Below are 288,358 nucleotides of genomic sequence, written 5' to 3' on the forward strand. Positions count from 1 at the left end.
TGGATGCTTTGTAACCCAGTGTGTGCCAATTAGAGATGGGTGAACTGGCCTGGAAATAGTAAAGGATCAGACATGCTTTAACCCAGATTTCTAACTGTGCTGAATTCTGTGCCAGGCAGCTCTTAGAAAGCGCAGATCTGTGCCTCTTAATCCCCCTGCCCATTACTCAGGGTAAACTCAATTGAGTATGGCAAATGGTTTTCAACCCGTACTCCAGACCACTTAAATTGCTGGGTATCTCAACACACCACTTACTAAACTTTGTCCTTTGGTGCTGGCATCAGCATAACGAGGCCCTCGGCCAGGCTAAGAAGGGCCCTTTATTATTTATTAAATTTCTATACTTCTCTTCATCGAAGGATCAGAGGGCAGCTTACAATATAAAAACAGGAAAAAATGCATGCTATACTAATGAACACACACACACACACACACACACACCCGTTTAAAATGCCATACTTTCTTTAGTTAGCCAAAAGACGGAGAAGAGGAATACTTTTGCCTGATGCCTAAAGATATGCAATGAAGTTGCCAGGTATGCTTCCCTGGAGAGTGCATTCCACAAGCGGGGAGCCACGCTCCGGACCTCTCATAGAGGAGGCACACAAAGAAGAGCCTCCAGATCACCCTCTTCCTGCCCAGTTGAGAAAACATGGTCCAGATGCGTTGGACTGATGACATGTTGGGACAGCCCCATGGTTATGAAGTCCTGAGCCACCCCAGAGCCAGTCGCCTTGGCATGGATGTTGAAGTCCCCCAGAACGCGCCGTCTGAGATTCCTCAACACTGTTTCTGATGGCCACCAACTTGGATGGCTGTAAAATAATACAGTGGTACCCCGCAAGACGAACGCCTCGCGAGACGAAAAACTCGCAAAACGAAAGGTTTTTTCGTTTTCGAGTTGCCTCGCAAGACGAATTTCCCTATGGGCTTGCTTCGCAAAACGAAGCTTGCCCCGGGGACAGCGGGTCTTCTCTTTTGAAGCAAGGGGCTGCGGGGAGATCGTTTCTCCCCACCGCCCCTTGCTTCAAAAGAGGTCCGGGGGCAGCGGGAAGCGAAGCGCTTCTTCCCCGCTGCCCCCCCGACGTCTTTTGCAGCAAGGGGCTGCAGGGAGATCGCTATCTCCCCGCAGCCCCTTGCTTCAAAAGAGGTCCGGGGGGCAGCGGGAAGCGAAGCGCTTCTTCCCCGCTTCCCCCGGACGTCTTTTGCAGCAAGGGGCTGCAGGGAGATCGCTATCTCCCCGCAGCCCCTTGCTTCAAAAGAGGTCCGGGGGCAGCGGGAAGCGAAGCTCCGATGCCCGGCGGGGGGGGGGGGAACGTCTCCTCCCGCCGCCGGGCATCGGAACGAAGCTCTGATGCCCGGCGGGGGGGGAACGTCTCCTCCCGCCGCCGGGCATCGGAACGAAGCTCTGATGCCCGGCGGGGGGGGGGGGAACGTCTCCTCCCGCCGCCGGGCATCGGAACGAAGCTCCGATGCCCGGCGGGGGGGGGAAACGTCTCCTCCCGCCGCCGGGCATCGGAACGAAGCTCCGATGCCCGGCGGGGGGGGACGTCTCCTCCCGCCGCCGGGCATCGGATGGCTTTCCTGAAGACTTGGGGTGGGAGGAGGGTTTTCCTTCCCACCGCCAACATTCAGAATGCTGTTCTGAATGTTGGCGGTGGGGAGGAAAAACCCTCCTCCCACACAAGCCCCGGGAACAGAGGGAAAGCGCTGTGCGCCTTCCCCTCTGTTCCCGTACCTGTCCTGAAGGCTTGCGGTGCGGAGAAAAGCCCTTCTCCGCACCGCCAGCCTGGCAAGCGGTTTCCCTAGGAACGCATTAATTGATTTTCAATGCATTCCTATGGGAAACCGTGCTTCGCAAGACGAAAAACTCGCAAGAAGAAAAAACTTGCGGAACGAATTAATTTCGTCTTGCGAGGCACCACTGTAATAATGATTTTTATTTATACCCCGCCCTCCCCAGTCAAGGCCGGGCTCAGGGCGGCTAACAAGCAATAATAAAAACAAGTTGAATGAATACAACTTAAAAACAAAATTAAAAGACACCAATTAAAATACTGAAACATTAAAATATTTAATTGCAGCCTCTTCACAGGAGGAGAAAGGAAAAAGGAAAAAGGAAGGGGGGGGAATCAAATTGGCTCCAAGCCAAAGGCCAGGCAGAACAACTCTGTCTTAAAGGCCCTGCAGAAAGAAACCAGATCCTGCAGGGCCCTGGTCTCATGAGGCAGAGCGTTCCACCAGGCCGGAGCCAGTGTTGAAAAGGCCCTGGCTCTGGTTGAAGCTAATCTAAATTCCTTAGGGCCCAGGACCACTAGAGTGTTGCTATTTATGGACCTTGAGGCTCTCCGTGGGGCATACTGGGAGAGGAGGTCCCGCAGGTACGAGGGTCCAAGGCTGTGAAGGGCTTTATAGGTCAAAACCAGCACCTTAAATCTGACCCTGTACTCCACCAGGAGCCAGTGCAGCTGGAAAAGCACTGGGTGAATATGCTCCCATGGCAGAGACCCCATGAGGAGCCTCGCTGCAGCATTCTGCACCCGCTGGAGTTTCTGGGACAGCTTCAAGGGCAGCCCCGCGTAGAGTGAATTACAGTAGTCAAGCCTGGAGGTGACCGTTGCATGGATCACTGTGGCCAGGTTGGGGAGGGAAAGGTAAGGGACCAACTGCTTGATGCGGTGAAGGTGGAAAAATGTCACCTTGGCTGTTGCTGTAACCTGCGCCTCCATGGAAAGGGAGGCGTCAAGGATTACACCCAAACTCTTAACGGAAGCCAATGGCACTAATTGGGCCCCCGCAAGAGAAGGGAGTATAAAAGAGAATTAGACAGAGGCCAGAGATATAGAGTCTGATGCCACATGCCTGATCATCTGTATTACTGTTTCCCTGGGTAAGGGGTTATACGCTGGTGGTGGTGTTCTGTGAATGGGTGTTGAGTTACACCATTCCCTATCTCCTCTTGTGGTGATGTGGGCAGGGTGGTCATGAATGAGGAGGAGAAGTTATTTCCTCCCCTCCCACTGAAGTCTGGAAGAGGGGATTTTTTTTGCAGCAGTTCTGAAGCTGGTTTAAAATTCAATCATCAAAAGAGTTGTAGTCACATCAGGATACAGTGGTACCTCGGGTTAAGAGCTTAATTCGTTCTGGAGGTCCGTTCTTAACCTGAAACTGTTCTTAACCTGAGGTACCACTTTAGCTAATGGGGCCTCCCGCTGCCGCACGATTTCTGTTCTCATCCTGAAGCAAAGTTCTTAACCCGAGGTACTATTTCTGGATTAGCAGAGTCTGTAACCTGAAGGGTCAGTAACCTGAAGCGTCTGTAACCCGAGGTACCACTGTATAAGGTAACACAAAAGTGTTGCTTTCTGCTGTGCCATGGATGTCTTACTACAATCTTTCCCATTTTAGCCACCTGAAATCTTCTTTTAGCATATCTGACGTGGGTGGCCTCATAGGCTGTGTTTTGCCAGCGTTAGCGGCTGGGGCTGATGGGAGTTGTAGTCCAAAACATCTGGAAGGCACCAGATTGGTGGAGGCTGCTTTATAGGCTGATATTTCACTCTTTTGATTAATTTCATTAAAAATGTTGGCCAGAGCTTACACTGGATTAGCAACCATTAGCATCTCATCACTGCATACTGTACAATTATCTGTTCCATTTTTTTAATTGATTAATTATAAGCCACTGTTATGATATTATTCTGAAATGTATTTGGTGACAGATGTTCACTAAAAAGGGGACATGGCAATAGGAAAAATACGTATGTTTTCCTCTCTTTTGAGAGTTTAAACATTTTAAAGTATAATTTATGTGCTTGCCCAAGAGAACTGTACAAATTCTTGCGCTATCTCTGGAAAGAGAGCTTTAAGGATTCTCTGCTTTGTCAAAGTCTTGAACGTGTTCTTTTATTTCCTTCTTTAATTATCATCTTTCTCTGTATCTGATACTATCTCTAAATTTCCTGCACTTAACAGCTAAACTGACTATTAGCTTGTGCTGCTAAATTTACTGGAAGACACAGGAATGTCACAATAGCAACAGTTTCGTTCACAGTCTAAAATGGGCAAACAAGAAGGGATGAAGACTAACAGCTTGGAGGGCAGGCTGGCTACTGCCAACTAGCAAGGCAAAGTCCTGATTTTCAGGACCTTGGAAAGCTCTCGTGCAAGAGATATGTCGCCTCAAAGTCACCTGGGGACTGACATAGAACACCCTACTTGTCCAGAGTTTCTGTGCTCTTTCTGAAGCCGTTTTGCTCCTTTTGGAGGATGTTGATTTAATGAATATGGCAGCTATTGTATGTGGCTCAGAGTTCCTTCTTTGGTGCTTATATTTTCTTTTTTCCATTTTAATGAGAGGCTCACTAATGAGCTTGATGGTTTCTGTTTAAATTAGCACATTTGGAAGGAGTGATCAAAATAATAAGTTGAGGCAATTGGACAAGCATAGTGCACTAAAGTAATAGCTCTTTTGCAGAGATAACTGAAGTGGACATCCTTTTAGCTAGTTTGCAGCTTATCACAGCTGGAATTCCACTACTCAGTTCTGCCGTGTGGCCAGGTCTTCCCACCAGCCCACCAAGTTGCAGCTCCTGTTGTCCTTTCAATTAACTCTAATTAGGTATAAGCAAGTGCAAATAATTGCTGTGTCCGCAGCTAATTTAGTACTTGTGCTATATTTAATTTACAAGGGATGCTGGACTTTGACTGAAAGACTAATGGAGATCCCTCCATCGACTTCAGAGTATTTTGTAGAGGGTCCCTTGGTAAATAGAGACTGAATTCAGGAAGGCAAGAGTCTCTTTATTTTGAAGGGTTTCAGGTGGTTAAATAATTTGGCTCACCAGCTGTTTATTTTAAGCAAGCAGAATTTACAATGGCTGGCAAAACACTTGGATTATCAAATGATTTAAGGAGTTGGATACAGTATATGACTTATGAAGTGCTGTACATAATTAATCCTACAAGGGGGACTTTGAATTTACATTCAGTGGCTTTTAATCATTATGGCTATATTGTACCTGAACTGTCAGAGACATTGTTATGCCTTTGAACACCACTTCCTGGGAAAGGCAGGTGGGCAGTGTGCTGTGGCATCCATGTCCATCTTGCAGGCTTCCCAGAGGCATCTGGTTGGCCACAGTGGATTTCTTCCACTGTGCAATTTGCAAGATAGACTACATCATTTCAGGTTGTGCTTATGTAACTATTTTTTTTTAATTGATTTTAATTTGTTTTGCTACACCAGACATTAAAACAAATGAAAAAAACATACACCACACATACACACAATAAAGAAATACATAAAAAAAGAAAAATAATAATAAAGAAAACAAAAGAAAAAACATCTCCTAACATAAGATACCAACAAATTAAGTTACATTTACTAAATAACACACAACAGTAATTGACTTCAATTCATCTCGGTTTCAGAATATATTATATGATTTTTTATCTGCAGTTTCTTTTCCTTAAGAAACTCTTTACATCACAAGTGTTACGTCATACCTACTGTAATTTTTAGATTTTTTTACCTCTGTTTCCATGTATGTCATAAATTTATTCCATTCTTTGTTAAACTTTATGTCTTTTTGATTTCTTATTTTCTGTGTCATTTTTGCCAATTCTAAATAATCAAATAGTTTGGATTGCCACTCGTTTATAGTTGGGATTTTTGATGTCTTCCAATTCTGTGCTATTAGAACTCTAATAGAATGCTTATGTAACTATTTTTGATATGATTCTTAAGGTTTGTTTATATGCCAACGGTCATTACTAAGTGTCTCTGAAGGGACTCACGGCAAAGGCAGTGGCAGAGACAAGTAATATATACACATAAACCATTAATAGTGTTTTGTCTAAATAAAATGATTTTTATACATTACTAAAATTAAATCATTATCACATACCGTGGTACCTCGGGTTACAGACACTTCAGGTTACAGACTCCGCTAACCTAGAAATAGTACCTTGGGTTAAGAACTTTGCTTCAGAATGAGAACAAAAATTGTGCTCCGGTAGCGCGGCGGCAGCAGGAGGCCCTATTAGCTAAAGTGGTGCTTCAGGTTAAGAACGGACCTCCAGAACGAATTAAGTTCTTAACCCGAGGTACCACTGTACTGTAGTAACATATGAGCAACACCACATTCTCAGCTGTAGCGAAACAATCTGACTCTTAAATTTGGTCTTGTTGGAATTAGCTGTGCCTTCTCCACCTCAGCCTCCAATGTAATCTTCAAATAAGTGCCAGAAGCATAATGACAGGCCCTTATTACCCCCCCCTATAAATATACAGAAACCTCTAAACCTGAGGAACTTCACATATTATTTCAAATAATTTCGCCACCCAGCTGTTTCCAGAGCTACCTAAATGCCCCACTGGGCCTGTGTTCTGTGAAGTAGCTGAAAAGGTTGCTACATGGTAAGGTAAAAGGTAAAGGACCCCTGGATGGTTAAATCCAGTCAAAGGTGACTATGGGGTGTGGCACTCATCTCGCTTCAGGTTGAGGGAGCCAGCATTTGTCCACAGACAGATTTCCAGGTCATGTGGCCAGCATGACTAAACTGCTTCTGATGCAACCGGACATTGTGATGGAAGCCAGGGCACACAGAAACGCCAATTACCTTCCCGCCACAGCAGTACCTATTTATCTACTTGCACTGGCCTGCTTTCGAACTTCTAGGTTGGCTGGGGCAGAGCAATGGGAGCTCACTGTGTCACACGGATTCGAACTGCCGACCTTCCAATTGGCAAGCCCAAGAGGGTCAGTGGTTTAAACCATAGCACCACCCACGTCCAGTGTTACATGGAAACTAGGCACATTCACTTATCTTTAATTTTAATTTTATTGGTTTAGTCTGTTACCATTGTAAACTAAACATTCTTTCTGTCACTCGCATAATGTTGTTCTTCACTCTTGTTCTAAGTACTTGCAGGCAGTATGGGGTTCAAGCCTTCTGGATTGTTAACAACCAAAGGACAAAATAGGAGCAAAACAAAACACAGAAAGTAATCTATTGGGTGTAGAATATAGGGACCTTCCTTGGTAAGTAGGGAGAGTTGGAGCCTATGGAATTAATGGAGCAGAAAATGCAATTCTGTCCATGATTCTAGAAGGCCAGTGAGGAATCTGGTCACAAAAGGACATATTATGCATCTTTAACTAAGGTAAACTTTGCACAGCATTGGGTGGGAGAAATGCCCTTAAAATGAATTTGTTGTTGCTGTGAATTGAGGCACATGGGGTGCAATCCTATATATGTCAGCTCAGAGGTAAGTCCTGTTAAGTCTAATAGACCATGCTCCCAGGTAAGTGTGTATTAGGCTGCAATCCAGTATTGTCTGGGAATAAGTCTCAATGAATTCAGAGGGCTTATTTCTGAGTAGACATGTATAGGATTGCAACTGTAAGTGTATGAGGCAGGTGCCATTTCAAGTTACCGAAATAACTGTGTGTTTTAATGGATATATTTTGTATCTTGCCACGTTAGGAACTGGATGTTCATTTACTTCTTTCCCCGCACCCACTGTGTATTTCTCCACGAATTAATTAAAAGATCTAGCCAGGACTGCTCTGACAGCTGTCTTGCTCTTCCACTTTCCAGCAGTTTGATTAATCTGTGACACTCCAGATGCAAAAGTCGAGTGTGTCAACACACGCTTTGCTCTTATCTTAAAGTCCATTTAAATCATGACTGCTCTTCTGTTTTTAATCAAAGAGAAACGCCTTAAGAAAGAAATCTATTACCAGGAATTAGCAAGGATGTTGACTGGGCACCCTGCAGATGAGGCTAACAGGAATATATTGCAGAACCAGAATTGGAGCATGCAACCAATTGAATGGGTGTGACTTCAGATATATATTAATTATAAAGGAAAGATGTGAGGGTGCACTTTTAGCCTCTCCCTTTCCCCCAGATGATACTAATACATCATTCCTGTATCTGAAATTCATATGTGAGACCTACACAATAACCCCTTTTGAGTCAAGGTGCTTGAGAGGGTGGTTGCAGTTCAGCTCCAGGTACTTTTGGAGGAAACTAATAATCTGGACCCATTCCAGTCTGGGTTCAGGTCTGGCTTTGATACAGAATCGGCTCTTGTCAAGCTGCTTGAGGGATAGAAATGGGGAGTGTGACCCTGCTTCTCCCATTGGAGCTGTCAGTGGATTTTGACACCATTGACTGTGGTGTACTGCTGGGCTATTTTTGTGGGCTGGGAGCCGAAGGCAGTTTTTACAATGGTTTCACTCCTACCGGCATAGATGATCTTAGAGAACAGAACTGGGGTGTCTACACCCTGGCAACTCAGTTGTGGGTTACCACAAGGCATTGTTTCATTCCCATTCTTATTAAACATCTATATGAAGCCATTGAGAACAGTCATCAGGAAGTCTTCGGTGTCTTCGGTATACTAACACCCTGTTCTATTTCTCCATTAAATCTGAGACAGAAGAGGCTGTGTGGAAGCTGAAGGTAGGCTTGGTGTGGATCAGTAGACAGGAGCTGAATCCTGCTAAGACAAAGGTACTGTAGGTGAATGGTTCCCCGGTCTGAGAATTGGGAGTGTTGCCTAGATTCTGCTGTCCACAAAGGTGAGTGTGGTTTCTTGATAAACATGCAGAAATTAGGATCCTATTAATTAAAAGCTAGAGGCAGGCATTAATTTGATCGGTCACTTCAGAGGACTAAGGAGATATCAGGTGCAACTATTGTTGTTGTTTAGTCATGTCCAACTCTTCGTGACCCCATGGACCAGAGCACGCCAGGCACTCCTGTCTTCCACTGCCTCCCACAGTTTGGTCAAACTCATGCTGGTAGCTTCAAGAACACTGTTCAGCCATCTCGTCCTCTGTCGTCCCCTTCTCCTTGTGCCCTCCATCTTTCCCAACATCAGGGTCTTTTCCAGGGAGTCTTCTCTTCTCACGAGGTGGCCAAAGTATTGGAGCCTCAGCTTCAGGATCTGTCCTTCCAGTGAGCACTCAGGGCTGATTTCCTTCAGAATGGATAGGTTTGATCTTCTTGCAGTCCATAGGGACATAAACCTGTGCCAGACAACTAGGCAGAGACTGGAGGAATGTTAAGGAGTTTGTTCTTCCTTGTAGTCCATACAATGGGGCCAATACACTGATTTGTCAAGGATACATTCATCTTTCTGTCTTATGTGTTTGTAGATGCTAAATTGGTCTGGAGTATTACAGCAGCACTATAAGGTAGGTTTGAGTTAAAATGACATGCTTTCCCATAGAGCTTTATGATGCAACTGCTTCAGGCAGCAGACTCCAATGGAAGCAACCATTACCTTGTGTCTGATCACTAGGTATGTCTAGCTTTGGTGGATGACACTTGACCCAGAAGGGGAGACCTGCATGGAGATGAGCAAATCCATAATCATTCACTTCCTAATTGCTGAGGACACACTAGAAAGGTGATATTGCTCTTTTTGGAATGCCCTCTGGCAATGTTTTGACGAGTCTTACCTTTTGTTGCTGCTATGGTTAAACAGTTGGGAGTTAGAAATCCTCGCTGATCTTCTGCAAGTCACCCAGAGATCTATCAGTACATCTCGATCTACTTTCTGCGCTCCCAACGCAAACGCAATCCCCAGGATTGCCTTACACGTGACTGTAGAGTCTCCATGTGCCCTGGAGGGAGGGGATGCTAGAAAATTAGAGCGAGGAGCGATGTTTGATGTCCTGCTCTTTAAGGGATTAATAATCTTTTGGCGTCGGGGAATAGGCCAAAAATCTTCCCTTGCAAAATAATGAGCAGAGAAACATTTACTGATTAGTTTAATTCCAGATAATCCTATCTGATGAGCATATATCAAGAGATCCTTTAACTGATTTACTGTCAAAAGGCTCAGTCCAGAGCATGCTCTACTTGGGCTCTTCTTTGCCCCCACCTCCTCCCTCTTGCAAGAAAGAAAGTGTGCAAATCATGGGAGAACGCAGTGCGGAAGTGCAAAAGCCATGTCCGTGCAAAGCGAAGGCCAGGAGCAAAAAAGTACACTGACAAAGGGTTCAGAGTAGAAGATGCGTAGAAAATACGCAAGCTAGAGCACGCAACAGGCACATATTCCTGCAAAATCCCCAGGTTCACTGCAGAAAGCCTGTCTTTATGTCTAGCTGGTATTTTTTGTCTGCTTCTGTGTAAGTAATCACATCTCTTTCTCTAAAGTGCAGGAGATTTAAAACTCTTATTTCCTCTCCTCTGTCTATCGGCTTTCTCTCGCTTTTGAGCTTTTATGTTTCATAAACTGATTAGGAGCAATTATATATGCTTTATCCCTAAACTTTCCAAATGACTTGGCCATATGCATATTTAAGGCTTCCTCATCCCCGCCAGGAGCTCAGCCTTTAACGTAAAACTGCTGAAATTAAGCTGATTCTGGTGCCACGTCAAAAAAAGGGTGGGGGGAGGGGAGGGGGAAATTAGGGGTTTATCCATTAATATCTAGTCGGACAGGAAATTTGTTGTGGGTGGTGGTCGGATTACTGCTTCTCTAATTACTACATCAGATTTGCTCCCTCGCACTACCAGTGAAAGTCTTCCTCCCCACCCCACCTCAGTATTTTTACTGTGTTTACAGTTTTAAGCAGGTTTTAATAATAACAAAGGAAAAAAGAGTACAAATAAATAATGCAATTGTCGTTACTTGGAGATCATAAATAAAATAAATGTAAAACTCGCAAAGTCAGTACCAAGACATGCCATCAGTAAAAGATTTTGCAGCTTGTGACTGCATAGTAACAGACAGTAATTCCAAAAATAAAGTACAGATGACAAGCTAGAATTTTACTAAATCCAGACATTTGCCTAAACCAGTGGGACTTGGTGTCCTTCAGCTGCTACATTCACATCAGGGCCAGCCCAATACATTTTGGCACCTGAGGTGGACCCCAAAATTGGGGGGGGTAGTCCTCCCCACTGGGGAAGTAGAGGTGAAGGAAGATCTACATCAGGGACAAGTTGGGGGAAGGAAGGTTGACACTGGGATCTGCTGCCCCAGTGAATCCTGCCACCAGCCCTGATTCACACAGAAAATAAAATCAAACCCAATGACAATAAAGCAATATTGGGTACTTTGGCCTCCGGATACTTTTAACTTACGCAAAATAATTTCAAGGAAGGCAAATTGCCAAGTCTTGGTATACCAACAATCCAAATCATCAAGACTGAAAATCTTCCAAAACTTTGCAATTGTAGCCTGTTCTGCTGTAAGGAGATGTGAAACAGATTCTCTGTTCTTCAAACCCTGATCAGTGTTCACAAATCAATTTGAAAGTGCCAAATAAGGGGAAGAGTGGACTGTTTACTCAGTTATTTATTTATTTTATTTATTTCATAAAATTGAGATACCACTTGATTGAAAAAACGCACACATCCTCAACGTGGTTTACAAAAGGAGTGAAACAAAATTATTGGTAAAAACAGTTTTAAACAGCTATTTAAAACATTTTATAAAAACTTAAAGGCAGTGATAAACTAAAAACACTAATCAACTTTCTACATATCTGGATAGGCTTGTATAAAAAAAAAATGTTTTGTTTTAGGTGCCTAAAAGAATACAGTGAAGGTGCCAGCCTGATGCCAGTAGGGAGTTCCAAACTGCAGGTACTGCCACACCATAAGATCAATTTCTTACAAATATGGAACAGGTGTTATGTGATACCTGTAACAGTGGCACAGATCTAAGCAGTTGAGTGGGCATTTATGTTCTCAATGATACCTTTTCCCCAAACCCCTGGGAAACCCAGCCAGATGGGTGGGGTATAAATCATTATTATTAATTTTGGGACAATTCCACCACATTTCAAAAAAAGTCTCATTTTCTTGGCACTCCCTCCAGTATAATGGGATGGCGCGCTAGTGTATAAAAGAGAAAGATTGTGACCTTTAATATCAGCCATGTTCTATTTCCAATGAGAGTTCCAATGAGATGCCCCCACCAAGGCCTATGATTCTGGTTTAATTTAAAAGTGGCCTTTAACAAAATGATGTACGCAGTGAAACCAGCTCCTTTATACACTCTGAAGAGTCAACAATGATTCTCTCGACTGGGGTTAACTGTCTAGTGACATCTTTTAAAACTGATCGGCAGGGAAGAAATGCTCTTAATTGACAACCTAAAAGCCCGTGAAGGGGTTTATCCCCCAAACAAGTTTTCATTGCCACAATGGTTAAGGGAGTGCCTTATTTATAAAAATCCAGCAAGAGGAACAATTTACAAGTTTGCCAGGAGTCATTGTTATATATCCTGCTTTTATTTTTTGAAGGGTGGGTAATGTTACAGTGATAAGCAGAGACATTTCTGGTGCTAGAATTGCCATGCAAATGTTAAATAACTTAGGAATAGAATTCATGTTTCCAAAAATGTTTAGTATTTAGTAAAGTGCTATGTGTCTCAAGGTTCTCCATTGTTACCCGCTGTAGCCAAAGAAGCATTTCCCCAAATCAGTGTGCATAGGATTTCAACTATCAATTATAATACACAAATTAATCTCTTATAGGTACACTAAACTCAGTATTGTTAATATGAACTAAAATTCCTAAGCATATCCTTTCAACCTTCCACGCCTTTAAAAAAGAGAACCCCCTACTTTATTTACTTAAATTAAGAACAATTTTTAACATGCTAATATTTTCATTAGGATGTTCTGAATACAACTACTGTTCCAAAATTAATTCAACTTTTAATGTAATTCTTAACTTTAATTTTTGTTCCCTGCTTTCCAACTAGTAGATCAGTCACCTAAAGATTTCAGTGGTTCAATGGGACCAATTTTGATCTACAGACCATGTTGTGCAGCACACAGGTTAAATTTGGGAATTGTTTTGTGTGTAATATACTAGGGATTTTGATTTGTGTGTAATATACTAGGGATTGAAAAGGTTAAATATGGTAATAAAGATTTACTTTCCTTTGAACAAATAAGGGTAGTTATTTATTGTTTGAAATGGTCAGGTAGCTTCATAGTTTAATTTATCTATTTAAGATAGAAAAAAATTGAGATGCTGGTAATCTGCAGATATATTTAAATATAATCAGTAACTTAAATCAAAGGCAGATGAATCAAACAAAATTCTGTAGTTAGATGACAGCTGTTATAAAATGTCTTTACACATCAGTTTGTGTGTGTGTGTGTGTGCTTTTAACAGTGTTACCTGTCTTGAGACCATGGAACAATATAGGCTACAAATCTCAGGCATGAATCATGTTTATATTCTGTAGTCATCAATATCTTGCTGTTCCAAACAGTGCAATCCTATATATATCCCCCAATAAGTTCAGTGGGGCTTACTCTTTGATAAGTGGATACAAAGCAGCCAATGTTGCTTCTTAAAAATCTACAGATATTTCCCCTTTCCTGGTTTGGGGTAAGCAGAGCTGCTAGCAAAATTACCAGCAGCCCTAATAGCATTGTCATTAATGAGTCAGTCTGAAACTACTAACTCCTCCTTTTCTTTTCTTTTCCTTCACACCTGACTAATTCAAAACGAGATTCCAGCTTTTTCTTATAAACCAAGAATAATAATGATCAAAAAGCAATCGTCAAAAGCAAAACCATAAAACCCAAGCCATTCACATCACAATTACCCTAAATGAAAGTTATTGTTTTGCTAATCCCAGGAACAGCTTGCAAGGGGAGATTTGGGTCTTTCTTTAATAATGTAAAGTTAATACGCAGTCCTCTTGTAATTATCTTTATCAGAAGACCCCTGTTTAATCTGCATGTTTAGCAGAAAAGGACCAAATCAAAAAGTGATCTGCTTTAGAGCACTTGATGTAAGCTGTTTGTAAATCGTTTGCATAAACAGATGAAGCGGGGAAATGCAATCCAGGTGCAAGAAATGGAATCAGAGGTACAAATAGCTGCAGTCTCCCCTCTCCCGCTTTCCTGTTTTTGTTTGGTGACACGTGGCTTGTGGTTAAACGCAACAACTCTCTCAATTTAAAAGAGAGAGCCTGAAACCTAGCAGATTTTAGCTTTACTGGTGGATTTGACGGATGCTAAAAATAAAGTTGACCTGGAATCACAGCTTGAATTTGGCCAAGCCTGATGCCAGTGTCCAAAAGACACACTGAAGAGCTGGCAAGCTGGCTTTGTTGGTCAGCCAAATAACAAACCACCCAGAAACAGTGTGGAATTTGCAGTTTTTCTTTCTTTCCTTAAGAATGCATTTTAGTTAGGATACATTTCTCTTGTGATCACTGCTAATGCAGAATAGAAACTGGGAGGGGAGAAAGCCAGTTTAAAACCAATTGTACATGCTAACCAATGTAGGTTTTATGGTGGAATTTCAAACATGGAATGTGTTCCTGAGAGATACCCTAGAATCTTCCCTGATACAACACAGATTTGGAGCTCTCAGGTGTCCTTTCCCCTCCCACTAATTGCCAAAATAAACAATAAATGAGGAGTGTGTGTGTGTGTGTGTGAGAGAGAGAGAGAGAGAGAGAGAGAGAGTGTTTTTCTCTTCTTTTCTGCTCACAGGTGAAGTGGAAGTTTCTATTCCGTATCAATAATTTTGAGTGAAGGGCTAAAGGGTAGCAATTATTCCAGATTAATTCTTACAGAATTAAGGACTATCATTTGCAGAATAGGGAGCACTGAAAGGAGGGTAAAGGGAGGCTTGCTCCCAAGAAGTGCTGGATGTTTTGGGGAAGTTTAAATCATAAACTGGAAATTAAGATAAGGCTACAATCTTAGACATGTTTACTTGAAAGTTAACTTTAAAAAGATCAGTGGGGTTTGCTGGAGATTTGGTGTGGGAGAATTCATGTCGTAGGGTCCATTATTTCTCTTTCAGATATCTAAAATGTGGGACAAGCCTTGCCCCCTCCCCAGAAATACACTTGCCTCTTCTGTACCACCCCACAGCTTCCACCTGCCCCCAATGCTGCCCATGCTATCAATTGTAGCTGGACTGAGAAGCAACTCCCTCTTCCCTTTGGTATAATCGCAAAAGCAGCTTGTAGAGTGCAGCAGCTGAGAGTCATTTGTACACCTGACACTGATTCCTGCCCCCCTCCCCAAAAACAAAATTCCATTTCCCATTTCTTTTTGTGCAGCTTACTAATGGAACACCAAAACACCAGTGAACAGACAGTAATATATTGTCTAAGATCCTAAGCGAAAAGGACAATGTGTCTGTGAGCACATGTGCCAGTGAAGAGCTTTTTTTAAAGTTGAGGGCCACATTTCCTTCTAGGCAACCTTCCAGGGGCCATATGCCAATAGTGAGTGGGGATCAGAGGCACAAATAGGTGGAGCAACAAATGTATATTTTACCTATGTGCAGTAGGCTAGTTTCTACACATGTTGCTCACAGACCCTAGTCTTTAGCTAAGCTAGCAGGAGGCACAACTAGAGTTCAAGGACACATTTCATGCTCATGGAGGGTGTGAAGCAAGCCAGTAAGGGGTACAGCCTGGAGAAAAATAATGTCATTAGGGAGAGTACCCAGACTGAGAGGCTTGGAGGGCTGCATTTGGGGGGGCAGGGGGATTGATATGAAGAGAGGCAGACTCCTTGGTTTTCTCCATCTGTGTTGCTTTGTTTGCCCCCATCCCATTGTTTACCCTCTTGTCTGATGAAGAACTATGGAGAACTCAAAAGCTTACACATTGCTTTGTGATAGTTTAAGGTAAAGGAACCCCTGACCATTAGGTCCAGTCGTGGCTGACTCTGGGGTTGCGGCGCTCATCTCGCTTTACTGGCCGAGGGAGCCGGCGTACAGCTTCCGGGTCATGTGGCCAGCATGACTAAGCCGCTTCTGGCGAACCAGAGCAGCGCACGGAAACGCTGTTTACCTTCCCGCCAGAGTGGTACCTATTTATCAACTTGCACTTTGACATGCTTTTGAACTGCTAGGTTGGCAGGAGCAGGAACTGAGCAATGGGAGTTCACCCCATTGCAGGGATTCGAACCGCCGACCTTCTGATCGGCAAGTCCTAGGCTCTGTCGTCTAACCCACAGCGCCACCCGCGTTCCTTGTGATAGTTTAGTTGTCCTGTTAAAGGTATTGTCTTAATATGGATTTTGGCATTCATGCAACAAATAACCTTGCTCATGGGACCTGTCCAGGGTTCTGAAGGATTTGTTTCTGATTGCATGTGCTTTCTAATTTTGTCCCCCGTCCTTAAGAGTCCTTAGAGTTGTAACTTTCCTGCCTGTTAGTCCCCTGCTCTGTGAGTCTACCATAAACTCCTGCCTAACTTTCTTCCTTCAGACTCCCATGGACTCATCCTTGCCTTAATTGGAAAAGGGTTTTTCCCTGTCTGGGGGAGAAGACAATGGTACCTCTATTGGAAGATGCCATAGTTCAGTGGCAGAGCACATGCTTCCCATGCAAAAGGCCTCAGGCTCAATCTCTGGCATTTCCAGCTAAAAGGCTCAAGTTGTGGGTAATGAGAAAGCCTGAGAGCTGCTGCCAGCCAGAGTACAGAATTTGGGGCTAGAATGATGAACAAATGGCTTGAACTTCTGTAAGGCAGCTTTGCAGATACAGTCTGGCTGCCATGGCTTACAATATATATTACTTCTAATGGGATGTTTTGTAAAGCATGCTGTGTTTTTAATAAATCATCTGTTCCTCCTGTGCCATCAGCACTCCCTCACTACATAGAGAATTAAGACAGAACAGGCAATTAAAGGTATCCAAGGGTTCATTGCCAAGAAATCTGATGGTTCTTGATTTTCCAGGTCCGAATGGCTGCAGATGATTATTGGGATGCCTTCACTGTCTAATTAATGGTTATGCTAAATATGCTACAGTGTAGACCCCCACTTATGGGACGCGGGTGGCACTGTGGTCTAAACCACTGAGCCTTGGGCTTGCTGATCAGAAGGTTGGCGGTTCGAATCCCCACAACGGGGTGAGCTCCCATTGCTCGGTCCCAGCTCCTGCCAACCTAACAGTTCGAAAGCATGCCAGTGCAAGTAGATAAATAGGTACCACCACTCTGGCGGGAAGGTCAACGGCATTTCCGTGCGCTGCTCTGGTTCACCAGAAGTGGTTTAGTCATGCTGGCCACATGACCCGGAAGCTGTACGCCGGCTCCCTCGGCCAATAAAGCTAGATGAGCACCACAACCCCAGAGTCGTCCGTGACTGGACCTAATGGTCAGGGGTCCCTTTACCTTTAGACCCCCACTTACTGTTATGCTGCATTAGTATCTCTGAACAGACACCCTGCTATCTTGCTAGTGGTTGTCTTTAGCATTCTTTATTACTATCTGTCGCCATATCACTATGACAGAATGAAGAGGTGGTTAAGGGGTGACAATATCCAGTGGTCCTGAGGGGAAGACCGTAGCTCTGTGGCAAAACATCTACTTTGCATGTAGAAGGTCCCAGGTCCAATCCCTGGGATCTGTAGGTGGGGTTGGGAGAGAACCCCATTTGAAACGCAGGAGAGCTGCTGCCAATCAGTGTAGGCAGTACTGAGCTAAATGGCCACCTGTCTGACTTGATATAGCTTCCTATGGGCTATGCCTTGAGAATCCACAAAAGGGCAACCAAAATGATCCAGGGGGTGGAGCTACTCTTCTAGGGGGAAAGGTTGCAGCTTTTGGGACTTCTAGGTTTAGAGAAAAGGAGAGTAAGGTGACAGGATAGAAGTTTGGATAACACTGGAATTCGTAGACACCCAATGAAGCTGAATGGTGGAGGATTTTGGACAGATAAAATACTTTTTAATGCAGTTAAACTACGGAACTCTCTTCCACAAGAGGCAGTGACAGCCACCAACTTGGATGGCTTCAAAAGAGGGTTAGACAATTTCATGGCAGGATGTTTCTGAATGCCAGTTGCTGGAAACTGCAGGAAAGGAGGGTGCCGTTGCGCTGAGGTCCTGCTTGCAGGGTCTCACAGGGATGTGGGTGGTCACTGTATGAGAACAGGATCCTGGATTAAGATGGGCCACTGGCCAGATCCTGCAGGCTCTTCTTGTGTGCCAGTGATGGGGGGTGGACGGCGTGGAGGGCAGGGAGACGGGGGACAAACGCCAAAGCCGATGGGGCTTCTGCACCTCGTAGTGAAATCTGTTGTTGTTGTTTAGTCGTTTAGTCGTGTCTGACTCTTCGTGACCCCATGGACCAGAGCACACCAGGCACTCCTGTCTTCCACTGCCTCCCACAGTTTGGTCAAACTCATGCTGGTAGCTTCGAGAACACTGTCCAACCATCTCGTCCTCTGTCGTCCCCTTCTCCTTGTGCCCTCCATCTTTCCCAGCATCAGGGTCTTTTCCAGGGAGTCTTCTCTTCTCATGAGGTGGCCAAAGTATTGGAGCCTCAGCTTCAGGATCTGTCCTTCCAGTGAGCACTCAGGGCTGATTTCCTTCAGAATGGATAGGTTTGATCTTCTTGCAGTCCACGGGACTCTCAAGAGTCTCCTCCAGCACCATAATTCCAAAGCATCAATTCTTTGGCGACCAGCCTTCTTTATGGTCCAGCTCTCACTTCCATACATCACTACTGGGAAAACCACGGCTTTAACTATACGGACCTTTGTTGGCAAGGCGATGTCTCTGCTTTTTAAGATGCTGTCTAGGTTTGTCATCGCTTTTCTCCCAAGAAGCAGGCGTCTTTTCTTGTTACCCTGAGCAAATAATACCTAAGTCAGAAAGCGGAGAGGGAAAAGAGGGAGGGAGAGCAGGGGAAAGAGTGATCGGACCGCGAGGAAATTGGTGGCAATTAATTCTCAGGGAGTGACCCCCCCCCCCGCCCCGCGCACACTTTCCCTGGAGCTGATTGGCGCCGGGCGGCTTGGGGCGCGCAGGATAAAAAGCCTCGGAGAGTCTCTCGGCGCTTGTGTGTAGGCGCCCGGCTGCCGAGGAGAGGCGAGCAGAAGCGGCAGCAGCAGCAGCAGCATGACGGGCCGCGAAGAGATCGCGGAGGGCAAAGCCAAGGGGAAAGCGCTGGCGCCCAGCGGAGGAGGCGGCGGCCCCGAGAAGGCGCGCTTGGGGAGCCCGTCGGGCGGCAGCCTGCGCTCCAAGGGCTTCGCCATCACCGACCTGCTGGGCTTGGAGGCGGAGCTGCAGCCGCCCGCCACCTCCTCCGTGACCGGCTCGGGCTGCGAAGGCGGCGGAGGGGCAGCGGGACTGGCAGGAGGCGGCGGTGGCGGCGGCGGAGGTCCCTTGCCCATGGGCTTGGGCTTCTTGTGCGGCTTCGCCACGCAGCAGCCGGCCGGGGCGCATTGCCTCCTGCCGGCGCACCTGCCCTTTCTGCAAGCGCGCCCGGAGCACCATCACCACTCGCACCACCACCCGAGCCACCACCCGCACCAATACGGAGCCGAAAAGCACAAGGAGAACATCTCCGGTAAGCGAGATCCCGCTTGGAGCAGGTCCTCTCCGGAGGGAGGGGAACCCAGCAGAGCGACTGCCGCGGGGCTAGAGGCCGGGAGGGGTGGAGGAGTGCAGGCCGGGTTAGATCGAGCAGTGAGCGGCCGGAGGAAGCGCACCAAGCAGGGCAGGAGCCCGACCTTTGCGCAGCCTGGCTGCTTCGGAACAGCGCTGCTTTCCGCAGGGCGCACAGACAGCACAGAGCCGCTGAGAGGCTGGCTGGCAGGCAGGCGCCGATCAGTTCCTTTTGGACACCTCCGAAGTTCCAAGAGCACTTTGAAAGAGTTGTTGTTCCACCTTACGGACCGAGAGATCTTTTGGTAGGGTCAGGGGGCTGGAGTCTACTTACCAGATGCGTGAAATATCCTCAGTTGGTAGGTGCGTGCACTGCACGCCACAGATAGAAAAACGAACAAACCAACCCTTTAGGTCTTCATACTGCATGGGTCTTGCATTAATGGGCTATCACCAATCTTTATTTTCCAGCGCAACATGCAAATTTGGTTCCCAAATCTAAAGTTGATAACAATCTTCAGTTTAATATATAGTGGTACCTCGGGTTACAGACGCTTCAGGTTACAGACTACGCTAACCCAGAAATAGTACCTCGGGTTAAGAACTTTGCTTCGGGATGAGAACAGAAATCGTGTAGCGGTGGCAGCAGGAGGCCCCATTAGCTAAAGTGGTGCTTCAGGTTAAGAACAGTTTCAGGTTAAGAACCGACCTCCGGAACTTAACCCGAGGTACCACTGTAGTTGCTAACAGATACCCTGTGCCTTTTAAAAGCAGTATACAGTAATATGAACCACCACAACATGAGGTTTCCTCTACTCTCACTATATCTCTGTACAGGCAAAAGTGCCACCTGTTGAATCCTGGAGATCATGTAGCTGTTAAACAGGACCTGTCTGTGTCCATGAAAAAGGTGTTTGCAACCTGTCCTTCCAATAACCCACATTACAGCTTCACAACATTATAACACCCTACGGTGTGTTGAGAAACAGTGACTTGGAAACATAGAAAGAATCAGACCACTAGTCAATCTAGTTCAATTTTGTCAACACTGACTGGCAGCAGCTCTCCAGAATTTAAGATACGAGTCGCTGCTAGCCCTTCCTGGAGATACTGAGGATTGAACCTGAAACCTTCTATGCACAAAGTACATGTTTTACCACTGAGCTACGGCCCTTCCCAAAGTGAGCCCATACCTAGCCAGTGAGCTTCATGACTGAGCAGGAATCTGATCATGGAGTTTATCATATCTGTCACCAATACTCTAGCCCCTGTTCTAGCCAAAGGCAGAGCTACATGGATATGCTAATGCTTTACATGAAATCCTGGTGACCTGATGTGCAGGGGGAAAGATTTGGAAGGAGATGATTTTGAGCACCAGGCAGCTATTTCAGAACCATTAACTGTTGGCAGACATTAAATAATTTCTGCAAATAAAAGTGCTGATGAGAGAACTCCAAAAAGATCTGAAACAATCCTTATATGGATTGGCCATTTGGATGACAAGCTTCTGCATGTGGGAACACACATGTACAAATATTTTCACATGTGCAAATGTTCACACAGATTCACCAAGGACCATTTCTGTGACATTCTGTTTATAAGGGATCACTTTTGGATGTGCAGATGTAAATAGGTGTGGAAAATATTAGGCAAACAGCTTGTTGGGATAGGCGAGTCCATGGGAAGAGTCTAACAGCCTTGCTTCTTACAGCACTATTATTGGGCGAGGAGCATGGGTCAAATATTGTGGCACGGTGTTTTCTAGTGTGTGATTTTGGTAATTATCTCTGTGGGTGAACACTAGGGCTTAGAAGTTATATGCACATTTTCGCTCGTGCATGTTTTCACTCAAATCCTTTTCATACAACACACACCAAGCCATGCTTGAGTTTCTCTTCAGTGGTTATAGTTCATTTAGCTGCAGTGTTGAACATCAGCATGGCCAATGGCAATCAAAGGTAGGCCTTTCTCACTTGACTGGAACCCTCCACCACGGTGGGGTTCTAACCAGGTAGGAAACACCATGGCCCTGGGCTTCCTCAGGTTTCCCATGGGATTCAATCACTGCTGTGCAAGCGTGTGATGGCAGCCTCTGTCTTTCCAGGGAAGAGATTAAAGGAATGCCTGCTTGAGTTAGTAATCTCAGAGGCAGCACGGCTGCCAGCTGAGAGGTCAGCATAAAACTGAAGGAGGGAAAGGGCACTAAAATACTATTGAGCTGAAAATTTCAGCGGCTGTTTGAAGGTGTTGCTTCCTACAGAATTTCACTCAGCTGGAGTTCTCTTGGCTTTTTTTAAGGGTTCTGCAAAACAGTATACAGTATACATTGGAATAAAAAACTGTCCTGTGAACTATGGGAGAACAGAGGCGTTTCAAAGTAATTTGCTTAAACAAGCAATCTCATATAATATTTGAGTCTGGATATTTTATGCATTAATAAAAGATTGAAATGGAAAAATAAAGGCTGTTTGGTAACTTTTATTGTGATTCAGAGAAGGCTCCATCTAGGACCAACTAGGCTTACTTTGGAGCCCCCTATTCTGTTGGTCCCTTGGTAGAAGAATTGGACTGCTTCTGATTCTATTCCTGCCTTAGCCTTCTGCCCACCTGCTCTAATTGCTCTGCTAGTGCTGAAAAGCTGGTGTTTGTGGCAGCTTCCCATTTATTTTGCCAGGCAGTGGAGATGGTTGGAGTTGACCTATATTCCTAATGACGGAGGAGAGCAGTTTCAATCAGCTCTGGCCACTTGCCAACCCTGTTTGTAGTCCTGGTTGGCAGCTACCTGCCTCCCTCCTTGGCGCCTGGCGCAACAGGGACTATTGGACACAGGCTGGTCAAAAGGTGGCATATGTGGTAGATAACAGCCAATATATGCTCGTCAGTGGCTCTTTCTTGACACTAATGTCAAGATTTACACTAATGTTGATTTTCTTCACAGTAATTTTTATTGCTCTTTTACAATTTGGAAACTGCTTTGGAAAAAAAAATCAGTTTTAAACAGTGCATATAAATAAGTTGAAGAGAACAATGGTTATACGGGGGGGAAACTTTTGATCCATATTTATGTTTTTCTCCCCAACCAAAATATTAGATGAAGACAGTTTGTCGGGGGACAAGAACAACCTCAAGGCATCCGATTCTCAGATCAAGAGAAAGAAACGGCGGCACAGGTATGACAGATAAATAATACTGGATATAACTGGTGTCTTCCCAGACACAGCTTGTAGCATTAGATCCCAGAGTTAAACTTTGTAAGTATGCTACATTCTCTCTCTTTAAAATCTCACTTAAGCTGCAATCTTATATTCACCCACCTGGGAGTGAGGATCATTGAACTCAATAGGACTTACCTCTGAGTAGACACATATAATAGGATTTCACTGTTAGCATTTCTGTATTGTATTGGACAGTACTGTATAACTTTTTAAAATGAATTATCTGGTCTGTTGATGTTGAAGAAAGAAATTGCCACTTGATCAGACATGTGAATTTTTGCTAGAGAATTCTGGGGCTTGGGACAAGACAGAAGTCACACCATTTAACCTGGAAGTCCTAATGGTTAGTTGTGGTTACTCAGTGGCAAAGGAAAGACACTTTGCACATGGGCAGAAACTTTATGTTTTTTTCATATGCTCAGTGCTAAGCCTCAGCCGTGAAAACAATATATTGGGAGAAACCTGGCTCAAAGTAAGTCCTGAAGGCACAACAGAGACATGGCTCAGTAGTAAAACCCATGTTTTCCACACAGAAGGTCCCAGGTTCAATTCCCAGCATCTCTAGTTGAAAAAAGGATCAGCAAGTGATGGGAAAAGCCTGAGACCTTGAAGAGCTAATGCCAGCCAGTGTAGGCAGTACAGTGGCACCTCGGGTTACATACACTTCAGGTTACATACACTTCAGGTTAAAGACTCCGCTAACCCAGAAATATTACCTCGGGTTAAGAACTTTGCTTCAGGATGAGAACAGAAATCGTGCTCTGGTGGCACGGCGGCAGCGGGAGGCCCCATTAGCTAAAGTTGTGCTTCAGGTTAAGAACAGTTTCAGGCTTAAGTACGGACCTCTGGAATGAATTAAGTACTTAACCCGAGGTACCACTGTACTTGGCTGGATGGACAAGTAGTCTGACTTAGTATAAAAGTGGCTTCCTGTGTTCCCAGATTAACTGGGCCATCCTAACCATGTCTACTCAGAAGCAAGGCCTATTTAATTCAAGGGGGCTTACTCCCTGGTAAGTGGGGTTGTAATCCTGTGCATATCTAAGATTGCACTGTCTTGAAAGCACAACAGTAAACTTCTAGGCAGCATGAAATCTGATTGAGCTAGGAGATTCTAAGTTAATTTAAATCACATGTTGGTAATGAAAGGATTTCTCTTCCGTTTTAGACTTGAAGACCTGGTAATATTTCTGGATTTTACAGGGGGGGGGGGAGAGAAATTCCTAGGCAGACAAATGGACACCCTTCTATGCCAGTTCTTATTTTGTACAGCATTCTGGAAGTTAGAGTTTGCGATCTGCCTGCTTGTCTGAGCAGCAGAGCTTGGGGTGGACTCTAGCTCCCTCTTGTTCATCCCCATTACCTTGCACAAGAGCAAGGTAATTTAGATATCAAGGTCTCGGACCAGGTTGGAACAACTCCAATCAGCCCGTCAGTAAACCCAATGGTCAAGGATGATGGGAGCTGGAGTCCATCAACAGCTGGTGGCTACTTGTTTCCCAACCCTGCCTAAGGCATCAAAGATTAAAAGTCACAAATAACTGTGCAGCTTTTATATAATAATAATAATAATTTATTATTTGTACCCCGCCCATCTGGCTGGGTTTCCCCAGACACTCTGGGTGGCTTCCATAGAAACCAAAAATACAGTAAAATATCACAGATTAAAAACTTCCCTGAACAGGGCTGCCTTAAGATGTCTTCTAAATGTCAGGTAGTTATTTATCGCTTTGACATCTGATGGGAGGGCGTTCCACAGGGCGGGCACCACTACCGAGAAGGCCCTCTGCCTGGTTCCCTGTAGCTTTGCTTCTCGCAATGAGGGAACCGCCAGAAGGCCCTCGGCGCTGGACCTCAGTGTCCGGGCAGAACGATGGGGGTGGAGACGCTCCTTCAGGTATACTGGGCCGAAGCCGTTTAGGGCTTTAAAGGTCAACACCAGCACTTTGAATTGTGCTCGGAAACGTACTGGGAGCCAATGTAGGTCTTTCAAGACCAGTGTTATGTGGTCTCGGCGGCCGCCCCCAGTCACCAGTCTAGCTGCCGCATTCTGGATTAGTTGTAGTTTCCGAGTCACCTTCAAAGGTAGCCCCACGTAGAGCGCATTGCAGTAGTCCAAGCAGGAGATAACTAGAGCATGCACCACTCTGGCGAGACAGTCTGGCAGGTAGGGTCTCAGCCTGCGTACCAGGTGGAGTTGGTAGACAGCTGCCCTGGATACAGAATTGACCTGCGCCTCCATGGACAGCTGTGAGTCCAAAATGACTCCCAGGCTGCGCACCTGGTCCTTCAGGGGCACAGTTACCCCATTCAGGACCAGGGAGTCCTCCACAACAGCCCGCCCCCTGTCCCCCCAAAACAGTACTTCTGTCTTGTCAGGATTCAACTTCAATCCATTAGCCACCATCCATCCTCCAACCGCCTCCAGGCACTCACACAGGAGTGAAAACACTGTGGGCACTTTTCCCATAGAAAGCAATGCCAAAAAATACAGCTCATATGTTAATTTCTCATCCCTCCAGATGTTCCTAGACTATATAATTCTTATCATCCCTGACCATTAGCCATGCTGACTGAGGCTTATGGGAGGTAGAGTTCAATAATGCAGGATGAATGCAGTCCATCAGCCATGTACTCCATCACACACACACTCTCACACACATGCAAACACACACTTGCAGTTCCAGGCAAATAGCAAATACAGGAGTTTAACAAGTTCACTTGGTATTTCTCACTCTGGACTATATAATTCCAACCTATACATCTGCTACTAGAGCAGAAAGTTGTTTCTGAAGGATGTGACATGGCCATCTATGAATTACTGAGTTTATTGTCCCTGTAGGACTGTGTTTACTGCCCATCAGCTGGAGGAATTGGAAAAGGCTTTCAATGAAGCCCACTACCCGGATGTGTATGCCAGAGAAATGTTAGCCATGAAAACAGAGCTCCCTGAGGATAGGATACAGGTATGTTGTTTGTTATTGTTAAGCCACCATAAAGTGTGGAAATGGAAAGTTCATGTAGGGAAGTTTTTAATGTTTGAAGTTTTATTCTGTTTAATATTCTGTTGGGAGCCTCCCAGAGTGGCTGGGGAAACCCAGCCAGATGGGTGGGCTATAAATAATGATGATGATGATGATGATTATTATTATTTACAGTCCTCAGTAAAGGCTGCCTGTATTGTCAACACATTCATTGCCTCCTCTGGCAATCTTTACAGAGATTTTGCCATCAATTTTGATTTTAATTAATTTTTATAATGTTTTTAGAATGTTGCACTATTTTAGTGTTGTTAGCCGCCCTGAGCCCGGCTTTGGCTGGGGAGGGCGGGATATAAATAAAATTTATTATTATTATTATTATTATTATTATTATTATTATTATTAAAGCACTGATCAAACACAAGTCATGGGAGCTTACTAGACCCTCAGGGCAGGTAGGGATGGATATGTTCCTGGACTACAATTCCTATCATGCCTGACTATTGACCATGTTGTCTGAGGCTGAAGGAAATTAAAGACCACAGCATCTTTTATTTTCAGTAAAAAAAAATGTTGAGTATCTGCCTGATGGGGAATTTGGCACTCCAGCCCATCTGACTTTGAAATTTTTGGATTAAGGAGTGGGTGGGTAAATAGCTCTAAGGAATTATTTTTTCCTAGCAAATTGTGCAACAGTGCAGGAGGCTAAGCTGTATAGTCTTCCAGCTATTTGATTCTAATTCAGCTCTATAAAAATGTATATAGATGGATAGGAGTGGCCCATTGAAATAAGTAAAAAATAACTGATGTTAGTTGCAATATCTAGCCTGCACTTTCTAATATTATGACTCTTCTGCCACTGTAAATTTGCACCAACAGGGTGCTGGTACTATACAAAATGTAGAAGTGACATGATCCCAGACCAGGTAGTATTTCACGAGTAAGGCAGTAGTATTAAGAAAGAAAAATAATAGCAAAAGGAGTGACGTTTAACCTTATCAGTTAATTTATGTAGTATCATCTTCACCTGGAACAAAGAGTTTTTTTTCAGCTGGAACTCAGTTCTGGCACCTCTCAGGTGGGCACCATTGCCATTATAAGAGAACAAGCAGGTGTTCATGGTGGGTTCCGGCATTTCTGTTTCTAGAAAAATAGCACTGAACACAATGAAAGGAAAAAGAATTTCTATTGCTTATTTAGTGCAGGAATAAGATTGAGAAACTGTTAATTTGGTTGTTTGTGTCTTCTATCTTATTTATGCAAACAGAGAACTCAAAAATTACTTAGAACATATGATCTGACATGTTTTATTTGATGTTCTTTCCTCCCCCCTCCCCCTCAGTCCTCTACACAAATATCGATACTTTTGCTAAATATATACTTCTTGATGTACATCCAAAAGGTTTGGTTTCAAAACCGAAGAGCCAAGTGGCGAAAGCGTGAGAAGTGCTGGGGCCGCAGCAGCGTGATGGCAGAATATGGTCTCTATGGTGCTATGGTGAGACACTCCATCCCACTACCTGAATCAATCATCAACTCTGCCAAAAGTGGGCTTGTGGGCTCCTGTGCCCCCTGGCTGCTTGGTAAGCAAACATATAGTGCTCTGCATTTGCTGGTTGGGCTGAAACTCAGTTAAATAAGTGGGAAGGGCTTTCAAAATGAAAGACACTACTGGGGTAGAGAGCAGACTTAGGCTTCACAACCGTCATCCCAATAGTGTTGCTGAGTGCATTTCTGTGCACTGCTGCAATACTGGTGAAATCTACCTTCCAGCCTTCACTGACAAGGATCCCACTGTGTTGGGGTGGGTGGGTGCGCACTCATGTCTTGTTCATGCTTGCACACATACAACTTCTTATAATATACAAATTTAATCTCTATTTACACCCTATACACCTGCTCTCTACCCCAGCAATGCTTGTCATTTTGAAAGCCCTTCTCACTTCATTAACTGAGAAATAAGGAAGTGATTGTTAGCTGACTTGTCATCACTTTTATAAAACACTAGAGTGAAATTTAGATTTAATTACATAAAGCGACATTTTGTTCTTGTGTTAAGAACAGATTAACCTTTGGTTAAGAATTTTATCAGAGCCGATAGAGCAGCTTTCTTCCTAGTCCTTCAAACTTCCTCCTTGTACGACAGGGACATTGCATGGAGAAAACAGCTGCCTTGCTTGTGAAATCCCCTATGGAGATCCCGCCATGCTTGAATATCAGAAGCAGAGCTACTGACCTGCCTTCCATGAACCCAGTTGTATGATATCTTAGTATGCATGGCTAATGATGGAACCATGTGGATGGGGAGGGCAGATCTGCTCATGTGTTTTACATGAGCAAGCTATGGCATGTGTGGTACTGCAATGGATGCAGCCGTTGATGACTATTATTTATTTTTATTTCACAATATTTATATACTCTTTGATTGCAATGAAACCTCAAAGTGGTGTACAACAAGAATAAAACGATAAAATTATCAGTTAAAAAAAGTTAACGATTTAAAACATTCAAAAAATAATTAAAATGATAAACTAAAAACTGTATTAAAACACATGTCAATATTTAACATGTCTGGACAGGCTTGCCTAAGCAAAAATGTTTTTAACCTGACACCCAAAAAAGTAGAGTGATGTACTCCTGATGTCAGTAGACAAGGAGTTCCGAAATTTGGGTGCTTCTGCACTAAAATGTAAATTTCTTACAAATGCAGAATGAGTATTGTGTGGCACCTGTATTAGTACTAGTTCTGCAGATTGAAGCAAATGAGTGGGCATCTATGAGATAAGGTTATCTTGCAGGTCTACTGATTTCAGTGGGCTGCTATGAGTTGACCCCAATGAGTTTCAGTCAAGCTAGAGTACTAGCTTTCTCAGTCACTGTTAGGTTTAATCAGTATTCTCTCTCAGTACTCTCTCTGGTCTTTGCTTTTCTTTAAAGGAATGCATAAAAAATCAATGGATGTTACAACTAAGCCCGAAAGCGAGGAAAAGGGGAACAGTGACTGGAAATCTCAACGCCCTGAAGAGGAATTAAAAATTAAGCAGGTAGAGCAGGAAAGAAGCTCCACTGACAAATTTACCTCAATGGACAATTCTGATGACATTGCAATGGATCTCTCCAGCACAGCAAAGCATGAGAAAAAGCACGACACTTTGAGACAGTGTCTCAGTGGAGGCCCCCAGCCCAAAATGAAGGACAGTGAGCACTAAGAATCAGAAAGAGGAGAGATGTGATACAATAGAAAATAAATAAATGAATGAATGAAGAAACCTCTTCAATGCTATGGGAAAATATATTTATTAATGTTTAATTAATATTTATTAGTATTTTTCAGCTAACTAATGCAACATTTTACATAAAAGCGGGACCTTTTTTAGATGGTGCCCATCCAAAATATAAAATTTATTTTTTCAACATTAAAGTTGTTTATACGTAAACAATATAAATTGGGGTTACTGACTTTTTTCCTTTAAAATGTCTCACTAAGTCACCTTTGATTAGCAGCTCCAGAAAAACGACCAGGGCATCCTCATTCTATAACATGGGAGAGATTAACCTGTGGCCCTCTGGATGCTGGACTACAACTCCCATCATCCCTGATGATTGGCCAAGCTGGCTGAGGCCAATGGGAGTTGCGGACCAAAAGCAACTGGTTAGCCACACCTGCTATAGTAGAAAAAGAAACAGAAGGCACTTCATCTAAACTAATCCAAGGTGTGGTAATGACAAAAATACTTTGGGTGTTGTTTTCAGAAGTGATCAACCTTAGGGAAAATTTGTTCCTTAGATTACATGCTACTATAGGACAGGAATGGTTACTTTCTATATTTCTGGTGACATTACAAAGATTAGGGAGGGGAGGAGATACAACAAACCAGCCTTGACAAGCAATGCCTAGCGATTTAAGGGCTTAACATGTATCGAAGACATGATGTTGGAATGTGTATGGAGAACCATGGTTTATTTTCCTTACAAGTGAAACTGTCAGCAAAAAGTGTGCACATCTTGAGTCCTACAGGGGGTAGACTATCTGTTGACCTTTCATTCTTTAGTAAACAAGGTATACTTATACCAAACTCTGAAGGCCACCAGAATCTGTTCTGACAGCATCCCCTTTAATTTCACCAGAATTCACTCCACCACCACATGCTGAATTGAATCCTTTTGCCCAGCTAGAATTCTGTGGAACACATGCGCTGTTTTCTTTTGTGTCAGAGAATGCTGTGTACAGCTCTAGAAAATGAGAATCTCAGTCTATAACAAACACTGTGCTGAACAAATTCTCTTTGCACTCAAAGACCATTTCCTGACCCTGAAGAAAACAGTTAGATCTTCCCTGCACAAAGCTGTGTATCAACCCTCTTTGTTTAGAAGATGCTACATCAGGGTACCTGTGTTTACAATATGCAGTAGGTCCAACTGATGCAGGGAAACAGTACCTGGGAACTGATGCAGGGAAATGGTACCTGGGAACACTGTGGACTATCTCCTTGTTCTTGACTCAATGATTTCACCTTGAGCTGCAGCAAATTCTACTTGATAAGGAATCTGTCCCTTTTACCATGATTTGAGCATAATAAATGGAATTACACTGTGCATTTGTACAAATTTGTATTTGGGAAAACATATGCAATAACTCTACATTTTTGAATGTTATTTGACATACTATGCATAGAATTCACACTTGTATTAAAATATCAAGCCATAGAACCCAGAAATAAAAAATCCTATTTTGTAAAATGCCATAGGAAAAATATTTTGTAATTATGTCTGTAAAAGTGTTAATGTTTGATATTTTTTCCTTGTCTTTTTATATTTGTCTGAAAGCACTTTAGATACCTCCATTTTCTGAATGTTCCCCTACTTGTTTTGTTTGCCTCTTATTTATTATTATGCATTCACAAATAAAGTTCTGTGTTTGTTTGTGGCTTTTGAAGATATATGTATATATATTAGCTGCTTGATTTTGAGAATACATCTTCTAAGCAAGTCCTATTTTTGTTACAAAAACCTTTGTTGATGAAAGAGTGAGACTTGGGTGGCCTAGATTTTTCAGCAAATGGCCCCCCTGCTGCAAAGTCTACATTGCTGATTTGACATCAGCCTACTGTACTCAAAGCTATGTATGAACATAGAGCAAATGTGTGAGCTTGTGGGATAGTCTGTTTCAAAATCTGCAGTCACTCTCTCTGTGCAATGTGCAGAATAAATCTTCACAGGGCACTAAGACTGCTATCAGACAATACAATGCTTCATTACTTCCTATAAGCTATCTGTCATAGAATCATAGAATTGTAGAGCTGGAAGGGTGCCAAGGGTCATCTAGTCCAACCCTTTGCAATGCAGGAATCTCAGCTAAAGCATCCACAACAGATTGCCATCCAACCTCTACTTAAAAGCCTCCGAGGGAGTCTGTTCCACTGTCAAACAGCTCTTACTAACAAAGTTTTTCCTGATGTTTACTTGGAATCTATTTTCCTGTAACTTGGTTCAAGTCCGACCCTCCAGAGCAGGAGAAAACTTGTTCCCTCTTCCATGTGACAGCTCCTGAGATACCTGAAGATGGCTGTATCTCCTCTCAGTCTATTTTCCAGGCTAAACAAACCCAGCTCCTTCAACTGTTCATCATAAGACTTGGCCTCCAGACCCTTGATCATCTTGGTTGACCTTCTCTGCACATGTTCCAGCTTGTTAACATCCTTCTTAAACTGTGGTGTCCAGAATTCCAGGTGTGGTTTGACCAAGGCAGAACAGAGTGGTGCTATGACTTGCCTGGGTCTGGACACTACCATTGATGCAGCCTAGAACAGCATTAGCTGTTTTTGTTCCTGCATCACGCTGTTGACTCAGGTTAAGCTTGTGGTCCACCAAGACCTCTAGATACTTTTCGCATGTACTGCTAATAAGCCAAATGTTCCCCATCCTAGATTGGTGCATCTGGTTCTTTCTGCCTAGGTGCAGAACCTTACATTTGTCCTTATTGAAATTCATTTTGTTAGCTTGTGCCCAGTTCTCCAATCTGTTACAGTCATTTTGAATTCCAATTCTGTCTTCTGCGGCATTAGGTACCTCTTCCTGTTTGGTGTCATCTGCAAATTTGATGAGCATCCCCTTAATTCCTTCATCCAAGTCATTTATAAAGACGTTGAACAACAAAGACCCAGTACAAAACCCTGCGGCACCCCACTTGTCACTTTTTCCCAGGATGATGAGGAACCATACATACTGGGTACTATAGAACATCCAAAATATCTGAACAGAGATAGGGTATATATATACCCCTCAATATAGGAGCATTTAGAGCATTTAGAATGATCCAGTTTTGCCTACATTAAGATTATTAGATAATTTTTCCTACTTTTTCCTCTAAAGAAACCAAGCAGATATTGAGAAAGGGAGAAATAATTTTGTTTTCACAGCGATTTAAATAAATAAAATTAATGCACATGACGGATCTTTAGGTGACATGCCATAGCCCCAGACACTGTCTGAATCTGTTCTTTAGAAACAGCTTCTTAGACAACATGAAGAGCTGAATATGCTGCATTGAACAGGCAGTGTGGGGTTCCACTGTCACCTAGAGGTACCAAGCAAAATGTGATGACACACTGGGCACATTGGGCTTAGCATTGCCTTGCCCTCCGATGTTTACCTGATAGCGATATCCTGCTGGTAATAACAATTCCCCCACCCAGCAGCACTGGTTCTAGCTTCTCATATAAAGGCATTGATACATATCCCCATCTCAGTGTCAGATCAGGGTTTTGATTTCCTGCTTTTGGGCACCTGAGAGTCCTGGGTTTCAGTGCTTGACAACAAGGGAGACAAAGATGCCACAGCAGGGCTGAAAGCAGTTTTCACTATGTCTGAGGACAGTAAAGAGAAGTAGTTACAGGAGCCTCAGTTACCAGGTAACCCGTGAGCTGAGGACTTCCCAGAGACACAGTGGACCACAGGTACTACAGACTAGAAAGGTGCTTTTCACAAGCTTCAATCATTGACCAAGAAGTTATCCATAAGGGTGGTGGTGGTATAAAGAGACAGGGCTCAGTTTCATACATTGATTTTCTTAACTAGATAATTTTTTGGATGTAGCTTTTTAGTCTTCCTAAAAAACATTTGTTAGTAAATACATAATTTTTAAAGATGTAAATTAGAGGTGGCTTTGGGGACAGTGGCTGTGGGTTGTAATCCAGAAAGTAAAATAGTATTTTAAAAATGACTACACTTCATGCCATTTTATAAACTCGTAGGACATTTTCATCTTCCATGTAAGACAGAATTGGCCCCAAATCACATTCTAACAGACATATTGAAATGTTTCCAATTTTTTCTGCCAGACAAATTTTATCTGAAAATGATGTAAAGGTTTTATTAAAATCTAGGTAATTCCAGTCTGGAAAGATTCCTAATAGAGATCAACATGTGAACAAACATGTAATGATATTCCCACCTGGAGCTGGACTGGCAGGTTGTCTACACAGCAAGAAAATGTAGAGAGAACTGTAACAAAAACATGAGCTATGAAAATTTTAGGAAAATATTGTTCAGAACATCATAGTAATGCAAACACTATGATCAACAGATGCTCCGGATTGTTATCCTAATGCATGTTTTGAAACACTCTCAAAATAACTAGGTTTGGCTGGAATAAACAGGAAAGGATGAAAAGAGATTGGCGAGTAAGTAATTATTTGTGAGTGACTCAAACACTGAGTTCCTAAAAGTGAATTTGCAGTGAACATGATAAATAATGATGGGTAAAGGCTTATTTAATCAGAAATTAGGCTTTACAAGAGCCGAGGTTTGGCACATTTAAAGCCTAATCCTGATTCGGCAGCATTTGCAAACAAATTTATCTGGGCCGTGCAGTGCTGGCACTAGCATTTTGTTGCATTTATGACCACACCCCTTACATGACACAGATGGCACATCTCTTTGCTTGTCACACTGGAAAACAGAAGCCAGATATCATTGGAAATAATAAAAGCAGAGAAAACATACATATTAAAAGCAGGAATTTCTAAGCTTCAGTTTTTCAACCCTCTCCCTTTTAGGCACCGTAAAATCATCTCTGCTATGACCCACCCCATTATTCAGGTTATGCTGTTATACCTAGAACCTGTATTTCTATTGCTTTGACATCTCTCTGAACAAGCCCTTCACACACACACCTTTCTACTCTACAGATGTCCCAACACAATCCTAACTATGTATGTCTGAATAGAGAGGAAGTATTTGGTGGATTCTTCTAATACAAAACACATTGATGAATAACACAAAAAGGGCTCGTGATATGTAGCCTTGGTTTTTGCTATCTAAACCAAAACGATTAACCAATTCTTGACAGGGAAAACCTCAAATAAGGTTATGTAAGTATTAGAGGGTGGCACTGCATCTCAGTTAAAGGGGGACAAATTTTGATTGTGTTGCAATAGAAATATAATAAAATAAAATGGTATTTACAAGCCAACCTCTTTCATATAAACATTACCCTAATGATTATCACTACTATCAATTATTGTGATGATGCTGAACCATTAGTTGGCTGGTTGAAGTGATCTGAACGGGGCTAGTAAGCAGTAAGAATAAACAGCACAAATGCTTTTCTAGAAACAACCATCTCTCTCCATCTGGAATGTTTAAAATAGAAACATGCATAATGCTGTAAGTAATTCCACATTCTTTTTAATTTATCTGGGTTACAACAACATTTTCTTTCATATTTACATCTTTTCACTTTGCCATATGGACAGTTAGACCCTAGGATTTAAGAGTATTTGCTGAATTAATGATGAGAGGTGTGGGGGTAGGGAGGACATAAAAAATGAAATGTGAAAAAAATGAGATTATTTAGATTTTAATTTGTGGAGGGGGTTACGAGATTGACTGGATTATATGTTTGTTTGGCTTTCATAAGAAGACTTTCCCCCATTCTTTTTAATAATGAATGACTCATGTTCACATAAAAGAGAAGGCTGTGTGCATTTGTTGCAGAAACATCTGTATTCTGCCATTACTGAATGACTTAGGAATATTAATTTTTAACTGGCATTTTATCTAGGTTTATCCCATCTTGCTGCTTGATAAGAGTTTCAGATTGAAAGATTAAGCAAATGTGTTGTTTAAAGAGATTGCCCCCCAGAGGGTAATACAGGTTATTGCACATGAGAGAGAACATGAAGTGTTCATTACTATCCAGTGAGTCATATAGAAGAAACAAGCTGTGTTCCCTGCCTGCCCCCAAGATCACAGATGAACTGTGGAATTATGATCCACGTCACTTTTTCCGTAGTTCTGGTTTGCATTGCTGATAGCAAGTTTGCCTTGAACCTCCTGCTCTGTCCATTTTCTTTTTCCCCCTATGCATGTAGTTATACTGGAGGCCTTAGTGTGTATATATTCAATTAGTAATGCCTATTTCACTTCTCCATGAGCACAGCAATCCAAACTATGGTTAACCACATTTTGTGTGGCTGCTGACAATCTGGCAGTGCAAACAATGCTGCATCCAAATCTTGCTCAGTAGTGACTGGGAGGGGCCACAACTGGCAGAAAGTGCTGAAGCCAAGCAGAGGTCAGAAATACTAGCAGAATGCAGCAGCTAGGTTACTTGTGGGGGCAAAGTACCATCTGCATATAAAACCTTTATTGCGGTATTTACACTGGCTGTCTATCTCCTATTGAACCATGTTCAAGTGACTTGACAGATCACTTTATCTACTGTATGTTTTGGAAAATACTTTGTCCGTTCATCCACCTGTTTTTATAGGTTCTTGAGAACCTATGTCATTGCCAAACTGTTCACAGTGGTTCCCAAGGTGGGAGTAGCAATTTCCATTGACATTTGGATGCCAATGCCATCTTGAATCAAGATGGCAGATGGTAACGTGACTTTGTCCATTTTTTGGCATAGGTTTGGCCACCTCTTGAGATATCATCGCCTAACTCAGAATGAGGGTTTCTGAAGTGTGGGCAACCATCTTTGTTGATTTTTTAACACCATGTGCCATTTTGAATCAACATGGCAGACAAAAACATGACTTTGGTTTGACTTCACCTGATTTTAGGCATGACAGGTCCAAACTCACAAACTGCACAGTCACTCAGAGAAGGACAATTGTGCTATCACTTTCATACATCTGTGAAACCTACTGAGGTCCATCCTGCTGAGGCCCTGGCACAATGGATGTGCCAGGGCACAAAGGATGTGTCAGGCCACATGACACACCACAACCAGACATGCCAATCTTTGCTTATGATCGAACAGGCATTCTGGACACTTAAGATATAGCTATGCTGGGATACGTGTCCATGGCCTTCTCCCTTGCAACATTTATGATATGATTTGCAAATAATACTTTGGTAAAGCTAACAAGAAAGAAAAGGGCTAAGATCCCACTGATTGGCTAGTAAAGGAGTAGTGTTTCTACTAAAACATTCCTGCTAAACATGTGATTGATTGTTCATTAAAAGGGATCTGCATGCACAGGCCTGGTTGCTCTTGTGTGCTGTATTGGATTCTTTGCATCATTATCATCATCATTTAATTTATATCTCAAACAGCTGTTTATTTTGTATATACTTCTTTACTTCTCTCCTTGTTAATTTTACTTATCCTTCAATATACCTCAGAATTTGTATACACTTATCAACGTCTCTGCTTTGTGCATCAATAAACCATATATTTCACAAGATATAAAAAAATTGTCCAGCAGCACCTTAGAGACCAACTAAATTTGTTCTTCGTATAAGCTTTCATGTGCATGCACACTTCTTCAGATACATATATTTCACATTCTTGTTACACTGCAGTAGCAAAGTTCAGGAACAGTCCCGCATCAAAACTTGTGATTCATGCAATAAACAGAAGAGGGCACTCTTCAATTATTTTTCACTTGCAGATCATCAACAAAACTGTTGATGAATGAAAGTCCAGTACACCAATGAATTATTGGCCATTTTCATTAAACCCTCTGAATCACTAAGCAGCAATTATAGCTATTCCTTAATTATTAAGATATCTTGAATATACACTCTTCTTCTGTTTATTTAGTACAAGCATGTAGATTACAGTGGTACTTTGGTTTAAGAACAGTCCAGTTTAAGAACAATTTGGTTTACAAACTCCTCAAAACCGGAAATAGTGTCTTGGTTTGAGAAGCTGGGATAGAGCAATAGAAGCTGACCACCGCGGAGTGGATTCGAACTAAATCAGCAATCCCCTTTGGTGTCAACTCTGCCACTCACAGCAGAGCCTGTTCTTATAGCAAGGCAGGCTACAGCCACACCTCAACTGTATTCACTCAGCCAACAATCAACTGCAATCAGCATAAACACTCACTTACCTGCAGGCAAATATATCAGTGGACAAACAGATGCAACCAACAAAACACGCACAGTAGACCAGGCAGGGGTGGTGCCAAACAGCCTTCCCTGATTAGTCTTCTGTTGGTCTGCTCCCTTCAAGCAAACACATGAATTAGATATATCTGTTTCTGTGGAAAACACAATCCTCTTAAACAGAGAACTGTAAAGGTAGCATTCCCCAGTTCACAAAAGGAAACCAATTATCACCGTTAGTAGAAATAATTACAGTACTCTTTCAGCAGCCAGCATACATTTTCCTGCAAACAGATTTTTTTGAATGAATAATGAAGGCTCAACAGATGGGAAATCGTTTCCAAATGAAGCATAAGTATCTCAGTGATTAGCATGGGAATAGCAATTCAGTGAGAGCTGAGTTCTTACCAGAACTGTAGAGGGAAAGTAGCATTTAATCCTCCTCCTCCTTCATACCACCCCAAATATATTGGCAATATTACATTTTCAAACTCAGTCTTAAACACTGTTGATACAGAACTGAAATCGTGATCTGGAAAAATGAAGAAACAGAAAAGGTATTGAATATACAGTCATACCTCGTGTTATGTTTGCTTCATGTTACGTTCTTTCAGGTTATGTCCCACAACAACCTGGAAGTACCGGAAAGGGTTACTTCTGGGTTTTGCCGCTTGCGCATGTGCAGAAGCGCCAAATTGCACCTGCGCAAATACGGCGCTTCAGGTTGTGCTCTTTTCATGTTGCGAACGGGCCTCCGGAACAGATCCTGTTCGCAACCAGAGGTACCACTACAGTGGTACCTCGGATTAAGTACTTAATTCGTTCCAGAGGTCCGTTCTTAACCTGAAACTGTTCTTAACCTGGAGCACCACTTTAGCTAATGGGGCCTCCTGCTGCCGCCAGAGCACGATTTCTGTTCTCATCCTGAAGCAAAGTTCTTAACCCAAGGTACTAATTCTGGGTTATCGGAGTCTGTAACCTGAAGCATCTGTAACCTGAAGCGTATGTAACCTGAGGTACCACTGTATATTCCCCTAGAGCAGAAGCAGGGAACCTATGGCCTTCCAGATGTTGTTGATCTCCAGCTCCCATCACTTCTAGTCAGCATAGGCAATGGTTAGGGATTATGGGAGTTGTAGTAAAATAATGTTGGGTAGGCTACATGTTCCCTTTCCCATCCCTGCTCTTGGCTTTTTCTGTGGTTTGCCAGAAGCGGCTTAGTCATGCTGGCCACATGACCCGGAAGCTTTACGCTGGCTCCCTCGGCCAATAAAGTGAAATGAGTGCCGCAACCCCAGACTCGGTCACGACTGGACCTAATGGTCGGGGTCCCTTTACCTTTTTAATCAGGAATTCCTTAATGAACAGTGGATTGGACCAAGTCAGATTTTAAATAAAAACTAATTTAACAGGCGAAAAATGCAAGTAGATGTAATTTAAATCTGAACAGACATGGAATCCTATCTGCTTAATAAAAATAATCATACATCACTAACGTAATAATTATTTCTAATATAATCTGGATGAGAAATGGGTACAAAGCTTGGTGGCAGTATATGCATTACTAGAGAGGCATGACAATATATTTTGTCCACCTATCACTTGGTTTTTCTGTGACACATCTCTTGGGTGCTTTGGCTGAGATGAAGACACCTCAACAACTATACACGCTGGCACACTTTCTCCACAAGAGTTTGAGATGAGGCAAATAGTTCAAAAGGTCCATAGTTAGCGTATGTTGGGGGGTCGGAGGGCAAGCATTATACTTCACACATGAGGAATCGATAAAACACTTTCCATATTTTCTCTTTTGCCCCCTGGTTACTCATGCCTAGCTTTGTGTCAATTTCTCTTTGGAAAAAAAAGCACATTGCCAAACCTTAAGGTACCGCACCAGTCGAAATTTATTTACACACCCACCTTTCCAACGTTTGCAATTAGCGTTCCCGAATAGAAATTCAGGTCTCACTCCTAAGAGAGATCACCCGCCAGAGTCGTTTTGCTTTTGGGCTGTGGCAGAAGCTGCAGCTCAAAACGTGCGCTTTACAGAGAATATGCTTTTCCTCCACAACAAACCTGTGATGCAGGTGAGGCTGAGCGAGAGAGAGAAACCGGCCCAAATGGGGTCGCCCTGAGCTTCGGCCGCGGCTGAGTGCCGATTTTTGAACTTTTTTCGAATCCCGCCTCACGGTTTAACGGCTTAACCGCTCCCCGCTACGGCAGTTTCCGAAACTCAGGAACTTTTCATTTGTTCCACAGACTTCTTTTTTTAAGTTTCCCATCTGCTAAAGAGGCCGAGCGCGAGCGCTCAGTTCCTCTTTCGCCTCATGAGACGCAGGGGAAAAGGGCGGGAAAGGCGTGGTGAGGCGAAGGAGGAGGAGAAGGAGGAAGCGCGCAGGGCCAACTTGGCTGGGCCAACTCAGAGCCTCAGGCGACCGATTTCGAAAGCCGCTTCCCCTCCTTCGCCCCCTCGGAGGCGGCGCCGAGCCGGTTTCAGCGCCCCCCGCCGCTACACACCTGCCAAACCTTCGCCGGCGGCCTTATGGCAGCCACACCGTCCGCGGCTGCTGCCCTGAGCCGCTTGCGGAGCGCCCTGAGCAGGCGGCGAGGGAGGCTGCCCTGGTGGAGCCGGAGCTGGCCGGGCGCCCCCTGGGGACGGCCTTCGTGCGGCCGCCTCCTCAGCGGCGGCCGTTGCCTCTCTCAGGCGAGCGACCCCTTCCTGAGCGGGAGCTATGGCGAGGTGTCCCGGAGGGCGGCCGAGGCGCCCGGGGCTTTCTGGGGGGCGCTGGCTCGGGAGGCACTGCTGTGGGACGCCGCGCACCACACCGACTGCGAGTGGGATTTCGCGCAGGGCCGCGTCCGTTGGTTCTTGGGCGGCCGCTTAAATGTGGCGGGTAAGGAGCGCCTTCCCTGGGCAGGAGGGGCGAGGAGTTGCCCCTGGCGCGCACACATCTTATATATATATCTACCGTATATATCTCTCCTCGGCCCCTCTTCTCATTCCTCGAGTCCTTCAGCTTTCGAAAGCTTATCTAATTCAGTGCCTGGAAGTCACTACCCCAAGTGATATGGAAAGCCAGGCGCCTTCAAAGTGATGAGGTGGCTGTTAATGCGGCGAGGAGAAAGAAAATAAGGGGTCGAATGCACTCTGCATATGCTCAGAGGCACCTGCATTGTGTCAGGTCGGGCCTTTTAGATCGGCCCTGCTGCGAAAAACAAGTTTTAGGGCCTGAGCTATGGCTTTCTGGAGCTGAGCTCGAGGAGCCCGCATGAGTTGTAAGACTACACAAGTTTTCCAGTGCAGAATGCCCTGGAAATCTTGTGCATCTGCAGTTCATAGGGTGCCTAGGCTAGGAAAGAGTTTTGGAATAAGACCTCGAAGAGTCAACATAAAAAAGGGAAAAAATTAGCTGTGCCTCTTAGGATCATGCATCTTCATATTAAAAACACATTTTCTCCCCACCATCTGCCGTGTTTTTGTGAAAGCCAATGTGGCCCTGTGAATAGAGTACAGGAAATAGAGTTCAAAGTAGACAAACAAGCTTTTTCAGCAATTGTCAGCTCACATAATGGAAGCAACCTTTGTTTTGTGTGGTGCAGGTGGCCTTCCTTAAGGATATGCTGGCAGGGAAAGCAATAGGCAAATAAGTGAATTGCTCATTATTTTTATTTCATTGGCTTTGAGGTCATGGGCGGCTCATCATTCTCATATGATTTTTTGCTGCTGCGGTTCTTGTGAGGGAGGGAAGCAGCATTTTCATCTTACAAATTAATAGCATTTAAATACTTTGCTGCGGGGAGGGGGGAAGCATTTTACCTCCAGTGGACATTTCCATTGGTGCTTGGAAATACCACATGGAATGCGATTGCAGGGCCTACCTTATTTATACTGTATAGTCATATATCAACATAAAAGGCAGATTATAAGAACAGAAGACTAGCCTGCTGGATCAGGCCAATTGCCCATCTAGTCCAGCATCCTGTTCTCTCAGTGGCCAGCCAGATGCCTGTGGGAAACCAAGGAGCAGAACATGAGCACAAGAGCATTCTCCCCTCCTGTGTTTTCTAGCAACTGGTAGTGGGAAACATTACTGCCTCCAAAGTAATATGAACAAAAAACAGGTCTCTGTCCCAAAGAACTTACGAAGAACTTTTGCAGGTATATATATTTTTTACCAAAGAACTTAAAAGTCATAATTACTTAAAGCTCTCTGAGAGCTCTTTTGGGTGGCAATTTTGCACACTCCTGGTTGCTTGCTGTGTACCATATTGAGAGTGTGGGAAGCAGAATAAAATGAGTACCCTTGCCGGGTGTGTGTGATTATGATGCACATAGGTTGGATATATACTAAAAGCATGTCTTTAAACATTTGAGACTGCCATATAGGTTTACCTAATATAGGAGATATGCTTATATTAATTGATTTATGATTATTTCAGGTGGCAGCTTTTTCCATTGATTAACCCTGAGAATGAACATAGTCCCTGGATGTTGGCTGCAAAGTGCATGCCATTTCACATTGGCCTACAAACATTTCATGCATTAGACTTTGCAGTTATATTAAAACAGTTAAGCACAAATAAATAACAGTATTATCTTGTTGGATCCATAATTCTGACCCCATCAAGGGTTACTGTGCTCCACTAAAAAGAAAACTAGACCCCAAAGCCCTTTAATTTGCTGTCCTGTTTTTCCACAGAGTTGTTAAAAATACAAACCACCACTTGCTTCCTTCATTGTTTTAGACTCTTCACATCTGCTCCACAACCTTTTAACCACCTGACTGACCTCAGATCTTCTGGAAACTATCATCTGTTTTAAAATGAGATTGGCCATTTTTTCTAGTTTGGGCTGATTCATTTGTAACTGTTGCATTAACAAGCTAGGTATAAGATGGGCTTAGTCTGACTAGTAGAAAATAAAGTGTTGTCCTATCAAAAAGCTATGCAATGTCTTAAGAATGTAAATGAAACAGCTTCCAGAAGTTTTCCTTGCAAACGAACCTATTATTAGATTTTTGAAAATCCCGCTGTTAAAAATAAGACATGTATAAATAAAGGCTTTGTAAGAAATATACTGTACAGTATGTACTTTTACATGATTCTATAGAAAGAGTGAATGTATCAATACTGAAACATGGAAAGTTCAAGGAGCTATAGTTGGTGATGGTGCTAACCACTTAATTCAACACAAATTCTCTCAAATAGTTGCTATGGGCACTACATTTTTCTGGTACATGGAATGCTTGTTGCTAGGAAGCCTCATCTGTGGAAGTTGAACTTGGCTTTGTGGTAAAAGCACTATTTGTTCCCACCCCTCCTGCTTTTAAAACTTGGATAGTTAATGAAACTGCTAGCAGATGAGGATGTGATTTCTCTTTATTATTGGTTTTCTGCAGGGTCTGTAATACTAAAATGCTTTGTGACAATTTTTAAAAAATAAAATAAAAATCTAACTTGACCACAGTCGACAATTGAAAAAATGACCCACAACCTCTCCTAATATTATGTACTTAGCATGAGACTGAATTTATTTATTTTTGCTCCTGCATCCCTTTTCCTTTTTGCCATGTCATAATGGTTTATGATATTTCAGCAATTACAGAAGTATAAATAACAAAAATGAAGATTAACCAATAGAAAAACAGTTCCATGAGCTTTAAAATTGATTCTGTTACTTTAATGGGATGGACAAGCCATGCACCCTCAGTCCCTGCCTTATTTTTTATTTGGAACAGACTATTACTCCCACATGTCCTGCTTTGAAAGAAGCTGAATATAGCGAAGGTTTCGCCTGTCTATTTGTCTTGATTTTCTTTTTTCTCCTTTGGCAAAGATTATTCAAAGTAGAATTATAAGTTTAATGCTAAACATAATGAATGTGTGACTGTAGACTTCGAGCATATTCAATTACATATTGAAAAATTAAGGAAAAATAGTGAAAGAGGAAGCTATTTGAGGTTCTTACTGTACAATGTTGGGAACCAACAATGAGAGAGGGCTATTGAATTTGTGCCTTGCTTGTGAATTTCCTAGAGGCAACTGATTCTGCTGTCAAAGTCATAAAGTATGTGTTAGTGCAGCTTTGGTAGATGAGAACTGAACATTGTGGCTTTAGCATTCCAAAAATGCTTTTTTAATAGCTGCTTTTCTCCTGTAAAGTTGTTTATAATACCAGGATTTTATTTTTTTCTGTATTAAGTAATACTAAATAATAGGTGAAAGTGCCTCAGTATGTGCTATGCAGAATGCTGATCCCTCACTGCCAAATGATTTTGTGTGCAATCAATAAGGTTCTAATTGTAATCACTGTTTTAACTAGCAATAACAAGGTAATAAGATTTTAAATCTACAGTGGTTCATTATAAGTAAGTGGCTCTGAATCTTTCTTATAGGAACTGGTGTCCCCATGGCTGTTTGCTGCTAGCTGTGATTGCAGAAACAGTGGCTATCGCCACCCCCACTAAAGTTGAGTGCTAACCTTAGCAAATGAGGCACATGAAATGATACACATTCAGCAAAGGCTCAGGCTACAGTAATCCTGGAACAGTACTACTTTATAGGGGAAGGGTTGTAGCTCAGTAGTAGAGCATCTTCTTTGCATGCAGAAGGTCCCAGGTTCAAGCATCTGCTGGGAATGTTCCCTGCCTGAAATCCTGGAAAGCCATTGCCAGTCAGAGTCAGTTCCACCTGTGGGGTGGTTGTGGGAAGTGGCATGATTAATGTTCTCATGGGTATAGCCAGGAGTTTTTTTGGGGGGGGGAGGGAGGACTGACATGATTGGTCAGTTAAGGATATTACTTGATGGGGGGGCAACTGGCCCCCCTTGGCTACACCCATGATTGGTCTCCATATAAAAAAGCTTCCTTTCTTTAGAAACAATTACAGTATAGGTTATGTTAGGATCTTTCTCCCCACTTCCTCTCTGTTAATTGAAATACAGTTGCACTCATTTACACTTACAGTTCATTTCAGTTAATAAAAAAGATACAGCTGTTTCTCTTACACTGCTCTGTTAACCATGTTTACTCATAATTAAGTCCCACAGAGTTCAGTAGGCCTTAACTCTCTAGTTACAGTGCTTAGGATTGCATCCTTCATTATTCCAATTGTTCTCATTCAAAGTGCAACACAGCTTCATAAAACTCATGGGAGATAAACCTAGGCACATAAGTTCTATAACACTTTCTGCATGTGAGTTTCTATTTTCAACAATTACCACAGTGATCAGGTTTCATCATTGCAGTTGATATGGTGGAGAAATCCACAGTAAAGTCACAGATGACATTTTCCAGAAATGCTATATTTTCTTCAGCTGCTTCTTTTTACAAGTTAATATTCTACAAGGTGAGGATGTTAAAGTTACGCACAGATGGCTTATTATGCAGAAAGAAACTGCTTTAGAATCCATTTCAATTTGATCATTGAGCAGCATGCAGTCCAATTCTTTGTAGCTTACATGTGACATTGTTCAAAATTCAACAGGAAGAGCTGCCAACTTTCATTTATTTTAATGGAGCTTTCTATATTATGCACACTTTTGTTAATTATATTGTGACTCCATTTCATATTTGCTCTACTTATCACTCTACTTATTTGCTCTACTTATCACTTTCTCTGCTTATCTTCATATCACTGTTGTATGCATTCTTACTTAGAAGATGACAATAACTTGCTTAAATTGGTTTAGAGTTGATGTGTTAATGTTTAATGGGGGGAATGTATCTTGCCGTACATGTTTCATAGAAGAGGATAGCAAATTGCATTGTAATAAAAGTGTAAAAAGAAAAAAATGATTATAAGGTGGAATATAAAAATATTTAAAAATAAGTAGAATTTAGCTAAAAAGCAATTCTCAATCAAGTCACCAGTGTATAGAAATAATCAAGGTCATGAAAACCATTTAAATGTTAAATATTAAGGAAGAGAAGAGTTAAATGACCTAGTTAAGCTACCATTGCCATACACATAAGAGTTGAAAAGGTACTTGAACGTGGCTGGAATAATTAAAGGACTCTAGTGCTGCTTTTGTTTATTGAATAAGCCTTAATTTTAAAGGATGTGATATTTGGTCTCAGGAATGGGGGGGGGGGGGGGACATACAATGGAATTAAGTATTTTACTGCATAATTTTCCCAGAAAAGTTTCTCTAAGCTTTGTACAGTGAAGAACTGTCCTTGATTGTTGATTACAGTTTTTGTAAATAGAGGACTCCCTTAGGGTCAAATTAAAAGAAAAGGACACCAACAAGGGCATTGAAGGGATTGGCTGAAGAGCACAACACTACAGTATTAGGTTTCCAAAACATGAGCTTATAATTACAAAACATATGCATTTTTAGAAGGGTGAAACATAATTACACAACAGCTGTCTACTGCAAAATCTGATGGCCAAACTTCAACTTTGATTTTAAAAGGCTGGATTTCCTAGCCTTTAAGTGCTGGAAAGAGGGCCTGCTAAACTCAAAGCTGAGGGAGAATTGTGTGTATCAGTCATGCTGTGCTTAGGAGGCAGGACTCCTTTCAGTATGTTATACACATTCCAATCCCTCCACATAATTGTAATATTTAGCAGAGAGAGTGGGGGCAGGGGGGGAGCGCTTTCCAATGTCCTGTTGCTCTGCCTTTCCTATGCAGGCCTTAGCTAGAAGCTATATTTTTCAATAAATATAGATAGATAAATAAATATTATGCATACATTCCTGGCTTACATACCAATCACATAGCTCTTGTTTGCCTGGTTTTAGACTAGGTGGTCTAAACTACAAAGAACATCAACAACCCATGAAGGGAGTTAGTCAGTTGTGGCCATCTTGTGTTATAAACAGAATCATACTGTCAAAGTTTCAACAACTGTACAGTGGTACCTCGGGTTACATACGCTTCAGGTTACATACGCTTCAGGTTACGCACTCCACTAAGCCAGAAATAGTGCTTCAGGTTAAGAACTTTGCTTCAGGATAAGAACAGAAATCGGGCTCCGGCGGCGCGGCAGCAGCAGGAGGCCCCATTAGCTAAAGTGGTGCTTCAGGTTAAGAACAGTTTCAGGTTAAGTACGGACCTCCATACTTAAGTACTTAACCCGAATTAAGTACTTAACCAGAGGTACCACTGTATATGGCAACCGTATCTAATGACATCCTTACATTTACTGCCTCATAATTCTTGTAGATGCTTGACTGTAGTGTATGTTTATGAACTAAACTGATGTACAGTGCAATTTCATTTATTTTAATGATTCTGAATACTGTACTTTGATACTCTTGACTATTTCATTGGGACATTATTGTAGATTTGCATGATCAGAGGCTTTTTAAATAAATTATATTTGTTCATTATCTTTTAAAAATATTAACAGCACAAGTTGATTATCAAATCTGACACTTTAGAATCTACTGTAAATGTTTTTTGTTTTTTTTATAATGTGTTTCTGTGCAGTTAACTGCTTGGACCGGTATGCACAACACTCTCCAGAGAGAGTGGCTTTGATCTGGGAAAAAGATGAGCCTGGCACTGAAGAGAAAGTCACCTACAGGTATGACTTCAGAATGTGTCATACTGCAGTTGGGGCGTGCTTACTGCCTACTTCAAGAGCTTTTGTACAAAATATTTTCCATTCTTTGATGATGGCCAGCCTAAAGAAGAGGAATCGGTCCAGGAGTAGTGGTGAACAAGATGGCAAAGACAACCAGTGTTTCTTTTAGCAGAGCGGTTCCCAAATAGTGGGCTAGAACCCAGCAGTAGATTGATGGGACATTTGGCGGTAGCTGAGCAGCCTGTCAGAAAGGGGCTACTGGAAACCATGTGGCAATGTAGCCTAAAGAATATTCATAACTGTTCAGTTGTCATTAACAGGTATTTAATAAGACAGAATTTCATTATTATGATTAAATAATTTCTGAACCACTTAATATATTAAAAATATGTCTACAAAAAAACAACAGATGAATTAATCTATTACAAAATATTACAAAAGTACAGTTACATTTAAACATAGTTACACATAAAAATGTAACAAAAATTTGCCTGACAATGCTATTTCAACACATGTACAGTAAGAAGCTAGCTGTGTCAGAAGAGGAAATAAGTTTGCAATCAAGCTGAAGCTAGTGTAAGAAAAAGGAACCAGTCCACATGGATGTGAGGTCTTTCTGCAAATGAACATGGGCTGCATCTAAGAAAAATGTAAGAATATCTATGTGCAGCCCACCTTGGAGGATTAGTAGTGCCTCATCACAATCCTGGATTGCCAAGAAGCCAAGTTAGGGTAGAGAAGCAAAAGTGAAAGCTGGTTGCACAACAGTAGTGGCCTTGGCATGGGGGTGACACTGACAGGGGAGAGTGGTGGTTTGGAACAATGGCAGAAGTATGAGTGAAGTGCTATGAATTATTTCAGAGTTGTGCATTCTTTATCTGTCTCACATGAGACAGCAAGGGAATGGAAGAGGGAGAAGTTTCAGGACAAGAAGAAGGGGAGATACTTAAAGGAAATGAGTGGCTCTTCTAAAGAATGGCATGGGTAAATTGGGAATGGGAGGAAAATGGTGGTTTTAAACAACAGCAGAGATTGTACCTCAACAGTGTATTTCACTCCTGGAACCATGTGCTATCTTCAACATGATGTTCCAGATGCAAAGTAAAAATTTAGAAAATATATGTTATTACCAAGCAAGCACTCACATGCACACAACATCCATAAGCTGAAGTTAACCTTCTCTAACTGAATGAGCTAACTGACTGACTTGTTCTTAAGATTCTACTCAATTTAAAGGTACAGCAACATATACCATCATGGGGTGTGCACACAGAGGGGGCTGCAGAACAGGGGGGAGAATGAGGCATGAAAACGGTAAAGGGGGGGCAGGTTGTCTGTGTGCAAGGGATAGTTGAAAAAAGGAGGTAGGAAAGGGAGACTGGCTGGCACAGACCTTGTCTTCTTAATGGCTCATCACCTTGCTCTTTGTTTTCCAGACTGGCTCTTCTCCCAGGTGATTGCCTGTATGGGAAACTGATTTGGCCTGTTTGGCTAAATCCAGCATCTGGCAGCCCATTTTAATACTCCAAGCCTTGATTAAACTCCAATACCCACTAGACCCAGGAATTTAGGGGAGGATCTGACACCAATAAATTTAGGGGAATCAAGGCACCCACAAACTCCTAACAATATATTCAAATATTTAGTTTCATATTCAATATGATGGAGTCATATCCACTCTAGTCTGAGATTCATAAATAGCATATTTAGTTTTATTTATGAAATGAAATACATTGGAACTCTCAGCCAAACCATTCATTGCATTCAATGTCTGATCACATTTAATGTATATGTTGCTTTTTAAATAGCAATTTCAGGAGCGATTTGGACATGGTGCATTTATTTATTTAACATAATTTCTATATTATTTAATTGTAATAAACCTCTAAGTAGCGTAAATAAAATGCGGGGCCCTTCCTTTTGCACTGTGATTCTGATGAAAATTGCCCCACAGAGGACAAAGTTGCTATTTGCTGTGGGAGCTATATTGTTATTGGTGCCAGTAGCAATTTATGTCCCATGGCAAATGGCAGTTTTGTAGGGGGTTGTTTTCACTGATACCACAGCATGGGGCTGGAAGAGGAACGGATAGCCCCATGTGTTGCATTCTTGATCCTGACATGGTTCCCCTCCCCCAAATTGTGCATAAGGCTCATTGGCTATTTTAAACGCCAGTGTGTTCCTTTAGGTATTTTGTTAGGTTTGCCTTCAAGTAAGAGAGTTTGAAGAAACTAAGCTGTGACCATACTCTAGTCTTTGGTTGTCTCAGTAGGGACAAGGCCTGCAAACACAGTGTTTCCTTTCAAGCTGTTCTGATATCTGTTAATAATAGCAAGCTGTTGGTAGACTTATCAGCTAATTAACGAAGCTGCTATAAAAATGCATTGACTGCTCTAAGGGGTTTTGTCCATGCCCAGCTGTTGCTTTCAATAGATATAGGTATCGCACAGAAAGCAGGTGACCAGTGAAATAAAAATATGTGTGTTGACAAGAGGCATGAGTACTGTACTTTATCAGTAAATAGTGTGGACATTTTAGCAGGGATTATTATTATAGTCTGTTATTTATTATTTATTGAATTTACATCCTGCCCTTCCTCCCAAAGCAGACCAGAATGGCAAACAGATACACAATTTAAAAACCAAGGAAAAAGCATTCTATAACAGTCAACATTCTAAAGGCAGCTACAATTGAAAACATCTAAAAGCAGTTGCAGTGACAGTTAATGATCTTGAGGTTGCCAGGAGTAGTATTCTTCAGCCACCAAATGCTTGGGTAAACAGGAATATTTTCAAATTTCTCCTGCAAATTAATACTGATAGAGACAGGTGCCCCTCGCTAGGGAGTGCTTTCCACAACAGGCAAAGTACCACTGAAAGGGCCCCGTTATGAGTCAGCAGCACCAACTGGGCAGCTCCCAGCAGTGGCACTATAAGCAAGGCCTCACCTTCTGATGATAGGGTCTGACCTGGAGAAGGTGCTTTTTTTGGGTCCTTGGAACCCAAGCCATTAAAGGTTTTATATTGCAGCATCAGTATCACACGGTCCCTTCAGGCTATCCCTTATCAATGCAGCAGTCGCATTCTTCACTAGCTGTAGCCTCTGGACTGTCTTCAAGGGCAGCCCCATGTAGAGTACATTACAGTAGTCTAAGCAAGAGGACAACTGAGGCCAGGCTATCCCAGTCCAGGAAGGAATCATAGCTGGTGAAACAACCAACCTAAGCTGGGCATAAGCACTTGTGGCATACATACATACTTCCATATTTGAAAGTAAATAATGTGTACCTCCTACTTGGAGTGTCTGGGAAACACAGAGATAGTGTTGGGAGGATAGGCCATTTTCAACTTGGGCCTTAACTTGGGAGATAAAGCAAATATTTTCATTGGGAGTTTCTCATATCCCTAGGTTTTTTTTAAGCAGGTCAAAAGCTGTTTGCCACTCGTTCAAAAGTTTTGGCACTTTGCTTCCCTCCCTGTGGAACGCCCTCCCATCAGATGTCAAAGAGATAAACAACTACACAACCTTTAGAAGACATCTGAAGGTAGCCCTGTATAGGGAAGTTTTTAATGATTGATGTTTTTGTGGTATCATATGTGTTGTAAGCCACCCAGATGGGTGGGGTAATAATAATACTGTAGTAGTAGTAGTAGTAGTAGTAGTAGTAGTAGTAGCAGTAGCAGTAATAGTATTATTATTTTATGACTTATAGCTACATGTAATAATAATAATAATAAATAATAAATTTTATTTATATCCCGCCCTCCCCAGCCGAAGCTGGGCTCAGGGCGGCTAACAACAATCAACAATGTATTCGGAAAATATACAATACAGTGACAATGAACTGGTGATCATCAGTTAAGGTTTTGCTCCGGATTTTTGCAGCATGATCCTGATGCATATTTGCAAAATACACAGTGCCATCTTGACTCCTGTTCGCAAAATACACAGTCATAAAACTGATCCATTGACAGCTACCAGTGGATAGATAAATGTAATATATTTCCATGAAAATATTTGCTTTATCTCAGGAGAATGCATGGAAGCATTGGCATATTGATAACTGTATAGGAACTGTCAGCACAAGAGGCTGTCGCCTTTTTTTAGAGGTGTCGAATTGTGGATGCCTGGATAGCGTTGCAGCCTACTTCTTGAGTGGAGGAATGGAAAATATTACACAACAATATATATACATTAATAGGAATGGAAACAGTTCTAGCTTTTGTTGCTGGTTGGCTTTCTTTCTGAGCACAATACAGGGAGGGAGGAGTTTGTGGCCCTCCAGATGTTGCTGGATTGCAGCTCTTATCATTCCGCAAATTTCTCCTGGCTGTTTCTTCCTGCTGTGCTTCATCTGGTTACAGAGCACTACTGGGAGGAAAAATAGCCAAGGGCATTTGCAGGGGATAATCCAGCGGTGGCTCGTGCCTACAGGGACTGCTAGGGCAGAAGGCAGAGAGCTGCACGAGGGCAATGCTGAGACTGAGAGGAGGCACTGACAACCAGTGCCACCCTCAAGACTGAAAGCAGGTAGGTGGAGCCGGCTGAGGTTGGTGGAGCAGTGTCCCATTTGACCTAGTGGACCAGCCTTCACCAGACTCGTCCATGGATATGAGCAGGATTAAACTCCACCTGTCAATTCTCCCTTGTAAATGTCTTCTGGTCCCTTTGTTAGTAATAGGAGACAAACCACAGCTTGGAAATTTACTTCACAATGTGTAGTTCTGTCCTTATAGTCCCTTCTGAAAATGTTCTGATCCTGTGCAGGACTTTGATGCCATATTCTTAAAACACATCTGAATTATTTGGATAGTGTGAGATGGAATGGTTGTCTACTAAGACAGCTATGGTTTGGCAGACATCCCAGTTTCTCATTTTTGTTTAGCCATAAAACTTGTAGGTAGCTTTGGAAGAGATACGAACTTTATATCAGTCTCCATTTAATTATTTTTAGACTCCATTCTAAGAGTAAAAACAACTTTTTAAAAAATAGCCTTATTCATAGATTTGTTGATTTCGGGTTGGGCCATTAGTTGCATAAGAAGTAATTACGCAATCAAATGCATATGAAACAAATTACAGTTTTTAAGGCTGAGCAAGGAGGCATGCTTCTTACAAAGCATTCTTTTTTATATTTGAACACTGTAAGTGTCTCTTGAATGCTAAGAATGTTGATGAAGGCCAAGTATTCCTCATGTCAATATTTCAAAAGCACTATTGATTTCTATGGTTCAGCAAATGTTATCCAAAAGACCAGCAAGAGACAAAGCTAAGGATTGTTATACCATTTTTTGGTATAATTCAGATAACAACTTCTCTGAACTTTAGATCATGTATTAAAATGGTTGCTCTCAGCTGTTAAAACAGTGCATATATTTCATTATATGACATACCTCATTCTGTCTTAATGGCAGGTAATTAATACATAGTAAATAACTAAATCCTGCATAGATGGGGACTTTGGTGGAATAATAATTATCTGTTACAGATCTTTAGACTGGCCAGTGAATAATTTCCAAAACATTTCCCCCCATTTCATAAGTTCACTACTAACAATGAGTGGGTACCAATTGCATGTACTGTACAATATTAGGCAAACATGGCAGTTTCAAATTTTTAATTTAATTTTAATAACTTTTTGGTTTCAAATTTTTAACTTTGTTTACGATATAGAAATAAAGTAAAAATACTAAACTGGATCATCCACTAGGACATAAAAAGAAAAATCTGGTGGAAATGGATTTCCCCCCCAATGCAAATTACCCTAATCGGCACAGGGGCTTTTCCTGGGATATCTTCCAATTCGAAATTTTCTTAAAAACTCAAATTACTAGGATTGGCATTGCTTTATACAAGCCTTATGCTATAGAAATACATATTTAACAAACTGGAGCATACAGAAATGACATGGTTGTTCTTTCCTGTGTTGCAGGGAGCTTCTGGATATGACTTGCCGACTTGCTAATACATTAAAGAAAAATGGAATAAAAAAAGGGGACAGAGTTGCTATTTATATGCCTGTGTCCCCAATGGCAGTGGCTGCCATGTTGGCTTGTGCCAGAATTGGTGCTGTTCATACCGTTGTCTTTGCTGGATTCAGTGCAGATTCATTGGCAGGGAGGATCAATGACTGTGAGTAGTTTTCAGATGCTGGGAAGGGGTAGTTGATAAACATTCATAGTACAGTATGACTTTTTTCTCATATTGCAGGGTAGTTCTCTTCACACACAACAGGCATTCCCATTATGCATGACTAATATTCACCATCATTGAAAAGAATGTGTTAGCCTCTGTATGCACAAAAGTCATGTGTGTACATTAGAGCCCTTTGTAGTATGTTGTGAGGAACATTGGCCAATGGGCCTCATTACACCCACCAGCCAGTTATATGATATCAGATGCAGAGATTTGTTATCTGCGCACTAAGCATCACAGCACTATGATAAGAGTTAAGCCTCTGCTTAACTATAGAGTCTTGAAGCTTCTTACAAACTAACAAATTTATCAGGGGTGTAATCTTTTGTGGACAAGAGTCTGTTTCTAGTTTTGCTACAAGACCTTTTGTTTCTGCTGCAACAGAAAACACAGCTACCCCCCCTGGAAACTGTGTATGAGTTACTGTTCTGCTATACTATACAGTATATAATGTCTTGGTTACAATATTACTCGGAACAATAATGGAGGAAAACAAACTGCTAAGTCATAGAATCATAGTATCATAGAATCATAGAGTTGGAAGAGACCACAAGGGCCATCGAGTCCAACCCCCTGCCAAGCAGGAAACACCATCAGAGCACTCCTGACATATGGTTGTCAAGCCTCTGCTTAAAGACCTCCAAAGAAGGAGACTCAACCACACTCCTTGGCAGCAAATTCCACTGTCGAACAGCTCTTACTGTCAGGAAGTTCTTCCTAATGTTTAGGTGGAATCTTCTTTCTTGTAGTTTGAATCCATTGCTCCGTGTCCGCTTCTCTGGAGCAGCAGAAAACAACCTTTCTCCCTCCTCTATTTGACATCCTTTTATATATTTGAACATGGCTATCATATCACCCCTTAACCTCCTCTTCTCAAGGCTAAACATGCCCAGCTCCCTTAGCCGTTCCTCATAAGGCATCGTTTCCAGGCCTTTGACCATTTTGGTTGCCCTCCTCTGGACACGTTCCAGTTTGTCAGTGTCCTTCTTGAACTGTGGTGCCCAGAACTGGACACAGTACTCCAGGTGAGGTCTGACCAGAGCAGAATACAGTGGCACTATTACTTCCCTTGATCTAGATGCTATACTCCTATTGATGAGGCCCAGAATTGCATTGATCCACAAATGATTTTTCTTGTTAGCTGAATGCAAAGCAGTCATCACCTCTAACCAGGGAGTCAGGGGCGGACGTGTCATAGAACTGAAGAAGACTGTGGATGAAGCTGTAAAGAAATGTCCAAGTGTCAAGTGTGTCTTTGTGACTCAGAGAACTACCAACAAAATCCACATGGGCAGTCGTGATATTCTCCTTGAAGAAGTATGTTCATGATGTTCATGGTACTTCTTTTAAATCAGGTATTTCTATAGGGTGCAATAATATTTTATCGCAGCAGGTTATATGCTGGTGTTTTGTCTAGAACAAATTAATGTTGATGAGCCTAGTTTTATAATGAATCAAAGGCCAGGCTGAAACTTGGAATTGTTAAGTTAGTGCATCCTTGGATTGCAGCTTCATATCTAGAGATGAGAGTCCAGAAAAACTGGGGAAATTTGGGGGGACGACCCATCTTTCCCCCATCCCCATTATTTTCTGAATCTGTTTGTTTGTTTTTGAAAATTAGAAACATTTTTGGATTAAGAAATCTTTTACTTCAGAATTACTTTTAAGACAAGGTGTTCATATTCTCCCAAAATGATTTTTAAAACTGTGTAGCAGGAAGACTTAGGTGAGTCTGTGTTCAATCTTGGATCATGAAAAATTGCAAGCAAATGAAATAATAAATAAATAGTAGCAATGTAAAATATTAGGAAAGAGGAGGTGTATTAATTAAAAACATGTTGGAATAAAACAGTCATCAAAAGGTGGGGAGTGATGGAGTATCTACTCCCTTGGGTGGGGGGACCACAACTGAAAAGGTCCTCTTTTTGTGCCACCTCTGCACCTCAGATGGCAAGTGGGAGCATGGAGGAGTCTCTCCAAAATGAAACTCTATTCTTGAGCAGGTTCATCCAGGAGGATGTGGTTCTGTAGATAATCATTGTCCCAAGATGTTTCAAAGACCAATGGCAGCAGCCACAATTGAGTCTGAACGGATTTCAAACGAGGAAAGTTGGTCAAGGATTGAGCAATATGTATAAATCTCCTGGTCTTAGCAAAAGACCTAGTGGCTATGTTTTGAACCACCAACTGTTTCTGAACTGTCTTCATGGACAGCCCTGTGTAGAGCACATTTTAGGTCTCCAACCAGGCAGTGACAAAGGTATGTATAACAGAGGTCAGGTCTGATTTCACCTGGTATGGACACTGCTGACTTACCAAATGAAGATGGTAAGGCGTTCCTGGTCAGTGCCTGCACCTGAGCATCCAAGAGAACTCTCAACCAGCAAACTTACTGTTTCAGGAGACATGCAACCCCATCAGTACAGGTTGCACACATACATCCAGCAGATCTCCCATTTAGCAGTACCTGTCCTGTCTGGATTAAACTTCAGTTGATTCACTCTCGTTCAGATCAAAACTTCCCTCAAAACAGCAGTAAATAACTTCCACAGTTTCCCCAAGTTCTTGCTTCTTCCAAGATAACTGAGACAAAAGAGGATGCATGGTCTAACAGTTGCAATAGCTCCCAGTGAAGAACAGTGCAATGGACTTGTGGCTCCTGGCTGAGTTACCCAGTAGCTAATTAGTTGGTACACAGCCTCTGGACAATACCGTATCCATACCCAAGGTGTGCCTGGAGTTTACTGGAAATGGCAGCTGTCAGTAGAGTGCAGCATAATAGACTTTGGGCCACTGTTTCTGCACAGAAACATGAAAATGTTTAAATAAACAAAACCACAACTCTATGAATCCAGAACATTGCTTCAGTTTTTATGAAATGGCCCTTTTTTGGATGTTCTTATGTTTAAATATGTGCTGTAAGCCACCAATCAGATGGGTGGGGTATGATGATGTTGATGGTGATAATAATAATAATAATAATAATAATAATAATAATAATAATAATAATAATTAATATACTTCCTCTTTCTTTTCTTTATTTAGGAGATGGCTAAGGAGGTGCCAGTTTGTTCCCCTGAAATAATGGACAGTGAAGATATGCTCTTTATGCTTTATACCTCAGGGAGCACAGGAAAACCTAAAGGGATTGTTCACACCCAAGCTGGCTATCTCCTTTATGCTGCCTTAACGCACAAGGTACATCAGAAATCATATCTCTTGGAAAATAACACTTGTTGTTTTACTATATCAGTAGTAATTGTGGAGAACAGATAGTAAAAATAAATTTGTTTGTGGGTGGGGAGATGTACTGATGGTTTTTGGAAATGGTGCCTGGTAAAAAATTCCCTGATTCCTTCTGCTGCTTAAATTATATGCACACCAAAAGCTGACATTTTAGCCCTAAAATGTCTAAATAATTTATTCAGCTTCAGTATTGAAAAGTATTTTATTCCCTCCATAATTCTGATTATACATTCTATTGGGCAATGTCACTTACCAGATATTTTATTTACTTATTTACAGCATTTGTATTCTGCTACAAAAAATAGATTTCTTTGGGTGGCTTAACAATAAATGAGTGAAAACAGGCAATAAACAAAATAACATGCAGAATGAAAAGCTACATAAACACAACAAAAATCAAAACTCATTGTGCTCCAAAATGTTAAAACTGAGAGGCGCAGACTACATCAATTAAAAAGCCTGGGTGAATGGAGAGGTATTCATGTTCTGCTGAAAAGGGCTTAAGAACAGTGCTTAGAGCAGGCATAGGCAAACTCCGGCCCTCCAGATGTTTGGGACTACAATTCCCATCATCTCTAGCTAACAGGAGCAGTGGTCAGGGATGATGGGAATTGTAGTTACAAACATTGGAGGGCTGTAGTTTGTCAATGCCTGGCTTAGAGTTTCCCTAAAAGCAACGTCCTAGTTAGTAGTCAGTGCCCTCCTTTTGTCTGCTATGAATGTGCTTACCGTGGTCATTTTGCTCCTCCCTGCTCACACTGGGACAAATCAACCCATGATCTCTGGCTTACATATGAATTGGGAATCATGGTTTGTTTCACTCCCAGCAATGTTTATTCTTGGCTTGCTGATAATGGTTTGATGGAGCAAAATAAATCACATTTCCCCAAAGAATCCTGGGAACTGTAGCTCTCCTCTCACAAAGCTACAGTTCCCAGCACCCTTAACAAAATGCAGTTCCCATGATTCCTTGTGGGGAGGCATGTGCTTAAATGTATGGTGTGGATCTGCCCTTGGCCATCACATGAAACCATGAATGTGAAGGGCAAAGTGCCTGAAATCTGTGGCTGTACACCTGTTTTACCACATGAGCTGTACCATATGGTAAATAACTGCTGAAGAATGATGGAGAGTTTAATTTATTAATTATTAAGCATGTAAATTCTAACCTGCTTTACTGTTCATCTTTGTAGCATGTGTTTGACTACAAGCAAGGTGACATTTTTGGTTGTATGGCTGATATTGGTTGGATCACGGGACACAGCTATGTTGTGTATGGACCACTCTGCAATGGAAGCACCACAGTTCTGTTTGAAAGCACTCCAGTCTATCCTAATCCAGGTGCCTTAAATAAAAACTTAAAGTTTAACTCCTGGGCATAGAGAAGGGCTGTTCATGTAACAACTCCCAGTTTCAAACTCTGGCATCTCTGAATAGGGCTGGGAAAAGATTCCTGTCAATAATCCCCAGAGAGCTACAGTATAGATACTGCTTGGTATGCACATGATGGTAAACCACAGATTACCATGCAAGAACATGCTGCTCAGTTGCCCCCACTTTGCTCCACCCTGCATGCCTCTGGGAGAAACATACCATAAAGTACGGCTTGGCATTACGTGTGAATTGGCACTTGTGGTTGGTTTCTCTCCAAACAAACCACAGGTAGAGTTGTCTTGCTGTTAGTGATTTGAAAAAAAGAAACCAGAAGTGTTGGTTCACACATAATCTGAAACTGAGCATCATAGCAACATAGAGCAGGTACAAACCTGCTGTACCTGGAACTGGGTGTAGAGAATGCAGCTGAATGGGACACAGCTGTGGCAGCTTGAGGAAGCACCATCCACCTTGGGCCTGGCCATAAAAAGCAGGTCTAGAGTGAGAGACAAGGGTGATGTCTGCCGTTTCCAGGCATTCTTCTTGCTGTGAGACTTGTGGGTGAGCTGAAAGTTTGTTTGGACCCTGGGTGAGAACCTGGAGGCTGATAGGGAGGGAGTGTCAGAATTAATTTATATTGATTTATATATCTTAGTAACCTTTTGATGTACTTGTATTAAGATATTAGAAATGAGAATTTTCAGAGGTGATGTGGCAGCTGCCAACCTTCCACCGCATATATTTGGTGAATCTGTAGCATAAGGACTGCAGACCAATGGATATATGATAAGGTTTGGTCTTAATTGTTAAGAAGAGATTGTCCACATTCACTTGCCAGTCACCATCTTATGTGTTTAAGGAGTACAAATGGTATTTCAAATTACCTGTTTTGGCTTGATTTAAAAGGTAGGTGTTGATTTTAGTATAGATCAGTAGACTTAACTGCTCCAGCCTTAAACATAAGCCTGTACAAAGTGTTTTGGGTGGGGTATACTAATAGTGGTATCAGCTCAACAACACAAAGCACAATGATGGGCTAGTGTGACAGGCAGAAAATCTATAAAAATATTTTTAAAGTCTTTAAAAAGTAGGTGATTTGTGCCCATATTACAATGTATGTATTCTCATTGTACTCAAATTATTCTGAGCATGTAGTGGTTATGGGAAGACAGGAGTGCCTGGCGTGCTCTGGTCCATGGGGTCACAAAGAGTCAGACACACCTAAACGACTAAACAACAACAACAAAGTGCTTATGGAGTTCACAGAAAAATTTAAGATGACCATTTGGAATTTTGCAGGTCGTTACTGGGAAACTGTTCAAAGGTTAAAAATTAATCAATTTTATTGTGCTCCCACTGCATTGCGATTGCTGCTGAAGTATGGAGATGAATTTGTAAAGAAGTATGACAGATCTTCCCTAACTACACTTGGATCAGGTGAGAATGCACAATTTAAGGCTTTGTTCCATTTGAAGTCAGTACTGTTGGTTTCTACGGAAGCAGATTTTTCCAGTCCTGCAATAATTTTGAGAGAGAGAAGCTTTTTATTTTGTCAGAGATTTATGAGTTAAATCTTAGAAATATCTGAGAGTATGAAGAGTACAGTGCAAATTTTGTTGACAGTGGAAAATGTCATATTACTCTTCAACTGGGAGGTCAGGATCCATATGTGGATCACACTCTGACCTTAGCTGGATTGCATCAGTGGAAGCTTTATCTTCTAAAAAAGGGGGAGAAATAAATAATAACCAGGTGGAAAAGGAACACAAGGACTTGTGCCCCACTAATTATTTACTTCCCAAAAGTACTTCTAGCACCCAAGAGTCCAATAATTGAGTGGTTGGATATGCTTTCAGTAGGTAAAGCTTTTCTCACTCTGGCATGACAAGCTGAAACATCCTTGAATCCCTGCAACTATTAAAATTGCAGGAGGCTTTGCTGTCCCTCTTTGTGGCTTAGAGAAAAAGTAGAAATATGCAATTGATGATTGAAGTTGGGACCCATCTCAACATTTGGGATTAAAGATGGATTCTGGAGATGATAAGGAAGAAGACTACTTACATAGCCAGTTTAGTCCTGTGTCACACTCGCATTGGAGCTGTGAGTGGACTAACCTTGAAATGGTATGGCAAGAGTGCTGTAGAAGCTCCAATTTGAGCACTGAGTGCACCAGCCAATAAATTATACTTTATTAATCAGGCAAAGCACAAATTCATAGGCTGCTGTATTTGCAAGGGCTGGCCACTCTCATACCTGAGCAGTAGTAATCTAACTGACAAGATGATATGAGCTGCCTCTTTTGCAAATATCTGAAGAACCTTTTGGATTGTTGCCGTTCTTGGTCTTGTGCACCCAAGTGCTTGTGGCTATGGAGAAACAACCTGGGAAATTTGGTTCATGACACCCAGCCCCCTCACTCTTTATAGTATCTGCAGTAGATGCAAATACACACATTTCATTTTCAAAATTTCCAAAGTTTTCTTATTTTTAATTCGCGTTTGTAACTTAAAGGTTTACAAAAATGCATCTTCTTTTTAATTTCACCCTGTTGCTTTATGTCCTATTTTTAGTAGAAAGGACAACCAATTCTGAACATTTTTAGCATGTTTCTCTACCAGTTCTTCTTTTTGCTAAACATATCCAGTTCCTCCAGTCATTCTTAATGTGATTGTTGATCAGTTACCAAATATAAAATACTTTTGGCAGAACTCGCAATTCTTCCTTTTACTATTTTGGATTTTAGTGGGAGAACCCATAAACCATGAAGCTTGGCAGTGGTTCTACAATGTGGTAGGAGAGGGACGCTGTTCTCTTGTGGACACTTGGTGGCAAACAGGTAAAAATAAATGACAGTTTTAAAAATCTTTCTACCCCTCCCCCTTCACACACGTACACACAGAGCATTGTGCACAATAAACATTGTGTGTTTATTGGGTAGCTGCTAGCATCCTGTTTAAAGCCATCTTATCAGGCTGGAGGAACAAGAAATGGCTTGTGCAACAACCTCTAGGCCTTTGGAACTGCCTGGGGTATCTGACCTTGGTGCAAGTCTTCAAACTACTGACTTCTTAATACTAAGGGAATATCTCTAAATTATAAACTCTGATTACAAAAGAGCCTAGGGTTCGATCCCCTGAGCTGTTTCGTGACAACACCCCTGAAGTTAGTCTATCTAGTTTAAATATTTATTTGAAAATAGAATGATTTTTTCCATTATTGCTGATGCTCAGAAGCAGAAACCTTAATCTCTCAAAAGCTTTATACCCAATGCAAAAACAAATGCACACATTCCTGTGAGAGGATTTATTATTTCCTTTGGATATAAATGGTAGTGGTAAGAATAATTCGCATGGAGTGTTTATGAGGATATAGAATGTGAGTTGATTTGCCATCGTGTTAGCTCAATTGCACATCTCACAATCAATTTAAAAATAGCTCATTAATTGCTGTTTATCCGCTCTGGAACATAGCTCTCTGAAGCAGCAGTATGCCACAAGATAATCAACTTGAACAGGCATAAAGATTAACAAATCAGGCTTTACGAATCCATTTGAAAGCATTTGGATGAGTGGATAAGTGAGAAGGAGATTATGAGTGTGTGTGTCTGTGTGTGTGTGTGTGTGTGTGAGACAGGGAGCTCATTGTGCACATCTTGTGTTAATATATTTGCAAAGTTTGATCAAGCTCTACACAGTAGCATAATTTTCAGATCCAGTGTTCAATGAACCTTCAGCCCTCAAACCAGAGGTAGCTTGCCTTATAGGAGGTCAGATCGTTTGTCCATCTCACCCAGTATTTTCTATTGTGTCTGAGAGTGTCTGCCAAGAGTCTTGGGCAGAAGTCTTTCTAATCACCTGCTATGTTTAACTGGAGAGGCCAATAATTTTCAGTATGGAAAGAATGTGCTCCGGTGATTAACTGTGTTTCTTCCCCATTTATTTTGGAGACTTACACAAAATTGAATCTGAAAAGTCTGGTAAAATAAAAATAAAAATCATTTGATGCTAGAAAGACAGCAGCCAGTTCTAGGGGAGCTTCCCTGGGGCAACATTCCAGAGCTATAGCCCTTTCCGGGTAACCATCTAATTCACCTATGAAGGCAGGGGAACCTGCACAAGTGTCCCTGAGCCTCAGGTAGTAAGAGTTTAGCAGCTGAGCAGGCTTGTGTGGGAACAAGTTGCCCTTCAGGTAATCTAGTCCCAAGCCTCATAATAATACCAGCATTTAATTCAAGGTTAGCACAGAAATATCTAAGCATGGAACAGCAAACTCCAGAACATTAAACAAGGCAGACTTGCCTGCATTGTGGGCTGAGCAAGATCCAGCTGCTCAGCTCCACTCCCTTGCCTCAGAAGCTCCGAACAGGCTCTGCAGTCTAGCAGACAGAAACCAAAAACTGACACCAAGGAGGACCAAGGATGTGGGGAAAACGGTCATAATCCTTTCACCAGAGACATTTCTGACACCATATTAGGATTTGATTTTTATTCTGAGAGTTTTTTGTAAGGTGCTTTGACAAGACTTTTGAAGCTATATAGTATTCTAAACAAAAGTTTGTCCCGATGCCAAAAGGAGGCATGGAATATGGCGTGGTGCTAAATGCAGCTTGAATATTCAGATACTACTGTGGTTAATGAATCTAGCAAATTTCAAAGCATTTTGTGTACATTGTATTATTAATTTTAATAGCCTGTAAAGTAGGAATTATTATCTCCCTTTTCAGATAGGCGGCTAAGAATTTAGTGGATTGTCTATGGGTTGTTGTTTTTTAGGTGAATGTGAAATTTAGGGTTTAACTACACATGCCGCATACATGTATGTGCCTTAGGCCTGACACTAGCTTCAGAAAGTTGTTGCTGTTTTTAGTTGAGAAGCAATGAGCTTGGGTAAGGGGTGCTCAACCTTTTCCCTGTTCACTATGTCTCTTGCACAGTTCTGTTTCTAGTTTTGTTATTCTGCAAATTCTAAACTGACCTTCATCCATCAAGATCCCAGAGCGGTTCTAAAATAATTACATTAACTCAATAAAATGTAGTCACTGAGAAGCATTGCGAGATAATTTTCTTTGAAGCACCTTTTTAAGATAACCAACAAACCAATAGCACCTAGTACCCAAATCCAATTAAAAAAAACTAAAGCAAGAACCATTAACTGTTGTTTAAGATGCATACCAATGCAGCACTTAAGTTTGAGAGAAAATAATGATAACTATATGGGAACAATTCTCAAGTTGAAACTTAAGTCTTGGAAGTCAGTACTATACACTTCATACCCTTTCCCTGTTGAGCGTTGATGTGCTTGTGATTATTTTACATGTGAGTTTATTTATGTTTCCTTTTGTTTCCCCAGTTAAGAGGACAAACAGGATAAATGGACTAATGCCTTAAAAGTGCTATATGCATGATAAATAGTAACAATAGCTTTAATGTATTTTGCAATGATTTGTAATTAGGGCAAACATCCATTACCTTTGAGACATCCCAAATAATTTCCCTGTTAGCATATAAGCCATGTTTGAGCCCTGATCTCCATAAATAGGGGGTGGGGTAGGGAGATGAAGGATTGCTGTTTTGTGCCAACTAGGACAGCCCTACCCTCTCCTTTTCCAACCTTCACAGGGCAATCAGGAGAGAAAATCCCTAGATATGAATAGCAAAAATTACACATTTACCAGTAGCTCTTCATTTGCAGTAAATCACAGTTATCAAAGGAATTGAATACAACTGTTGGATATGGCTTTCTTTATTTGTAGGGCCTAATATTCCGGCGGTTTTATTACTTTTGCTTCTTTTTGTGTATCTGTTAGTGTTAGGCTATAAAAGATCTGATTAAGGTTGAAATCTCTGATCTGATTTAACATTTATCCTAAGAGAAATGAGGAAAGAATGATTAAGAGGCTCAGTCCTGAATTGAAAATAATCGCAGAATGCCCATAATGGGTGGGAGAATCTAATCCTATATAATAATAGTATTTTAGTCTCATAAACCGCTTTTCAAGCAAACCATTTGAAGTGCTGTGAAAACAGCACAAGGAAGCACATTCCATAATATCCTTGCACTTCTATCACTGCTGTTGAAATTACTTGCTAAGTGTATGAAATTGGGTTGAATACAATTTTCTTGGCAGCTTCATGTTGGGAAGAGAAATAAAACAAGCTGCGTCCCTGTATTTTTGCACAGGAACTGATACCTTCCCTATACTAGTCACTGCAACATGTTAAGAACTTGTCCCCAAAGATGCCACTATAAATGCTTTAGTGTGGTTTCATGAAGTGACTAGAGTCCCATTGGCACCAGCATAGCCAGTTGTCAGGGATGACAGGAACTGCAGTCCAATAACATATGGGAATCTATAGTTGCTTGCCCCTCCTTTAAGATGTGGTTGTCTCCCCCACCCAGCAGCATCCATCTTTTTCCATTGTGGATGGTTTGGCAGCCCATATAACATAGGCTAGAAATCTAAATTTTAACCTGGATCTGCAGGTGCCCATCCTTGCTCTTAACCATTGTGTGGCTAGGGACAGAGACAAAACTGAGTTTGTTAAAAAGGAGCTTGCCAAGGAAAATTTTATGTCTGGGAGAATAATCATTTCTGTGGCTCCTGATAATGCTGGACTTCTGGTGTAGTATACCCACCCTTGGGAGTCCAGATTGATGGGGATCCTGTGGAAGATGGCATCTATGTACAAAGCATGGTCTGAAGACACATGGCACAGCAGTTTAGTTGAAGCTAAAGTTCTGGTCAGTGCCTGGGAGCCCCATGTATGCTGCCTGGAGTTTTATCATGGGAGAAAAGCACAATATATATATATATATCATAAATAGATCCATTCCCTATCCATGGGCTTTTGTTAACCTCTCAGGAGCCCTTACCCATACTTGCTCATCATCATCAGAGTCTAGTCTAGTTGGAATCCACCAACTTGCAGTACAAAATGAAGTTTGGGTTCATTCTTGTAATGCCTTTACATGAGCCACTCTACCAATTATTGCTTGTTTCTCCTGGCAGCCTGAGAAGACTAGATTAGAAGCCTCTGTACTGTCACTGACAGATGGGTTGCATCTAGAAATGCTATATTTCTTCCACTGTTCTCTCTCCCGCCTGCCTGCCTGAATGGGAGAGTTTTCCTCCCACTAAAATAAACACAGATCATTTTATTAATGGGTTTTCACTAACTGGAAATTTGGAAAACTGAAAAGAAGCAAGTAAGGCCCCACTATATAATAATGCTTATATTTATGTGTGTGAGTTTGCCTTCAGAGGTTTGAGATTGGGGTGGCAGTCAAATCTTATACCTTCAGATATTCTGCCTCTCAGATGAAAAGACTCCCTGCAAGGCATGGATTGGAATTATTTGTTATATATTGGAATTGTTTGCAAGGTTGTTCTACGTATTTTTAAAGGGTTCAATCCACTTCCTATTGCAATGAATAATAAATCTGCTATTGTTTTTATTGGGGCTGCACTATGCTGTAGCCTATAGGAGAGCAGAGGATGAATGGATTTCAATTGCTTTCCACCATTTTTCTTCCAGAAACTGGTGGCATTTGCATCGCTCCTCGGCCTTCAGAAAAAGGAGCTGAGATCATTCCTGCCATAGCAATGCGGCCTTTCTATGGGATTACCCCAGTTCTGATGGATGAAAGGGTGAGATTTGTTAAAATATGATCAATGAACATTCAAAGACATAGTGCCTTTTTGGTATATGTATTGTTCCTAAACTCCCAAATCATTGTCTCATATGTGTCTACCCACCTACCTACCTATCTACCTATCTCAAACATTAATAAAATCCTGGATAAATGGTTTGTTGCAAAGGATTGTGAAACTTAGATAGAAAGGGGTTGAGGATTGCTTATCATTTATTATTTTCTTTCTAGTCAGACCTGCTATCCAGATAGGACTTTACTTTTGCTAGGGAAATTGCTGACTATATCAATGCTCTCTAATCTAGGACTTTGATAGAAGGTTGTGGTTCTCTTGCTGGTGATGTCCTAAATTGTAAATATTAATGAAACATACAGTTAGGCAATATAGTTCAGCTTTTGCAACATCTCTGTTCACGGTAATTGTTATATTGACAGTTGCTTCTTTTTTTGGACTCTCAGGGAAATGTTTTAGAAGGCAATGATGTCTCTGGAGCTCTCTGCATAGCACAGCCTTGGCCAGGTATAGCAAGGACCATCTATGGAGACCACCAGAGATTTGTAGAAGCTTATTTCAGAGCTTACCCAGGTGAGAATGGAAACACTGGTGCAAGTAGTGCACCATAATTTTTGTATAAGTTGCTAACTCTTTTCTTTTGACAGTACTGTATAGCATATGTGACACTTCAAAAAAGAAAGAAAAATCAATTTTGTACCAGCAGTTTCTGGATATTGCAGCTTGTATTAGGCCAAGCCAGTTAAGCATATGTCTGTGTATATGTAAAGCCAAGAGTGATAAAAATGAAAAGTTCTGAAACATATTTACTAATTGGTGTTGTTTATACATTATTTTATGTACATACTTCTAAAATGTCACCTATGACATGGGTTATTTCCTCTCATTTTTTAAAAAAATTACCAATGAGTGGTTATGAATCATGTTCACACATACAAATTATTCTGTAAGGACTAATGGACAGTGCCCATTCTGATGTTGAATTTTAGTGCTGCCATCAAAGGCATTAACGGACACTGCTTTGTTTGTTGTTACAGGTTATTATTTTACAGGTGATGGTGCTTATAGAACTAAAGAAGGCTATTACCAGATAACGGGGCGAATGGATGATGTCCTCAACATCAGTGGGCACAGACTTGGAACTGCAGAGATTGAAGATGCTATGGTAATTACTAGGGCAATGAAAAGTGTTGGCCCTAATTAAGTTAAGTCAGTGGGAACATAATTGACCATCGGGGAATCACACTAATCCACAAGATTTTCATTTTAGGGCTTGCTCACATATTGATATTCATTGACATCTTCATTGTGGCATTAAGAGATAACTTGTTTATGTGGTTACAGATTAGTTACCACGGACAGTCTACCACCTGATATCACCATAAACACAATTATTAAGAAGGAAATGGTTCACACATCTGGTGAAGAGTCAGTGGCTGATGAGAGATCAAGGCCTAGTCTTTTCAAATAAATTAGAGGGTAAACTCAGGAATACCACATCAGACTACGTATAAGAAAATACCCTTGTATATACAAAACAATATATTGTGAAGTGGTGTTCTAGCCTAACCATCTCACTGATCTGCCAGATTTGTGTGTGTAGGAACCTCTTCTTTTTTCCATGGAGTAACGTTCTGTTACAGAAACTGCTGGTGGCAGTTTGAAGAACTAGGCCCAAGTGACATGCATGCATGAATCTATTCACTCAACTTGTAAAAGGAAGGCATGAAGCATAACTTTATTTTTTTATTTGTCTTTTTAAAGGATGAACATCCTGCAGTACCTGAAACAGCAGTGATTAGTTATCCGCATGGTATCAAAGGGGAAGGTAAGTAAATGAAATGTTTTGAAGATAGTATTCAAATACTTAATTTCATGTTTAATGATTGCTTTTTATAGGTTCAGGTAAGGAAAGATATGGTTTAATAGAAAAAAATGAATAGATTCTATTTCAGGTGCCCCTGTTACCAGTTTGATCAGATGTGCAGAATCAGAATTTTAAAACATACTGCCGGATTAATAGTATTTCATTGAAATGAAATGCTTTTGCTTAAAACATTTAGCAACAGGATTTGTATATGAAGTTTAACAGGGTCAGCTTATAAACCAAATTCATGATAGCTTGATCCAAGAATTCTCGCACAAGGAGTAGTGCTTTTGATTTCTCATATTTGATTCTCTTTCGGTACATAAGGAAGCACATGTAGAATAATCCAGTATTTATATATTTATAAGATTTCTTACCCCTCACGATGTAGAACATGAGACACTTAATATCAGGGTCATGGGTTTGAGCCCACTTTGGGCAAAAGATTCCTGCATTGCAGGGGGTTGGACTAGACAACCTTTGTGGTCCCTTCCAACTCCCTAGTTCTATGATTCTAGAAGAACTTTGAACACCTTAGTATTTTGAGGATTCATTACTCAAAATGTGGCATGATTTGGCATTAAAGCTTTTGGTTTTAAGGCTGCAATGCTATACGGTGGTACCTCGGGTTACATATGCTTCAGGTTACAGACTCCTCTAACTCAGAAATATTACCTCAGGTTAAGAACTTTGCTTCAGGATGAGAACAGAAATTGTGCTCCAGCGGCGTGGCGGCAGCAGGAGGTCCCATTAGCTAAAGTGGTGCTTCAGGTTAAGAACAGTTTCAGGTTAAGAACAGACCTCCGGAACGAATTAAGTATGTAACCAGAGGTACCACTGTACACACTTACTTGGGATTAAATCCCATTTAACTCATATGTCTCCCCTTTAAGTAGACATGTGTAAGTCTGCACTGCAATAATATTTTCACGACTGTATCTAAGAATGGTACTTGAATTTTAAACATTTTTAAACAATGAAGAAAAACTACATTGGTCAGAACAGGAATTTTACCATAATTTCTTAACTTGACTAGAAAAGAATATCCTTACAGCCATTGCTTTAGGCAAGACTTTCACACTTCATTGCACTCAGCAATGGGCTATTCTACATGTGCTGTCTTATGTAGTGAAAAGGAAGAGTGGAGAGTAGTTTAATGTATAGTAAATGAACTGTGGTCCTTTCTTCCAGCTGCATTTGCTTTCATAGTTCTAAAAGATGAGAAAGCACATCCAGAAACAGTTACCAAAGAGCTAAGGGAAATAGTTGCCTCCAGGATAGCCAAGTATGCTGTGCCTGATCATGTTCTGGTAAGTTCTTCAGGATCAGAATTTGTCTTTAATAATGTCAGGCTACAGGGGGTCAGCTGCTTGTGGGGGCAGGTTGTCCATTATTGACTAGAAGTGCTTGGGCAGTATAATTGATCTACATTTTTCATAGGCTTTTTTCATCTTGGGAATCCATAACTTAAGAGAAATAAGTCATGTTTCTTTGAATGCTGCTGCCTTCGTTTAGTAATGGCCAGACAGATTTTTCTTGATTTAGCAACCACTGCATTAGCCTGATAACCCTTGAACTAGGGGGTGACTTTCTTTTACTTCCAAAATATATCGTCCTCTGTTGTAGTGCTACCGCTTTACACAAAACTTACTTCATGATTAATTCCCTTGTAGTCCTTTTATAAAATGGCATTACTAAGCCTTGTACTAAACCCTGGCTTCATATTACTAGACTGTTGTTTTTCGAAGCCTAAGTTCCTACTACTTGACTTGTGCCACCGTTATTCTTTGTCCTCTGTACATATACCACTTTTCTTTTAAAGGTAGTATCAGAGGTGTCTTTTTGCATATGTTTACATTTACCACTTCATGAACATGGCTAAAAGATTGCATAGGCACAAAACAATGGCACTGTCCAGATGCAAAGGGTAACCTATTATAAGAATGTGCCGTCAGGCTTGGGCTTAAGCAGACCCGTTACTTTCTTCTATGCATGCAAGGGTAGGAAGTTTAAAGTTTCCTTTTGCTGCTTGGTTTCTTGTTATGTTCAAATTCAGGAAAGCTGCCACATCTTCAAGCCATACTTAAAACATACTTGGATCAAACCAGAATTTCAGATTGTGGTGTTTTCCAAGTAACTTTCTTGAACAAACCAGTTTTGCCATTTTTGGACATGGTAGGAAATCACAGTTTGTTCCAAATTGCAAAAGAACACTTAAACCTTTTCCATTTGCAGTTCTTGTAATGGGGGAACCATGGTTTCCTCTTAAATCAGAACCAGGCCAGAGGCTGAAGGCTGTATGTGTCTGGTTTAATTTAACATATTATTGTCATAGTGGTTCACTCTCACAATAACACAATTCTTCCCCTTCTCAAACAGGTAGTGAAGCGCCTTCCTAAAACTCGCTCAGGGAAAATAATGAGAAGGTTGCTACGGAAAATAGTGACAGGCAATGTCAGCGATATGGGAGATATCACCACACTGGATGACTCCAGTGTCATTGAAGAAATACTTGATGCATATGAGAAGTACAAAATTAAGCATCCTACTTTGTAATGAGAAGCTGTGGGGATATGTTCCATTAGAAACTCCGAGAAACGAAAGGAACCATCAAATACGCACAAGTTTTCATGGAATTCTGCTTAATCATGTGAGGCTCAGAAGATTCTCCTTCTGAAAAATACATATATTACAATACCGTTTGTGTGTATTTCACTGCACTTTGCCTTTCTTTGAAACTATGCAGCATGTGGGTTAGATCCTGATATTTTGGATATCCTGTCTATCTTTTTTAAATACTTTATTAAAACCAACAGAGTGGGAACTCTAAAGTAGAAAGCATTAATTCAACCTTAAAACCAGTGCCTTGGAAATATTATTCACTCTTTGAACTTACTCTTGGGGGAAATGCTCTCTTCTGAGTAACCCATGATATCTTTCTGGATACTGCATTCATTAACAGCAGAGGGACATTATTCATTTAAGTAGAATAAATTATTTTTCATATTTTGTGAAAGCAAGTTTTAATTAGGAATAACTGAAATATAAAATTTTAATGATATATAATATATGTTTATATGGCTTGATGAAAAATGTGTAGAGAGAAAAAAGCATTTCTTAACCTTACGTGAAACTTAAAATGACTACAAAACTATCATTTCCTAAAATTAGTAATCAAACAAAAATAAAATTGAAAGGAATCTTGTTGAAGCTTATCTGGGAGTAAATTTACACGTCTGAACTCATTGAAAGGGTTTGCACGGAACCAAGAAGAAGGGTGGGAGACATTTTAAAAGGAAAACAGAGGGTCTTGGCTGATATTATGTATATGCAGTGTTTTATTGATCCTGTGACCAAATAAATCCAATTCAAAAAATCCTGACCTTGGATAGACACTTGCTGAACATGGAAGTTCTAATTTTGACACAATTTGCTTTTACTGGAAGGGATGCTCATTTTCCCTTTGATGATACAGTCATAACACCTCTTCAAATAATATATTGCCTACTTTTTATGCCTTTTACAAATAAATTTGTTGAGGTTTGTGTGTTTGTTTGTATGTATGTTTGTGTGCAAACACGCATCGGGAAGCGGGTGGGTAGGGTCCCAAACTGGATCTTTGACCCGAGTGACAGAAAGCCTAGTTTCGACCCTGCAAACCGTGTTGCTTTTAACAGACAGAAAATGGAAATAGCATATTTCTGAAAATCTTCATTAAAGATCCTTGTTAACAGTCTGTATGTGAAAAAATCTGCTATAGTTTTATAGCCAGTTATTGTTGATACTTTATGCAAGGTTTATAAAAAGGCATATAATAGCATATTGTATCAAAACCATATTAGGATTCAAAGGGCTGCAGCTAAGTAATACAAATATTAAAATACCTGAGTTAGTACATTAACTGGACTGTGCCTATATTCCAAAGGGCAGGAACATTTATGAAGGGAAGTATTTAGGATACAGATCTGTATGTCTTTGTAAAGAGCTTCTATGGTTGCAGCTTTTGAACTGGAAGAATTCTTGGCCAAAACCTCAAACTTCATCAGACAGGGAGAGACTTCTTTTCATTTGCTTTTAAGCATGCTAGGCAATCTTCTCTACGATCTCTGCCTTTTATTAGGTAGCATAAATTATCCAATGTTACTTTTTGGAGCCAAAAAGAACTGTTGAAAGGCTCACTTTTAGTAGTTTATCCTACCAACACAGAAAATTGGTGCCATCTAATGGCCACTAGGGAGCATATCTTAAGGGAATTGGAATCTCCCTTGATGAAACAAATCTTTGCTGATTTCTAGTCTGGTTGTAATCTATAAAAATATCCACTGTGGCAGTCTAATGTACACTTTCCTACAGAAGGTCTATATAGTCCCCTCATATGTTCTTCAAACACCTGAACATGGCTTCACTCCCTCAAAACTTGGGACATGATAAGAGCAGCCCGCACTCCCACCACAGAACAAGATGAATGATAGCATCTCTATTTTTGCGGAATATATGCTTTACATACAAATATTCTGTATTAAAACAGCAGCTTCTGAGTGAAATTGAAACCTGTTATGCATTTGTTTAATTAAAAATGCAATTAATAAATTTGAATATAATTTTTAAAATTCAAATCGGCTTACCAGTTTTACAACCAAATTGTGCTATTCTAATTAAAAACAATTACAGTTAATAAGGCTAAGGATAAAAGTTTATCCCAGAAATGCTGAAAAACGTCTGGTCAACAAGTTTAAGGGATCTCCTGGTACACAAAGTTTGCTGGTGGGCTGTCCCTTGTATATGGATCCACTCAGACATACGGTATATTGTGTTGGTAGTAGCCGCAGCAATCTGAGAGTGATTCAAAGCTAGCATATTAATTTCTCGCAATGCCCTGGAGTGTCCTGCCCTAATATTGCTCCTGGGAATTATGGGAATCAGTAACTAGTCACTAATAGGCCCTGCAGTTGGAAGTTGTGCTAGAATATCAAAAAGCTTTCTGTCAGGGATGAGCAGCCCTTTTCAGCTAAAGGTAGCATTCAGTGAAGGCACCAGTGAAGGCGGTGAAGGTCCTGTGTGAGTGCCTGGAGGCGGTTGGAGGATGGACGGCGGCTAATGGATTGAGGTTGAATCCTGACAAGACAGAAGTACTGTTTTGGGGGGACAGGGGGCGGGCTGGTGTGGAGGACTCCCTGGTCCTGAATGGGGCAACTGTGCCCCCTGAAGGAGCAGGTGCGCAGCCTGGGAGTCATTTTGGACTCACAGCTGTCCATGGAGGCGCAGGTCAATTCTGTATCCAGGGCAGCTGACTACCAGCTCCATCTGGTACACAGGCTGAGACCCTACCTGCCCGCGGACTGTCTCGCTGGAGTGGTGCATGCCCTGGTTATCTCCCATTTGGACTACTGCAATGCGCTCTACGTGGTGCTACCTTTGAAGGTGACCTGGAAACTACAACTAATCCACAATGCTACAGCTAGACTGGTGACTGGGGGCGGCCGCAGAGACCACATAACACCGGTCTTGAAAGACCTACATTGGCTCCCAGTACTTTTCCGAGCACAATTCAAAGTGCTGGTGTTGACCTTTAAAGCCCTAAACGGCCTCGGCCCAGTATACCTGAAGGAGTGTCTCCACCCCCATCGTTCTGCCCAGACATTAAGGTCCAGCGCTGAGGGCCTTCTGGTGGTTCCCTCATTGCGAGAAGCAAAGCTACAGGGAACCAGGCAGAGGGCCTTCTCGGTAGTGGCGCCCACCCTGTGGAATGCCCTCCCATCAGATGTCAAAGAGATAAACAACTACCTGACATTCAGAAGACATTCAGAAGTTTTAAATGTATGACATATTAGTGTATTTTTGGTCTTTGTGGAAGCCGCTCCGATGGGCGGGGTACAAATAAATTATTCTTATTCTTATTCTTATTCTTATTATTGCTACTTCCTTCTGGTCAACAACCACATGCCAATAGTGGGTGGGTCCAGAGTCAAAAGTGTGGATGAAATCTTACCTTTGTACAGTAGGCTGGGTTCTAAACACACTCTTCTCTATCCTCCATCCAGATAAGCAAAAGTCATGATCAAAACTCAAGCACGTGTTCCAGCCAGTCAAAAACCCTGAGAGTATGAACCAGGGCCAATGAGAAGTGGCCTCCTCAGGAGAATTATGTGGTTGCATTTGCTCCCCAGGGGCTGCGGCTACCCACTTCTGCATCAAGTAATGGAATACTCATTTAAGCCAGAAAGTGCACTTAAGATTCCTCTTGCAAATAATGTTATATGTAAGGTAATATACAGTGCTTTTTTTCTTTAAAAATGCTTAGGGATATTCTCATTTTCCTACTCATATTGAAATACTGCCCCTCAATGAGGCAAAACTTAGATTCACAAAATGTTCAGGGGAATGCGTACCCCTGCGTTTCCCAAGAAAAAGCACTGGTAATATATACCATTTACAATTGCAGCAGCGCTCAACTTGACAAGACTGAGTTACATCTGTATTGGTGCAGAACCTGTCTCTACTCAGACCCTCGTAAGCTGAATTTATTTGATGAAATGTAATTCAGGCAGTGTCCTGGTAGCTTGAAATGTTTCCCTGCCACTTTGTGAATATTTCTATTTCTGATGTTGCATATGCACCCACTGATTCTTTGGGCTCAGATACCCAACTTGCTCAGGTACAGTAAACTCCAGAGGTTATTCCTTCCCAAACCACCTGTTTGTATTATTATTATTATTATCATTATTATCATCATCATCATCATCACGATTGTTACATTTGTACACCACCAATCATCCAAAGATCACAGGCAGGGCGTTCCATGACACAAAAATACAAAACAGAAAAACAAAAGACATAATAAGAACAAAAACAAACCAATATGGACATTTAAACACATTGCAACTGCCCGTTCCTAATGCAATGACGTTCTACGTTCCATTTTCCTCGCGGGGAAAGATATACGCCTTTGACTCCGCCCCCTAAGCATGCAACTGTGACACCGATTGGGCAGGCGCAGGGAGAGGGGGCGTGGTGGGTAGTGTGTGGGCTGGGCGGGCTTTCCGACGTTCAGGCGCGTTGTGTAGGCGGAGCTGCGTATTACGAAGCGTCAAGCGCGCGTGTGTGTGTGTCAGAGAGAAAGTCGATCCATTAGAGAACAAAGAGAGAGGGGTCTTGTCTGTGGGCAGCACTAAAACGCCTCAGCCAGTCATCGCTCGAAGAGCTTCGTGGAATCTGAGGGGGGCCCATTCTGCTCTCTGGTCACGGGGGAAGTGGCTTTAGAGCTGGCTGCCGCCGATTGGTCTACGCTCAGCGGTGGGGTGGGGCTTCGGCGGGGCCGTTGGGCGGGCATAGCCGAGTGGGCGGGGCTTCGGCGGGGCGGCCGTTACGAGGAGGCGTGGTTCTGGCAGCCGTTGATCGGGTATGTAGGGGGCGGGGCCTGCGGGGCCCCAGCCTGGCGGCCGTTGGGCAAGCATGGAGGCGGGGGCGGAGCATGGAGGCGGAGGAGGGGCGGCCCCTCCTCTTGGCGCTGCGTGGAGTGCTTGTTCTGCGGCGGCGGGCAAGCGCGCTTCTCCTCAGTCACGCCGAGGGGCGACGGGGTCAACATGAATGAGGCGGAAGGCCTGAGGCAGCGGCGCCCTATCCGCCCTCAGGTGATTACCGAGGACAACACGGCTCAGGAGACCAAGGATGGCAGGTGCGTGAGAGGCGTCGTCCGGCTTCTCAGGGAGGTGACCTCGTGCGTGCCCGCTCGCTCGCTCGCCTGCCTGCCCCTGAGGGAAAGGGGTAGCCTTCTTGCTGGTCCTCCGGCGGGTCCTCTAGGGCGCGAGGGGGCCGGAAAGCGAGTCCCCGCCTCGGCCCTTGAGGGAGCAGCTGGGTTGGGTGGGCGGCGTGAGGCGCCATTCCCCCTCGGCCCAGTGGCGTAGCGTGGGTTGTCAGCACCCGGGGCAAGGCAAGTAATTTGCGCCCCCTAACCCGTGGATTTGCGCCCCCTAACCCTAACCCCCAGATGTTGCGCCCGGTGCGGCCGGCCCCCCCTGCACCCCCCACGCTACGCCACTGCCTCGGCCTCCTCCCCACACCCCGGGTTTAAGGAGTGGGTCTTGCCTGGCCGAGGGTGCTTTGGGGCGGGAGGGGAGAGGCTGAGCTGCCTCCCTGCCTCGGGCAGGGTGGAAGGAGAAGAGGGCCGCATAATTCTGCAACGAAATGCTCCTGGGCTCAAGCCTTTTTGGAAAGCCTCTCATTTGATGGCATTTATTCGTATATAATAATAATAATTTGATTCTTTTCTCTCTCAGTGCTACCAAGGCATGTAACACAATGTAACACAAACACGGTGCATTGTGTCTCGTATTGCATTGTATTTTGGCCCTGTTTACATCGCTTTCTTCTGCCTCCCCACAGTAAATACACACGCGCGCGGGGGCCCCTTCTGTGATCACAATATAGCTACAATAAAAACCAGCATGTGGATTTTATTAGATTTGCTCGTATGCTACACTCAAATTTTGGGCATTCATTTCAAACCTACCAAAATGTAGATCGAAAAGTGCTTGGGAAGGAGGAATCCAGCTCTCCCCCGCCCACCCATTATACAAGGCTGTAAAGTGTCAAATGTGCTCCAGTTGTATAAACAAAAAGAATAATTCTGCAATAAAGGCAATGAAATGGCAGTAATAAAAAAACCCAGAAGACAGACCCAAGTCGAAACCTTTCTAAATCCCAAATGTGTGGTAACTAGTTATGGAAATTGGGGAGTGCTGCACATGCACATGAAATGTGACATCCAGTGTGGTGCAGTGGTTAGTGTGTCAGACTGGGACCTAGGAGACCAGGGTTGAATCCCTGCTTCTGCCACAACCATAAAGTTCACTGGGCCAGTCACTCACTCTCAGCCTAGCCTGCTTCACAGGGTTGTTGTGGAGGTTAAATGAGGAGGGGGAGAAGCATGTATGCTAACTTGAGCTCATTGAAGAAAAAAGTGGTATATAAATACAATAAAAATAACTCTTCTTTTATTAAACTCTCTGTATAAAATGCCCTGGCCAGAACTCTGGTGTTGAAAATTGGTTCCAGCATTGAAGCCTGTTAAGCTCATTTGCAAAGGAAGCATTATGTAGAGAGGACAAGGGTTAACTAGGGGAGAGTTCAGTCATCTTTGCAGCATGGCGAAATCTTCAAGCTCTGTGGAAGTATATGGAGTTATCTGGTGACAACATTGTTCAAATACTAAATCCAGATAAGTGATAGTTTAGTGGATTTGTGTGAGCAGCTGAAATACGAGAGTATGACTCAGAAATGCTAATAGTCATGGCAATCATGGCAATAGTATCCATGGCAAGCCCCTTCGTAAGTAAATTTCTGAGTGTTTGCTTACTGTGTTCTTAATGTGACTTACTATGTGGTTTGGGGGGTGGCTTAGTGAGTCTGAATGAAGCACTAGCCACTGGAAAGAACAGCCTGGTTTGCACTTAACACTTTAATCATGGTTTATTAAACAATGGTTAATAAACTCTGGTTTCTTTACTGCCAACAAACCATCATGTGAAGCCTTGATTTTTGCTGACTTATGAGCCTTGGTTTCTTCTACCTTTGGCTTTACATTAGTGGTACCTCTAGTTGTGGACACGATCCGTTCTGGGGTGCTGTCAGCACCTTGAAAAGTCCGCAACTAGAGCGCCTCTTCCGCGCATATGTGTGGCACTATTGAGTGCTTCTGTGCATGCACGAAGCACGCAGATCGCGTGTGCGCATGGCGAAACCCAGAAGTATAAACTTCCAGGTTTGCTGCGTTTGCAAGCTGAAAAGACGCAACATGAACCTAACGCAACACGAGCTATGACTGTACATGCACACCCAGCGCTCTGTTCATATTTCAGTTCGCATTTGGACTGCAGAATACTGTAATTACATTTATGCTTCCTTGGAGGAGTATTTCCTTATTTCCCAATGGCTAACATATCTGATTCACCTTCCAGTAAACACATGTTTCCATTGTACACCTGTACCTGGAGGTAATCTAAGGAAGAGAAAAGGGGATAATTATGTCACATCTCCTTGGGATATAATCTTGGGTAAACCTCTTGGGTAAACCTGCTTGAATTTGTTGTCCTTTTCAGTGATTGTACCTATCCTTGATCTGGTGTGTGTGAAAAACAGTTTATAATCTAAATGTTACCTTCACACCAAATCTGGGAGAGAGAAATTTGGGAGAGAAATTACTTAGGTATGATACTTTCTATATTACAGAAACGTGTAACAAAAACAATAAACTTCCAGTGCTTTCAGGTTCTGGTAGTAAGCTCTTGAGTCACACAGACCTATTGCAATCTTGCATGTTTGGGGTGGGGAAGAGCTCTTTCAACAATAGTTCTCAGGTGTAACTAATACGATAATGCCAAATTCAGATGTCCCAGAATTTCTATACTGGGAAGAAGGCTGCATGTTGGTGTCATCAAAACTGCAGTTTGAGAAACTGAATTTTATTTTAATTATTTAACAGGGAATTCTTTTTGCCTGTCTACCAAGAAGTAATCCCATTTATTTCAGTGGGGCCTGCTGGCTGATGTTTGTTATCTGTCCTATGGGCATATCTCCTATGGCTGAATTTCTTTACCAAATTCCGTGTTGCTGGTGGTCTTCAAATTAGACATGTTAAATGAAAAAGAAGTATACGGATAGGTTTTTGAGCAGCACAATTCATTTTTATCCATGTTCAGCATTTCTTCACTTCTTTGATGAAATGCTGATGTTCAGACCTTGCCAGCTCCTAGGGCCTTTAAGCCTGTCTTATCCCTTCGCAGTTGTTTAAAAAAAGTCATTTAGGTGCTGATCAGAGGAAAAAATGCTGCGTAACATTCCTCTTAGCAGAGTTTTTGTCCTTGATTTATGAAGGACACCACACTGTTTTTGTTAATACCAAAGGCCTTCATGTATCTAAATGTACTCCAGTATCTATCTTTGTAGATAACTGAAGAGAAATGGTTCAGAAAATGAGATTTCAAGTTTTCTTTGCTTCGTTTTCCTTTCACAAATCATGGTGATTAAAAAGCTGGCTAAGGGTTAGAAATGCAACCTTTACCCTGAGAAAGTAAAATCTTAAGCTGGTTTCATCCACAGAACTTCAGTTCTGTTTCTCCCACTTACTTACCCTTAATCTCTCTAGCGGCTATAAAAAGGTTTGGATTTAAACTGTCAGATTCATGCATTGTGGATTCTACCTCAAACATCATCATCATCATCATCATTATTATTATTATTATTATTATATTTATACCTCACCCATCTAGCTGGGTTGCTCCAACCACTCTGGGCAGCTTCTAACACATACTGGAAAGTACCAGTCATATTTAACATGCAGAGTTCTTAAATCCACTCACCTGCTCTCCATTGGCAAATCCTCTGTTCCCACATGCCCCCCACAAAGATTCTTTGCATAAGCTGCAAAGGCTCAAGTAAACACAGAGAAGGCATCTCTGCAGTTAAGAGAGAAGTAGAAAGAGAGAGGAGGTGATTTCCCTCCCTTTCTGCTGGCTGAGCTTTCTGCATCACAAGCTATATCCTTCCTTGAGACTATACAGTTAAGAATGCAGGTAGGATACTATGAACTCTAAACGTTTAAATTCCTGCTTGTGGATAACTAACAGAATGGGAAGAAGGGTAGGTTAGACTCTTCTTAGACATGATTTCCATGTGCAGGGAGCTTTTCTACATGAGGAACCATTTGGATGTGTAGTCTTACATCTGCATTTTGCAATGGTATGTTCCCGAGATGTGTTTTGTGATCTACTGAATGTATAGCTCAGCTGTAATGTCACTGGTAAATTGTAATGGTTTTGAAAAATATATTTGGAGTTTTTTATTCATTTGACTAGTAATTCCCCTTTGATTAGTGGAATGACGTAATCACTGAGTTTATACAACATGCTCATGTGGAAAAACTAGGCATACATAGATGTATTGCTAGTTACACATTCATAAAATAGTATAATCTTGGTCTGAAATCGCTGGTACAGATTTACACTAACACACTGGTGATCATTGTTTAAAATTGTGCAGAGCTTCAATTTAAGTTTCTACTCTGTTTTGTATTTTTGTTACAGTACTTACAGCAACAAAGTATTCCGTGTGACTTTCATGACTTTGGCTGTATCGCTAATTATTCCCTTATTTGGAGCAATAATTCTTCTGGAGTGTCCAATAGACCCTCAGCCTATAAGGTGAGTTGCAAAGTATGTTTGATATCAGAATGTAGCACGTAATTTAAGTGTTTAACTGAATACTTCATTAGGATATTTTTATCGCTAGTAAGTTTAATTTTTTTTGCTTCAGAATGCAGGTATTAGTAGGGTAAGACCTGATTAAACTGTGATGTTTACACAGGACTGTGCAGCCTGCTAAGATATACAGTATTCTGATACTGAAAGACGTATTGAAAGCTGGGTTGCTTTTGGTATCAACAAATTTCACATTTGCTGTCTCAGTTCAGATCTTAGAAATGAATAACAGTTGCTATATGTATTTTTTTAAATAAATGCAATCAAATATAATAAGGAAGATGGAAGATTGTTTTTTGAAGCGAAACGAACAGTGCATCCTTTAAGACTGCAAGCAAATGAGAGGATCTTCAAGCACAATAGGACTTCTTTGGCAAGTGTTCTCATCTGGCTAGAGTTGGTTTTTAATTTGTTTAGCACTATGGGAATTGTGTCAATTCCCCTTGGTGTGTCTGCTCCGCACCTGTCTTGCGTACATGTTTGCAAAGGTGCCTACATGGACTTGATCCAACACAATAAGTATACCTTGTTCATGGGTTGTGCAGATTGCGCAGCTAAAATGAGCCTATGGTCTCTCTGCATCTAGGGTCTCTGCAGACATGAAGCCAAATGTGGATTCAACACATTTTTAGGAATATTTAGGAATATTGAAGGAAGGAAGAAGGATATTTGTATGGTACCCACGGAGAGAGCTTAATGATATGAGTCTCAGTTCTCTTGTATCTCGAGCCAGGAATTCACCAAGAAGTCTTTGAAGGAAATTGTACTTTGGAGGCTCTGAGAGCACCCAAAAGTTGACATCTCTCATTTGGGAAAGATTTCAGAACAAGGAGAACTCTCCAGATTGATAAAATCCCAAATTATTGGAAAGAGCGTATTCAATTCTCATTTCAGTCTTGCCAGGTGTTAGTACTAAAGCTTTACTGCATTGGTTTTGAGAATGAATATATGTTTGCACGATATATTTAAACTGTATTTGGAGTAGATCTACTGAAATCAGTGACAAGTTAGTCATGACTGACTAAATTCATTTAATTTCAGTGGATCTACTCTTGAGAACGGCTTGGTTGGATGCTGCCGTTCATATTTTCACCACCAGGGAGAAGGCCTTTTCAGTAGTGGCACCTGGTTAATGGAACAGTTTAACCCTTTCTTGGGGTGCCCCCACATGACTTAAGGGAACTCATACAAATGCTTGCATGTGAATTTGTACACACCCCTGAAACTCAGGATAACACTTCCATGCATCTGAGGAAGTGGGCCGTTGCCCAGAAATCTTTTGCCGTAATAAATTTGTCTTACTTTATTATTATTTTTCATAAAATTTATACACCATTGTATTATTTTTAAAGATGAAGTGGTTTACAAAAGATAAAACAGAAAAATCAAGACAAATTTACAACCTTTAAAACATACAAAAGTTAAAATACTAATACAGATTAAAATTACCTCAATTTTTAACGCATCTGGGTAGGATTTTCTGAAAAGGAATATTTTTAGCAGGTGCCAAAAAGTGTATGGTGCTCATCAGAATAGTCACGCATGAAAACTTGGGCCCAGGTGAACACCTGAGTCACAGCTTTACAGGAATACAGCTTACATTCACGTGATAATGTGAGACAGTTGCATACAGTTAGGCATGGGAGACTAGACTTGTTTTGTGACAGGTTATGCAGTGGGGGGTATGTTGAGCAGACCTTTGTAGAAAGAGGAAGCTGCCTGTTGGTCAAAAGCACCCAAACCTGCTGAGCGTTAAATGCTACCACAAACACACAAAGAAAGGTATGCTGGAGAAGCAAGTGCAAACAAATTTTTGATTACACATTACACATCAGAGAAAAATTGGCAAAGGCTTTTTTTTGGGGGGGGGGTTGAAACTAAGTCAAACATGGTTGTTGTAAGCTATGTATCATTATGACTCCCTGCTTCCTTTGGCATCCTGCCTCCTGAGTCCTTTTTTATTTTATGTTTGAAAGAGGTGTGTGTGTGTGTGTGTGTGTGTGTGTGTGTGTGTGTAAGGTGTGACAAGTATTGTTTTGTAGTATTTATGCAGTTTCTCCCTCCCGCTGAATGCTTCTGTTTTTTGGATTATATTTCAGTTGGGTTCTTTGCTTATATAATGTAGTCCATCCATATAACTTTCTTATGAGGAGCCATACATATGTCAGAATAAATACTTTATCTTTTTGAGATGAAAAAAGTTTTTAAGGCTACAGTCCAAAGCATACGTCTGTGAATCAGGTCCCTCTGAAATAAGTGGGGCTTACTGTCAAGTAAATAAGGTTAGATCAACCTGTAAATCATACTGTCATGATAAGTTTCAGGAATTGACAAGTTTAACATACGTAATCACATCTCTGTCCTTAGAATCCTCCATTTCATACAACCTTTCATGTTGTATTCAGCTTTGGTCCATTTAACTTCCATTATCCTGACAGCAAAATACAGGATTAAGTAGCGCTAAGCAGATCTAGAACAGGGAAATGGCTACTATTTCATTTAGGTAAGATTCTTTCCTAAGCTGTTTGGTAGTGTTACTGACCACCTGGTGGTATGATCATTTCTCTGGATGACTACATCTTATTGGCCAAAGTAATCACGGTGTGTATTTTGAAGGGATCTGTAAGGTGTTCCATAAAAGCAAGTCTTCATTAAGAAGCATTTTAACTTGTAATGGAGAATTGTTTCAGAAAAGCTGTGGAAATATTGAGTTACAAATATGCAGTATTAAAATGCTTCAACGTTGGAAATGAGTACAATGTTGAAAACTGAAAGCATTGCCATTTGAACAATTGGTGTTTGTTCATTTGACACCAGACTAGAATAGGAAACTAGTATAAAAGATGTAAGAGTGGAATTTTCCCCAATAGGTGGTCCATTATATGTCCTTATAATGTGTCCATCATGTTGATCTTGCAAATCCCCTGGGTTTTTTTTTCTATTTTGCATTAAAAGAGATCTGCAGGGCTCTCTGTGGCTTTTCCATCTCGAGTGTGTTGGCTTGATGCTGGCTTATTTTGCATGTTATGTTAAACTATAGTTTAAACTTTCTATCAAGATATTGTAACATTTTAGATCTTATGTTGATGTGTTTTACGTACACAAGTATATACCTTGATCAGACTTCCATACGCAGTATGAGCAGAGTGTGTTTGAAACTCATGTCCAGCCTCACCTGCCTTTTAGTGCCCGAGGTAGAAAGGAAAACTAGGTTTATCTGTATCCAGAATCTTCCAAAATTGGTTGGCTGCCTGCCCTTTTCTTTCAGTCCACCGATGAAATTGCTTCTCCTTTTCCCCCTCTCCTAGCTTCAAAGAACCTCCTCTCCTCACTGGCGCATTAGAGCCAAACTTCAAGCTCCGACAAGCAGAAAGGCTATTTGAAAATCAGCTTGTTGGACCAGAATCTATTGCAAACATCGGCGGTAAGCACAATAACATCTGCATGCTAAACTGTGAAGGGTCTTAATGCTTGGAGCTTGAGTCAAACATGAGACCTTCTGAGCCTAGCAAAAAATCACTTTTTCTCTTGCTCTGTTCTTTTCCACAAATACTTTATTGCAGGCTTCCTCAAACTCAGCCCTCCTGAATGTTTTGAGACTACAATTCCCATCATCCCTGACCACTGGTCTTGCTAGCTAGGAATCATGGGAGTTGTAGGCCAAAAACATCTGGAGGGCCGAGTTTGAGGAAGCTTGCTTTATAGTAATAACTACTCCATAAGTCATGTTGGTAACTCTTGGTGTAACCATTGATCTTCTGTTATTGATCCAAACAACTGTGCAATTGATTTCTGAAATAATCAAATCTTCAATTCTATAAAGCACACAGTGAAAGAGCATGTCATGTTAGAAGATTTGACACTCTCTAAGTTGTAACAGTAGTGTGGTTTCTGTAACTGTTGTGTTGTGGGATATGTGAAAGAGCTAGGGAGAGCTGATTTTCTATATCCAGAGAGCTAGTGTACCTTGGGTCCCCACCTGGTGTGTTCAGGGTCTAATACTCAAGGTGCCTGGATGTCCCTGCTCTTGTAAGTGGATAAGTGTCTTAATGGTTGCTGAGGAGCAACAATGGAACAGGGCCCCTTATTGCCTTCATGTCCTGCTTATGGTCTTCCTGGAAGCATCTGACTGCTCACTGGGAAACAAGATCCTGGCTAGAAGTCTTTTTTCCCCTGACCCAACTGGCCTCTGTAACTTTCCAGGAAGCAAATGGCAAGAATCACTATAGATTCACAGGCAACGCCATTTATGCAAAGTTCATAATTAAAATAATAAACAGCAAACATGTAAATTGCAGAAAATGTAACCAAACACACATACTACCAAAAATAGGACACTACCAAGAATGTCAAAATTTAGAAATAAGAAAATAACCATGAATGCACAAGATTGTCCCAGTGTTACAGTTAAAGGCTGGTCAATCTCTGATTACTCTGACTAATGGGAAATGCATCAAAATAAAAAGCCATCTATTAGCTTGGATTATGGAAGATGAAAACAACGCTTTCCCTTTCTACTGGAACCTTAATTGGTGAATAGGAGCCACCAGAGCTACAAAAATCCACTGATGGTGAGAAATCCAAGAGATATCAACATTAAAGAAAGTAAAAATTGAACAAGTATTGTATCTCAATATAAAGGATCTAAGTTATCCCTACAAGAGGTTTGTATTTGGAGTCCTGTTGTTTATGAGCCAGATGCTGACTGGAGTGTGTTCATGTGGCTTTGAGCCACAGATGACTGCTACTGTGGACATGATTTGTGGCTGACTTTAGTTTTAATATTTAAAGGTCATGAGCTTTTTTTATGAAGGAACAATGTACAATTCATACAGTACTTCCAGTTTCCAGAATTCATAAAAAGCTTATCTTACAACTTGTCTCTCTTAGATGTGTTGTTCACTGGTACAGCAGATGGAAAAATTCTAAAGATTGAAAATGGCGAAATACACACATTAGCCCGACTTGGACATGGCCCCTGTGGTAAGTTAGAGGAACCATGTATTTTATTGCTGCTATTGCATTTTGGTCTGAATTGTATAGTGATTGTACTGTCAACATTTTAAGCTTTGCTAAGTCATGTGCTCGAATATCGTCTAACTCATTTTAAGGTGCACTAATGATTTTTCTTTTCCGAAATGGAAAAATAGCTTTATTTCATAATGTTCTTCACAGGACATTTTAGGCAGGTTATTTTTTGGTATATAGTTTCATAGGTCTTATTATACAGGTTTGGTCTGAGAACTGACTTGCTAACACTTTGGAGTAATGGTCAGTAATTCAGCGCACGCTACCATTTGTTATTTTTTTATCTATGCAACTGTATCAACACTTCCTGATGGTTCTCTTTTTGTGCTTCTTTTAACCTTCATGCCAATGATTCCAGCTAACTGCTCAACTACAGCCCTGATTGCCAGATAATGGCTTTGGTTGAAAATACCCTAGCTGAGTTTGACATGGGACAGCAACAGAGGGGATGTTTGGAGCAGGAAACTGACCATGCAGTGGTTAAGAGGAGCAGATTTGTAAAGGTCCATGTGTCACAAAGTTCTGCAAATGAAAGGGAGAATGCAGCAAGGTCTTGGGAAATCGATGCTCTCCCAGACTCAGGGCTACCAATGAAAGACTATACAGATTCCCTTATTCCAAGCTACCAAACTGCCACAGCTATATTCGGGCAATCTTCAAAAGAAATTATTTATTTCCAAACCAACCTTCATCCAATTAGTACAATGCTGTATAAAAAAATTAAACTACTAAAAGGAAAAAATACATTAAAATCCCTGCCATGTCACTGCCAAATGCACAGCACCATTGCTTGTACCACCAGCCAGTCTCCTGCCTGTCTCATTGGACAGGTTAGGACCTGCTGGGAAAGGCACTCCATCAAGTAGTCCTAAGCTGTTAAGGAGTTTATAAATGGGCACAGTAGCTTATGGGAAGCCTGGACTGGTGGTGTTTGGCTACGCATGGGGATATCAGGCAGAAGATATAGAAGATATAGAAGTATGAAGGGAAGGAATACTGCCACTGTATTCTGCTCTGGTCAGACCTCACCTGGAGTACTGTGTCCAGTTCTGGGCACCACAGTTCAAGAAGGACACTGACAAACTGGAACGTGTCCAGAGGAGGGCAACCAAAATGGTCAAAGGCCTGGAAACGATGCCTTATGAGGAACGGCTAAGGGAGCTGGGCATGTTTAGCCTGGAGAAGAGGAGGTTAAGGGGTGATATGATAGCCATGTTCAAATATATAAAAGGATGTCACATAGAGGAGGGAGAAAGGTTGTTTTCTGCTGCTCCAGAGAAGCGGACACGGAGCAATGGATCCAAACTACAAGAAAGAAGATTCCACCTAAACATTAGGAAGAACTTCCTGACAGTAAGAGCTGTTCAACAGTGGAATTTGCTGCCAAGGAGTGTGGTGGAGTCTCCTTCTTTGGAGATCTTTAAGCAGAGGCTTGACAACCATATGTCAGGAGTGCTCTGATGGTGTTTCCTGCTTGGCAGGGGGTTGGACTCGATGGCCCTGGTCTATTCCAACTCTATGATTCTATGATTAGTCGCACCAACAGGGTAAAGAACAGCATCTATCCGTGGGCTGTTAGGCTCCTGAATGAAAAGATAACAACAGGGCAACTGACTTTCGGGTTTGGTGGGTGTGCGTCAGTAAACGAGGGGAATTAAGACTAAGAGAGCTGGGGTGTGTGTGCTTGTGTAATCACACTGTATACAAGTTGTACAAGTGACAACAAAGTATTTCAATTTTTATTTCAATCATATAGCAGCCAGGCACAGTCAGTATCTCAATATAATATGGATAACATGCCCCTCATTCTGGGACTGCACATCATGCAATCTTTGACTTTAGTTTAGCTTAATACTGTAGAAAAATAGAGGAACTACATCTGAAATTGCATGTGGAGAATGAGAAGCTTCATTGCAGCATCCAGATTTGCACCATTACTCCTTAACATCTATCCTTTGATTTTGTGTTTTTTAAAAATTCTGTGTAGCTTTTCTTTTTCTCTAATGCTTCTATCCATTTATTTTGTTATATAGCACAGTCCAATATCTTACACTCAGGATATCCCCTTCAAACACAGAGGTGCTTAAGAGAATATAGGATAGCAGTGGTCCAACTTTTGGGAGTGATTGGCTTTAGCCTGTTAAAGTTGAGAGAGGCAACTCTGCATTGTTCTGACAAAGTGTTTTCCTACATAGAACAGTGGAAGAGAAAGGTATTTTGGAAAAAGGAAATGACTTCACTTACCACAGGCTGTGTTTTTCACATGTTGTGCCATGTGAAGTCAGTAAGGGGCAAGAAAGAGACTGACTGTTGTCAGTACTGCTTGTTGGTAACTTGCAGAATGAACGTCTAGTTTCAAATTATTTCTCCTTTTGTTATAGGCACTGATACTGCTTGTGTTGGTTTCCTTTTTTGGAACAGCCAGTAGAGGGCACTGTGAACGTAAAAGTTTTAAACATTTGCTGCTGCTTTGGCTACATCTTCATTCTCCATGCAAAAAGAATAACTTGTCCTAAAAGTGGCAACAAAAACATAAATGCAATAAAAATCCACAACTAGAAGAGATTATTCATCACATTTATTATAAGGCAACTAGTTATTTGTCCATGAAATTTTCACAATAAATATGTTAGGGTGACATTGAAGTGTCAGCCTGCTCGTGCAAGAGGGAATTTCCCTGTTTCCGGGGGGGGGGGGGGAGAGAAGTGGGAGGAAAGGAAGGGGAAGTTGGATCTTGTACAAAGGGTTGCAGCACTAAACAAATACTTCCATCAGTGCAAGGATTTATCCTTGCGTAAGTAAACATTCTCTTCCTCTTGTGTGCCTCCTAAATCTGTTCTGGGAGTTCCCCCACCCTCTGGAGCAGATTTAGGGATAGCACAGGGCGCGCATAGGAGAAGGAGAGCAGCAAAAGTCTTGTTGTGTTCATGGTAATCCTTGCACTAGCACAATTTAATGTTGCCCAGAAAATCTCAGTAGTCTGCAAGGTACATTGTTGTTTCCTGCAACAGGCCACTAAAGATACCATTTTGGAATTTTGTCAGCATAAAATGGTGTTGATATCAGTAAAGTTTTGCTGAATATTTGTTTTTGGATTAAATTCTGAAATAATGGCATTTTTCCCTGAAGCAGTATAGAAATCTTTGTATAAAAACTGCTACTGTTAACTTGCTGGAAATGTGTCTTAAAAGGAACCAGAGAAGATGAAACCACTTGTGGGAGACCTCTTGGAATCAGAGTTGGACCAGAGAACACCCTTTTTGTGGCAGATGCTTACTATGGACTCTTTGAAATCAATCCTGACTCAGGTAAACTTGCACTCATGTTTTTCCTGTTAATGTTTGCTTTGGCCTGGCATTTCTTTTGTCTTCCTTGTGAAGTCACCATGATCTCCTATTCTTCAGATGCTTCCATTTCCCTGCTTTCTTCTTAAACCCCATTCTCATGCCTGCAACTCCCCTCTTTTTGGCAACTATCTTTGCACCCCCCTTTCCCCTTTCACTTCCTTTTCCACCTCCTTTTTGCATGCAGATCACCCCCATTTTCATGTCTCCTTCCTATTCTGCAGCCATTTGCACACACACCATGATGATATATGGCACTCTTTTAAGATGAGCAATCCTGTCATCTTGTTCCGTTAGCGAAGATTATCAGCTGATGAATGTTGTACATATATGAATGTTTGCTTGCTAATAAAATACCTGTTCTAAATTACTATGTTGAATCTGGGAAATCATGCTGAAAATAACCCCTAATACTGGGAATGAAACATGTTTTGTGAAAGGACTATGTAATATTCCATGGCTCTGCATCCTTTGTCTCTCATACACAAGAGGAAAATTACAGTTTTAAACAATGGCAGAGGTTTAAGCAGAGCAAGCAGAGAGAAGGAAACACTCAGGAAAAGATGGCTGTTTAAAGCAAGGTTTCAGTACAGCAAGAAGGGAGTTGGGAAAGTTTCAGCCCGATGGATCTGTCTACTTTAAATAACATACTACAAAAGCACACCTTGAAATGCAAGCTGTTCATTTTAAGAACAAAAAATCTTTCTTATGTGCAAACACAGATTCCTCTTCCTTAGCCAAAGTAAATGAAAATATTTGTAAATTATTTTCTATCTGCCATTTTGATGCATAAGGAAAGCTCTTATCATTGGAAAGTTATTAACTACTCTAAACTTAAAGCATGTAGGAAAGCAAGGGGTTAACCAAGTCCTCCTTTCTGTGATCAGGTGAAGTGAAACCACTTGTGTCCTGCAAGATTCCCATTGAAGGAAAAAACATGTCCTTTGTGAATGATCTTACACTGACGCGAGATGGAAGGAAAATCTACTTTACTGACTCCAGTAGTAAATGGCACAGAAAAGACTATTCCTTATTAATCATGGAGGCTTGCGATGATGGACGGTAAGTCCCAACTGGGGAAAATCCTTGCAGTGTTTTGATGCCAGTTGCGAAAGCGGAATTTTGACAGAGCAGTACGACTGGGTTGCTTAGTGAGTTTCTGGTCTGTAGCACGGCTGGGACTGCCTGGTGTGGAATTTTCTCTTAGCCAATGTGCTAATTCTTAATTAAAGGTAATAGTAATAGCTGAATTGAATGAGCAGCCCCACCCTTGAGCTGGAGTTTAGGTTCCTTGTGCTCCTACTAATGCATACCTGTGAACCAGTGCTGTGGTTAGTGTCTCTCAAGAACGGCCCAGACAGGAGTGGTGAGACTTTTGAGGAGCCTGCATTAGCAGGCTGCTTGTTTGTGTTAAACCATAGTTCAAAATAAACTATGCTTAGAGTTGTGTGGAAACCAAGCCAATAAAAATATGGCATTACAAGCAAATTTGTGAATGAAGCAACTAGGAAACATGTTGGTTCACAGAAGTTAAATGAGCCTGTGAGTATTGAAATCTCTAGGAAACTGGACTATGATACTGCTCTGCTTGAGACCCCTTCTGACTTGTGGGTCTCTTACACATATGTGCTCCTTGTATTGGTTCTGTTATAGTCTACATGGTTATGTATCAGTTTGCACGTAACTTTATGACAAATGAATTTAAAAATTAATGACTGTGTTAATGGTTTTGCCCTCAGCTTGCTTGAATATGACACTGTCACAAAGGAAGTGAAAGTCTTAATGGGAGGGCTCCGATTTCCAAATGGAGTCCAGCTCTCACCTGCTGAAGACTTTGTGTTGGTGGCTGAAACAACTATGGCAAGAATACGAAGGTATGTGGGATGCCTCCCAAGGTGGCTATACATTAAAGTTTGCACCAACAGCATTAGCCAATTGTTTTAAGCTCAGCTATCTTTTTAGGAATATATTCGATGCAAAGTTTGTTGATCATCCTTGTTGAAGAGGCTTTTCTAAATACTGTGCTCTGCAAGCGAACTCACTGCTTTTACTATGCAAACTGCAGACTCACTTGCTCTGACAAATTTTGCCCACTTGTGATATAGTAGGTCTTTTCTTGGCTCTTCTTCCTCCTGGGAGGAAGCACTTGTTGGTTTCTATGGTTCCTCCTTGACAGGTGCTATTATCTTGTAATATATTAAAGCACTTTAATTTTGCAGATATTACGTATCTGGCCTAATGAAAGGTGGAGAAGACATGTTTATAGAAAATATGCCCGGCTTTCCAGATAACATACGTCCAAGCAGCTCTGGAGGTTATTGGGTGGCTATGTCAGCTATTCGGTCCAATCCTGGATTTTCTATGTTGGATTTCTTATCTGAAAAACCATGGATTAAAAGAATAATATTTAAGGTAAAACAAATTCTGCTTTGATGATAAATTGCATAACCTATCTTGAGAGCCAATTGGTTCGTTTAAAACAAGACATTTAAAAGCAGTATATTAATATTAACGTTTCTCAAAAAGTGATTTGAAATAGCCGATTTATGGACAGATCATATTGCCCTCACAATGATAGAGCCAGAATACCGGGCAATATCAATCAAATGTTTAAATTGTGTGACTCTTTGTTGTGCTGTCTCAAAGATGGTGGCAGCAAAAGGAAGTTCTGGGGGATGGATTTTTCCCCCCTTGAGAGTCCTTTTCCTAGTCAAGCAGTTGTTCCTGCTTTAGGCAGATGGTATTGAAACCACTCCAACCCCTAGGACTTTGAGAGGCATTGGCTGTTGGAGGCACCTGTGAAGTCCTCCCTCCCTTTTGGTGGTGCTGGCAAACGGAAGTTCCGAGGGCTGATGTTCTTCATTCCTCTTAGCAGTCCAACAAGTGTCCCAGCTGCCAGCACTGGTGCTTATTACCTTATGTGTTTGTTGGACTGGTGTGAAGATTGAAACGCATCAATATTTATATCCCACACCTTCAACATAAATGTACGTTCCCAGGGTGGTTTACAAGTTTATGAAACATAAAAGTAGTTTTTATTTTTATGTAGCAGAACAAAGCATAAAACGGATGCAACAAATTAAAAAGCACTAAAACTGCAACATTCACTCAAATAGACAGTAAATTAAAAATGCTTTAAGATTAAAATGCTTACATTTGCAGTTTTTAAAAAAACAAAAAGCACCCATCACGAGAAGCTTAATTTGGGCAAACTGTAGGCAAGCTTTAACACTCCCCATTGATTTAGTGCACCCTTACCCAACCTAGTGCCCTCCAAAAGCCTTGGGCTACGGCTCCTGTCAGCCCCAGCCAGCATGGTCAATGGTCAAGAATGGTGGAGAAGCTATCTAAAACATCTGGGTCGTGGGCACCAGGTTGGGGAAGGCTGATTTAGTCAAGATACTTGATCATATGCTTAACTCTGCCCCAAAATAAATTGTGCTTCAAAGAGCTTTTGGATGGTTGATACTCTTTGGACATTCTGGGGTTTAAAAATCTGAATTGGGTAACATATTTTAACTGACTGCTCAGTGTACTTGTAATGCTTATGACTGAGGTGAATACTTTCTTCCCCCAGCTGCTCAGTCAAGAAATGGTGATAAAATTTGTGCCCAAGTACAGCCTACTTCTAGAACTAAGTGACACCGGATCCTACAGAAGAAGCTTCCATGATCCGAATGGAATGGTGGCAACTTACATAAGTGAAGCACATGAACATGATGGACATCTCTATTTGGGCTCCTTCCGGTCTCCCTTTATTTGCAGACTGAACCTTGAGGACGTCTAATTCTCTCAGCCAAAAGCACTGCCGCTGTTGTCTTGAGTTCCTCTAGAAGGGCAAACGGCCCAGGAAGAAGAATGAAATTGCAGTCAGGCATGAGCACTGTAGGCCCTAAGTAATTTGCAGGGAATAAAGTTTGAGCGTTTCTTACATTAAGCATGCCATGCCATAAAACCGGTGAACCCAATCCACTAATGTCTTGTGCAACTCCCATTTGAATTGATGGGCCTTGCGTAGAAGGAGTTCTTGGTGAGTTGTATACAATCTTTGGTATCTTTACTTACTTACACATAAATACAAAATTACCTCATGAAAACACAAGTTGCTACATCTAATAATGTTCTTTAGAAGCTGCTTCCACTAGTGAAAGATGTACATAATTCTGTCTGCACTTCAAATAACATACTGGAATTACATCCTTGGACTTTACTTGCTAGTCCAAAATGATGTCTTGCATGCATTTGCTTCCAACTTGGATTTGTCTTTCTAAGCATGTTTTTCTAAGCATGCATATTATAAAAGCTATCATTTATAGATGTATTAATAAGCAAATAAATTACAGGTATAATTCTATTTTCTGTCCGCGGTTTTCTGCATGGGTAATTTTAAAGACATGAGATCACTCCTGTGTGGCTCTCTAAACTTGAAAATGTATCCTCCGAATGGTAAATAGATACAACTGACTTGGAAGAAGCTTGTTCCAGAGTCTTATTTCTCTGTCTGCACAGATTATTTGACCACTAACACAATCTTTTCAGTCATAGGAATGCTTTCATGTCATTCGATTGCAATGTAGGAAAAAGCCTTTAAACCCTGTACCTGACTGGTGTACAAGCCATCCGTTGAGGCCTTTATTTCCCGTATGGATTTGACTGAAAACTGCACTCATATAGTAATAAACATAAGGTTGACTCAAATGTATAAATTGTATGATTGAAATAATTTTTTGAAGCACATAAGAACTGATATTTTGTTACTTAAAGTATATTTTATTTTATTTTATGTTTTTGACTCATAAAGTTAAGTGCTTTTATTATTATTTGGGTAGTTCAGGGGTGTTTTTTTAAGATGTCAAGATTTTGTCAGAAGAATTTAATATGCATAAGGTTTTTAAGAGTAAAACCAACCAATGCTTTGCTGGCTTACTGAGTTACATTTGGGCAGCATTTCAAATAACGCAAACAAATGTTAAAAATCTTTAATATGATTTGTCAATGGAAACAACAGATTAAATGATTAAATCATCCAATAATTGTAGTACAGTATCTTAATTATGTATATCTTGTCTTTCCTTTTTAAAAAAGTGATTGTGAAATTTACTGGATAATTATGAACATAAAGCTAAACATAATAAACCAACAAGTTAAGGACAGAACTAAAAAGTGGCAGTAGCAAATAAACATTTCAGCTAAAACTCAAAGCTTCAAGACAACAAAAGCTTAACAAGGGCATCGAATTAAAATACCTTGTCAAATAAAATTTTTTTGTCCAATACTGAAAACTTGTGAACGGAGGAACCAGGCATAAGCATCTAGGAAGCACCACCACAGAGAAGGTTCAGTCCCCCAGTTATATTACCCACCCCTGTTCACTAGGCAGAGGAACCCAGAGAACAGCTTTGCCAGGTTTTCTCAAGACATTTGCAGGTGGTCCTTGAGAGACCCTTGTCCTAAGCCAAGCTGTGCAGGTCTTTACAAGTTAAAGCCACTGATTGGTTTGGTCTTACTGATTTTTCCTCCCTCCATGTTAAGGCACTAGCATGCAATGTGTTGCAAACAGATTGCTACTTTGGAAACCTGTACAGTTGCAAACAGATTGCTGCTAGTAAACCTGTACAGGGCACTAAATTTGCAGGCACGTGGTGGGTAGAAGTACAAATGCTGCATGAGAAAGAATTTGGCTTCTACAAGGGGCAATGTCTTGCCTTGAAACTTCCTGGGATTTTGTGAGTATAAAAAAAAAAATCCAGCAGGGAAATAATTTGGCATTTTTAAAAAAGTTCAAAAATAATAAACCCTGGGTGGGATCCATATGGAGTTAAGTTGCATGTATGTCCCATTGAAACCAGTGGGAACTAATTTAGTGACAAGTTAATTTAGTTAACTTGTCATTGATTCTAATGGAACCTAAGGTCCAATTAACATCATCTGGATCCAGCCCATTATTACCTTCAACTTTTATTAAAGGAAATGGATTACCATAAACTACACCTGGTATTTCAGTATTTTCTTTAAAATTATCATTCCTGCTCAACTCTGCTGCTGCCTAACTTTACCCAAAAGACACCCATTTTAGTTTATTGATATTGATAATTGTTGAATTCTATAACTTGACAAGCCAATCTCTAAGCTGGGGTATTCCATATATCTTTTATTTAGCATATAAAGGTTTTGCTGTTGTGATCATATTTAAAAAATACCTTACGGAAGTTCTTTTCTGAACTAAGTAAGTAAATTTTCAGATATTTTGGTATCTACATTTCAACAGCATACAGCCCCAGTGTACTTGAAACTCATAAGCATAGTGTACAATTACCGTATTTTTCGCCCTATAGGACACACATTTCCCCCTCCAAAAATGAAGGGGAAATGTGTGTGCATCCTATGGGGCGAATGCAGGCTTCAGGAAGCTATCCGCAACCCTGGGGAGCCCGCTGGGAGTTCCCGCCGGGCTCCCTAGGCTTGCGGATAGCAGCCTGCATCCTGAAGCCTGGGGCGCGCAGGGAATGATTTTTTTTTTATTCCCCCCCCCCAAAAAATAGGTGCACCCTATGGGCCAGTGCGCCCTATAGGGTGAAAAATACGGTATTTCCGGGGAGTTTCTAGGCCCTACCTTACATCCGGTTTTCTTTTTTGAAAAGGTAGTTAATCGGTAGCTCAGTCTATTCAGAGTAAGCGTGCAAAAGTTATTTCCAAATGTTCAGGGCCTAATCCACTTAGGTTCTGGACATAGTGAAAGGGGATGAATTGTGGTATTAAGTTCCATACCTAAGCCTTTGCTAACTGGTTAAAAAGGGAGGGCAGAATGATAGTGGTCTATACCTGTCCTGTCCTGAAATTTCAAGGACCCCTATCTGCTCTGAAAACCAACGGAGAAAATAGAAAAATATTTCTCGTTCATATAGTATCTCTATTTTTAATCCAGAAAAAGCAACAGTGTGCCAAGTATTAGAAACCTGAGAAATAACTAGTCTTATTCTTTGTGATTTCTGCATTTGGCAGTCCCTTAAGATGTCTCTCAGGCCTAGCTTAGACAACTCTGTTCCTCTTCAATCGTTGCAGCAAGAAAGCAAACGCTACACTTTGCAGTCAGCTGCTCCTTCGTGGTTCATCCTCCATTGGGATTAATTATTGATAATGTAGCTGCAGTAAGTTTCTATGGTAGGCGAAACGGCTTTGTCGGGCAAAGAACACTGGCTCATTGCAATAGGAGAAAGCATGCTGCTCTCCTTGGCTGTAGAGAGGTCTGGCTTCGGAGTGTGCATGGACATGTTTCCTGCAGTTTGTTACGAGACAATTTAAAATTTAGATGTTGTAGGAGGCTTGCGGCTCACTTTCTAAGCTACCCATTGGAATCGGGACTACCGGTCAGGAAATTCCACATGTATGGATTTTCAATTTGTGTTTTGCTAAATGATTCCTGTGCATCTGCCATGTATTTTGGAGATATCCATGTGCAATACACCTTTTGAGTGCTGTGACACAAAGTATTGTTAAGAGATGTGCATCTCAGTCCACATGCTTGTCTGTCACATGCATGAATTCAGTGTACAGCCGTTAGAAGAAAGGAACCTTTTGCATGGAGTCACAGTGCTTTTGATAAAAATGTATGCTTACCTTTAACCCTTATACGTATACCCGGATCAAGTATATGTCACAATAGGAAGCAGTAAAGTTCAGTTTATTACATGGACATGAAAACAGAAGTTACAAGTGCTGCAAATATGCAGGCAGCAAATGAGCATTAAGCACGTACATACACCTCTATTCTAAAGACTGGTTGGCATCCGTCTGTCTCAGGAAACAATGGAGGATTGCACCTTCAGGGTTGAAGTCAAACCGTTGGAGAGTTATCACAGCTACTGTGGCTGTAGAGACTGATACCAGATAGGCAGGTTTTGCTGCAGCTGAGGCAGATGAAGGCATTAGATTAGGGGAGCAAAATTTTGAACAGGGTTCAGATGTTTGTTCAAGATTACACTGCAAGAAAAGAAAAGTGTATATCCAGAGGATTTGCAATTAATTGTTATGGTTTGTATTAGAGCAATGTTGACAGCACAAGCCAAACAATCTATTCCTCCAGGGATTTGTGGTTTGATGTAAGTCAGAAAGTGTAAAGTGAAGTCACTGGGGCAAACAGAATTCTAATCTAAGCATTCCTTGATGGGGCGTGAGCTAATTGTGACTAACTAGGGAAAGGATCTTTGGAGCACAGTAGATAGCTCAGTGAAAATGCTGAGCCAGTGGCACTGTAAAAAATAAAGGCAAATTTTGTGCTAAGGTTATTTAGGAAAGTCTCATGATATTGGTAGTTTTATTTTCATCTATAGTGTGCGTAAGTAGGATTGCAGTCCACCTATATGGACCTTTGCTCTGATCCAGCAGCGCTCTTGTTTTCTTGCCTTTTGAAATGCACACTTTATGCATCCAATTGCTAAGAACAATAGTTACTCAGTATGTGGCACTAGTGAGCTTCCCGCAAACAGAGAGGCTCCAAGGGAGCTCCTCCTCTGTGATTCCCCTGGGAAATTCAGCCAGACTTCTGTGACTCATGAGTCACCACCCGGAACTCAACTTCCCCTTCTGAAAAGGAGTTTCTACACAAAGCAATTTCACGTTTCCCAAGCTAGAGGCAGCGCTGCCACTTTTTCTTTGACAACACTCCTGTGCCTTTAGTACCCGCAAGACAGAATGCTTGTCTTTCCAAGTGGCTTTTGGGGGCAGGATGTGAACTCCACAAGCCGCAACTGCATTGGCCAAGAGTTACCTGTGCAATCCAAACCATCTGCAGGGAACCAGGGCTTGTGACAGAGTGGTGTAGTTACTGCTGCATCGGCACCCCTGCAGCGGAAGGCAGGTAAAACTGCTCAAATGACAGCAGTGGCGCCAGCTCAGGTTCCGTGGATTCGGGACCAGCTTGGCCACTAGCCTTCCTCATCCCTGGAACACTGTGTTAGAACATTCCACTGGCTACCTCAATAGGAATCCCACTGGCAGTACTTCTGCCTACCCCTTTAGCAAGCTGGAGAATAATGGAAGCAGTTGAACTGTTTTGGGTGTGGCAGTGATGGTGAGGGGAACCTCTGCCCATCCAATCCCCTTCCTAATGTGGTGGATCAGGGGTTTGGATTGCAACTTGAATCAGTCTTGTCCGTGGTTTTAAAAGATGATAGCAGGCAAGACAGAGGAGGGATCTTCAGTGTCCTTGATGGCTGATGAAAACTACTTCTTTTTGTACTGTATTATGGATATAAAAAAGGTAAAGGTAAAGGAGCCCTGGACAGTTAAGTCCAGTCAAAGGCAACTATGAAGTTGCGGCACTCATCTCGCTTTCGGGCCGAGGAAGCCGGTGTTTGTCCACAGACAGCTTTCCGGGTCATGACTAAACCGCTTCTGGTGCAACAGGTCACCGCAACGGAAGCCAGAGTGCATGAAAACACTGTTTACCTGCCTGCCACAGCAGTACCTATTTATCTACTTGCACTGGTGTGCTTTCAAACTGCAAGGTTGGCAGGAGCTGGGACAGTGTTTGGAAGATTTGCCAATGTGGATGCCAATTTTAAAGCTTACAAAAGATCTTAAAGGCATGATGATGCTTTTGTGGCTAGAAATTTCTAATAAAATAAGGGGTGGGGGAAGGAACAAGTGCTTGGTTTGTGCAAGTACCACCCCCCCCCCCTTTTTAGCAAGGGTTGTCTTTAACACTGGGACAAGCAAAAATGTAGAAGAGGAAACCTCCTTCTCTTCCCCATTGTTTCCTCCTCATGCCAGAAAAAGCTTTTTTGCTGAATTTGTTTTTAACTACACATTAAAGACAAAGGAGGCACTGTGCCATTAAAAAGGCAAATCAAAACACCTTTCTTTGCAAAACTGCTCCATGCTCAAAAGAATGTCCAACTCTGCAAACACATCAGGTAAGTTCACAATAAACTACACACACACACACACACACACACACACACCCCAGCCTACATACTACAGACTTTGTAATAATTTATCACCTGTTTTCCCAAGTATCCCTTTGTCCAGAATATGGGGTTTCCTGAAGGTTTAGATTTATTTTTTCTTTTGCAAGCATGCATCCAGGTGTGGCAGCAGCAAAATACAGTCTGTGAGTTAAAGCAGCCAAAGCTTGTTCAGTGCTTGGTGCAGAGTCTTTTCATTTTCTGAGAACTGAGCAGTTCATTGTCGTATAGTGGGTAGGACAGCTCTTATGATACATACATGCACCATAGTCCATAAAAAGTGCCTTCCACCCAAGCCAATACAATAAAGCCTGCAGTGTTGGGTGTGTAAAAGGAAACTCAACGGCTGCAGTCAAAGTCCATTTAGCAACTGCCAAACAGCAAGGTGGGGCAATGTTGCCACTGCCCTTTTTCTCTTTTATGCTGCCGCACCTTAACATAGTAACTTTTCTGGTAACTGGACAAGAATAGGTACACCAGAATGCTAACTATCCCATGCATATTCCTCAAGCGTTGACTGTGTGATAGCCACATATGAATGATCCATCAAAAAGACCTTGCCCAACAGAGACTTCTAACTTCCGTGTTACCAAAACAACTATGGTATTTTTCAGTGCAGTCCGTTCATGCCATTTAGGCAACTCCTGCAGCCAAGCTGGTGCCAAATGTCTTGCTCTGCTTTCCTTTGGACCACATCAACGAGGCTGAGAGGGGAGTCTTGTCTGGGCAGTCCAGGACCTCCATACACACTGCCCAGGCTTGCGCCCTGGTGAGGTCACTTTGGTGCTGCTAGCACAGTGCTCTGACTTCACCCCCGGAGGCGCACTCCATTGTCCCTCGAGACAGACGGATGCCAACAACAACCGTTCAAGCCTTCGGATGCCAAATACCCAGTGTTGGGTAAACATTAAGTGAATAACACTTGCACAGGAGAGAACTGGCCCTCGGGAATCCAAACGTCCTTAGAGCAAAGGCAGACAGTTCACTATGCTGAAGGACCTCGCTTCAGGAGGCCAGCACATTTCATCATCATTTTTAATTTGTATACCGCCTTTCCATCTTACAATACTCAAGGCGGTTTACAAGCTGAAGAAACAAAAAATGTGCATCTTATAACAATCTAATGCAATACAAAAATGTGATAATAAAACATAATTTTAAAATAGGCAACCTCCATCAGAAAAGTAACATTCAACAATCTTTAGAATAGTATAAAATAATATCAACATTTAAAGTTAAACAGAAATCCACTCAACAGTTACAATAATATCTAAACTATAATCAATAAAACAACGGCAAGCCCACAGTACATAAAACAATACAATACACACTGAGAAGCAGAGGGTGGGGCAAGGCAGGTGGAAGGAGACCTTGCCTGATGGAGTCTCTCCCCTCATTTGGCCCCAAATGGCTTCATGAAAAGAAAGCACCACTGAGGGCACTAGTGCCTGTTAGGATATTGATGTTCTGTTCCGCCTTAAGAGGAACAGATATGTGGAGTTATTGTATGTCACATGTCTGTTTACTTCCAGCACAGTCTGCTGGGAACTTCCGTTGTATATTGCTTTTGCTGTACTGCTGTTTGCTTGGACACGAAGGGAAGCAGACATGTTTTTTCCTTTGTTCCTGAGCTATGCTGAATAAACACCTGTAAATAATGCCTACACATGTCTCTGTCCGCCACTACCGTTGTGGAGATTTATTCAATCTGCTGATAAGAGCGTGCTCAGTCTCCAAAGGGTTTGGAGGCTCGAGTTGCTGATTGATGCTGTTCCGAGTACCGGAGTTCGCCCGGCTGCCGGCCGGTGGCTGGAGCCAGCTGGGGGCCTGCCAAATGCCCCCGTCTCCCCGGACGCATCCCAACAGTGCCCTGAGTAGGTGGGATATCCTGACTGTTTTGTTCAAGAGGGCAATCTAGGCGAAAGGAAGCACAACAAATTCTTCAGCCAGTGCATACCCAAGGTTTGTCATTGCTTTTCTCCCAAGAAGCAGGCGTCTTTTAATTTCGTGACTGCTGTTACCACAGGGAAATTCTTGTTGCTGTGGTTGCTAGCTTCTTGCCCTCAAAAGGGATGGGAAGAGTCATGTAGCATCTACTCCTTTTGTTTTTCTCCTCTCTTACCCCTCCTGTTTTCTATTTGTGTTCTTTTTGTAAATTTCAAATCTATATCTGCTTCGTCCAATATTTTACAAACAGGGCATATCAATGATTCAATATAAATAAGAGATTTAACCTATAGAATTCTACTTTATCTTACTGGTTTATCGCCTGTTAAAACCACAGACCTGGCTGACTCAGCTCTTGGCAAGTGCAAATCATGATTTGTGGAACACGTTTTATACACTACTGCCCCAACAGACCCAGATCAGCAAGAAGGCTCTCAACGGTTGCTGAACGTTACCTGGGGCTTTCAGAACAGCAGCTGGGTCCTGCCTCCACCCCTCAGCCACAAACTCTGTATCAAATGATCAACCTTGGACCTACCCATGCAAAACCTAGAAAAGGACTTGCATGTCAGATACTTCTACTGTATCCTGCCCCCATACCCTACTTAAAACGTAGTGTTTTCTTTTATTATGATATGTAACCTAGCACTCCAGGTGCTGGCACTGTTGGTTGCTGAAATTGCACTTTTAACACTGTGTCGAAAGAGAGCTGAAGGAATCGTTTCTGCAGCTAGTGTCTTAATTCCAGTGATTTCATGTCCCCAGTGAATGATGGTTGTATTCACTGTACACTATACCATCACACATATTTGCATTTTAACTCGTGTTCTAGAAGAATGCTGTGGTCTGTGTCTGTGTGTTGTGCAAGATTTTTGGCATGTGAAAGTGTGCATTTTTGCTGCTTCCCCTGCCCCCCGAAAAACACTTCTACATTCTGTTCACCGCAGTAGACACTTCTGCATTCTAATTCCAACATATTTCTGTTCTGGGAGAAGTCTGGAAAGCCACAGAAACCGACTAGAAAGTGAACAGAGAGTCTCTGCTATATAGAGGGCTCCTTCGCTACAGGCACAATAGTTATAGGAAAGTGGGGCATACGGTTCACCAGAAATACCTTTCTTGTTGAAAAAAGCAGGAGCCATGGTAGTACTCACCCTTTTCGTTTTTGTTTATTTCCTTTGATTCCTCCTCCTGCCTTAGCTGGTTTTTGTTTTCTTGACAGTTGCATACAAGCTGCAGCAGTGAAGAACTCTGAGCATGTACAGAAACCAGAGGGTCATCGTCACACTTTGCTTCTGTTCAAGTATTTGACTCTCAATCGAGCTTGAGTCTGTACTTTCCTTATAAATTTAAACAAGGGTTTAAGTAAGCTTTAGGCTGATGACACACGAAAGCTTGTTTGTCTTGTGATACAGAAAGGTGTGGGATTTTGCTTTCTTTGAACTGGATTCCACCCCAACTGCTACCTTTATTTATCCACAATAACAAGACTTAACTTGCTACATATATTTGGGGAATTCTTGGGTGGTGCAATAGTGCTCACAGAAAATGAGTAACATTTCTCCTAAGAAATTTTAGTCAAGCCCAGAAGAGCAATTGTTTGGCTAAACTTTAAACACTCCTTGGTGCAATAACGTATTCCTTCCTATAAGGCGAATATATTGAACTGAGATTTTAGCGATCAATTTTTGCATTCTTGGTGATGCCACTCTGTTCGCTAGACCAGAGGCACTAGAAAATTAATACGCTTTCTTAAATATAACCTCCAGGTAGCTCTTTGCTTTTCTTAGGATGCCTGAAAGAGAAATGCAATATCATGCACATGGACTATACATTTTGCCCCATGTATTTGTTACAAGGGAAACTTATTACTGCTACTTAATTCCATACCCTCCAACATTTCTCTGATAAAAATAGGGACATCCTATTCCATTATTATTATTATTACCCCACCCATCTGACTGGATTGCCCCAGCCACCCTGGGCAGCTTCCAACATATATAAAAACATAATACAACATTAAACATTAAAAAACTTCCCTATAAAGGGCTCCCAGTCTCACCTGTATAGGCAGCCCCCATGACAGCAGGGGATCATTGCCAAACAAAAAACAAGGATACCAAATTCCCCCCAGGTTCTCTGTTTAATTGGATCTTTAATTGGCTTTAAATTACCGGCATGTGATGGGAAAGGGTTGCAAAAACGTACTGCTGAATATGCCAGCTACATGGATCAAAGGTTTGAATTAAGATAAGAATTTATTCGGCGTGAGGGTCGTTTGGGGAGAGGGAAGCCCATGGTTTGTTTATTCTAAGTTTCTTTTATATATTTGTGATTCAGCAACCATCTCCGGAATATAAGATAAAAATAAATTTACAAGTGAGGAAGTGATGTTGGAGTAGTATTGATATTAACAAGCAAAAATGGAAACTGTGTGTGATCTGAAATGAAGGACGGAGGGGGAGAGGAAGCTCAAATAGGACTGTGTTGGAAAGACATAGTAATTTCTCTCACCTCTGTTTAAAAACAACAGACAATGAAAAAGAGACTGAGATTTGTGGGTGCTACTGACAGAATGTAATCTAAGATAAAGTTTAATTGGGGCATAAATATCTTGCTGGAAGGAAAATAATTGGGGGGCTGTGATAAGAATGCTGCAGAGATTATGGGAGTTGGAAAGGAGTATTAAATCTTCAGCACGTACGAAAACTGCCCACCTTTTCCTAGGAAGAGGGGGAAATGGTGGAAGATCTGTGACAGAATGGTTTCTAGCAGAATGTCGCCTGTTCTGAGACATCGAAGCGAGGAACGGAGAGATAAGACCTCTGAGAAACTTCGATATTCAGTTCTGCCCGAAGCCACGATGGGAGAAAACAGCAGCTGGGAAGTGAAAGAGACAACACCATATATGGACACAGAAGGAATCTCCATGGTCATTTTCACACGCACAACAGAATAAAGATAATAGTTTGAGTTCTTCACTTGAAGCTTTATAAACTTATATATTGTTCCCAAGAACATTTTAATGGTCTGGCAACCCGACACAAATCTGCTTCTTAGTTTTGGTTCAAGAAAATTGTGTAAATCTAGTAAAAATTCCAGAGCAACATACAACCAATGTGTTTGTCATTCCAGCTAATAGCCCATCAGATATTTTTTAAGTGAGAATCTTTATGAAATAGGTTATTTTCAGAAAACTGTTCTTTGTATTTAGTCCTCCTCAGTTTTAGTACAATGAAGGGATTACCCAGAACCTGAAGTGAGATGAAAAAGCAAGGGCATGGGGTTATTTAATTGCTTCTGTCAGTAAGCGGTTGACATATTCACAGCAAACTTGAATTAAAGCCACAGACCTGTGTATTGACAGGCCCTCCATCTCTCTCACACAATTTTATGACTTTACTACAAGATGCAACTTCGAAGGTAGTTCTTCTCCTTCTAAGCATGTCATTTTGCAGCACGTTTGGTGATGCCTATGTGGAATATTTACTCTTATGAAGAACATTGTTTGCCTGCTTTTGAGAAGACAATGCTTAAGTCAATGTGAACTTTCATACTGGACATTTTAGGAAGGGGTAGGTGTGCACCTCTTAACAGGTCACGAAAGTGACTTTAGTGACTCATACCGTATCATGAGAGGAAGCAGAAAAGATTGCTATCACAAAAGTCCTGTACACTCAGGAGCATGAATAGAGCTGGTGGCTGTGTTTCAACTTGTTAAGCTACCATGTTGAAATGCAACATGTTCTGTAAATACGTCTTGTTGATAATAATATGCAAGCAATGAGTTCTGCTGCTCGTTTTAGTACTAAATTGCCAAAGCACGAGTAAGACATTGCCATGAGAATATATGTGTACAGTTCCTTTTAGATCAGCAAACTTTTTCAGCACGGGGCCGGTCCGCTGTCCCTCAGACCTTGTGGGGGGCCCGGACTATACTTTTTTTTGGGGGGGGGATAAATTCCTATGCCCCACAAATAACCCAGAGATGCATTTTAAATAAAAGGACACATTCTACTCATGTAAAAACACGCTGATTCCCGGACCGTCCGCGGTCTGTATTGAGAAGGCGATTGGGTCGGATCCAGCCCCCAGGCCTTAGTTTGCCTACCCATGTAAATTTAGATTAAGATCCAAGTTGTGCATTCAGGGCAAAATCCACTGAAAAGTCCTTTGCAAACTCCATTGGAATGAATAGGAGTGCAACTGTGCTCTTGCCCCCAGTCAGTTCCATTGGATTTGTGAAGGAGAACTTCCCCCTTAATGGTGCGATGAGGCAAGAGCAGGTCAACTGGAATGCAGAAGGAATGGATAAATTCCAGACTAGAAATTATTAAGAATCCTGGAAAACTGGATGGAAGCAAGTGACAAGCAAAAAAGTAAAGGATTAGTTAGTTCAGAGGTTGAATTTGGGAGCTGTAGCCCCAGGGCAGGCTGGAGGATCAGATCAAGAAGCAGAACAGACCACATGTTATCCGCAAGGCAGGCATGCTTGGGGAGAAGCCAGAAAGTGGTTACTTAAAAGGACATAAGAATATAAGAAAAGCCCTGCCAAAGATCCATCATAGTCTGGCATCTTGATCAACTCACACTCACATAACTATGGGAACCCAGCCAGCAGGACTTGAATACAACAGCCCTCTTCCCAACAAGGAGTAAAGGGAAATTTCAAATGGAGACAAAATTTACAGGCAGAGGGGGGCACAATGTCAATCTCTGGACATGTGCTAATCCTAATGAAGTTGGCCAGGCAAGCAACTTCATCACGTATGCTTTCCAGTTACTATTTTTTATCTGCTCTCTGCTGTAAAAAAAATTGGAATAGCACACATCTCCCCCTGGGAGCAACACTACTGCTAAAGCTACAGTTCTAAATGCATGACTCATTTCAGACCAGTGTTTGGCTACTGCTGCCAGATAACTCCCTAGGGAGGGCATGAAGCTGGCAACGAAGTGGTGCAGAATAGATATTCCCTACCAAGAAGAATAAATGGATGCTGCAAATATTAAGTACTGAGCAGGATACAGTCAATGGGCAGACCAAATAAAAGAGAGAGAGATTAAGTCATGTATTGTATTAGATGGAGGTGTTTTTGTTGGGAGACTATGCAAACATTTGACTAATATAGAACTGTTCATCAAACCTAGAAAAGAGTTACTGGTAGCTCAAAAGCTTGCAGATTCTTCCACTAAAGGAAGTGAATCTGATAGACCCTATTAGAGCATTAATTCATCATCATCATCATTATTATTATTGAGAAATAATACATACATTGCTTTCCTATTAAAATACACAATGGTACAATAAAATGAGTATGAATATAAATCCAACCAACTGCAACAAGGAAAACAGAACACAATTCAACAGTTACAGGAAAGCAAAAACAAAACCAATGTCAAGGAAAGGTCTCACAGTCAAATTACAGTTCTATGGGAGGGGGAATAGAAATAAATATGTTGTAAGGAGGGTTCTCCTGGGCATGTAAGGCATGCTCACATTATTGCTGTTCTCTAATCTCTTTCAATAGCTTAAATATGACTGGGTATTAGCAGTGCTTTTTTAATGGGGTATTCATGGATACGCAGTACCAGAAACTCTTTTTGTTGTTGTTAAAAAGTGTGGCACTTACTGGAACAACTTCATGGTGAGCACCAGCACTACTTTATGTAGAAAAAAAGCACTGGGGTATTAGGAGCACCATGGGCTGCCTAGCCATGACCTATGTGCATCCTAGAACTCAATGCTCTGGGTCTGGGAGCAGGCAGAGATCTACATCACACAGGTGAGGCTCAGGAACAGCTATAGCTGCCTGTCGGCTCACAGCCTTTTCTCCCCAGTTGCTGTGATGGTCACAGCCACATGTCAGTGAGAAGCTGAAGCTCTAGTATGAATTGAACCTGGGATATTTTACATCCAGTATACTTATTTTACATCCAGTATACATTTTAAGCCGGGATGCGGGTAGCGCTGTGGTCTAAACCACTGAGTCTCTTGGGCTTGCCAATCGGAAGGTCGCCGGTTCGAATCCCTGTGATGGGGTGAGCTCCTGTTGCTCGGTTCCAGCTCCTGCCAACCTAGCAATTCGAAAACATGTCAAAGTAGATAAATAGGTACCACTCCGGCGGGAAGGTAAATGGCGTTTCCGTGTGCTGCTCTGGTTTCGCCAGAAGCGGGTTAGTCATGCTGGCTACATGACACGGAAAAACCGTCTGCAGACAAAACACTAGCTCCCTCGGCCAGTAAAGCGAGATGAGTGCCGCAACCCCAGAATCGTTTGCGACTGGATATAACTGTCAGGGGTCCTTTACCTTTTTATACATTTTACATCCAGTAAACTTAGGAAGACCGGTTATTGGAAACCACTGGAGTTCTCTCATGCATGGGGCTGGCTGGCAGTTTGCCACAGGCATTTAGCTGACCACTGTGAGAACAGGATACTGGACTCGATGGGCCAATGACCTGATCCAACAGGCTCTTGTTCAGTTTTTATGAGAAAATGTGTCATGAAAAAAGTGTGTGTTGTTTCTGTGTGACCAAATAATATGAGTGAGTAATAGTTTCCTCTGTCTAGCAGACAATGATCATGCTTTGCTTACACTGATGACGAACTCAAGAATCCACCCTTGCCCTTTGCTTCGCCTTTTAATTTCTCTCTTATCTTCCTGATGGTCTCCATTTGCCTGTTACTCCTCCTCGCCTAGCGCTCTCTTTCTCTCTCTCTCCTGTTCAGATTGCCCTTGGGCACTGTATAAAAATAGCTTGCTGAGCTCATGGAAAGTTGTACCTGGTTCTCAGCACTTGGGTACCTCTGCCTGTTCTTCTTGGGTTCTACACACAAGTATATATGCAGTACTTTTTGAAGGGGGCAGATTGTACACTTGTACAAATAATCCGCTTACAGATATGGAGCAGATAGACAAACTCACTTCATAAAGATTGCTTAAGAAACATACTCTTGTGTTCCCCATCACCGTGATTTAAAGAATGGTAAAAAGCTGTGGTTGGGGCTTTGGGGAGCTGTCAATTAATTTTAAAAGTGGATTGGTTTTCCAAGGCCTTCTGTTAACAGCAATTATACTTTCTGATACACACACAACTCCCTGTGCTCTTTCTATTCTCACACACTTTTACTAGCACAAGAAACAATAAGAGGAGAAAAAGCAATAAATCAAACAAAACAGGTAAAAGGGGGGAGCGAGAAAAGGCAGAAAGTGCCTGCTGTTTCTTGTTCCGATTCCTTTCTAAGATACTTGTCACCAGATAACATGGGTAGCAACAGTATGGAAACTGAATAAGTTTTCCGTGACTCTTTCATTGAATACTTGTGGGCGGAACGGGGATTTTTTATGTTTTTGTTTCCCTGAGGGCTAAATCCATGGGAAGTAGCCATGGAATGCTATTATCCGTATTTAGTATAACAGGTTGCCATTTCTGTAATGCTTTAGTGTGGAATATGTTTTATAATTCTTGGCTAATTTGTGTATCACAATTTTGTTTGTTCCTGGAGTATTTATACTTATTGGGTCTCTGCAGAATCTGAAGCAAGGAAAGGAAGGAATGCTTGTCTCCTAAGGATTACAAAAATGAGGGGAATAACTTTATGACTTTTGTCACTGCCCAGAGGAACAAGGGACCCTTCCACCTAGGAAGAACACATGCTAAGGGAAAGACGAACCTTGCTCCAGGCACCAACCAGAGAACAAGTAACAGTAGGGAGCTTGCCTTACCCCACCAGAAAAATTACTGTTCCAACTCCCAGTTACCCTAGGACTGTAAAAGCAAGGACACAGTGCCCAGAGGAACAAGAACCACTTGCTTTTGTACTTCTGTGAAAGAAAACACACTTGCGAGGCAGATCAGCTGAGCTCAACTTAGCAATAAATGCCTGCTTACAACTCACAACTACATTCCGGCATTACCAAATCTTTTTTTTTAAAAAAAATATTTTTTATTACATTTTTTCCAGATAAAGATACAAAGTCGGATATACAAAGAAATAACAGAAAAGAAAAAAGAAAAAAGAAGAAAATCATCCTTTCAAAACCTTTTTCCATAACCAACCGGACTTCCCCACGTCTCCCACACCGTGCGTACTTTACAATAAAAATATCAGCAAATTATAACCTTGTTTCGTGCGTTCTTTTGTTCTTTCAAATAATTATATTTTAAGTTTAAAATACTTATTATCAGTTTACTCTAAAGACATATGTAATATTGTTTTAAACATTAGTCCTTTCATTAATATAACTTAATTTCCCATACCATTAAATCTTGTTGCTGGAGCTAGATTTTCCAAATCATGCGAATTCTTAACATTCATATAACTTATAAAATTTTTGTAAATAATCTTTGAATTTTTTCCAATCCTCCTCCATTGCTTCTTCTCCCAAATCTCGGATCCTGCCAGTCATTTCGGCCAGTTCCATATAGTCCATCAATTGCGTCTGCCCCGGCATTACCAAATCAATCTCCCTCCTCTACATTTTCCCATTTACTCCACCTTACTTTTTGTGTCTTGTCTGTTTTGTTTGTATGCCTGAGAGCCTGTGTCCCTTTTTTTTATAGACAGTAACTGCCACAAGTATCTTCTTTTATTTTTGATTGGTGTGAGCCACTTTGGAAGACAATTTTTGTCTGAAAAGCAAAAAATAAAAATAAAAATACAATAAATTATTGGGGAGAGGATTCATGTATTCAAATACCAAGGATTTCGGGCATATTCTTCGCAGTTCTCTGGATCTGGTGTATGCTCACTGCTCCATATTAGAGTTACAGCAGTATTGCCTGTAGTATGTGTGAAGGGCAATCCTGTGTCACAAAATCTACTTATTTAAAGTATTTCTATGCTTTTCTTCAGCCAAAAAGGCTTTCAGATCTGCTCAATAAAAAGTAAAGACAGTACCTCAAGCTAAACATTGATGGTCATGTGTCAGAGAGCCCCGATTCATCTGTAGTGCTTGTACTACATGTTTAGGGCAGTGGAGGGAAACCTGTAGTCATAGAATCATAGAATCATAGAGTTGGAAGAGACCACAAGGGCCATCGAGTCCAACCCCCTGCCAAGCAGGAAACACCATCAGAGCACTCCTGACATATGGTTGTCAAGCCTCCACTTAAAGACCTCCAAAGAAGGAGACTTCACCACACTCCTTGGCAGCAAATTCCACTGTCAAACAGCTCTTACTGTCAGGAAGTTCTTCTGGGAGTCGTTGGACTTCAACTCCCACCAGGCCCAGCCAAGATGGCCAATGGTCAGGTATGGTGGGCATTGAAGAACAGCAACATGTGCAAGACCACACGTTCTTCACCCCTGGTTTTGAAGGACAGATCTGTCCCTTTTAAAAATCCACATGGTCTTTGTGGTTGAAACTTGGCAACCAGGGTATGTTCTTTGTGCTAATAACAGGCAGAGATAATTTCTTGTGCTGCTATGAGTTTGAGCTCTATTTAATGGGAGAGGCCAGAGATTGGACCTGGAATGGGAGAGGCATAATGAGCACGTCTCTTTCACTGAACTATGGCCCTGCTCCATGTTTTATGGTACCTGAAAGACCGACAATTTGATTGTGGCACAACTTTTATTGTTGCCAAAGCTCCTCCCACAATAATTCTGTTTGTCTTAAAGGTGATACTCCTCCCACAATAATTCTGTTTGTCTTTTGGTGTTTGTTCCTTTTCCTTTTCCAGTTTGCTGGACATTCATAGACTCAGAGAACTGTCGAGATGGAAGTTAATATTTCTTGAATATCTGCTTTCTCCCCTGTTCCTCTGTACTGCAAATAAAAAAACGAAGGAAAATGCAAATAAGGAACTGGGAACCAACTTCACTCTCCTGTAAAACAGGATAGTTAAAGAGTGTTGGGAGCAAATCTTGACTATGCCCAACTCGGAATACAAAAGAGAGATTAAGGTGTGCAGAATCATTTTCTGTGGCTCTCAAAGCAGATTATGTGTGAGCGAATCTCAGGTTTCCTCCATAAATCTGATAAAGTAAGGTTATTAAGAAAAGCATGAACATACCAACGTAAAGCAGCTTCTTGCAGGTGGATCCATCAACAGGGTGGTAATACAACAGGAATGGCTTGGTATTAATAAGTATAATATTATCTCTTTGTCTGTGGGCCAGGGGTGGAGTACTTAGTCAGCTTTCTATGCTTCAGTAGGATCTGCTGTCAGGTCAGCACTCCGTAGAGACAGGTAGACTTATAAACAGCTTCCTTTTTAATAGGAACAATATATGACAACATAAATTTATTCATGCTTAGCTAAGCTGAACAGCTCAGGCAACTTTTTACTAACTCCAACCTTATAGGAGTGAGAGAGATGGAACTACAAGGCTCCTCCATGAGCTCTGTTGAAAGACCAGCAACTTTATTTTTGTCCTCTCACTGAAACCTTTCTATTCCTGCTAGTCAATTCAGAATGCTGTAACAAAGAGATAATGCCCGAGTTTGCTTTTTTCTCCTCCCTTCCAATTCATTTTTCCTTTTCTGTTGTGCTTTTTTAGACTATATGCTTGATGGCGAGGACTGTCTTATCACAGACCTTTATAAGTCAATCTGGGCCATTTTGGGCTAAAGAGTGGGATTTATGCTTTTAAAAAATAAACATTTGTGGAATGCTCTCTCCAGGGAAGCTCATCTGGCACCTTCAGTACCTATCTTTAGGTGCCAGGCGACAATAGTTCTCTTTAACCAGGCCTTTGGCTGATTAATATTCCATGGCCTTCAAATGTGTTCATGGGAGTGGGGTTATTGGTTTTTGTTCTATTCTGTATTCTGTGTTCTCATTTTGTATTTTTAGGTTGGGAACTACCCTGTGATCTTCAGATGAAGGGTGGTATACAAATTTAATAAATAATAACAGAATAACAGAATAACAGAATAACAGAATAAAATAGAATTTTAGTGTTGGAAGGTACCACAAGGGTCAGTTATGTAGTTTTATTAGTGGACACTAGAAACTCAGTTCCATTAGAGGTCCTTGAAGATACATTTATTACAGCACAAGGACGAAGCTTTCGATATATGCAGCTCATGATCCATCAACTTTAAAATTTGAGGGCATCCCCTCAGTGGCGTAGCGTGGGTTGTCAACACCCGGGGCAGGGCAAGTAATTTGCGCCCCCTAACCCTAACCCCCAGATGTTGCGCCCGGTGCGGCCGGCCCCCCTGCACCCCCCACGCTACGCCACTGCATCCCCTATCCTTTCTTTCCCCACAGGTGCCCTGAATTCCCCTTCTTGTGCCTGTGTTTGCCACAGACTTCACCAGGCCAATTCTTTCGGGCACAATTGCGACAGTTACCAGCAGGCAGGCTGTCAAAACCTAATCCTTGAACTTTAAATTCTTGCGGGCTAACTTCTTGGTTTCTTGCTGGGGTGTGGGGAGAAAAGAGAGCAAGAGTTTTCAGTTTGCGCACTGCGCTGCCATCCACCTGGCGAGCCCCAGCCTTCCCCAGTTGGACCAGCACACAGGTACAGTGGTACCTCAGGTTAAGAACTTAATTCGTTCTGGAGGTCCGTTCTTAACCTGAAACTGTTCTTAACCTGAGGTACCACTTTAGCTAATGGGGCCTCCCGCTGCCGCAGTGCGATTTCTGTTCTCATCCTGAAGCAAAGTTCTTAACCCGAGGTACTATTTCTGGGTTAGCTGAGTCTGTAACCTGAAGCGTCTGTAACCCGTGGCACCACTGTAAATTGTGTAACCACCACCCACCCCCATTTTTTAAAGTTACATTCAGACGGCGCTCCAGCAGGATCCACCTGCATTCCCTCAGACAGCAGGTGCCAAGCGTCTCTTACCTCAGCACCCGCCCCGTCCCTCCAAAGGTGCCTCGCGCCGGAAAAGTCCATATATGGCCCACCGGGCGGGCAGGTGAGCCTCTTTCGCCTTGGCTGCTGGACTCGCCCCGCCCCGCCGGCCGCTCCCAGTTTCGCTCAGGTGGCGCTGCGGGCTATAAGCGCTGGCGGGAGCCCCGAGAGACTCATTTGTCCTTCGCAGGAGGAAGCGAGAGCGCGCGAGAGAGAAAGCGAGCGACACAGGTGCCAGGGGAGGCGGCGTTTGAGAGGAGGCCCCAGGTGCAACCTGAGACGTCGGGCGCGGCCGGCCGAGAGGGGGCTTGGTCTACCTGCGGAACCTGCTGAGCAGCTTGAGCGTCTTCGCGAGGGGAGAAAGGGCGCCGCGGAGCCTCGAGGAGAAGGCGCGTCGAAGCAGCGCTCCTCTTTATTACTGTTTTACTATTTTGCCTCCTTTGCCTGCCTGTTTCTTCAACTTGCCCAGCGATGGAGCTGCCCCGCGGGACCGTCTACCTGGCGCTGGCGATGCTGGCGCTCGCCGCCACCGTAAACTGCAGTACGTATCCGTCGAGGAAGCCTCCTTCTCTTTCCCCTTCCTTCTCTGCTGCTCCTTCCTCCGACTATCCGCTCCTGTGAGGGGGATTAATGGCGCCTTGCCCGGAGAGAGCCCCTTCAGGAGCGAGGCGAGCCGTGCCCGCTCGCCACAAAATGGCGCCCCGTCGGGGCGGGGAGGGAAGGGGCGAGGCGCTTCTTCGCAACGGGGCAGAAAGAGCTTCGGTTTGCCTTCAGTGGGTGGCGGGGTGGGTGGGGGTTAGGGGACAAGGGCTGGGGGTGCACCTGGCTGACCCCCGTCGAGGATCCTGCTGCTTGGGAAAGAAGCTCCCTGGAGAGAGAGAGCGAGGGCCTCCGAGGAGAGTTGGGGGTGGCGGCCCGACCCAAGCGGGGACTTTTTCTTCAGATTTTGACCCCACTGGAGTGTTAGGTCTACTCACCGAGAGTAGATCCGTCGAAGTCAAGGGACGGATTTGGATCCTCTGGAAGTCTTAACTTAGCTAGGTACAACCCCGCGCCTCGAAGACCGTCCCGTCCTGGAAACTAACTTTATATATATAATTATATATATATAATTATAAATTATAAAATTATAAATTATAAATATATATATATATAATTGCATTTCAGAACTTAGATTGAGGTTATTATTTTAAAAAAGGTGTGCTGAGATGTGGGCAGTATATAGTATTTGTGCGTGTCTCAGGTGAAGCTGCGCTTCAATATGGTTATGCCGATATTCACTATAACTTGTCTTGAAGAAATGGGAGGTAAGGCCAACTTGGGCTCAGCAGCTACAGGGTTCCTTTCTTGAATGTCCTCGGAATTTATTTTGTCTCTCAAGATAAGGAATTCCCTGTACAGAAGAAACTTTCTTCCCCTACCCCCCCCCTCGACATCTAAGCGTTGCCAGAGGTCCTCTTCTTTCCAGGGACCGTTGCCTTTCAAACGTTGTCCGCCCCCCCCCCACGCCCCCCAGGTTTGCCTCGAAAGAACAGGAATGAGGCTCAGCCTGTGACATCACAAAGAGGAAGTAGTTTTAAAATACATAGCTGTTGAACTGCTAGGTGATGTGCAGAGTTTGGCCTCACCACTAGGCGGAGTGAGGTGGCTGCCGGGGGGGGGGGGCAGGTGAGATGTTTGAGGATAGGACTGTGTTTACTATACAACCTGCCCTGCAACTCCCTACGGTTGTGGCTTATGGGTGTGGTGGAGGACACTGACCCATTGCCAATGCTAGGTCCAGTTGGCCACTATGTAGAATGATGGTGTCATCTTAACCCTTCCTCTCGGACAGTAAAATTTCCTGGAGCAGCCCTGGTGTCAGAACCTTCTAGGGCTGTGATATTAACGGATCAATCACCTGATTAACCAAAGCAGCCTTCTTTTTCCTCTCCTGCTGCTGTGTATTCTATGGGTGACTGAGCTGACGTGTGTAAATAGAAGGCTCATCAGTGTTGGTTATATCTGCTGTCTGATGGGAGTGCCATCAATATGATTGTTTTGTACAGTTTACAAGCCCATGGGGTTAAATGGGCTGAAAGGAGCTGTTGCCGCCATTGCTGGGCACCTCTTCCATCAGGAAGAGAAGAGGCTTCATTGTTAAAGTTCTAAGAGCCCTGGAAAGAACAGGCTAGTAACTTTTGCTTTCCTTTTAATCTGTGTCAGCTCCTATGTGACTCCTGTTGGTAAATGGAAGCCCATCCCTGAGGCCTTGAGCTGTTTTCAGATTTCACATTTCCTGGTAGCAGAAATAAAGCAGAGCAGAGATGTGACTGGCTCCTTTCTGCAATTGAGACTACACCCAAGGTTAGGGGAGGTGCCTGAGAGCAAATCTGGTCTTCTACTAGAGGATAGACAATAGTTGTAAAATTTCTCTTGAAAATGCCCATGTGTTGTGACTCTTGCGGAAGGAGTGTTTCTTAGTATGTCCCAAGTAGGTTTCTTTTATATAACCATCTGTCACCAATTTTCAAAGCCTCGCTTAAAATTTGAATATTGGTAGCATGAATTATTAAAAATATAGCATCTGATGTGTAGCTAGTAGAGCATCTCACACTTTATTTTTTTTTAAAAGGCAGTAGATATTTCCTTCTTAGAGAGAGAACCAAATCCTTTAAATGTGTGTATTCAAATTATTCAACACGCAAGTCTTAAAATTTTGTTTTAGATTAGTGACTTCCTCCACTGAGTTCTTGAATCTTTTTTTCTTTAGACTTTGAGAGGAAGCTGCCTTATACAGAATCAAGCCATTGAGGCATTCAGCTCTGTAGCGTCTACTCTGACTGGCAGCAGATCTCCAGAGTTTCAGATGGGACATTCCCAGCCCTCTCTGGAGATGCCAGGAATTGAACCTGGGATATTTTACACCCAAAGCACATGCTCTGCCACTGAGCTATAACCCTTTCCAGTGGAAATTGCAGTCATAGAATTGTAGAGTTGGAAGGGTCACCCAACTCCCTGCAATGCAGGTATCTCAAATAAAGCATCCATGACAGATGACCATCAACCTCTGCTTAAAAACATTCAAGGGTGTCTATTCCACTGTCGAACAGCTCTGTCGAAAAGTTCTTCCTGGTGTTTAGTCGGAATCTCCTTTCTTGTAACTTGTATCCATTGGTTCAGTTTCTACCCTTCAGAGCAGGAGAAAACAAGCTTGTTCCCTCTTCCATGAGACAGCTCTTGAGATATTTGAAGATGGCTATCATATCTCTTCTCAGTCTCCTCTTTTCCAGGCTAAACATAGCCAGCTCCTTCAAGTGCTCCTCATAAGGCTTAGTTTCCAGACCCTTGATCATCTTGGTTGACCTTCTCTGCACATGTTCCAGCTTGTCAACATCCTTCTTAAATTGTGGTGCCTGGAACTGGACACAGTATTTCAAGTGTGGTCTGACTAAGGCAGAATAGAGTGATACTGCAACTTCCCTTGATCTGGACACTATACTTCTGTTGTTGCAGCCTAGAATAGCATTAGCTGTTATGTTCCTGCATCACACTGTTGACTCAGGTTAAGCTTGTGGTCCACCAAGACCTCTAGATCCTTTTCACATGTACTGCTAGTAACCCAGGTGCCCCCCATCCTATATTTGTGCACCTGGTTCTTCCTGCCTAGGTGCAGAACCTTACATTTGTCCCTATTGAAATTCATTTTGTTAGCTTGCGCCCAGTTCTCCAATCTGTTAAGGTCATTTTGAATTCCAATTCTGTCTTCTGCGGCATTAGGTACCCCTCCCAGTTTGGTGTCATCTGCATATTTTTATGAGCGTCCCCTCAATTCCTTCATCCAAATCATTTATAAAGACACTGAACAACAACGGGCCCAGGGCAGAACCCTGTGGTACCCCACTTGTCTCTTTTTTCCAGGATGACAAGGAGCCATTAATGAGTACTCTTTGGGTTCAGTCAGTCAGTCAACCAGCTACAAATCCACCTAACGATTACCTCTTTCATTCCACATTTTACCACCTTCCTCGCAATAATATCATGGGGGACTTTGTCAAAAGCCTTACTGAAATCAAGATACACTATGTCCACAGCATTTCCCTGATCCACCAAGTTTGTAATTCCATCAAAAAAAGAAATCAGATTGGTCTGGCATGACTTATTTTTGAGAAGCCCATGCTGGGTCTTGGTAATCACAGCATCCTTTTCTGAATGCTCCCAGACCAACTATTGAATTACCTGTTTTAGGACATTCCCTGGTATCTATGTCCAGCTCACTGATCAGTAGTTACCTGGGTCTTCCTTTCCCCCCTTTTTGAGGATGGGGATGACATCTTCAAAAGCAGAAGACTCCCGCTTTGCTACTCCTATCTAGCCAGTGGGAGCAACACACTGTAATTTCTTAGTTATTTCCAAACCAGGGTGGATTTGATTTAAATGAAATTGATTTAAATCACTTGATTTAAGTAATTTTTAATTTAAGTAATTAAGTAATTTAAGTAAGACTTGATTTAAATCACTTTTTTACAGAAAGACAATCTTGCTGGTATAATCTTAATATTTACAACCAGATGAAGGTTTCATTTTTGGAATAATAAACTTTCAAGGTAGTTTTTACAGTTATATAAAAAATTACTGATTTGGTTATTCTACTAGAAATACATAGGAAGATAATTATGAAATTATTGTGAGGTTTAATAAGTTAACTACTTATATTTGGACAACTTTTCTGCTGTACTTTGTTGGAAGGAGAAAAATAATCATTTCCTTAATAACAATTTTAACAATTTATTTAACTAAAACAATAACATTATAGCATATGTATCCATGTTTGTAAACTGATGTGGTTAGAGACTTGATTGTTTGGACAATGTCAGGTGAGCCCTGGGAAGAAGGGTCTGGAACCGGTGAACTCTTATTAGTTGACTGGCAAGCACTTCAAGGTCTCGCCAAGGACTTACAGATCCCAGCTACTATTTCCACCACTACCCCTTTGGATTTGCTTCTACATTCAGGTGCCTATTCTGTACGGTTAAGTGTTAGTGTAGTTGTTGGAACCCAGTGGGATTGGGAAGAGGTTGCTAGCCCTGAAGTGCCTTCAGTACTTGCCTCAAGTCTGAGTTGCACAGGCATGCAACTGACTCACACAATTATTACACAAATATCCCAAGACTTGTGGAGTATTCTGCTCACAAGGTTACACTTTCATTTTTACTGCTTCACACTTAGCTACTTGGGCAGATCTATTCCACTCCAAACAATCTGTTCATCTAACCTCTTGGAACTTGGCATTTAAGAGGTATGGGGTTGATTCTGTGTATATAAATTTGCAAAGGAACAGTGGGATTAAGGTTTTTTCCTTAACTTAAATAGAAACCTATCTTTAGAAAGATTTTTCCTCCAAAAGCATTTTATTTATAAAAAAAATCCATTTAAATAAAAAAAATCCATTTTAAAAAAATCATTACTTTTTGGATCCACCCTGATCCAAACTAGAGATTGTGGTTTGTTCTTGATGTTGTTTGAGCAAAACAAAACTCATCTCTGGTTTGGATGTAGCATTGTTTGTTCCTTCTTGCTAGAAAGGAATAGTAAAGCAGGAGTCTACTGTGTGCTGATGGTAAACAATGTAAATACTCTGATATGCAAACTGCACTGCTTTGATAACATTATTACAAGGCACTAGAAGGAAGTAATTTCAGAAATATTACATAAACACAAGACACTTTTGGAATGGGCCACTTTTTAAGTTAAAATTCAGTACACTTGAATTAAACCATTTCTTCTTAAAATGATAACTTCATCTGAGCTTTGATTTGTGGTGTCAGTTGTTGGCTTTATCTTGAGTGCTCGGAGATCTACCGAGAGAGAGACTTTTTCTTCCTACCTCAAAAGTGAAGACATTTACTTGCCTATTTGGTGCATGGTACCCGACTGGTTTCCTTCCTAACTGATACATTTAATTATTACAGGTTGCTTATGCCTGAACAACAAGCACACGGTAAACTGTACTTCAATTACCAGTACATGCAGATGCACAAGTTTTGGGTCCAATGTCACAGTGGACTGTGGAACATGTGAGTACAACAACTCCTGGATAACTTGCTTCAGTTTTAAATATGAGCTGGGAAGCCCTAGCATTCCAGCATAATCATACATTTAAAACTGAAATGGTAACTTTAAATGTGGTTCTTTGCCATCTTATTTTCAGTGTCTTCAAAATGCCTGCTGCTGAAAGCAGAAATATACCGCAAAAACTCTGGCAGAAGTATTAGACCACAACATGCTATTAGAGACAATGATGGCATTTATGATCCAGAATGTGATGACAATGGTAACTTCAAAGCTAAGCAGTGCAATGGTACAGACACTTGCTGGTGTGTGAACTCAGCTGGAGTACGAAGAACTGACAAGGGGGGTAAAGACATTAAATGCGATGAAGTAGTAAGGACAAGGTAAGCCTCCAATGAAACTGCATGTACCTTGAAATATAAATATTTGGTGCCAGGCAAATATATAAACATGCAGGTACAAAACATTAATGTTTTATGTCACAGGTGGGCAACCAGCAAGCAACATATGTCCCTCAGCAGCACACTCTGCAGCTTGCCATGGCTCACTCACTTCCTGTGTTGCCAAGCTGATCAGCAATCAGTGCAGAAATAGATTTCCCCTGCATTGAGAGCTGGGTGGGAGTGTGGTTTAATTTCTTCCCTGCACTACAAGGCACTCCTAATGCAGCCAATATCACTGTCCCCACACTGGTAATAGTAACCTAAGGCACTTTGTCTACTTCAGAGCATGGGGATTAAAGTGAATATACAGTGGTGCCTCGCAAGACGAAATTAATTCGTTCTGCGAGTTTTTTCGTCTTGCGAATTTTTCGTCTTGCGAAGCACCACTGTATTAAGTCTGCAGTAATTTTAAGAAGTGGCCCCAACATTCTCCAGCAGGCTACCACACCGCGTGCTATGAGTTGCTCCTCGAAGTCAAGTCGCAACTGCACCTCTAATGCACCCTGGGTATTAACGGTTTTAAGAAAAAGGAAACAAACTTTCCCATAGGGAAAATCGTCTTGCGAAGCAACTCAAAAAACCAAAAACCCTTTCGTCTTGCGAGTTTTTCGTCTTGTGAGGCATTCGTCTTGCAAGGTACCACTGTACAGCCCTGTGCACTGCCTGCCACACAATTTGCCCAGTGGTATGTGTCTCCAAATGTCTAGCCCTGCAGATGTGGCTCTAGGAGTGGTGGTGTTTGAGGTTGCCCACTCCTTATATTGTCAAGTTTGTTCCCACTGTAATTTTACAAATAAAAGATTATTTGAAATCCTATTTCTTAAGTTTGCATTTAATGTGTGGAATTAGCCAGCTAAATTCCTGAGGGCAATACTTTGTTTTTCAGCTGGATTTCGATGGAAATGAAGCACTCTGAGACAGAAACTGATTTGGACAAACCTAGCCTTGAGAGGTATGTCTTTAGTCTGTTTGAAGTAATTAGGATTGCAAAACATACAATTTCTAGGGATGGGGAAGTTCTTCAGAATGTAGTTCAAAAGGAAGTGATTTGTATACTAATGCAGTGTTAACTTCCTCCAAAGCCATTGTTCTTGCTATACTGCATCTACACTTTGCTTGTTTAACTGATGTTGGTAGCAAAATATAAGTGGGCTGGTTTAAGCCAGCTTTGCCTCTGTTTCTGCTAGTGCCAAGTATGGGGAAAGGTGTAAATACAGTTGCAGAAGTTGTAGTTGACAGGAAGGAACCAATAGAAGTTGCTGATGTGTCCCTTAGGGGTTAATGCAAAGATGTTAGATTGTTGTTAGAGGATGACACAAGATTCAGTTCTAAATCACATGTTCAAGTACTAACAGTTTCTAATTCTTGTCTTTGTAGTGAAATCAGAGAACAACTTTCTCGGCGTTACAAATTGAATAAAAATCACATAACTGCTACGGTATGAATAGCAATTTTTGCAGATTTTCTGTCATATTTGGATTCCTATAGAGAATTTTGTGCTAGTATTCACATACAGTCATACCTTGGGTTACAGACGCTTCAGGTTACGTTTTTTCGGGTTGCGGACCGCCGAACTGGACTGGACTGGAACGGGTTACTTCCGGGTTTCAGCGGTCGCGCATGCGCAGAAGCGCTAAATTGTGCTTTGCGCAGAAGTGCCGAATTGCAACCCGCGCATGCGCAGATGTGAGGCTATGGGTTGTGGACGTTGCGGGTTGCGAACGTGCATCCCGCACGGATCACGTTCGCAACCTGAGCGTCCACTGTATTTCTAAAAATGGCCTTTAAACTTTCAAGATAGAGGAGATATACTTGAACCCCAACGTTAAATATTTAATTTTACTATATAAAGGACTTTCTGTTGTAAGTATTTTATATTAATCTAAAAAGCCCAGCTAAAAGCAAAATATATAATCAACTACTGAAGGGAAAACATAAAAGAATTGAGAAGGTTCAAGATGGAGTCACCCAGAATTCCCAAGAACAAGTTTTAGGGATGGAACGTACAGTGGTGCCTCGCAAGACGAAATTAATTCGTTCCGCAATTCTCTTCGTCTTGCGGTTTTTTCGTCTTGCGATGCACGGTTTCCCATAGGAATGCATTGAAAATCAATTAATGCGTTCCCAGGGAAACCGACTTCAGACCAGGTCCGGGGACAGTCTGTCCCCGGACCTCGTCTGAAGGCTGGGGGGGGGGGGGACAAGGGCTTTTCTTCCCACCCCCAGCATTTTAAAAAACCCCGGGACAGCGGAGGACTTCTCCGCTGTGCGGGGCTATCTTAAAATGCTGGCGGGCGGCATTTTAAAATCGCCCCGGGACAGCGGAGGACTTCTCCGCTGTCCGGGGCGATTTAAAAGCCCCTGGGAAGGCAGGCAGGGGGGACAAAGACTTTTGCCCCCCGCAAGCCTTCAGAAGAGGTCCTGGACCTCTTCTGAAGGCTGGCGGGGGCGAAAGTCTTTGCTCCCCCCGCCTGCCTTCAAAAGCTGTCCGGCCAAGGCTTCGCGGACCTCTGCTGGCATGCCGAAGCCTGCGCGCGCTGACATTAGCGCGCGCAGGCTTCGCGGAGCGCTCCGCCAGCAGCGGCACCGTTGCCGCTGCTGGCGGAGACTTGCCCGCAAGCCGAAGCCTGCGCGCGCTAATGTCAGCGCGTGCAGGCTTCGCGGAGCGCTCCGCCAGCAGCGGCACCGTTGCCGCTGCTGGCGGAGACTTGCCCGCAAGCCGAAGCCTGCGCGCGCTAATGTCAGCGCGTGCAGGCTTCGCGGAGCGCTCCGCCAGCAGCGGCACCGTTGCCGCTGCTGGCGGAGACTTGCCCGCAAGCCGAAGCCTGCGCGCGCTAATGTCAGCGCGTGCAGGCTTCGCGGAGCGCTCCGCCAGCAGCGGCACCGTTGCCGCTGCTGGCGGAGACTTGCCCGCAAGCCGAAGCCTGCGCGCGCTAATGTCAGCGCGTGCAGGCTTCGCGGAGCGCTCCGCCAGCAGCGGCACCGTTGCCGCTGCTGGCGGAGACTTGCCCGCAAGCCGAAGCCTGCGCGCGCTAATGTCAGCGCGTGCAGGCTTCGCGGAGCGCTCCGCCAGCAGCGGCACCGTTGCCGCTGCTGGCGGAGACTTGCCCGCATGCCGAAGCCTGCGCGCGCTGACATTAGCCCGCGCAGGCTTCGCGGAGTGCTCCGCCAACAGCGGCAGCGGTGCCGCTGCTGGCGGAGACTTGCCGGCATGCCTCTCCTGCCTTCAAAAGCCGTCCGGGATAGCGGGAAGCGCTTCCCTGCTATCCCGGACTGCTTTTAAAATGCTGGCGCTGGGGAGCAAAGCCTTTCGGCCCCCGCCAGCCTTCCTGGACCTCTTCTGAAGGGGGGGGAAGGCTTTGCTCCCCACCGCTAGCATTTAAAAGAGGTCCCTGAGATTTCCCTATGGGCTTTCGTTTTGCGAAGCAAGCCCATAGGGAAATTCGTTTTGCGAAGCGCCTCCAAAACGGAAAACCCTTTCGTCTAGCGGGTTTTCCGTCTTGCGAGGCGTTCGTCTTGCGGGGTACCATTGTATTAGGCTTCACAAAAAAATGTGCCTCTTTGTAGCTTCCACATGTAATTCCATAGCCTGCTAATTCAAGACTTTTTGTCAGTGTTGGTATCATACAGCTGTGATATTTGAACTGTTATATTAATCTCTTTTAATACAAGTTCTTGAAACACACAAACCACTTGTATTAAAGTGTATGTTTTATATATTCTGTAAGCTGCCCAGAGTGACTGGGGAAACCCAGCCAATTGGGCAGGGTGTAAATAATAAAATTATTAATATTTTTTATTATTATTACTATTACTTCTATTACTAGTACTATTCAAAAAGAACATGATTTTTAAACTCCAAGAGATTTCTAAAAACCTAACAAAGTCACATTCTGTTTGTTTGTTTGTTTTGTGGATCTAATTGCTGTGTTTTCTTCATCCCAGTATGAAAAGCCTTTCGTTTTTATCGAACTGAAACAAAATGCTACAGAGAAATCTGCCACAGATGTAGATATAGTTGATGTGGCATACTATTTTGAAAAAGATGTAAGTATACCAGTCCCTTTGTGCAAGGTAGAATAGAATGGTTCATGTAAACTCAGTGCTTTACAGGCAACGACTGATTTACGCTAGTCCAATTTATATGCAGTTGAGCACATGGGCAGTGTGGTGACCCGTAAGTGACCAGAAAAGGGGGCGGAACAGGGTGGGGACGTAATAGGCTTGTGCACGCTCCACCAATGTGCCTGTGGATCAGAAACGTAACCCCACACCAATCAGTAGTTGCCTGTATTTCAATGATTGGATATTGCTTGGACTGCTTACTCCAAAAGAGGAAGTGTGTAACTAGTGCTTCTACTCTTTCAGATCAAAGGGGACTCTTTGATTGTAGGACCAAGACTTACCCTTGACAGTGCAACAGGACCTCTTCAATCTAATGATGTTATAATCTACTACATTGATGACAAGGCACCAGAGTTCACAATGCAACATTTGAATCCTGGTATTATTGCTGTAATTGTGATTATAATACTGGCCATAGTTGCTGGTATTCTTGTACTGGTATGTTTTTCTAACTATATGAGATACTTTAACCCCATTCTTCATGTTAAAAATGTTCCAGAGTTGTGTAATAAGGCAACTGTCACAGTAGCAGCAGATATAAAATAGCTAGTTATAATATAATGGAACTTGGTATCTGAAGCCTCTATTTCAGCAGAGACTTTTGTACCAGATGAACTTCCTTGGGTGAATATTCTGAAGGTTGGGGGACCTGAAGGGCCTCCTGGGAGGATCTTTAAGGTTGAACAGCTTCATGTATTGTGTCCGAGGTAGTAGTATCTTATGTGAAAATAGCTACTCACTCCTGAATAGGATAAGAATAAGCGAGGTAAATACTTGACCGTCATACATGCTATAGGCTGAATTTAGGTAATAGGAAGCTATCATAGTGAGAACAAATGCCCAGTTTGTTAAAGTAGCAGCATGCAAACTTTTTGGAGACCATATTGTAAGTCTCTATAACAGGCAGACACTGGTGTGGGTGGCTGCTGCTGTGAAATATGCTCATTCCAGTCCAGTTTTCATACCTTGGTCCAAATTACAGAAAGAAATGGAAAAAGGTGCTTAAACAGAGTTGGATCACTGGATCATTATTCTCACAATTGACTATATTGATTGACAGTGGCTCCGGGCTTTCATTCCAGGGGTCTTTCCCCGTCCTACCTGGATATGCCAGAGACTAAATCTTCAAACTTCTGTATGCAGAGCTTGTGCTATACCACTGAGCTACTGTGCTTCCCACAGTGACCTGGCTTGCAGCGATAAAAATAAATAAATTCTTATAGTAGATGAGACTTGGTCCTGTGTGCACATGAACCAAGCCCACCCATGAGACAGGGCGCAGCACCTACCTCAGACAGCAGAATCACAATGGCTGCTTACAGATCCACTCATCTTTCCTGCCCCACTTGTGAAACACCTGAGTTTGATGAGAAACTGGAGCATTCTGGTGGGACACTGTGGCGGGGGGCGGGAGGTGGCAATTCCTATTTTGTCTTAGGTGGTGAAACGGGCTGGGCCGCCCCTGCTTGCCGGTCTCATAAGCAACATGGACCTGACTGGCCAGAAGGTTTTATCATTTAGGGGACCTCAGTGAATGGGACCTGGGAAGTCGTGGATGTTGCATGAGTGTTCTGTGGATCCTTGAACTGCTAAGCTTTGCAAAAACTTGGTGTAACCTGTTGCTCTCCCTGCAGGTCTTTACTAGAAGAAAGAAGGGGAAATATGAAAAAGCTGAGGTGAGTTTTAAAAAATCAAAATCAAAGGAACTGTTAAGAATTTAAACAATGGCATAGAACGGTACTATAAAAATTCCTCTGAGCTTGTAACACCTGAGGTGCATATTTTACGGCTTATTCTAGCTTCTCGTGGTTTTGGTTTTTTTTGAAATTGTTTTTAATGTTGTATGTAAAATTGTTTTGACCTGCCCTTTGACTTTAGTGTGAAGAGTGAATAATAAAACAAAATAATAATGAAAACTATAATCTAGCAAGAAAGTGAACAGGAACAATTCTCAGGTTCTTACAGTATCTATTTGCTTAACTTGCCATGCAATAAGTTGCTGAAAGGTTCATATGCCATGTTTGTAGCAAGTATGGCCAACATTCTGTGTGTGAGAGAGGGAATGTGTTTTGACATCTAACAGTTTGGGGAGTCACTTAAATGCTGCACACAGGAAATATTATTTTCTAGAGTGCTTAGGATCTGATACATACATTGGCCCAGGGAAGAGGTTTTTTATGTAGTAAAAACAAAACTGCAAATTACAGCTTTGTAGATTCTTCTGTAGATGAATTCAGCCAAATAGCTGAACATAAGACATTATTGGGGGCAAGGGGAGTTACATTATAGCAAAAAATAGTTTCTAGGCTGGTGGCTGGTGTCCATTCTATTGGTAATATTAATATATGAACATGTTCTAAAGGCATCAAAACTGAAAAGGAATAAAACTCTTTTTTGTGTGTCTTCAGGTAAAGGAAATGAACGAAATGCACAGAGAACTAAACTCGTAATTGCTGTAACGCGAAATAAGGATAAACATGGCAAAAGCATGTAAACTGAAGATTACCTGTAGAGAGTTTTTTTTTGTTTAAATACTTCCTTATAGTTTAATAAAAGGATTACTTCAAATTTTGACACTAGACTGCATTTTGCTGGACTGTAATCCATTTTTTAAAACATTTTTACTAGTTGGGCAAGATGAACGTCCTTTCTTTGTGTAAAATTACTGATGCCTTTTTGTTGGATGTATGTTAAATAACTGTTTTGTATAAACTTTGAGGTGTCTAGTAAGTTACTAAATGAATTTGGCCACCTTGCATCTCTTGCAGATCATGGAATATAGTGTGTGTGGTTTTTTTTAATGCTTGTAAATATTTTCTTCAAATTTGCTCTTTTTTTTACAAGAAATTTTAATAAATTCTGAAAATCATTTTGGCTCTTCTGTGGTATTTCTAAGAATGACTGAATGAGACACTTCCCAATATCTTCATTCTAGTTTTAGAGACAGATAACTCTAATTAGATTAGCATTTAGGAAAAAAGTATTTTGATATAATAGAATTGGAAGAGAGCCCAAGGGTTATTTAGTCCAACCCCCTGCAATACAGGAATCTCAGCTAGGCCATCCATGACAGATGGCCATCAACCTCTACTTAAAAACCTCCGGTGAAGGAGACCACCATCTCCCGAGGGAGTCTATTCCACTGTCGGAACAGCTCTTGCTGTCAAAAAGTTATTTCTGATATTGATCGGAATCTCTTTTTTGTATCTTGAATCCATTGGTTCAGGTGCCATGCCACTTATTTGGCAGTAAGTTCTATCATACAGAGAACGTTTGAGTAAACAGGTATAGGACTGGGCTGCAGGGAGGAAAACCTGAAGAGTAACAGAAGTGCAAAGAAGTACTTGGCTGGAAGACAGCAGAGCTGTCATTTGGTGTACATTTTCCCTTAGGAATAATTTCCACTGAAGACTGCATGCCTAGGATTTATTAATTTTAGATAGTTACCTTCTCACCTTTTACTGTACCTGTCTAAAAGGGAACCTCTGGCCCTCTAGATCAGTGTTTCCCAACCGGTGTTCCGCGGCACACTAGTGTGCCGCGAGACGTTGCCTGGAGGGAGGCGGGCGAGTCGGGCGGCGCGGGGCGGCGGCGGCGAGGAGAGGCCGCCCAGCGCGGGGCTCTCGCCGTCTGCCTGCCTGGCTGCCTGCGAGCTCGGCGGGCAGCGCCTCCGTCCGCAGCGCCCGCCTCGCGGCTCTCATTCCCTGCCCTTGCCAAAGCTCACCCAGCCAAGCCGCGCTCTCCTTCCTGCCTCGCTTTGCTGCCTCCCCCCCCCCAAAGCTTGGAGGTTCCCCGGCGCCGACCCGCAGGTTTGACCCCCTTCTCACACCTGTTCGCCCTCCTTGCACGGAATGGGGCGGATGGGGAGGAACGGGGCTCGCCGCTGCCTCCGCTCGCCCTCCCCCCCTCCGCCGGCGGTCCCGTGATTCTTGGCTTTTTTGGCGGTTGGCACAGAAGGAAGGCAAGGGGGAGGGAAAAAATTGAAACTTACACTTTCATGCGTCCCTCCCGGCGTGACGCTGCGCACTGACGTCACGGGGCTGTAATGGTGGAGTGCCTCGAGATTTTTTTCATGAAACAAGTGTGCCTTTGCCCAAAAAAGGTTGGGAAACACTGCTCTAGATGTTGCTGAACTGCAGCTTGCCATTCTCCCTTGCCATTGGCCATTCTTGCTGTAGCTGATGGGAGTTGTAGTTGAGCAATATCTGGGGGAAGAAATATTTCTCCCTCCATCTGAAGTGTGTTATGGCAAGTTATCTTCAACCTTTTCTGACTCTGCACTCACTTTTCACCCAAACATAAACCTGAGGACCCATTTTTTAACCACTTACCATATATTTGCATGGTGGTACTGCTGTTGTGAACCACTTTGGATCAGGCCATGAGCACCAGTTGAAGATCAGTGTATTATGGGGCCTGCTATACTAGCTCGATGAAGGTACTTGCATACAAAGGCTGTAAAAAAGACATATTCCATGCTAGGGATCATTAGGAAAGGAGCTGAAAATAAAAGTGCCAGTATCACAATTCCCTTCTATAAATCTATGGTGCGATCACATTTGGAGTACTGTGTATGGTTCTGGTGACCTCACCTCAAAAATAATATTGTACAGTTGGAAAGGGGGCAGAAACTGAAAATGGAATTGCTGGACTGTGGAAAACGGGGGGAAATATTTCATACAGAACTTAAGAAAGCAAAAGTTGAACAGACCAGTGGTTGTGAAAGTAAATGAAAATTATGTGAAGGATTAACATCGGAATGGCTTATTGATTAAGAAATGCAATGTGAGATTAGATGATCAGCACTTCAGAGCATGGGAAGTCACCCAAAGATAAAAAAAATGGCATTTATATTTGGCTTTTTTATTGTATTGCAATTTGGAATGTTTTAATGTGGTTCATTGGATTATTAAATTGGAAAACTTAATATTATATATATATATTAAAAAACAACAGAAAAGGGGCACCAAAATTATCAAGGGCATGGAGTGATTCCCCTAATGAAAGGTTGCAGCATTTGGGGCTTTTTAGTTTAGAGAACAGGCAAGTAAGAAGTGACATGATAAAAACATATAAACTGTTTGTTCTCAAATGGTGTGGCGTGCCACACTAGTGTTGCAGGAGAGGATGGCAGTGGTGGGAAGATTCAAGGACAACCAAAGGAAAATATAAACAATTAAGTTATATGGTATAGTATAAAAACATTTGTGAACTACAGATGGGTATCTTTTCACGCGGGACGCGGGTGGCGCTGTGGGTAAAACCTGAGTGCCTAGGACTTGCTGATTGTATGGTCGGCGGTTCGAATCCCCGCGGCGGGGTGAGCTCCCTTCTTTCGGTCCCAGCTCCTGCCCACCTAGCAGTTCGAAAGCAACCCTAAGTGCAAGTAGATAAATAGGTACCGCTTTATAGCGGGAAAGTAAACGGCGTTTCTGTGTGCTGCGCTGGTGCTGGCTCGCCAGAGCAGCTTCGTCACGCTGGCCACGTGACCCGGATGTGTCTCGGACAGCACTGGCCCCCGGCCTCTTAAGTGAGATGGGCGCACAACCCTAGAGTCGGACACGACTGGCCCGTACGGGCAGGGGTACCTTTACCTTTACTATCTTTTCAAAATGAGAAGAGGAACATCAGGTGATACTGAGGACAATCCCAGTTGTGTTTTTCAATGCATTTTTTTCCTGAAAGTGCAGCCTGGAGAAAAAAAAGTTTGAGAACCATTGGTATAAACATGGCATGGAAAAAGTGGATACTTTTATGCTTATTCTCCCTTTCTCGTTCCCCCTGGAAATCCAGGGAAGCTGTATGTTGGAAGATTCAAAGTAAAAGAAAGTCAAGACTGTGGAACTCCCTCCCACAAGGATGGCCACTAACTTGGATGGCTTTAAAATAGCATAAGGCAAGTTCATGGAGGAGAGGGCTACCGAGGGCTACTAGCCATAATGCCCTATACAGTGGTACCTCGGGTTACAGACGCTTCAGGTTACAGACTCCACTAACCCAGAAATAGTACCTCGGGTTAAGAACTTTGCTTCAGGATGAGAACAGAAATTGCGCTGCGGTGGTGTGGAGGCAGCAGGAAACCCCATTAGCTAAAGTGGTGCTTCAGGTTAAGAACAGTTTCAGGTTAAGAACGGACCTCCGCAACGAATTAAGTTCTTAACCTGAGGTACCACTGTATGCTCTGCCTGCACAAGCAGCAACACTTCTGAGCACCAGTTGCTAAATGCCACAGGAGGGGGAGAGGGTCTCTTGGGCTCATGCTCTGCTCCCTGGTTTTCCCCACAAGTATCTGGCTGCCCCTTTGAGAGCAGGATGCTGCACTATCTGGGTCATTGTTCTGATTCAGCAGGGCACTTCTTTTTATATTTTTAACTAAGCTCATTTAGCAGCGCAGTCCTACACCTGTGTGCTCAAAAGCCAGTCCCAAGAAGTTCAGCGGGGATTGCTGGAGGTAGGATAGACAAGGACCACTAAGCAGTGATGCCTGCAGAGCTCAGCAGGGCTGGACTTCCCAAGTAAACAAGGCAGGTGGGCGCAGAGCATGGCTAAGACCAGGGGTAGGCAACCGAAGGCGGATTCGGCCCAATCACCTTCTCAATCCGGCCTGTGGACGGTCCAGGAATCAATGTGTTTTTGTTGTTGTTTAGTCGTGTCCGACTCTTCGTGACCCCATGGACCAGAGCACGCCAGACCCTCCTGTCCTCCACTGCCTCCCGCAGTTTGGTCAAACTCATGCTGGTAGCTTCGAGAACACTATCCAACCATCTCGTCCTCTGTCCTCCCCTTCTCCTTGTGCCCTCAATCTTTCCCAACATCAGGGTCTTTTCCAGGGAGTCTTCTCTTCTCATGAGGTGGCCAAAGTATTGGAGCCTCAGCTTCAGGATCTGTCCTTCCAGTGAGCACTCAGGGCTGATTTCCTTCAGAATGGAGAGGTTTGATCTTCTTGCAGTCCATGGGACTCTCAAGAGTCTCCTCCAGCACCATAATTCAAAAGCATCAATTCTTCGGCGATCCGCCTTCTTTATGGTCCAGCTCTCACTTCCATACATCACTACAGTGGTACCTCGGGTTAAGTACTTAATTCGTTCTGGAGGTCCGTACTTAACCTGAAACTGTTCTTAACCTGAAGCACCAATTTAGCTAATGGGGCCTCCTGCTGCTGCCGCACCACTGGAGTACGATTTCTGTTCTTATCCTGAAGCAAAGTTCCCAACCCGAAGCACTATTTCTGGGTTAGCGGAGTGTGTAACCTGAAGCGTATGTAACCCGAGGTACCACTGTACTGGGAAAACCATAGCTTTTTACATGAGTAGATTGTATGCTTTTATTTAAAATGCATCTCTGGGTTATTTGTGGGGCACAGAAATTCGTTCACCCCCCCAAAAAAATGTAGTCCAGCCCCCCCACATGGTCGGAGGGAGGGTGGACCGGGCCGCGGCTGAAAAAGATCCTCATTCATTCAATAGCGAGAGAAGGACAGACAGGCGAGCCCAAAAGCCCACCCACCATTTCCAGAGCATGCGCAAAACGGGCCCTGAAAATCTCAACCGCCGTCGCGGCGCGCGCATCCGTTGCCATGACATCCGGCAAGGGCTCGTGCGGGCTCCGAGGAGCACGTGACTCGCTACGGCGGCCGAGAGGGCGGCGTGGCAGTCGGCGTCTGAGGAGGCGCGACCAGTAAGCGCGGCAGTTTTTTTTCGGTTGGCGGGAGATTCCGGCAGCATGGCGTCCGACTTCAACGCGGCCTTGGCGGTCTCGGTGGACATCGCCGTCGGCGGCTCCCCCTCGACTTCGGTGCGCGAGGCGTGCTGGCCCGACGGGGCGAACGCCGAGAGCGGCTTCGTGCGCGCCATCCTGGCGCTGCCGGAGAAGCCGGACACCACCGTGCGCTTCTTCGAGCGCGGCGACTACTATACGGTGCATGGAAGGGACGCGCTGCTGGCCGCCGCCGACGTCTTCAAGACGCGGACGGTCATTCGGATGCTGGCGCAAGGTAAGGGCGCCGGGGGGAGGGCTGAGTCCGGAGGCTGCCGGCTCTCGGAAGGGACAGGGGGTCGGTCCGTCCCCCCCCCGCAAGTTTCCGTCGGACGCCGGCTCCGTTAACCCGACGGGGCTCGCCGAAGCTGCCTCTCCGTTCGTCACCTGCTTTGTTGCCGTTCTTCCAATCATCATCATTAAGTAAATTTACACGCCGCCCTCCAGCCGAAGGACGCAGGACAGTTCATAACATGCATTCACAACAACAGCTCCTCTAGGAAGCTTGCTTGCTTGGTTTAGCTCTACAATATAAAATGGGAACAAACAGTAACCCCTTCTCCAACACGCGCATTTTGTTTTTTTTCGTTTGGAAGCAGGAAAATAACGCAAAGTTGCAGCAAGTCTTGAACAACAGGAGCTGAAATGAATTGGGTGGGGGAAGGGCGGGGGAGAAGTGGGAGTCAGCCACCTGCAGCCGAGGTGGGGGTGCGTGGAGTCTGCTTGTGGTCAAGTTAAATACAGTACAGTGGTACCTCGGGTTACATACGCTTCAGGTTACATACGCTTCAGGTTACAGACTCCGCTAACCCAGAAATAGTACCTCGGGTTAAGAACTTTGCTGCAGGATGAGAACAGAAATTGTTCTCTCATGGCGCAGCAGCAGCGGGAGGCCCCATTAGCTAAAATGGTGCTTCAGGTTAAGAACAGTTTCAGGTTAAGAACGGACCTCTAGAACGAATTAAGTACTTAACCCGAGGTACCGCTGTATCAAGTTTTGATTGTGCGCTTGTGGGTTTCAGAATCAGCAAGAGTCAGGGTTTGCTTTAGTTGAGATTCCGAAAAATAACACTCACCTATACAGTGGTCCATTCTTAACCTGAAACTGTTTTTAACCTGAAGCACCACTTTAGCTAATGAGGCCTCCTGCTGCTGCTGCGCCGCCGGAGCACGATTTCTGTTCTCATCCTGAAGCAAAGTTCTTAACCTGAGGTACTATTTCTGGGTTAGCGGAGTCTGTAACCTGAAGCGTATGTAACCCGAGGTACCAGTGTACAACTAATAGGGATGCGGGTGGCGCTGTGGTCTAAACCACAGAGCCTAGGGTTTGCCGATCAGAAGATTGGGTGAGCTCCCATTTCTCGGTCCCTGCTCCTGCCCACCTAGCAGTTTTAAAGCACGTCAAAGTGCAAGTAGATAAATAGGTACCGCTCTGGCAGGAAGGTAAATGGCGTTTCCGTGCGCTGCTCTGGTTCGCCAGAAGTGGCTTAGTCATGCTGGCCACATGACCTGGAAGCTGTACGCCGTGGCCAATAAAGCGAGATGAGCGCTGCAACCCCAGAGTCGTCCGGAACTGGACCTAACGGTCAGGGGTCCCTTTACATTTACTTTTATACAACTAATGCTATTCAAACAGTTCTGCCAGATAAACAGCTAATTAAGTTATAAAAAGCAAGCAGAGCCTGTAATTAGAACACAGAAGTAAAGGCAGGAGATTATGTTAACTTCTGAGCTTAAAGCATTAAAAAAAATGTTATATGTGTATCTTTTATTTATTTATTTTCTGCATTTATATCTCAGCTTTTTCTCCAAGGAGCTCAAGGTGGCATATATGGTCCTCCCTCTCCCTTGTTTAATCCTCACAACAACCCTGTGAAGTAGGTTATGCCGGCAGTGAGCTTGTGGCAAAGTTGGGATTTGAACCCTGTTCTCCAGTGTCCTAGTCTGACACGCTAACCATCACATTGCAATAAATATATACACAAAAGCAAAAAACAAAAAAACCCAGTTCCATTAAAATGGACTTTTGCTTCAAAAGTCTTGATCACCAGTGGCTCTCTGGTGTATACACACACACACACAGTGGTACCTCAGGTTACATATGCTTCAGGTAACATACGCTTCAGGTTACAGACTCCGCTAACCCAGAAATAGTGCTTCAGGTTAAGAATTTGCTTCAGGATGAGAACAGAAATTGTGCTCCGGCGGCACGGCAGCAGCAGGAGGCCCCATTACACTGGTGCCTCGCAAGACGAAATTAATCTGTTCCGCGAGTCTCTTCGTCTTGCGGTTTTTTCGTCTTGCGAAGCAACCCTTTTAGCGGATTAGCGCTATTAGCGGTTTTGCGGCTATTAAAGGCTTAGCGGAATAGCGGCTAAAAGGCTATTAGCGGCTTAGCGGCTTAGAAAAGGGGGGGAGCGGAAAAAAATCGGAACACTCGCAAGACGTTTTCGTCTTGCAAAGCAAGCCCATAGGGAAAATAGTCTTGCGAAGCAGCTCAAAAACGGAAAACCCTTTTGTCTAGCGGGTTTTCCGTCTTGCGAGGCATTCGTCTTGCGGGGCACCACTGTAGCTAAAGTGGTGCTTCAGGTTAAAAACAGTTTCAGGTTAAGTATGGATCTCCAGAACGAATTAAGTACTTAACCCGAGGTACCACTGTATATACACCCACCCACACCCGTGGTGCAGCTGCTGTTGTAAATGAGTCTGTCATGTGAGACTCAATATGTGAGACTGAGCATGATTTGCAATGATTTTGTTGGTACAGTGGTGCCTCGCAAGACGAAATTAATTGTTCCGCGAGTCTCTTCGTCTTGCGGTTTTTTCGTCTTGCGAAGCACGGCTATTAGCGGCTATTAACGGCTTAGCGGCTTTAAGAAAAAGGAAACAAACTCGCAAGAAGTCGCAAGACGTTTCGTCTTGCGAAGCAAGCCCATAGGGAAATTCGTCTTGCGGAATGACTCAAAAAACGGAAAACTCTTTCGTCTAGCGAGTTTTTCGTCTTGCGAGGCATTCGACTTGCGGGCCACCACTGTATCTTGGCTGTCTCTGAGTGCAGATCCAGGTCATTGAGCTTGGGCCACTACCCAGTAGATATGTTCTATGTTTATGATAGTATTTTATTCTCTTGCTAACCATGCTGTTTTAAATGTGCATTTTATACTTTACTTCCTTTACTAATGTTTTCTTTTTATTTTTTGTGTTAACTCTGCTGTTCTAAATGTGCATTCTGTAGTTGACTTCCTTTGCAATGTTTTATTTTGAAATCTTTAAGATAATATTTTAGTTTCCTGTTAATTATGTTGCCTTGAATGTATACAGTGGTACCTCGGTTTAAGAACGATTCGGTTTACAAACTTCACAAAACCGGAAATAGTGTCTCAGTTTGAGAACTTTACCTCAGACTAAGAACGGAATCCGAATGGTGGAAGGGCACTGGCGGCGGGAGGCCTCATTAGGAAAGTGCGCATCAGTTTAAGAATGGTTTCAGTTTAAGAACGGACTTCTGGAACGGATTAAGTTCTTGGGGAGGTGACCCCCGGGGGAATCAAGCCCCCCTTCAAGTTTACACCTGTGGTTTGGAGATTTATTTTAGAGCTCTCATTTTACTGTCTTGATTCAGTATGTAAGCCTTTTGTCTATATGCAACAGGAAAGGTATACTTCATGTGATTTCTTGTTTGCCTTTTGCTTTGTCACGTTTACTTTCTAAGCTGTTTAATCTTTTTTAAAAAAAATCTTTTCACAGTAAGTGTGGGAGCTATCATGAACGTAATCTACATCAATTTGAACATGTTTGATTTCAACAAGAGCAAATTAACTTTCCCATCAAAATCAAATGTGTTTTACTTGAGTGGATCAAATTTTCTCTGTGTGGTATGTCAGCCACTTTCCTTACGCTGCTTTCTCATCTCTTAGGAAACCGGAAACTTGAAAGTGTTGCGCTTAGCAAGATGAACTTTGAATCTTTTTTGAGGAATCTGCTTCTGATTCGTCGCTACAGGGCTGAGGTGTATAAGAATAAGGCGGGAAATAAATCCACCAAGGAGGGAGAGTGGTATTTGGCATATAAGGTAAAGTCTTCATCACAAACAGTTGCAGTAAATAAAATACTTACTGCTTTGCAAATCTGTGTGTGCTTTTCATCTGATATCTAGTAAGATGTATTTCCTACTGCCTTTCTGCTATCCATTAAGATTTTGGGTTCTATTCTTTAGCAGTTGGAGTCACCTCACATCACTCAAAAAGCATCACAAAGCACCAGTCGTGTTGAGAGCTGAATAATTATTTGGGTGAATAAGAGACCAGTGCCTAGATCCTGAGATAATAAGTCTGTGCCTGCAATTCTGTGCCTCACATGTTTAAATTGTCATTATTGTTACATACAGTTACTGATTCACACTTGCATGCACAAAAGGGTTAATCTGAGCCCAGAGCTCAAGTTGCCAGAATGGGTGTTGCCTAGCAGGCTTGCAGCAACCTCTGCTCCCCCTCTTTCTCTCCTTGAGTACGAATCTCTTCCAAACCTCTCTCCAACATTGGTTTATGGGCCCAGACAGCACCTAGATTGTTGAGAAAAGTTTTTGCTTTTTGAATTTTGAGCCTTTCATTTTTTGTTCTCTTGTTTTTGCTAATGGGGAATAGCAAAGCCCCTGCCAATGTTCTCTTTTCTTTCCCCCATCCACCCGTTTTGTTTCTGTGCTTAGGCTAATCTAGTCTTGGCTAATCTAATCACTTTTTGAGTGATTTTGTTGTTGTTGCAATTTTGGTGGTTTTGCTTTTGTGCATTTTGGGGAAACTTACTTTTTAACCATGGCAGCCCAGGAACCAATGAGTGGCCATAGCTTTACCCTTGCAAAGCTTACTGACTCCACATTTGTCCAGTGGAAAATGAGATTGGAGATTCTTTTAAAGGCATAAGGGACATTAAATTGCATTAAGAATCCTAGACCCACAGACAATGATGAGGAAGCTGATCCATGTTAAACCTTGTGAATCTGCAGTCGAAACTTTAGAGTTTGCATTGGATCTGTCAGCAAGAGGCCTCAGGCGAGATGAAGAAACTATTCAGGCTAAGACTACCCAAATAGGTGTTTCAAAAGGTCTGTCTAATGCAGGGAGAGGGACGCAGGTGGACTAGATCAGTGTTTCCCAACCACTGTTCCGTGGCACACTAGTGTGCCGCGAGATGTTGTCTGGTGTGCCGCGGGAAAAATTAAAAAATTCGAAAGATAGCTTCATATCCGGAGAGGCGGCCTTCAGGCGAGTTTTAATTTTAATTTTCCTTCTCCCACTTAATGCCCCACGCTCGCCCGAGCAGCTTGCAGTCCTCGGTAACCACGGCGACCCGAGGGAGGGGAGGGAACAGGGAAGTCGAGGGCGGCGGCGAGCCGCGATGACGTCAGTGGGCCGCGCCGCCTCGCCCTGGCACGGTGTGAGAGCCCCGGCTAGTGGCGTGAGTTTCGGAATAAGTGGGATCCGCGTGCGCGAGACAGAGATCGCGGGTAAAGAGCTCAGCCCTGGGCAGGAGGAAGCGGGGCCGCGCGTGCGGGCCACATCCCCACAGAGAGCGAGCCTCCCCCGGCCCACCATTCCGGGCAGGTCCACTCGCATGAGGGGGCGGCGATGGCGACGGCCGGCAGCTTGCCTGCAATGCCATCCCTCGAGCAGGCGAGGAGCCCGGAGGCTACCAGATACGAGTCCTCTTTCCCACCCTGCTCAGGAGTCCAGAGCACTTGGTCGCATTCAGGATCTAGAGTGGGGAAGCGGGGCTTGTGTCTGGGCTGGACACATTGGGCTGCCTGTGCCGCTCAACCTGCGGGGAGAAATCAGGGTGGGAGTCACGACCGTGAGGCAGGGCTGCCAAGTGTGGCAGAAGAGGACACGGCCGTCGCACCTGTCCTTAGGTAGGAGCTTCTTCCGTGTCGACCTGCTGCCCTAAAGTCTTGGCTTTTTTCTTGGCTTTTGGGCGGTTGGCACAGAAGGAAGGCAAGGGGGAGGGGGAAAAATTGAAACTTACACTTTCGTGCGTCCCTCCCGGCGTGACGCTGCGCGCTGTCGTCACGGGGCTGTAATGGTGGTGTGCCTCGAAATTTTTTTCATGAAACAAGTGTGCCTTTGCCCAAAAAAGGCTGGGAAACACTGGACTAGATACATAGGTGAAGAAACTCTCAAACTGTGATTTTTCTTTCTTAAATAGGGCTCTCCGGGGAACCTTGCCCATTTTGAAGACGTTCTGTTTTCTAACCACAATATGTCATCTTCTGTTGGTGTTGTGGGCATTCGGGTATCCTCCGCTGATGGACAAAAACTTGTTGGAGTTGGGTTTGTGGATACGTTAGTGAGGAAGCTGGAAGTATGTGAGTTTCCAGATAATGACCAGTTTTCAAACCTTGAAGCTCTGCTAGTTCAGATGGGCCCCAAGGAATGTATTCTACCTGTTGGAGAGGCTGCTGGAGAGATGGAAAAGCTGAAAGAGGTAAGCCATGGAAATGTTATGGGCTGTAGGCTTTGTTTACAAAAATTTGGAGCAGAGGCGGGAGCAGCTCATTGAAGATTACATTTGAAACAGGTCTTCAAGCCTTAATTCGCTTTAGCAGTTAAGTTTATGTTGAGTTTTTGGTGGGGGTAAATGTTTCTATAAATAATAATAATTATTATTATTATTATTATTATGATTCCAGTTTCTGCCTTCTATACCAGGCTGATTAAGTTCGCTGAGATGGTGATACTTTAGTTATGGCTGCTTTTCAAGGACCTGGCTCAAATGTCATGGCCAAACCATGGCTTGATTCTCAGGGTCATGTGCTCCTCCCTTCACACTCTCAGATTCACTCGCTCACTCCCTGGTTTGCATTATGTTTGAATTAGGCTCCTGTGGTTACTGCCCGGTGCCTACAAACATGAGCCATGATTACTAGCCAAGCCTCTGTCCTTCTGCCAGTTCTACCCCCCCCCCCCTAAATTTGATAGAAGACTTACAGAAGTGGACAGGGCCTTCAAGTTAATTTGTGCTGCAGGAATAGAAAAGCTAAGAGAAAGTAGGGTTCTCTTTTCCCTTTTCTTTTAACATTATTCAGTGGTTCCCGACCTTTTTTGGTATGGCAACTCACAAGTCCAAACTTACTTGGGATGGTGACACATCAATTTATCGTCACGTATTTTTGGAGCATAGGTATTTGGCTTTCATCAGTTTCATGAAATATTTATAGTATGTACAAAGTTCACAGCTTAGTTTATAGGAATGTAAAAGCATCAACCATCTCTTCCACCATATAAGGGGAATTGTAAGGAGCAGGGAGTGTATATTTCTCACCCAGAGGGGAAAATAATGAGCTTTTATGGAGAAACCAGTGCTTTTTTCATAGTTTCTAGACTGTAGTGGGATATATGTCTAATAAGCATGTTCATCTTTCCTAGTGCTTATCTTTTGTTAATAATGAGTAGTTCATGTTCTAAAATGGACACAATCCATCCAAAGTGAAACATTTTACAGCTGCAATCCCAGGCTCACCTGGGAGTCCAATGGAACACTATGGGATCTTCTATTTCTGAATTAAAGTGGTTCCATATCCTATAGATTTTAATGGGAAAGATTTAATGTATGTAAAGTATCTTCCCCCCTGGACTCTATAGGAATGCTTATATTTTGCCAGAATCTCACCCTACATTAATTGCTAATACTACAAACGATTAAAGAGAATACATTATTGTGTTTGTTATCAAATAATTCACTTTGATTATTAGTTTATCAGTAGTTACATTGATTCAAACATTTTGGTTAAAACGTTATGGTACGATCCATTTTGAATGAATTCATTGAGAGATTTACATGCATGTTTACATGGAAGTTAGTAAATTTGTGGTCAAATTGCAGTTCTGTGCACATTTATCTGGGAGTGAGCAGCCACTGAGTTCAGTCAATTTCTGAGCAGACGTGCATAAGTTTAGGCTGATACGGGTGCACTTGATAACCAAAGAAGAGCCTGCTGGCTCAAGTCAGTGCCCCCCCCCCGGTCCAGCTTCCTGTTCTCACACTGGCCAACCAGATGCCTGTGGGAAACCTGCAAGCAGGCCCTGAGAACAAGAGCCCTCTCCCCTCCTGTGGTTTCCAGCAGCTGGTATTCAGAAGCATATTCCAACCATGGAGAACCTGCAGCTCTATAGATGTTGTTGGACTCCCCATTAGCCTTGCCCTCTTGGCCAGTGGCCAGTGTACAAGAGGAGTTGATGTCCCATAATATCTAGTGCGCCACAGGTTCCCCATCCCTCCTCTAACGGAAGAGAACATTCTCAATTTTTATATCTAAAGATATATCTATATATATATTTGCAGGTTGTTCAGAGAGGAGGGATTCTGATTACAGAGAGGAAAAAGACCGAGTTTGTAACAAAGGACATTGTTCAAGATCTCAACCGCTTGCTGAGATCGAAAGGGAAGGAGAAGATGTCTAGTGCAACATTACCTGAAATGGACCAAAAGGTGGGTAACCAGGCTTGAGGGTGGGGGGATATATATCATAAAAGTGTCGTAGCCTGGTAACCTGTGGCTTCAGTGGCATTTTGCACCTGCGCCTCCTCTTTGGCCACTTGCATGTAAATTCTTTTTGAAAGGGAGAGGAAATGGCCGAACCTGTTTGACAGCTTTCTTCTTTGTATGGGTTCGGAGTGGTGTTTTGAACCTGTATACAAGAATTCAGTGCTTCCCAGTGCTTTGTGCCCTATAGAGCAATCCACTTGTATGGGTGGAATTTGGAATAGACTGATCTCCAGCTGAGCCTGGGCTATGTCAGAAGTCTGCCGGCTGAAGTCCCTCATCCCAGCACAGCCAAAGATACACTGGCAGAAGTCATCCATCGTGGCTAGGCCAGGGCTTAGCTGGCTGATCTGAGTCCCTAAAAAGAGGCAGTTTAAACCAACAGTTTATGCCCATCCAAACTGACTTGTGCTATTCTTCCTGATAAATTGGAGTAGTGTCTCAGTGAGGGTCTGAACCAAGCCAAATTGCAATGGCTGTTATTTTGATTTAGTTTGGTAATTTTGTTTATACATGCTTGTATTTTATACTCAAATTGCAAAGGCCAGTGGTTGATGCAAATATCTATCTATCTATCTATCTATCTATCTATCTATTCCTTGACTAAAGGAATGCCAGTTGGCTTAGAATGTCAATTAAATGAGCATGTGGGTAAAACAGTAGTTCTGAAACAAGAAGCATATTTTGTTTTCTCAGATGGTTAAAGTGTGGTGCTGATAATGCCAAGGTTGCAGATTCGATTCATGTATGGGACAGCTGCATATTTCTGCATTGCAACTGTACAATTCTCTGATGCAAGCGTGTCATGATGGGTATCATTTTAGAAGAGGCGTTCCCTGTTGTGTGAAGGAGAGGAGAGAAATGCCCTTTATGATGCTTGCAGATTCCATTTTTTTAATAATAAAACAAGGAGCTCTTAAATATATCTATAACATGTGTAAATAAATTGCTACCTGATTAGTTGGGAGCCCATTTTTAGTCAACTAAAAGTTTTTCATTGATCTCACTGCAGCTCATTTGCTGGCAGCCTCGATTGGACAGTTGTCTTTTGCTGGCTGCTATGATGTATGATTGCCGCCAGGGGTCAGCCTAGCATAAGGGCCTGCAAACAAAATAGTTAATCTGGATGATACTGGAGGAATCGGTATCATCCAGATTAGCCATTTTATTTGCAGGCCCTTGTGCTAGACTGTCACGCCCCCGCCACAAATGCCATTCCATGCTTACAGCAGCTTCTACAATGCTGATTCTGTTAGAGCAAAAAACTTAAACCAATCTTGAGCATTCTTTTTTTTTTTAAGTTTCCTGAGCATGTTAGGTTTTGCATTTTAAACTCAAATTGTAGCACTGCCAATGCCACAGAAATAAAATGGGTGTTTGCTACTGCTGTCCTGCTGTTGAACACCTTTACCTGGGAATAAGTACCATTTTGTTGCAGAAAACAATAATACATAAAATGAGCACCTGTAACAATGTACCTGCCTGGCTGTCTGCTCCTGGACTATAATATTAAGGGGAAGAGCCTTAGCTCAGTTGGTAGAGCATCTGCCTTGCATACAGGAGATCCCAGGTTCAATACCTGGCAGTTACAGGTAGGGCTGTTCCTATGTTCCAAAAATACGTTTTAGGAGAAGAAAGAAAGAAAGGATGCTGCAGTGACTCAGGCATTCTCATACCAGTTCAGATGCTGATACTGGGCCTATTTGCCACTTCACTGACATCTACTGCTCCCTGAGTGGTCATTTGGTGGCTCTAGACTTCAGTCCTGAGGTCTAGTCCTAAGCTGCACCGTGGAATGGGATGCACGGTAAAAATGGACATGGTCAAAACAAATACTTTCTTGCAACTTCTCATTGAAGTTAAATATCAAGTAAGTTACACAAATGCTTTTGAAGTATTATTTTATTATTATTTGCTGGAGAGACTTCCAAATACATGTTGCTGTCTCACACATAGTGGTATATACATTTTTCTACATGGGTCCTACCTCTGTTTAGACAAAATGGCACATGTAAACTAGCCTTTGGCTGCTATTTTTTGTTTGTTATTTTGCATCATCTGTAAAATTAGAATGATGTAACTCACAGGTTTTTTGCAGATAGACAAGATAAAGCCCTCTTTAAACATTTACGTTGCTACAGAAAGCAATGCAACCGTTACAGCATGGATGTGAAGAATATTTTAAAAGTGATATTTAGCATTGCTGCCTTGTCTAGTTAATGTATAAAGCTACTGTACCCACCCCATCTTAATCCATATTTTCAAGAAAGTTGTTGTAACCTTTATTTATTTATTTATTTATTTACGTGCGTACGTACGTAATTCATATTCTGTATTCTCAATATATACGTGTGTTCCCAGGGTAACTAACGTAGTAAGAAAAGATGATTTAAGATGGTGGTGATTAATAATAATAATAATAATAATAATAATAATAATAATACAAGGAATGAAAACTCATGCAGCAACAGCCAATTTAAATATACAGTGGTACTTCCATTTATGAACTTAATTCATTCTGGAAGTCCATTCTTACACCAAAAATGTTCTTAAACCGAGGCGTGCTTTCCCCAATGAGGCTTCCTGCCGCCGGTGGCCTTCCACTAGTTGGCTTCCGTTTGTTTTCTGGGGCAAAGTTTGCTAGCTGGAACGCCTACTTCTGGTTTTGCGGAGTGCATTGCCCGAATCGTTCGTTAACAGGACTGTTCTTAGACCGAGGTATGACTGTATGGTAAAATCAAGCTGTTATATCAGAGCAATCCAAACTGCTATGGTAGAAAGCGTTTGTGGAGACTGGAGCCACCTTTCCATTCAACTCTGCCAGTCTCCGCCAGCTGGGGAACTACACTGGCAAAGATCATCCCCATACAATTGCTCAAATGGCGAATGGGCAGAAGCCACTGCTGCTGGTATTCATACCAGTGGTAGCCATCAGAAAACCCCAGAGCAGGGCTTTTGTGGGGAGGGCTGGACTGGCACAGGCTTCACTTGATTCTGGGCACCTCCTGCTGCCATCGTGAAGACAGGCCCAATCTGGGCTTCTTCTCCAGAATGAGCTGTGAGCTGGTACAGCAGAGATGATTTGTGGATGCTGTGCTTGACTGCATTGCTCCAGCAAGCCCTGAAGCTGCTGTCTAGGGGTTAGAATTTCACCCTAAATTAAAGAATGCTGACATTCTTAAAGTACTGTAAACAGGTGACTGGGAGAGGGAAAGCCCATCAGTAATTACTATTTTTCAAGGAAGCTCTACTGGAATCTTTAGGATGGATGCTTAGAAAGTTGAGGAATTGTTAATCCGTTTTAGTATTTTAGCTTTCGTATGTTTTTTAAGTAGGGCTGTAAATAATTCTTGATTTTACTGTTTTACCTTCTGTAAACCACTTTGAGGTATTTTTTACTATTAAACGGTGTATAAATTTTGTGGAATAATAATAATAACTGTAGCAAAAAAATCTGTGAGAGATAGGTTAGACCTCTTGCATCCATTCTACACAAGATAAGTGACTGGCATCTTTAAAAATTACCATTTTTTTTAACGCTCTCACCCACTTAAAATTACACACAGCCAACTCAGTGCGTGGGCAATTTTAAATTAACACACATAAGCTATGGCTAGCACTTCCTCCTCCTGCTGGGGAGACTGCCTGAAAACATGTATGAGGCTTGCTTTTAATCTAATGCTCTCCCAAAGGTTTTCTTTGAACCATACTTGTGGTTTTGTTCTTTATGACAACCTTTATTTGAATGGTGGAAGGCTTGTGCAGTTGCTAAGTGTGAGTGAAAAGTCCTTGGTTCAAGTCTCATCCCTGCCGCAAACTTGAATGTAGCCTTAGTCTCCCTCTCTCTCTGCACTTGAACTACGCTTTGCAAATGTTTATTGGTTGTTTAACATGCAGTTTCAAGTGAGAGAAGTAGCACTATGACCTGCTAAAAAGAAAAAGGAGGAGTTTTGCAGAAGAAAATGGGCATCACTGTCACTTTTAAACAGAAGATCTGTTTGTAGCTAGCTTTTCAAACAACTGCAGCTTACGTTTGCATTTCAGCACTAAAGTGCTTTTGTTATATTTGCATAGTCCTTTCAGTGTGGAATAAATGGCTGTTTCTGTTCTTTCTTTACTCTCCTGCTGAAGATAGTGGCTGTAGCAGTTCTCTGAACACTAATTTAAAGGTGTATGAAGGATAAAGTCTTTGACCGGGACAGTCCAGGTTAGGGCTCTTAATCCTTTCCGCCCTACTTTGGCTGTTCACTGTGTCTCTTTCTAGCACAGAGATACAGACCCTAGTTCACATATAACTTACGAGTCAGCCATGGCTTTGTACAAACACATGTGTTCATTGAGTGAATATTGCAACTCCTCTTGTTGCTTTGCTGCCTGGGGGGCTAAACCATGGTTTGGCTAAGTGTTGCATCTAACCTGGCCTCATAGTTTTCCTATAACCATGGTTTGTTCTGTGGCTTACCGTGGTTTGTTTGGAGCCAGACAAGTCATTATCCCAGCTTTGGATATAATGCTATACCAAACCATTGCTTAAGTCTGGGTAGCGTGGCAGCAGTAGGATCGGGGGGCAGGGGGAGATACAGTGGCTTTGCCGTCTTTGCTCCCAGAACCCAGGTGCTAACTCATTTTCGCTTGTATCTTCGGAAGTAGATTGCCGTAAAAATTCTAGCAATAATTTCACTTGGAATTATTTAACTGCCGATTCTGCTGTTCATTTGGGAACTCTTCCTTAGTTGGACGGCATCCAGCTCTGTACCTAAAAGTACGCCAGTGACAAGCTGCCTGTCTTCCTGCATGTGGAGTAATCCCCCCTTTTTTTTCCATACCCCCCCCCCCCCAGATCGCCATCACTTCCTTGGCTGCAGTGATTAAGTATTTAGAACTCTTAACAGACGAGTCTAATTTTGGACAATTTGAACTCTCCACCATGAACCTTCATCAATATGTCACATTGGATCATTCTGCTGTCAGGGCACTTAACCTTTTCCAGGTAAGCCGGGGCATTGCTATGTACGTAAGACTCTGGGCACAGACCTGCAACACAAACTTGCCTAAAATAGGGACACATGCCCTTTTTTGCACATCTGTTTTAAGTTGGATACATTTTTTTTGGGTGGGAAAGTGGCATCCAGATAAGCATGTAAATGAAATGTGAACAGAAGCTCATGCCAGAAACAAATCTTAGTTGAATTAAGAGAACAGTATTCTCAGGAGTTAGCCCCAGGTTAAGGATTTTCGAATCGGAACTTATTTTGATCAAGACATACTCAAAGTAGACCCACTGACACCAGTAGGTTGCATCCAGCGCTGTGTGAGAGGACTTCTGCTTGCACAAATAATTCCTCTCCTCCCTCCAGCTCCCTGCGCACTCCTCAGATCTGCTCCAGAGGGTCCCCCAAACCTCTGGAGCAGATTTTGATGGCCTAACGCAGTGGTTCCCAACCTTTTTTTGGGCCATATCCAACCTAAGCATCTTTATAACTCTTATTATTCAAAAAGTGAACTATTCACGTGGAAGAAGCCTAAACGGCCATTAATTTGGTATAACTTATTCTTGAATTGCCCCCCCCCCCCAAATCAAATTGCCTGCATTGGTCATGTCCATCAATTCCAGTTGGTCTGTTCTGAGCATGACTTAAGTGGATATAATCCACTTATTAAATAAATCATAATAAACTATGCCTGTTAATTGATTAAAATCTGCATACAAATAAAACAATAAATTGGAAGAGAGAAGGTGCACGTACATCTCAAAGGAGGCTCAGGGTCAAGAGGAGTTATAGTCCGGTAAGTCCTGGAGGGCTATTACTTCCTCATCCTAGATCTAATAGATTAGATAGACTACATGTTGCAGCCCTTGTTTTGACAGGTGTGCACATGCAAATATATGCAGATGCCCTGCAGCTAGTATTCCCCACTCCTGCATAGCATATTAGGCTGGCAAAGCTTAGATAAATAAAATATGTGCTGAAAGCTTTAAGAGAATGTATTTTGTGTTGCATCGATGGATCAGACAGCATTTGGGAAGGAAAATGTTGGAGAAGTAAACCTTTAATCCACGCAATGTGGCAGAATCTGCCTTGACATAAGGAAAGACATAAGCCACGTTGTGAAGCTAGCCAGGGACGCTTTAAAGTTATATTGATCTTGGTATATAGCCCTGTAAAGCCCGTTATTTTATTTCAGAGCCCTACATGGCTTTATTGTTTTTAAAATCGGGCTGCGCTCTGATACCGCTCCACAGCTAAGTTCCTGGTTCCTCATCTTCACAGATCTAGTACATTTGTATACATCCACACAGAAGGGAAAGACCCTCGCCCCCATTTTTTTCTCCCCTCATCTCTCAATTCAGCTAGCTTGTCTTCCCTATGAGCCGCCTCCTTTGTTACTGGAAGGATGGGCTTGAACTCTGTTGCAGAATGCCAAATTAACTCAAGCATAAAGGAAATAATTTTATCTATTATTACATTTACACCCCACATAAATCAAGTTGGTTTATGTTTCTAGAGTGCCCTGGAGAAGAAGGGGTTACCTTTTCCAGAGCTATGCTCACCGGAGGATGCTTGGAAATCCAGGGGGGCTGCAGATAGCCCGGAGCGCTCTCCCAACAGTGCCCTCCAAAGAGCTCACACACTCACACGTGGCTCTCTGCATCCCATGCTCAAAATAACCCTGCAAGGTTGAGAGACAGTGATTGGCCTAAAGTGACCTAGTGAGCTCCATGAACGAGTGGAGATTTGAACTCTGGCATTCCAAGTCACAGTCCAACACTCTAACCACTATGGAGCACCACCTCTTGTTTCAGAAGAAAAGTACTAAAATGCAAAACACATCCATGTTCTCACTTGCCACTATTCTGCTTTTAGAGAGGTTTCACTCACTTTTGCACAAAGGTTTTTTGGTTTTTCTTTTAATTGACTTTCTACCACAACGTGTTATTTCCCCTCAGCGTTCTTCAGAAAATGCTCAAGGTACGCACTGTTTGGCTGGCTTGTTAAATAAGTGCAGAACGGCCCAAGGACAGAGGTTGGTGAACCAGTGGATCAAACAGCCCCTAGTGGACAGGAACAAAATAGAAGAAAGGTAAATATTCTCTTTTTCAGGGCTGATGCTTGGAACTGCCTAGATAAGAAAACGCACCACTACTTTCCTACAGGTTTGGATCACAATTTTTGTTGGTGTTAAGCGAGTATATTGAGTTGTTTGCTTTTCAGAGGATGGTTGTTTAGAAAGCAGGGTTGCTTTTCAGTAGCTGGAAGGAAACTAGTCCAGGGAGTTCTGGTGAGGCTGGAAAACTTCCTGAGTGTACATAATCAGTGGTAGTTCTAGTGTTTAGAACCACCCTTAATAGGTTTTCTCTGCCACAAGTCATGAGTATGTTTATGATAAGAGGAATTGGGCTTCAATTAGTTGGACTTCTGAGCCATTGAAATCAGTGGGAACCAAGTGCAGCTAATTTAATCTTGAGTCCAACTCTCTGAGTTTTCTGTTGCTTCTGTTACAGTGAAACTTCAGTACTGTACTAGGCATGCCGTTTCCTTGTTTTATCTTAACGTTTGTATTAGCTGTTGTTCTCATACTTCCGATTCTGTTTGTCTTAAGCCATTAAAATGATTATTTGCTTCATGGCACCAGACTTGGTATTACGTTGGTCATGAAATCTGGGGAAGCTGAGTGCAGCTAAAGCTGAGCATCTGACCTTTTAAAGAGGTAATGTTGATTTGCATCCTTGATCTTGCAAACAACAAAAGCTCCCAATTCAGCTCAGGGCTGTGTGATTCACTTGTGGGTCAACAGAGAGGGAAAAGAGGATTGCAAGTGACAGTCGGTGCCCCTGCTGTGCTTGCATGGCAAAGGGGCTTCAGCTTGGTCTTTCAGCTCCAAAAATACCTGTCACAGGTTGCCTGGTGAAGGTCTGGAAGGCTGATTTATAGTGTATGTTAGTGGACTATCTGAATTTAACTAGGATAGGCTTAATGGATTTGTATGATTAAAGTGGACTCTCAGGCTTAATGAATCCAATATATTGAATAGTTTGGCACCAGTATCTTCTGGCTTTAATACTGTGCTGTACAATTTTTAAGTTTTAGTCCTTTAGTTCTGAAAGGGAAGAAGCTGGATAATGAATAGACATGGAAAGAATAGCCTGGGCAGCATCAACAGAGTAGGTTTTTTTTCATCACAAGGGCTTCTGGCTATGCAGCTGAACTAAACCTCCCTCTCCTTTCCCTGCACCTTGCCCAGATCTGCAGGATTGGAGGAACCCCCAGAACAGATTTAGTGGGCACCTAAGGAGAGGAAGGAGGGGGTTCCCTTGCGTAGCCAGAAATCCTTGTGCTATCACAGTATTTCTCAATCTTGGGATCCCCGCTGCTGCTGGACTACGACTCCCATCATCCCTGACCACTGGCCCTGCTAGCTTGGAATGATGGGAGTTGTAGTCCATCAACAACCGGGGACCCAAGGTTGAGAGGCACTGCTAATAGAACTGCTTCCATCGATACCGGACCAGGATACAGTGTGGCCAAAGCAGAAAGTGCTTCCAAGTATGTGCCTGTCTGGGGTGGGTTTAGGTGTCACCCAGTTTTCACAATGATCGCGCACCTCAGTGCACTGCATGCAACCCCAGGAAGTTTGCCGGGCATTCAGGAGCAGCTTTTGGGAGGTGGGAAAGGGTTGCAGCAGAAAATTCCATAAAGACTCTTTGTGCATGTGGGTGACAGCACTGTTAGGATATAGTTCCGTTCCATCTTAAAAGAGAACAGGTATGACTCTTGTGTGTCACATGCCTGTTCCAGCACTTGCTGGGAACTTCCGTTTGTATATAGCTTTTGTGTTACTGCTGTTTTGCTGGAGACGAAGGGAAGCAGACATGTTTTCCTCTGTTCCTGAACCATGCGGAATAAAATGCTGTATGCTATACTTACATATTTCTCTGCCCGCCTCTTCTGCTGTGACAAGATTTACACACTCTGCTGACAGAGCGTGCACGGGTCTCTAAATGTATCTGAGGCTCGTGTCGCTGATTGCTGCTGTTCCAAGGGAGACCGGCTGCCGACCGGTGGCTGGAGCCCCCGTCTCCCCGACAGTATCCCAACAAGCACAGCCTTAACCAGGCAGCATTCACTGTCTCTGTTCTTCACCCATCTCAAGTTTGCTACATAAGAAGAGCTGGCTGGACAATCCAGTTCAGCCTCCTGTTCTCAGTCGCCAACCAGATGCCTGCAGGAAACTCCTCAAAGCAGGATCTGAGGACGAGCAGCCTCCCATTCTGTGGTTTCCAACTTTGGAGGCAGAGCATAACCAGAGAATCATAGAACTGTAGGGTTGAAAGGGACCACGCAGGTCATCTGACTCCCTGCAATGCAGGACTTTTTTGCCCAAGGTGGGGCTCAAATCCACAACCCTGAGATCAAGAATTTCATGCTCCACCAATGGAGCTATCGCACATCGTGGCTACCAGGCATTGATAACGCTCCATGAGAATCTCCCCCATTGCAGATCTATAGAAGTTGGGATGGTAGTAGTGCCATCCTCCTAAAAAAGAAGCAGCTCTTACTCAGAAGATATCTTTCTTTAGGCTTGTCAGCAGCGACCAATGACTTCAGCAGACAGCATGTGGGCTTATAAGAAGACTTTGTGTGGGAAGAACTATGAATGTCTTCTAAAGCCTGAGGGGAAAACACATCAAGTTCTGTTCAACAAAGCCTGACAGACTCCCTGTGGAGGATTGACTTAGACCAGAACCCTGTATGAAAACCTTTTCATGGTGTTTGTTGGCACAGGTGCCTAGATCCTTGCTCAACTACGGTGGGGCAAAAACTTAAGGAGCTTCTCTCTCGGGGCTCTTGCAAATGTTGTAAAGCAAGCAAAGTGCTTGCGGTGGTATATAAATTACTTAACTTAACCCCCCCCCGGGATGGTTATTATAGTAGCAGTAGTAATATTTCTTTATTATAAAAAGTTGTATCATGCTTTCCCAAAGGAAATACCCAAGGCAGCTAACAATAAAACCACAAGTTTACATTAAAACAATGTAACAAAAAAAAAAAAAAAAATACAAAAGAGAAGATGAAACCAGCTGCCAGCTAAAAATTAACACTTTCAGTGGATGATATGATTTAGAATATGAATTGTAGAGTTGGAAGGCACCATGATGGTAATCTAGTCCAACCCTTGCAATGCAGGAATCTTTTGCCCAACGTGGGGCTCAAATCCACAGCCCTGAAATTAAGAGCCGTTCTCTGCCGACTGAGCTGCTCTTCCCCTCCCATCGCCTGTATGCCCCAAAAAACTCTCCAGAGAATTGGGGGTCCCTCCTGAACAGTTGACACTGTGGGTCCCATAGGGCTTGGTACAAGGGGGGAATTTCCTAAAATCAGGCGGGTGAAACTTCAGCCCTCTGTGATACAGACCCCACCAACAGGTGCCCATCACTGTCCACATCTTCTTAGCGAAACAATTTTTATATTTGCATAAGCCTATTTGACATCAAGTGGTATATAACTTTTTAGAAAAGAAATATTAATTGCATTAAAAATAAGTAGTATTAGTAATAATGGCAGTAATATCATTATCTTCCTCCTTCCTAATGTGATGCACTGACAGTGTTGCTCTCCTAAGACCACATTCATGGTAGACATGAGCCCTGGTCCATAGGCTTCTGTCTGTTCTTCTGAGGAGCAGCTGCCGAGGTGTTTGTGGCAATGTAGGTCGGAGCCTTCTCTGAGATAGCACTGATGTTAAGGCATTCCTTCCCTTGAGTATCTCCATTCCTTTTAGGGAAGCTCCGTAACTCAGTGGTAGACCGTCCATTTTGCATGCGGAAATTCCCAGATTTGGTTCCCAGCATCTCCTGGGAGGACTGGGAGAGACCCTCTCTTCGGAATCCCTGACATGCTGCCAGCCCGTGCGTTAGGTTGGCCAAGGTAGCTTGCCGCAAGGTAGCTTCCCATTTTCCTATGTTTGGTGGCTTTCGGATGTCAAGCAAAGGCAATCTTCCCACAAGGACCTATTTCTAAAAAATATAAAAACTGTTGATTGTAATCTCAGGTATGGCTTTCTGTTGATTTACGTTCTGTTTATACAGTGTGCTAATTGCTTTTAGTTCTTTTTGCAAGCTGCTTTGGTTTTCTTTTTTTAATGAACCTGTGTTGTAAGCATTTTAATGAATGAAGAAACGTAAAAATGCTGTATCTGGCCAGTGCCGCTTCAGACTGCAGGTGTGTATATTTGTGTGTGTGTGTGTGTGTGTGTGTGTGTGTGTGTGTGTGTGATGTGATCAAATGTTTCTTCGTGCATCTCCCACCATACTTTTTTTTAAAAAAACAAACAAACACCTTAGATGCTCCATTGGATATTTTGTGAGAACAAAGCTGTCTCTGCTTCTCATCCGTAAAATCACAGTTGTGGGCTCATGACCAATTTCTTCAGGCAATTCAACTCTGTGGTGCCCAGATCCAAAGTCTGAGGAGCATACTGTAAATCCGTTGATGTTGGATTAAGGCCGCCAAGTCATACTTCAGCGCTCCCAGCAGCAGCAAGTTTTTAAGCACAGTGCAGTGGATGCTTGGGTTGCGAATGTGATCCGTGCGGGATGCACGCTCGCAACCCGCAGAGTCCGCAGCCTGCAGCAGTGCGTCTGCGCACATGCAAGTTGTGATTCGGCACTTATGCGCAAAGTGCAATTTAGCACTTCTGCACATGCGCAACCGCCAAAACCCGGAAGTAACCCGTTCTGGTACTTCCAGATTTCGGTGGTCCATAACCCGAAAAAACACAACCTGAAGCGTCTGTAACCCGAGGTACGACTGTACACAGATGCAGTTTCTAGCTGGCTCTTAACTACCCGCTCCCAGTTGCTAAAACTCGCCAACTTAAAATGAATGTGAAATGGCAGTCTTGCCCCCTGAAGTGTCTTGCAAGTTAATGAACACCAGGTCAGTTGTGTGATCTTCTGTTTCTCTTTCCCTTTTCCTTTCCTGTTTTGGCAGAATAGCAGCACAGTTGAAGCTTAATCAGAAGAAAGGCCCATAACACTAACTTGTCTCCTGCCAAATTAGAACAATGGAGTGGTATGCAACTGCTCTTTACGCAGGAGGAGACCCGTTGAAATTAACGTTTGTGACTAAGCCAGGTCAATTAATTTCAATGGGTCTTCTCTGAATAAAACTTGGTTAAATGTCACCCATAGACTTCCATAGAGAGGGGTGTATGTGCAGAAACCAGCCTACTGCACAAATGTATAGTTTTGCCTCTGGCTCCAGCAGCCTCTGGCATGTGGCCCCTGGAAGGTTCCTCAGCGGGGAATGTGGCCCTTGAGCTGTCAAAGGCCCCCCCCCCGGTTTAGCAGATACCAGTGAGCCTATCTTCGTCCTGGGCTTGCTCATTCCCCTCCTCCCGTTTCCTCCATCCAGGTGTCTGGGAGGCGGCATTCGGAAGCTTCTGCTGTGAGTTAGCACCTGCCTCCTGTGCTGTCAGCACTGTGGTTAACACTTTACTATGGATGCTTTCAACAAGCGAGTGTCAAAAACCTTAATACGACGATGACGGGTTTGAAATGAACCATAATTAATGTCTGTTTCCAGACATCTGCATGTGTCTTCCAGGGAAACCTACCCAATACCTAGTTGAGTATAAAGGTCTTTAAGGGCTTGTTTAAATGCTAGGCATGTCTTTTAAAGGGGTGGCTTCCATTCAGCGACAAGCGTAAGCCACTTTTGCTGCTAGGAAACTTGATTTCTTTTTAGAAATATTATTCTGTTACTGTAAAATTATTTCATTTCTCTTTACTTACTGTTCCTGTGTTTCACAACTTTACGTTGGCATTTTTTTCCTCATTTGTCTGCACTTTTGATTTAGAAAAAAGCAGGAAAACACATCCTGAAAGCCAAATTTAGCAATTTGGTGGGTGAGTTTGACATGTAAGAAATGAAATCCCACCAAACGGCATGGAAATGAGTTCTGGGTTTTTGGTGTCTGAGCTAGTCCTAGTCTTCTCATGGAAGAAGTGGACACTTGTAGTTTCTCTACCACTAACCCAAAGTGTGCAGTTTAGTTTGATAGTGCTCCATTCATTTTTCTAAGTGTGACTCCTCCATTGCATTTTAAATGGCACCCGTTAAAGCCCTGATGGGAGTTGTTGTTCAAAACATCTGGACGGCACCAGCTTGGGGAAGGCTGGTTCATGCTGTTGTTACATTTTTATAGTCTCTTTTAATGCTGTAAAGGTCTGGCCAAGCTCAAAGTGAGGAATTATTTGATTGAACAACATTAAATTGTTCTGGGACTGAGTGGAATTGTGCCAGAATAACAAAATAAGCGTTGAAAAGGCATTTAAACTGGTAGTGGTCATTCTGGCTGTGATCAGATGAACGTTGCTTGCGAGACCTTTTGTCTTGCTGCTATAGATAAAACACTATTAGAATTCTCTAGAGTTTAGAGATGGGCCACTAATTTTGGATGGCCTTGGTAGCCTGCCAGGATTTGGGAACATCTATCTCTCTCCCTCCCCACCACCCCCTCAACCAAAAGAAAATCCTTTGACAGGTGCTTTGGAAACATTCTGACTTTCAGGGCCCTTGCAGAATGCAGCGCAGGTTCAGAGACCAGAACTTCTTATCTCTCCTGAATTCCAGTCCTGAGGAAGAGTTAGAATTGACAGCTGATTTTTTTACTCGCTCTTTAGAGGCATTCTGAGTGCATCTTAAATGCTGCATAAAGTCAGAGGCAAGGGAGAGAGGTGACGTGAGAGGGCAGTGATCGTGACGATTTTAAAATAGTCGTCCAGAAGTAGCCTTCTTTCAAAAGCCCATCCATTCATTCATTCATTGCATTCATATTCCACCTTTTCTTCCAAAGAGCTCAAGGTGGTGGTACATTGTTTTCCCCCTCATCATTTAATCCCCACATCCCTATGAGAATAGGCTAGACTGGGAGACAGGGACTGGCCCAAGGTCACTCAGTGTGCTTCTTGACCGAGTGCGAATTTGAACCCTGGTCTCCCAGGTTCTAGTCTAACACTCTAACCACTACACCAGCCCATCAGAAAGTGAACTAGAGACATTTTGCATGCAAAGTGTGTCCTTTACTACTGAGCTATAGCCTTTCCCGTTCCGGCAGAAAGAACTAGTCACACACGATAGCGTGCAGAAGTACGACCAGTGCTGCCGTAGCCTCGGCTATAAATTTCAGTACTCCTTCATCCTCAAAATGCCAGATGTATTATCCGAGGTGATCAATCTCAACCCTGGCTTGTGATTTCTTCTTCAGTCATAGCCGAGTAAGATTGTCTTCCATAAACATGGTTTTAACAATGAGTCCGTAGGTGACCTTGGAGGCCAATTTTGGATCCTCATGTCCTTCCACAGTGGGGACATTGGTTCCCGGGCGAGAGTTGATCACAGTGTGGATTTGCCAAATGTACCTTCCTCTTATCACGTTTCTTCCTTGCGGTCTGAGTTTGAGTGTCTTCAAAGTCCACGACACCTTTGGTAAAGGCTGTTCTCCAGTTGGAGCGCTCGCAGGCCTGTGTTTCCCAGTTGTCAGTGTTTATACTACATTTTTTAAGATTAGCCTTGAGACAGTTTATCTTTAAACCTCTTTTGTTGACCACTGGCATTGCACTTTCCATTTTTAAGTTTGGAATAGAGTAGTTGCTTTGGAAGACGATAATCAGGCAGATATCCGCACAACATGACCAGTCCAACGAAGTTGATGTTGACGAATCATTGCTTCAGCACTGGTGATCTTCGCTTCATCCAGTACACAGATATTAGTTTGCCTGTCTTTCCAAGTGATGTGTAAGATTTTTCGGAGACACCGTTGAGGAATCTTTCGAGAAGTTGGAGATGGCGTTTCTAAGTGGGCTATGTTTCACAAGCATACAGTAAGGTTGGTAGTACAACAGCTTTGTAAACAAGCATTTTGGTTTCCCTGCGAATGTCCTGGTCCTAAAACACTCTGCACTTCAATCCGGAGAAAGCCACACTCGTAGAGCTCAGGCAATGCTGGATTTTGGCATCAGTGTTGAGCCTTCTGGAAAGATAACTGCCTAGGTAGGAGAAGTGACCCTGACCCAGGCACATCAAAACCTTGGCGGGGCAAGATAAAAGTCAGGGAACAGTCATGCCAACATGCTTATTATAGCACATCATCCCTGGAATTGTTGGAAACCAGGGGTCTCCCAATAAGAAGTCGCTTCTAATGGCTTGTGAAAAAGCTGTCAAGTGGGCTGCAGTGTAATCTATTTCTGAATTTTATTAGGCAGCAGGGACAGCTGAACCTGATCCGATGCTCCCATGTGCCATGGACTCTCCTGTGCATCTGATATACCTGTTGTTTGCAGGAACGCCAACCCCATCTGTCAAGTTTCCTTGTTAATTTCTCCAGAGCCCTGCATTATTATGCATACCAACCACTTGCCTTTAGCAGGTGCAAAGGTGCAAAATTACAGCAAGGGGAATCGTGCACATGCAATTCCCCAACATCTCCGGTACATCTGTGCTGGCATGAACCACAGTTGGGTCTCCATTTGTAGTTGATCTAGAGTCCTCTCCCCTCCCTTTCCCTGCTCTTCCACCTGCGTCTATCTTCAGAGGCTTACACTGTTTTCAGGTGGTACTGAGGACCACATGGGCTGCTGAGCAGGAGCTAAAAACGTTGTAGCCAGCTAAGTTCTACTCAAGAGTTGACATATTAAAAAGAATAGCCATGCCTGTGAACATCAGTGGGTCTACTCTGAGTAGGACTAGCACTGAATACAACCAAGTATCTGTACCTCTTTATAAATAAGCTACATTTGCATTGCTGTACTTTGAGTCTTATGGAACGCGGGTGGTTCTGTGGGTAAAACCTCAGTGCCTAGGACTTGCCGATCGTATGGTCGGCGGTTCGAATCCCCATGGCGGGGTGAGCTCCCTGTTGGGAAACTGCCAGGGAGATAGTGTCCATCATGAGCCCCCAAGCCGGAGTTCTGGACGATCCATCGGCCTCCCGTAGACAGGCAGATCCAGCAGTTAGCGACACGAAGCCTCTGGAAATTCCTAGCCACATTCCAGGGCTGGGTGTACACTGTTTATCAGCAGAAACACAGCCAAAAGCTTGCACCGCAGAAGAGCATAATTTTCAGACTTTATTAGCGTTTAACAGAACAAAAGAAAACGTGACCGTTCTGTGTCAGCATCTTCGGCCAACTGAGAAAACGAAAGGAAAAAACAGCAAGCATAAACATCCTGTGAATAGGACATGCGCAGACTCTGTTGCTTACAAAAGCCTGCTCCCTTTTAAGGTGGAACGGAAATATCCTAACATCCTCCCCCTTTCCGTGTAACCTGTTGTACCTGTGGTTCACTCAATTGCAACCTTTGTACATAAACCTTATGTTGTTCTTTGTTAACAACCTTAGACAACAGATCAGCAGGGATTTCATTTCCTGCCATGTAGGACACCTGAATCAGTCCTTTCTGAATACACTCTCTTGCACGATGTAGCTTAATCTGCAAGTACTTGGTTCTCTGCTTGCAACTCTCGGAGTTCAGCAAAGCCAAACACGATCTATTGTCTTGATACACTTGTATAGGACATTTCACAGACACCCTGATGTCCTTAAACAGTTGCATCAACCATTCACAATCCATGAGTGAAAATGACAGAGCATTGAGTTCTGCTTCACAGGAACTTAGGCTCACTGTTGTTTGCTTCTTGCACAACCAGTCAAACAGGCAGTGGTTGTACATGTAGCACACACCAGAAGTGCTTGTACCATCCGTGGTGTCACTTCCAAAACTTGCATCAGCAAAGATTTCAAGACCTCCAGTCTTCTGACTGGTGAACCTCAGCCTGTAGTGCATAGTCCCTTTCAAATAGCGGGCTATGCGCTTCAGAGCTTTCCAATCCTGAACCGTAGGATTGTTGGCATGTCTGCTAAGCAGATTACAGCTTACAGCAATGTCAGGTCTTGAACATCTGGCAATGAAATTCAGCTTGCCTAGAATGCATCTGTATAGCGTTGTGTCAGAAAACGCTTCAGCAGTACTGTCTACCTGGTAACCTGTCACCATCGGTGTGTCTGCTGGGTTTGCATCAACCAAATTCAACCTGGTTAACACATCAGCAATTTTCTGTGTTTGGTGTACCAGAAAATTACCTGCTTGGTCTCTCTCCACCTGCAGAGAAAGATAGTTGGATACCTCACCAAGATCCTTCATGTCAAAGTGCTCCTTCAGTTGAGCTAGGGTGCTTTGGTAAAAAGCCTGATTCTTCCAAAACATCAGAAGATCATCAACAAAACATAAACAATACAGTTTGTTTTGCCCCTCCTCCTTGACAAACACACATGGATCAGCTTTGCCCTGGTGAAAACCTAGAGAAAGCAATGTCTCAGTGAGTTTTGTGTTCCAACACCTGGCACTCTGCTTGAGACCATATAAGGATTTCCGCAGTTTACAGACCATACCCTTCTGTATCTCCATCCCATCAGGTGGAAGCATGAACAGCTGTTCATTCAAAATCCCATACAAAAAAGCTGTATTAATGTCGTGGTGGGAAACATGCAGTTTCTCCTCCGCAGCGACCTTGAGCATCAGCCGAATGCTCTCATATTTGACTGTGGGGGAGTAGGTCTCGTGGTAATCCTGTCCTGGTACCTGTGAAAAACCTCTGGCAACCAATCTGGCTTTGTGTCTGACTACCTTGCCATTCTGGTCTGTCTTGGCCTTGAAGACCCATTTGCTGCCAACCAGTCTCATTCCTGGGACTACCGGTACCAATTCCCAAGTTTGGTTCCTGTTCAAGGAATCAACTTCAGCCTTCATGGCATTAAGCCAAGGCTCAGCATCTTTAGAGGTTAACTCCTGAACCTCTTTGAAGCTTGAAGGTTCCCACACCTTCTCTGAGCTACTAAGTACAGCAGTTGCTGTCTTAGCAAACTCATCAGCATACCTCTTTGGAGGTCTGCCCTTGGTCGCCCTTTCAGATCTGCGTACTAGACGCAAGTCTTCTGGACTCATCTCCTCTTTCTTAGGAGAAAAGTGACCAATGGTGAACAGTGGTTCTTCCAGTTCATTGTCAGACGCATCAGATGGTCTGACTGAGGCCTTTGCGCTTTGGTAGTCTGCTGTGTCATCACTTTCACTGACATCAGCAGCAGCGCCGCCCACTGAACTGGAATTCGAACTCTGATCATCATCATCATCATCCTCATCATCATCAGCAGCTTCCTCAGCTTTAGCTGCTTGCTTGACATCACCTTCATCCTCTTCTGGGTAACACTGGAAAATTCCCACATTTTCCCCCCACTTAGGATTGTACTCAACACTCCTTGTGAACTTAATGGACTTAGAGTCAGTCATCCATACCCTGTATGCACCTTTTTCGTACCCCATGAACAAACCATGTGCCCCACGCTTCCCAAGCTTGTTGGTTTGTTGAGTGCGTACCCACATGTCCGAACCAAAAATTCTCATGTGTTTGGTGTTGGGTTTCTTGCCAAACATCTTCTCATAGGGGGTACAACCAATGGGTGATGACAATCTGCGATTATAACTGTAAACCAGATTCCCCAAAGCTTCCCCCCAAAACTTATCAGGGAGATTGGCATCATGCAACAAGGTCTTGATTCCTTGCAGCAATGTTTGATTTGCTCTCTCCGCAAGCCCATTCATCCATGGCGATCTGGGCGTTGACATGTCATGCTGGATTCCCTTCTCAGTCAGGAAAGCTTCAAACTGCTGAGAAGTAAACTCCCCGCCCCGATCAGTAAACAAATAAGAAATACGTTTACTGTGCACATTCTCCAACCAAGCACAGAATTCCTTAAACTTCGGAAACGCTTGCGATTTCTGTTCGAGCAAATACACATGAATGTACCTGGAAAAAGAATCAATCAGAATCATGAAGTACCTTGCTCCTCCTAAAGAGGGCGCAAGTGGACCAACCAGGTCCGCATGCACTAGCTGGTAGGGTTTGGAAGCCTGCCTGCTAGACTCCTTGCCTTTTGGAGCAACCTTCACCTTGTTCTCTGCACAAGATACACATTTCATGTGAAATTTACAAGGTTTGATGTTCAAACCCTCAACCACTTCTGGCATCTTGGCCAGTGCCTTCCAAGAGAGGTGACAAAATCTTCGATGCGCATCGTGAATGCAACCTGCATGAAGAACTTTGTTAGTTTGTGCAACACAACAAGAATCAGCATTAGATACAACAGCAGTGTCATCATAAGTTATATGGAACAAACCATCCATAAACTTTGCATGCAAATAGTCCTCTTTGCCTTTACTGATGACACAGACGCTCCTCTTGAAGGAAATCTGAAAACCACGCCCAGTAAGCTGTGGGACACTCAACAAGTTGCTCGCCGCTCCTGGAACATACAGTACACCGCTGATGGTTGTGTGCAAACTTGCAAGTTTCACAGTCCCTTCTCCTGCAATTTGCAACGTCCTTCCATCAGCCAGGTGGATCTCACCTTCCTGAGGCTTGAAGGAGATAAAGAGATGCCTGTCCTTGGAGATGTGGCGCGTGCAGCCTGAATCCACAACAAAGTCGCCTTTGGCTGTTGGAGCAGTCTTTACAGCAAGCAAACCCTTGTTTTGCACTGGTGTGGGCTTTTGCAGCTTGCCCCCCTGCTGCTCCTGGCCAGCAGACGTGCCTTTAGCCTTTGGTGAAGCTGTGCCAGCAAGCAAAACCTTGCTTTCCACTGGCGTGGGCTTTTGCAGCTTGCCCCCCTGCTTCTGGTCAGCAGACGTGCCTTTAGCCTTTGGTGAAGCTGTGCCAGTAAACAACGCTTTGTTTTTCCCTGGCGCCGCGGGCTCTTCACCCTCCCTCTGCTCCTGGCCATCTGCAGGTGTCTGCCTGTGGCTCTGTTTACCTTTGCCTTTCCGGCCTCTGCAAAGGCGATGACCTTGGTTCTCACGAGAACCAGAGCTCTCAGCTGCCGACTCCTTGGCTCCCCCTGGAGGCTGGAATGCTGCCTGGGATGACGTGACGGTCAGCTCCCCCTGCAGCTTGCAACTGCTGCCCTCAGCATCCCTGCATTCATTCGCATTCTGGGAAACAGCTAGGACCTCCGATGCAGTCAAACTCTGGGCTGGGATTTTTGCTTTGTGAGCTTTTTTTAAAGCAGACCACATTGCACGTGCAGTGGTGTTGCCAGCCAGCGTCTTAATTTCCTCAAGAGATACGGATAGGACTATTATGTCAATCGCCCTCGAATCAGCTGATCTCCATTTCTCTGTCAGAGGAACTGGGGGGGCTTCACAAACAACATGCCACACCCCAAACTGACGCAGTAAACTCTCACACCAGTTTGCCCAGGGTTCATAATTCTGCCCATCCAACTTAGGACACGGAGCAGTTTCAGAAGCTTGGAAAAATTCCATTCCAGCTTTTGGCATTAGCCGTGAGTCTTATGCCTTCAAAGACCCCTTATCTTGGCAGCCCATTAATCACGAACTCTTTGGCTCGGCTCCCAGGCCAATTAATCTGCCTTGCCGGAGATCAAAGACGAGGTAAAACAGAAAAGCCAAAAACCTCCCTTTTTTTTTCTTTCGCTTTTCCCACCATACCTCTTTAACGCAGTCTGTTGCAGCTTTACTCTCCTGTAGGTGCCGTGAATCTGGGCCCGAAACCTTGTTGTTGGGAAACTGCCAGGGAGATAGTGTCCATCATGAGCCCCCAAGCCGGAGTTCTGGACGATCCATCGGCCTCCCGTAGACAGGCAGATCCAGCAGTTAGCGACACGAAGCCTCTGGAAATTCCTAGCCACATTCCAGGGCTGGGTGTACACTGTTTATCAGCAGAAACACAGCCAAAAGCTTGCACCGCAGAAGAGCATAATTTTCAGACTTTATTAGCGTTTAACAGAACAAAAGAAAACGTGACCGTTCTGTGTCAGCATCTTCGGCCAACTGAGAAAACGAAAGGAAAAAACAGCAAGCATAAACATCCTGTGAATAGGACATGCGCAGACTCTGTTGCTTACAAAAGCCTGCTCCCTTTTAAGGTGGAACGGAAATATCCTAACACTCCCACCGTTCGGTCCCAGCTCCTGCCTACCTAGCAGTTCGAAAGCACACTTAAGTGCAAGTAGATAAATAGGTACCGCTTTATAGCGGGAAGGTAAATGGCGTTTCCGTGTGCTGCGCTGATGCTGGCTCGCCAGAGCAGCTTTGTCACGCTGGCCACGTGACCCGGAAGTGTCTCCGGACAGCGCTGGCCCCTGGCCTCTTAAGTGAGATGGGCGCACAACCCTAGAGTCGGACACGACTGGCCCGTATGGGCAGGGGTACCTTTACCTTTACCTTTTTTTTTTATAAAATTTTTATTGGTTTTACAGAGTTTTTTAAAAAACAAACAAACACTTAAAAAGACAAACATACACGTATAGTTTCAAACATATTTTCATAAACCTCTTTTCTTGGGCTTCCCCATACCCCCCCTTTCTGCATCCCAATGTCCATAATCTCGTAGCAACTCCCAATTGTTACTTTCCAACCTCTGTCATCTTAGTCCTCTTTGTGTTCTGACCTTATATCACTGTACCCCTTTGTTTCTGAAAACCACAACATTTTAACATTCATTAAGTTTATAGTAGTCCTTAAGATAACTTTTAAATTTTCTCCATTCTTCTTCCACCGTCTCTTTTCGTTGGTCACGGATTCTGCCTGTCATCTCGGCCAGTGTCATATAGTCCATCACTTTCATCTGCCATTCTTCCAGAGTGGGTAAATCTTGTGTCTTCCAATACTTTGCGATGAGTATTCTTGCTGCTGTTGTAGCGTACATAAAGAAAGTTCTATCCTTCTTTGTCACCAGTTGGCCGACAATGCCCAAGAGAAAGGCCTCTGGTTTTTTAGGAAAAGTACATTTAAGTACCTTTTTCATTTCATTATAGATCGTTTCCCAGAAGGCCTTAATCTTCGGGCATGTCCACCAAAGGTGGTAGAAGGTACCTTCAGTCTCTTTACACTTCCAACATTTGTTATCGGGCAAATGATAGATTTTTGCCAGCTTGACTGGGGTCATGTACCACCTGTAAACCATTTTCATAATGTTTTCCTTTAAGGCATTACATGCCGTAAATTTAATGCCGGTGTTCCATAACCATTCCCAGTCAGCTGACATAATGTTATGTCCAACATCCTGTGCCCACTTAATCATAACTGATTTAACTGTTTCATCCTGTGTACTCCATTTCAGCAACAAGTTATACATTCTAGATAAATTCTTAGTATTAGGTTCTAACAGTTCGGTTTCTAGTTTTGATTTTTCCACCTGGAAACCAATTTTCCTGTCCTGTTTGTAAAATTCCATTATTTGACGATATTGAAACCAATTTTGTAACTACAAATTGCCACAGTTTCCCAGTTTATACTGTTTCTTCTTGTAATGTACTGTAGCCAGGCACTGTATAAACTTTGTATCACAGTATCACTTTTGCAGGAAAAAGTCAGTTCAGTGTCCTATTGTTCTAAAAAGGCAGACCGTTTCATGCTTTCAATAGATGAGACAGCGGAGGATTTTTACTTCAGGTAGATCATGCAGTTATTAAAGTCTCATTCACCTCCCCTCTGCCCTGCTAGCTAGAGGGGAGATCTAAAGTCTAAATGTCCGGTTTAACTGATTAAAGAGCGGGTTTCAACGGATGCAAGTTTAAAGTTCCGTTGCTTTCACTTTCATGCAGTCGGGGGAAGGCAGACTTCCTTGATTTAAATCTCCCCGTTTTTAGCCCAATTTTCAGAATTTAAAGGGTCCCGATTGTTTTTCAGCTCTTACTCACGGGAATTCAGTCCAAATTTTCTTTTCAGGAAGGAATCGGCGCTCTCCGCTTATGGCGACGCGGCTTCACTTCGCAGGCTGGGTAGCGACTCTCAGCACCGCGCTCACTCCCGATGTCGATCCGTAGCCTTTAAAAAGGCTCTTTCACGGTACCAGGGGGCGCAAAGGTGCCCACCGAGTCTCCTTGTTCTCAGGCTTCAGCGCCTGGGATTTTAGGGGTCCCCCGCTCGCCGTAGCGGGTAAGACCCGAACTTGCGAAGCAGTCCTTCTCCGGAGCTCGGAGGTAGGACCGCCATTAAGCACTGGCACCGACCGGAAGTCCCCTTTACCTTTACCTTTACCTTACTTTGAGTCTTACACATCCCCAATAAATTTTGAGGACTTGTAACTTGAAAATTTATTCTGTTCAAAAGTTTTTGCGCACTGTGAGAAGAAAGTATTCTCTGAGTGGAGACATGCTGTTTATACTTACAACAGAAAGAACCAACACTTCACATAGGTTTTGTAATGTTCCTAGTGGCACATTTTGAGTGGTCTCGCTTTTGCATTATCACCAAAGATAGAATTTATGCACCTCTACACATTTCAGAGCCTTAAGTCTGTTAAGGGAAAACTGCAACATTCCTTAGTTGTTCTGAATACAGCTTCAGGGCAGCATCATTCTGATTAGATAAGCCAGACATATACAGTATATATAAATATTCAGCTCTCCAGTACAGAATTGTTAGGTAGGAAGCAGACCTGCCCTGCCCCTGGGACAGAAAAGTAATACAGATGAACGTTTGGATAATCTGAAGCAGCATGTAGAACTAAATACAGATCCAGCAGATTTGCTCTGCTCTAGCAGAAAGGATTCACGTGAAATAATAGCCATGGGAAAATATTTATTACCAGTTTAATAACTTGTAAGTGTTTAAGAATTGGACTTGGGGCTCAAATCTGACATAAAAATTAGCAGGCACCTTGGAAGCTGTACAGAGGTACCTCGGGTTACAGACGCTTCAGGTTACGCGTTTTCGGGTTGTGCACCGCGCTGAACCCAGAAGTACCGGAAAAGGTTACTTCCGGGTTTCGGCGCTCGCGCATGGGCAGAAACACTAAATCGCAGGTTGTGACCGCTGCGAGTTGGGGAAGTGCCTCCCGCATGGATCACATTCGCAACCCGAGGTTCCACTGTAATGCGTTACAGAGCAATCTGCAGCTGACTTCAAAGTCACTATACTTTCAACAACAAGACTTAACAAGAAGCTCTAGCATAAAACTACAGAACCAGCAAATTCCTTTGCGCTCAGTTTGGACAAAATCAGGACTCTGGTTTGCTGTTTCCCTGTAGGTGTTAACAGAATCTTAATGTGATCCTTCCCCACCCCCCAACTATAATTGCTCTTTTGAATGGACCCCTCTGTTCTGCTCTTGCATCTATTTGTGACTTGCAGAGAAATGCCACAGACCCACTGCCACCCTTTTCATCTGTGACCCTCTGTTTGCAATTCTTCCCTCTTGTGAATGAGTATCTTATCTGCCCCGTCATCTGCGGATGGCACTTGAAATGCAGGAAGTGGACTTTCCCACTTGGGGGCCTTGTGCCGTGATAAATCTGTTTTGTAAGATGCTACAGGACTACCTGTTGTGTTTGCTGCAACACGCTGCTACCTCTCTGGCAAGCCTCAAAATTGCAGCAGTGGATTCTGCTGAGCACTAGAAAAAGATATGTAGTCCACACTTTGCCTTGATAACCTCAGCATCTAATTTCAACGCCTCCCTTCATGCAGTTCTTACAGTTTTGTTATTTGGTAATAACAAGAGGGGAGCAGTCTGCCCCAAAGAACTGCAGAACGAGAGGCGTATAAGAGATCTATGACTCTGAAGTGTGAGCAAGAGAGAGGTGTGTGAATTATATGAAACCCTGGCTTTGGTGCACATTAAGGAGTATTATATATCTTAGTGCTAAATAGTGTTTCTATTTTATATCTTATCTGTGAGTGTTTGGGGTTGTTTTTACTCTTTTTTAAAACTAGTCTTTAATGTGTGCCTTGCTTGGTGTCATGCTGAATGCTGAAAGCAACTATTGGAGGAAATGTGTGTTGTTCATTTATTATATGAAATACTCTTGGTGGTTAATTGTTTTACAAAATAAAAAGCTTCCTATTCATCACAGTTGCATAAAACAATATGGAAATGTCTACCAGTTCCTTTACCCTGCCTCTACATTTCTTTCTAATGCCAAATCATGGAAGCAGAATAAATTTAGAAGTGCCAAGCAGTTTTCTGCAAACAGACCAGGTTTGCCTAATCTTCATTGTAAAATTTGATAATATTTGCATGGGTGCATTTCCGTTGAACATACAGTACTTCATGTATTGCTTGTTTGTTGATTTCTTCCAGTAGTCACATTCAGCATTAACATGTTTCAGAGAAGCATTGTTTGGTACTAAGACATAGAACAGTCATTCACACACCAAAACCAGTACCCCTTGAAGGTGGCATCTATATGCAAACAAACAAACAAACAAACAAACAAACAAACAAACAAGACAGGTTATTTGCTGCAAATTTTGAGATTTTATTTGCTTCTAAAAGACCCTCATTCCACTCTAAGGCAAATTTTCCCATTCCTTCCTTTTATTTTAGAGTCCTGCTTATTTCCCTTTGTGCCTTTGTGCTACAGTTTGAATCCTCCATAAGAGCATGGTACCTATAGTTTCTTCAGCCAAAGCCTGACGGTTGCTCAACAACTGCTGGATACGTCATGCAATAAGATGCTTCAGCTCATGAATCTGAAATGTCATTTTCCTTTTTTAGCACCATCATGATGTTTGTGCCACATTTAGTTGTGATTCACAATCGCCTCCTGGATCTTCTTCTTCGTTCCCAGCAGTGCTTCTGTCTAGCCAGTGTCCCTTGATTTGAGGTCATATGTTTTATTCCCCCTTCTTTATTCTGGGCTTATTTTTTCAGCAAGAAACTGCTTTGCAAATAAATGACCCATCAGCTGCTTTCTAGTGATATGGAAGGAAGGCAGAGCCTTCATTTCTGACATTCCTTTCTCCCTCCTCCCTTTTATTGCCAAACTTCCACGAAGCCTAGGGCATAAGGGGTGGTGATGAGCTACTTGGAAACTGGCAGATACATTTGTCAGGACCAGATCTGTCCCTGGCTCCACCAGCTTCTGATATCTAACCTAATTTTCCCCAAAGTCACAGTTGTGTCTACGAAGAAGAAAAGCGCAACGCTGGTTATGCTAGCGAGGCTTTTAGCAAGATGTCACTGAAGAGTTTCTACTTAATTCCAGAAGCATTTAACGGAGAGTTAGCCTGCCTGCTCATATGTGAGCATAAATTAACAAGTCAGCTGTGCACTGAACTGACGGCAGATCTCAGCCCTCTGTGCTTTGACGGCTATCAAAGCTTGCATTAATTTGTTCTTCCTAGTACAATAACGCTGGAGTGTAGGAAGGTAAAGGATCGTCCCCTTTATGGAGAAAGAAGCAATAAAAATATCCCGAGTGCTCTTTTTTTTCTGCAGAAGCAGAAAGAGATAGAATTCTAATGCCATGGAATTATTGCAGGAGTAGAAGAAAAATCATCCTTCAAGAGGGTGCATTGAGTTTTGGAGAAAATAAAACCCACTACTTGCAGGTCTCATTTGTCATACGACTGTGGGAAAGTCTCCTTGCTTTATGACCCTTTTTAAAAGTGGGATTTTCCCCCCATATAGCCTCAACAATGAAAAAAAATGGGAAGAAAAGAGAATTAAGCGGGTAATGTTCTCTAGAATTCATTCTTTCTGATCCCTGCTTTGGATTTAACGGAGGAGGATGGGTCATATACTTTGACTCAAGGCGTTTCTCTGGAGGTGGCATTTTGGCACCTGAACTGAAAAACCAGAAGCGTTCTCCCAGTCTCTCCTCCTGCACATGTACCCGTCTCCCCCTTGCTGGCTGTGCTGCTCTTGAGAAGCCTTCTGCAAAATTAAAAAAAAGCAGAGAAAGTTGATTGTCTTATTGGTACTTGTTTGTGGTGGAGGGAAGTACTAATTAAAAGACAAAGCTGGTAAGCTTATTTAGCTTACAATATTTGGAACCTCAGATTGCATTTCTGCTAGTGAGCCTGCGTCCCCTCCTGTCCCCACTATCGGGTTTTGCTTTGTGATGAGGATGGGAAACAATTTTGTCTTTTGAACAGACTAGGTGGGGCCAAGAGTGCAATATCTTGTAGATACACCTCAATGTTTGGCCCCCAAAGAATGAAACTTAGTCGGGGAAGGGGGGAAGATGCTGTTATGGCTTCTCCTTGTATGTTTTTCCATGGAGAAGGAGAGAGTGCTGTATAGGCTACATGCAAGGGTTCTATGGGCCAGTTTGAACCACCAGTGGTCCACCCCATTTCATTTGGGTGGTCCATGGCTTGTCTATAAAATGGAATGCAAAGTCATGGCTGCAGGACACTTGCTTTCCATCTCTGTTTTAAAGATTCGTCTTTTAAGCATTACTCTCTGTGTTTGTGGGTATGCTTTGAACATCCTAGGCCTAACCTCCCTCACAGGGTTGTTGAGAGGATAAAATGCAGGTGGGAGAACCATGTGCACCACCTTGAGCTCCTTGGAAGAAAGGTGGGATAGAAATGTCATGATGCTGATGATGAAGTTTTTAATGTTTGAAGTTTTATTCTGTTTTTAGTCCTCTGTTGAGAGCATCCCAAAGTGGCTGGGGAAACCCAGCCAGATGGGCGGGGTATAAATATTATTATTATTATCATCATCATCATCATCATCATCATCATCATACTAATCCCCACCCTCCTTCTATAGGCTTCATCTTTCAACCAGGTTGGCACTGGCCACCTTATCAGAGGATTGTCCTCTGCAAAGGAAGACACTTGGTTGTTATTGTTGTTGTTGTTGTTGTTGTTGTTGTTGTTGTTGTTGTTGACACTTGGTTGTTGTTGTTGTTGTTGTTGTTGTTGTTGTTGTTATTATTATATAATTTAGTGTTCTGCTTCAAGGGAGGGTGTTGCTGAACTTTTTAAAGATAACAGTTTCCCGTTTAATTCTCGTTGAAACCTTTGACCAGGCATTTATCATGAACATTATTGATGGCAGCAAAGCAAACTGCCAAGGGACTGGCTCCAAGCTGTCAAGATTTTCACTTGTTTGGCTCTTCTCACTGTGATTTTCAGCCACCGTCGGGGAGTGGGCTGTTGGTGCAAGCTGAATCTTCTGTGCTTCCATTAATAAATAAAAGAAGAAGTGTGGGGACAGAGAGCGATTGTAGTTGCCTCCGGAGGCTACGAAAGCCCTGTGTGCACAAACTGATTTTTTGGTCTCTTTTTGTTTCATCTTGTCCCACCCTCAGGCTAAACTTGGTGGAGGCCTTTGTGGAAGACGCAGAGCTGAGGCAGTCTCTTCAAGAAGACGTGCTCCGTCGCTTTCCGGACTTCAACCGGATAGCGAAAAAATTCCCCAAGAAAGCCACACTCCAGGACTGTTACAAAATATACCAGGCTGTTAATCAGATACCGAATGTGATAGAAGCACTGGACAAAGTTGACGGTGATGCATTTTCACTGTTGGGCTATATCTATATCTCAAGCCGGCGAGAGGCAGCGAGGACCTGAACACAGTTGCTTGCTTCGTAATATGGATTCCATTTGGACAAGGGTGGGGTGGCTTTAGCCCTCCAGATATTGCTGACCTGCAGCTCCCACTGTCCCTGGCTGTGCTTGCTGGGATAATGGGAGTTGTAGCTCCACCAATACCTAGAGGGCCAAAGCCTCTCCTTGCTTTCAGAGCATGGGCTGCAGGGTTTGTGTGTGGGCTGCCCATCTAGGCTAGGAGCGCTAGAGGAGGAAATTGCCCCCAATATCATTCTGCTTGAGTGGGCCTGGGATCAGGTTCCTGCCGCCCAGGGCTGCAGCCCACAACTCTCAGGCGCTGTCATAAAAGAGGAGGCATAAAGCCATCAAGCACAAAGCAAGAAAAACAGTAGAGGCAATAAAAGCTCCATATAAAACTAGCTGTAAAAGCTATAAAAACAGCGCAAGGGCTGGAAAAAAACACTGGCAATTAAAAGCAGCTAGTTTACATGCTGAGAAGCCTTGGCAAATGAAAACGTCTTTATGTCTGTGTTTTTTTAAAAAGGACAACACATTCTTTCCTTCCTTTTTCACATAGAAAGTGTTGCTTTTGCAGGACTTAATTTGTGAAGTGCATGGCTAATTATTCCTCCAGTCTTTTAAAATTTTAGAGCAGCGTTTGCCAAGCCAGTGCCCTCCAGAGCTGGTTGGGGGTTGTTGGGAATTGTAGTCCAAAATCCTCTGGAGGGCAGAGGCTTAGCAGAACAACCAGGCTGTTTCTACCTCTCTCCCCACCCCACAACTCCTGGTTTCAATATTAATAAGTGTATCTTCTCAGGGCAATTTAAAGTAGAAGGTTGGATTTTTTTTTAAAAAAAGCAAAATGGTGAACTTAAGAGAACTGCCTTGCTCATTAAGAGAAGAAAAAGGATGGACTATTTTGACCTCTGCAGATGTACTTTTCTGATTTGAATGTGCCAGTAGCTAAGAAAATGAAATGGGAATGTCTGAAATATATATTAAAAGCACTCTTTAATTTGGCAGCCTGAGGAATACATTGTGTCTGTTGTCTTTTAAAAAATTAAAATTGTCTCTGCAGTGTTTGCCACCTTTCCCTGAAAATTGGCTTCTGTATTGCTCTTTAGAGAGCAATTCTTGCTTTAAACATATTTGCCGTTTTGAACTGTTTTTAATTATCTTATATGTAGATTGCCTTGAGATGGCAGTTTACAAGGCAAGGAATAAATTGATGGTGATTATGATACATGTTTTTGTTTTTCCTTTTTTTCAGAAAACAGCAAGACATTAGTACAAGCAGTGTTCACAGGACCTCTGAGGGAGCTGCTGTCTGACTTCTCCAATTTCCAAAATATGATTGATGAAACTTTGGACATGAACACGGTAATCTAAAGGAAGCAGAATACTATGGCTTGGTTCTGTCAAAGATGTGCTGGGTGGATGATGACCCGGTGGTATTAGCATCATGCACAACTTTTCTACATTTAAACTTTTCAGCCTGCCTTTCTAAAAACTTATTCAAGGCTTTTCCGCCAAAATGACTAAAAACAGCCATAGGGCAATAAAAGAAACCCAAGTGTCAGCACAATTTAAAAAATCACCAAGGACTGGCATTAATCAGATTATAACATAAATCTGTCCCATCAGTACTGTATGGCACGTGTTGAAGCTAACTGTATGATGTGCTTCAGAAACGTAGGGAGTAACGGACACAGAGTTTCTTAGGGAGGGAGGTCCAGAGACTTTATGCCACCACAGAGAAGGCCCTGCTACAGACAGCCATAGGGCTCTTCCCTTATATATTAGATGTGATGGGTCCTCTTCTGAAGATCTGAGTGGCCAGGGTGGGGGGCGACTTCCAGTGGGCAGAGACATTCCTTCAGTGAATGTGCTGTGATCATTTCATCTTATTGACACGGCAGATACCTATTTACATCTCTTGAACACCGGTTTGAAGGCCGGCAAGCCTATGCAGCTGCTTAAACTTTCTAGATTAGCCCGTCATTTAAACGATTGTTTTATACTGGTTTTATGGTGTGCTGGGTTTTATTATACGCGTATATATTGTTGTACGTTGACTTGATATATTTTGAGTTGTCGGTATATAAATAGCTTAATAAATGAATAAAATCATAGGGCTGGGACGAAAGGCCAACCAGTCAGAAGGCTGTCAACACGAAACTTGCCTCTCCAAGGTGAGAGCATCAACATCCAGGAATCGCATCCCATAACCAACGCAGCTGAGCGCCTCTAACACAGAATGACGTGCACAGCACCATGATGCTGGCATACCCAAGTAGCTACACATGGGTCTTAACTAATTCTTGAAATGCAGTTACATGCTACAGGAACAGTGTGTGTGTGTGTGTGTGTGTGTGTGTGTGTAAAATAGTAGTGCTATTGGGGAATCCTTTTGAATAGGAGTTGTCCCTACCACAAAGAGTTGCTTTGATTTTTCATGTGTGTTAATTAAAGTTTGTTGGGCTGCCTGGGTCAAGTTGCGACTGGAGGGTTGTAGGTCAGTGTTAGAGCACGTTCCCACTTCAAAATGCACCCCTTGGTGCCTCCGGATAAGGCTAGGAAAGTCTCCCTTCCTGAAATCCCAGAGGGCTGCTGCCAGTCAGTGTCTGCATTACTGAGATAAATGGACCATTGGTCTGGCTTGGTTATAAAGCTTCTGATATTCCTAGATATTCAGCCGACTTGAAATCTGGATGAGGAGAAAATAGGAAGTTAACTTAAGTGCTGTACATATAGAGTCTGGCTCTACCCCCATCAGAAGTTCACACAAAGAAAAGTGGATTCTGCAACCTGTAGGACACAGAAATAAAAAAATGTGCATTTGCTTGTTTTGCCAGCCTGACGTTCCTGCAGGTACATCCGTGCAGCCTGATCTTCCACTTCTCTTCGCAGCAAGTAAGACAGTTCTGCCGTCGCTAGGGACCTGTTGCTGTGAGCCACTCCTCCTGAGTGTCTCTCTGCTGTCGAGGATTCCCTTAGGTTTTACCCACCTGCTTTCAAAAACAAAAGGACGAGAAATTCTCCATATATTAAAGTAGATAAGTTTAAATGAAGCCAAGTAAGACACATGACTCCAAGTTTTGTTTGCATTTCCAAAATCCATGGAAGTTAATTAAGGCCGATGTTGGAGGGGCAGCTGCGGTTGCTGGAACAGCAAACTGTCCGCAGTGGGCGAGAAAGCGGGATCTCGCAGGTTCTGATTTTACGGCTTTGTGTTTCGCATTAAGACCTGTAAGAATCTATCATTCTCTTTAATAGGGTACGGTAAAGCTGCAGGTTGGCATAGCAACCAAATTATATTGCTCGGCCTGCGCTGAGTAAACTTCCAGCTTCACGGACTTAGGTTTATAGAGCCACAGATACATTGCGTGAGGTAGCATGTATATATTATGGCAGTTTATATAGTGGAACTTGTGTACATTGCACTTCACAGAACAGTGTCACAAGCCTCCTGTGACAAGGAGCTTATAGTCTCTTCCAAGTCTTGGTGGGTGTCCAGGGGGAGATATTTTCAAGGTTGAGATTTTATTTATTATTTGAGAAATTTTTACAAACTGCTCAACCAATAAGCTCTCCAAGTGGTGTGCAAAATAAAATCACAGCCGGGGCAAAGGAAGCTGCATTATACTGAGCCAGGCTGTTGGTCTATTTAGCTCACATTGTCTGTCAGAGACCTTCTGCATGCATAGTAGCTGGTCTACCACTGTGCCGCAGTCCCTGAACAGAACTAAAACCCACAAACCAGTTAAAAGCAAATGGCTTGCCCAAACAGGAAAGCTTTCAGCTAGTGTCAAAAACAATAAAGTGTGAGTGCTTGCCCCATGTCAGTAGGCAGGGACCCCCAGAGCACAGGAGCTACCCCAGTGAAGGAACATTTCCTTGCAAATGCAGATTGGACATTATGGGGCACTTGGAAAAGTAGGAATTGGGAGTCCAGCCACATCTGGAGGGCCATAGGTTGCCTACCCCAGTTTACTAGATAAAATCCTGGAATTGGTCGCACCATCTATGTGTTTTGGATGTTACACTTGGAAGTCAGAGGTGAAGTGTCTCTTGGTTGACGTCAGCGGTAGACAGGTGGGATCCCATCCCATACTATTTTGCATGTGGACCAGGTCATAGACAGCTGAATTTGGTTGGCCCAGAGTGGCCCCATCCTTGATCTGCTCCATATGTGCTTTGGAGTAATTCTGACTGGCTTATAATACCAGTATTATCTCTTGACTGGGCTCCAGTTTATTTTATGTATTTTATTTACATGCCTACCTTAACTGCTTAACTTTTAAAACTCTTAAGCAGTGTACACTGTGTACAAGGTAAAAACAATATCCCTTTATTGTTTTGTATGTGTGTATAATAAAACAGATTCAGGGAAATCGTATAAAGCAGGATTCAGTCTTATGACTCATGGAAAGTGTATATTTTTACAAGACGTGTGAAACAACTGGTGGCAGAAGGAAGGGTATTATTCCGCAGGGTATTCTGTAGGGTACAGTGCCACAAGTAGAATTTACCCATCTGATCCAAGCGAACTTACTAGTCCATAGAGGGGCAGGTGGTCTTTCAGGTTTGGCCCTCATCCACTCCATTATCCAAACCCAAGCACTGATTCAGCACTTCCACCCCTTGCCAGAATCTAATGGAAAGGAGAAATATTGCCTGGTGCCGCCAGCATACTGATGGTCACCTTGCTCTTGATCTCGAGCTGAGGGATCGCAAGTTACTCAGGCCCTAGGCTTTGGGTTAAGTTTGTAAAGGCCAAGTGAATGCAGTGGTTCAGACCTGCAAAAAAAAGGGGGGGGGGAGTTCAGCTGGGGATGCGTAGCACTGGGGTGGTAGAAAGATGCTGTTTACAGTTGAGCTAACACGTTCTCTGGCAGGGCATTGCAAGGTAGCATCCTCTGGAATGTCAACATTCCCTGGAGAGCTACTGCCAGACAGTACTAAGCTAGATGGACCCCCGAGGGTCTGGCTTGGTTCAAAGCTAGCTTCCTGCGTCCCTAACATTTTAGCTGGCAGCGGTAGAGACTGAGCCAGGAGTGCCTGTATGCAGTGAAAGTGCTTTGCCATTGAGCTGTAGCGCAGAAGAGGGATGGAGAAATAATTGGTGTGCCCCTGAATGTAGTCCAGGTAGCTGCCAGGAGATGTAGGGAAAGATAATTTCAGTTCCCCTGTTTTCTCTTTGGGGTCTGCTCTGCACTTTTCTGGGAATATTTTGACTTCCTCGGTGGTGGCATTCAGCTGTTCCTGGTCCGCAAGCAAGCAAAGGGCTTCTTTGTAGTTGCTGATAGTACAGTGTGATCACAAAGCACTGTCCCTCCTCCCATTCCCTGCAGGCTCTAGATAGCTTTTCTTTGCTGCAATGCAGGTTACAATGTGATGTGCAGAAAGCACACAAGTCCTTTCCAGCATTTTTGTAATGAATTTTTCATCATCCTTACAAGTTTGGGAGTGAAGGGGATAGAAGGCTTTCACCTCTTTTGTTATTTCCCCCAAAGCTTCTGGTAAAAGCGAGGTTCCCTCGTCCCATTTTGAGTAGTGTGACCTACGAGAAACCCGTTTTTCCCTGATGAAATGACTGTTTTGAAAATAGCTTTTTAACAGATAACGTGTGAGCAGCGTAAGGACGTGGCAGCTTAAAGTTAAAAGGATTTTTTTCTCCTAAAAATGCTAGGGATAGATTTAATAGAAGATGGTTTTTGAATTTTGCTTTCAGAAACCCATTATATGGATTTCTCAAATGGGCAGAAAAGTGCAGAGTTGATAATTTGAAGTTAACATGTGAGGGCAAATGAATGGGAGGGACCAGTCTCTGGATATTGAAAACCATCTTGTTTGTTAACTGATGAATCAAAGTGCGAAAAAGCTTTAATAACATATTATGAAGGGGAAACCAAAAAGAAAGCAATTTGCATTTCTGAGGATGCTCTGGTACAAGGTGAAAAGAAAGAAAAGTACTTTTGAGAGAGGCAGTGACTCACCTTGAGGACTAGAATCTGTTTTTGAAAAAAGAAAAAAAAAAAGCATAGATCCTCAGGAATGTTATCTTATACCTAACATGAGATGAGTTTTCAAAAATCAATTCCTGGTAAGGTAGGAAATGTTTTTTGACATAGCTGAACCTTCAGTGCACAAAAGTCCTTCCCCCATCCCTTAACATCCAGAAGTTTAAAACAGCAACAATAGAGCGTCTGTCCTCGAAGTTAAAATATTAGCAGAGCAATCATGAGATCTAGTAGCACAACATATTAGTGGATCATTTTGCTTGCCTTTTGGGTTTTCATCCCACTGTGTGTGGCTGCTAGAAGTTTGTAGACCTTGAACCTAGAGCTCCATAGCCCTGTTTCAGATATTTCTGCATGCTGCTATATATCTAATACTTAGTCAGACCTTGTGCTTCTTATTTATTGTCCTTTTTGCCATTGATGACTTGCTGCTATTTGAGATTTGTTCAGCAATTTGGAGAAGAAACCCACTTCTCCAAGGAAGTTCATCAGCCGCCTGCCTGCCTGCCTGCCTGTATCTAGCTACCTTTTGACCCTTGCTCTAGGTCTAGGTACGGTCAGGCAGCCGGCTGATGAACTTTTCAATTGATTGATTTGACTTCCGTACTTATCTGGAAGGCTGGGCTGATGTTTCGGGAATACAGTAGACCACCTCATCCTCTGTTTTGCTAATGTGTCCCTGCTGGGTAAATGTTAGAGCATCTCTCTGACAAAACGATCACAGTAGCAGCTGCGTCTTTTCACAAAAACCCTTCCAAGCAGAAGTGAGCCCCCCAGGAGGACACCCGTTTTGTTTTGAATATGCTCCAGCAATCTGCTATTAGAAGTGGCAGCGCAGTTGTTTCCACATGGAAAGTTTACCAAGACGAGGTCTGCTTTGTCAGATCAGTGGTCCATCTAGTTTTCCTCAGTGGCCCATGGGAAAGTCCTCAAGCAGGGTAATTAAGGCAATAGCTGTCCCATTCTGCTGCCGCTTAGCTTTCTCTATCATTGGAGGTCCATTCATATAGCTATTATGTGCCCCTTTTGGACCCAAAGGCCCACAAAGTAGTGAACAGATTAATACAAAAGAAGAATAAAAGCACAATAAATACAGAAGTAAATCAGTAAAAATGTGAAACTGCACAATTACCTGTTGTGCTTAATATACATTTGTGAGCTGTGCTCATGATCTCACCAGACATGCAGTGCCCCAGAATTCTACCTATCACTTAGAACAGGGGTCAGCAAACTTTTTCAGCAGGGGGCTGGTCCACTGTCCGTCAGACCTTGTGGGGGGCTGGAATATATTTTGAAAAGAAAAAAAAGAAGAACGAATTCCTATGCCCCACAAATAACCCAGAGATGCATTTTAAATAAAAGCACACATTCTACTCATATAAAAACACCAGGCAGGCCCCACAAATAACCCAGAGATGCATTTTAAATAAAAGGACACATTCTACTCATGTAAAAACACGCTGATTCCTGGACCGTCCGCGGATTGGATTTAGAAGGCGATTGGGCTGGATCTGGCCCCCGGGCCTTAGTTTGCCTACCCTTGACTTAGAAGCAAGGCTGGCTCACCTTTGCCTCCCCTTCCTCCCAACCCAGCTGTCCCATTCTCCCAAACCCAAAAGGGAGTGTCTTAATACTCATCACTGCAAAGAAGCAGCCCAGAGATGTCGCTGTCAAGTCATCTAGTCTAGTGGCCCTCAAAACACCTGGTGGCCGCAGATTCCATACATAAATGGTGCATTGTATGAACTAGTGGCATCTTTTGAGTCTGTTCTTTCTACCACATCTGCATTATTTAGCATTAACACGGTTCTTGACACACTATGCACAAATTGTTCCTTTGGACATGGCCCTACTTGAGCAAGGCTGCAGTGATTCAAACCAGTGTGAGAGCAAGTGTGGTGTAGTGGTTAAGAGCGGTAGTCATGTAATCTGGGGAACCGGGTTCGCGTCTCTGCTACTCCACATGCAGCTGCTGGGTGACCTTGGGCCAGTCACACTTCTTTGAAGTCTCTCAGCCCCACTCACCTCACAGAGTGTTGTGGGGGAGGAAGGGAAAGGAGAATGTTAGCCGCTTTGAGACTCCTTCGGGTAGTGATAAAGCGGGATATCAGATCCAAACTCCTCCTCTTCTTCTGATTACGAGAAAACATGTGAGAAGTAGTTTGACATCGCAATATATTATTGCCTAAGATCTGTTCACTGGATTTCTGCAGTGTTCATAGAAGTGTTATTCTGGCGTTCTCTTTTGGGGATCTCGAAGGCAGCCTGACTAAACTCTCATTCTTTCTTTAGAATTCATACTGTGCTTTGTAGCCCCAAAAGATCATTGCTCCTGAGGAGCTTGTGGAGCAGATTTAGATTTAAGTGTGACCAGAGTGTGAAGTTCATCTGCATTCCAAATGATCTGCCATTTTGGGCGTGTGGAAAAGACAGCCTTATGCCTCTGAATACCAGTTGCTGGGAATCTCAGGTTGGCGGAGTACTGTTGCGCTCATGTCCAGCTTACAGGCTTGACATGGTCCTTCAGGCTCATCTTACATTTTTATGTTCTTTTTCAATCTGAGCTTACCTGTTCAACAGGATCTCAGTGTAGAGTATTCCAGCGCCCTTCAGGTGTTTTGGATGGAAGCTCCCAGCAGCTTAAGCTGACATTTGCTGGCCAGGAGTTTCAGTCTAAAACACCTGGAGGCACCAGATTGGCAAAGGTTTGAGTCTTTCCTGAGCTAGGCAGTTTCAGGCTGCAGGTGAGGAATTGTCACACTGGTGGAGAGAGATTCTAGCCTAGCCTGCTGATGTGCTACTCTTTTTTATGTTTTGTATTTTCAAAACTCAGTAATAAAAGATGAGCAATAAAAACAGCTAACATGTTTCTCAAGAAAGATCAGACAGTGACTGCACCGTCTGATCTTTCTGGAGAAATGCTTGTTAGCTGCTTTTGAATTTCATTGCAGACATATAGAATATATAAGAGGGTACATGAAAACCAACCAAAATCTCTCCACAGATTGCCATGTGTCTTGGGTGGTATTCTTGTATGGTCCTCACATTGCATATATGAAGTAAATGGTTGCTAAGTTACGTGAAAGGACAATGGGTTTGTTTTACCCCTGGCCACTCGGATTTGGCATGTCAGTTGCCTGAGCAACTGCCCAAAATCAAGTACACCAAATCAAGGGACAAATCTGTTACGGAATGCCGACATCTCGCTATCTCTAAATGAGGAGCTACTGTTGAAAAGTTTAACATCTCTCTATAACATAAATGTTTATTAGAATCATCCCAAATCCATATTATTTTTGATATGCATAGAGTTCACGTGACTGAACTTTTTTTTTAATAAAAAAAGGTAAAAGTCCTCACCATGTGATTCATTCATTTATTTTTATTTTATGTAAGGTGTTGATCAGCCCTTAGGCTGCAAACCCCAGAATGTTCTGTGAACTTAACATATCTTTTGATAAATACTTGTTTTGACACTTAGACTGATCTAATCAAGAGTTTTAATCTTCCACATTTGTTACTTAGTTTATGTGGTCTCAGAAGTTGCTTTAGATGAACTGGTGGCTTTTAAATGCTTCGTAATATGACCGAAGGGTCATGGCGGCTGCTTTTAACTCTTCTGTGGATAACTCTTCTCTCTCCATATCCCAGGTGGAGAGCCACGAATACCTCTTGAAACCTTCCATTGAGCCGAGCCTCATTGAGCTGAGAGAGAATATGGATAAGCTAGAGGAAAAAATGCAGGGTGTGCTGAAGGCGGCAGCAAGGGAACTAAGTATGTTGGCATGACCGTCACTTTATCCACACAGTCCGTGTTTTGATGCTGAAAAATGCTTCATATTCTCATTGTTTAAAATACAGTTGTGCACTTGCTTTTTAAAAAACAAACAAAAAAACTACACACCTGTTGTTGGAAACTTTCCCCACAATACATGGTCAAAGGAGGAGAACTGGCTATCTTCTAAGGTCCACTCTTAGTCAGTTCATGCCTGCATGAAGCACAGCAAACTTGACCAGCGCCTTGTCTCTGTTCAGTGAACACCTCTTCTCCTGCACCCAGAATCCCCTGCAGTGCACAGGTTTTCTTTGGCAGACACACAGAGATCTGTTGGCAAATGAGGCGATGTGGAATGAGTGTTTTAAAGCTGCCATCAAATGATACCATTGCAACTATGCACTGTGTGAAGAAGGGCTCTTTCTTTGTATGTCCTGAATCTCTCACCATTCAGCTTTTGTTGGATAACGTTGAAGTCTAGTACAGTGGTACCTCGGGTTAAGAACTTAATTCGTTCTGGAAGTCTGTTCTTAACCTGAAACTATTCTTAACCTGAAGCACCACTTTAGCTAGTGGGGCCTCCAGCTGCCGCTGCGCCGCTGCTGCACGATTTCTGTTCTCATCCTGAAGCAAAGTTCTTAACCCGAGGTAATATTTCTGGGTTAGCGGAGTCTGTGACCTGAAGCGTATGTAACCCGAGGTACCACTGTACTATATTGCAAGGGATCACGAGGGTCATCTAGTCCAACCCCTTGCAATGCAGGAATCTTTTGCCCAGCGTGGGACTCAAACCCATGACCCTGAGTCTTGTGAGAAAGAGAGAAACGTCTACCTATATACCTTCTCCACACCATGCACAACAGTGGAAATCTCAGTCATTCTCCCCACTTGCCCTTTTTCTAAACTAAATAGTCCCGACCCATGTAAGTTTTTCCTAGTAGGGGAAGTATTTCAGACCCTTGATAACTTCTGGTTGCTCTTTTCTGCACCTTTTTGAGCTCTACAATACCCTTTTGGAGGTGCAGCAGCCAGAACGGTTGAAGTACAGGCATGCGTTTATCCTTTGTGATGATCTTGTCAATCCAGTGTCAATAAATAAAGCATTCCTATAAGAGCTTCTCCCTCTCCTTTGGGTAATCTTAGGTTTCCGTGGCATTACAGTAGAGGGATTTCTAAAGTGGTGAGTGGCACCGCAGTTTGAAACTCCTCTAACTCTTAGTGAGCTAGGTGTTAGGACTTGTTCCAAGCCCTGTGACTATGAGTTAATTTCCCGGCAGGTGGCCTGGTACAATATCAAGCAGCAAAACCCAGCCAAGAGAGAAATTTGACTCACTGAGTGGGGATAACGAAAATGTGATTTGTGTGTTTATAATGCCACCAATCAGTCATGGATTTTATTCTCCCCCAATCCCTTCCCATGAAACAGGTCTGGAAGCCGGCAAGAGCATCAAATTAGAATGCAACTCCCAGTTTGGCCATTTTTTCCGAATCACCTACAAAGAAGAGAAGGTTCTGCGAAACAACCTGAAATATAAGGTCTTGGAAACCCAGAAGAACGGGGTGAAGTTCTCTAACATGTGCGTGAAACACATATCCCTGCCTTTGCCTCGGAACGCTAATGGAAGTGTCCTCTAAACTTCCTGTGGGGTGGGTGCGAGTCAACCTGGCAAGTGTTCTGCCAGGTTGCGGAAGTTTGCTAACGTTTTCCTTTTCGTTCCTGAACAGTCAACTGAAAAGCATCAATGAAGAATACATAAGTATCAGAGGAGAGTATGAAAAAAGCCAGGCCATCGTTGTTAAGGAAATCATCGGCGTTGCCTCAGGTAAGGAACACTGTGTACTTATACATGGAATCACCAGATATGTTCTGAGGATATGTTTTAACCAGGAGTAAAACACCCACACACCATTTGTGGAGTGCGTACAAAAGTAATTGGTCTGCTCTCAGCCTGCGGCCTCTCTGAAATAGAAATGTGACCCATCTTGTGGCGAGGACAAACTACGTTAACTGCGGAAAACAATTTGCCAACATGGCCTGCAGCCATACGTCTGCTTAGAGGTGCCAAGCAGAACTTGGTTGGATTTTCCTCTGGATATTATATAGCACTCGGCTACGGATGTCAGCACAACTGCTGCTAATGAAACAGAAGGCACTTCAGAACCTTAGCCTTCCTTCCACCTTGGTTTCCTGTCCCTGTTCTGGTTTTCCAGGAACATTCCCTGACATCGTGGCCGTTCAGCCAGTGGCAGGTTGGGTGGTCTCGCTTCTAGAAACAAAAGTGAGCACTCTAGCAACTCTGAGCATCAGTTGTCTGAGGTCACAGCATCTCAACCAATGTCTAGAGAGGGCTTTAAAACTGGCAGGAGTTGCCAGACATCTGTTTTTATATCCAAATACTGTTCTTTGCTTTAAAACATGCTGGTGCCATTTTTCCTCACTGATCTATTATTTTTGGCACGTGTACATGTCCTGTGATTTTTAATGTGACATTTTGCATCTCTGCACCCCTAAGTGTCCTAAAGGGGCGCCATTGCTGAGATCTCTGTGTTCCTGAATCGGATGTAGATTCAAGCAACGGGAACCCTCAAATCCTGTTCCGACAGGGCACTGGTGTGCAGGCAGCTTTAGCATGAGTAAGATGGTGATACAGATGAGAAAGACTTGTGCTTTTCTCTTGCGTAAGCTGTTCCAGATTGCTTAAATGCTTGGGCACAGCGGGCGCCCGAGCACTTGGGCACGGCAGCTAAAGGAATGTGCTGTTCAAACAGTTAGCCTCGTTTAGTGTGTGAGATTGGGCCTCGTAGCGTTTTACCTTTGTGCGCTGCGTTTGCATTTTGCTGCCAGCTGTTTTGAGTGAAACGGAAGTGTTGATTATAACACCACCTGCTTTAGGTGTTAAAACGTGCTGAGAGGTATTGATACTGCACCGCTTAGGTAAAATGGCTGGAAATAAATAAATGAATAAGAAAAGAAATACTTTGTCAGCTAGGATTGTCATTTTTTAAAGGTTTTATAAATTTGTTTAATGGTGCATTCATACAACCAGTCCCCTCCCCACCCTTTGTGCTGGCTGCTGTATTTGCCATGTGATTGGATTAAAGCTGAATTAGATCTGAAGGGGTCCAACTTACTAAGGCATCTGCAGCCAAAGCTTTATATCACAGGGCACATCCAAACCATACATTTAAAGTGCTGTGATACCACAGTCATGGCGTCCTCCCAAAGGATTCTGGGAGCTATAGTTGTTGAGTGCGCTGAGAGTTGCTAAGAGACCCCTATTCCCCCTCACAGAGCTACAGGTCCCACAATGGCTTAACAATCAGTCCTTCTTCACAGGGAACTATGGGAATTGTAGCTCTGTGACAAACTACAGTTCCCAGAATTCTTTGAGAGAAGCTATGACTGTCTAAAAAGGCATCATAGTCCTTCAAATGTGTAAACATGGCCATAGTCTGTCCATTTTAGCCCAGTTTTCATCTTGCAAAAGGAAGGAACTTGACATGGCCTCTGTGGTGACTGTTTTGTATCGAGCTGGCAAAAAGACGCAGGTAATTTAGTCGGTGCTGAATCAATTTCACCGAGGACAGCTCTAATAAAAAGCCTGTATAAAATTCATATTTTTAATCTGCTTAATGAACGAACAAATAGATTGCACCGTTTAATCTTTTCATTCTTCATTTGTGGGTGTTCTATTGTTTAGTTTAGCTGTGGAATCGTCTGGCTTCTTTGTTTGACTACATCTTGTGTTTATTGCTTGACGTGAAATGTACAAAGCACTTTACAGAATTACATAAGCAAAATACAGTTCCCTACCCCAAATGATCTTACAATCAAAATTTCTGTAGTAGAGGTAACACTAAGGGAAGTTGTGGGAAGAGAGATAAGAAGGGGCTGGGAGGACGCCCCCCCCCTCCACGAGCAGGATTTTTGGGCATGCATGGGGAGCTGCACAGGAGAGGAGAGGTAGTGGGGAGATTAATTGAGCAATCGAAAGTCCATTGCGCAAGCAGAATGGCAGCATTCTGTACAATCTCCAGAGAGCCTCCGCCTGTCAGTTTGTAGGCTGTACATAGTAAGATTGACCAGTGGTTTGACTTTATTATATGGCAGCTTCCTGTGTCCCTTTCCTGCCTGTTACGGGAAAATTAAAAGTACCCTACCACCATGTGTAAAAAAATGAACAAAAACTAGAATCAGGAAATCTGTGACTGAATCTCCATCTCATCTGGTTTGACCCAAAGCCGAAGTGGCTCTACTGGAGCACGCTAGCATGTTCAGCAGCAGTTTCAGGAAAAGTTGCTCGGGTGAATGCCTCCTAGCTTTGTGGGTGCATGGGAGCAGAATTGCAAATGTCTCAGTGAATACATTAGTCGTGGCTTTCTTAACTGCATTAGCTAACACCACCCACCTTCCCTAACTTCTCCTTCCAGGGCAATTATCTATAATTGTTTCCCCAGTAGCCTTTTGTGGGTAGAAACTGGTCTCTGAACATCTGGCCAGACATCTTTTCATGGTAGTTAGAAGATCTTTTGGGGCAATAAAATGCACAATTGGGAGGCGTTGTGAAAGTGAATTGGGGTGTTTGTTTGGGCGGGGTGGGTGGGGGAGAGAATGATGCTGTCAAGAAGATCAGAGTCTGTCTCTGTGGAAGGTTTTATGTATAATAGAGAGACAGCAGGTCTGTCTTGTCAACCAATTTATGCATTCAGTGTTAACAGCTAGTGATATGCCTTTTCAAAGCCAGGGTTGCTCACAGCAGTTTAATTAGCCCTTGCTCTTTACCAGTTCAATGAGACGGCGAAGGTTTGCGCTGGAAAACTTTCCAGAGAGAATACTAAAATGTGCAAGAGTGATTTCCCTGGTGTGCACTTGCAGAATGAGCTTTCTGAGTGCTAAAATGTTGTCACCTGACATCGCTTACATACTTTAGGACTTGGCATATAAGCCGCAGGATCCTTCCTGAGTAGTGTCAACAGGCTCTGAGTGTAGTTGGTTTCAAATGCTTAATTGGAGCTTAATGATACTTTGGCGCAGCCCACAACTAGTGCTTTATAGTACTCCGTGATTCTGTTCAGGCGTAGTACCATATCTTGGTTTGATGCTACAACAGGGTGGGGACCTCAGGGGCTGAATGCAGCCCCCCAAACCTCAATATCTGGCTCATGGGACTTTCCCAGGCAGCATCCCAACTTCCCCTGCTTTACACTGTCTTTGAGTGCTTTATCCTGGCTGAAATAAGCTCTGATAGTGTCTCTTCACTTCCCAGGATGGAGAATAGAAAGGATGTGTGGGTGTTTGTGGGTGTAGAAACTGCCTACCACACAAAAGCCAAATTTACATTCATTGCTCTTTAGCCTCAGTCCCACTGCCCCACAGCTCTCCATCTAGGCATGCGACAGGTATTGTCAGTTCACGAACCCAATTAAAGGACAGTTTGGGTGTAGAACGTGGCTGCTTAGGGGTGAGAGGACATGGCCTGGGGTGAAGAGGGCTGCATCAAGATCCTGGCCTGAGGTTCCTCAGCTCTGATGCAGACTTTAAAAGATCAGCAGCAGCAATTTCAACTGGGCCTGGAAGCGACCGGGCCAGGCAGCCACTGCAGATGAGCTAGATCTGGAATATTTCACTGAGGCTTCTTCCGTGATCAGATGAGCTGCAGCATTCTGCGCTAGCTGCTTCTTGAAACATAGAATACATGTAGGTCGTGTTTCAGTCACTTGTGTGGGAGGTTACTAAAGCACGAGGGACTGAGTTCAACTCTTTATCTGAAAAGAGCATCACATTGGCTCACTAGCTTAACCCAGCAAAATGCACTCCTAGGCTCTGCAGCCGCCTGAGAATCCAACAGAAGTTCAGCGTTTAGGAGCAACCCCTGGTTGCAAATCTCATCCTTAGTGGGGGATCTAACTCTGCTAGGATAGTTTTGGGCTGTCCCATCATTATCACTTCTTTACTGCCTGGATTAAGCTTCCATTTGTTATCCCTTATGCAGTCAGTAACTGCCTTCAGGCATATTTTTAAGGAATGCAGTGCTTCACCTGAAGTTGAGGAGGGACGGACGGAGTTGGGTGTCATTATTAGGGGCAGACTCAGGGACGCAGGTGGCACTGTGGGTTAAACCACAGAGCCTAGGACTTGCCGATCAGAAGGTCGGCAGTTCGAATCCCCGCAACGGGGTGAGCTCCCTTTTCTCAGTCCCAGTTCCTGCCAACCTAGCAGTTCGAAAGCACATCAAAGTGCAAGTAGATATGTAGGTACCGCTCCGGCGGGAAGGTAAACGGCGTTTCCGTGCGCTGCTCTGGTTTGGCAGAAGCGGCTTAGTCATGCTGGCCACATGACCCGGAAGCTGTACGCTGGCTCCCTCGGCCAGTAAAGCGAGATGAGCGCCACTACCCCAGAGTTGGCCATGACTGGACCTAATGGTCAGGGTTCCCTTTGCCTTTTTATTAGGGGCAGAACACTTTTTATGGCCCAGACATCCTCAGCGACTTAAGTGGTGGTTTGGGGTAGTTTGCTTCACTTTGAGTACTGGTGGTTGAGGATTTCAAGAGCCTTCATGGCTGAGGGTTGCACTTAGTGTGTATATATGTCAGGAGAGGATGGGGGGTTGGGGGAAGATACTGTTCCTGATGAGCACTGCAGTTGTGGTAGTGTGTGTTTAAGACTTGACTATCCTCTGCATGCGAAGTCAGGCTCCTGCGGATTGAACGGACTAGGCCAGTAGCGGGTCCAATATTCAAGAAGATTGTTTTTGCACGGGCTGTAGAGGGGAGTGAGGGGCACATGGGGATCGTCAACCTGGGAAGGTAGCCCATCTAGGAGAAGGAAAACCCTGATCCTAAACCTCTGCTGCCTTGTGGCTAGACTCGTTCCTGAGAAAGGCTTTGGGAGCAAACCCTGAGGAACAGCCCGTACCTGCTAGCTTGTGGGACATCTTGGGGAGAAGAAAAGGTTAAAGAGTAAGCCCTGCACCAATCCAAAGTGGAGTCCCTACGATGGTTGGATGGCACCTTGTGCGCCTCCTTCCGGCAACTCCTGCAGCCAAGCTGGCCCAAACATATTGCTCTGCTTTCATTTGGACCACCCCAGCGAGGCCAAAGGGGGCAGGTCTTGTCGTCCGGGCAGCCCAGGACTTCCATACGCACTACCTAGACTTGTGCCACAGTGGTTTATGTGTCCTTTTTTAATGTAGTGAAATAGGTGTGGCTATTTAGACTGGCTGTTTTTTTAAAGTGAAATGAAAGTGGTAAGGGAGAGGTGTAGGATTTGCTTTGCATGCAGAAGGTCTCAGATTCAGAACCCAGCATCTCCAGATAGGACAGGGAACGTCCGCTGTCTGAAACCCTGGAGAGCAGCTGCCAGCCAGTATGAACAGTACTCAGCTAGATAGACCCTTGATAGGACTTCGTATAATGCACATTCCTGTGTGGACACTGAGCCTGCAGGGAGAGGGACCACTCAGCCAGAGGGGACAGCAACACATTTCACTGAGGTGCAAGGATATTGCATAACTGAAACGGCTGCACCTGCAACCATGAAGCCAGGACCCCAATTGACCTCCCCCGCCCCCACCTTGGGATATTCAAATGCAAAGAAAGAAAAGTGTTCAATGTTCTCACCTGCAAGTTGGCTTATCACATCACCAGCTAGAATTCTCATTGTATGCTAGGATGGTAGAAGTTGATAGAAGCGGGTGGCGGTGCCAGATTAATGTCTGGATTCCTTTTAGATTTCTGCAAAGCAGGAAGCTGCATTGAGCCTGTGCTTTTCCAACAGGGTATAAGGAGCCCATACAGATCCTGAGTGATGTCATAGCCCAGCTGGATGCTATTGTCAGTTTTGCTCATGCGTCAAATGCAGCGCCAACCCCATACGTACGCCCAACAATTCTGGAAAAGGGGACAGGGAAGATTGTGCTGAAAGCCTCAAGACACCCCTGCATTGAAGTTCAAGATGACGTTTCCTTCATCCCGAACGATGTGACCTTTGAGAAGGGCAAGCAGATGTTCCATATCATTACCGGTAAAAGCTTCGTTTATATGCCATGCCTGTTTCCCCTCTTGCCTCCATCTTCTGTGTTGTATGTGTGCGTGTTATTTATGAGGATGCTTTTAAAATAAGCCTGTATCCCGGCCTCAAAACAGAGAAGAAATGAGCCTATAATAATTTCTGCAGACGAGCGTTCTGCATTTAGGTGGGTGTTTTGATTTGAAATGGGGAAGCAATCTTCAGGCAAGCCTTAATGTTTCAGCTTTCAAGTTTGAAGCCTGACAACCAGTGCAAAACTGACCTAACATGCAAATCAGTGGAAGTGATTTTCATAAAATGCAGATGGAACAGCCATGGTTGCATTGGTGGTGGTGTTGCTCACTGACAAGGTAGAACAGCTTATGAATATGATAATTAATCAAAAGTTAATAAAGAAGGACATTGAAGAATAGCTGTATTTAACCAGAATTAATGTTGTTTTGTTGGTTTTAGGTTTCATTTTGCTTCAATAGATATTGTTTTTATATCATGTACAGTGTAAACCGCATAAAGATTTTTGAAATACTAAGTGGTTTAAAATAAAAAAACCAGCACAGTATGTTAAACTGAAGTTGCATATTAGGTTGTCAAGAAGACCTTTCCTCCTCCTGCTTGAAATGCCGCTTAATTTCCTGCTGCTACTTGCTCTGCAGGACCAAACATGGGAGGGAAATCCACCTACATCCGCCAGACAGGGATGATTGTTCTCATGGCCCAGATTGGCTGTTTTGTGCCATGTGACTCTGCAGAGATAAGCATTGTGGATTGCATCCTGGCCCGGGTAGGAGCTGGGGACAGCCAGTTGAAAGGCGTGTCTACATTCATGGCGGAAATGTTGGAGACGTCTGCCATCCTTAGGTAAGACCTTCGTTTGCAAACCTTGCTTGCCAGAAGCCCCAAGTGTTTCTACAAGCTTAGTGACCCCACTCCCCAAGGTGCTTGTGATCTGTTTTGTGCACAGGACAGATACTCTCTGAGACTGGCCACAGCCACTGGAGAATAGTATATTTTTGAGAATCTCAGAAGTCTCCAAACATAGGAAGAAAACAACGGGCTCATTTTGCTTCTAAGTTGATTGCCGTTTTAGTTCAGTATTGTTGGGAACAAATGGGACCTACAGCAAAATGTTTCAGTATCCTGTGTTCCTGTTCAGTCCCATAGTCAGATATCAGTACCCTTCTCCAGGACACTCCATTCCACACGTAGGTTCTTCACCCTCCTTCCCATGAAATTCAGACATTTACATTCTTTGGCTACTTAGCATCCTCAGTCCCTGAAGTACTTTTGGAGTGTTTGGGCTACACAGGAGTTCTAAACTTTGGAAATAGAGGGAATGTTATCTGGAGGAGGCTCTTAAAAGAGAGGAATGTTGAGAAAGTAGCATTTGTGTATCCTTGATTGTTCAGGGGCCAGTGGTGTAGTTTTCCTGTTTAGTTTTGAAGCTGTACCACTTTTTACAACTTTATTGCCTCTGGTTTTAGGATTGCAACAGAAAACTCATTGGTAATCATTGACGAGCTTGGGAGAGGAACATCTACCTATGATGGGTTTGGACTGGCCTGGGCAATCTCGGAATATATTGCCAGCAAAATTGGAGCGTTTTGTATGTTTGCCACTCATTTTCACGAACTGACCGCACTTGCTGACGAGATCCCCACTGTGAATAACTTGCACGTCACAGCGCTAACCACAGAGGACACGCTGACAATGCTGTATCGTGTGAAAAATGGTGAGGCTCGCTTCACATCCCTGGAACAAATTCACCTTGTTTACTGTAGAGCAGCCTTCACCAGCCTGATGTCCTCCAGATGTTTGGGACTACGACTCCCATCATCCCTGCCCGTTGGCCATGCTGGCTGGAGCTGATGGAAGCTGGAAGGCACCACATGGGGGAAGGTTGGCATTGTGAGAAACCTATGGCCTTCCAGACATTGTTGGAATCCAAATCACTTAGCCAGTGGTCAGGGATTATGGGAATTGGAGTTCAGCAACACCTGGTGAGCCATAGATTCCCTGGTCCTAGTTTAGTGTATTGTGAACACTGGACTCATGTGCTCCCCCACCCCTCCACCTGGCCAGGAAGAGGAGTTGGGAAGCTTTCACTTTTAGTTAGCAGCCTGTCATATCACCTGGAGGGCAAACTGTGGTTAACCCACACTAGCTGATTGGTTTCAAACAAGCCTGCTTTAAACTACTTCGAGAAACTGGCTTGTTGAAGCAGCCATGGTTAATGTTAGCCACCGTTCCTGTTTTGAATGACACAGGAAGCCACCATTAACTTAAATGGAAGTTTCTAAGCTACTCCTCTTTTGGGGGTGTCCCAACATTGCTTGGCTCTGGGCTGGATATGTACATATTTCGGTACCCTTTTCCATTCCTGTCCTCTGAATCCTTTCCAATTTATGGCCACGCAAATTACTTTTAATGGTTGACACACGATGCTTTTGCAACCCCAAATGGACATTTTCCTTTTGTACTCTTGTCCCGTTTTGATAACTTACTGCTTCTTAGCAATGTTCACTTTTATGGTGTTTGAAACCCCCTGACCCAGGCTGAGTTTCAGATTTCCCCAGCTCAAGCAGGATTATGTTTAACTGCTAGAAATTGGGGCAGAGTTTGACCCGGACATCACTTTTCAGGCAGTCAGTCCCCCCTCTTTCTGAAATAGGCAGCATGGAGTCAGATGCACAGGTTCTGCTTTCACCTTTTGAGGACTGACCCCAGTGATGCTTCTTCCAGGGCCTTGTGACCAGAGCTTTGGCATCCACGTGGCAGAGCTAGCTGCTTTTCCCAAGCATGTGATAGAGAATGCCAAGACAAAGGCCTTGGAGTTGGGGGAGTTCCAGGCCGTTGGAAATCCACAGGCCGAGGAGGAAGAGCCACCAGCCAGGAACTTCTACAAAGAGAAGCAGGTTTGCTAACTGTCATACGCTTGTTGAAATCATTTCTTTCCCCCTTTTCTATAATGTATCTACAAGATTTAGATACAGATTTGTCAACAAGAGCCTCTTAAGTGATACCACTGCCCCTGGAATGGTGCCCACAAAAAAACACTATAGGGTGCCTAGTATACTCTGCCTGCCTTCCTGTCTCTTGAATCCAGGTGATGGGGTGAGCTCCTGTTGCTCTGTCTCAGCTTCTGCCAACCTAGCAGCTGGAAAGCACACCAGTGCAAGTGGATAAATAGGTACCACTGCGGCAGGAAGGTAAACGGTTTTTTTTGTGTGCACTCTAGCTTCCGTCACGGTGTTCCATTGCGCCAGAAGCGGTTTAGTCATGCTGGCCACATGACTCAGAAAGCTGTCTGTGGACAAATGCCAGCTCCCTTGGCCTGAAAAATGAGATGAGTGCCACACCCCACAGTTGCCTTTGACTGGACTTAACCATCCAGGGGTCCCTGTCTCTCTATGTCATTTATCAGAAGACTGATACCCACTTTGAGCTCCCTGAGCCATCTCCTCCAAAACCAGGAAATTTAGCTTACTGCATCACTGAGAGTTTTGCATTGTGCGGCCTCTTTGCTTTAAGATGATGATTTGTGGGTGAGCAACAGCTGCTGCATTAACAACTGCTCAGATGATACTTTCTGTGTTTTTGAAGCACTGGCTTGCAAAAGCTCACTCGCCAATGTGTGTTTAATGCTTAATCCTTTTCAGTCTGCAAATTTCTTCCCTGATTTCTTCAGTTAGACTGATGCTGTCCAGACACGTTTGCTGAATGGCATAAACAGAACTGTAAAGAACGCTTTGTGAACTGATTTTGAGAAGTAGCCATGTCAGTTTGCTGCAGCAAGGAAACTCTAGTTGCACCTTAAGATAATGAACCAGATTATTGTAGCCTGGGGTTTTACGGACTAAAGCTCATCTCATCAGTTACACACAGTATTAGGAATTAAAGGCTATCAGGACTTGTATAAATCACTTGGGTGCAGCAGCCAAAGCAAATAGATTCTGTGATAACAATCAGTATTCACACACAGACACACACACACTTTAACTAGGAGTCTGGATCTAGATCTTCTGTGTATCACATCTGCTTAATTTGCCATTTTCTGCCATTTTAAGTCATTGATCCACAAACCCTGGGTTGTTGAAATTGCTATTTTCAGTGCCAGACGAATGCATTCGTAGGGGCTTAGAAATGGTGCACAGAAGCCTCTGAGGCTCCCCACCCATGCTGCAGAGGAATCCAGGAGGACGCAAATCAGAGGCTGAACATCATTTTCTTTTCCTTTCTAGGAAGGTGAAAAAATAATCAAGGATTTCCTTTCTAATGTGAAAGCATTGCCACTGGCGGACATGTCTGAGGAGGACATCAGAACCAAACTGAAGCAGCTGAAAGATGAAGTCGGGGCAAAAAACAACAGCTATGTGAACGAAATCCTTTCCCAAACAAAGCTAATTGCGTGACATGAGAAAATCTAAACAAGGAGCCGTTTGAACTCAGGTTGGAAGTGCACAGTTGCACTCAGCCAAAGGCCATTGCCAAAGGAGGTGATGCCACATCCTGTTTCTCACAATGGCAGGTGCCATGTTAAATACTGGAGACCAGAACAAAATGTTATTTCCCAGCTAGGACTTACTTGCATGTTACTTATTGAGTGGTTTTCTCCTATGATGGGTTGTGGATATGTTGAAAATTTTCTATGGTATTCTAATTTTGAAATGGTTGCCCATAAATAAATGCAATGCATCATGGTTTAAACTGTTACTCCTTGTTTTATTTCCGCTGCATATAGAAATATTTAAATAAGCAACAGCAGGAAAACAGAATTGGACATGGTGCTCACTATTGCTAGAAATGTTCTCCCATGCCTTATTACATCTGTGTTGAGACTGTTAGTTCAGCAGTTTACAATGGGGGTGGGGAGGCATTTTTAGCTTGAGGGCCGCATTTCCTCCTGGGAAACCTTCCAGGGGCCAGAGGAAAAAATAGGTAGAGCAACAGCTGTAGTAGGCAAGAGGTGTAACCACAGTTCAAGAACGCTCTCCAGCCACAAGCAGAAGGGCTCAAGGGAGCAGTGAGGGGCATGGCCTGGGGTGGAAGATAACTGGAGAAGGTTTTGAGGGCCAGATACAGTGGCCTGGAGGACTGCTTTTGGCCCCCTGACCTGAGATTTCCCCACTTACCCCTTATTTACAATATTGACTGAGTGAGAACTACAGGTGGGTAAAGGAAGGGGGGAATTTACAGTGCAGTCAATACTGCAAATCAAGTAAAAGTAGCTTTCTAAGAAGGAAGAATCGGGCCTGGAAGGTGGAGCTGTTTTGAGCACCAGAATGGAATGGAGCTCACAGTTCTTTTGCCTAAATATACACTCCTGGTTGTCACTGGGAGTTTTCTTCGTCATTCCAGCTGAATAATTTCGGGAAAGGGCAACACTTCACTGGTAGAGCATACAGGAGCTTCCAGGTTCGATCCCTGGCATCTCCCAAGGATGGAGAGACCTCCATCTGAATCCTGGAGAACCGCTGCCAGTCCGGGTAGATGGACCAGTTGGTCAGATTCAGTATAAGATGGCTTTGTATGACCCCAACTATACCCCAAGTACATTAGTACTGTCCTCAACCTACGATATCGTTGGGAGACTGAAAGTTCTGGTGGCATCAAAATGTGCACACACGCTACACTAGACATCTTACTTTGTGTGGGGAAATATAACATCAAAGGTGGCTTTTGCAGCCCAATCCTGTGCATATCAACATCAGAATAAATCTCACTAATTTCCATGAAACTTACTCATGAGTTGGATTGCAGCCTTAGTTTGGATGGATTCCAAGGGTAAAATCCCTTCTTCTGCAAAGCGAGAGCCCAACTCTTCCACAGGCTCCGAGGTAAGAAATCATCCATCATACAGGCTGTACCTTGCTGTTTTCTTCAAGCAGAGAGAAGGAAAAGCTACTTGTTCTAATTTCTGCCCCCCCGACTTTCTGGAGTACATTTGCATTGAATGCAGAGCCATCAAAGCCTCGCAGCTGAAATTGTGCTGCTGTTGAGTGTCCAAGTGTCACTTGACTGTCAGCCGTGTGTGCCGATGAGATTTTCTTCCTCTGGTGTGCTTATTTACACTGGTAATTCATCCAAAGAAGGTACTGAGGACTGAAGGCACCGGCAATATTAGCAGTTCATTCAGTGGCTTTTCAGTTACGGAGGAAAATAGCATTTGGTTGCAGTGAAAGACCTTTTCCCCCTCTTTTTACAAAACATGGCCCACGGTGGTATATTTCAGAGGTGCTGTCATCTTTGAAAAGGATGGTTTCTGCTTCTATTCAGCGGAGGAAATTGGGATATTATATGGTAGAGTTGTGAGCATTAGGCAGGCAAATGCACTTGCAGTATTTCATTTTCTGGGGGAAAAATTGCAGAATGCCCATTTTTTACTTGGTGTTTGAAAGCACCACCCTGGGTCCACATTTCTCTGTTTTTTTCATTGGTGAGACTGGGCCAGTGCCTGAAATAATAAGAAAGTTTGCATTTAATAATAATAAATGTGCTGGAAGTCAGCCACTCGGCCCATATAAGAGCGGTAGACTCGTAATCTGGTGAACCGGGTTTGCTTCCCCGCTCCTCCACATGCAGCTGCTGGGTGACCTTGGGCTAGTCACACTTCTTTGAAGTCTCTCAGCCTCACTCACCTCACAGAGTGTTTGTTGTGGGGGAGGAAGGGAAAGGAGAATGTTAGCCGCTTTGAGACTCCTTAGGGTAGTGATAAAGTGGGATATCAAATCCAAACTCCTCCTCCTCCTCTTCTTTATTGCACCACCAGGGCGGCTTCCTGGTGATTCAGCAATAAAACTGCTAGCGCCTTTGCAAAGCTAAGCGTGAGCCAGCATGGTTTCAAATTGGGGGACCACGTGTTGAGATTCCTACTTTGCAAGGGGTTGATGACCCTCAGCGTCCCTTCCAACTCTACAATTCTATGTTTCTATCTGCCTCACATATGACTTAAGGCAGGGGTCTGCAACCTTTAAGACAAAAAGAGCCACTTGGACCCGTTTTCGAAGGGGGAAAAAACTGGGAGCCGCAAAACCATTGCGACATTTAAAACAAATATATCTCTGGAGCCGCTATCTGACAGCGGGCGGAAAGGTGACGCACGCACCGCCCCCATGCGACGTCACAGCCAGTACAGCGCCCACCACAGTGGGGAGTGTCGGGGCGCACAATGCGCCTCCTCCCCTCGCTAGTATCCGCCCCGGAGCCGCGGCAAAGGTGTAAAAGAGCCACATGCGGCTCCGGAGCCGCGGGTTGCAGACCCCTGACTTAAGGTGTGGGACAGATGGGCATGGTTTGGGAGAAGTTGCCTCGGGCTCATGGGGACACATGTTAGGCCAACTCTGGCTTGCAAACTGGAGGTTCCCCGTCCCTAGCCAACAACGTGATTAGCCACTTGGTGCTTCAAAGCATAATGGCATTGGGAATGGTCTAAAAGTGAATGATACCATTACGCTGCAATAAGCATCTCAACAGAACACTGCCTGGTTGTCCTGTACAGCCTCCTTGAGCATGTGATAGATGAATACGTAATTCTGCCTCGCATGTGCTAATCTAGATAATTGCCATCATAACAAGATTTTGTTTCTGAAGATCTACAGTAAATAACTTGCTCTTACATTTCTCTTAGCCTCCCCCACAACAACCAGCCTTAAAAAAAGCAAAAAGCTGTATTGCTAAACGTCCGAATTCTAAATATATTCTCTCATCTGTTTATTTCAGCTTGGCATTTATCTTCATTGGAGGGGGGGGATGGTGAGCTGCGCTTGGAGTGCATTCTGACAAGTCATCACTGTGATGAAAATAAATGACATTTAAAGCAAGAAATAAAAATAAAACAAATCTTCGGTTTTTGCCCATGCACATCCAAAAGTTGCTTATTAAAGAGAATATCCTTTCCAGCAAGGTGGCCACAAATGTTTCTAACATTAGGATTTAACATTTTCTGTGTTGATTAACAGAATAGTTGTTCTCCCACATTGTTTCCTGATTCTTCTTTCTAGCAACGGGGAGGGGTTGTCACGCACCGTAATAAGCCGGATATTGTTTTCTACAAGATATCAGATATATTCATGGCACATGCCCATATAATGAGTGTTATTCAACTCAGGTTTACTCCAAGGTTTACTGAGTTGAATAGTCCCGTTGAAATTAATGGACCTAACTTAATCACGTTTTCTAATTTCAGTGGTTCTACTCTGAGTAAAACTTAGCTAATAATACTATTTTTACTGTACTAGTTCCCATTTAGAAATGCACTAGATATCTATGTGCAGATAGATATATTTTCTATTATGAGAGGAGAATCTGTGACCCTGCAGATGTTGTCTTAATTTGCAGCACCCCCCACCAGCATGAGCAATGGAGTTGTAGTCCAGAAATATCTGGAGGGAAGCGTGTGGATGTACACACACACACACACACACACACACACACACAGAGAGAGAGGGGGGGGGCCTCCTCCAAATGCAGTGTAATGCGGAATATCTAAAAAGGATCCTATGGTAAGATTTTACGCGAAGAAATGATTACTCGCAATCACATTATTGGCCCTTGCATAGTTTCTTCTTCATCTTTGGCGATCAGTTGTGGCTGAGTAAGATTGTCTTCCGTAAACAAGGTCTTAACAGTGAGTCCGTAAGTGACTGTGGAGGCCAATTCTGGATCCATATGTCCTTCCACAGTGGGGACATTGGTTTCCGTGCGGGAGTTGATCACAGTGAGAGTTTGCCAAGCTTGCATTCCTCTTAGTACGTTTCTTCCTTTTGTCCTGAGTTCAAGCGTCTTCAAAGCCTTTGGTAGAGGCTGTTCTCCAATTGGAGTGCTCACAGGCCAATGTTCCCCAGTTGTCAGTGTTTATACTACCTTTTTTTTTAGATTTGCCTTGAGAGGGTCTTTAAACCTCTTTTGTTTACCACTGGCATTATGCTTCCCATTTTTAAGTTCGGAATAGAGTAGTTGCTTTGGAAGATGATAATCAAGCATCTGTACAACATGACCAGTCCAACGAAGTTGATGTTGAAGACTGTGCTTTGACACTGGTGATCTTTGCTTCTTCCAGTACACTGGCATTAGTTCCTATGGTAATCCTATGGTAAGGATCCTATGGAAAGATTTTACTCAAAGAAATGATTGCTCACAATCACATTATTGGCCCTTGCATAGTTTATTCTTCTTCACTATAAGAATAACAGTGTGTGTGTGTGTGTGTGTGTGTGTGTGTGTGTGTAAGTGTAATCTGGATTAGTGCCACGTTCATGGGTAAAGTGAACCATGGTCTCACACCAGAGCACTTTGCCCATGACAAGTGTTTGATAAAGAAAAAGCAAACATTCAAGGGACCACCATGTGGTTTATCATCATGGTCTTGTTTGGTCCAGTTAGGTCTGGCTACTGAGTGGGGTATATGGTGTTAGTTTCTGTTCTTATCACTGTGCAGCTGCTTGGAGTCACAGGACTCTGTTTACATTCCAGAGACCTTCCAGTCTCACGGGAAAGGAGACAGGGTGTGACATTAGTGGTTTCCTGTTTCCTTTGTTCAGTTGCTCTTCTTTCATAGAGAGAGGATGTTTTTTCTGTCTGCGTAGCTTAGAAATAAACTCTTTACAATGTAGCCCAAACCTCTTGTCTCTTTCCTGTGCTGGAAACTCTGCTGAATGGAATGTGCCTTGGAGCCTCATCAAAGGCTCAGGTCGTTATTCGTCGAGAGGCGATTCCGAAGACTTGGGGGAAGAAAATGACCTTTATCAGCTTGGCCGAGCGGAGATCCCGACATATGTTCCTTCCCCATTCACTTCAATGGAAGGCATAAGTTCATATGCTCACCCCTACTCCCTCCACTTAGATCAAGGGGAAGATGTTGCACATGGGGACACTCTCTGAGCATGGGTGGCCCCCTTGTCATTCAACCTATAAGAAGAGTCTGTGGGATCAGGCCAATGGCCCATTTAGTCCAGATTCCTGTTCTCACGGAGGCCAACTAGTGCCATTTTTATCAGAGAGGGAGAAAATAATGCATTCCCTTCATGCCACGTATAATTTTATAAACTTATGTCACCTCTTACTTTTTCTCTATACTAAATAGCCCTATATTGATGTCCAAGTAAATACTCCTTTGCGTTAAAGGATCTACATTGGCTCCCAGTACGTTTCCGAGCACAATTCAAAGTGTTTGTGCTGGCCTTTAAAGCCCTAAACAGCCTCCACCCTGTATACCTGAAGGAGCGTCTCCACCTCCATCGTCCAGCCCAGACACTGAGGTCCAGCTCCTGCTGGTGGTTCCCTCACTGCAAGAAGTCGTGTCTGCCCTGTGGAACACCCTCCCATCAGATGTCAAGGAAATAAACAACTATCTGAGGTTGAGAAGACATCTGAAGGCAACCCTGTTCAGGGAAGTTTTTAATGCTTGATGTTTTATTGTGTTTTTAATATTCTGTTGGGAGCTGCCCAGAGTGGCTGGGGCAAGCCAGTCAGATGGGCGGCATATAATTAATGACATTGTTGTTGTTGTTGTTGTACTCTGAGTACTTGGAAGGGAAGCATTTCATGGCCCACTTTTGTTCTGTGGTTATCAAAAAGCTGCTATTATTCTGAAGTCAGTAGCGTTCAGCTGGCCGACTGAATAATCCACTGTGGATCTTTGCTTATAATTGGCCATCACAGGATTACAGTGGTGCCTCGCAAGACGAATGCCTCGCAAGACGGAAAACTCGCTAGACGAAAGAGTTTTCCGTTTTGGAGGTGCTTTGCAAAACAAATTTCCTATGGGCTTGCTTCGCAAGACGACAATGTCTTGTGAGTTCCTGCTGGTTTTTCCCCCCTCCCCCCTTTTTTTCTAAGCCGCTAAGCCGCTTATCAGCTGATCCGATCAGCAGATAAGACGCTAAAAGCCGCTAATAGCGCTAATCCGCTAATCCTTCAATGGGCTTGTTTCGCAAGACAAAAAAACCGCTAGACGAAGAGAATCGCAGAACGGATTCTTTTCGTCTTGCGAGGCACCACTGTATAACATATTGGTCACCAGGTACTTCCTCAATCTCAGCCATTTCAACAATTTCCTTGGAACTTGTTTGAAGAGGCAGCCAGGATCTGATGGGCTTCCAGCGCTGGGTGCCAAGGTGGTTTAAATTATGGCAAAGGGTTCACAGCAGGAAAATAGGGAGTGTAATGCCTCAGATGCCACCGGTTTTCGGTTTTGATGCTCCACGTATGAAAAGACTGATAAAAGAATTAGCATTCTGTGCAGCTTTTTCCAGTTTCAAGAGTGAAGTGCTGGTTTTGCTTTGACTGCTCTCAATCAAGGATATCAACACAGAGGGAGAAAAATGGAAAAAGAACCTCCCTAATGTTCTGAAAACAAAAGAATGAATTTCTTCTGAGGTTTAAGGGCATTCTCCCCCATCTTATCTGGTTATTTATAGCCTGTTCTGGCTATAACAGGCAACCTTGAATTAACATCTCCAAGTTTATGCCTTCCTGTTCTATTGCTCTGATCACCGCAACGCCAGGTACCAATCTTGGCTTTTATTTGCTTAATTTTAAATACGGCAATGGCAGCAATTACAATAACAAATTGAGTGGGGAAGCGATCATGCACAAACACCTCTTGGCGGCCAGCTCTGCAAAGAGAAGAGAAACACAAATAATTTTGTCGCTAATAAGGCAGCGTGCCCGAACGTAGCAAGTGTGGCTTCTCCCACACACAAAAACACGGCCAGCTTTGGCATAAAGCAGCTAATGAGAAAGGAAAATTAAAATGTCGCCATCAGACCTCTCGCCATGTCTCCCCTGGAGGAGAAGAATGCCCATCAAGTAATGCCATGTTGCTCTTTAAAGGGATTAACAATCATTTTCTCCTGGAGGCAATGAGCCCTGCCTTAAACTTAGCCTTGGAGCTCCAAAGCAGGTGTCTTTTTCCAAAGAGCAGGACTGAAGGTTTTTTCCCTCCAGTTGGGTAAATGGGGCATTTGCCCTTGGGTACTGCTCTGGAAGGATGTTCTGAACAGCCAGCCATGGAGATTCTCCTCTCATGCTGTGTTGCAAAGAACCACTGCTTGCTGCCACTCTTCCTTGTGCAGCCTTGGCCTCCCGCAATGAAAGCTGTGATTATTCTGGGATTCCATCGTTAAGCATAATTGTTTAATTGACACTGAAATGGGGGAATACCTAAATGTGTATTACTGAAGGTTTTAATGTGGAGAAATTTTACAGATGTATATTGTGGTCTCTGAGCTCCTAGATGGGTTGATAAGTAACTATTGCTGATTTCTGCTAGCTAACACGTGAGTGTTTAACCTAGATCAAGTGGCAAATGGAGATCAGGTTTCAAAATGGAGATTTGGAGCCAAATACCTTTGTCACCTGATCTACGGTTAAACACTATGTCAGAGCTAAAAGAAAAAAGAAAAAAAGAAAAAACACTATGTCAGAGCTAGCAGAGAACAATAACAATTAAGTATCAACCCATCTAGGAACCCAGAGAGCTTAATATAGCCCCATGGAAAATCCCCATGATGAAGCCTTCAGTAATACACATTTAGGCATTTTCCATTTCAGTGAGAATTAAACAATTATACTTAACACCCTCCTTTCTCCTGCATCTCCCTGTGCACCCTCAACATCAGCTCCAGAGGATTAGAAGACCATCTGGACAAGATTTGGTGGGCAGGCAGCAGAGGAGGAAACAGAAGTTCTGCTGTGCATTGCTTTGGAAACAACCCCAAGTAGCCAATGTGTTGCTCTCCAGATGCTGCTGGACTAGAGCTGCCATTATCCTTGATCATTGGGCCATGATGGCTGGGGTGGATGGGAGCTGGAGTTTAAGAACATCTGGAGAGCAGAAGATTGGCTACCCCTGAGCTAGTAAGTCTATCTGCGGTTGTCCTTCATGAATTCATCTAATCCCCTTTCGGTGCCACCGAAACTACTGCCCATTGCTGCGTTCTGTGGCAGCAACTTCCACAAAGTTGTTACCCACTGCATGAAGAAGTCCTTCACTTTTGTCTGGCTCTCCTGCCAATCAGTTAAATCGGCTGACTCCGGGTCCTAGCGGTATGAGTGCGAAAAGAAGTAGGTTTCTGCCACAAACCTGAAAATGTGGAAACATTTATTTATGTTTAATGGAAGAAACTCTGCGTTCAGCAAAGTTGTTTACTTGGGCCTTTTGCTGAGGGCGTCGAGTGAAAAACGATTGTCCCTCAAGTAACAACATAAATATTTATCTTATTATGGATTGAAATAAAACATGGCGTGCCTGGAGAGTCTAAGGTAAAGTTGTATTTTTAACCTTGTAAGGAAAGAGTCTAGAGGTTTGAGCTTAATTAAATTATAAATTGATCCCAATAACCTTTTCGTCTCAAATATATATATAATGCATGGCAAAGCTTCATCCTGGGATGCTGGTAGCCAACGGTATAATTTTCTGCATCCTGGCAGAGGTAAAGGAGAGACTGCTGACGCCCTCTGAGGTGATTTTCAGCGCACATTGAATTGCATAGAGCGCTATTCTTCACACACTGTTGTGTTAATGATCCAGTTAGCGATGAAAAATTGTGTTGGCTTGTAAACACAACTACCCTGTGGGGCCTCAATTAATGCAGAATGCTTTGTGACGATATTAGCCTGGGGTGAGAAGCTGACTCGGTTTTATTTCACTTATTCATTTAATTTGAAAATTTATAATCCGCTTTTCGATTCATAGGAGCTCTGAAAAATGGTGAAAAACCTTTTTTTTAAAAAAAAAAATCACTGGGAACCCCCCACCCCAATTTAAACTGTAAACAGTAAGGAAAACCTCAAAGATAATGGAATCGAGAGCTTTTATTTTCTTGTTTTACCACCAGCAGGGAAACACCAATCAAGTAAACTCTCACCGAAGATGAAAGGCTTGAGTTAATAATAATAATAATAATAATAATAATAATAATAATGTTTCAACAGCATGCCTGAAAGGGCGTCAGGGTTTGGGACTATGTGACTCTTAAGTGGCAACAGATTGCACAGATGTGGAGTCACCACTAAAAATGTCCCGTAACCTCAGTAAGTGTGCAGTCATTGGGGGAGGTATTTTGCGGATCAGATTATTTGTTCAAGTAGGTGTTAAATAGAATGGAGGACCAAACCAGAACCCCTTTGGAGAGTTGCTTCTGCATAAGCTTCTAAATTGGCAGTTTAAATAAGAACAGAACCATGTTAACATGAGCCGCAGATCAGGGCCACAGTGTGGATTGGGAGGTCCGCACACAGCTTTGTTTTTAATATAAAAATGAATTCCAGCTCCAGCTTTAAAGCCTAAATGACAAATATGTGGGTGGTGAGAACACCCTTAATTCTTGTAGTTGGTGGTGTAACTCATTGTCTTCTTAGATGTCTAGCCGCTAAGTATGTTGGGATGTGCAAGGGACGTGGGTAACGCTGTGGGTTAAACCACAGAGCCTAGGACTTGCTGATCAGAAGGTCGGTGGTTCGAATCCCCGAGACGGGGTGAGCTCCTGTTGCTCTGTCCCAGCTCCTGCCAACCTAGCAGTTCGAAAGCATGTCATGTGCTAGTAGGTGCTCCAGCGGGAAGGTAAACGGCGTTTCCGTGTGCTGCTCTGGTTCGCCAGAAGCGGCTTAGTCATGCTGGCCACATGACCCGGAAGCTGTACGACGGCACCCACGGCCGATAAAGCGAGATGAGCACCGCAACCTCAGAGTCGGCCACGACTGGACCTAATGGTCAGGGGTCCCTTTACCTTTACCATTATGTCGCGATGTACAGGGTTGGTGAGATCACCCATTAATCTTTTATCTGGGAAAGGTTTTCTTTTGACTCTCCCAGTTTGTGATTCGGTTGCCTTGTGTTGCTTTGCTTGCTAGTCGTTCTGGAGGTCCGTTCCTAACCTGAAACTGTTCTTAACCTGAAGCACCACTTTAGCTAATGGGGCCTACTGCTGCCGCCGCACCATGGCCGCGTGATTTCTGTTCTCATCCTGAAGCAAAGTTCTTAACCCGAGGTACTATTTCTGGGTTAGCGGAGTCTGTAACCTGAAGCATATGTAACCTGAAGCATCTGTAACCCGAGGTACCACTGTACAAACTCTGCTAGAGGTTGGAGGCCTTTGGGACAGAAAAGAAGCAGTGTATGAATGAATCATTTTCATAATGTCTAGCGGCAGCTAGACTAGTGACTGGGAGTGGCCACCAAGACCATACTACACCAGCGCTGAAAGATCTACATTGGCTCCCAGTATGTTTCCGAGCACAATTCAAAGTGTTGGTGCTGACCGTCAAAGTCCTAAATGGCCTCAGTCCTGTATACCTGAAAGAGCGTCTCCACCCCCATCGTTCTGCCCGGACACTGAGATCCAGCGCCAAGGGCCTTCTGGCGGTTCCCTCACTGTGAGAAGTGAGGTTACAGGGAACCAGGCAGAGGGCCTTCTCTGTGGAACACTCTCCCATCAGATGTCAAGGAAATAAACAACTATCTGGCTTTCAGAAGACATCTGAATGCAGCACTGTTTAGGGAAGTTTTTAATGTTTGATGTTTTATTTTTATTTTAGTATTCCGTTGGAAGCCACCCAGAGTGGTACCTCGGGTTACTTATGCTTCAGGTTACAGACTCCGCTAACCCAGAAATAGTGCTTCAGGTTAAGAACTTTGCTTCAGGATGAGACAAGAAATCGTGCTCTGGCAGCGCGGCAGCAGCAGGAGGCCCCATTAGCTAAAGTGGTGCTTCAGGTTAAGAACAGTTTCAGGTTAAGAATGGGCCTCCGGAACAAATTAAGTACTTAACCCAAGGTATGACTGTAATTGCCTTTGTAGCCATGTAGCCACTGCCCAGTTCAGAATTGTGCCTTTTCTCTGTATTCCTGTATTCTTTTGCTTTTCAGTTAACCAAAGCTGTGCCATGATCAGCAGGCGATGAGAGCTCGCAGGCCCCATTAACAGAGTTTAGGAATGCACACCAGTAAAGGAGAGGCTGCTACAGATTCAATTAGGCTGACCAGAGCCAGCTGGAAGATGATTGAGGATGACACCTTGATAAAGATAATGAGAGTTTCTTAGGTACGAAACAACTCCAAATATGGAATGTCTATTTTGAAGGCCAGACAAGAGCTGTTCATGTGCTGCTGTAACCTTTCAACCTTTTTGAGTCCACAGCTCCCTTAACCAACTACATTCTTTCTGCGGCACCCCTGTTGGGCTCAAGACCCCAGTTATGTCACCTTCTCACCCTTTTTTGAACACTCCCTTGTGGAGTGTTTCCTCAGCCTCCTTTCCCTTTACCCTCAATTTGGGAGCCTTCTGGGCAGCCACCCCTGGTCTCTGAGCTGCCTCCCCTGCCCCAAAGACAGGTGCCTCCTAACACTGTCCCACATGGGCCTGGACAAGAATCTACACACATATTAAAAAACGCTGTGAAAACGCTTTTTTAAAAAAAAAGTTTTGAAAAACACATTGAATTTTGCATAGCTCACTTTCGCCATCTAGTGTCGCATTTGTATATTGCACTTTACAACACATTTAAAACGTTTAATTTGCAGCTGTGTAGCTGAGTCATGGGACTTGCTTGTCTGTTCCCAACAGCAAGGGCTGGCGGGCTGGGCTCCCTCCGTCGCCCGCTTGCTTGCTTACTCCGAGGCTGCCTCAGCTCCTGGCAACCAGCACCCCTGACCAGCCCCAGAGGCACCATTTGCCTGCAGAGCTTGTAGCCAGGGCTGCTGCAACAAACAGCCGTGCAAGCCTTTGGGAGGCAGAGATGCGAGAGGGCATCAGAGGAGGGAGGGAAGGAAGGAAGGACAGAGGACAGTGTTGCCAGCAGCACCTCTGACCATCATTAAAGGCACCCCAGGGTGCTACAGCAGATTGGTTGAAAACCACTGCTGTAACCAATAATATTGCAGAGATGATATGGGCACGAGGGCTTCATGTATTCAGAATGCTAGATAGATGCCTTGAACTCTTGTATTTGCTGCCCAGCTTTTTGAATTACAATGAAGCTGATCTTTCCATGACATACTGTCTTTAATAATATTGTTATTGTTATTATTATTATTAATACCCCGCCCATCTGGCTGGGCTTCCCCAGCCACTTTGGGCGGCTTCCAACAAACTATTAAAATACAGTAATGCATCAAACATTAAAAGCTTCTCTAAACAGGGCTGCCTTCAGATGTATTCTAAAAGTCTGGTAGTTGTTGTTCTCTTTGACATCCGATGGGAGGGCGTTCCACAGGGCGGGTGCCACTACCGAGAAGGCTCTCTGCCTGGTTCCCTGTAACCTGGCTTCTCGCAGTGAAGGAACCGCCAGAAGGCCCTCAGCGCTGGACCTCAGTGTCCGGGTAGAACAATGGGGGGTGGAGACGCTTTATTTGACTAAAGAGGACTGGTATATTTCCAGACCCCCATTGTAGGGTGACACCTTCTTGTGAGATTCTCATGGGCATTGGCTGGCCAGTGGGCAAAATAAGACGTTGGACTAGACAGGCCTCTGCTCTGACACAGGGGTGGTGCTTTCTCACTATTATTTATTGGAAAAGCAAAACTGTGTGTGACTTTGCTTATGTACCCTTCCCTCTTGGGGCTAGTTTTGTGCCGCTGGACTCTGTTATTTGTGATGCATCCTGGCCGTCCTTGCTGTGTTGAACAAGGCCCACCCGTCAGCAATCCAGTCGCGATTTCCCACGAGCTTCGCGGCTTGAAAAAGCACAGCTGCAGCTCTGGCAATTGCTGCCAGGTAATTGCTACAGCTGCAGCGCTGTCAGGGTTCTGTGCTACGTTGCTCATTTAATTGCAAGCACATGATGCTCAGGAGATTTTTTGAGTCAGCCCTGTAGCATAGGGCTGCCAACTTTGATATTTTTAAAAATCTGCTACATGGTTGGAGTTTAGGGCAGGGGCAGGGAACCTGTGGCCCGCCAGGTGTTGCTGAACGACAGCTCTCATCACCCCTGACCATTTGTCATGTTGGCTGGAGCTGATGGGAGTTGGAGTCCAACAATGACTGGAGGACCACAGATTTCCCACTGCTGGTTAAGGCACCGGAAGGACGGGGCTTTCAGGGGACTCCATCCCATCAGAAGGTAAAAGGTAAAGGGACCCCTGACTGTTAAGTTCAGTCATGGACGACTCCGGGGTTGCGGCGCTCATCTCGCTCTATAGGCCGAGGGAGGTGGCGCTTGTCCGCAGACAGCTTCCGGGTCATGTGGCCAGCATGACTAAGCTGCTTCTGGCGAAACCAGAGCAGCACACGGAAATGCCATTTACCTTCCCACCGGAGTGGTACCTATTTATCTACTTGCACATGATGTGCTTTCAAACTGCTAGGTTGGCAGGAGCAGGGACCGAGCAACGGGAGCTCATCCCGTCGTGGGGATTCGAACCGCTGACCTTCTGATCGGCAAGTCCTAGGCTCTGTGGTTTAGACCACAGCGCCACCCGCATCCCCTATCACATCAGAAGGTGGAGCCAAATCCAAAGCTTTATCACTTGACAGATAAATGTCACATAGGAAGAAAAAAGTTTTTCTTGTTTTTATCTGGTCCCCCCCCCCCCGATATTATATGACATAAATGTGATAAAGGGTTTTTGTTTGTTTTTTAGTTCCCCCCTCTGTTTTTCTTTTTCTTTCTCATTACTATAAAATTGTGTTTTGTAAGGATTATGAGTATTCTGGAATCATAGAATTGTAGAGCTGGAAGGGACCTCGAGGGTCATCTAGTCCAACCCCCTGCAAGGCAGGAATCTCAGCTAAAACATCCATGACTTTTGGCCCTCCAACCTCTGCTTAAAACCTCAAGGAAGATGAGTCCACCACCTGTTTCATTGCTGAATTCAGTGGTACCTCGGGTTAAGAACTTAATTCGTTCTGGAGGTCTGTTCTTAACCTGAAACTGTTCTTAACCTGGGTACGAATAGTAAAATTATCATTATGCAAAGGGACTTCCCTATTTTCATCAGAGAAATGTTGGAGGATATGGAAATACATAACAAATGTATATCCGCACCCCCCCCCCCGCCCAATCCAGCACTTGTACCAGTGACTGGTCCCACTGAACTCAGAGGAGCTTACTTCCATGTAAACAAGCATAATCTCAGGCTGCCGGGCTCATCTAATTGGGCCATAAGGAGTTCTGCTGGATGTTTTCAGAGACGGAGTATGATTAGCACTGATTGCTTTCTGTACGTTTATTTTTGTCCTTAATTGGACATTCATTGAAGGAGAGGCATTATTAAGAAGGGAGAGCATTTTCCTCTCTCTAATTTTTATTCTCAAATAAAACTAGTTAGCTGCCACGCAGCATTCCGCCCTCCCCCTCTTTATGAAAAATGCCAGCTATTTTCATAGAATCATAGAATCATAGAGTTGGAAGAGACCACAAGGGCCATCGAGTCCAACCCCCTGCCAAGCAGGAAACACCATCAGAGCACTCCTGACATATGGTTGTCAAGCCTCTGCTTAAAGACCTCCAAAGTAGGAGACTCCACCACACTCCTTGGCAGCAAATTCCACTGTCGAACAGCTCTTACTGTCAGGAAGTTCTTCCTAATGTTTAGGTGGAATCTTCTTTCTTGTAGTTTGGATCCATTGCTCCGTGTCCGCTTCTCTGGAGCAGCAGAAAACAACCTTTCTCCCTCCTCTATATGACATCCTTTTATATATTTGAACATGGCTATCATATCACCCCTTAACCTCCTCTTCTCCAGGCTAAACATGCCCAGCTCCCTTAGCCGTTCCTCATAAGGCATCGTTTCCAGGCCTTTGACCATTTTGGTTGCCCTCCTCTGGACACGTTCCAGTTTGTCAGTGTCCTTCTTGAACTGTGGTGCCCAGAACTGGACACAGTACTCCAGGTGAAGTCTGACCAGAGCAGAATACAGTGGCACTATTACTTCCCTTGACCTAGATGCTATACTCCTATTGATGCAGCCCAGAATTGCATTGGCTTTTTTAGCTGCTGCTAAAACTTGTATTTTTAACTTGTATTTTGACTAGTCTGCCTCTCTGTCTTTGCTTTCTGCATCCAAGTATCTATCAATAAAATATTACGGCTCCAATGACTCTAGTCATTGAACAGCAGGGGGAGAAAAATCTTCTGGGATCTGTCACCTGATTCTCCTGGGGGTGGGGGTGGCGTTCCAGCAAGTTGTCTTCCCACATGGTGCTGCTTTAAGTGCAATGAAATTCTTCGGTGCTTTCAACTAAATTGAGAATTCTGTTTGAAAAGGCGGCGCTCTCCATGGGCCTTGACTCCAGCCAGATTTATCTTTCATTTCCCAGTTTTCAGCTGATGTACAGCAGAAACTCCTCACCTGAAATAGACGTTAGTGTGACATACTCGAAAGCAGGAATGGAAGCCTTTCATTGTTCCTTATTGATTAAAAGTTGTGTTTGCAGCGCCCGCTGCTGACGAGGATTTCGTAAGCGAGTAAAGCAAACCGCAATCAAACAATGAAGTACTGAAACACAAATGAAAAACAAGAACCGTAAAACAGAGTAGCACGGCAATGAAATGAAAATCAATATACAGCAAGCATAACAAAAGCTGGACCTCAAAGCTAGGACAGGAATGGTTTTTACCTGCCTTCAGAAAGCCAGCAGGCATGAGTCTGTACAAATGTCTCTTGGAAAAATGTTCCTTGATATTGGGGCTACCACAAAAAAGACTCTGCTCATATATGTCATATAATCCAGCTAAATGTTAAGCACTCTAAGCTCCAGGGATTTAGGAACATAGGAAGCAGCCTTCCTTCCTTCCTTCCTTCCTTCCTTCCTTCCTTCCTTCCTTCCTTCCTTCCTTCCTTCCTTCCTTCCTTCCTTCCTTCCTTTTGTATACTTAGGGTTGCCATTGCCAGGATTCAACCATCGGAAACAGTGTCCAGGCAGAAATCACTTAAATCGCTAAAAATTCGGACATATGGCAACCCATTTCAGAAGTGGATAGCTTAAAAACATTTATTTTTTTTTGAGATCCTGCCCAAAAAAGCTGAACAACTTTTGTGTCCATATTTTCACCTTTTGAAATATGGCAACCCTGGTATACTACCTTTATCTTCCAAGGAATTCAAGGTGATATACGTGGTTCTCCTCCTCCCCATTTCATCCTCACAACAACTCTGTGAGGTAGGTTAGGCTCAGAGATGATGACTGGCCCAAGGTCGCCCAGAGAGCTTCATTGCTGAGTCGGGATTCAAATCCTGCTCTCCCAGGTCCTAGTCTAACACTCTAACCATTACACCGCACTGGCTTTTAAAAAAATTATACCCAATAATAGAAAGATAAAGTCGTAGGGACCCTAATGACAATAAAATGAAGATTATTATTGAAAGTTGAATGCAAACGTATGCTAGTGTATGTGAATAAAATACAGAATTACAAATACAAATTATCCAGACAAGTCACCGTATATAAAAAATGCAGTTCTTCAAATAATACAGATAATATTAACGAGATCTCCAGGATTTTATCTCATACTTCTTCAGGAAAAAACTGGAGAATTATTTGTGAATGGCAGCCATTAATTCGCTTTCAATTTTTCTTTCCATTTTTTTCTTCCTTTCAGGAATATGTTATTTCCAAGGCATTTTTTTTCCAGCCGGAACTCAGTTCTGGCACTTCTCAAGTGAGCGCCATTGCCATTCTAAGAGAACAGTTTCATGGTGAGTCCCAGCACCTCTTTTTCTTGAATAATAGCACGGGTTATTCCCATAAATCTTGAAAGCATAAGTCAAAAATATAAAAATGGTTATCCATTAAATATTAGAATATGCATATGTATGAAACATGGTAAATAATTAAAATAACTACTACACACAGTTGGGCATTTGTTTAGTCGTTTAGTCGTGTCCGACTCTTCGTGAGCCCATGGACCAGAGCACACCAGGCACTCCTGTCTTCCACTGCCTCCCGCAGTTTGGTCAAACTCATGCTGGCAGCTTCGAGAACACTATCCAACCATCTCGGCCTCTGTCGTCCCCTTCTCGTTGCGCCCTCCATCTTTCCCAACATCAGGGTCTTTTCCAGGGAGTCTTCTCATGAGGTGGCCAAAGTATTGGAGCCTCAGCTTCACGATCTGTCCTTCCAGTAAGCACTCAGGGCTGATTTCCTTAAGAATGGATAGGTTTGATCTTCTTGCAGTCCATGGGACTCTCAAGTCTCCTCCAGCACCATAATTCAAAAGCATCAATTCTTCGGAGATCAGCCTTCTTGATGGTCCAGCTCTCATTTCCATACATCTCTACTGGGAAAACCATGGCTTTAACTATACGGACCTTTGTCGGCAAGGTGATGTCTCTGCTACTTAAGATGCTGTCTAGGTTTGTCAGTTCATGGATCACTGCCTTGCTGTGGCAAAGGGGCTTGAACAACTCAGAGAAGCTATGAGCTATGCCGTGCAGGGCCACCCAAGATGGATAGGTCATAGTGGAGAGTTTTGACCAAACATGATCCACCTGGAGCAGGAACCGGCAAGCCACTCCAGTATCCCTGCCAAGAAAACTCCATGGACAAAGACAACAGGCATATAAAAGTTGGACATTTGAGTTCATCCTAAAGAGTTGTTACTCCAGGAACGGCAATCTAGAAGGCTGCAATATAAACAGGTATTTTTAAAAAATAAAATACTCTACCTGGAAATGCCAGGGAAATGCCAGGGACATAGAACTTTCTGCATGCAGAGCAAAAGCACTATAGCTCTTCAGTGGGTGTGTTTCAGATCTTTAAATCCATGGAAATTAAAAGGGCTTAACCTTTGTTGGCTCATGCCCCTTAGTTCTCTGCAGGGACATTTGCAAAGAGAGAAAGAAAATAACATTTGGATCCTTAACTGAAGATTTCTGCTGACCCCAGGATACTAAATTCCTTACCAGAGGAATGATTAGCAAATCTATTGCCTCTTACAGCAGTTAACTTGAAGGTCAAGACTCTTTCGCCAAGATATTGTTGCTTCGTCACACAAGTTCAATTTCTGCAAAGATCTTTTATCACATTTTTAATCTTTCTTATTGAACAGCTCTACGTTTGGGGCATTAATGAGAAGCTCTTGACCAGGCAAGGTCATTGCCTAGTTCCTGGCAGACGTGACTGCTGTCCAAAATGGAATAAATAACTGCAGGGGAAACTGTGAGCATAGGGGTGTCATGATATTAACCTGTTAGCAAGCCTCCTCAGCGGACATGCGTTTCACAAACTGTTGCACAGTCAGTCTAATTTCTGAGTGCTGTGAGATTCCGGGGGTTACCTAGGTTTTGTGTTTCCTTTGGGCCATATATATACAACCTATATACAACATATATACAACCTGAGTCTGCGATGGAGTGGTTCACAGCATTAACTCCCTGAGACGGCCTTGTTTCCTTCGTAGCCGCAGGTTTGGATTCAAATGGAAATCAAATATCGCTCTGTCTCTCAGCTTGCTGCTTTTCTTCTAGCTTAAATCACTACAAACTCTTTGCTCTCAATGCTGCCTTTGTCTTTCTACCTACCCATGAGTTGGGGGAGGGCCTTCCACCCATTTTTCATCTTGCACAGAGCCCCTTCCTTTGTTCCCTTAATGACCCATTGCCTCACCAGGAAGCTAGCCTGGCTACTCAAGAATAGAACCCCTCCAAAACTCCTAACAATGCAAACAATCTCTTCTTCTTCTTTGGCAACCACTCATAGCCGAGTAAGATTGTCTTCCATGAACACGGTTTTAACAGTGAGTCCGTAAGTGACTGTGGAGGCCAATTCTGGATCCATATGTCCTTCCACAGTGGGGACATAGGTTTCCGGGCGGGAGTTGATCACGGTGTGGGTTTGCCAAGCATGCCTTCCTCTTAGCGCATTTCTCCCTTGCGTCCTGAGTTGGAGTGTCTTTAAAGCCCATGACACCTTTGGTAAAGGCTGTTCTCCAACTGGAGCGCTCGCAAGCTAGTGTTTCCCAGTTGTCGGTGTTTATACTATATTTTTTTATATTTGCCATGAGTGAGTCTTTGAAACTCTTTTGTTGACCATCAGCATTACGCTTTCCATTTTTAAGTTTGGAATAGAGTAGTTGCTTTGGTAGATGATGGCATCCACACAACATGACCAGTCCAGCGAAGTTGATGTTGAAGAATCATTGCTTTGACACTGGTGATCTTTGCTTCTTCCAGTACACTGGCATTAGTTCGCCTGTCTTCCCAGGTGATGTGTAAAATTTTCCGGAGACCCCGTTGATGGAATCTTTTGAGGACTTGGAGATGACGTTTATAAGCGGTCCACGTTTCATAAGCATGCAATCTAGGAGTCTTGTGAATTAGGGTCTTTAGGCATTGACAAGAGTGAGCCTTGGCAGATTTATCCAGTCACTTCGCAGGTCTTAAAAACTGGGATATTTTCTGAGCACACACAATGTTGGAAGATGGTGTGTGTGTGTGTTGGTCTGTTGTCTTGAGAATGCAATCCATCCCCTACTCTCCAAGAGGGCAGTTCACTACATTTTGTAGTGAAACTGATTGGTTGCATAGCATTGTGATGTCACCTTCCTTGGTATGTGCTCCCTGATTGGCTTGAATAACACAGTAAGGGAGTAGGAGGGAATTGGTAAAGGTAAAAAGGTAAAGGACCCCTGGACGGTTAAGTCCTATCAAAGGCGATTATAGGGTTGCTGCGCTCATCTCACTTTCAGGCCAAGAGAGCCAGCGTTTGTCCACAGACAGCTTTCCGGGTCATGTGGCCAGCATGCCTAAACCACTACTCGCGCACGGAGGACCATGACGAGTGCCAGAGCGCACAGAAACGCATAAATAGATAAATAGATGCAACTAGTTAAAAGAGGCACATTTAGATTTTTGTTTTTCTAGGGCAGGAGTCAGCAAACTTTTTCAGCAGGGGGCTGGTCCACTGTCCCTCAGACCTTGGAGGCGGACAGTGGAATATATTTTGAAAAAAAAAAAATGAACGAATTCCTATGCCCCACAAATAACCCTGAGATGCATTTTAAATAAAAGGACACATTCTACTCATGTAAAAACACCAGGCAGGCCCCACAAATAACCCAGAGATGCATTCTAAATAAAAGGACACATTCTACTCATGTAAAAACACGCTGATTCCCAGACCGTCTGCGGGCCGGATTTAGAAGGTGATTGGGCCGCATCCTGCCCCCGGGCCTTAGTTTGCCTACCCATGGTCTAGGGATACTGGGCTGCCTCCTCTTATTGCTCCCATTATTCTTTTGGCAGCTGAAATTTTGGGCCAGCATTATTTGAAGCCTCGCTGACAATAATTCCCACCCTCGAAATCTTCTTTGCTGAAATGTGAAATAACATCCCCTGGCCCTTGCTGTATTTAACATCCTTTCCCTCTCACTGGCTTGTAATGACTTGTACAAAGCGGTCATTTTGCTGAAATCACAGTGTTGACATGGTTTTCAATCAATACCTTGTAAAAACACTATTCTCCCTCCCCGCTTGCGCCTTTGATATTGCAATGTGCGCTTATACCTGTTGGCTGTATGAGGTATTGGCTTTCGTCTTTCGACTTGCCTGTTATCACCTTCCACTTTTCTGTGCTGTTGCTGGGGGTCTTGTTTGAGGAGCTTAACGTTCAGTCAAATAAAGGAGCAGCAGCAGCTGCCTTAGGGCTATTGTAGTGTGCGTTTATCACAGGATGTTTCCCGCCAAAGAGGAAATCCAACTGGGCTCTGTCATGTGTACACAATGCCTCCATCTGCTCTCCCTGAAATCAATGGGAACATTTCCGAGACTGAAAGATGGGTTACAGAGAAATATTACAGAGGCGGGTCTTGATGGAACAAAGACTTTGCTCCTCTTGGTTGTTAGAACTCTCACTGAAAGTAGGGATGAACTTGACCTGGGGAAAGTTCACAAACACAGCCTTGTGGAAGGCACCTATTGCTCAGCACCACTGACGTCACTAACTTCTCAGTTCCCTGGCACAGTTTTGTAGCTGCATTTGTGAAAACCAAGGCTTATGAGGAATAGTTGAAGCAGCTGGGTATGTTTAGCCTGGAAAAGAGGAGACTGAGAGGAGAGATGATAGCTATCTTCAAATATCTCAAGGGCTGTTTCAGGGAAGAGGGAACAAGCTTGTTTTCTCCTGCACTGGAGGGTAGGACTCGAACGACTGGATTCAAGTTACAAGAAAGGAGATTCCGACTCAACATCAGGAAGAACTTTCTGACAGTAAGAGCTGTCCGACAGTGGGATGGACTCCCTTGGGAGATTGTGGACTCTCCTTCCTTGGAGGTTTTTAAGCAGAGGTTGGATGACCATCTGTCATGGATGCTTTAGTTGAAATGCTTGCATTACAGCGGGTTGGACTAGACCAGCGGTTCTCAACCTGCAGGTCCCCAGATGTTGTTGGACTACAACTCCCATCATCCCTGAGCTCTGGCCTTGCTAGCTAGGGGTGATGGGAGTTATAGTCCAACAACATCTGGGAACCCGCAGGTTGAGAAAGGCTGGACTAGAGGATCCTTGGGTTCCCTTCCTACTCTACAGTTCTCTGATCCTAAATGTTGTGGTTGGGATGGAGGCTGAATGGGTCGGTGTGCTGATCCCGGGGCTAGCTGAGAGGTGAGGTCCGAGTCCAGTCCGAGGTCAATGGTGCGGTGTGGAGGCTGGCCGTCAAAGCTGTAGCTGGGTCCAAGGCTGGGAGTCGGGAGGAGTCAGGAAGTCTGGCAGAAGAGCAGGACAGGGTGCAGGCAGGAACAGGCTACCAACAATGTTGCTCCCACAACTTGGGACTGGGCTGGCTGGCTTTTATCTGCCCCGAGGTATAGGGCGGCCCCGATCCACAGGTGACTTGCCTCTCCTGGCCTGGAGGCAAGCACTCCTCTTGCAGGAACGTAGTTCCCTCCGCCTCTCCGCCCTGAGCCTCTGCAGCTCAGGAGAGGCTGGGGGGTTATCGGACCCAGAGGCAACCTCCTCTTTCCCTGACGGGGCTGAGAGTGGAGCACCTGCAGGCAATGGGTCCTCCATCACCTCAGAGGCCAGAGCAGACTCAGCTGGTGCCTGCACCTGAGGATCCAGCGCAGGTGAGGACCCTTCAGGCTCATGCCCCAGCCCCAGCCCCAGCTCAGCTGGTTCTGGAGGCGGGGACTCCTGTGCAGGCTGGGATTCCTCAGGTTCAGCCTCTGAGCCTGAATCCCAGGCTATCACAGTCGGTATAAATATATATGCATGCATGCTGTGCTTTAGAAAGGTGAGAAGCCCACCTGTTCAAAGTGTGGCACGTTGTCTTTCATGCACTCCCTAAACTAATCTTCTTCAGCCTGGCTACAATGCCCATCATCCACAGCCAGCTTAGCTGATGGCCAGGGTTGGTGAGAATTGTAGGGCAGCAGCATTTGAGAACTCAAGGTTAGCAAGCTTCCCTTTTTCTGAGTCAGACCATTGGTCCACAGAGATCAGCTTCATCTACACTGATTGGTAGCGGCTCCACAGGATTTCAGACTGGGGTGTTTTACCAGCTGGACCTGGAGATGGCAGGGATTGAACATGGCTTCAAGCATCTGAAAACAGGGGACTTTTAGACTGTCCCTTCTGCACCCAAAGCGGATGCTCTGCCACTGAGCTACAGGCCTTTTTCCAAAGGTTGAAAAATATTTCCTTAAACCAGCCTATGCCCTCTGGCACAGTAGAGGACACTATCCCATTGCCAGTGCTGAAGCAAGATTCAATCGCTAGTCTGGCTGGCTTCTGTATGTGGAATGGGGCAGGGGACGACTTGTCCTTTGAGTCAGGCATCAAGGCGTCGTTGACTGGGCCTGATTTATTGCTCCAGGAGATTTGTGTTAAAAGCCCCTATCCAGAATCCAAAGGACTGTGTTGGGAAATGAAAATAAATTACGTACTGACGCACCCTGGTTACACACATGAGGTTCCTAAACCAGGAATTCTGTATTGCGTGGCGAGTTCCGCCCCCCCCCCCGGAAATAAAGACACAAGACACAAGAGTTTAAGGTTAATGGGTCAAATTAGGCCACAACTTTATTGATTACAGGAATTGAGAGGTATTGGCTTAGGCATTGGTCCTATCAGCTAACCGGCTTCAGCCCGCATGGATGAAGACTGGCAAGGGTTAACCACCAGTAGGGGGAGTCCTGCTGAGGCACGTCAACTAGGAGCTCCCCTGGGGTCACCGCTTGGAGGCGTGCCGTTGGCCCACACCCCCATAGGCTTAGGACGAGGCCACGCCCCCCAGAATCCTTTACTGGACTACCCTTCGATTTTGGGGGGAGGTGATGGCGCTTCCTCGCCCCCCCCCGTGTAATCTGCATAACAATACCCCTACCAATGCCTAACCGCCAACTGAAAGTTGTGACGATTGCTACGAGGTAGGCGAAAAAACCAGATGGCCAGACCCAATTTGCCAAATGAAAAAATTCCTACCAGGCCCCTTGACGGCAACCAACCCGAGTCCATAGCAAGGACGGGAAAACCTAACCTAAGGGTGGGCGGGGATGGAAAACCCGGTCAGCTGTAGTGTGGCGATGAAAAAAGGGCAGCCCTCAGCCACGCCGGCCCTAAATAGGGCCGGGCCTAGCCCCCCGAACCAGCCGATTGGCTGGTTGGGGGAATGACGCTGCTGAGGATTCCCCTAGTATCGCGGGGGCTGTGCATCAGCCCCTGCGAGCGTGGGGAGGGGCTTGAAGCCCGCAACCCCACCTCCTCTTTAGTTTTGGAAGTGGCTTTATTGTTCTAGAAGTGCGTAATCCCACTGTCCCCAGCCGGGCCACCTGCTTTCAGGTTTGCTATTGGAATTGGGGATCTTGGATCTTAATGGATTTGTCTTTGTCTCTTTGGGTGCCCCGTCTCTGGTTCTATGTGGTTGTTAACACAAGCCTTCAGAGTGGCTTTGGTTTAGCAACAATAACACAGAGGACAATATCTGCTTCTAGGAAGATGCACGTTTTGACAGCGAAAGCTTAGAGGATGAATGGACACAGGTGCCGCATTTGCTTTCAGCAAGCATATTTTGTTCAGCCAATATCATTTTGCCATAGTGGAAAATGAAAGGCACAGTAAGCTAAACAGCTCTTTTATTAAAACAGCTACAGTATTTCTTTAGTATGCCCTAAAATAGCCTGTCACTATTTTCTAATGCATGGGTGTGAAATCTCTGGCCTGTGAGCCAGATTTGGCCTACCAGGCCTCTCCATTTGAGCCATGAGGCCAGATTGCACAAATACATACTCCTCAACCATCCCAATTTAAGGAGGACACCCTGAAATTACAGAAGCCATCCTGATTGGCTTCTGATTGGACCCAGGAATGTCCTGTTTTTGGGTCTGCCCCACTGGTGCGAGTCAGCTGGCTTGTGCCAGAGCACTGAACCAAAAGATGCTGAGGGTTTTGGGGGGTCTTGCACTCTCACACAAATCATCTGGCTCACACCAGAGAGCCAGACCAAAAGATGTTCATTTTTTGGTCTTGCGTGCTCGTACAAGTCGCCTAAGAGGAGCTAGGGACCAAAATGCGAGCATCCCAATTTTGATCAGTAGGATGTTGGAGGGTATGCAAACACAGTTGATTGGGAGGTTTCGTGCAACAAGCCCACTTCCTGGAATTAGACTTTTTACAATAAAGAACATGGTGGGAAAATGCACTGGAAAGTATGGGATGACACTTGATACATCGTCTAACCTCCCCACCAACAAATCATGTTGAATGCTAAGTAAAGAGCCGGCATAATCTAATTTCCTTGCAAGTGTATCAGGCTGAATGCTCAATAAACAGGTCATCTGGAAGTGCCCATATTGTGTGTATCAGAACATTAACAGTACTTCACTAGGGCACGCCCCCCACCACAATGGACAAGCTGTGTTCCGTATTGGAAAGGAACACTGCAGTTTAATATGAAAGCAAGCTTAGTAAATATCAGCATTCACACATAGGGCTTTGCTGGTTTTACTATCCTTGGAAGCAAGTGTTGAAACTAATATGCTTATCGCACCTCATCCTCTTGTATGGCTTGGTGATCAGGGCCTCATTAGAAAGAAGATAGTTGAAATAATGAAATGCGATCAATGAAACTGCATGAAAAATGGTTTGGTGTAAAAGTAGTGCAATGCATGCTGGGTATTATCGGAGATCTGTGCATTGACTATTTTGGGCATCATTAATCCAAATGCTCTTTTCTGTGATGAAATAGGAGTCATTATGAGACTTAAACGAATGGCAGCCACAGTGCAATAGTCTGTTGTTCAGATACGTATCCATACTAGAAGCAGTGTTATTAACTGCTGAAGGAGACGTGTCTATTTCATTCAAATTGTGTGCTGAATGTAGTTGGTATCATTTTTTTCTTCCTTTGTATCGTTGTTTAGGGTGCCTCTGGACTGTCAATATTTTGCAATGTTATGATATTACTACCATTCATTTCAATGCAAAGGAAGCACAATGCAAATTGGGGAACAGGCATAATTACTGCTGACTATATTCACTGGATTGATTTTGCATTGCAAAATCCAGACAAATGCAAATTTCAAAGGATACTTGTGTTTCAGTTTGCATATTGTTTAGGAAATTGCAAATCAGGTAGGTTTGCCTCTAAATATGCACGGCATCAAATTCCCCGTTATAAAAATTCTAAGGTGTCACAAATGACATGCGCGCGCACAAACAAACCACATGTCTGAAATAGTACAGAGAACAAGACCAAAGCCCCCTCCAAAACAGATAGTAGGAAGTTCTCGATAAAACCTTTCCTGATAGACATGTGTTCCTTCCACTTGCTAATCCCTCAAATCCTGTAAATAAATTAACTTTTCACCACCACTCTGTGAAATCTGTCTGACAAGTATCTGTTGCAAGTAGAGCAGACCTGTCAAAAGAGCATCTTCTGTGTATGGGCAGGGATAGGTATGATAATGGATTCAAGAACCATTCCTAAAGAATGGCCCACACTGGCCAGGAAAAGGCAATCAGCAAGCATGATCAGGTATCTTGACAGATAGCAGGAAAGTCATACTCTCATATTTCTGCCTCTTTTCTGTGACGTGTGTATGATGGTTGTCTCAGGCAATTTCTAAAGCCTTTACAAGCTGCTACACACTTTTTTGGGGGTCCCCTTGAAGGAATGAGTTTCCAAACTCTAAAATCTGACTGTGCAGGCAGTCTGAAACGGGCCCCAAAATCCTCATTTTTCCGTCTCCAAGGGTGCATTAGCTAAAAACCATTAACTTGAGCACTTGAGCAAATGCATAACAAGAACACAGCTGTATAAACAAAGCTCTCATAACAAGAACACAGCTGTATAAACAAAGCTCTCTCCTTTATCAGTCTGTGACGCCTAATGAATGGCCTTGCCAGTTCCAAAGTGGAGCAGGGATGACACAGCTGGGTCTTATCTTACATCCTGACCACAATGACACACAGACCTTGTCAGCCCCCGGGAATGGCACCAGGAGTACTCTTAGAGTTGGTGACCTTCTTATCCCAAGATAAGGAATGCAGGAACAGGAAACTCTTTTATGGTCAAGAGTACAGGAACAGGAAACCCTTTTATGGTTTTATGGTTAAGAGTACAGGAGCAGGAACATCTGTGATGTCAACTTACGTGTATAACCTGCCCATGGTGTTCCTGTTCCTGTACTCTTGACCATAAAAGGGTGTTCCTGTTCCTGCATTTTGGGTTTCAGACTGCCTGCACAGTCAGATTTTAGAGTCTGGAAACTCATTCCTTCACCCTCACCTTCTTGCAAAGGGGGGTGGACTCGGTTTCAACAGAAAATAAAGTTCTGCCTTGCTTTCTTCGACAGTTTCCTGCCTCCACTCATTCTTCTCTGACCGATAAAGAACTTGGGGCATACTGGGTCCCTTGATGGGGAGTTGGGCTGTAAAAGCCAACCCCATATTTCCTTATAACACCGCACCCCTATTACCAGACTCTCCGTGTCCCTATTTTCCAGGGACAGTCCCAGATTTACAGAAGCTGTACCAGTTTCTGATTTGATCCTGGAATGTCCCACCTTTCCTTAGGACGTCCCCATTTTCCTTGGAGAAATATCAGAGGGCATGGAGTTATGTGACCTCTGAGCCAAGGAGATAAGTAACCAAATAACCTCTAGAAGACATCTGAAGGCAGCCCTGTATAGGGAAGGTTTTAATAAAATGTTTAATGTTTTATTATGTTTTTATATATATTGGAAGCTGCCTAGAGCGGCTGGGGTGACCCAGTCAGATGGGCGGGGTATTATTATTATTATTATTATTATTATTATTATTATTATTATTATTATTAATACAGTCATACCTCAGGTTACAGACGCTTCAGGTTGCGCGTTTTCGGTTTGCGAACCATGCCGAACCCAGAAGTACCGGAACGGGTTACTTCTGGGTTTCGGCGTTCGCGCATGCGCAGGAGGACTAAATCGCACTTTGCGCATGCGCAGAAACACCGAATTGCGACCCACATGTGCGCAGACAAGCCGTTGCGGGTTGCGAACGTGCTTCCCACACGGAGCACGTCACAACCCAAGTGTCAATACTACTACTACTACTACTACTACTACTACTACTACTACTACTAATAATAATAGGGTGTCCTGATTTTCATTGGGGAAATGTTGGAGGGTGTGTATTACCAGTCCAGGGTGTCTTCAACAGCAGCCTGAGAAATTAAGTAGGTGAAGTTATCTCCATGCCAAGAAAGGCCTGCCACACTTCTGCCTGTGAAGGTGTTGTTAAACTCACGGGAGCAGAAAAAGCTGCCATTTCTCTTGACAATTCACCCCCACCCGCTATTCTTGCAGTCTTCTTCAGGCAGTGAAAGCAAGAAGTTTATTTTCCTTTGGCAAAGAAACCTGTTCTTCCTGCCCAATTAAGTTGTTTCAGCTTGTTTTTCTGCTGTTAGAAAAAATGCAGATTGCTCCACAAGTTCCTCACAGATGAGCGGATCCCTTTGCTGGCTCCACAGGTAGAACAGGTTTGGAAATGCTTCTGTCAAAGGTCAAATTGACAAACTGCACTCAAATCGGCACAAAATGGAGGCATTGAAGTCGGATGCAGGCAAGGTCCTGAAACATACAACGCTTATACTCTGAAAGGCAAACCCAGGCTGACGAATCGTGCCTGCTTGGGCATCATTCCAATAAAAAGAAATGTGGGGCTGTTTGGAATTCTGAGCCAGTTCCAAGAAGGTGAAGTGTGTTTGTAGCTGGAATGCAAATGACTTCTCAAAAGGCAAATATTTAATCTCAGCCTTTCTTCCAAGTGTGTTGAACGCCGTTGGTTAGAAAGCGGGTATGGGGCTGGGTTTTTTAATATTATTATTCTCAGAGAAAGATAGCATAAATAGCACCATGAGAGGACAGTTTCAAGAGATCATTCAGACGGCTGAGTTTGTCCTTGTTGTTGCATATGAACCGAAATAGCGTTTTGAGACTGTCTCTCACTACTCGGGTGTGGAATGCAGGATACAAAATTGAAGGCTGCTGTTATAAACCAACCAACCAACCAACTAACTAACTAACTAACTAACTAACTAACTAACTAACTAACTAATTCTCCCTAATCTTAGCCAGACTTTAAAACAGAGGTGGCAAACTAGCACTCACTGGAACAGATTTGGCCTTGGGAACAGCTGTAAGGGCACTTCCAGAAATCCTTTTTTTATTGTGCATCGGCAACAATTTATGCTCATGATAGTATCAGGGCAGTTATGTGTGATTCAGCTTTCAATACTGCTCACATCTGCAAAAGCTTTTGGACAGACATACGACTTTGTTTCCAGTCGTTTCCATAACTTCCTGCTGAAATCCTGCGACTGTTTTGTACCACAAATGTTCCCCTTTATTTTTAATCCTGCTTTCGTTGAGCTATAGCACAAGATTGCACCTCCAGATGGCAATGATGTGGTATCACTGGGGAAGCACCGAAGAACAACTGAATAATAATAATAATAATAATAATAATAATAATAATAATAATAATGTTATTCCTGAATGCCATCCATCTGACTGGGTTGCCCCAGCCACTCTGGGTGGCTTCCAGCAAAAGATAAAAACACAATGAGACATCAAAGATATTAAAAAAACTTGAATGGCTTTTATACCTCCTCACAACACACAACACAGAGACATCTCTTCTCCTCAGACTGTTTACACCCTGCAATGACAGACAGCTCCTTACTGATCAGGCCTGCCCTTGGCTGTATCTCTGACAACATCAATATTAATGCTGTTTGAGGTGAGCCTCTGAGTACAGCTGCCCTTGAAGCGTTTGCATTGACTTCTCGATCTACTTTAGAAGCCACACCTTCCTCTCTGTTTCTCTCAGTGTCACTTTAAAGCTGATGGTTGAGCCAAGTGTCTCCCTCTCAGGAGCCTAAAAACCTTACGGGGATATTGATCCTATCTACTTCCTCTGCGGAAGGCAAGTGGGGTTTGCGTGGTGAGGAAGGGACGGCAGACCAAACACCAGGAGGGGAAAATCAAGCGGGCCGTACCTCAAAACAATACGGGGAAAAAAAAGAATTTCTTCAAAATAATAAAACATGCTTATAAAATGCCCATCACATTTTGGCAAAAATATAACTCAGTGGTAGAGCATCTGTTTTGCATGTAGAAGGACCAAGGTCCACCCCCCCCCAAGCCTGAAACCATGGAGAGATACTGCCAGTTTGTGTAATCAGGTACTGAGACAGGTATGGCCTCGGCCCAGTATGCCTGAAGGAGCGTCTCCACCCACATCGTTCTGCCCGGAGGCTGAGGTCCAGCTCCGACAGCCTTCTGGCGGTTCCCTCACTGCGAGAAGTGAGGTTGCAGTGAACCAGACAGAGGGCCTTCTCGGTTGTGGTGCCAGCCCTGTGGAACACCCTCCCACCAGATGTCAAGGAAATAAGCAACTATCTGACTTTTAGAAGACATCTGAAGGCAGCCGTGTTTAGGGAAGTTTTTAGTGTTTGATGCTTTATCGTGTTTTAAATATTTTCTTAGGAGCCGCCCAGAGTGGCTGGGGAAACCCAGCCAGATTGGTGGGGTATAAATGTTGTTGTTGTTGTTAGTATTATTACTTCCAGTTTGTATAGACAGGTACAGTCATACCTCGGGTTACAGACGCTTCGGGTTGTGTGATTTCAGGTTGCTCACCACGCTGAACCCGGAAGTACCAGAAAGGGTGACTTCTGGGTTTCAGCACTTGCATTTGCGCATGTGCAGAAGCGCTAAATCACAACCTGCGCGTGTGCAGATGTGTTGCAGACACTGCGGGTTGCGAACGTGCTTCCTTAATGGATCACGTTTGCAATCCAGGCGTCCACTGTACTGAGCTAGACGGAGCAGCAGCCTGACTTGTTATAAGGCATCTTCCTGTGTTCTCCAGGGGCACAATGTTGTTGTTTTCCTACTAAGGCAACCTCACTAAAAGTTTGAGTTGTTTGGGTGATGTTGCCACGGCAGGATTTTTTTATTTTTTATTTTTTGGTCCTCTTGGAAAAGGCCTAATTGACCTGGAGGTCCACCTGTCAGGATTCTTTAGTTGTGATTCCTGCATTGCAGGGGTTGGAGCAAACAACCCCGTGGGGTTCCTTCCAGCTCTGCGATGCTATGGTTCTGTGATTCTATGCCTCTGGCATTTCATAAGCGCATTTTCCTGTATGAAGTTTTACCTCCTTTCACAGAATCATAGAATTCCCTTTCCCCTTCTGCAGAAGATGGTGCCTGACAGGTTTCAAACCATGTTTTTTTAAAGAAGGTTTGGTCAAGGGCACCTTAATTAGCACTCTGCAGAAAATGCAGCGTTTGGCTTTGTAAGTGCCATATGGTGACTGTGGACAAGCTGGGCCTTTCTAGATGATAAAAGCTCAATCCAGGCAAAAATAAGTGCTTTTAATTTCAAGAGATGCAAGTAAGTTCTGCACTAGTTGAATCTTGTGCTGCATTCTGGAGTAATGTTTTTGGGTGCAGCCAATGGACATTGAGGCCCGGCGCAATGTCTTGACATCGCTCCACATCCGGTTTCACATTCGGCCTTGATAATGGGGGCCCCTGACCCCCTCAAAAATAAAAAGATTGAGGGGGCCTGTGGCGATCACACAGGGCCCCCGGACGTTTGACGGTCGATTGAACCTGTGCCACCACTGTAATAGGTTTCTTCACGGCCACCAACCCGTTTCTCCACACGGGTACACACGGAGTCCAGTCAGCTGTTAACATTAACAAATAATCAAGTTTATTTGATAGGCATGAACAAGCTTATGGTTACAGTTAATTTTTCTTGGCAGTTTCTTAATCTTAGTTCCTTAACTGTCCTATTCGTTCCTAACAACTTCAAACTGATTATCCCGACTAACTATCTGACTCCACCTAATACAGTGGTGCCTCGCAAGACGAATGCCTCGCAAGACGAAAAACCCGCTAGACGAAAGGGTTTTCCGTTTTGGAGGTGCTTCGCAAGACGAATTTCCCTATGGGCTTGCTTCGCAAAACGAAAAAGTCTTGTGAGTCTTGCGATTTTTTCCGCTCCCCCCCCTTTTCTAAGCCTTTTAGCCGCTAACAGCCTTTTAGCCGCTAAGCCGCTAAGCCTTTAATAGCCGCTAATCCGCTAAACCGCTACTAGCGCTAATCCGCTAAGCCGCTAATAGGGTTGCTTCGCAAGATGAAAAAACCGCTAGACGAAGAGACTCGCGGAACAGATTAATTTCGTCTTGCGAGGCACCACTGTAATCCCTCTCACTCTTTCACCACACAACTCGACCAACCCACAGACTATTCCTCCCTCTTCCTTCTTCAACTCCCAACTCTCAACTGACTTTCACACAACTCTCCCTCTAACCCTAACTCCTCCTATCAGTTTCCACTGGCCAATCACATCACACTCATTTTAACCCTTTCCTTATGACCCACCTAGAAGGCAAACGCCACAGGGCCCAAAGAGCCTCGGCCCCCTGAAGCCAGCACTGATGCACATGACTAACAGAATTTTGAGACTTCTCTAAAAACCATTCCTACCTCCCTAAAAGGCTTATTGAGAACAGGTTGCGAATGAAATAATTGTGCACAGCTGAAAATGCTGGCAGTATTAAAATAAATTCAACAGTGTAAACAAGTTTTGATGGATGCAATAATGGAATACTGAATGGTATAGCTTTTGTAAAATATGCAGGGATTTATGATATGTGAAATGAACTATGGAAAGAGAAGAAGGGAAGTCACTGATATCTTAAGGATGTAAAAATGAGTACTTTAAATTGTAAAACAGAAAATTAAAAAAAAGATATACAAAAAAAGAGAGAAGAGGCTGGGACTGGAGTTACTGCCAAAGCCATGGCCTGGCCAGCTATGGTGACAATTGGTGAAAGGCAGAAGTGGAGAAGGTAGACCAGGCCCTCTGCCATTTTGGGCCCATCTCAATTTCACATTTATACATGCCTAAGTCTGTTCTGCCTTGTTTCTGCATTCATCTGTGAATTTCCCCTCCAAAAAAATCCACATGAAAACAGGCATTTTATCACTAAATATATATTTGAATACATATTTTAGTTTGATATACACATTTCTATTATTGAATAAATGATGCCTTTGAATTGTGGTGCTGGAGGAAACTCTTGAGAGTCCCGTGGACTGCAAGAAGATCAAACCTCTCCATTGTGAAGGAAATCAGCCCTGAGTGCTCACTGGAAGGACAGATCCTAAAGCTGAGGCTCCAGTACTTTGGCCACCTCATGAGAAGAGAAGACTCCCTGGAAAAGACCCTGATGTTGGGAAAGATGGAGGGCACAAGGAGAAGGGGACAACAGAGGACGAGATGGTTGGAAAGTGTTCTCGAAGCTACCAGCATGAGTTTGACCAAACTGGGGGAGGCAGTGGAAGACAGGAGTGCCTGGCGTGCTCTGGTCCAGGGGGTCACGAAGAGTGGGACACGACTAAACGACTAGACAACAACAACATTATTGTTAGCATTACTATTATATTTATTTATGTCCCACCGTTTCCCCAGACAAGGACTGTCTTCCCTTCTTGTGACATGGGATCTCTGAGACAACGAATGAAACTCTGTTGGTAGGAATCTGAACTATCCCAACTGAAATTAAGAGAACGTGTTAAATATTTGTGCTTAATTGGCTTTGAGAGCTAATTAGGGGCTGAAGGAGTCTTGGGAATTGCTGAGAACACTCACGCTTGCACTTATGGTGTGAGAGGTAAAGTGGCAAAGCATCACTTCCCAGAGGCTGCTCTCTTGGGAACAATTACAAGTGTAAAGGCTATGCTCATATAGGGGGGGAATATGTCATAGTACAAAAGTGCTCGTAAAGGAAGATGGGGGATGGAATGTCTACACCACACATTCCTCCTGAATACTACTGTTGAGAAGTAAAGTAAAACAATATTTTAATGCTGCCGTGTTGGATTTCAAAATAAGATAGAAGGTTTTTCTTCTGATTTAAGTTTCTGGGACGATAATGCAGCTATTTTCAGTTGTTTCTGGGTAGGTCCAGTCCAGACACAGTTTTTTCAAGATAAAGCTTTCTGTTGCAGGGAAATAAGGTTTCCCTAGCACATAAAAGGGGTATTTTATGCCCATCAGGACCAAAAATGTAATGTATTTTTAATCTTTGTTGGAAGCCACCCAGGGTGGCTGGGGAAACCCAACCAGATGGGTGGGGTACAAATAAATAATAATGATAATAATAATAATAATAATAATAATAATAATAATAATAATAATAATAAAAAACTATTGGGTATCCTAGTTGCTTTTGCAGAGGGATGAGATGGGTGGTGTATGGTTTGTCAAGCTGGAAGGAGGCAACCCAGCTATGAACTTTTCCCTAACCTCTTCCCAAATCTGGTTTCTGGAAGTGAAATAAATGGTGCAGAACAAGCAGGTGGCAATTTGCCTTGATCAGATTTCGGCTTTGTTTTTTTCTTTAGAAAGTACACACCATTGCAGCTTTGATCTTTAAACTTCTAGCCAACTTGTCCCTTATGAGTGTAAGAAGGAACTTGCCTGCTCAGACCAAAGTTCCCATCTCTTCCAGCATCCTGCTTTCCCCTCTGGCCAACCGGATGCCTTTGGAGAGCTCACAGTGATGGTCAGAAGACAACAACTCTCCCCAACTGTTGCTCCCCAGCAACTGCCATTCAGAGGCATTCCGCCACTAAGCCTCGAGGTTCCATATAGTCACCAACTCCTTCTAACAGTGAACTCTGGAGCCAAACAGGACTACTGAGAAACATGGAAGCAAAATATAGTTCTTTCTTCCTAAATTATTGGTATAGAGTGGCTTGTGAGAGCCATGCGGTCTGAGTTGGAGCAACCAGCTCAAACCTCTTCACAAGCTGAGCTTCTTGGGTAGACGGAGGGAAAATAAAGGCTTGATGACCTAGTTCCTTCCAAGGTAAGGGGAAGTGGGTGAAGCAAAACCTGGCAGGATAGTATTAACCCCTTCATGCATTAATTAGATTTAAGGCTGTTGTTTGAAGCTGGTTATCCCACAGGATGAACAACTTTGCCAGATCTGGCCTCTGTAAGTTTAGCATTTTCCCCCATCTTAAAATTCAGTTCTCCTAAAAGGATAGCAATTTGTGATTAAAATCCTTATGAAAATTCATCAACATTTTGAGTGTGAATTTCTCCTAATAAAATGTCTTTTGGTATTCAGTTTTGCCTAAAATGTACATTTGTGCCAGAGTTCCCCCCAATATGATGCATTTTGTCATGTTGCGTGTGTTTTTATGCATACTTGCCCCTGACAGATTCATTTCTGTACACAGTGTTTGGTTGCAGAAATGCTCAGGGACAGTGACTGGCCCAAGGTCACTCAGGGAACTTCAGGATGAGTGGGGATTTTAACTCTGATCTCCCAGTCCAACACTCCAACTGCCACACCAAACTGGTCAGTGTCAAATTAGTTGAATGCCACCTTGTGAGGGTATGTAGGGCTTCAAGAAGGAGTTCCTTTGCTTGCCCTCTTATGCCTCCAGGTAAGGTGGGGGGAAGTGATTGAGAGAGGAGACTCAGGTGAGATCTGCGAAGGAAGGTTGGCACAAGTGACTAGTTTGGCTATCAGCCAATACAGCCTTTTCTCAACCTTGATTCCCCAGATGTTGTTGGACTACAACTCCCATCACCCCTGACCACTGGTCCAGCTAGGCTGGGATTATGGGAGTTGTAGTCTAACAACATGTTGTTGTTGTTTAGTCTTTTAGTCGTGTCCGACTCTTCGTGACCCCATGGACCAGAGCACGCCAGGCACTCCTGTCTTTCACTGCCTCCCACAGTTTGGTCAAACTCATGCTGGTAGCTTCGAGAACACTGTCCAACCGTCTCATCCTCTGTTGTCCCCTTCTCCTTGTGACCTCCCTCTTTCCCAACATCAGGGTCTTTTCCAGGGAGTCTTCTCTTCTCATGAGGTGGCCAAAGTATTGGAGCCTCAGCTTCACGATCTGTCCTTCCAGTAAGCACTCAGGGCTGATTTCCTTAAGAATGGATAGGTTTGATCTTCTTGCAGTCCATGGGACTCTGAAGTCTCCTCCAGCACCATAATTCAAAAGCATCAATTCTTTGGCGATCAACCTTCTTTATGGTCCAGCTCTCACTTCCATACATCACTACTGGGAAAACCAGAGCTTTAACTATATGGACCTTTGTTGGCAAGATGATGTCTCTGCTTTTAAAAGATGCTGTTTAGGTTTGTCATTGCTTTTCTCCCAAGAAGCAGGCGTCTTTTAATTTCGTGACTGCTGTCACTATCTGCAGTGATCATGGAGCCCAAGCAATAAAATCTCTCACTGCCTCCATTTCTTCCCCTTCTATTTGCCGGGAGATGATGGGCCCAGTGGCCATGATCTTAGTTTTTTTGATGTTGAGCTTCAGACCATATTTTGCGCTCTCCTCTTTCACCCTCATTAAAAGTTTCTTTAATTCTTCCTCACTTTCTGCCATCAATGTTGTGTCTAACAACATATAGGGACCTAAAGTTGAGAAAGGCTGGTCCAATGCATGCAAGTTAATTGCATCAACCTTACTTCTATGGATGTCTTCCTTCCCCTTGTTCGGTCCCAACTCCTGCCCACCTAGCAATTCGAAAGCACACAGTGCAAGTAGATAAATAGGTACCACTCTGGCAGGAAGGTAAACGGCGTTTCCGTGCACTGCTCTGGTTTCGCCAGAAGCAGCTTAGTCATGCTGGCCACATGACCTGGAAGCTGTCTGTGGACAAACACCGGCTCCCTCGGCCTATAGAGCAAGATGAGCACGCAACCCCAGAGTTGTCCGTGACTGGACCTTACGGTCAGGGGTATCGTTACCTTTTTTCCCTTCCATGGAGTGTCCTTTTGGTATACTGACAGCATCCCACACACTCAGATTTGCATACTAGTGTTTTATTTCCGCACTGGGCTTTATTCCCTCTCCTGTCGAGTTTAAAGACGTTAAATTATCAACGATCATAAATTAAATCCGCTGCTGATAGCATGGGAAAATCAAATGTTCAAAGTCAATAAAGTTGGTGCAGAGTCTCTCCAGCTGGTAACCTAGCAGCCTTAGTGCCATTGCATTGCTAGTGTAAATGGAAAATCGGGCAATCAGCGGAAGGAACATGAACTGCTGCTCAGAACCAGCAATGGGAGCTCCTAACATGGGCTTAACAAATGCCTTTTTCAACAAAAAAAATCCCCAGAGAACTAAAAGTAATTTCCTGTTTGGCTTCTGAGTTTGGGAGCAAACTACCATGGCAGGGAAATGCAGTAATCCTTAGGAGCCCCCACATGGTATAATTTGCTGCTACTTCAGTCTTAGGATAGGAGGTCTGAGTGTGCCCCTTATCCAGGAGTAAGGAAAAAATGTTCCTTATTTAGATCTGTTTACTGAGCTCAGCTTTGGGGAGTGAATCTGTGTGTCCTGTACTGTGCAGTGAATCAGCCCAGAAGCTGTAGAAGACCATGAAAGCAAACTCTGGGCTTCTGCTGATGTATTTAAGATACATCTTTTTAAACAGATTTTAGACTCCTGAGTCTTGCCTTTTGGGGCAAATTTAAGCACATCGTTTTCCAGAGATGCCTTTGTGCCGATCTTATTTTTTTATAATTCAGACTTCCTCTTTTCTAAGTGTTAAAGGTGCACAATCCTGTTATGAACCCAGTGCTGTCCCCTTGGTCTGAGCAGTCAGGGAGAGAACCACAAGCAACTTGGGAAGTGTGTGTGTGTGTGTGTGTGTGTGTGTGTGTGGAGAGAGAGAGAGAGAGAGAGAGAGAGAGAGAGAATAGAGCCAGTGTGATGTTGTGCTTAGGTGTTGTTGTTTAGCTGTTTAGTCATGTCCGACTCTTCGTGACCCCATGGACCAGAGCACACCAGGCACTCCTGTCTTCCACTGCCTCCCACAGTTTGGTCAAACTCATGTTTGTAGCTTCAAGAACACTGTCCAACCATCTCGTCCTCTGTCCTCCCCTTCTCCTTGTGCCCTCCATCTTTCCCAACATCAGGGTCTTTTCCAGGGAGTCTTCTCTTCTCATGAGGTGGCCAAAGTATTGGAGCCTCAGCTTCAGGATCTGTCCTTCCAGTGAGCACTCAGGGCTGATTTCCTTAAGAATGGATAGGTTTGATCTTCTTGCAGTCCATGGGACTCTCAAGAGTCTCCTCCAGCACCATAATTCAAAAGCATCAATTCTTCGGCGATCAGCCTTCTTTATGGTCCAGCTCTCACTTCCATACATCACTACTGGGAAAACCATAGCTTTAACTATATGGACCTTTGTAGGCAAGGTGATGTCTCTGCTTAGGAGTAAGGACCCAAATTTACATCCCTACTCAGCTGTAGGATCTTGGCCAGACCTCCTGCCTAACCGCTCTCACAGGATTGTTTTGAGGGGGAAGTAACCTAAAATGTGCATTATCTCTCCAGCCAGTATTATTTTGTTTGTTTCTGTAATATTCCTATTAATGCTCATTCCGTTCCATATGAATAAGAAAAGCTCCAAGCAAGTATTTCCTCCTGGTCCAGTGTTTTTAAAAGCTAGGGTTATTCCCCCCACCTACCCCCCATAGGAAAGTCATCACACTCAAACAATGAGTCAGCAACTGCTTCTGTACTCTCCCAAGCCCTCCTGCAGAGATGTTTTAGAAGGCCAAAAAAAAGAAAAAAGAAAAGAAAAAAAAAGGAGAGAAAATGAAGCAGCGTGTGTTTGTGTGTGTGACCTGAAAATGGCTTAGGACGGCAACTGGTGTGAAATGGCAGAATGGAGGATGCTTTTATTTACAGTGCCGCAGGGAGTGTTTATGTAACCATCTTTTCACATCACGGTCCATTTGCTCCTAGGGTTTCCACCTCGCTCCCTGGACACTGTGAGGGGGATTCTAGAAGTGGGTGCTTTAGCATGGGGCCAGCCCAAGACATTTTGCCGCTTGAGGCAAACCAGGAAAAGCCCCACTTCTAGAATCCCCCTCACAGTGTCCCTCTGAGGTGACAGAAGGCAGCAGGGGAGAAAAAAAAGAGGAGTAGCTGGAGGCAGCGGTGGTTCTGCTCTTCCCAGGTGTGGGTGACAAAAATGCACACTCTTCAGCAGTCCAGATTTGCCACCCCTCCCAGGTGTCCCCAGCCTGCTTGCTACTTGAGGCCACTGCCTCACCACGGTTAATGGTTGGGCTGCCCCTGCTTTAGCGGCTTCCAGTTGTTACTTTTCCTGCTTTAAGCTGTATCTATATAGGGACGCGGGTGGCGCTGTGGGTTAAACCACAGAGCCTAGGACTTCCCAATCATAAGGTCAGCGGTTCGAATCTCCGTGATGGGGTGAGCTCCCGTTGCTCAGTCGCTGCTCCTGCCAACCTAGCAGTTCGAAAGCACATCAAAGTGCAAGTAGATAAATAGGTACCGCTCTGGCGGGAAGGTAAACGGCATTTCCGTGTGCTGCTCTGGTTTGCCAGAAGTGGCTTAGTCATGCTGGCCACATGACCCGGAAGCTGTACGCCGGCTCCCTCAGCCAATAAAGCGAGATGAGCGCCGCAACTCCAGAGTCGGTCACGACTGGACCTAATGGTCAGGGGTCCCTTTACCTTTATGTATCTATATAATGAACAGGCAGGCAAGCTGTGATCCACTTCCTGGGCCTGAGTGAAGCTAAAAAGGGTTCACCCAAGTCCAGAAAAACCCTTCGCCTTCATCACGACTGCAGGATCCAGGGGAGGCATTGTTGCTGTCCCGCAATGGCGCCAGACCTGGTGGTAAGAGTCATTACAAAATAGGCAAAATGTGTTTTTCAAAATTCTCTTCTCTTCTTTCTTTATGTTTCCACCCCCACCCCCTTGTTTTTATTCAACACCCCCTAATGGCACTTGAGGCTACAACAACAACAATTTATTTTTTATACTCCACCCACCTGGCTGGGTTTCCCCAGCCACTCTGGGCAGCTCCCAACACAATATTAAACACACAATAAAAGATCAGACATTAAAAACTTGACTTCTGAAAGTCAGATAGTTGTTTATTTCCTTGACACCTGAAGAGAGGGTGTTCCACAGGGAGGGCGCCACTACCAAGAAGGCCCTCTGCCTGGTTCCCTGTAACCTCGCTTCTCACCGTGAGGGAGCCGTCAGAAGGCCTTTGATGCTGAACCTCAGTGTCCAGGCTGAATGATGGGAGTGGAGACACTCCTTCAGGTATAAAGGCCAAGGCCGTCTAGGGCTTTAAAGATCAGCACCAACACTTTGAATTGTGTTTGGAAATGTACTGGGAGCCAATGTAGGACTTTTGGGACTGGTGTTATGTGGTCTCCCAGTCACCAGTCTAGCTGCTGTATTGTGAATTAGTTGTAGTTTCCAGGTCACCTTCAAAGGTAGCCTCACATACAGCACATTGCAGTAGTCTAGTCATTCCAGTGGCCCTCAGGGGGCGGTGTCACCCACTTTGGAAAATACTGATATAATCCAGCACCTGATTCTCAGAGTGGTCAAGTAGATGCTTGTGGGACCCTGAAAATAATCTCTGAGCACCACAGCGTTCTCCCCACTTGTGATTCCTACAAACTGCCATTAAGAAGTGTACTCCCTCTAGCAGTGGCGGTAGAACATAGCCATAGGGGCTAGTAGCCTCTGATAGCTGTCACCTTCATGAAGATGTCTAATTCTTTTTTTGAAGCCATCCCCTTTGGTAGGAGCGAACTCCATAGCTTAACTAGGCGCTATGTGAAAAACTAACGGGACGCGGGTGGCGCTGTGGGTTAAACCACAGAGCCTAGGACTTGCCGATCAGAAGGTCGGCGGTTCGAATCCCCGCGACGGGGTGAGCTCCCGTTGCTCAGTCCCTGCTCCTGCCAACCTAGCAGTTCGAAAACACGTCAAAGTGCAAGTAGATAAATAGGTACCGCTCCAGCGGGAAGGTAAACGGCGTTTCCGTGCACTGCTCTGGTTCGCCAGAAGCGGCTTAGTCATGCTGGCCACATGACCCGGAAGCTGTACGCCGGCTCCCTCAGCCAATAAAGCGAGATGAGCGCCGCAACCCCAGAGTCGGCCACGACTGGACCTAATGCTCAGGGGTCCCTTTACCTTTACCTTATGTGAAAAACTACTTTGGATCTGAATCTTCTGGCGTTCAGCTTCATTGTATGAAGGTCCATGAACTGATGCTCCATGCTGGTCCACAGTGAAATAGACTTCCTTGGAAGCTGCTTGACTCTCCTTTGTGTTTCAGTGAAGGATTAAAAGGGTCTATCAAGGGGTGCCATATCCAGAGATGCTGTAGCCACAAGTTTCCTGCACCTGCTCCCTCGGACTGGGTCTGCACTGAATAATGAGGTCAGCTTCATTATTCGAGCCTTACACTGCTCTGCTTATGACAGCCACTGTGGAATCAATATGGGAAATGGATTCACTTGGGCAAAGCCTCAGCTTTCACTTGCAATAAAACACCCAAAGATGGCTATAATGGATTTCCAATAATAATATAAAAACCAGATACGTGGCTGTGTCACCTACCGTCGTCTCTATGGTGATAATAAGGCCATTGCTGCATATGTTGCACCTCCTGTTCAGCTGTGCTTGAAATGTCAACCTGGATCTCAGGAATCCTGGATTAGAAAGAGCTGGCTTATACTGAGCACAACAGTGGTCCATCTGGCCTCGTACTGTCAACTCGTCTCAAACTAAGCTGTCTAGTTTCTCAAAATGAGATCTTTTGCAGCCTTGTTTTCCCAATTTGGAAACACTGGAGATTGAGTCTAAAGACCTCCTACATTGAGATTTTTTTCTTTTCTTTTCAAAATCACATTGCTTGGATGTCAGTTCCATAATTCATTTCAGTGGGACTTTCTTCCAAGTTATATGGTTAAGGTGAGGCTGCAGGCATCCTTAAATATGAAGATTATCTTCCTCCATAAAGCAATGCTTGATTAAAGTCAGCTAAGCTTTATCAAGCCACCTAGAGGCTATGCCAGGGTCATTGTCTGCATGGTGCCCTTCCATAAGGAGGGAACCCTGTGGCTGTGAGTCAGAAAACCTGAGAAGCCCAGGCAGCAAAGGACACACACCCTTTCTACTTTTCCGACAAGGGACAAAAGTCAAAAGAAATATAAATGAAAAGCTCAAGAGTCTCAGGCATGCATGCTCATCACTTGAGGATTGCAGCGTCAAATTATGGCTTGTGTACTTATGGAACTCCCTGCTTTGATATCAGGACACTCAGATCTCCACTTTCACCACAGTATGCAATATTTTATACACCTCTATCATATTCCGTCCCCACTTTTCTGCCATGTCAGACCCTCCAAGTATCACAATTTCCCAGGGGCAGTCACCGGAGGTACAAAATGTGTCCCGGTTTCTGATTTGATCCCGGACTGTCCTGCTTTCCCTTTGGACGTCCCTATTTTCAACAGAATAGGATGTCCCTCTTTTCATTGGAGAAATGTTGGAAGGGATGCTGTTTCTCTAAACTAAAAAGTCCCAAATGCTGTAGCCTTTCCTCACAGGGGAGTTGCACCCTGTGGTGTTATGTACTGAGTTGAATAGGATCCAAAATGCAGCAGTCTGATTGGCCCTAGAACAATAGGATTCAGAATGCAGCAGTCTGATTGGTCCTAGAACAATTGGACCCAGAATGCAGCAGTCTGATTGGTCCACAGGAGCCAACCAATCAAGCTCCAGGTGGAAGTGAATCCACAACCTGATTGGCCTACAGGTGAATCCCGGAATTAGCCAATCACGTGGGGCCCATTGTGTAAATAATGTATATAAAGCAGACTTTCTGGGGGAACTTCCATTCCTCCTCACCACTAAGAGCTGAATAAAGAGCATGAAATCCACTCTCGACTCTGAGTATATTTCACACCCATTCCTTGATCATTTTTGTTGCCTCTCCTGAAACTGCCCCAGGCCTGCAATACCCCATTCTGTTCCATAGAGCCCATGACTCCCAGAGCAGCATTTCAGGGACTGCAGTAGGTGGGTGGGATTGCCAAAAATGGGGTGCTCTGCCCTACGAGAGTGGCAGTGCTTTCCTTTAGCACAAAGCCCCACCAATCGCTTCAGGCTATTGCATTTTATTGAGATAGCCTTTGTTTTAAGGATCTGCAATCCACCTTGGGCTTGGTGTTGGGAGGGAAGGAACGACTAACATTAGTAATAATAATGATGACGAGTCACCACAGGGGAAGCACCATGGACAAATTTGTCACCTCCACGGCAATGTGGAATTGGTTCACTCATCCATTTGCAAGCCATCAGGTAATGGAATAAATCAAGTGATGTGCAAGGAATTAGATAGGTATGGGACAGACCTCTCCTCTGCTGGCGATTTTGGGAAGCTGCTGCCTGTCATAAAGGACAATACTGGCCTAAATAAGTAGTTCAACTTCCTACGTGAAAGATACTGACTGCTGCATGTTAATGAGTCCGTAGCCCAATTGGTAGAGCACATGCTTTTCACGCAAAGGATGCCAGGTTCAATGGCCCCTGTCTCTAGGTAGGACTGGGGGAAACCCCATGCTGCTGTCAATCAATGTTTACAATACTAAGTTAGATCAATGAATGCTCTGACAACATAAGGAGCTTCCTGTGTTTCTATTTAAATAGTCTCAAAGCGTCTGCCCTAAGGCTCCCATTTATCTAGCATTCATCCGGATTTCCTTGCACAAAGTCTAAACAGAGGAGGTAGATTGTATCTGGTCTTTATTGAGCATTCATGCTAATTTGCTTGTGGGGGGTGTTATATGACAATGGGTATTCATGGAATCATAGAATGGGAAGGGACCACTAGGGTCATCTAGCCCAACCCCCTGCAATGCAGGAATCTTTTTACCCAACGTGGGGCTCAAACCCACAACCCTGAGATTAAGAATCCCATTCTCTTACCAACTGAGCCAAGATGCTTGTCCCATTCATCTTGATCTGCTTGCACGGTGTTTATACATCTTCTTGTTAATCATTCGTTCACGCCACATTTTTCAAATGCACTTTCCCTGTCACTTTCCTAACTGCAAAAAGTCAGTTTCGTTCTAAAAGTGGATTTGCTCTGCCAGGGCAGCAGAGTGCTTTACTCCACTTCAATTGCATGAACCCACATTTTCTGGTAAGCTCTTGAATCCCTCCCAGAAAACGCAGACAGTGTGGAGGCACCCCTATTACCAACTGCATCATATTACAAGTTTTAACCAAGGAGCTGTGTTGTTTTCTAACTCTTGATAGGGCCTGTGTGCTTTAAGCAGATCTAAATTAATCCAATTGACACTAATCAAAACTAGGCTTTATAGAGATCAAAAATGCAATGCCTTGAATGCAGCCAAGGCAGCAAAATCCAGAACCGATAAAATAAAATAAAAGCAACCAAGGGCTTCATGAAACAGCTGCTCCAGCTGTTCTGGAGGTAATTGACTAGTTCTGGGTTATATGGCAAGAAAAGGCTGCTTGGTGCAATTAATTTTGCTTTCCAGTTTTGTAGTTTCCCCTTTGCTCTCTTTATGTTTCTTGTTCATCACCCAGTGTGTGAAATACGTCTCGGACAGCTGAACCTCCCCACTGCTGTCAAAGGAAAAACCCGCCGCAATCAGTATCGCCAATACGGGCGGTTAATGAAGCCAGCGGGGGATTGGATCTGTCACTTTAGCAAGCAATCCGCAGGATGCAGGACCGCAGGCTGCAGGCAGAGAGAAGAAAGGCTCTTGCAAGCTAATCTGCAAGGCATGATTTGAAAGGCCCTGTTGTTTCACGGGAAACCAAAACGAGAAGGCAAAGTGAGACAAGAGCGAGGGGGAAGAGCACACTGGGGTCCCGTCAGCATCAGATCCTGTTCCTGTGGCCAAAGAGGGGGCGCGACTCCCCTAGGAGGAAAAGCTACAACATTTGGGCCTTTTTAGTTTATAGAGGAGGCAATTAAAGGGGGAGGACAGATGTACAAAATTGTGCATGGTGTGAAGAAAGTGGACAGAGTTTTTCTCCCTCTCTCTCGTAATTAGAGCTTGGCCACCAATGAAGCTGAAAGTTGGTGGGCTGAGGACAGATAGAAGAAAGGACTTCTTCATGCAGTGCACAGCGAAAAAACAGAACTCGCTCCCCCAGAAGGCAGTGATGACCACCAACTTAGATGGCTTTAGAAGATGATTAGACAAATTCATGGAAGAGAAGACTGTCAATGGCATCTAGCCGTGATGGCTTTGTTCTGCCTCCACAATGTTGCTGGAAACCACAGGAGAGCTCTTGTGCTCATGTTCTGCTCCTGGTTTCCTGCAGGCATCTGGTTGGTTCCTTTGAGAACACGGTGCTATACTACATGGGACATTGGCCCTCAGCCTGATAGTTGTTCTGCTTGGAATCAATTTTATTCCCTCTTCCTCTTTCTTTTTTCCTTTCTCCTTCTGTGTTGGAACTCCTATTTGGGGACTTCCCTGGCTTTTTTCTGGCCCATGTAGGACCAGTCTGGATAGTTAACCTTGGTGAAGACTTGTTTTTATCCCCAAAAAGGTTTTTGATTGAGTTTCCACTGAAATGAGGTTGCATTTTAATGTTTTAATGTTGTATTTATTTTTAAGCTGTATTTCAATCAATTGTTTTTATATTTGGTGTTAGCCGCCCTGAGCCCGATCTTGGCTGGGGAGGGCGGGTTATAAATAAAATTTATTATTATTATTATTATTATTATTATTATTATTATTAGTTATCCTGATAACATTTCTTGGAATTTGTTCCACTAAAGGAGACTCCAGGTGCCTTCATGACATAAACTCTTCTTGGACAGCTTGACCAAATGGGATTACAAATTAAGAATCTGTATAGTCAAGGTTATGATAATCGGAGTCACATGAAAGGCAAAGAAAATGGCATACAAAAGAGTACTATGCAACAACTCACATGCCTTTTTGTGTCCTTCAACATACACTCTTTCAACTTGGTAGTCAATGATGCTGCTAAGTGTTGTCTGGAAGCAACTAGTTTCTTCAAATCTATATACAGTTCAACAGATCTGTAATTATTTATCTGCATTGACTCAGCATTGACAAAATCTAGCTAGCCATGTATCAGACCAAGGCATAGCTGTTAAGCCACTGAATGAAACGAGATGGGAGAGTTGGAGCAATGCTTTAAAACAATGGAAATATCATCTTGGTAATATATAGGATGTTTTAATAGAGATCTTTGATGACACAGGCCTAAAAGGTTGATCTGGAAATACTGTACTACCTGAGTTGAAGCGGAGGCCCTAGCTGTTGCAGTTTGTAAGTTCCAGTTTGTGGCATCGCTTGTTGCAAGGTGCAACATCCTTTTTGAAGGCAATCTTATAAGCAAGCTCCTGCAAAATAAGGAAGCTGGTTTAAATTCAGCTGCAAACCAATGGCAAGTGACCAGTACTTCCCCTGAGCGCAGCAGGTGTGATGATGGTTTGCAACAAGTTCTGATAGCTGCTATTGAGATTGCAAAGGAGCTAGAAATACTACCAAACTTTGAGACATAATAAGTTAGACAAAGGAGAAACAGCTGTTTGAGTATGAGGCTCAAGAAGAGGAACCACAAGAGCCAAGCAGAAATTCAAGGTACTGTAGGTTTCTACTATGCTGTCTTGGATATCACCATACAATCTGTTGAAGAAAGATTCCAACGGCTACAATGATATAATCCCCTTTTTGGCTTCCAGTATGATATATGCCATATCAACAAAAAATCTACTGAAGGCCTTCAAGAATCTGGAAAAATTGTTGATGCACAATGGAAACAAAGATATTGATGCTGAGGATCTGTGCTGTGGACTTATAGCGATAACTTGAAGATTTCCAAAGTCTATGCCACCGAAGGAGTATTTCTTTTCATACTACAATTGAAACTCGTAGATAATGTGCCTAATGTTTCTGTTGCTTTAAGGATCCTTCTCACATGCCCAGTGTCAGTGGCAAGTGATGAGTGTAATGTCTCAAAGCTCGGACGTATAAAAAACTTACATATCCTCAGCTATGTTGCAAAAGAGGCTAGTTGTTTTGGCAACTATATCAATCGAACATGCCCAAGCACCAGCTCTTGACTGGAAGGAATCAGTGACAAAATGTGCGAACAGAAAAGGCATGCAAAGTGAGATGTTAATGTTCCTGAAGTTCAAACTTAAATTTTAACACCACAATTCACAGGATTATTAAAAGTGATTTGTATGCTACAACATTTTCTCTTATATTTGAGAAAGATAACCAAAGGTTGCTGTGTTACTTATTCTTACAATTATTATTTTTTAATCTCGCAGTTTCAAGTTTTGTGCTTTTTGTTTTCTTCACAAGACACCTGTTTTTGAAAACTGAAGTTAGCAATTTTTTGGAGGGGGGTGGTTTGCAAACAGTTAGCCTTTTCTAAAGGTAAAGGGACCCCTGCCCATTAGGTCCAGTCGTGGCCGACTCTGGGGTTGCGGCACTCATCTCGCTTTATTGGCTGAGGGAGCCGGCGTACAGTTTCTGGGTCATGTGGCCAGCATGACTAAGCTGCTTCTGGTGAACCAGAGCAGCACATGGAAACACTGTTTACCTTCCCGCTGGAGCGGTACCTATTTATCTACTTGCACTTTGACGTGCTTTTGAACTGCTAGGTTGGCAGGAGCAGGGACCAAGCAACGGGAGCTCACCCCATCATGGGGATTCGAAAAGCCGACCTTCTGATCGGCAAGTCCTAGGCTCTGTGGTTTAACCCACAGTGCCACCCGTGTCCCTATTAGCCTTGCCTAGGGAGCTGTAAAAAAATAAATAAATAAATAAGGTAAAGGACCCCTGGACGGAAGTTGGGAGCTGTATTCCTCTTCTCGCTCCTGTCCAGGAGAATGCCAGATCCTGTCAGCACCAACTGCTTACTCATTTTTTAAAGATCTGGCGTGCACAGCGCAATTGCTAGCCACACACACGGTGAAATAGAAGAGGTGTTGTATGCCTGTGCAAGCACTTATTCTCTTGCCTCTGCTTGCTTCCCTTGCCCCCCTTTCAGTGCTTCCCTTCCCAGATCCAGAGGTAAGAGGACTCTCAGCAAGGTGCTTGCCTGATGGGCCCTTGGAATCTGTTGTTGCAGTTGCCACCTATAGGAGGAATGCAACACTAAAAAGGTAAAGGGAAAGGACCCCTGGACAGTTAAGTCCAGTCAAAGGCGACTATAGGCTTGTGGCATTCATCTCGCTTTCAGGCCGAGGGAGCCGGCGTTTGTCCACAGAGAGCTTTCCGGGTCATGTGGCCAGCATGACTAAACCGCTTCTGGTGCAACAGGACACCATGACGGAAACCAGAGCACACAGAAACACTGTTTACCTTCCCACCACAGTGGTACCTATTTATCTACTTGCACTGGTGTGCTTTCGATCTGCTAGGTTAGCAGGAGCTGGGAGAGAGCAACGGGAGCTCACCCCGTTACAAGGATTCGAACTGCCAACCTTCTGATCAGCAAGCCCAAGAGGCTCAGCGGTTTAGACCACACTGCCACCCACATTCCATAATGCAACACTGCGCTCTCCCAGTCATCATGGTCAGCTCAAGCATTTCAGCAAGAAGGGCCAGTAGCATAACCCACTATGGTGCTAGGTCTGGGCATTGATGTTGATGCTGAATCCAGCAATGACAGACATGTTGGAGCTGGGAATGTACCCTGTCTGAAACCCTGGAGAGACACCGCCAGTTAGTGGGGACAATACTGAGCTAGGTTGACCAGTGGTCTGACCTGGTATATGGCAGGTTCTTACTGCCCAATGATCAAGGCTCGAAGGGATAGGCAGATGGTCGCTGCAAACTGAAAAGCCCAGCTTGGGCGGCTTGTGGAGATCTGGGAAACATCTGACACTGGAGACAAATGTTTGCTCATTTCAATATTTGCTTTGGAATTGGCATTTTCAGTACAGCCAAACTGATTACCATGAGGACGGTCAACAATGTTCATACTGTTTCAATGCTGTTCAGTGCCTTCTCATTTCCAACTCTACCATTTGTGATTCTGTGATTCCCTGGTTGCTGCTCCTTCTTGGAATCCTCCTCCTCCTCCTCCTCCTCCTCCTCACTTTTCACACCTTCATTTACCTTCACTGCCTATAAATTGATGGCCTGAGATGACCCCCATAGGATGACTTGATTCTTGCAGCATCCTCCATGTCATCGTGTCAGATGCAGCATTGTGGGGTCGTTGACTAAATCACAGGGGTTGCCGCAGCCAGGCTAAGGGCAGTGAGGGCAAATTAAGTAAAGGACAGTAAAGGCAAAGAGGACGGAAGTGTGGCAGTTAGAAGCAGCACCAGCTAGGGGGATGAAAAAGCAACTCTGTAACATCTGCAAATATAAATACATGAATTCAACATTGCTGGAAAAGGTCAGGTGTTTCTTCGCCTACTGAACAGAAAACTTGAGCAGCTTGCCCTTAGACATGTGTGTATGGAGAGAGGGAGAGAGGGAGAGAGGGAGAGAGGAAGGGAGGGAGGGAGGGAGGGAGAGAGAGAGAAAGAGAGACCTTGACCAGACATGAGGTCTAATGGACTTAGCTCTAAACATGAATTTAGGATACCTGAGTTCTAGTGCTGCTTCTATTTCACAAAATAAGCAATTATTTTGTGCCCTTGGGCAAATACTCACCTATCAGCTGTAGGAATAAGAACAATCTGCCTTGCACAGGAGTTATTACCACGGTAAACAATTTTTGCAAAAATGAGAATTATGTGCAACTGCTAAGTAGCAACCATAGTTTCATTCTGAGGTTCCGTTGTTGTGGATAGCACACAAAAAAAACACCCCTTACAAAATCAGAGATGTATGTTTTGGAATTGAAGCTAGGGCGTAGGAGAGTCGCAGTTGCAGTGTGTGTGTGTGTGTGTGTGTGTGAGAGAGAGAGAGAGAGAGAGAGAGAGAGAGAGAGAGAGACAGGGATGCATGAGCTAGGTTTGCACCGATCCATCCTTCGCTGATTGTTTAGACCACATTCCCTCCTTGCATTGAGAAGCTCTACCAGAACTGAATTTATCTGTGCTTTTGCAGAGTCCTTTCCCACAGCATCCAAATGCCCAGGTGGCAGGGAAAGATGTCTGCCATTCACCCTGGGGCTGGGAGATGGGGCTACAGCCTCCTTGCCAGCAGTAGGAGATGGGGCTGGCCCATGTGTCTCCATGTGTCTCACCTCCTGCTTTAATTTGAAAAGCAGCTCAGAGACTTTACATACACATGCATATCATTCATTAGCTTTCCGCCAGAGCAATGTGTTATGATCCATCACTGTTGTATTTTAAACCTGTATGATGATGATGATGTTTGCTAGCTTAGTGTTATAGAGTGCTAGTTCTGCTAGGTCTAGGAGTATTGTGTTTAGCTGCACAATGTAACTCTTTTGCCTGGCCCCCTCCCTGTGTGACTCTGTGAATCTGCTCTGGAAGGTGTGGGGGGGGCAGATATTGGGGTGTAGGCAGTGTGCAGGAAATGGCGAGGACGAGGAAAGTTCCATTGCACAGCCAATACTCCTTGCAGTAGCGCAACTGTTGGATATCACCCACAGAAACTGCCTTTCCTCAGCAATGCACCTCATTGTATCTTTATGAGGCCCCGTGCTGGCCAGTGAAATGGCTAGCAAGCTCTTGGCTGCAGCTGTGGGGAGAACAAGGGAAAAGGAGATCCCTGCCTTTCCCAGTAGCAATTAACAGGCAGTGGTGAAGGCAGTGGGCTCTTCAAGAGGAAATAGCTAGCCAGTCAGCAATCACATGGTTGCTTACTGCTGACTGAGGTTCTTCTGCCACTATGCAAGTGTTTGTTGATTGACTAGTCCTCCTCCTTTGAGATCAGCATCCTGAGTCTACACAGGTGGAAGCTGGCCAATCAGAGCGGCATTTTCATGGTGGTGATTGAAGCTTCTCCGCAGCACCACTGCCCAGCTGCAATCAGTAGTGGTGGGAAATTCTTCTATTGCCTGAGACAGTAGTCGGCATTTCCCACTAGTAAACTGCTTGATCAGCCACTGACAATTTTATTTATTGATCTATATAGACCGTTTGCTGCTATCCACAGACCTTGAAGCGGTTTACAGTAAGTATAAGTTGCTGGTGGTACCTGTGGAAGAATAAAAAAATAATGGGCTAAAAATACTACGGCAGTGGTGCCCATCCCATCAGATGTCAGATGGGATAAATAACTATTTAACTTTTAGAAGACATCTGTTCAGGGAAGTTTTTAATGGCTGATGTTTTATTGTGTTTTTAATATTGTGTTGGGAGCTGTCCAGAGTGGCTGGAACAACCCAGTCAGATGGGTGTCGTGTAAATAAAATTATTATTATTTTATTTTATTTTATTTTATTTTATTTTATTTTATTTTATTTTATTTTAAGGAAGGCTTTCTTTTTTAAAGAACAACAACAACCCTCTCAAGTAAACTTTGCATAAAACTTGCCCTTGAGAACGACTGGACGCTTTTTTAAAATATTGTTTTATTAAATAAAGAATAAGAAAACACCTCTGTTTTATAGAAGATAATTTCAAAATTTCTACCTAGAATCGCTTGTCTCTGCCAGTCTATTGTTCATGATAGCTAGAGCGCCTACTCCTCCTGAGAAGCCATTTTGCCTCGTGTTTATGCAGACGTTCCGAGGGTAGCCATTGGCCGTCTCGGACAGTTGCTTTTGCAGGAGGGCCAAGGAGACTTTGTTGGAGGCGGTGAGATCCCTCATGGAGATCATCTCACCCGAAAGGCGCCTCCCCTCCGTGTCGCTGTCGTACTGTCCGTCCGTCTCCATAGAGATGTTGTGCCGGCGGAACCGGGACCCCGGCGTGATGGCATTGCGGCGCCCGAGGCGAGCGGTCGGTTTATGGCAATCTGGACAGCACCGGCACCGGAACTTTCTGAGCATCCAATTTAAAACCTGCTTGATTACAATCGAGATGACGTTAAAAAGGGAGTAGATGCAGCAGACCCCCATCAATATAAACATGAAGTTCCCAAATCTGTATAATCCCTGATTTCGGTACACGGCGTTTTGGCTGCTCACCAGGTCGCCAAACCCAATGGTGCTGAAGGTGACGAAACAGTAGTACAAGGAGTCAATGTAATTCCACCCTTCCACGGCGGTGTACATGGCCGAGGCACAGCAAGCGATAGTAATGGCAAGGATTCCCAGGATCAGCATCACGTGATAGACTGATGGCTTCCACCCAATCAGGCTGTCGACATCGGACATGGATGAGCCCCTTCGGCAGGTTGGAGGTAGAAGGCCGCTCCTCCTCAGCTGCCTCTCGTGGCAAGCCTTCATCACCAAAGCGAGCAGGGAGATGATGCGCTCCAGGAAGAGGTTGAAGAAGAGGATTGTTGCGGCACACCCAAAGAGACCATAAACGATGAGGAAGGCTTTGCCAGCGACCGTTGCCGGTGTGGACATCCCGAAACCTGCAGCAGCAAAGAGAGAATGAAGTGTTTATATAAAAAGATACAGCCCAATATTGTTTTGGTGCTAGAGGCTGGAAATTTCCTCTCTTCTCCTCTGGTGGTAAGATTAGAAGAATTAACAGGATGACTGGCAACTGGTGGAGTGTTGTTGGCTTTTTTAAATGGTAACTCAAAATGTCGCATGTGAGGCAGACCAAAGGCAACAAAAATGGTAACCACCAAAAGGAATTTGAAGCAGGAGCTAAAAGCAACGGAGGAAGACTAAATAGATGTTTAGTAATCCAATGTGTTCTGGAACCTACTGGGAAAGTTAAAACCAATTTGCAAAAAAAATTGCCTTGTGGGAAGTTGGCTCAAGTTATAAGAACCTAAGAAAGCCTGTTAGATCAGGTCAGTGGGCGATCAAATCCAGAACGCTGTTCTCACCCTGGTGAACCAGTTGCCGGTGGGAAACCAGAAAGCGCTCTGCCCACTTGCAATTCCCATTAAGTACAAGTGGCTCAAAATACGGTGTATAAAGAAACAAAACACCTGATACCAAGCCTGAGACAAAAATATCACAAGTGGATAAAATAGTTGGCAACAATGCCGTGCCATATGTTCTCTAGACTTGCGTTTTTCCTTGAAAGTAGCAGTGGCAGGTTGAATCCAACTGCAACCAAATAAAGAAAAGAAAAAGAAGAGGGGGAGATCTCTCATTTGCGGAGATTATTTGCAATGGTTTGCAACCTCTGCTTTTCTACTGTTGTTCTTTGCTGCTGTTACTCCATGGGCCATTTATTTTGCTGGTTCATTATTCTAACTTAAGTGATGCCAGCCAATCAGGAATCATGTACCAGTCGAGATGATGTCATGATGATTAACATGTAGTTGATTAGATTTCATTATGTACTGACATCATTAAAGGCAAAGCACATCCATCAGAGGGATAGCAATGCTTCTTGTGTAACTGGCAGTCCTAACCAATCAGGGATCACATCAGGAATCAAGTGGTCCATTTGACCGAAGGGCCCTTCTTTCAAATTTGCATGAAGCTGATCATGAAAGTGCCGCACCCATTTCTGCTCTGCACCAGTTAGTAGCCCTGTGCCTAGTTCATTGGTTGGTTCCATCTAGCTTGCTCAAGAGACAGAACTTCCAAGCCCAAAACTATGTGTGATGTAACCACATCAGAAGTACTGTATTTTTCGCCCTATAGGACGCACCGGCCCATAGGATGCACCTAGATTGGGGGGGGGGATAAAGGAAAAAAACTTTATTCCCCCCCCAGGCGCAGGGCTGGGGCGGGGGAAGCCCGAGCTTCCCCCGACCCCAGCTCCCAGAACAGGAAGCTCTCCGCAAGCCTGAGCTTCCCCCTCCCCCAGCTCCCAGAACGGGACCCAGAGCCATGCCGAAGCTGCGTGCAGCTTCGGCATCGCTCTGGGAGCTTGCGGGGCTGGGGGTGGGGCTCTCCAGGCTTCGGCGAAAGCCTACATTCACCCCATAGGATGCACACACATTTCCCCTTCATTTTTAGAGGGGAAGAAGTGCGTCCTATAGGGCAAAAAATACAGTAGTTCCTAGAGCCTCAGAGGTTTAAGCAGCAGAATGCAGAGACATTCCAGAAGCTCTTGCTTCATCCAAGTCTCCAAAGAGTTATCAGCTATTCTCCATTTTGGGAGATGTCATTTACAGTGAAGAATAGTCCTTCATTCCCAAACTCTATGGTGCCACTTAAAACTGCATGGAACAGACAACCCAGTTCTGCAGCATCTCTTTGAACTAAGGAATATGTGTATCTGGCAACTCCGCATGCACTTTATTCAGTGACAATCCAAGGGCTTAATTTGAGGGCTTGTTTGCTAGTGTGTGGTTGTTGTGAGGAGGAGCGGGAAGTCTTTAATAACACAGTGGTGATAGATGAATCAAAACGTACAGCAAACCCCCCATACTCAGGAGGGTATGATAACACACTACCAGGGACTCAGACAGCTGTAGAGATTCAGAGCTCTTGCAGAGGGAAAAATTACACCCTTGTTTGACCTCCACACCAATCAAGTTCTTTTTTTGTGGTGTCTAAACAACTCAAGGACATTTCAGAAAATAGGACGTTGCCAATTATGTTCTCAGTTCCTTTACTAGTAAATTGTAGAGCGAGTCTTCAAAAGCAGCCTAATACACAAAGCTGGAACTCAAGGAATTGAAACATAAAACTGCAAACTACACAGGAGTAATAATTTGCTAGTCAATGACCATGTCTTACTCCTCATATCAGGTACTTGTTAATCTGGGGATGTGATGACAGCAGCAACAGGGTTGTATCATTACAAATTATTGCATCCTTCAATACCACATGATAGGCATTTAGTGACTGCTTTATATTTCCAGACACCCAGGTCATATGTTAGCTTAGTGGCAAAGGAACAATTCCAATATGGTTTGGTCCCATCATGGTCCTGTAATATATGAAGAGAAACACAGAGGTGGAAGGTATTTCATAGGCCACCTAGTCCAACCCTTGGCTGATGCAGGAAATCCACGGCTACAGGATCCCTCAAAGATTGTCATCTAGCTTCCGCTTTAAAATCTCTAATGAGGGAGAGCCCACCACCTGCCGTGCCCTCAAGAAACTTGGACGCCGAGCTATTGATGTTTAGTTGAAATCCCATTTAGTACTTCAAATTGATTAGGCTGGGTCCAAAGCAAGGTTAACCAATATGGTGGCCTCTAGATGCTGTTGGACTACAATTCACCATCAGCCCCAGCAAATATGACCAATGGCCAGGGATGGCGGGAGCTGGTAGACACCGTAGAACCTGGTAGACACCATAGAATCATAGAATTGTAGAGTTGGAAGGGACCCTGGTGATCATCTCAGCCAACCCCCTGCAACGCAGGAATATGCAGCTGTCCCATACAGGGATCAGACCTGCAACCTTGGCATTATTAGCACCACATTCTAACCAGCTGAGCTATCCAGGCATGTTGGCGCTAGAGCATCAGAAAACAAGCTTGTTCTGTCATCCATATGACAACCTTTCAAATATTTGAAGATGTCTATCGTATTATCTCCTACTCTCTTCTCCAGACCAAATATACCCAACTCTTGGGGTGGATGTAACAACAGGGTTTCCCCCCACAACTTTATTGCCTGGCCCCAAATATACACAGTGCTAATATGGAGTGACCAACTAGTTAAGTAGCCATAGAAACCCAAGGGAGAAGTGGAGGACTCTCTTCAGATGTAATGCTAGGATTCTCCTCCACCTAGGCTCAGGTTATGTGTAAATAAACCATATATCATAAAGACACCACAGTCTCTACTGTGCCTTTTTGTCCAAAGGAAAAACAGGCCCAGGTAAGCACGTTTAGTACCCCTGGGATCTCATATAGCTTGGAGATAGGAGCGGCATCTAACAATATATTTCTTTACTGTCCCAATGAGGTTTCCACTGCTGAGAAGTTATTTTTAGCACCTTGAAAACATGTCCCCACCCCCAGCAGTGTGAAGGTACCATCACAAGCCTCTGGGAGTAATGATCAACCTGACCCAACGTAGAATTAGGCACCAGTCATTGATTTATTTTAGAAATGGCAACTTTGTTGAGGCAACACAAGCGATTCATAATCACGGACCTGTTGACAATCCCATTGTTAAAAGAATAGCACAGTAGATTAACAATAATTGGCACGCAGCCTCAAGGAATCAGAGAAATAATGAGAGAATTTGGAGGCATAGAGCAAACTAATTGGAGCTAGAGGAGGAGCATGTTGTACTCATTTGCAAATAAGATAGCGGGAGCCTGTAGCAACAGGGGAAGGCTGCTTGGGGACAGATTTGGAGTGAAGAATTTGTGGGTGGCCAAGCAGTCTCCCCTATCCCAACTCTCAATTTCATCCACCTCAAACAGCTTTTCATTTGTTGTAATTAAACAGTTAATCACAGGGGTGGTGTCATGGACTGGCTGAACACAGAGGAATGGTGGAAGGCATCAGCTGGGGAACCCCCAAGGGACGAAGGCTCAGAGCCTGGGGTTGGTGGTGGGACAGTGATGAGTGGTCAGAGGGAGAAAAGGGAGAAGCCTGGGGGGGGGGAGTAAGTGTTGGTAGCTGAAGAGGTAACAGGGTTTAGTGAGCAGGGATAGAAGGTGGGAAGCAGAAGCAGAAGTGGGAGCTGGAGAGGAGGGAGCCCAAGAGGCAGATATGAGCCAGGCTGATGAAGAAGCCAGGGTGTCTCCCCATCCTGCGGCAACCAGCTCCTCTCCCAGGACTAGGAGAAGTATGAAGCAAGAGGAGCAAAGACAGGTGCGCTGGCATATTCTCAAATTGCTGGGGAAAGACCTGGCGGAGGCAGAGATTTAGGCAGCCGTGGAAAGGAGGAGACCTCCAGCCTCCGCGATTATATAATGCAATTATATAATGCAATTATATAATAATAATAAATTTTTCTTTATACCCCACCCTTCCCGGTTCAGAAAACCGGGCTCAGGGCGGCTAACAACAAATTTAAAACACTTAATTGATGCAACAAAAATCAGCATAAAATACAGTATAAAACGTGAATAACAATAAATTCAGAATTCAAAAATCAATTTAGGGGCGGAAATCCATCCAATAAACATTAGATGATCACTTGGGCTAGCTGGCTAAATTAGTCCTATCTGGGTAGGTAATCTTCATAAAATCTTCATAAAAAGGCAATTGCCTCATAGGGGTAAGACAGATTGAGAAGAGTTGCTGTGCTTATTACGGCCTGGGTCCCCTGAGCTGAGCTGGTTTCTGCTAATAAAGAGTTAACTTCACATACTCCGTGTGATTTATTGCTGACTGACTCTCTAACATGTGGAGAATCTCAGGTCTGGGAGGCAAATGTGATCCTCTGGACCTCTCTGCCCAGCCATTAGGACTCTCTCCAGACCACACCTTCTCTTCATAAGCCCCTGTTCTTAGTGGGCTCTGCTTTGCACCTGATCCCACTTACCGGTACCTTTTATCTAAACTAAAAAGTCCCAAACTCTGCAACCTTTCCTCACAGGGGAATTACTCCATCCCTGGGATCATCACATGCTAGGCAGCTAAAAATGGTACCCATCTCCCCAGACAACTTTGTTGATAAAATGTTGAGGTTTTGTTTGGGTGCAGGACATTTCCCCCAAGACTGCAGATCTAACATAATTCTTTCTTTCTTTCTTTCTTTCTTTCTTTCTTTCTTTCTTTCTTTCTTTCTTTCTTTCTTTCTTTCTTTCTTTCTTTCTTGTTAGCAGAGGTGATGTTGGGGCTTGTATGCTGAGCTCCAGGGATTTTCCAAAGAAGTGTGTCCTTGCTGAAGCTTCCTAACTGCATTATTATCTTCCCTTCCTGGCAGAGGGACTGAAGAGAATCAGAAAATGGGCAAAAGTGGGGCATGATTTTGCCCGGTCCACTGTCAGCTGGGAAGATCTGTGTTCCATAAAACCGGCAGCAGAATTACAGGTAGATACTGCAGCTGAAAGCTAAAGTTGTAGTAGCCCCCTCCTTAAGATTATGCAGAAATGTATAGCATGCAAATCCAAGTGATCAATAAGCCCCTTTGGTGCAACAATTCACTAGCAAAGTTTATGGATCGGGTTGTTTAAAGCAAGAGGGTAACTAGGAATCTGAATATTTGTTAAAAGGTTCGCAGCCATAAATGGCATTTATGGACAAAATATCTCTGTGATCAGGCAGAGGAAGCATGCAATCACACCACGCGGGTAGGATCTTTTAGAAAGAAATATTGGGCTGACGTTGTGTAAACTCCTCCAATTATTAAATTACAACTGCCCCCAGTTAACAGATGGATCGCAACAGTAAATATGCTGTTTGCCTTCGATTTCCATCTGCAGGACTTCACCCAGTGTCTAGTTCCCGATTTATCGAGAAACAAGTGTTCTCTTTTCAATGCTCTTTCTACAATAACAGCGGAGTAAACAGAATATCTCCATAACAACCAAACACACCAACATTGCCTCTTTGGAGATTAGACCAGCACTACTCGAACGGCCTGCCTTATAACAACTCTGAGAGAGCGTAGCCACTTCTCCCTTCATTTCCTTTCGTTCTGATTGGTTTTTCTCACTTTCCCAAACAACGTTACTGACTCTCGGGGGATGTGAGGGAAGGTTTGCAGTACTGCAAGATCAAAGCAGAGGGGAATCGCACTCGGAAAGCAGAAATGGTAGCGAATGAGACAAATAGCCCATGAAAACCCAAGAGAAAAAACAAAAACAAAACAGTGGCCAAGCTACAGTTAACACATAAATAAATGCAGCAGGCCTGGCCCTTCTGTGACTCACTAAACTGAACAACTTGGACTTAGAGGGGATTAGACAAATAAATGGAGGGTGGCTTTCAAGAGCTGTTAGCCATTAGAGCTGAATGGAATACCACATCTTGGGGTGGTCAACAGTTGGAGAGGGCTATTGCCTTCATGTCCTATTGGGCAGCTTCCTGGATGTATCTGGTTCCCCCCATCTGTGAAACAGTGTGCTGGGTTCGATGGGTGCTTGATCTACTTCCAGGGATAATCCCTCCTTGGTGGCTTCACTATCACAGCATCACCTGAGCCTCTACATGGCTTAGAACTTCAGTATCTAAAGGAACTTCCCATGAGTCATGCTCACCAACTGAGGGACTTCCATGAATTCTCCTTCCATTTGAAGTGTGAGAAACAAGAGAGAGGGCCTTCTTGGTGGTAGGCCCTGGGCTCTTCCTAAAGAACCTTCCAGAAAGACCAGCATAGTGCCTGAGGTAACATATTTTGGGCAGCAAGGAAATTATCTTTTTGTTCACCCAGGCCTTTTAACAGATTGTAATGTTAAGTTTTATTTTTAGGCTGGTACTATTAACTTAGTTCTATTCTGATAGCATTTGAGTCCTTTATTTTTCACTCCATGTGATAATTGTAGCCCTTTTTGATGTATTTGTATTTTGGGTGCTGATATATTTCCTGTTTTCTTATATCATTTGTGTTGTAACGTTGTGATTAAGTTGATGTACATCACCTAGAGTAGGCATGGCCAAACTTGGCCCTCCAGCTGTTTTGAGACTTCAATTCCCATAATCCCTGACCACTGGTCCTGTTAGTTAGGGATGATGGGAGTTGTAGTCCCAAAACAGCTAGAGGGCCAAGTTTGGCCATGCCTGACCTAGAGGACTATATGAATGGGTGACTAATGAATGTTGACCACCCAAGGTTCTGCTACACAAAAAAGTATAGGCATTATAAAAAAAAATGGGTAAGAGCAGGAATATCTGGCTATGAGATGTTCTCTCATAGGACACCCAATTATTGAGGAAAATTCAAAGAAACAACTTGGGAATATTTCAACGAATTGGTTCCAAATATGACAAATTTGTTTTTTCGCTCATTCACTTATAAGAACAAAGAGCTTTGATCCCTAACAATGTTTGAAGCTTTCGGAATTAATACAGAGCTTAAAGATGAAGCTTATCTATTTTATAAAACACTGTTGGACCTAACAATGAGCAAAGGGCAGAATCTTAGAGAGGTCTGAGAAGCGGACTTAGGCCAACAAATCGATGAACACAAATTGAGCTCTATGTGGTCTAAACACCCGTTGCGTACCGTCTTGGCTAAACTGCAGGAAACCTCTTTAAACATCATTTATAAGATGACACTGGACACTGTCTAGTTTGAAGTATACATTGTGGATGTGAGCTAAATGCGTAATGTAAATGATTTTCAAGGTTTTTTAATGCCATGTGGATGGATGTATACAAGAGTCAACATCTATATATTTATTTGTGTTGGAAGACAACATTTTGTGTTTGGTAATTGTTTTTTAATTTTTCAATAAAGTTTGCCCCCCAAAAGCAGATAAATATATTCCCACAGTTTAGAGTCAGCGCATTGGTTGCTAAACCAATATTAAGTGGCTTCCTCTTGGTATCTTTAAAATAAAGGATGGTGATGTCCTATCTCCCACACAAAACCAGTGATAGGGGCTCTTATTTGCAAGTAAAGATGAAACAGGACCACCTGGGTGAATTTTACCCTTATGCTTTTCATATAATCAGTTATCCATATATAACCATATATCTTTATGATGATTTTATATAATCCATGTTTGAATCGTGAAGGCTTCTGCAAAGCTTAAAGCAAAGTGCTTAGATTTGAAAAATCCAAAATGAACTCTGCCCCAGTTCTCTTCCCTTGTTCTTATGTCCTCGATGTCTCGCTAACGTAAGGGGGGAAGCAACAAATCTGATGTGCTGGCACTTCCCCTCCCCTGTCCAGACAGGGTCCTTAGTAGCTAAAAACAGGAAAATGCTAACCGCAAAATGTCCCTGTATGGCAGATGTTGAGTGTAACGGCCGAATAAGTTCCTTTTGCCTTAAGTTTCCTTTCTCCTTCTTACCATAAATCGGGGGGAAAGGTTACACTGATGTTTAGACTGGAGAAAGCAGAAGTTGGGAGGGAACTCTTTACATGATCAGGGGGGCGAGGCTTGAATGTGCTCATTAGCTTTGTTTTTGCTGCCGTGTGCGATTGTATTCGATTATGTCATGATCTATGATGCATGTACTCAGGTAGAAAGCCCCAGGGCACCAGAGCTGGGGTGCCCAGTCTCTGGAAACGATTCCACTGGGTCAATTACTGCTCAGCAATAAATATCACTTTCTTTTTCTCCACTGCTGCATCTGTCAATTCTTGGACACTGTTTGAGTGGGTCACAGGTACTCTAAAAATCCGTGCAGCAAAGATGTAAAAAAAGTGAACCTTTTATTATAGCAGTCTAATGGTACAAGCTCAGTAGCAAGGAGAAAAGCAGAATGTCGTCCAGTTGCTGTTACAAGGCAAAGGAGTAGCTACAATTAATTTGGGCCCAGGAGCCAGGACAAGGTTCAGGAGTCTGAAATTAGTAACAAGAGTGTACAGGAACTACGCCCAATGAGTTTACCACCTACCCACCAAGCTAGTAAACCAAGGCAGAGAATGCCCAGCGACTTGCAAGAATCCCTGTCCATGTGGAGTTCCTGACCTGCAGACAGGTGCTCTGCTCAGAGAGTTAAGCCTCCCCTTTCTTCTCGATATGCCACCTCTTCTTGGGAGACAGTGACAAACACATCTTCCCCTCTGAGGCCTCTCACTTTATCAGAGCAGACAACACCTCTGAGCCCACTTTATCCTCCACAGGTGGGGGGAAAGCAGATTCTGGGTCTCCCACCTCATCAGTATATCTGGGCACATCTGTCAAGAGAGCTCTGCTCTGTAGTTTCATCTTGTCCTCCTACTCCTGGTCTGAATTGGAGTACGCAGAGGGGAGCATGACAGGTGAGGTCAGAGAACAAGAATAAAAGCCATCCTGTATCTCCATTTCCCATTAATTTTCTCCAGAGCTGGAAATGGGTGACACAGGTGTGAGACCCATTCTATAAGTGGACTTAAAAATGCTATGCCACATATATCTTTCCCCCCCCTTTGGCTACTGAATGGATCTTTGCAAATACGTCATTGCAAATCTGAGCGCTAAATCTATTCTCCAGGGTGAAAATTACAATCCTTAGTAATATGAGGAGCTACCTGTGGATTTAATTTCAGGCATGGAGTGGAGAAGCAGACAGGCAGTGGAAAATTTATCTTGTGCCAATGTGCACCTTATTAGCATATCATGTTTGAATTTCATATTATACTGCTATTAGCATTCCAGATCCCCGTCCTATTTGTAACTACTGGAGAAGATAACTGCTTGGCTAATAATCTCAAGGATTTCAGGGCTTCCAGGCCCAAATGAAAACTACTTAAGGAAGATGAGGCCAAAACTAACATTCATCTAGAAGCAGAAACTGAAGTTGCTAATGATCCTGAGTTTTCTTATGAATGAGACAGCTTTTGCTGATCAATCTAGAGCCTTTTCCACTGCATGCAAAGACAGGCTCCAGAAGACTGTGCAAATGAGGCCAATAATGGGTCCAACTGTCAGGAAAGCAGCTTCTGCACATGATGTAGAGGGAAATGAGGAATACATGGAGCTCCTCAACCTGGGAAGGTAGTCCATCTAGGAGAAGGAAAACTCTGATCCAAAATCCCTGCTTCCTTGCATCTATTCTCATCTGGGAAAAGGTTTTGGGAGTAAATCCTGAGGAAAAATCCATTCCTATTGACTTGTGGGACATCTTCAGGAGAAGAAGAGGCTAAGGAGTAAACCCTATACAAATGGAGTCCCTAAGGTGGTTGGATGGTATCTTTTACGCCTCTTTCCAGCAAGGAGCAGAGTGCAAGATTTCTTGATTTTTAAAAAAATGTTTTGTGCATCCATCCTGAGAGCCAGTGTGGTGTAGTGGTTAAGAGCGGTAGACTCGTAATCTGGTGAACCGGGTTTGATTCCCTGCTCCTCCACATGCAGCTGCTGGGTGACCTTGGGCCAGTCACACTTCTTTGAAGTCTCTCAGTCCCACTCACCTCACAGCGTGTTTGTTGTGGGGGAGGAAGGGAAAGGAGAATGTTAGCTGCTTTGAGACTCCTTAGGGTAGTGATAAAGTGGGATATCAAATCCAAACTCTTCTTCTTCTCTTCTACATCTAATCTTGCCCCTTTCTAAAAATTATTTATTGGTGTGTGCTTGCAGATTCTACCACCACCAGCAGTAGCATTGACATTACAGTCCTATGTTGACCTCACAAACACCAGTCAGGAAAGTAAAATACTGGTTGGTTGGAAACTTTCAATTAATGTTCTTTGGTGGCAGGTTTTTCTGTTTGGTGGTGGGTGTCTTCCTTGAATCTTTATAGGATAAGGCCTAGCTCTCTCTGTTGTGGCTCGTTGTAGGCCAAACCTGACCTAACCTGATGGCTGGAGATTTGTTTGAGTGCCAGAAGAGGTCCTGAGGAGCTTTAATGCTGATGCTTGACAAAATTCTACTAAGTAAAATGGATGCTTGCGGCTTAGTGTCAGAAACGGGAGGACTCTGCGGGCGACGCTAAGGCCAGGACAGGAGAGGAGAGCCACCTCGCAGGAGGAAACAGAGACACGCTGTGAAATTTATAGAGGCCTTCATGAGGGAGTGAGGAAATAGGAAGAAAGATTCATAGCAGCGTTTGCAGCGGACACAAGCAGAAAGTGAAGATTTATGGGCACATTTTCAAAGAGGGCTCCACATACGAGGTGTACAACACTTCAATTCTGAGCTGTCCCCATTGATAAGAAATGGGTGAGGGAGCAAATAGATTTTAGGTACAGTATGCCCTAAACCAGAGTTTATTCTAATCTGCAACTGGGCATGGGAGCTTGATAAGGAATGAGGTTGTTTCTTAAAAAGAAAGAGGTAAGGAGAGGGGAGAGGGAAATAAACAGGAATCCTCGGGACAATATGCTTTTTGAGCACTTCTACCATACCCTTCAACATTTCTCTGATGAAAATAGAGATAATAATAATAATAATAATAATAATAATAATAATAATAATAATACCCCACACCTGACTGAGTTGCCCCAGCCACTCTAGGCAGCTTCCAACATATATAAAACATAATTAAACATTATATATGAAACAAAACTTCCCTATACAGGGCTGCCTTCAGGTGTGTCTTCTAAAGGCTGTATGCCCTTGGCTCAGGGGTTGCACAACTCCATACCTTCCAACATTTCTCTGATGAAAATAAGGAAATCCTAAGAAAAAGCAAGACATTCCAGGATCAAATTTGAAACTGGAATGGCTTCTGAAAATAGGGACACTTAGAGGGTCTGTCATACCGATTTGCTTGCACAAATCTTGTGTGGAGGTTAGACTAGGTCCAGACTTTATTTAAATAATCTATATATCTCTAAATCTCTAAGCATTATATAAGAAATACAATACAGAAAAAGTAAAATTGGTTTAAAAGTTAAAACAAACAAACCAGACTTCAATTAAAATGCCTGCTGGAAGGGGGGGGGGAGAGGACATTGCAGGGAGGAGGCCTGTCTGGGGGGCGGGGTTCCTAAAATTGGGCTTCTGCAACTGTTAGTTTACAAGCCATGCATCTAAGTTAAGGGGAACCACTAAGAGTGACTCAGCCTATGACCCCAGTGATCAGGCAAGGCTATAAGGGATTAGGTAGTCTATGAAATATTTTGGACCCAAGTTGTTGTAAAGTCATGCAAGACTCTTGAACCGGGCACACTAGTGAATGGGCAGCCAGAACAGGCTTTTGAGGACTTGAGTTATGTGCTGGTCATAGTCTGTCTCCATCAACAGTCTGACATCAGTACTTTGCACCAGCTGGGGCTTGCTAACCAGGCTCAAGGTTAGCCCAACATAAAATGCATTGCAATAATCAAATCTTGTGGTCACCAATCCTATGGTCAGACTATTGGGTATTCATTCTGATTTGCTTACTGGGCAGTTACACTTGCATTCATCCTGATCTGCTTGCAGGGTGTTTACACACCTTCTCATTAATCATTAGTTTGTTTCATACTTTTCAGTACATTTCCCAGTCATTTCCTAACTGCAAAAAACAAACAAACAGTTTTTTAAAATGTGGGTTTGTTGTGACAGAGAGCATTGATTCGCTTTAATTGTGCAAAGCTAACTTTCCTGGCACGTGAATCCCTTCCACAAAACAGTGACGGTCTGGAGGCGCCCATAGAAGATGATAGTGAACAGTCTTTTCCTCATTGTTCTTCACTGTAATCCTTCCTTCTCTGCTGTCTTCCTCTTTCTATCTGTTCATCTACATTCCCCCCCACCCATCCCTGTACATTTCATTATTAGCAGGGGGTGGGGGTGGCGGAAGACCATATGGAAATGGTTGTTGAAATATTTGGAGTTGGGAGAGACTGACAAACTGGCTGAAGTTTGCAGAAGAAATGACTGTTTACAGAACGCTAAGTTTGCAGAGAGAAGGACATGTTTGGTGAATGTCTGGAATGTAAATGACAGAAATGCAAGACCTGAGAAACATAATGAATTATTGTGTTTTCACTTTGTATCTTGCATTTTTTAAAAATAATACTGTCACATGCCACTCCTGATCTCCACAGCAGTGTGAGATTCCAGGGAGTTCCAGGTGCTTACCCAGGGTTTGTGTAACCTTTGGAAATGAGGCACAGTGCAGACTGGGCTGCCTTAATGATATATGGTTTGCTTACACATATATACAACCTGAGCCTATGATGAAGGGGCTCCCAACTTTACACTCCAAATTGTATTGACTCTCCCATAGTCACAGACCTGGGTCCAAGCAGACATCCTGGCTGTTGCCCTGCAGCTTGCCTTGTTTCTCCCACTCACATAGCTCCTAACTTTGCGCTAGGTGGCTGCAAAGTTATGTCACAGCTTACCCACTGAAAAACCTTTCCCCCTAGAGCAGACCAGGGCAAACTGCAAATCCTCAAACTCTGCTCCTGGGCTTTTGAAATATACTCGGAGTCGAGTGTGAATTTCATGCTCCTTATTCAGCTCATAGTAGCAATGAATGAAACTTTCCCCAAAACGTTTAGCTATATATACATTATTTACACAATGGGCCCCGCGTGACTGGCTAATTTCAGGCTGCTCCTGTAGGCCAATCAGGTTGTGGATTCACCTCCTCCAGAAGCCTGATTGGCTGCTCCTGCAGGCCAACCAGGTCGCTGATTCACTTCCACCTGGAGCTGGATTGGGTGGTTCCTGCGGACCAATCAGACTGCTGCATTCTGGATCCTATTGTTCTAGGATTCAGCTCAGTACATAACATCTTTGTTTTTCGACCCAACTCTGAACTCAAGGAGAGGCTTCACCTATTTGTCGGCTGGCATAGAACCTCTGCTTTGTTGACCACCCACCTCTCTGACCCCTTTTGTTCGCTTAACAACTCGGCCATTTGCAGGCAGGACTGGACATGGGAAGCAGAGCCCTGCTATTAGGAGGCTGACTTGCTGACAAAGATCCTGCCACTGCACATGGGGTAGATTACGTATGTGATTTCAAGCATTTTTGTAGAAATACTAATAATAATCGCCATGCTCTTCTTTGTCATAAATTATCCCAGGGCAGTTCATGCCAAAACTACGAAACAGAAGCAGGTGGTGTGGTAGCAAAAGGGTGGCACTTTCCTGACCTCCTGGCATTGTGTTCCTAACTTCCTGACCTCCTGGCAGGTGGCTGCTTACTGGGAGGGGAAAAGGTGGCACAGGGCAAAAATATTTATTAATTTACTAAATGTCTATACTGCCCATCATCCAATGTAGACCATCTGAGTCTGAGTAGCACCAAGTTAAAAACAAAAGAGGAATGTAAATGGGTAAAAGTGATGGTAACTGCAGCCAGACAGGTTAGAGTGAGTAACTGGAAAAATGCAGAAGAGCTAGGGGTGAACCAACAGAGGAAGAAACTGAATAATGTTATAATTTTAGAATATCTAACTGTGAAGGTACACAGAATGAAAGGGTTTAAGGTCAGTGAGAAAGAGGAGGATTGGTTTGAGAAGATATTGAATTATTTGGGTAGGTTTGAACAATTTGGGGCAATTAAAATGTTAAAAGTTAAATAAACCTTGTGGATGGAGGAGTGTTAATGTATATAAAATTGTACATACGGTTGATTTGAATATGTTATTATTGATTATGTATACCCAATGTTTCAGCCACCTGGGGGGTTCCACTGTTTGTGTTTGGCTGCTGATAAATAATTTAAAAAACAAAAACAAAACACAAATATAGACCATTGTCACAAATAAAAACACTCTCCCTACAGTTTAAAAAGCCATAGATTGCTTCACTAGCCCAGTTCATGTGCCATTCTCCCTGCTGCCTCACTCCTCCATCTCCTTCTCCTGCTAAGCAGCAGCAACAACTCACCTGTCGGCAGGTCAGGTGAGTGCCTCCACCCTGCCATGCCATCTGCTACTGCTATAAAACGTGGTACAATAGATTATATTGATTCGCATCACGTCATGTTTGTTTGTCCCTGGCTGGAAAACCATTAGTTCCGAATGTTTGTATTAATTAATACAAACGGCGCTTTTTCAAAGGAGCTGGTGGCAGGTGTGTTCCAGCCTGTCTCCACGGAGGGAAAAGATGAAACTTTCCTGCAGTTAGAATTTGCCATCGCAGGAGAGAGAGAGAAAAAACATCACATCTCCCAGTCTCTCTTCTCAACAGGAGCGCACTAAGCAAAACATATAATTTCATAAGGAGGAGGGGAAAAATCGAGCGCTTCAAATGTCAAGAGTACTTTTTAAATATCACATCAACATTTTTCCTGCCATTGAGCTGTTCTAATGTCTTTCGAGATGAGTGAGCGCTTGTCTTGTTTGAGACTGTCGTTTCCTGCAGGCCGTGGGACCATTCCAAATCTCTAGGAGAAGATGTGCAAAGGAAAAACCCACCCCAGTCTGCAGCTTCCCTGGCAATGCCTTGCAAATTGCTTTAAAAAAACAACAGCCAAGAACACCACCCTCCCACATTTAAAAAATGTATATCTAATACAGCAGAGGATAGGTCGGTGCTTGGAAATGAGAGGAAGATTGTGTGGGCTTTATAGAGCACTAAAATTGACAATAACAGGGGATCTTTAGGGTTGGGTTTTTTTGTGGGTGTCGTTTTGTTATTTTGTGGATTAAAGGGAATGGCAGGAGAGGAAATGCTTCTCCTTCCTTGGAGGTTTTTAAGCAGAGGTCGGATGGCGACCTGCCACAGATGATTTAGTTGAGATTCTTGCATTGCAGGGGGTTAGACTAGATGGCCTTTGAACCCCCTTCCAACTTTGATTCTATGATTCTTGCTAGGAAGGATGTGGCTCCTTAAGGTATGAGGAAGACTGCCATCTTGCCTCGTAAACTGGACCAGATTTTGGGGGTTATGTGTGTCTCTGAATCACCCCTTCCCCTCCTCAAGGCCAAATTCACTCAACTTTCAAAAAGGAGAAAGGCTCCTGTACAGATTATCTGCTCCTGCACCCTCTATGCAAGGCTGGATCCTGGCTAGGCAGCCTGAAAGCATTACTGTGAAAATCATCTAAGTGACAACTTTTGTTCCTTGGCAAAGCAGCCTTGCGCTCCCGGCATGTCCCTGCCTCCTCCAAATCATCTTAGCAAACTTTTAATTCCTAATGGTGCTTAATATGGATTCTAAACTGGGTATAACATCCCCATGTTATGAGTATGTATTTGTAGCATGCAAAAGTGATTAATGGATAATCCATAGTTAAGATTGTTTGAGTAACAGGATTGCAGCCAGTTTGTTCCCATTACGGTGTAATTCTAAGTACCGTATTTTTTGCACCACAACACTCACTTTTTTCCTCCTAGAAAGTAAGGGGAAATGTCTGTGCGTGTTATGGAGCGAATGCCTGTGGGTGGCGGGGGGGGGGGGATCTGCTGCAGTCGTGAGCAGAGGATCCATGGTTCCCCTTCCTTCCCTCCTCCGTGGTTACAAAGCATGGATCCACATGGATCCTCAGGATTTTTGCATTGGGCTACTCCAAACTCACTGTCAGATCACATGTCTGTGGCCACAGCATGAACCACAAAAATCATATATCCACTATTTCGTTTAGAATATTTTTTTCTTGTTTTCCTCCTCTAAAAACTACGTGCGTGTTATGGTCTGGTGCGTGTTATAGAGCGAAAAATACGGTACTTAGCTGGTGGTGAAAAGGACCCATTGCAAGCAGTCCACTTAGCAAGGAAATGATGGTGACCCATTGAATGCCAGCCCCCAAGGGAAGAGGGGCTGCACCAGGAGAACAAGGATACAACAAAATAAACGTATATGATTTCTCGGTGTCCTTCTCCTCCCATGTCTTCCTGCTAAGTTTTACTATTTGACTTGGACTGACACTTCTGCGGTGGGCGAAGAACAATCTCCTTTTGAACCACGGGGCTATAGTTCTTTCATCAAATTCTGATAACAAGACAAACTGTTCCCCGTCATCCTTCATGATGGATTTATAATCCTGTAATTCATAACTTCCTAACACTTGTTCGATGTCATCCGTTTCCTCCACAGAGTATTGTTAGGAAGAAGGGAGACGCCTGCCAGATCTTTACTGTTGCATTTATTTTAGCAACGGTGGATGGAAGAAGTTCACTGGTTGGAAACCTAATGGACCACCAGCCTTCTCTTAGAGTACCTATTTCATTTAGGGGCACAAGAAGCAGCCTTATCGCTAGTAAGGCTTTATAGTTACCTCCTTCAACCCACAGTTTACCGGCTTCCTCGCAAGAATATCATGGAGGACTTTGTCAAAAGCCTTACTAAATTCAAGATACACTATGTCCACTACATTTCCTGCATTTAGCATTAGAAGGGGGAAACCAGGTGGGGAATAGGTAGCTCCAGCCTTGATGTCAGTAAGAATATGTGTAGGCGAGGAAGTGACTGTCCTAGAACGCAGAGCCACGGAAAACGTAACAGCTTCTCAGAATTAATCACTGGAAGGATGCTGTCAAGCTTTCATAATGAGCTAAGGAGACCTCGCTCAGATTTTCTTTTAATTGAATGAAGGCATGTTTGCAGTCATTTCAGTGGGAGTGACTTTCGCTTACAACAAGAAGGCTTTCAGGCTTTGAAAGTGATGCAAAGGTTTTATTAGGGTTGGCAGAGCTCGTTCCAAGGGGCCAAATCAGACATGATGGAAGAGCCACGTGTATTTTGCTGCAATGCGCTATTCGTGGGGCTTCGCTTGTGCTCGAAGCTGTCGTTAGTACAGAATACTGCGGCACAATTGCTGACCCTGTCAGTATATAACACCTGGGCCCATTGCTGATTTTCTGCCAGGCCAAATTCAAGCTGTTACTATGAGTATATAAAGCTTGGGACCCGTTTCCCTGTGAAGTTGCCACGTCCCACTTGACCACATCAGTCTTTGGAACTGGCATGGTTACAAGTTCCACATACTACACCTTTGCAAGCAAATTGATATTTTAGTATGGCAGCAGTCAAACTTCGGAACTCCCTGCCTATTGATTCAGTTGCTTTAAACTGGTTTTACTATTAATTTCATTGTTTTATTCTTTTTGTATACCACTTTTAGGGTTGTTGCTATTGTTTTTCAAACAATCAAGTGGTATACGCATTTTATGAAATAAAGCAAATATTTTATGTGGATGCCCAACTCATATATGGTGTGTGAGTGGCCAGGGCAGGAGGTAGGGGAGTATTATTATTATTATTATTATTATTATTATTATTATTATTTACATGGAATGCAGCATACAGGTGAAGGAAGCTAAACTTAGCCTCTTCACTTGCTTCGTGGTGCTCCATTGCTTCATCATCACATTATTATTATTATTATTATTATTATTATTATTATTATTAATAGAGACATCACCTTGCTGACAAAGGTCTGTATGGTTAAAGCTATGGTTTTCCCAGTAGTGATGTATGGAAGTGAGAGCTGGACCATAAAGAAGGCTGATTGTGAAGAATTGATGCTTTTGAATTATGGTGCTGGAGGAGACTCTTGAGAGTCCCATGGACTGCAAGAAGATCAAACCTATCCATTCTGAAGGAAATCAGTCCTGAGTGGTCACTGGAAGGACAGATCCTGAAGCTGAGGCTCCAGTACTTTGGCCACCTCATGAGAAGAGAAGATTCCCTGGAAAAGACCCTGATGTTGGGAAAGATGGAGGGAGCAATGAGAAGGGGACGACAGAGGACGAGATGGTTGGACTGTGTTCTCGAAGCTACCAGCATGAGTTTGAGTAAACTGCGGGGGGCAGTGGAAGACAGAAGTGCCTGGTGTGCTCTGGTCCATGCCGTCACGAAGAGTCGGACATGACTAAACGACTAAACAACAACAACAACCTACCCTTCCCCAGAAGATTACGGATAAAACAGCATATAAAAACACATATTAAACAGTAAAAACAAGCCCAGCCAGACCCCCCCAAACCATAATCCCCCCAAACCATAATCCATACAATCCCTTGCAGACTCTGTGTTATAAAGATGTCTCCAAATATGACATGAAGACTGGCAACATCAACTCTGCCATGTGGAAATCCCTTGCAAACAACCACAGTGCCTGGATACAGGAAGTCAAGTTGTGTATCCATTGCAGTGACCAGAGGAGAAATGACTGCTGGGAACAACGCAGAAAGAAGAAACGCCATGGGGCATCTGCAGTGGCACAACTGGATGTCTTCATCTGCCCCAGCTGCAACAAAACATGTCTCTCCCATATCAGTCTCGACAGCAGCAGCAGGTGCTGCAACTGTCCAACAGCTTGACCTCACCTGCCCAAGGCGCACTCCTCCATTGTCTCCTGAGACAGATGGATGCCAACAAAATCCAAGCAATACAGTACTGGTAGGACACCCAAATCCATTTTCAAAGGCCAGGACAAAGAGCTGCATTTTCAGTAACCAAGCAAGCAGGTACACCCTGGCAGAAATGGTTCAGTTTATTTGGTTCGACTCCTAATTTGAAGTGTGAGAAGAAATTTGGTTCAGTTAAAAGCAAAATTTACCTAATCTGCAACTCCTGAAAATATATGCAAAACCAAATAAAATTCACATTTCTCTGAAATTTGCAATGCAGATCTCTAGCCACGTAATGCATACAAAAATGCATATACTAGGGTAAAGTGTGCATATAAATACATTTATTAGTGAAGATAACATACAAAAGTGCATTATATTAGGGGAAATGGCTTTTCAAGAAGTGTGTGTATTAGAGAAAGTTGCATATGAAAAGGAGAAAATTCACACGAAAACGCTGACCAATTTTCAGGAGAGCCTTTTTAAAAAACTACAAACCGATGGGAAAATGTGGAGAACTGAATCTGAGATGGGGAAAAGTGCCAAACCAAGAGAAACTGAAGTTTATACATTTGCCAGTCCCTACCCTTGATAGAAATACGGTTGCCTATCTCACCCCCAAGCTTTATAAGTGAACAGTGTAGGCATTTGATTACTTGTGGCTGTCCCAATACATCTTGCTTGGCCTTAAGGCCAGGGGAGAATTGGAGATTGCTGTCCTGATACTGTCACCTTTTCCTGGCTCTGGAAGCGAGGAACACGAACTATGGACCTGTAAACTTGAGTAATAGCTGCGTCTGACTTTGAAACTAACCTAGTGGCTTTCACAACCCATTTATCATCCTGCCCTGCAATTTTTATTTTCTCTAAAATCAAGCTGACAACAGTGATGTAGCCTAGCTACCAGTGGATGCTGTGGATTGATGGCAACCCTGTTTTTCTTAGAGCTGCCTTCCGCATTCAGCTGCAGCCAAGGATAGATATGCTGGAAGATTTCGTTCAGTCGACCCATAAGCAACATCTCCGTCATCACTTTGATCCAAGCTTTTCATGTTGCTGACACACTTTTTAGAGGTGCCTCATTTCACAACACAGCAAATGTCAGGGGCTGGACTGAGGAGGGATAATGGGAACCACCACCCCTTCCTGCACCTTCCAGAGAAGAGGACAGTATAGAGTTAGAACAGTGGTTTGCAGAAGGTCATAGTTCAGAGGCTGCAGAGGGGAGGAGCTGGTAAATATTGGGAGAGCAGCAGGAAGAAGAAGCACCAGTGAAGAGACAGCTAACAGATTCAGTGCCTCTTGAAAGCACTCCTGACCCCCCCCAAACAAGGTGTGCCTTGAGAGTAATAGAACAGAAAACTCAGAGGCAGAAAGCACAGATCAGCCGGCGCAGGGGTGACGTAGAATAGGAGGGACTGAGGGGGTGGGACTTTACTTGGAGCAACGCCATTAACCAATTCCTTCGCCTCGGGACTTCCGGGTTGGCGCCTCCGGCAATGGCGGAGCTCCTCCGATTGGGAGGAACTTGCTCTGTGAAAAGCAGGGTCTGACCGCCATGGTGAAGGCGGAGACCCATAGAAATCACAGGCGGGAGAAGCCTGTGAACTTGGGATTCGGCTGGCACCCTTTGCGCCTCCCCTACTCGCGGGGAAACCCTGTTTTGGGGATCCGGAGCGACGTGGGGTGAGCGGCGCGGTGCTTTGAATCAACTGCTTCTTTCACGGAGTGAAGCCGCATTGCTGTTGCCGGAGAGCGCTGACTTTTTCCTGTGGACAATTGGATTTTAAACAACTACCCGTGAGTAGAACTGAAAATTGGATCTTGAAACACTTTAATTTGGCGCCGAAGCGGGAAGGCTCTAAACAGGAAGTCCGTCTCCTGTTTTTGTAAATAGATTGAAGCAAAGACGTTACAAGCTAAAGTCTTTGAAAGCTTTTGATAAAGGATTAAATTCCCACCGGACAAAAATATATAACCCCTCTTGGAAGCAGGAGAAGAGGGGGGAAGTTTTGGATCTCGTGTGCCTGCAGAAGAGAGTGAAAATCAAATTGCCACTGCTCTGAACCTGGAAAAGGGCTGCCAGATGACGTTCGGGGAATGTTTATTGACAGAACGGATTTGGCAGCTAGCTAAAATAAGAAAGGCACTGTTTCCATTGTCCTCTTCTGTGTTTAAAAATGGAGGGAAAAGTAACCGAAAATTGAAACTATTGTTATTTGCTCGAGTCGTGCTTGAAAGAATTGATACAAACGGAGACTGTTTCCCACTAGAGGGAGCATGTGAAACTGTTACAGGAGTGCAACAGGAAGATCTCCAGCTGCAAGATAAAGATTCTGAAAACTAGAGTCTGACCTTGGACCATTCAAAATGTTGATAGGAGAAGCTATTGTGACTGTATTATACAAGATAAACTACTCGCTGGAACAGCTCCATAAAAAGACAGATGACACGATCTCTAAAATTGACAACTTGGAACGGAACGTGACTAATTTGAGTCAAAAAGTGAGTGCCAATACAGAAACAATTCAGGAGTTGGTACAGGAACATATCTTGGTTGGACAAATGGTGGAGGAAAAGGAGAAAGCTGATGATGTGAAAATGGTGGAGGAAAAGGAGAAAGCTGATGATGTGAAACCAAAAGTAGTACAAGCGGGATCCTTAATTTCTCAGAAGCAAATTGAGGATTATAAATTGAAGTCTTTTAAGACTGAATCTAGCAAAAGTCAAATTTTGAGGTTAGGATCCCGGCTTGGATTGAAGAAGGAAAGTTGGAAAGAACCCTTTATCCAGGGATTGACTGACTTTTGGGACATGGACTTGGGTTTGGAGGAGCCTGAAGTTTTGGGGGTTGCTAGAATTGGAGGAATCCTGAAATACGTTCTGAAACACTCTATGGACTTTATTTTTAACTTTGGAAATTTGGCTGAACTGTCCAGAAGGAACAAAAGTATTGCTAGACTGGAGTTTTCCTGAGATTGGCTCCTGAGCATCAAAGAATATGAAGAAAACCTGCAGAAGGGACTTGGAAGAGATTTAAGAGCCTCGGATATAAGATTACCAGGTTGATGGACTATATGGAACTGACGGAAAGGACTGGCAGAATCCGAAGCCAGGGAGAGGAGATAGTGGAAGATTACTGGAAAATTTAAAGCGTTTATTTAGAAATATTGTTAAAGTAATGACTGTTAGAAAAATGGTGGAACGATATTTTATGGATTTAGCAGAATTGCTATAAGAAGTTGGGTGTATATAAGTAATTTACCTTTAATGGGAAATAAGGTTAAAGAATATGTTATTTATAATATGACAGAAAATAGAGAAAGATGGAAAGGATTTGCTGAAACAAGTACTAGAAGTGGGACAAAGAAAGGGAGGTGTGAGGAAGTCGAGGAAACAAGGGAATGAAGGACAGAGTATGGAAAAGGAGGGATGTTTTTAAATTGTTTTTGTTTTGCTTTGTTTATGTGTTTAGTTTAATGGGTTTAGGGTGGGTTTGTATTGTTTATATATTGTTTTTGTTTTTCTTTTTTCTTGTCCCCCCCTCTTTTTTCTTTTTTGTCTTTTCTCTCTTTCTTCTACTTTTTTGTAACTTTTAAAAGTAATAAATATTATTTTAAAAAACAACAACAATTCCTTCGTCTCTCTCTCTCTCTCTGTGAATATTGAATAAACTACCTGGGACGTGGGTGGCGCTGTGGGTTAAACCACAGAGCCTAGGACTTCCGATCAGAAGGTTGGCGGTTTGAATCCCCACGACGGAGTGAGCTCCCGTTGCTCAGTCCCTGCTCCTGCCAATCTAGCAGTTCGAAAGCACACAAAAGTGCAAATAGATAAATAGGTACCTCTCTGGCGGGAAGGTAAATGGCGTTTCCATGCGCTGCTCTGGTTTGCCAGAAGCGGCTTAGTCATGCTGGCCACATGACCTGGAAGCTGTTTGCCGGCTCCCTCAGCCAATAAAGCGAGATGAGCGCCGCAACCCCAGAGTCGGCCACGACTGGACCTAATGGTCAGGGGTCCCTTTACCTTTACCTGGTAAGAACACTTCTTGTTTTTCTGCTTCTTGGCATCCCACTGTAAGAGGGATAGGATTCCCTGAAGCCTTGACAGTAATTCAGTTTTATTAGCAAACCAGAGGTTAAACTCACCCCTTCTTTCCAGTCCTAGGAGGAGCACGGGGAACGTTTGCGCGACACACCTGCACACAGCAGCCAACACACTAACGTATCACAACACACAGCTTGGAAAACTCTGAGCTAGAGTAATGTTATTTGGATGACTATGTTTTGCAATGAATTGGCAGTAGGCTGTTGTAATGAAGCCTCAAGAGCATCTGCTTTGAATGCAGAAGGTCCCAGATTCAATCCACAGCATCTCTAGGTAGGGTTGGGCATGTCCCCCTGTCTGAAACACTAGAGAGCAGCTGCCAGCCAGTGCAGACAAAACTCAGCTAAATGGACTCTTTTTTGTGCTAGAGCCACTTAGGGCACACTTGTATGGGAAAGTGGCATACAGATGAAAGCAGCCACCTTCATAGTACAGGATCAGGCATCTGCATGGCTAACCTACGTGAATCTAATAATAATATTGTGCAGGCCCCGTTGCACTGTCTAGATGCATCTTTTGGATGTGTATGGGTTGCAAAGTTGCATTTCCATTCTGGGCTCCCAGTTGCTCGCTGCTGGCACCAAACCATGTCCATATTTACCACACCAGCAGAATTTAAACTCCTCCTTTGTTTTGACACCCTCCCCGCGCCCCCTCAAAAGTAGCCATGACTAATAGCATCCAGCAGACCGATCCTTTGATCACAGAATGACAAGAATAGCAGCCGGCAGGCCAAGAACCTCGTATGGATGAGCAGCAAACAGAATTGAATTTTGGTTTGGCTATTGCTCTTTTTGGTCTGTATCTGATTTCCGTCAGAGCCCATGAAGAAAATCCTTGTGAACATATACCATGATGTGAGGGCAAATGAATGGCTTCTTCTCATCCTGCTACTGCTGGAAATAATTGTCAAGAATGCTCAACAGCATCTGCTTGTCCCGGATCCCTGTCACTCTGCAGAGGTGGATTTAGGAGAGTGTGACTGGTCCCGCCTCCTCACATGTGGAGGGGGCACCTTCCCGCCTCTTTCCCAAAGCCTAGTTTCCCAATGCCTAGTTAGCGCAGGCATAGGCAACCTCGGCCCTCCAGATGTTTTGGGACTACAACTCCCATCATCCCTGACCACTGGTCCCGATAGCTAGGGATGATGGGAGTTGTGGTCCCAAAACATCTGGAGGGCCAAGTTTGCCTATGCCTGAGTTAGCGCTTGTCCAGCTTTGGGAAGGAAACAGGAGGGCTCTAGGACCCTGCCCGAGCCCATTGTCCTCTTTCCCAAAGCCCAGCACCTCACTTACCGAGGTTTAGGAAGATGGTGCGAGCAATGGGTGGGTAAAGGTAAAGGGACACCTGACCATTAGGTCCAGTTGTGGCCGACTCTAGGGTTGTAGCACTCATCTCGCTTTACTGGCCGAGGGAGCCGGTGTACAGCTTCTGGGTCATGAGGCCAGCATGACTAAGCCACTTCTAGTAAACCAGAGCAGTGCACGGAAATGCCGTTTACCTTCCCACTGGAGCAGTACCTATTTATCTACTTGCACTTTGACGTGCTTTTGAACTGCTAGGTTGGCAGGAGCAGGGACCGAGCAACGGGAGCTCACCCCGTTGCGGGGATTTGAACCGCCAACCTTCTGATCGTCAAGTCCTAGGCTCTGTGGTTTAACCCACAGCGCCACACGCATTCCAATGGGTGGGTAGGGACGTCTAATTTTGGCCTTGCACAGGATGCCATATTACCAAGGTCCTCTCCTACACCCTGTTCTTTCGGCAAGGAAGTGGCATAACAGTGGAGCCTCCCCTCACTTAATCATTATGAAGGACTTCCAATAATGATTCTGTAGCACCACACAATGCATATTCAGGACTATTACCTTGCGGAGGCAACTATATGACGAGCTGCCATTCAAAAAGCCAAAGAGCAGCCTTGAATGTTGCAAATGCATACTCACATTTGCAGCATTGCAAATCAAAACTGAAGTTGACTGCAAATAAATCAATTTACTTAGGTTGCAGTGTTAGACACACTCACTAGTGAGTAAACCCCATGGAACTCAGCAGGGCTCATTTTTGAGGCGACAAGTATAAGATTGTGCTGTTCGTTTGCAACTCGGGACACAGTTCCATGAGACTTACTGCCTGGTAAATGGGGATAGGATTGCAGCCTTCATTCCATGTTTGAACTGTGATTATAGTCTGTACCTGAACTGTCCCTTCCAGGTTCTGGTGAGATGGGGGTGGGGTGGGGAGGCAGAGTGGGTGGCGGAAGATAGACATGGAGGGATCTGTCAATTTCATTTGTCTTAGTTTCTCATTTTTCCAAACTTAAATTCAGACTATTATTACACATAATGGGAACACCTTCTGAGGAGTGAATTTGCATCTTGGTACACAGGGTTGCAGACATGCTGGGTTTCCCAATTTAAAAAGAGAGAGGAAGGGAGGAATCCTGCATTAGGGATGGAAGAATCTGTCAATTTCAGTTTTCTCACTTTTTCCAAATTCAGCTCTCTGAATTTTGTAGAAAACTGTGATTTACAACAACAAAAAGCCTCGTGGAAAATTTTCTGCATTTTTGTGCAATCTTAAAAAAAACATATTTGTCCGCACCTTTTTGGCAACCCATTTCTGCTAATAGAATGCATATTTCTGTATTAATGTGACTTCTTTCTGAGTAGGAATGCACATGATTGTGCTTTTAATTGAAGCAACTGAAGGCTAGCCAATACCCCAAGAGTCTCCTGCCTGGCAAATACACAAACAGTTGCACACACTTACATGATGGTGTCTAACTCCCTTTCTGCCTCACTCTGCACTGTACAAATATATGAAAAACAACAAGGCGATAGCACTGATTAACACTGGGGAGTGCAGCTGCTATTGCTGTCAGAACCACAAAGCACCTGTGAGAGGGGGCAAAAACGAGGGGCCTTTAATGAAACATTCACTCTCCCAAGTTCTTTTTCTTTAAAACTGAAAATGTTTGATGTAGAACATTCAGCTCAGCTCAGCCTCCTGAAAATACCAAACCATTAAGGTTTGTGGTCTTAGCTGAAGGCTAAAACAGTCACGGACCTATAACTATTAGCACTGCACAGAGGTAGTGAAATGCTACAACTAGATATTAGTGATGTATGGAGGTGAGAGCTGGACCATAAAGAAGGCTGATCGCTGAAGAATTGATGCTTTTGAATTATGGTGCTGGAGGAGACTCTTGAGAGTCCTATGGACTGCAAGAAGATCAAACCTCTCCATTCTGAAGGAAATCAGCCCTGAGTGGTCACTGGAAGGACAGATCCTGAAGCTGAGGCTCCAATATTTTGGCCACCTCATGAGAAGAGAAGACTCCCTGGAAAAGACCCTGATGTAGGGAAAGATGGAGGGCGCAAGGAGAAGGGGACGACAGAGGATGAGATGGTTGGACAGTGTTCTTGAAGCTACAAACATGAGTCTGACCAAACTGCGGGAGGCAGTGGAAGACAGGAGTGCCTGGCGTGCTCTGGTCCATGGAGTCACAAAGAGTCGGACACGACTAAATGACTAAACAACAACAACTAGATACAGTATAAGAATCAGCAGTACAGTCCAAATATTGCCTTAATTCCCCCCATTCTGTTATGCTTTGTCTTATCTACACTAAGGAAGGCAGCTCATTGAGTAACTGTCCTCTTTTTCACCCTTAGCTAAAGTTTTTGACTAAGTCGACTCGTAAGAGATTTTAGGTGAGTGCAAGCAAAACCTTCCCACAATCATCCTATAGAGCATGTGTGGGGAACATTTGGCCCTTCAGATGTTCCCAAAGTACAGCACCAAAAGAAAGTAGGAAGAGCTATTGACCTGAGATAGCTCAGTTGGTAGAGCATGAGACTCTTAATCTCAGGGTTGTGGGTTCAAGCCCCAGGTTGGGCAAAAGATTCCTGCATCACAGGCGGTTGGACTAGACGGCCCCTGTAGTCCCTTCCAACTCTACAATTCTATGAATCTATGATTTGAAGAGAGAGTGCCTGCTGCATCATGCCAGTGGCCCATGTATTCCAGGATCCTGTGCTCACAGTGGCCAACCAGAGGCCTGTGGGAAACCCTCATACAGAAGCTGAACACAAGAGCAATCTCCTCTCCTGGCCAACAGTTAGGGATGATGGGAGTTGTAGTTCAGCAACATTTAAGCACTATGCATGATATAGAGCATGGGTAGGGAACCTGTGACCCTGGAGCGTGGATCAAGGAGAAATCCAGCCCTTGAACCAATTAATAACAATTAGCTACTCAGTGTCCAAAGTAAATACAGTGCTAGTTTGTCCTTACAAGTGCACTTTCAAGCACTAAGCTCCCTTGCATGCCGCTTTTTCATCAGTTCGAGGTGGGAGAGTGGGGGGATATTTGGTGCAAAACTGGCCGCGACTGCTGCCGCAGTGCTGGCAACCGAACTGGGTTCATGCCCTAGCGCTGGCATGTCGAGCCCTGTCATTGTGATCCTTTACTTTAGCCGTGACAAGGCTGCCAGGGTGTAATCTGCACTATAAATGTGTCTAGCTTGAAGCGCAAATAAATTATTCAGTGTTTAAAAATATGGCAATATTAATCAACACAGTTATATTCATCATTTTCTTTTGCTCCCTGGTGATTAACTGCGTGATTGATTAAAAACACTTCCAGAAGCCCTCATGTGCAGCAGAAAGCTATCATTTATTATTATTTTGTTTTTCATTGAATTTGTCAAAACACGATCTTGAGACTCTGCGTCATGAGCTGAATTGGATAACAGTGCTGCTAGCTGAAGACAATCTGGTGGGATTCCATAAAGAGCGTTCCAATTACTTTATTGCAACTCTTCTCTTTGGACATGCTGAACTTCGTTACCGGAAGAGCCCACTTAATGGGCCTTGACAGCAGGTGGCTACTCTGTACGGAAGGATTAAAAGTGAGTTCCCAATTCCCTCTCTATTAATTTGCTCCAGCAAGCATTTGGGTAGTGACCAAAGAATAGGAGCCATTCCAAAAGGAATGAAATCAAATACAGCGGTACTTCAGGTTAAGAACTTAATTCGTTCCAGAGGTCCGTTCTTAACCTGAAACCGTTCTTAACCTGAGGTACCACTTTAGCTAATGGGGCCTCCCGCTGCCACCGCGCCACTACTGCACGATTTCTGTTCTCATCCTGAAGCAAAGTTCTTAACCTGAGGTACTATTTCTGGGTTAGCAGAGTCTGTAACCTGAAGCGTCTGTAACCTGAAGCGTCTGTAACCTGAGGTACCACTGTACTTGTTAAGATAGCAGGCAAATGGTGAAAAAGTATAAATATTCATTAAACACAATGAAGGTGTGATACAAAATGAACGATGCATTGCATTAAAACAAAATTAAAGAAGCAATTATAATATGGAGATGGCAAACGAAATGTATCGAATAACAACAACTCTCCATGCAGCATCTCTTTTAATACTACCCCTGCAGTCCAGCTATCCTAGGATCAAAAGCAGTGGAAATGTTCCACTGTATTATGAAGGAATAAATGCCACAAATCAGAACAATGCAGGGAAAGTTGCTAAGATCTTAAGAGAGTAAATGAGAGATTATGAAGGGGAAGGGAATAGCACCAAGGTGCAAGAACAAAACAACAGCCACAGGAACCAAACTAAACTCCTCATCATATCTACCGAATTTACTGCAGTGAGATTTACTCTTTACAGCTGGGAAAATCCCTGAACAAAAGTAATGACCTGAACAGATTAAGAAAGCCAAAACTAAAATTTAGTGAAGTTAACCTCAATCAGCCCTTGGCTTTGCAGTAATATAAGCCTCCTCTTGGTAAAACCAGAAAAATTTTTATCTCCAAAGTGGCTTAAGGAAGAATCTATAAGTAAATTACAAAACCTCCTCCTTAGCTCCCAAGAAAACCAGGCCAGTATGCGTTCAAGATCCAAGAATGATGCTAGGAGTGGTAGATGGAACTGCGGACGAAAACTGAAGCTGAAAGCTGAAAGCTCGAAGCTGAAAATGAGACCAAGAAAAATCAAGGGAGCCAACGTCCTTGGAGTCTTTCCCTAATATTAAACTCCTCTCATTTCAAATCTCCTGCCGCAACCTAACTGGTTCTCTCTAGTTTCATCCCCTGAATATTTAGGTAAAGGTAAAGGAACCCCTGACCATTAGGTCCAGTTGTGGCCGACTCTGGGGTTGCGGCGCTCATCTCGCTTTATTGGCCGAGGGAGCCGGCGTACAGCTTCCGGGTCATGTGGCCAGCAGGACTAGGCCGCTTCTGACAAACCAGAGCAGCACACGGAAACTCCGTTTACCTTCCCGCCAGAGTGGTACCTATTTATCCACTTGCACTTTGACGTGCTTTTGAACTGCTAGGTTGGCAGGAGCAGGGACCGAGCAACGGGAGCTTACCCCAGAGCGGGGATTTGAACCGCAACCTTCTGATCGGCAAGTCCTAGGCTCTGTGGTTTAACCCACAGCGCCACCCACGTCCCCCTGAATACTTAGTCCTTCGTTAATATATGGCTTACACCAGGAATGGAGAACCTCCAGCTCATTTCCCCCCAAGCCATACCTACCTACCCATACCTGGCACCCAGAAGTGGCTCACCAAATGGGGTGGAGCTACAACACTAACTTCCTGGCAGGTGGAACACTGTTGATTACCGGGAAGGGGGGGGGGAAGGAAGGTTGGTGCGGTGCAAAGCACTGGCAGGACTGCCAAATTGGCCCCTGTATCAGGACATTTCCCCCTGTTTTCTTGTAATGTCCTAAATTCAGATATGTGAACTGATACCATGAAAAAGCTGAGTGATACTACAGTTTTTAATTCCTGCTTGTTAAAATCTCTGCTGGCTCATCACAGGAGCCTCCTCTCTGCTGATATGTACCGTATTTTTCACTCTATAAGACGCACCAGACCACAAGATGCACCTAGTTTTTGGAGGCGGAAAACAAGAAAAAATATATTCTGAATCTCAGAAGCCAGAACAGCAAGAGGGATCGCTGTGCAGTGAAAGCAGCAATCCCTCTTGCTGTTCTGGCTTCTGGGATAGCCGCGCAGCCTGCATTCACTCCATAAGAAGCACACACATTTCCCCTTACTTTTTAGGAGGGGAAAAGTGAGTCTTATAGAGCAAAAAATAGGGTTTGTAAACAGGGTGATGTAGAAATTTCTAGAGGTGGAGGAAGGCTTCTATTTTTAAAATATTCATAGGTTCCTTTGGCACAGAAGGAAAATTGAGTTTTGTCCTCTTCGTATTTGCCACTGTTGTTTTAATTTAATGTCATCTTATTTGTAATTGTTTTTATACTTTGGTGGGAGATGCCACAGGGGCCCTACATTGTGTGGTACAGAAATGTGGGCTATAACATTTTAATGAATACATAAATGCATGTAAGTTGCCACTAGGGGTGGACAGCTCAGTCTGTAACCACTTCATGTCAATTTTGCATTATCGCTTTAAAAACCATACCAATAATTAAGTATTTTATCTCTACTTACAAATTTTGGTACTTTTTATGAGACAAGACTTGTACTATAAAATTAGGAGAGGTGCAAAAATCCAAAGGATAATTACATTCCAATCTGCACATTAGTCCAATCTGCACATTAGTTCTTCGACATCCCTATTGTCTCCTGATGCTGTGTTCATGAAGTGATGAACATGTCTGAACCATCCTCCAGTAACTTTCCTGTAAATAAGTGGGGATCTGAACAAGGTGCAGGCATTTGTTCTCAGTAATACACATTTGTACTTTTAAAGCAGCATTATACCACTTTAAACAGTCATGGCTTCCCCCAAAGAATCATGGGAACTATAGTTTGCTATGGGCGCTGCGTGTTATTAGGAGAACCATGTTCCCTTTGCAGAACTACAGTTCCCAGAATTCCCCAGGAAGAGGAATTTATTGCTAAACCACTCTGGGAATTGTAGCTCTGTGAGGGGAATAGGCATCTAAGCACACTTCACAAACTACACTTCCCAGAATTATTTGGGGGGTGGAAGCAATGACTGTTTAACCTGGAATAATACTGCTTTATATATATAATTTGGCTATGGCCACAGTTTGTATGCCTTACTCAAAAGGCAATCAGAATAATAACAACAACATGTAATTATTTTATAAAGTAAATCACCCCGCAGTGCTAGACTGAAGGCACCAAAGGATATGATTGAAACATACAGTCAGAGGAAAAAGATGCTTTTTTTGTTCTTAATGAGCATGTTTTCTTTGCACCCTCACAATTTTTAAAAAGAAAATAAGAGACACAAAATGAATTTCAACCGCCTCTTCAGCTTTCAACGCCATTTGTGGCTTTCCCAAAGGAATACAATACCCGGAAAATGCCCCAATAAAGCTAAAAAGCATTTTCGAAACTACCAAATGAGGCATTGATTGTGCGTTAACTGAAATTTGCTGTTCGTAACAGCAGTTCAAACAGAGCAGCAATTTCAGCCGGGGGGGTGGGGCGGGGAGTCTATTGCAGAACTGCGCCACTTACGGAAAAAGACAGAACTTTCAAGGGAGATAGATCACTGGCGTAGTGTTTCATTCCATTTTTATGCTGGTTTGCCTTCCCTGTTGCTCCAACCAGTCAGACATTAAGAGCGCAAAAACTGCCTTCCTGGGTGAGGATGAGATTCCATCTCCTTCACAGCAACGGCTAGACACAATCAGACACAATGCCAGCCGCTCCTTCCAGTGTTCTCAGCACCTTGTTTTCAACAGTTCAGGCACTGGTGACTTCAAAGTTACGTTGCTGCAATGCACTCTATGTGTACCAGATCCAGAAGCAGCAACTCGTGCAGAATGCTGCAGAGCGGTTTCTGATTTGCTGCTGAGCCAAGTTCAAGGTGTCACTATGGACATATAAAACACGCTGGGGGCCAGTTTGCTTGTGGGATCGACTCACCCCATATACCCCCACTCGACCCCTTCAGCCTGCGGAAGTGGCACAAGCACCACAAAACACCGTATTTTTTGCTCTATAAGACTCACTTTTTCCCTTCTAAAAAGTAAGGGGAAATGTGTGTGCATCTTATGGAGCGAATGCAGGCTGCACAGCTATCCCAGAAGCCAGAACAGCAAGAGGGATTGCTGCTTTCACTGCGCAGAGATCCCTCTTGCTGTTCTGGCTTCTGAGATTCAGAATATTTTTTTTCTTGTTTTCCTCCTCCAACAACTAGGTGCGTCTTGTGGTCTGGTGCGTTTTATAGAGCGAAAAATACGGTAATTGTTCTGCACTTCCAAAATTGTTCTGTCAGCGTGGCAGCACCTACATTTTGGAACTCTCCATCTGTTGACATCAGGTGGGTGCCTGTGCTGTATTCTTCCTGGTGCCTCCTTGCAACATTTTTAATTTAGGCATTGCAGGGGGCTGGACTGGATGACCCCCAGGGTCCCTGCAATCTATGGTTCTATTCAGGCATGTGGGTGTGTTTTAACCTCTTCCGTGGTTAATTTTAATTATTCTTAATTGTTTTTCACTGTTTTCTTTATTGATAATTTTAATATTTCTTGCAAACCGCTTTGATCAAAACAGTAGGTCGAGTGGGCACAATTACTGAAAGGAAGTATTTATTATGATTGGGGCTGTCATCTGCTTAAATAGTTTTTAATTGGTGGATTACCCACCTTTTGACTGGTTAAGTGCATAAATAGTCAAATTGCTTCCAGATGCATATGAGAAAAAGCCCCAGTGTTGGACGCTGCCTTTCTGAGATACTGCAAGAAGTATGAGATTACTCACAGTGAAAGTACTAGTCGCTGTGAGTGGCAAAAAAGCCACCTTTACTTCTCCTCTTTTTATTCTCTGTTTCAATAACACAATGGGAGTCTTGCTGTCAAAGGAGTTCCAGGGGCATGTAGTCTGCCTTCACCTCACATCCATATCTGTCCTTATTCATTAAATTCGCCCCGAGCCCTTAAAATGAAATTAAACCAATAAATTCTAACATCCTTACTTATAAGTGCAGCGTTACAGAATGTGCTTTGAACCCTGCACTTTATCCAGGTTCCCCTGAGCAATGCAAGCCATTGCTCTTCAAATGCTGAGGACCCATGAACTGCCCTTGCCCCTGACATGAGATGGCTTGCACCAGTGGCACAAAACAGGGTGAGCCACAGGAAAAGTAGAAAAACTGAGCTGGGGAAGAGAGAACATGGGAGAGCGTGGGGGTTGTCTACACCACATATCAATACTGATTTTGTTCTAGTTTAACTTGCATGGATTCTACCCTCTGGAATCCTGGATCTTGTAATAATAATAATAATAATAATAATAATAATAATAATAATAATAATAATAAATTTATTATTTGTACCCCACCCATCTGGCTGGGCTTCTCCAGCCACTCTGGGCAGCTTTCAACAAAGATTAAAAACCACCCTCTGCTATAGATTTCTGCCTGCCTACCCAGAACTGCAGTTCCCATTGTTCCCCAAAAAAGAAAAGAAACAAAAAAGAAACAGAATCAATACTTCTCTGAAAAAATCACAAAAGCATTTTCTGTCCCATAAAAAAACCACTGGTCAGAATAAAAAGGCCTTTAGCAACTAGGGAAAAACAGTGAGGGAGAGGGTCTGGCTGCATGTGAGGGGGCAAGGTGCTCCATAATTTGGGTGCAGCCACTGAGAAGACCCTGTCTCTTGTCCCAGCCTGCCCGCCTTCCATCCTAGACACAGCAAAGGGCCTCTCTTTCCATTCTTAAGGAAAAGATTGCATGGTGTGTGTAGGAAGCAATCCATAAAGTATTCTGGGCTGAAGCCGCCTAGGGCTTTAACCACCCAAACTTTGAATTGTGTCCAGGGTTGAATTGGAGACTAGTGCAGCCATCTGCAGGACCAACGTACTGTGATCCCATGAGCAGCATCCACCAGCATCTTTGCAGCTGCTGTTAGTTACACACCTACTACGAAGCAGGAGCTAGACTGAAATCAGCAGAGGAAAGGAAGGGCAGCCTTTCTTGAGCATACTGTTGGGACAGATGGTCTCTCTCAGCAGGTCTAACCTAGTGCTTCATAGCCCTTCCTTGAGCAACAGGACATCTCAGGAAGACAACCTTTTATGGATCCTGTTTGCTTATGTGGGGAATATACTGGTCAGACAGAGAGAGAGGGAGAGAGAGAATCAGATGTCAATGGAGATAATGCTAGTTTTTAAAGCAGTATCAGTTTATCTCAGAATCAAATATCATGTTCTTGAGCTCCCGAACCAGCAGCAAAACACAAACACTTGCACACACAAACCCTCACACGCCTGCTTCATGGGCTGCAACTGAACCATTGCAACTTGTTCTCTCCAGGTGGGATGTTGCCGGCAGACAGTAGCCACCAGCCCTCAAAATGCCGTTCATCAAACACCTTCACCCTCGACTGACCTGCAGGGACCATTAATGGAATGTTTTTTAGTCATTCCCTATCCAGGGGGAACCATTTTTGTTGTAGTTGTAGAAACATAGGAACCTGCCTTAACTCAAGTTAGACTACGGGTCCATCTAGCCCGGTGCCAACAGTGACTCTGCAAGGTTTTCCGATGGGAGTCCTTTGCAGATTTACCTGGAGATGTTGGGGCTTTCTGCATGCAAGGCAGAAGCTCTCTGGAGCTATGGAGGGTTGGATACACAGAGAATGCATGCCCAAAGGGGGTGGAATTAGGGCTGTGGTGAGCATAGCTGGGGTTGAAATTGGGTGCGCACCCATCTTTCTCTCCCTGCAACCCCACCCTCCGCCATTTTCTCCCCTTGCCCCCTGTCTGCCCCTCTTCTGCACAGAAGCATAGGCACAGTTAAATGTATCTTCAGGTGGCATGCCTGTGTCACACCAGCAAAGCCCAGGGCGAACGCTGAGCAAATGTGATGTGCACAGACCCTAAATCTGATTTCGTCTCTGCAACCCAATTGATCTACGGATCAATTTTCCACGCGTTTTCTTGCACAAAATTCTGGAACTCTTACACACGTCCACCCACCAGAGAGAGCAAACGGCTGTCCTCGGGCTAAAAATCACAAGCAAACAAAGATTCTCGCAAAAATAGTCCGAATCCTATTTTTATCAGATGTTATTTACTCACTTCTTGCTTTGAAGTATGCATTTTTAATTCCATTTCACGCCGAGGCAATCATAAGATAAATTATGCTGACCAGTGTAAGGGAAGGGAGGGGAATATCTCATGGCTGTGGAGAAACCCAGAATTTCTCTTTGCCTAGAGTTCTGCGGATATAGAGTTTCAGGACAATTCAATCTGGTTTCAACTTAGGCATGGGGAAAGGAAAATGAAGAAATACTTTAGCAGCAGTGATAGAGTAGACCTGTGCATATCTACTCAGAAGTAAGCCCCACTGCAGTAAGGCTTACTCACAAATTGATTGAATTACACTGCAACTCCAGACCTATGGAATCCCATGGGCCTAAGTCTGCAGCCTGGGTGGATATGAGGGTGAGGCAGGGAGCAGGAATTTGACCATTTGTCCCCAGTCTGCCCCTTGCATTAACTCCACATCTAATATATAGACAACTACTTACACAGTAGGGAGACAGCAGGTGGTGGTGGTGGTGGTGGTGGTGGTGTGTGTGTGTGTGTGTGTGTCTAACAGAGGCATCCTGACTTTCCAAACACTTTCCAAACTCCAGTTGCTATAGCAACTTAGGAAAGCTTTCTAGAAAGAGAAACACACATCACTTCTGAACTTCACCTCATCTACTTCATTAAAGTGTGTCGCAGCTGTTTGTGTTTGTTTGGATTTCTGAAAGGGGCACACACGTGTGCGTCGCTCAACCCACACTCTTCCATTTTTGGGCGGGGGGAAATGAAGTCAACATCAAAACAATACCATATGCATGATCACTGGCAATCTTTGCAAATGTCGTCCACTCCTAGTCCTTAACTCCCTCCCATGCCCTCCTCCTCCCTGCAGATCAGTTTCAGAAGTGACACTACAAAGTGCCGTTGAACCTCTTGTACAATATTTGCACTTCCTGGCATTGCAGGTAGGACTACAGGAGAGAAAAAAAACCCCAACCCAAAATGTGCACTCTAGTTAATTGGCATTTTCTATTCACATTAAAGACCGGCTGGTTTACATTCAAACTGATCCAAAGCTCACACCTGAAAACGTATCAAAAGGATGGTTATATAATCATATGAAAATGGTGATCTGAATGCAAACCTATGTTGCACAGAATGCACTTTAGATTTAAATTGGGTCTCCCATCTTTATAGTGGCAAGTACACTAGAGATTCATGTGATCTTTCATAGCGTGAAAACACCCTTAGCGTAGATGCTAATAAGACAGATTCTTCAAATTTCACATTGGACTTCAACCTAAATGAGAAGGGGGGGCACGCTGATTAAAAGGAGAGAATGAATGAGAGATTGGGTGGGTGGGTGGGATACAGAGACAAAAAGGGACAGATCCAGGGAGGAGGAAAGAGAAAGGAATTGGGATACCAAAATGGGGGGCGGGGCGGGCAAAATAAGTAGCAGGCAAGTGGAGAAAGGAAGATGAGAATGCAAACATATTGAGAGAGAAAGGTGTACAACATTTGGAATTATTGTTTTGGGCTTATGGGTAGGGTTATCAATGTTTGTTGTAGTTCAAATAATATTATGTTTATATATGCTGTAAGCCACCCTGAGACCTTCTGGTGAAAGGCAGGTAAGAAAGAGAATAAATAAATAATTTGAAAATAACTTATTCAACACTGTACAAAATGACATCAGCTTGCAAACTACTCAGACCACTAGGCTTCTCTGTTTTGGAACAATGTTACTTCACACATACACACATTTCTAAATAGGAAGCATTTTAGGTTTTGTGTTTAAATGGATGAATCTATGAATGGATGAATCTATGAATGCCCTTTTACTTCTTAAGAATGTGGTGTTGACTCTAGACATTTGACAGAGAGAGAGAAAGAGAGAGACTTACCTATAGTTGACACCACTGTGCCCACAAAATAGAAAGCTCCTGTGAAATCCCATCTTGGTCGGAGGGCATCTGCCCTGATGCCGGCAGCCATGGCTGCTTCATAACTTCTTAAAAAGGCCCGTAGCTCAGGGAGGCTAATGTTGAAGATCTGGCTGAAGTTCTGAAGGGTCCAGTTCCAACGCTGCAAAGCTTCTGCTTCAGATGGGCTTTCGATGGCTGAGAAGATGGTGGCTCCAGCTGTCAGGTATGCTATGATGAGCACCGCTAAGAGGACAAACCTACCATTGTCCTCGTTGAAATGCGACACGCAGCAGCAGCCCTGAGATCTCCTGATAGACATCATCCAAATTTCAGCACCATAGAGGTGATGGACAGCGACCAACACCTCATTGGAGACAGCGGCATGGAGCTACCACCCAGTTAAAGAGTCCAAGAGGAAAACTTGGGTCCTTCTTTGGAAGGCTTTCTTTTCTGAGTCATGAATCTTGGCTTGTCATGTTCAATGTCAACAAAGAATTCCACCTATCTGTATCCCACAGGGCTCCCCCGCATCACCCTAGGACCACAGATTTTTTTAGAGCCATGCTGGGGGTTCTGTCATTCTTGCAGTTCAACGTTGAGCTCTTGACTTCACCGGCCATTAAGGTGTAAGAAATGGCTTTACTTTCCCAACCCAGATAGCTCCACTTGGCCACATTCTTTGTATTCCAGCTGTTATCTGAACCAAAGGCTAGCAGTGAGCAAATGTATTCAATCCATTTCAGTAATAGTGAGGTATGGTAGGCAAGGCCGACAGAATCTGGTGTCGTCTTCTTCCTGAAGGATTCCCAATGGAGTAAGTGATCTCTTTGCAAACGGCCATCCTCCCACACCCCACTCCTTGCTAACCCCTGCTCCCTTTTAGTTGAGGGGGCCTGGAGATAAAACTCATTCAATGACACATGACCAACATAGATAGTTCTTCTCTGTTGGGTCTCCTAGATTCTTTGTGGAAGTTGCCTTCTTGTGTGCCAGTTGTATCTGGAAAGCTACTTGAAGCAAGGGCAGGAAAACAGAGGCCAGCTGCCTTCAACACAATCTTGGAGGCTGCAAGAGTGTACATTCAGACAGCATTTATCGATGTATTTAATCTGTATTTAAGTCACTTTGATCCATCCAACTGGCCTCTCCCTTTCTCACTTGCTTCAACTTTGAGGGCATCTCCCATGGGTTGGACAGACCTATATCAATGAGATATCAGCAGAGCTTTATTTAGGTCTCAGCTCACTAACCCGCATCCCTCTTTGTAGATCTTTATGCTCAAAATGGAATTTTTTTTCAGCGAAATGCTTGCCATATGCAACAGAGCATTCGCCTGTGGGGTGGTGTGACTTTTGTTTTTGTTAGCATGCTGGTATCACTCCAAGAACCTGACTTGCTCTTTACACACAGAGAGACAGAGTTATAGATTTCACCCTCCCAAACCAAGCAACTGTTGGGCATGCACTTCAAAACGAAGAAATTTAAAGAAGAAAACAGACTAAAACTAAAGGGGCTAAAAAAGGACCAGGAGGTCATCCAGCTGGACCCCTTCCTTAACGCATGACCCACCTGCCCTCTATACAACCCTTCCAGATTAACCCACACTTAATTCACAACATAGTGTGCCAAAAGCAAATGGTACTTTACCAAGCTTACTTCCTCCCCCCCTTTACCTTTCTGTTTATTCATACAGAACTACCCCTGGGTACTTCTCTTTCCGCTTCCACTTCAGAAGCTTTAGTTTGGCCATTCATCTTCTCTCCCCACCCCACCCCCAGTTCCCGGAGCCCGCAATCGCAGCCTCCAGCCCAGCGCTTCCTTTAACCCAGACGTGAGCAAACACGCACCATCTTCTTTTTCAAAGTACTTCTGATTCCCCGGAACGTGCAGGTTCTTTTTTTAAGCCCCCAAAACGTTCCTGAAGTGGCTTCTGGTAAACCTGGCGGTGCTGATGGGTCGCCTTCGCCTCTGCTCCTTGATCCGAATTGCCAGCGCTGGCGGCGGGGAGAATAGCTGGGAAAGGCAGTGCGGCTGTTCAGCACCACGGATAGCGCACTGCAGCTCCGCGTGCGCCCGCGACTCCAGTCTCGCTCCCTCTCTCAGTCCCCGCCTGTAGTTGAGCTCAGAGGGCTGGCAGGGGGGGGGGGGGGAGGGAGGCTGTTCCAGCTCCAGCTTGCGAGTCGATCCACGATCGTTGCCTCCCTTCCTCGTTTCTCTCGCGACGGATCTGGGTCTTGCAAAGCGCGCCGGCTTGCCCAATGCGAAGCAAATGGGGCTGGCCAGAAGCTGGCGGTTGTGCCCGCCTTCGCCACCAGCCGGGAGAGCTCTTTCTTTTTATTATTTCTATCTTTCCTTGTTGGACCTGCTGTTTGTGCTAGAGGGGCGTTTCTGATGCTGATGCACGAGGTTGTCATTTATTTATTTTTCGGGAGGGTGGCTGGGCGCGCTCAGAGGGAGGCTGGTCCAGGGCAGGAATTATTTCCAGAAGCAACAGCAAAAGGATCTGCCACAAAACAACAACAACAACCCCCAAACAGAACAGAACAGAACAAAAACCGCTTGGTTCTGGAAGAGGGTTGGTGTCTTCACGTCCTGCAGATCGGGCAGAAGGGGCATCACTTTTCTCTGCGTCGAAAGTCCAGGACAGTTTCTGAAATCTTTCTCGATGACTTGGCGTCTGTGCCTTATGTCCAGTCACTATACCAAAATACCTGTCATATATGTTTGCATATAAACATACATCGATTTGATGGAACAGGTGTGCATAAGTTGATGCACAGCGGTTCAATTAAGCCTACATCTATCTATCTCTATCTATCTATCAACTCTATCTATCACTATCTATTTATCTATATATCTATCACCTATCATCTATCTATCTATCTATCTATCTATCTATCTATCTATCTATCTATCATCTATCTATCTATCTATCATCTATCTATCTATCATCTAGTGCAGCTTTGCAGAGAAATACAAAAACTGATTTAGTCACCCATTATTCACCCAACCAATACCAGCCCGTCCATCTCCAAATAGCACTAGTTACAGACAGACTCATTGGGGCGGGAGAGGGGGAAGGAAGCAAAGGATATAAATATAAATTCTATTATTATTATTATTATTATTATTATTATTATTATTATTATTATTATTTCACAGACCTCAAGAAGGCAACTGCTGTCTTCTCTGTGCAAGAGGTTTTGCATTTCTGAAACAAACAAATCAACCGCAGACCTCTTCAACCAGTGACAATAATGGGAGAAAATAAATACAGGTGTACACCAAAGGCATTCGGCCAATGCCTCTCTATTATATACCCCTCAGCTCTTCAAACTTCTTGTGTCCCTCCAGCCTATGTGTTGGGGGGGGGGGCTGAGACATCCTTCTTGGTTTCAAGGAACTGTTGCTCTGCCATGTCTCGGTAGATACAGGTTGGTGGAAAGATCTAGTTATATCTATTCTATATATATAAAGGTAAAGGGACCCCTGTCCATTAGGTCCAGTCGTGGCCGACTCTGGGGTTGCGGCGCTCATCTTGCTTTATTGGCCAAGGGAGCTGCCATACAGCTTCCGGGTCATGTGGCCAGCATGACTAAGCCACTTCTGGCGAACCAGAGCAATGCATGGAAACGCCGTTTACCTTCCTGCCGGAGTGGTACCTATTTATCTACTTGCACTTTGATGTGCTTTCGAACTGCTAGGTTGGCAGGAGCAGGGACCGAGCAACGGGAGCTCACCCCGTTGCGGGGATTCGAACCGCCAACCTTCTGATCAGCAAGCCCAAGAGGCTCAGTGGTTTAGACCACAGCGCCACCCGCGTCCCTATTCTATATATATAAGCAGGCACAATTTTATGAATATTCCAGTAGGAACTTGTTTTATTCTGCGGTCTGATCTGCACCCCCTGCAAAATGCCTTTGTCAACATATGACTATGTATTCTTGCTGCTGCAACAATGCAGACTCTTGAGTCTTTGGGGCATTCTTGCGTGAGAACCAGTCGTAAAAGTGGACTCATTTGGCACAGAGCAGCGTCATAAGATTTATCTATTTATTTATTTATTTATTTGTTCATTACATTTATATCCCACCTTTCTTCTAAGGAGCTCCAGGTGGCATTCATTGCTCTTACTGCCCCCCCCTCATTTCACCCTTACAAGAACCCTGTGAGGCAGGTTAGGCTGGGAGATAGCGGCTGACCTAAGATCACCCAGTGAGGGTCATGACTGAATGAGGATTTAAACCTGGTTTACCTCAGTCCTGCTCTGATACTCTAACCCAGGGGTCAGCAAACCTTCTCAGCAGGAGGCTGGTCCCCTGCCCCTCAGACCTTGTGGGGGGGGGCTGGACTATATTAGGGAGGGGAATGAACGAATTCCTATGCCCCACAAATAACCCAGAGATGCATTTTAAATAAAAGGACACATTCTACTCATGTACAAACACGCTGATTCCCAGACCATCTGCAGGCCAGATTTAGAAGGCGATTGGGCCATGCTCTAACCACTACACCTGCTTGTGATTGAGTAGTGCCACTATACGCTAGATAACTTTAAAAGTTGTAGCATTTATTTTATTTTTTGAACTGTGTTTTCAGGCTGGAACAATACAGTGAAGAGCCAGCTGTGTTCCCACTGGACAGAGCAAACATGCTTCCAGAAAGCAACTGGGAGAAAAGGTGTGTGTGTGTGTGTGTGTGTGTGTGTGTGTGTGAGAGAGAGAGAGAGAGAGAGAGAGAGAAGCTGCAAGGAAAAAGAAGGGAGGGTGAGGGTAAAGCACCTTCTCAACCACTTGCTGCTTTTCTACTTCAAACTGTACTTCCTACCATCTTACATCTCTTTGGTAGAGACTGGGCATTCCTGGGAGGTAAACATAAATCCATGGAAGTGAGAGCTGGACCATAAAGAAGGCTGATCGCTGAAGAATGGATGCTTTTGAATGATGGTGCTGGAGGAGACTCTTGAGAGTCCCATGGACTGCAAGAAGGTCAAACCTCTCCATTCTTAAGGAAATCAGTCCTGAGTGCTCACTGGAAGGACAGATCCTGAAGCTGAGGCTCCAATACTTTGGCCACTTCATGAGAAGAGAAAACTCCCTGGAAAAGACCCTGATGTTGGGAAAGAAGGAGGGCACAAGGAGCAGGGGACGACAGAGGACGAGATGGTAGGACAGTGTTCTCGAAGCTACCAGCATGAGTCTGACCAAACTGCAGGAGGCAGTGGAAGACAGGAGTGCCTGGCGTGCTCTGGTCCAGGGGGTCACGAAGAGTCGGACATGACTAAATGACTAAACAACAACAAACATAAATCCAGATCAGTGCTTAAACTCCTTGAAAGGTATTTCTGCCTTTCAGCAATGTCATGGCAGAGATGCACTTTCTCCTGTCATCGTGCGGCAATGACGGGAGAAGCTGTAATTTGCAAAATCTCCTGCCCGCCTGCGCAGCTGTTAGGAGTGAAAGCTGTCATACCAGAGTCAAGGAATTGCTAGTCTCTTAACATGATTATGAGGTTCCACAGCAGGGTTTCGAAATGATGTTAACGGTCCCTGGGCACCGGTAGCTGCAGAGAATGGATCGGCAAGAAGGGATGACGCTATTGGGCCTTGATGAGAGTTGGCAAGGTTTCCATCACATTGTGGATGGAGGTGGACGCCAGGGAGACGATGGACAGCGCAGGACGGAGCACTTCTGCCTCTGCCCCTCTCAGTACAGCTGATTTGCACATGCAACAGAAGGAAGTGGGAGAATAGCTTTGGAATAACCTCTTCTGCCTGCATGCTTCACACAAGAATAAGATGACTGGCCTGGCCTGATCCAGCAGAGCTCCTTATATAATATCTGCAATATTAAAACAAAACCACCACTATGATTGCAAAGGAGCATGTTTGCTTGTTTGCTTGTTGCCTTGTCTCTCCCTGATATGCTAGTTTTCTGCTTGCAGGGTGGTTTCTCCATGTTGTTGTTGTTTAGTCGTTTAGTCGTGTCTGACTCTTCGTGACCCCCTGGACCAGAGCACGCCAGGCACTCCTGTCTTCCACTGCCTCCTGCAGTTTGGTCAGACTCATGCTGGTAGCTTCGAGAACACTGTCCAACCATCTCGTCCTCTGTCATCCCCTTCTCCTTGTGCCCTCCATCTTTCCCAACATCAGGGTCTTTTCCAGGGAGTCTTCTCTTCTCATGAGGTGGCCAAAGTATTGGAGCCTCAGCTTCACGACCTGTCCTTCCAGTGACCACTCAGGGCTGATTTCCTTCAGAATGGATAGGTTTGATCTTCTTGCAGCCCATGGGACTCTCAAGAGTCTCCTCCAGCACCATAGTTCAAAAGCATCAATTCTTCAGCGATCAGCCTTCTTTATGGTCCATCTCTCACTTCCATACATCACTAGGTTTCTCCATAGAGGAGGGTTTTTATTTTTTTAAAGGAGCCTACACCTGATGCACTCCAATCTTTCGTTTTGCTTCCATTCATAAACTAGGCCTCACTCGTGGATTCAAGAGGTTAACCGGACATGTGCAACTTATCTTAGGGCAAATGGCTGTGCAAATATACATTGTTTTGGTGGTTTCTGCTTGGATAAATGAGGCTATAGCGTTCAGCCCAGCAATAAAGTGAAATTAACTAGGACATATTCGTTGCCAATCAGGTTGCATCTCAGTTCTGCAGTGGAGATTCCCTCCCCCGCCCCTTCTTGAATCCTTAATAAGTTATCTTATTATTATTTAAACATGTATTAAACAAAGACCAAATGAAATTCTGACAGAAACCCAATTTCCTGGGTTTATGTACACAGGGTCATTTTATTTTATTTTCTCTCTTTTTTTAAAGGAGGCCTGGGCTGATGAAGGCAATTTTTAATAGAATAATAAATGGTATTAGCTTGGTTGTTTGGAGCAACATGTATGCAAAAGAAAGGAAATGGGCCCAGGAGATATTTAATTAAGCCGCCCGTCTGAAAACAGGTCAGAACATCATGTACTGCTAAAGAAACGCAAATTTGGTGTTGTGATTTTAACTGGTACTTTAACTATTCCCTGGTTGAACGACTTTGCAGGTGCCCTGTCTGACTGTTCCTTGTACTGTGATAATTCACCTTGCTTGTTTCCATGGGGGATGGAAAATGTGTGTGTGCTCATAGAAACCTTTGGCTTTATATGGCTGGAATGTAGCCTTCTGTACAAAGATAAGATTGACATCTATTGCCCCGCCCACTTTTATCTCTGGCCCCACCCACCACCAGCATACAGCCCTTGGAAAGTTGCATGTGAGGGAATGTGGCCCTTGGAATGAAAAAGGCTTCCCACTCTTGGACTCTCCAGCCATCCAGTTGTGTTGATTCCTGTCACTTGGCAGCTAAAATGCTCATTGCAGAGATGGCTGACTTCCAACTGTTCTTGGACTCCAACTCCCATCAGCCCCAGCCAGCATGGCCAATAGTCATTGGTGATGGGAATTGGAGTCCTGCAACATTTGGAGGTCCACAGGCTTGCCATTCCTGACTTACAGGAAATGTTCTGGCTGCCCAGGACAGGAATCCTATACCCATTTTTCTGGGAATAAGCCCCACTGAACTCAATCAGACTTTCTCTGTGTAGACCAGTTTAGGATTGCACTGTGTATAACCTTTCTACATCCCAGGTCCCAGCCCTGAAACTGTATCTCAGTGAGCATCTATATTTTGGTGAATGCCTCCATCCACATGTAAGCATCTGTAAACTCAGATGAATTTGTGAAGGCTTCCAAATATGTATTCCCATTTTTGGACATACCCAAGGGAATGCTGACAATCACTTTCAGGCAACCATCAACATTCGTCTGTCTATCTTTTGAGCTTCCAGGTATTCTGGACATTTGCCTGGAATGTCTGCTAGTGAATGTCCAACATCTGCCAGTGAATGTCCAACATTTACTGAACTTCAAACCTTCACCATAACATTACAGGAGATTGAAATGGTCTCTTTTGGTTACATCAAGGGAGGTGGATTCTCCAAATGTGGAGGATTCCCATTATCCCTGACCTTTGGCCCTGCCGACTGGTGCTGAGGGGAGGAGCCCACCAACCTCTGCAGGACCACCATTTCCCTATCGCTGGGCAAAATCAAATGTGAGCTGCCGAATGTGACATTGCTCACAATTGAAGTAGATTGAGTGGATTGTAATTAAAATGTGTTTGTGCCTGCTGTCTTAAAGTGAGGAACTCCAACGGTGCAGATTTAAAAGTGCCTACGGGCAGCTTGCGGCTCATTGAGAAGGCAGTAGGAGGTGTTCCCCTGCCATATGACGCTCACTGGGAGCACCAAAATGGGACATGCTCTCGCAGATCGCAAGAAATTATAAAATGCTCCAAAACCCAACTTTGCTCCTAGATTCTGGCCAGCAGGATTCCACCTCCCCAGCACAGGACAGGTCCCCAAATGCACCCATTTCTGGAAAAGATTGTGATGCTCAGCACAGTTGGATTACTGCAACATGCTGTCCATGGGGCTGCCTTAGAAAAGCACTAAAAACTTCACTTGGTGCAAAATGCAGTAGCTATAGTGCTGCCTCGAGCTATGTTAGCATGTGTCTCGTCTTTTATAGTGGCCTCGCTGGCTTCCAGACTGTGGCTGGGTTCAATTCAAAGTCCTGGCAATTACTGTAAAGTGCCTCTGCAGAAGATGTTGGCAGTCAGGCTCGTTTTCATAAGGGAGAATAATAATAATAATAATAATAATAATAATAATAATAATAATAATAATGATAATTTATACCCCACCCTCCCCAGCCAAGGCCAGGCTCAGGGCTGCTAACAACCAATAATAAAAACAAGTTGAATGAATACAACTTAAAAACAAGATTAATATACAACATTAAAACATTAAAATGCAGCCTCATCACAGGAGGAGAAAGGAAAAAAGAAAGAGGGGGAGGGAATCAAATTGACTCCAAGCCAAAGGCCAGACAGAACAACTCTGTTTTACAGGCCCTGCGGAAAGAAATCAGATCTTGCAGGGCCCTGGTCTCATGAGACAGAGCGTTCCACCAGGCCAGAGCCAGTGCTGAAAAAGCCCTAGCTCTGGCTGAGGCTATGAGAATGTGGTCACAAGCATAAGCCATTATGAACAAGGCTAGAGAAGGTTGGGAAGCTGAGAAAATCTGCTGCAGCTGGCTGACTTTGGAGGCTCTTCTGTCTCCAGGTCTCTAAGTGGGTTGGTTTGCTTGAAGGACAAGAGCCAGAGGTCTATTTTGAGCAGCACTAACATGGGATAAGGGATGTGGGTGGCGCTGTGGGTTAACCCACTGAGCCTAGCACTTGCAGATCAGAAGGTTGTCGGTTCGAATCCCCGCAATGGGGTGAGCTCCTGTTACTCGCTCCCTGCTCCTGCCAGCCTAGCAGTTCGAAAGCACGTCAAAGTGCAAGTAGATAAATAGGTACCGCTCCAGCGGGAAGGTAAATGGCATTTCCATGCACTGCTCTGGTTCACCAGAAGCAGCTTAGTCATGCTGGCCACATGACCCGGAAGCTGTACGCCGGCTCCCTCGGCCAATAAAGCGAGATGAGCGCCGCAACCCCAGAGTCAGTCACGACTGGACCTAATGGGGCCCTTTACCTTTAACATAGGATACCATCTAAAGGATTGTTTGCCTCTGATTATAGACCATGCAGGAGAGCATCACTGGGCCTTCGATGGAGTCCTTCCCCTTTGGATAATGACTCTGAGAGTGGCTATTTTCACCCATGCCTTCCATGGCTCAGTTAGTGAGAGTGAGCGCTGGCACTGGGACATCAACAATGGAAAGAGAACTACAAAGGAACCACACATTTTCCCCGTTCCTCTGTATTGCCACTGCAATTAGGACTGATAGAGCGGAAGGCAAGGAGGCCAACAGTAGGTGGCGCCAGAACCAATGGCAGGCAGAACCAACTAATTCTAGTTTTGTCCCCCATCATCCTCCCTGCTTAGTCGAAACACCTCCCTTACAGTTTGCTAAACTGAAAACAAAAAATCTCTGCTTCTAGTTCTTGCAGCTATCAGCCATTAATTAAAGAAGCTTTCGCCACTTCCTTTACATCAGTTACTTTGAAACAGCCCTTCAGAATTACAGGGAGGTCCACAGCTACTCTTTATGCCTTTCATGCTGGAGATAATCTGAGTAAT

General features: G+C 43.7%; 6 protein-coding genes and 5 long non-coding RNA genes across 18 annotated transcripts; 6 read left to right on the forward strand and 5 right to left on the reverse strand.

Annotated features, from left to right (window-relative positions):
- Positions 1 to 18,534: 18,534 nt before the first annotated feature.
- LOC310702886 lies at positions 18,535 to 38,914 on the reverse strand. Of its 2 annotated transcripts, XR_014523749.1 has the most exons (5): positions 38,825 to 38,914; positions 37,313 to 37,436; positions 26,556 to 26,718; positions 19,700 to 19,863; positions 18,535 to 18,620 (listed from the first exon to the last, which is right to left on the reverse strand). It is a non-coding gene; the product is annotated as an uncharacterized lncRNA (long non-coding RNA). The 2 variants fall into 2 exon arrangements; XR_014523748.1 differs by lacking the exon at positions 26,556 to 26,718.
- On the forward strand, positions 18,605 to 29,637 carry VSX1 (visual system homeobox 1). Its single transcript, XM_083494715.1, has 5 exons — positions 18,605 to 19,327; positions 22,457 to 22,535; positions 25,423 to 25,546; positions 26,964 to 27,144; positions 28,499 to 29,637. Exons 1-5 carry the CDS (start codon positions 18,877 to 18,879, stop codon positions 28,768 to 28,770), a joined length of 1,107 nt encoding a protein of 368 aa, XP_083350841.1. The 5' UTR covers positions 18,605 to 18,876; the 3' UTR covers positions 28,771 to 29,637.
- A 437-nt stretch (positions 38,915 to 39,351) lies between the features above and the next one.
- On the forward strand, positions 39,352 to 70,519 carry ACSS1 (acyl-CoA synthetase short chain family member 1). 2 transcript variants are annotated; one of them, XM_083494393.1, is made up of 14 exons: positions 39,352 to 39,798; positions 46,342 to 46,438; positions 52,371 to 52,570; positions 53,775 to 53,950; positions 55,679 to 55,831; positions 57,073 to 57,220; positions 58,553 to 58,690; positions 59,997 to 60,089; positions 64,789 to 64,901; positions 65,363 to 65,489; positions 65,954 to 66,081; positions 66,681 to 66,744; positions 67,975 to 68,093; positions 69,163 to 70,519. In XM_083494393.1, the coding sequence occupies exons 1-14, from the start codon at positions 39,447 to 39,449 to the stop codon at positions 69,337 to 69,339; spliced, it is 2,085 nt and encodes a 694-aa protein (XP_083350519.1). In that variant the 5' UTR covers positions 39,352 to 39,446; the 3' UTR covers positions 69,340 to 70,519. The 2 variants fall into 2 exon arrangements, with proteins under 2 accessions (XP_083350519.1, XP_083350520.1); XM_083494394.1 differs by lacking the exon at positions 39,352 to 39,798 and adding an exon at positions 46,959 to 47,088.
- Positions 39,805 to 41,979, forward strand: LOC310702943. Its single transcript, XR_014523821.1, has 2 exons — positions 39,805 to 41,063; positions 41,651 to 41,979. It is a non-coding gene; the product is annotated as an uncharacterized lncRNA (long non-coding RNA).
- LOC310702970 lies at positions 66,654 to 74,066 on the reverse strand. Its single transcript, XR_014523848.1, has 3 exons — positions 72,703 to 74,066; positions 67,619 to 71,783; positions 66,654 to 67,392 (listed from the first exon to the last, which is right to left on the reverse strand). It is a non-coding gene; the product is annotated as an uncharacterized lncRNA (long non-coding RNA).
- APMAP (adipocyte plasma membrane associated protein) lies at positions 73,829 to 92,442 on the forward strand. Its single transcript, XM_083494658.1, has 9 exons — positions 73,829 to 74,458; positions 78,864 to 78,980; positions 82,346 to 82,461; positions 83,928 to 84,020; positions 87,257 to 87,373; positions 88,297 to 88,471; positions 89,149 to 89,283; positions 89,629 to 89,821; positions 90,987 to 92,442. The coding sequence occupies exons 1-9, from the start codon at positions 74,367 to 74,369 to the stop codon at positions 91,194 to 91,196; spliced, it is 1,248 nt and encodes a 415-aa protein (XP_083350784.1). The 5' UTR covers positions 73,829 to 74,366; the 3' UTR covers positions 91,197 to 92,442.
- Positions 84,721 to 89,620, reverse strand: LOC310703023. The gene is made up of 2 exons (XR_014523901.1): positions 89,481 to 89,620; positions 84,721 to 86,577 (listed from the first exon to the last, which is right to left on the reverse strand). It is a non-coding gene; the product is annotated as an uncharacterized lncRNA (long non-coding RNA).
- A 1,593-nt stretch (positions 92,443 to 94,035) lies between the features above and the next one.
- On the reverse strand, positions 94,036 to 129,357 carry LOC310702836. Of its 5 annotated transcripts, XR_014523663.1 has the most exons (8): positions 129,260 to 129,357; positions 127,348 to 127,444; positions 126,085 to 126,208; positions 107,828 to 107,956; positions 102,039 to 102,201; positions 100,476 to 100,572; positions 97,411 to 98,460; positions 94,036 to 95,389 (listed from the first exon to the last, which is right to left on the reverse strand). It is a non-coding gene; the product is annotated as an uncharacterized lncRNA (long non-coding RNA). The 5 variants fall into 5 exon arrangements; XR_014523664.1 differs by lacking the exon at positions 97,411 to 98,460 and having other exon boundaries at positions 129,260 to 129,339; XR_014523665.1 differs by lacking the exon at positions 97,411 to 98,460 and having other exon boundaries at positions 94,036 to 94,685; positions 100,476 to 102,201; positions 129,260 to 129,339.
- On the forward strand, positions 111,252 to 124,622 carry EPCAM (epithelial cell adhesion molecule). Of its 2 annotated transcripts, none has more exons than XM_083494772.1 (9): positions 111,252 to 111,675; positions 117,086 to 117,190; positions 117,325 to 117,568; positions 118,515 to 118,580; positions 119,006 to 119,066; positions 121,574 to 121,675; positions 121,997 to 122,191; positions 123,388 to 123,429; positions 124,162 to 124,622. In XM_083494772.1, exons 1-9 carry the CDS (start codon positions 111,606 to 111,608, stop codon positions 124,201 to 124,203), a joined length of 927 nt encoding a protein of 308 aa, XP_083350898.1. In that variant the 5' UTR covers positions 111,252 to 111,605; the 3' UTR covers positions 124,204 to 124,622. The 2 variants fall into 2 exon arrangements, with proteins under 2 accessions (XP_083350898.1, XP_083350899.1); XM_083494773.1 differs by having other exon boundaries at positions 111,259 to 111,675; positions 121,997 to 122,132.
- Positions 129,358 to 129,474: 117 nt separating the features above from the next.
- MSH2 (mutS homolog 2) lies at positions 129,475 to 188,949 on the forward strand. Its single transcript, XM_083494258.1, has 16 exons — positions 129,475 to 129,746; positions 133,426 to 133,580; positions 135,707 to 135,985; positions 137,843 to 137,989; positions 142,884 to 143,033; positions 144,993 to 145,126; positions 166,176 to 166,372; positions 167,687 to 167,796; positions 176,091 to 176,214; positions 177,641 to 177,791; positions 177,940 to 178,037; positions 183,992 to 184,237; positions 184,897 to 185,101; positions 185,725 to 185,972; positions 186,983 to 187,155; positions 188,482 to 188,949. The coding sequence occupies exons 1-16, from the start codon at positions 129,476 to 129,478 to the stop codon at positions 188,650 to 188,652; spliced, it is 2,859 nt and encodes a 952-aa protein (XP_083350384.1). The 5' UTR covers position 129,475; the 3' UTR covers positions 188,653 to 188,949.
- A 51,067-nt stretch (positions 188,950 to 240,016) lies between these two features.
- KCNK12 (potassium two pore domain channel subfamily K member 12) lies at positions 240,017 to 280,366 on the reverse strand. The gene is made up of 3 exons (XM_083494664.1): positions 280,066 to 280,366; positions 278,198 to 279,417; positions 240,017 to 240,988 (listed from the first exon to the last, which is right to left on the reverse strand). Exons 2-3 carry the CDS (start codon positions 278,538 to 278,540, stop codon positions 240,093 to 240,095), a joined length of 1,239 nt encoding a protein of 412 aa, XP_083350790.1. The 5' UTR covers positions 278,541 to 279,417; positions 280,066 to 280,366; the 3' UTR covers positions 240,017 to 240,092.
- Between the last annotated feature and the right edge of the window lie 7,992 nt (positions 280,367 to 288,358).

This window comes from Podarcis liolepis (genome assembly GCF_965112155.1).
Source record: "Podarcis liolepis genome assembly, chromosome: 3".
NCBI lineage: Eukaryota > Metazoa > Chordata > Lepidosauria > Squamata > Lacertidae > Podarcis > Podarcis liolepis.

Coding starts and splice junctions, on each gene's coding strand:
- VSX1 (XM_083494715.1), top strand. CDS start 18,877: ATGACGGGCCGCGAAGAGATCGCGGAGGGCAAAGCCAAGGGGAAAGCG. Junction 19,328..22,456: donor GCACAAGGAGAACATCTCCG/GTAAGCGAGATC, acceptor CCAAAATATTAG/ATGAAGACAGTTTGTCGGGG. Junction 22,536..25,422: donor AGAAAGAAACGGCGGCACAG/GTATGACAGATA, acceptor TTGTCCCTGTAG/GACTGTGTTTACTGCCCATC.
- ACSS1 (XM_083494393.1), top strand. CDS start 39,447: ATGGCAGCCACACCGTCCGCGGCTGCTGCCCTGAGCCGCTTGCGGAGC. Junction 57,221..58,552: donor TCCAGTCTATCCTAATCCAG/GTGCCTTAAATA, acceptor GGAATTTTGCAG/GTCGTTACTGGGAAACTGTT. Junction 68,094..69,162: donor CTGTGCCTGATCATGTTCTG/GTAAGTTCTTCA, acceptor CTTCTCAAACAG/GTAGTGAAGCGCCTTCCTAA.
- APMAP (XM_083494658.1), top strand. CDS start 74,367: ATGAATGAGGCGGAAGGCCTGAGGCAGCGGCGCCCTATCCGCCCTCAG. Junction 84,021..87,256: donor ACTTGGACATGGCCCCTGTG/GTAAGTTAGAGG, acceptor GTGTCTTAAAAG/GAACCAGAGAAGATGAAACC. Junction 89,284..89,628: donor ACTATGGCAAGAATACGAAG/GTATGTGGGATG, acceptor TTAATTTTGCAG/ATATTACGTATCTGGCCTAA.
- EPCAM (XM_083494772.1), top strand. CDS start 111,606: ATGGAGCTGCCCCGCGGGACCGTCTACCTGGCGCTGGCGATGCTGGCG. Junction 117,191..117,324: donor CACAGTGGACTGTGGAACAT/GTGAGTACAACA, acceptor TCTTATTTTCAG/TGTCTTCAAAATGCCTGCTG. Junction 119,067..121,573: donor AAAATCACATAACTGCTACG/GTATGAATAGCA, acceptor TCTTCATCCCAG/TATGAAAAGCCTTTCGTTTT.
- MSH2 (XM_083494258.1), top strand. CDS start 129,476: ATGGCGTCCGACTTCAACGCGGCCTTGGCGGTCTCGGTGGACATCGCC. Junction 129,747..133,425: donor CATTCGGATGCTGGCGCAAG/GTAAGGGCGCCG, acceptor CTCATCTCTTAG/GAAACCGGAAACTTGAAAGT. Junction 185,973..186,982: donor GCTGTATCGTGTGAAAAATG/GTGAGGCTCGCT, acceptor TGCTTCTTCCAG/GGCCTTGTGACCAGAGCTTT.
- KCNK12 (XM_083494664.1), bottom strand. CDS start 278,540: ATGATGTCTATCAGGAGATCTCAGGGCTGCTGCTGCGTGTCGCATTTC. Junction 240,989..278,197: donor CACAGTGGTGTCAACTATAG/GTAAGTCTCTCT, acceptor TTGCTGCTGCAG/GTTTCGGGATGTCCACACCG.